Below are 216278 nucleotides of genomic sequence, written 5' to 3'. Positions count from 1 at the left end.
TATGTGATTGTAAGGAAGAGACAGGATGTGAGAATGCCAAAGGCAATGTGCAGTGTGCTGGACTGATCACAGAATCATCCTCTCCAAGCTAAATATTCAAATTTAACCAAAGCAGTGGCCCCAAGGCAAAATGAATACTACAAGAATAATGTCAAGTGATTAGAATTTCTCTCAGATTGGGAACACTTTGCTCCTAACTTGGAGGGAAAACTGAGCCAACACACAGTTGACAATAGTGGAACAGAAAAGGAGTGCGCAACTTTCAGAGATCTGGAGTACAGTACTGCATTGGCTCATCTGGGCTAGAACACTCGCAAACATCAAAACTGGTTTGATGGGGGCAGCTAGGTGTCACAGTGGATAGGCCCTGGGAGTCAGGAGTACCTGAGTTCAAATCTGGCCTCAGACACTTAATAATTACCTAGCTGTGTGACCTTAGGCAAGTCACTTAACCCCATTGCCTTGCAAAAACCAAAAAGAAAAAAAATTGGTTTGATGAAAGTGATGGGGAAATATTGAAGTTGCTAAATGAAAAACAAGAACTCCCCAGTTTACCAACAGGCTAGTTCATTCATTTCTAAGAAGGCAGCATTTAATTCATCAAAAGTAAAGTACAAGCAAAATTTAAAGAGATGTAGGATTCTAGGCTCAGTAAGGAGCAGATGAAATTCAGTTTTCTGCAGACAATAGCAAACCAAAATTTTTATGATACCCTGAAGATTATTTACAGACCAAAGACATATGGTGCATCTCAACTACTCAGTGCTAATGGATCCACATTAATTAACAAAAGGGACATGATCCTAGAGAGATGGGCTGAACACTTCCATAGTGTTCTTAACAGACCATCATCAATCAATGCAGAAGCCATTGATCATTTACCTCAAGTTGAAATCAATCTGTAACTGAAATTCCAACTGAAGAAGAAGTTTTGACTGCCATTAGACTCCTCTCAAGTGGAAAAGCACCTGCTGCTGATTCTATTCCTCTACAAGATGAGGAATCCATTGCTCATCTATGACTGAAATTTTCCAGATTAAATGGCATGAAGAGGTTATCACCCAAGCATTTAAGGATGCCTCCATTATCCAACTCTATAAAGGTAAAGGAAAAATGTTGCCCTGTGACAATCACAGGGGTAGTTATCTTTTAGTTGTTGCTGGTAAAATTCTTGCCAGAGTCCTCAAGAGATTAATCCTTTTCCTGGAAGATGTTCACCTCCCTGAGAGCAAGTGTAGTCTCAGAAAGGGTTAAGGAACAGTCATTATAGTGTTTGCTGCCCAACAACTCCAGGAACAGAACAAACATCTACAACATTTGTAGATCTGACCAAGGGCTTTGATACCATTAGTCAGGAGGGGCTTATGGAACATTATGTCAAAGTTTGGTTGCCTAGAGAAGTTCATCTGTATTGTATGTACATCAGTTTCATGACAGCATGCTTGCCTGGGATCTGGATAGTGGACAATGCTCTCAAGATTTCCCAGTCACCAATGGAGTGAAACAAGGATGTGTCCTTGTTCCCTTGCTTTTGAACATGATGTTTCCAGCTACGTTATCAAATTCCTTCACTGAGGATGAACAAGACCCCAAGGTCAGCTACCACACAGATGGCAAACTTTTCAATTTGAAAAGGCTACAAGCCAAGATGGTACAATATCTTCTGTTTGCAGATACAGCCTCTGAGGCTGAAATGCAACAAAGTATGGATCAATTCTCTGCTGCTTGTGCTAATGAATGCCAAGAAAACCCAGGTGCTCCATCAGCCAGCATCATACCATCCATATGTGGAACCATCAATTATAGCAAATGGAGAAGTTTTGCGTACTATGGACAAGTTAATTTACCCTGGCAGTGTCCTTTCCAAGGAGGTACACATTGACAATAAGGTTGGCATTCGCATTGCCAGAGCTAGCTCAATATTTGAGAGACTCCAAAAGAAAGTATAGAAGACAATTAAATTGTCTTAGGAAGATTCTAAAGATCACCTGGCAAAAGAAGATACCAAACACTGATGTCCTCCCTGGAGCTAAACTGCCTAGGACTCCAACATTACTACAGAAAATGCAACTACAGTGGACTGGACACTATTAGAATGTCAGATGTAGGGGCGGCTAGGTGGCGCAGTGGTTAAAGCACTGGCCCTGGAGTCAGGAGTGCCTGGGTTCAAATACAGTCTCAGACACTTAATAATTACCTAGTTGTGTGGCCTTGGGCAAGCCACTTAACCCCATTTGCCTTGCAAAAAAAAAAAAAGAAAAAAAGAATGCCAGATGTACACTTGCTAAAAAAATCTATTTTATGGAGAACTCACACAGAGCAAATGCTCACAAGGGGGTCAGAAGAAGTAATACTGAGATCCCTTGAAGGTCTCATTGAAGAACTTTAGAATTGACTGGACAGCTTGGGTGACACTGGCACAGGAATGCCCAGCATAGTGTACCCTCATCAGTGAGGGTGCACTCTATGATGAAGGCAGAATTGAAGCAGCTCAAAGTAAAGGTGACATATGTGAGTTTAGAGTAACCATCACCCAGGGGCTCACATGGGCTATCTGTGCCCAAGTTGTGGTAGAACATTCAGAGCTCGTATGGGTCTGATCAGCCATTCAGACACATGGCAATTTGTCTAACATAGTGATGTAATTTTGGTCTTCTTTGATAAAGAAGGACAAGAACCAACCAACCAACCAACCAACCAACTATACAGACAAGGCACAGGAGGGAGTTGAATTTGAAAGTATAATATAGTAAAAAGATAGTTAATGGGAAAGAAAGGAATATACTGGAAGAAAGGGAAAGGAGAGGCAGAATAGGATAAGTTATTTCACATAAAAAGAGGCAAGAAAAAGCTTTTGCAGTAGAGTAAAAGAGGAGGAAGATAAGGGTGAGTGAATGAGCCTTATTCTAATCAGAATAGCTGAGAGGAACAGAAAGTCTGATATTCAAATGCAGGACTCAGATGAAGCATAGAGAGGGTGGATGGGAATGACAAATTATGAGGGACTTGATGTTGAACTGCTTGTATTCTTACATGGGGGAAGTTGACACTGATAACTCATATGAACTTTCTCATTTATTGGGACTGTTAGAAGGAAGATATATAGACAAGGCTCAGGAGGGAGTTGAATATGAAGGTAAATATATTATAAAGATGTAGTTAATGGGTGAGAAAAGAATGTAATGGGAGAAAGAGAAAGGTGAGGTAGTTTAGTTGTTTCACAAAAAAGAGGCAAGAAAAAACTTTTGCAATGGAGTGTGGAAGGGAGGAAAGTAAAAGGGAGTGAACAAACCTTCATTTTGAACTCAGGTCCTTCTGACTCCGGGACCAGTGATCTATCCACTGTGCCACCTAGCTGCCCTAAATGAACCTTCATTTTCATTGGAAGTGGCTCAGAGATGAAATAACATACATATTCAATATGGTATAGAAATATATCTTCCCCTAGAGGAAAAAAATGTGATGAAAGGGATAAGAAAAAGGGGGAAGAGGGGGAGTATGGGTGATAGAATAGAGGGAAGATCATGTAGTCAGATACAACACACTTTAGAGGAGGGACAGAGTGAAAGGAGAGGGAGAATAGAATAAATGGGGGCAGGTAGGAATAGGATGGAGGGAAATATAACTAGCAATAACAACTATGGGAAAAAATATTGAATCAACTTCTCTGATAGACTTATGATGAAGAATGCTATCCATCACAAAGACAGAACTGATGGTGTCTGAATACAGACTGAAGCATACCTTTTTTATCCTTATTTTTCTTGGGGTTTCTCTTTCTTTGTATGTATGGGGGGTATGTTTACTTTTACAACATGACTGTTATATTAATATTTTCATGGCTACACATTTTTAACCTACTCCAAGTTACTTACTTTCTCAATGGGGAAGTGAGGTTGGAGGAAGAGAGAGAATTTGGAACTCAAGGTTTTGAAAGTAAATGTTGAAACTTGTTTTTGCATGTAACTGGGGGGGGGGATTTTAAATAAAATAAAATAAAATAATTCACCAGGAATACAAACACAAAAATAAAACAACCTATATCCTCATAAACTTATATTCTAATGATAGTTACATCATATAAAGGGAAAGGAGTTTTTGTCTGAGGAGTCCCAAAAAATTTGACTGGAGCCATAGGGCAGTTTATTAGCCTGCTCTATTCCAGAAACAAAGGAATAGTTGCTTTAATTATTCTTTTCTGAAAAATAAAAGGGTGGGATGGTGGAGTGAGGTCTAATTCATTGGTGAAGGATTCATAAAAGAGAATTGACCATGGGAGTGATGGGGAAAAAAGAAAGTTTTGGGGGTTTTTTTCATTACCACATCCAATTTTCCCCATTGACCAATTGAAGCTTTTGAAAAGGTTGGAAAGGATAGCAGTTCCCATTAACAACAGTAGCAATATTCCCAAGGTAGGAGTGACTTATAGCAACATCCATATCAGAACCTAAGAGATACACAGGGAAGACAAACTAGAAACACAAAGGAAAAACAGTTTTGAGTGAAAGAGCTCTACCTAAGGAAAGCTTCATAAGTATTCCAAGGAAGAAAAAGAGTTACAGCAACTGGAACTTTGAGTTTACCCTTTGAGCACATGTGGTATATAGGTTTGAATCCACTCTCCCAGGAAACTTGTTAGTGCAAGAAGAAACATCCTCTTTGGGAGGATGTTTCTGTAACAATTGCACTTGCTATACCTGCTTATATTCTTCCTAAAAGCAAATTAACTGACTTGTAATCAATGGAAAGCATACCAGCTGGAGGCTCATGATCAATAATCCAAGAAATCTCACAAGATTCAGAGTTACCCCTATCATTCTGTGGAGAGAAGTAGTCAATCAAAATTTGTGGATCCAACCTGTTAATGAAAGTCAGATTTGGTAAATTAGCTTTGAAGGCTGTGCTACTGGGGGAAGCAGAGGAGAGTTATATATAAGACAGCAGGGCAAATGGCAAGATTCCAGAAGTTGGTAGCTAAATGGAACATAAAGCATGGCCTTGTTGTTGTCATTTCATTTGATTCTTCATGACTTCATTTGAAATATCCTTGGCAAAGATACTGGAATGGTTTCCTTTTCCAGGTATTTTACAGATGAGGAAACTGGGGCAAACAGGGTTAAATCACTTGTCCAAGGTCACATAGTTAATAAGTATCTGAAGTAAAAACTCATGAAGATGAGTCTAACTGATTCCAAGCTCAGTGTTAAATCCACTGTACCACCTAACTATCTAAACATGGTCTGGGAGCAGCTAAATATAATGGGTTAAATGAGTTTGCACTTAACCACCAAAAATGAGGATAGGAGACAGGGAAAGAGTGTAAGTTGGAATGCAGAAAGTCTCCATGGAAGAGATAATGCCTAAGCTAGATCTTGAAGGAAAAGATGAATTTCAGCTGGGAAAGGGAAGAGATTATGTCCTAGTTATGAGATGAATGTATGAAGTGGAAAAGGACAGGATGAAATTGAAAAATAGCAAGATGTTCAGTTTGACTGGAATATAGAATGAATGAAGGGGAATACGATAAAAGCAAGGATGGATTGTAGCCAAATAGTAGAGGGTCTTCAATGCTATGCCAGTAATGGGAAGTCATTATTGGATTTTTTTTAGGGTTTTTTTGCAAGGCAAATGGGGTTAAATGGCTTGCCCAAGGCCACACAGCTAGGCAATTATTAAGTGTCTGAGACCGGATTTGAACCCAGGTACTCCTGACTCCAAGGCTGGTGCTTTATCCACTATGCCACCTAGCCACCCCCATTATTGGATTTTGATAAAGAAATGATGTAGTTGGGGCAGCTAGGTGGTACAGCAGATAAAACACTGGCCCTGGAGTCAGGAGGACCTGAGTTCAAATTCAACCTCAGACACTTAATAATTGCTTAGCTGTGTAACCTTGGGCAAGTCACTTAACCCTCTTGCCTTGAATAAAGTTTGGTCAGACATTGTAGACACCAAAGTCATGTACTGTATCCCAAGCTTTGTCAATTTTTATGCCTTTCTTCTTGCCACTGGCCTCTGATGACTCTGGAATAAAGAGTTGCTGAACCCAAAGAAAGAGAGATGGAGACTAGAATTTGATAAGTTTGGAGATCTTTATTTCTCGGGGACTGCCTGGGAATGAAGAGTACCTGAGTGTTCAAGGGTTAGGGTTTTTATAGTGTTTTGAGGGGGATACTGAGAGCAAGCATGATACAGAAGTAAAGACAGCAGTTAGATATATTGTCATATGTCTACAAGCATATGTAAACATATGGCTCAGTATAGATAGGGGGCTGGACAGAGTGGGAAAGGGTCAGGATCTTTGTGTTATGTCTAAACATGTTTCCTGAGATGGAGAGAGTCACAAATTCACAAGTTTCATGCAGGTTTGAGGTAGTGAAAATTTACTATCTTATGGTTCCAGCCGCATCTAGGGGAAGGAGAGGCAGTTTTGGGAGAAGGCAGGAATTTTACAGATACAGCAAGATAATGAGGCTAATAAGGGTGCTTTGTAAATCTTAGACAAATTCATGGTATATCCATGACCTCCAGGGTCAAGTACTTGGGTCCTGTCAGACTACTTTCTGACCCAAAGGCACCCAGCCAAAGTTATATTTCTGAGAGTTTCTCAGGGCCCAGGAAGGTGTCAAGGACTCCTTCCATACAGGGATTACACAAATATTGATACTGCAAATTTATGGAATATTTGTGACCCCCAGGGTTAAGCATTTGGGTCCTGTTCAGTTGGCACCTAGCCAAATTTGTATTTCTAAGGAGTTTCTCAGGGCCCAGAAGGATGTCAGGGACCCCTTTCTATACAGGAATTTCAGAAACATTGATATTGTACTTCAGAATGAGGCTGACAACTTTGCCCAGTTATGCCTCCCTTAAATCCAATTCATGCACAAGTTAAGATGTAACTCACTATTTTTACTTTTTTGATGTTTTACTATGTTATCATTTTACTATATTACTATTTACCTACTTTGGAGGTCTGTGGCAACCTTCAAATGAAGAAAAAGTAGGTGCAGATATACTGGGAGTGGTAGTCTCAAACCTACACACACAGGTGACCCAAGGCATAAGATTGTTTTCACACTAGACTTAAAGCAACAGTGGAATTTGGCAGGGCCTGGGTATCTAAGCAATTTTTTAAAAAGCATTATGATGATCACTTCCTGGCATGAGAAAGGATCTAGAAAAGATGCCCTAAAAATTATCTGCTTCACCCAACCTTGGCCTGCTTACCATGGTAGGCAGGAATCCCACCATGAGATCAAAACATAAGAAAATGTACAAAAATTTTTGCAACGATGATTGCACTCACTATTGCTATGTGGAATGTACACACACACACACACACACACACACACACACACACACACACTCTTGGACAATAGGAAATACAATAGATATGAAAGACAAATAGTTCTTGTCATAGAGAACTGCATAGGTATCATGTCAAAATAGCAACCACCAGTAAAACAAGGCTAGGAAATGAAGGTCATCTTACTAAAATAAGAGCCAGATTCACATTTTTCTGGAGTGGCTATTGTGATGAGAAGCACTGTGAAGATGGTATGGATTTTTCAATCAGATCTAATATAGTCAGCAAGCTTGTAAGCCTTTCAAAAGGAGTGAACACACCACTTGAGAAAAGTGCTATGCCACCATCATCAGTGTGTATGCTTCTACCAATATGAACTCTGATGAGCTCAAAGAGATACTTTATAAAGACCTAGAGCCCCTCATCAATGTGTTGAAAGAGGATAAACTTATAATTCTCAGTGACTTTAATGCCAGAGTGAGCACAGACTATCAGACAGGACAGGGAGTGCTTGTGAGGAATGAAGTTGGAAACAGCAACAGTCACTTATTACTGAAGAAATGTGCATCTCATGATCTCCTTACCATCACTGTCTTTCATTTACTTAAACTCAATAAACTGTCATAGATGCACCTTCTCAACAAACACTTGCATTTAATAGACTATGTCATCTTAAGAAGAAGAGACAGGCAAGATGTGAGAGTAAGAAAACTAATATGAGGCACAGAGTACTGGACTAATCATAGATTTATCCATTCCAAGATAAACATTCACATTTAATAAATGTGGCAGCCACAGTGAAAACAACTGTCAGGAGACTTAATATCTACAGATTAGAGAGCTTCTCCATACCTAAACTGACCTAGAGGGAAAGCTAAGCCAGTATACAATTAGCAACAGTAGAGCAGAAAAGGAGTGGGCAGCTTTCAGAAACTTGATAAATAGAACTGCATTTGCTTATCTGGGCCAGAATATTTGCAAAAATCAAAATTGATTTGATGAAAACAATATGGAAAGTCAGAAGCTGTTAAATGAAAAATAATAATTTCATAGGGTTTACCAACAGTTTATCAGTGTCTAAGAAGGTAGCATCTAACTCTGTCAAAAGTAAAGCGTAGGGGCGGCTAGGTGGCCCTGGAGTCAGGAGTACTTGGGTTCAAATCCAGTCTCACACTTAATAATTACCTAGCTGTGTGGCCTTGGGCAAGCCACTTAATCCCATTTGCCTTGCAAAAACCAAAAAAAATGTGTAAGAGAAACTTAGAGACAGGATTCTTGACTTGGTAAGAAGGCAGATTAAATTCAAATTTACACTGAAGCACCAAAGTGCTTCTATGATGCCCTTACATGAACTGAAGACTTCTGGTAAATATCAACTAATCAGCATTGATGGAGCCACAGTGATCATGAAGAGATAGGCTGAACACTTCCAGAGTGTTCTCAATAGACCATCATCCTCCAAAGATAAAATCACTGACCAGTCAATCCCTCTCTAGTCAAACTTCCAACTGATAAAGAAATTGAATGCCATTAGGCTCCTTTTGTTTGGCAAAGTGCTTGATGTTTATTCCATTTCAGCAGAGATCTGCAAGGCAGGAGGTCTAATATTCATACAAAAAGTGACCCATTGAAATCTTCCAAATTATATGACAAGAAGAGGTTATCCCCAAGAGATCAAGTATGCCTCTATTATCCATCTCCATAAGGGAAAAGGAAACAAACTGCCTTGTGACAATCATGGGGTGAGGGGAGGGGAGGAAAGGAAGGGTCCTCAGTCATTACTGGCAAGATCTTTGCCAGAGTCCTCATTAATCCTCCTTAATTGTCTACCCAAGGGGGCAGCTAGGTGGCCCAGTGAATAGGGACCAGCCCTGGAATCAGGAAGACCTAAGTTCAAATCCATCCTCAGGCACTTAATAATTACCTAGCTGTGTGGCCTTGGGCAAGTCACTTAACCCCATTGCAAAAAAAAAACAACCCTAAAATAATTGTCTACCCAAGAGTCAGTGTGGCTTCAGAAAGTTATGAGGAATGGTCATCATGGTGCTTGTTGCTTTATAACTCCAAGAAAACTTCAAGGAGCAGTACAGAGATCTTTACAAAACATTATTCAACCTGACTATGGCCTTTTTTATGGTCAGTCATAAGAGCTTATATCGATGGTCATGACAAAATTTGGTTGCCCAGAGAAGTTCATCAATACTGTACTCCAGTTTCACTATAGCTCTGGATAAGGGACAATATTATCATGTTTTCCAAGTCACCAGTGAAGTGAAGCAGGACTTTGTGCTTGCTCCTTTGCTTTTTAGCATGATATTTTAAGCAATGTTGTCAGATACTTCAACAAAAATAGTATCCAGTGAGCAGGTGGTTTTCAGAAAAACCTTGAAAGACTTACAGGAACTGATACTAAGTAAAGAGAATAGAACAAGGAAAACATTGTATATGGTAACAGCAACATTGTGTGACAATCAACCATGATACACTTAATTCTTCTCAACAAAACAGTGCTCAAAGACAATTCTAAAAGATTTTGTGATGGAAAATGATATCCACATCCAGAAAAAGAACTATAAAGTCTGATGAAGATTAAAGCATAGTATTTTCACTTTTTAAAATTTGTGTTTTTTCTTATGACTTTTCTCTTTTGTTCCAATTCTTTTTTCATAACATACTAATATGGAAAAATGTGTAATATGGTTATTGAGTATGTATAACCTAAAAAAAGTGGCATCAAGGTCAGCTACCTATTATCTCACTTGACTCAGTGCAGCCTGAGACAGAGATGCAACAATATATGGGTCTATTGAGCTGCCAGCAATCTAGGAGCAGGCAGTAGGGCAACTAAATCAGTGGCAGCAGTGAAAGTTTCCAGATCTCTCAGTCCATAGACAACTTAGATCAGTAGGAAAGGCCTATCACACCAGGCCGAGAGTGGACCCCAATCCAGCATGGGCTGTAGCAGTGTAGCCAAGGCCCCAGCAAACCAGGAGCAGGTCTTGGGAGCCACTGAATCAGCAATAATGGCAGCTTCTCCCAAGCTCTCAAACCACAATTGGTAAGGGAGTCAGAAGGAGATTACAGTGGTCTCTTTGCTATTACTGAGGTAAGAAGACTGTGTTGCTTTGCCCATATTTGGATCTGGGTCACAGTCCTGGGTCCCAGCCCCAGGGAGAGGACTACTAATATACCAGAGCTTGTGGTTGCAGAGAAGCACAAACTTTCCTCACAGTTACAGGGCAGAAAGGAAGGGGTTTTTTTTTGGTCATTCACAGACCAGAGCACAAGTCAGGAGAGTAGTAAATACCTCTTCTTAGATCATTGACCTCTCCTTGGAAAACCTGTAGGTCATTAGAAGTATCTCTGAAAACAGCTGTGCAAAATCCCAGAAGATTAGGATAATGTGTCTTCTACTCTGGAAGCAGAACTCTAACAAAGAGTTAAAATCAAGTTATAGGCTGGGGAAATGAGTAACCAACAGGGGGAAAAAACATAGAAACTTACTATGATAACAAAGATGATTGAAACACACTCAGAGGAAGATAATAAAGTCAAAACTCTTACATCCGAAGCCTCCAAGAAAAATATAAGTCTCAGGCCATAGAAGAACTCCAAAAGAAATTTGAAAATCAAGTAAGGGAGGTGGAGGAAAAATTGAGAAGAGAAATGAAAGTGATGCAAGAAATTCATGAAAAACTAGTCAACAACTTAGTAAAAGAGACATAAAAAATACTGAAGATAACACAAAAAACAGACTAAGTCAAATTATAAAAAAGATCCAAAAAGTCAGTGAGAAGAAGAAAACCTTAAAAAGCACCATTGGACAAATGGAAAATTCACTGAAGGAAAAAAACTACTTAAAAGCAGAATTGGCCAAATGGAAAAGGAGGTACAAAAGATCTCTGAAGAAAATAATTCCTCAAAAATTAGAATTGAACAAATGGAACCTAATGATTTATAAGAAATCAAGGAACAAGGGCAGTTAGATGGCTGGTCCTGGAGCCAGGAGGACATGAGTTCAAATGTAGTCTCAGATACTTAATGCTTACTTAGCTGTGTGACCTTGGACAAGTCACTTAAATCCATTTGCCTTGCAAAAACCTAAAAAATGTTAGCACTTTGTCAAGTCAAACAAACAAACAAACAAAAAAGAAATCAAGGAACAATAAAACAAAACCAAAAGAGTGAAAAAAATAAGAGATGATATCAAATATCTAACTGGAAAGACAATTGTCCTGGAAAATAGATCCAGAAGAGATAATTTTAAAATTATTGGACTACTTGAAATGATTTCACATATGATCTCCCATAAAAGAGGCAAGAAAAAACCTTTTACAATGGAGAGGATTGGGAGGAGATGAGGGGGAATGAGTGAAACTCTCATCATAATTGTTTCAGAAAAGGAATAACATACACTCAATTGGGCATAGAAATCTATCATACTCTACTGGAAAGTATGAAGGGAAGGGCATAATTGAAGAGAAGGAATATTGGGGGAAGGACTATTCAGAATTTAAAAAAGGAGAGAATAGAATAAACGGGGTGGGGAGAATAGGATGAAGGAAATTACAATTAACAATAGTGAAAAAAAATTTGAAGCAAATTTCTCTGATAAAGGCCTCATTTCTCAAGCATAGAGAACTGAATCAAATTTATAAAAATAAGGGCCTTCCTCAATTGATAAATGATCAAAAGATATGAACAATTTTCACATGAGGTTATCAATGCCTTCAATAGACATATTAATAAATGTTCTATCTCACTATTGATTGGAGAAATGCAAATTAATTAATTCTGAGATACTACCCTATACCTATTAGATTGGGTAATAGAACAGAAAAGGGAAATGATAAATGTTGTTAGGGAAATAGGAAAAATGAGACATTAATGTACTGTTGGTGGAGTTGTGAACTGATGTAGTCATTCAGTAGAGCAATTTGGAACTTTGCCTAAAGAATTATAAAACCATGCATACTTTTTGACCTAGCAATGCTACTAGGTCTGTCTTCCAAAAGAGATGAAAAAGGAAAGGAAAAAGGACTTATATGTACAAGGATTGTTGTAGCAGTTCTTTTCTTGTGGCAAGGAATTATAAATGAGGGGATGTCCATCAATTGGAAAATGACTGGATAATTTATGATATGTGATTATGATAAAATGCTATTTTGCTATATGAAATGATAAGCAAGATGCTCTCAGAAAAACATGGACTTGAGCTGATTTAAAGTGAAATGTACTGTGTACAAAATAACAGCAATTTTGTAAAATGATCAGCTGTGAATTACAGCTTTTCTAAGTGATATTGTGACCCAAAGTAACTCTGAAGGATTTATGATAAGAATATTATCCAGCCCCAGAGAAAGAGCTAATGGTTCCTGAATACTGATTGAAGTATTTTTTTACTTTAGGTTTCTTGAAGTCATTTTTTTATGGGGGATGTCTATGATTTCTTTCACAAAATGACTATCATGATAACATTTTGCATGACTACTTATTTTAACCTATATTATCAAACTGCTGGCTTTCTCAATGGGAAGGGGGGGAAGGGAGAGAATTTGGAACTCAAAGTTTTAAAATTTAATGTTAAAAATTGCTTTATATGTAACTGGTGGGAGCAAAATAAAATGCTAAATACATTTTTAAAAATAAATAATTGAAAGAGTACAGGTTGATTCTCTACTGTTTGTCCTAATTTTGTCCTGACAAACCCAAGAAAACAAAAGTTCTTCACAAGCCAGCACTGCACCATCCATATGGGGAATCACTAATTACAACAAATGGAGAAAATTGGAAAGCTTTGGATAAGTTCATTACCTTGGCAATATACTTTTCAGGAATGTCCATATAGATGATGATGATGTTGGCACATTCATTGCCAAAGCTAGTTCAGTGTTTAGAAGGCTCCAAAGGAAAGTGAGGGAGAGGAGATTTATTAGGCTGTCTTCCAAGCCAAAGGACTGCAGAGCCATTATGCTGACCTCACTATTATATGCCTGCAGAAACTGTATAATAACTAAATAAATTACATTTGAATTGTCTTAAGAAAATTCTGAAGATCACCTGGCAAGATAAGTTGCTGGACATGTTTTCCTGAAAAACAAGGACACTCTTAGAGTCTCTTGAAGAAGTTCAGAAACAATTATTAGACAGGGTGGCACAGGATCACTCAGCATAGCCTACTCAAATGAAGGCACTGTGCTCTATAAGCAAAGTAGAATCTCAGTAGCCCAAAGGACATCTCCATCCTAAACATTCAAATGAACTATATGTGCCTAATCGGTGATGGAGCCTTCTGAATTCATTTTGATCTGATCAGCCACAGTTGGATACACTGTACCTTGATCCCAACATCATGATGTAATTGGTCCTCTTCTAGTACGAAGAAAAGGGAAGTCCTGGAATCAGGAGGACCTGAGTTCAAATCTGAATTCAGACACTTGACACTTGATAGCTGTGTGACCTTGAGTAAGTCACTTAACCCTAATTATCTCACATCCAAAGCCATTTACAGTCATCCTGATCCATATCTGGCATTGGACCCAGATGACTCTGGAGGAGAAAGTGAAACTGGTGACTTAGAATAGTACCCCCTCACTCAAATCTGAATCATGTACTTGTCATGGCATCAGCTCCCTGATGTCATGATCTTCTTTGAAAATGAAAGACAAACATCATCAATATGAAGAATAAGCAGCAATAATATCAAAGGTTGGATTAGAGGAGAACCATATAAAATCAGGAAGACCACATAAGAGTTTATTACAACAATCCAACCAAGAGATACTGAAGGTCTAAACTAGGATAGCCATATTGTGAAATGAAAGAAAAGCCAAGATATGAGAGGAGAAAAATGCTGAAGTTCAGATAATATTATTTGGTAGGTGATCAGATATAAGAGGTGAGAGAAAAGTCAGTAGCCATTGAGATTCTGAGCCTAAAAAAATTTTTTAAATGGTGGTTCATGAATAGAAATTGAAATTACAGATAAGAAATGAGTTTAGGGGGAAGGGAAGCAGATGACAGGCTATTCTTTTTATTGTTTTTTAATTTTACAATTTTTCCCCCAATCTCACTTCCCTCCCCCCACCTCCCACAGAAGGCAGTCTAATAGTCTTTACATTGTTTCCACACTACACAGTGATCAAAATCGAATAGAGAATTGAATTGAATAGAGAGAATTGAATAGAGAGAAATCATATCCTTAAGGAAAAAATAAAATATAAGAGATAGCAAAATCACATAATAAGATAACTTTTTTATAAAATTAAAGGTAATAGTCTTTGTTCTTTGTTTAAACTCCACAATTCTTTCTTTGGAGACAGATGGTATTCTCCATAGCAAATACCCTAAAATAGTCCCTGATTGTTACACTGATGAAATGAGCAAATCCTTTTAAGACTGATCATCAATCCCATGTTGCTGTTAGGGTGTACAATGTTCTTCTGGTTCTGCTCATCTCACTCAGCATCAGTTCATGCAAATCCTTCCAGGCTTCCCTGAATTCCCATCCCTCCTGGTTTCTAATAGAACAATAGTGTTACATAACATACATATACCACAATTTGTTCAGCCATTCCCCTATTGATGGACATTCACTCAATTTCCAATTCTTTGCCACCACAAACAGGGCTGCTGTGAATGTTTTTGTAGAAGTGATGTTTTTACCCTTTTCCATGATTTCTTCAGGGTATAGACCCAGTAGTGGTATTACTGGATCAAAGGGTATGCACATTTTTATTGCCCTTTGGGCATAATTCCAAATTGCTCTCCAGAAAGGTTGGGTAAGTTCACAGCTCCACCAACAATGTATTAGTGGATGATAGGTTATTTTTAATCATGGTGAGTTTGAGGTGCCAGTTAACTGTCATCAAAAAGTTGAAAATAGAAGGTTAGAATGAAAGGTTTGGGAATCACTACCTTATGAGCTTGGCCAAGTTATAATCTCTATGGGCTATATCTCTATCATTAGAGGGACCTCTATGATCCCTTCTAGTACTAAATCTATAAACCTAGGACACTGACACAGAGGCAATGACTGAAGAAAGGGGATTAGGTAATATGAAGTGTATATATATATGTGTGTGTGTGTGTGTGTGTGTGTGTGTGTGTGTGTGTGTGTAGGAGACATGGATAGATAGCAGTTCCGAAAGAGATCTGGAGGTTTTAGTGGACTACAAAATCAATAAATTTCAACAATGTTATGTGGCAGTCACAAAAGCTAATGTGGTCTTGGATCTTATTAATAGAGCTTTCAGGAATAGAGAAGGATAGTACCACAATATTCTGGCCCTGTCAGAAATCAACTTGAATGTTCAGTTCTGGATGTCATTGTTTAAAAGGGCATATAAAATCTGGAGCCTGTACAGAAGAGCTCATGAATGTTGGTTGAAGAAAATGAGCATATTTAACCTAAAGGAGAAAATACACAACCAGAAACCTTTCATACCTGTATCTGCCTTATCTTGAATTGTAGAGAATGGATGGTCCGGAGCAATCAAAACAACTCCAGAGTGCTGGGAGTCAACTTTCACTCTAGTCACTAAACAGAAAATTCCAAGAACCCAGTAGGGGAAACCTACTCTCCCTTAAAATAGAGAGAGCAAGGGGAAAAAAGTTGGTAAGTATACCTGAGTTGGGTCAGTAGTGCCAGCTGCTAAAAGGTCAGTAAACAAGTGGATTCAGACTGACATTAATCCCAGGGTCTCTCTCTGGCAGGCAACATGATAACCCCAGACTGGGGAAGGTGGGGAGGGGGCACTTCTCTGTATTCTTCTCCCCACAGTCTCTAAGAGAACAATGCACATATCCTATTACCTGGAGGTTTTGTCCTATGAACCTGGTTGGGCAAAGGGGGAATGAGTGGGATGTCTCTCCTAGAGCAGAACCAGTCCAAATGAAAGGATGTCAGAAGGTATTTTGTCCAATGCTTGTCTAACATCCCTGACAAATAGTCATCCAAGCCTCTCTCCCCTAGACCGGTGGAGCCCATTATCCTGTCAGGTAACTCATCGATGTTCCTTGGTACAGATCAATTTGTTGGGAAGATTTTCCTTGATATCAAGCTAAAATTGAGAGGGAGCCTGGCAGATAGAAAATCAGACCTGATTCCAGTCCTGTCTCTGACCCATTTCTAACTTTGTGACCCTGGGCAAGTCATTTGACCTCTCACTGAGACAAATGAGAATCTGCCCTGGTGGAGGGACTCTCCTCAATTGAAGAGACATTCCCCTCTGCCAGAGACATCATAGATCTAGTCCCAATCAATTGTCCATGAGGTTACTGATTTCCTCCTAAATATCAATCTAAGTTGACAGCTATCAGTTGAATAATGTCCTTAGGCTGCTTACTGAGTTCCAAATGCCTGGCAGCAACTCATACTACTTCTACCCCAGCAGCTAGCTAGAAAATAGCAGCCAGCTTTACATGTCATAGCAAAAGCAGAAGAGGAGACAAAAAAGATTCCCAGTGCTTTAGCCCCAGTCCCACCCACTACCCTGCTCCTGATGTCAGGTGATTGTAGCAGGCTACCATTCCCAGAGTCTCAAGTTGTAGTGTGATCACAAAGTTAGCCTCAGCATTGTTTAGTGGCTTTTTGTATGCAAGACATTGTGCTAATCATCTGGGACTTCGTTTCCAAGGTGTTAGTGATAGAAAGAACCTAGAGATGCAATCAGTTGGAGAGAAGGAGCAGCTTTGCCTAAGGTCATAAATAGCTAGTCTCAGGCCAATGTTCTCTCTTGCTTTTCTTCTGTTCTAGCCCTAACCACTCTTGTCTGTTTTTGGCATTTCAAATGCTGTCTTTTTTCTAGAAGTAATTGGGGGTTGGGGGACACATCTGTTAATCTAATTGATTATGATTTTTAAGCCATTTTTGAACCTGTAAATACTGTACAGCTGAGATACATATTAATATATCCATATGCTTATACATATCTATAACCTTAATTGAGGTTAAAATAATGTGTCGGGAAATAAAGGTTAGACTTGAAGTTTTATTCTCTAAGATTTACAGTTAACCTATAGTTTGGGGTCATCTATCCAAGATGACCACCCAGAGAAAGAGGAGTATTTATACATTAAAAGAACTAGGGGATCGTTAAAGCTTCTGGAAGCTAGTGAATCAAGTTACACATTTTACACATTGTTCACAAATATGTCATCCTTGCATTGCAAAAAGAAGATGGCTAGCTATCTTGTACCTGATTTAATATTTATCAAAAACCAGAAACTTCTATGATTCTCACAAAGATAACTAGCCAGGTTTCCCAAATTCTAATATCTGTCTTTCTGTGATTATTAGAACAATTAACAAAAGGAGAGATAGAAATTCCAAGCTCATAATTCTCAGTTACAGAATGAGAATTTAGACCTTGACCAGAAGCAAAAGCTGTAAAAATTATTAACTTTGGCTATATATTTATAATTGTCTATGTCTCATGGCATATATTTTTGGTCTGGGGTGGGGAGTAGCAAGAGATGCTTAGGATAAATAGGTACAGGAATGCAAAATCCCTTCACTTGAAAAAGTATTCATGATCATTAAGAGAGAGACAGAGAGGGAAAAAAAGAGAATAGGTATCCTAGAAAAGTCAAAGGTTCTTTCTCCTTGGAGGTCTTGAAGCAGAATGTTAATCACTTAAGTATCTTATGATGAGGATTGCTTTAATATATGAGTTGGACTGGATGGCCACTGGGATCCTTTCTGATATTCTGTTGTAAAGGTGGGAGGTTGAAATCACCCCCACACCCTCACCCCCTGCATAGTTCTGATACTTTTATTAAGTAAAGACCTATGGATAAGCATTGACTCAATAATCAGAGATTTGAACTAGATGTGAACAAGGTCTGAATATCTCCAATATTTCAACTAGATCTGACAGGAAGGTTTCAGATAAACTGAGATTTGTTCATGCCCTGTAATTGAATCTTTAAAATAACAGATCACTTCAGATCTAGAGTTTCAAACAGTGAAGAGAATCTAGGGTATCTGGAATCTAAGCATCTGGAAGTGGAGAAAAACCTCTAGGCAAGATCCAGAGGAGGTTTTGATTGGGACAAGGGTAGAAGAGAGCGTTTTCCTTACCATCCACCTGCACCCCTTGTCCAATGGAGGACCTTCAGAGGACAACATTTTTTTCACCAACATCCAAGCAGTATGCCTGGGACAGTAACAATTGATACTACTGTCTACATCAAGCAGACTGGATGCAGTGATGAAAGACAAATTCAGTAGTAGTGTATAACTGAATGTGTCATGGATTTTTTTGAAGAGGAAGGGGGGGGCAGCTAGGTGGCGCAGTGGATAGAGCATCGACCCTGGAGTCAGGAGTACCTGAGTTCAAATCCTGCCTCAGACACTTAATGATTACCTAGCTGTGTGGTCTTGGGCAAGCCACTTAACCCCATTGCCTTACAAAAAAAAAAAAAAAGAGGAAGAGGAGGTTTATGTTTTAATCAACTTATATCATTGAAGAAAATATCTGTTTCCAAAAGGATTTAAAGTCTGCCTAACTGATATCAGTTGATATTCGTGGGAAAAACATGTGCAGGGGGGCTCCTAAGTCATAGTGCTAAAAAGACATCCTTCAAACCCTGATAATTAACCAACCATAGGGCTCTAAAGAGATGTAATAGTTGGGCCCTGGGGACTCAGCCTCTATGTTCTAGAAGGGGTTGACAGAAAAGCTTGAGTATGTGCTTACAATGTGAAAAAGAGAACAAGGAGAGTCACATCAGAGAAGTCAAAAAAGGAGATGGTATCATAAAAGGAGGGGATGAAAAGAGAGTCAGATGTTATTATAGAAAGGACAAAGAGAATGAGAACTAAGAAAAGATTACTTAAGACACTGGTACACTTAAAGAGAGCAATTTCAACAGAGTGGTTGGGATAGAGGGCCACCAACACTGAGGTTGAGTACTGAGGAATGAGTAGGTGGCAGGCATGGAAGTGAAGAGAACAAATCGAGACTATTTTTTCCTAAGGAAACAGAGATATAAAATAATAACTTGAGGAGATGGACAGGATCAAGGTGGTTTTTATCTTTAATTTTTTTGCAAGGCTATAGGGTAAGTGACTTGCCCAAGGTTATACAGCTAATAAGTATCAAGTGTCTGAGATTAGATTTGAACTCAGGTCCTTGTGACTCCAGGGCTGTTGTGTTATCTACTAAACTACCTAGCTGCCCCCAAGGTGATTTGGTAATTTTTTTAAAGGGATAATTTAAGTTATTCTGAAGTATCAGATGGAACAAGATCCAAAGAGAAGAAAAAGATCAAGATAAAGGGCTCAGGGGCAGCTAGGTGGTGCAATGCATAAGAGCACCAGCCCTGGAGTCAGGAGTACCTGAGTTCAAATCTGGCCTCAGAACTAACCTAGCTGTGTGGCCTTGGGCAAGTCACTTAACCCCATTGCCTTGCAAAAACTAAAAAAAAAAAAGAGAGAGAGAGAGAGAATGGTCAGGAGAGAAGAGAGATATTAGAGAGAAGGGAAAACAGAGTGAAGAGCAATTTTGGGATAAAAAAACGGGGGGGAGAAAAGAGAGCTCATGATTAAAGGACTGAGTCTTCTCAGTAAATGTGATGGTATTCATAAAGTAGTTTACAAATGTTATAGTGCTAGACAAATGCTAACTATTAAATTGGAAGGTAAAGTCCTTTGCTGAGAGAGAAGGTGGGAGAAAGGAGAGGAATATTTAAAAGAACTACATTATTAATTATTTGAGGAAGTCAATCAGAAATGAATAGGCTTTCTGGGAAGCAATGAAGACCCAGGTGAGGTTAAAGAACATGACTTTACAGCAGAGCTGTCAGCACAATTTCATGACTTCTTCCAGTAGTAATTCCCTTTGACAAGGATTGAGAAGGGCAGAAACTGCTGAAGAACAAGGGAATGAGGGAAATGGGGCAGGGGAGGGGAAGTGTATATTCTCATTGTAAAGGATGACTATAGTGCTAAGACTACAGTTATTAAGGAAAGAAGGGAAGCCAGAACAGGTTGATGGACTGGGAGATAGACTCTGAGAGTGAGAAGAAAAGAATCTTGCTAGTCCCCTAGCCTAGTCCATACCTGAATAAGAATTCTCAGTTGTCTAGCTTCGAGATCTCTAATTTAGAGCTATCCCATTCAGAAATTGTTCTTTACAGTTAATCTAAATCCACCTCTTTGCAACTTCCATCAAACACTTCAGGCTTTGTTTTGCCCTACAGGACCCATTGGAACAAATCTAATCTCTCTTCCTGAGCAGAAATAAAGCACAAAGTCCTGGAGGAATGAAATAGTGGAAAGGCAGGATACTGTGACCAGGTGCTCCTTTATGAGAAAACTTTCTCTACCAGTGTAGGTCAGTACCTTCTCTATTTCTTGACTGGAACTTAATAAAGCTGTCTTAAGAAAGCTGCCTAGACTTAATTTCTCAAATATATAAAGTCAAATTTATAAGAATAGAAGTTATTCTCTGATTCATAACTGGTCAAAAGATCTGAACAGATAGTTTTCAGAAGAAAACAAAGCTATCTATATAGGCATATGAAAAAATTCTCTAAATCACTATTGATTAGAGAAATGCAAATTAAAATAATTCTGAGGTACCATCTCACATCTAGCAGGTTGGTTAATAAGGGAGAAAAGGAAAATGACAAATGTTAGAGGGAAAATTGGGACGAATTTTCCCATGCTAACCACTAATGGGTGATGAAATTTTGAACTGATCCAGCTGTTCTAGAAAGCATTCTGGATCTATTCTCACAGGACTATAAAACTATATATATTCTTTGACCCGGAAACACCACTACTAGATCTGTATCCCAAAAAGATTTCTTTTTAAAAGGAAAGGAAGAAAATATGTGTAGCAACTCTTGTGATAGCAAAGAATTGAAAACTGAGGGGATGACATCAATTGGGGAATGAGCAAAAAAGATTTTCAGAAAAACTTGGAAGATTTATATGAACTGATGTAAAGTGAAGTAAACAAGGGAATGCTGTACCCATTAATAGCAATATTATATGATGATTAACTGTGAATAACTTGGCTATTCCCAGAAATATAATGATCTGAGACAATTCTGAAGGCCTTAGGGTGAAAAATGATATCCATCTCCAGAAAAAGAAGTGATGGTGTCTGCCTGCAAATCAAAGCATCCTTTTTAAAAATTTTTTTTATTTTTCTTCTTGTTATTTTTGGCCTGTGTTTTCTTTTGCAACAAGAATAATATGGAAATATGTTTTGCATAACTGCACATATATATATCTATATGAAATTACATGCTTTCTCAAGGGAAGAAAGGGAGGAAAGGAGAGAGTTTTTAAAAAATTTAATGAAATGCTAAATTTATTTTTTCATGTAATTGGGAAAAAATGTTAAAAAAATTTTTTTAAAAATGTCAGGGAGAAAGAAGAAAAACTAAACATCTCCTTTCCACTAAAATGAGTAACTGGGCATGACAAGATGGAGAAGAACTTGGTTTTTTTGTAAGGCAATGGGGTTAAGTGGCTTGCCCAAGGCCACACAGCTAGGTAATTAAGTGTCTGAGGCTGGATTTGAACTCAGGTACTCCTGACTCCAGGGCCAGTGCTCTATCCAATGTGCCACCTAGCTGCCTCTAACTCTCATATTTTTGACTGACTGTAATTGAGTCTGGTGATCTATATACAGCAAATGTTAAAGACTTCTGAAAGGTTAAAAAAATGCAGATTGGGAAAAAGACTATTGGATTTGGCAAATAAGAAATAAGAGAGCAGTTTCAATGGAATGATGAGGCCAGAAGTCAAATTTTAAGAGGATAGTGAGAGGAAAAAGCATGGAGGCACCAATGTCAATAGCAGTTTCAAGTTTAGTCACAAAGGGCAGAAGAGGCACTGAACTAATTAATTAGCAGGGGTGGAAGTTCAAGTGAGAGATTTTTCTGTTAGTATGTTGCAGAAACAGGACATGAACATTAATAAGACTATTAATGTTACCAAGGATAAAGACAGGTGCTGGGATAGAAAGATAGTAAACTATTAACAGTGTTGAGAAATGTGAGAGAATGAAAAAGGTTCAGCCCAAGGTGATATTAAAATAAGAATTCAAAGAAGAAAAAGTTACTAAATAATAGTGGTATAGGAGAGGAAATGATTGTGGGGAACAAGGAGTATGCCAACTCCCCTTTTTGGCCTTGTGAGGTGGGGAGCAACATGAAAGGAAATTCAACTGAGAGACCAAATGAAAGCATTTTGTAAAACTTAACATACTATAGAAATGAAAGTTATTATTATCATCACTTCCAGCACAGGGAATGGAGAGGCAAATGCTTCAGGAAGATAGGACATTTGAATCGGATGAATGATTCTGACAGGCAGAGTTAGGAAGGAAGGGTCCTCCAGTTGTAGGTATACCCAAAGGCAAAGGGGCCAGAGTTTACCCCAAGATGTATCAAGGGTGCCAGGAATTATACAGTAAAGCTAAGGATGAAAGGGAGAAGCAGACTCTAAAGGAAACTGAATGTCAGTGAAAAAGTTTATATTTTATTCTCTAGGTAATGAAGATTTTTGTACCAAGAAGTAAATGAAGTGATGAGATCTTGTTTTAGATATAATTTCCATCTTCCTTTGCACAGTGACTGTAAAAGAAGGCAAGGCCAGGTCTGAAATGTTATAGTAGGCACTGGCAATGTTGAAGAAAGAACATCAGAGATACCTTCTATCATCACATTAACTCACTAAAGTTAACAAAACTATTTGCTCACAACAGTTTCATGAAGAAGGGGATGCAAGGGCATTCCTTGTTTTACAGATAAGAAATTGAAGCTGGAAGGAGAGAAATAACTTAGGATGATAACATTTAGGGTGGGAAAGACCTTAGGGAATCATCCAGTCCAACCTCCTCATTTTATAGATTATAAAACCGTGGTACAGAAAGGAAAAGTGACTTGCCTAGGTCACACAAATAGTTAGAATTTGAAGCCAAATCTCTTGGTTACACATCCAGTCATCTTACCATTATCCCATGCTGTTTCACTGCTGTGAGATTTTTTTTCACCCCTGTATTTTCAAGCTGAATGTAGTCTTGAATTTGAAGTCAGATGACTTGGGCTCAAATTTAGGTTCATTAACTGAGTGACCTTGGACAAATCCCTTCCTTATTTTAGACTTCATTTTCTTTCTTTATAAAATGTTGGGTATGGAGGAGGTGAAAAAGATCCTTACAACCCTAAATCCTCTGATTTGCCCCCAGCCCAAGTGATGCTCATATCAGGATGGACAAGCAACCAGCCCTAGTCTTTCCTTTCCCTAACTTTCCCCCACCTCCTGTAGTTGAGGCAGAATCTCCTAATACATCTTGCCTCCATTAGCCAGGGAGAAGAGGTTAGAGGGAGAGAAAAGGGGGTGCCCCAAGGGTGTGGAACAGTAACATCCTGTTTTTTAGGGCCTTACTTAGTCCTGACCTGCATCTTTGCTGATGGTGTCTTTTCCTTCATGTAAATGCCAGTTTCCCTCCCCCTTGCCCCATTTCCCCCCTTCCCAACCCTGTCCTTCTTTGGTCCTTCCATTCCAGACCAGGTCTTTGAAAGATGGGGTGAGGGGGTGGAAGCCCCTAGGGACCAGTTTTTCCTTTTAGGAACCTTACTGGCAAAGCCAACTCTTTAGGTGTTCACTCAGTTCCAGGGTATCAACCCCTAATACCAGCTAAGGACAAGAGAGGACAAAAAGGTTATTTTCTGAAAAACCATCATGTTCATTTGACTTGTTCTGCTGAACCCTAAAAACAAGTGGGTAGAAGTTGAAGAAAGGAAGATTTAAGCTAGATGAAAAGAAAAATTTGAGAGTCAAAACTGAAATGTGTTATTTTCAGAAAGAATGCCCTCACCACAAAGAATAGTCTTAAAATGTAAGCTGCATGACTACCTGGGTAGGGCAGGATCCCTGGTCAAGTATCATTTGGACTACAAGGTGCTTTCTAACTCTAAGAGTCTGACCAAGTTCTGAAATCTGGAAGGAATGCCCCAAATCTCCATGGGTCCCTGTCTTCCCCCTCCATTCCCACTAGGATGCACTAGATGACCTTCCAGTTCTAAGGAATTCTGGGTTTTAAACCTAGGATCAGTCGTCAGAGGGCAGAAGGAAAGACTGAAGGAGAGAGGGAAGGAAAGGACACTGGGGAGAGGGCAGGAGGAGCTGGAAAGGGGGGGCAACCAGAGGGGGCCCTGAAGTCAGAGAGAAGGGCTGGGCAGGAGAGCAGACCAAGGTGGGAAAGGGATGGGACCGAAGGAAGACCTGGGGACCAGAGAGAAAGCAGAGGCGGGGCCTAGGGGAGAGGGGGGTGAGACGGAGGAAGGTTCTGGAGATGGGGATGGTAGGGAGACAGTGTCTGGGGGAGAAGGGAAAGGATCCAGGGACGGGAGGGGAGGGCAGGGGAGGGCAGGGGGTGCCCACAGAGGGGGGACTTGAGGAAGGAAAGGGCAGAGGAGGTGGGCGGGGCGAGAGCAGTCCTAGGGGAGGGTGGCTGGGAGAGGGCCGGAGGCAGGGCTAGAGAGAAGTGGCGAGGAGGCCGGGGCCAGGGCAGAGCGCAAAGGGAAAGCCAGAGGCTCCCGCCCGCGGGAGAGGAGAGGGGGCCTGGGGAGGGGGCACCCCAGGGCCCCAGCCGGGAGGCCGGAGGGCAGGAGCGTGGGGGCGGGGCCGGGCACTTCCTCGTCGCGCCCCTCCCCCGCCCCCGCCCCCGGCCCGGGCCCCGGCCCCGGCCCCCGCCCCCCCCACTTCCTCCGGCCTCGCTCTCTCACTTCCTTCTCGAGCCCCGGAGCCGCCGCCGCCGCCGCCGCCCCCAGCGCCCCCAGCGCGGGCAGGCAGGGAGGGAGGCAGAGGACCAGGTGAGCCCGTGCCCCCCGCCATCCCTCCTTGTCCGGGGCGGGCAGGGACCGGCGGGGGCCGCGCCGTCCCAGCCCACAAACTTTCCTTGGGACCCAGAGGACTGGAAGTTGGGCGGCGGCTGGGGCTGAGGCTGGGGCAGGGCAGGGGCAGGGGCTGAGGCAGGGCAGGGGCAGGGCAGGGGCAGGGGGCAGTGGGCAGGGGCTGGGACTGGGGCAGGGGCCGGGGCCGGGGCTGGGGCCGGGACTGGGGCCGGGGCTGGGACCGGGACTAGGGCCGGGACCGGGACTAGGGCCGGGACCGGGGCCGGGGCCGGGGCCGGGACCGGGACTGGGACTGGGGCCGGGGCTGGGGCCGGGACCGGGACTGGGGCCGGGACCGGGACTGGGACTGGGGCAGGGGCCGCGCTCGAGTTGACCCCTGTTCTGTCTGCCTGGAGCTGCCCGAGTGGGTGAGACTGGGCGGACTGCGTTGGGGGGCTCGGAACTCACCGGATCTCTGACTGGGAGAGATCTCTAGGGAAGGGAGGAGCTCCCTGAGGTGGAGGGCTTTGAATCCTGAGAAAAGAGATCGAGTTGAGTTTGGGGAGGGTCTCTGATTCGGAGGATATCTTTGGATTACCTGGGGTGTCTGGGATGAAGGGGTGGGTCTCAGAATTTGAACCTTCTCTCTGTTAAGAGAAAGGATCTTTAGACTTAAAGAAACCTAGCTGAGGGAAGGTTCTCGTGGATTGGAAAGGGCAGTCTGATCACTAGTGAGTCTAAGGGGCTAAGGGAAAGGTCTCAGGTTGGGGAACCCTTGCAACTGGGTATAGATTCTAGTTTGGAGAAGGCTTTTGGATTGAGGGCTTCCCTAAATCTTATCATTTAGGAGAGATTTCTACGCTGAGGGAGGGGTCTCTGCAGTTGGGGGGGAAACCATAAGAGTGGAGATTGGTTAGGGACTATGTCTCTGAGGTCAGAAGGACTGACTGAGGTTTAAGAGTTTGAGGCTAGGATAGGAGTCCTGAGTCCAAGTGATTTTTGTTTTGGGAAAATCTCTGTGAAGTCAGGATCTCTGGACTACGGATCAGGCAAAGACATATAACTATCAAAGTAGTGGAAGAAGTTCAAGATGTGGTAGTTCAGAGAAGGAAGAGGATATCATTTTTCTGTTAGAAACCCAGGTGGACTTCATGGAGGAGGTGGCACTTGGGTTGAACATTGAAGGTTGAGTAGAAATTGGGTAAACAGCATTGGAGGAGGGGAGGTTATTCTAAGTGGAGAGAACATAATAGCCGATAATAGATGCTAATATTTATCTAACTCTTTGCTTTACATGCATCTCATTTAATCTTAGCTATATCTTCAGGCAACAGGGAATTGTTCTGTTTGACTGGCAGAAAGAGATCCTTTAAGGAAACCAGAAGAGATAGATTATTGGAAGTCAAGTCTTGGAATGGCTCAAATGCCAACCTCAGAATCTATCCCTTCTCTTGTCAAACAGAGGGAAAACTTCAGGGGGACAAACAGGAACCAAAGCAGGTTTCTGAGCAGAACAGAGATGTGGTCAGAGTTAGTCTGTGGGAGAGTGACTCTGGCCCTAAATGAGGGAACAACTGAAGGGAAGAGACTGATGATGGGGAAGTCATTGAGAAGACTTCTATAATTCCCTAGGAGGGAGGAAATGAGGCTTGGGTTTACTGAGGACTGCAGAGACAGAGAGGAAGGTACAGATGGGAGAGACTTTGTTAAAGCACATTTGACTGATTGGATGTGAGGGTCAAGGAAGAAGGAGGAGTCAGTGATGTTATAAAGTTTCTGTGCCTGACTGACTGGGAGGATGACAAAAATAGGGAAGTTTGGAGGAAGATCATGCTTGCAGAAGTGGGGGAAAGGGTGGGGAAATAAGGAGTTCAGTCTGAGCTTAAGATGCTGGGATGAACATCCAGGATGTCCTCATAAGCAATGGAAATATGTAACTTAGTATTTCCCAGACAGTCTATTTCACTTTTGGACTGATTTAATCCTTAGCTATCATATTTAAATTCATCTTCATTGATCTAATTCTGCCCTCAAGTAGCACAAATCTCAGATTTGTTAGCCACCCTTCCAATATCTCCTTACCAACACCCCAATTCCACCCCAGGTCTTCTCTTCTCCAAGTTAAACATCCCTAATTCCTTCAGTCTATACTGTATTCCTTGGGTGCTAGGTATTCCTAGATACTCCAGTTATACTGATCATCCTCTTCTGTGATTTGATTTATCAGTTGTTGAGTCATTTTCAGTTGTCTCCAAATTTTCATGACCCCATTGGGGTTTTCTTGGAAGAGATAATAGAATGGATTGCCTTTTCCTTTTCTAACTTATTTTACAGATGAGGAAACAGAGTTAAGTGACTTGTCCAGGTTCACATAACTAGCAAGTATCTGAGACTAGATTTAAACTCAGGAAGCAGTTTTCCTGATTCCAGGCTCAGCACTCTATCCATTGTGCCACCTAATGGTGACAGGGATTGAATATAATCAACCTCTGTCCTCTGACCAGTGGCAGAGTTCTGTGGGATATCTAGACACTAGGATTCCATTAATGTAGACAAAATTCAGATTATATTTTTTTAGTCATTACTTCATACTGTGACCCAGATTACACTTACAAGTCCACTAAGACCCAGAGATCTTTTTTCATATGATTTAATCATCCAGATGATAGTTGAAGCCTTGATGCTGTTGGTAGTTGAATTTGCCAAAGGAGTGGAGAGAAAAAGACTATTGAAGAGAGAATTTTAGGGAAAATCCAAACTCAGGGAGTACAGAACTCTATCATAGGGGAAAGGAGAAATACTCTCTCTCAGGCTGCAAAAACAAAAGTGCATTCTTGCTGGAAAGCACAGTGGACCAAATGGGGACCGGGAAATTGGAAAAGTTTTATATGTGTGTGTGTCTGTGTGTGTGTGTGTGTGTGTGTGTATATATATATATATATATATATATATATGTATATATGGACCACACATACCCTAGGCCATATATGATCAGAGTCCTGAGATCTTCATTTGAAATGAATGAAAGAAAAAGAATTTATTAAGCATTTACTATGTGAAAAACATTAAGAGCCATAAGATATACTGAGAAAGAGGCACTGCCACATCTGGGAGATTTTACCCCTGGGTTGGATTTTCTTCTTCCCCTAAACAGAATTGGTTGAGGAGGAGCTAACCAGAGTCAAGATTTTCAACCATAAGTGAAGGGATTCCTGTAAGTGTATGGGGATTAAGAGCAAAAAAGAGAAACTGTTTGGGGTATGACCAAATATTTAGGATTTCCTTCCATAGACACTCTGGGGAAGAGGAACTACTTGGATCCTGAAACTAAGAGTTTCAGGCTGGAGATGAGAGGAGTAGCAATGATAGCATACACATGGTGCTTTTCTTTGACACTTCTATGAGATAGGTAGCACTTGTAAATATTGTTAGCTCTATTTTACAGAGAAGAAAACTGAGTCACAGAGAAGAGGAATTGCTTGTTTGTGAAGACTCTTGAGTTTCTCTGAGGAAAAATTTTGTGACAATATAGGAATCAGGCTTCTGGGAAAAGGTTATAACCTGCCTGAACACAGTCTTATTGGTATTTTGAGATTGCCTAGGGTCAGGGTGGTAAATACAGAGAATTATAAAGATGACTGGATTTTGGGTCAGAAGTCCTGGATTTGAATCTTAGCTTTGCTGTCCATTGCTTGTGTGATCTAGGCAGCCCATTAACTGCCCCTGTAAAATGAGAAGTTGGTTATCCTGAGATCCATGAATCTCACTTAAAAAATATCTTGAGACTTAAATCAGGGCAGCTAGGTGGCACAGTAGATAGATCACTGATCCTGGAGTCAGGAGGACCTGAGTTCAAATTTGATCTCAGATACTTAATAATTACCTAACTGTGTGACTTTGGGCAAGTCACTTAACCCCATTCCCTTGGAGAGAGAGAGAGAGAGAATGAATAGAATTAGTTTCTTTTATATTTTATTTTGTGAAATTAGAAATGTGATTCTGGGAAGGCATCTATACAAAAAGTTAAGAAGTGCTAGACCAGATGACCTCTAAGACCTTTTCTTAAATCCTATGATTCTTAAGATTTATATTGATGCTGTTCTTATGAAGTGGTGGTGATAAGTTCATCCCACATCATGTGAAAAAGATCTGAGGGTCTTAGTGGACTTCTAAGTATGATATGGATTAACAGTGTGAAGTAGTGACCAAAATAAACTAATTTGAGCCTCTAGCCACTTGTATCTTAGTATTTAGATCTCTGAGGATCCTTAGAGATCCTGGGTTCAAACCTTTCATTTTACCTGAGGAGAAAACAGAAACTAAAGAGAAGTGAAGTCATTTGCTTACAGCAACTTGGGAAAGTAGCAGAGTAGCTGTGTGAAATGTGGTCATTCATTCCAGCTCAAAGGAAGTTATGTGTAGTGTGAATTCAAATAATTTCACATCTCAAGATTTGTTATTCACATTAATCAGGACTTAACTGTATTCCACTCTGTTGCTTTAAGTTTCCACTTCATCTGTCTACCTTGCCCATCAAAGCTACCTTCTCTGCATACCTCTGGGTTACCAGAGGTAAAATCTTCCAGATGTGACTACCTCTCCTTAAGGAGAGGGCATTTGGGACTCTGCCTCTTGCTTTTCTCCTCCACTGGCTTCTTGGGTATGTTTCTGGGACTTTTTGTGCAGTCTAAGAACTTAAGCTCAATCCTTGCCCAGTATATGAAGGACAGAAACTCGTGACCTCTTAACTGAAATTTGAAAAGGTCAGCTTGACTATGCTTTTGCCTCTTTTAATGGCTGTCCTCCATCCCCCACCCCAACTTCCAGGAGTCCTTCCTCTTTTTAAAGGCATAACCTTTCCTCCAGGAAAGGAAGTGCCTTGTAGAGTTCCTTCCACTGGTTCCAATTCAGCCTCTCCCTGCTTCCAACCCCAGGACCCTCAACAAATGAACCTCCTTTCTTCCCAGGTGCCTGGGCTGTGTAATGAGGGGCTTTCCTATAAAGAAAATTTTTCAGTCCCCTTGAGCATATCCACTGCTACTAGGCAGGACTAGGAATTATAAAGATGACAAGATTTTGGATCAGAAGTCCTGGGTTTGAATCTTAGCTTTAGTGTGATCTAGGCAACTCATTTATTGCCTCTGTAAAATAAGTAATTGGTTATCCTGAGATCCATGAATTTGGCTTAAAAAATATTTTGAGAATTATTTCAATAGAATTAGTTTCTTTTATAAGCCTTTGTACTTTATTTTGTGCATTTGGAAATGTGGTTCTGGGAAGGCATCCATAAGTTTCAGTGGATTGTCAAAGAGGTCTTAAATCCATACAAAAAGTTAAGGAGTGCTAGACCAGATGACTTCTAAGGCCTTTTCAGCTCTTAAAACCTTTGATTCTTAAGAGTTATAATGATGTTGTTCTTATGTAGGGCCATGAAAAGGCCCAGACTTTGTGGAAGATGCTTCCAACCCAGAATGAGAAATCAAAGACCAGGCTAGGCCTAAGGAACTTTAAGGATTTAAATTAAGAATTAGGCCAGAAGCTTGAGATGCTATTTGTTTGAACTATCAAGCTTCCTTTTATCTGTAAGGCTAATAGTCTCCTTCAGATTTGTCAGACCTAAATTGGTAGTTTCTTGTCCCTTGGAAATATATCCTAGAATTTCAGTCTGAATTATTAGGAATAGACAGGAAAAGGGAAAGAGGAAAATAAGTGATAGATAGGAAAGGGTACAACAGCAGAGAAAGGAAGGGCCTTAGAATAGGATCAGGCCCTAGAAGGGACCTTAGAAGACAACTCCTTTGGCAGAAGAGGGAAAGAAAGCCCAGAGAAGAATAAGGCCTGGATACCAAGATTTGAATCCAAGCTACCACTCAGAGATGCTCTCCTCCCTGAACCACAGATCCAAACCTACTTTTGCAGCTATTCTCTAGCTGGTTTGTTAATAGACTCAAGAGAGTGAGAATGAGCTTTAGAAAAGTGAATTAGTTTCTATCATTCTTTCTAATCCCATCCTTAGGAAGGCAGGAGGGAATGAGGGAGAGAAGGAAAAAAGGATGAAAGGAAGGGAGGAAGGAAGGAAGGATGAAATAAGGAAGGAAAACCTAAAAAAAAAGGGGGGGGGCAGCTAGGTGGTGCAGTGGATAGAGCACTGGCCCTGGAGTCAGGAGTACCTGAGTTCAAATCCGGGCTCAGACGCTTAATAATTACCTAGTTGTGTGGCCTTGGGCAAGTCACTTAACCCCACTGTTTTGCAAAAAAAAAAAAAGGAAGGAAGGTTGGAGAGGAAGGGAGGGAGGGAGGAAAGGAAGGAGGGAAGAAGGGAAGGCAGGATGGAAATGCATTTCTTAAGCACCTACTGTCTGCCAAGCAGTGTCCTATTTAAAAATATCTCAGTTGATTTTCAACAACCCTGTGAAGTAAGCTATCATTATTATCCCTATTTTACAGTTGAGGAAAGTAAGCCAAAGAGAGTTAAGTGACTCGGTCATTGTCATACAGCCAGTAAGATTTCCAGATTGGAAATCAGGTCTTCCCAATTCCAGTTGTTCAGTCATTTTTCAGTCATGTCTGACACTTCCTGATCCCCATTTAGGGTTTTCTTGGCAAAGATACTGGAGTGGTTTACCATTTCCTTCTCCAGCTTCATTTTACAGATAAGCAACTGAGACAAACAGGGTGAAGTGACTTGCCCAGGGTCCCACAGTTGTAAATGTCTGAGGCCAGATTTGAACTCATGAAGATGAGTCTTCCTAACTGCAGGCCCAACTCTAAATCCACTGCTATACCTAAGGGTATTTTAGGCATTGGGGGGAGTTTTGGTTTGTCCTATGTGGCCTTCATGGTCCCAGTAAGTAGCTTTGAGAGATGAGGGGAGGAAAAGGGACTGGAGTATGGAACTGAAACATATTGATACTTTACTCTGAGAAGGTAGCATGGGGAGGGGGGGGGATTATGTTATATGGAATTTAGCCCGCTGCTCATTGAACCAAATGAGAAAGAGCTTTGGTCATAGCTCTATCAAATCAGATTGTTAAACCTGGAAAGGGCTATCTAACTGAGTCTCTTGTTATCCAGAGGAGGGACCCTGAAACCTTGAAAATGTGAAGTGATCTGACCTGAGTCACATAATTTTACTTAGGCCTGATTCCCAAAGGGTTTTTCCACTGCACCAATTATCTGCCTTTATTCTCTCATCAGTTCCCTGAAGGGATCAATATTTATTAATGAACTCTGAGTTCCAGGAAATAGCAAAACTGTAATTCACTAGACTCCCTCTCCTTTGTGGAAAAAGTCTTGGTTTGAGGCTCAGAAGGACTCACTGTATGACCTTAGATGAGTCCCTTCCCTCTTTGTTACTGTTTCCTCCCCTGATTAAGTGAAGAGGTTGAAATAGAATCATGGGAATTCTATGATCTTTAAGAACCCTCTCAACACTGTTATTCTGAGAAATTGTTGGAGGCTCCCTTCCTCCAAGATTTCTGCCCAGAATAGTTCTGGTCAGTTCTAGATGCCCAGTCTAAGACATAGCTCTATTCCCCGCCCCACCCCACCCCCACCCCCTGAAATGTTTTGAATCCAACTCTGTCCCTTGACTGATAGTTGTCTCCTTCAAGGTTTTGACTGCCCCACAACACAGGAAATTCCTCTTTCAGTCTTAGTTTTCACCCATGATCACTAGTGGGAAGTGATTGGCATTATCCACTATGGATGAAGTAGGTAGATCAGAGTCATCTGCGTGGGTAGTTAATAAGAATAATAGTTCATTTATCACTAACCACCTGGTTAATGTTAACTCCAGGTCTCCTGACTCTAAGTGTAGATCTCTTTCTGCTATACAACACTGCTGGGGGGGGGGGGGTGCTCAGAGAGCCTTGGAGGAACAGGTTGCCCAACCCATTCCCCTTCAAAACTCTTAACCTGATCAGTATGAAAGGAGTCTCCCTGGCCAGCCTGCCCTCTTATGAATGCCCTCACCTCTGGTCCATTATCTGAAGGTTCTCTCTGGCATTTCCACTCTATAAGTCTCTTTCTAACAATATAGTAGTACTCCTATCTTCCTCATATGACTATGATGAGGATTAAATGAGTTGGTATTACATTTGATCAACAGAGCCCTGCAATCAGAGTAACTAGGTAGCTCAGTGAATAGAATTTTGGACTAGAATCAGAAAGACCTTGAGTTCATGCCCTGTCTCAAACACTTAGCAGCTAAGTGACCTTGGGCAAGTCACTTAACCTCTTTGCCTAAGGTTCCTCAACTGTAAAATGGGAATAATGATAATACTTGTCTCCCAGGGTCTTTGTCAGGATCTAATAAGATAATATTTGTAAACAGCTTGAAACAGTGGTTGGCACATAATAAATACTATTGAAATGCTAACTAATATTATTATATAGAGAGGACAAATGGTACCCAGGAGCTCACAGTCCTAGGAATTAGTGTGGAACATGTGCCTCATGGCTATACCCTGGAGATGTAAGGTGTGTGTGTGTGTGTGTAGGGGATGAGCCTGGGGATGGGGGGAGGGTAGAGAAATGAGAAGAGAAGTGGAGTTTCCTCCCTGACACATACTTTCCCCTGTGGAAACCCCCCTCCAACCTCCTTGGAGGTGGGGCCTGGGGCCAGGGTTGAGTTGGTTTGGAAATGGGAGGGGGTGGGGGTTTGTCCTTCCTGTTGGGGAGGGTGTGGGTGACCCTGGGAGGTGGGGGGGTGGTGAGGACACTGGTCTTCCGGCCATTCTGTGCTGTTTGACTGTTGGATATGAAATTCTCATTAGGAGTGGAGGGTCAAGAGCAGTGGAAAGAGCTCTGGGCCTGAGATCAAGGGACTTAGGTCCCAGCTCTGCCATGGACTGCCTCACTCACTGTTTGATGTTGGGCAAGTCCCTTGTCTTTGATGAACCTTGGTTTCCTCTTCTGTAAAATGAGGGGGTTGGGCTAGAAGATCACTAAAGTTCCTTCCAACATTTATTCTGTTCTAAGAAAGGCCTGTTCTGGCTCTAATATTCAATGAATCTCTGAATCATTTGGCAGCCTAAACCCTTAATTCCCTGAGGAGTCTTCTTCATTGCCCCACCCAGCCCCTTCTTGCACACAGCTATGACTGAGCCTCACCCCAACCTTTGGTTGCCCAGACCTGAATTGCAGACCTGAATCCTAGGGTACATTATCCCTTTTCCTTCCACCCTCCCCCAGAGCCCCAGTGGTCTGGAGAGGACAGGGCTGCCAGCCAAGTTGTGCTACAACAATTCCATTTCCTCCCTAGTCACAACCTAAGTCTGGCTGCTCCATCAGAGATTGGGCCTGTGTGTATGGGGGTGACAAGATCCTTCAGTGACTGATTTGCACTGAGACTACACCCCCCCCATTGGAATCTGGGATTTGAAGGGGGAGGTGGAGCCCAGGCACCTCCCCCTTCAAATCCAAGGATAGGAGAATGGGGTGGATGGCAAAGGCAGTAGGGAACCTCCCCCCAAAACTACAGGAGAAGATTTCTGATCTGGTCATTGGACCTGCCTGTGTTTTATAGGGAAAGAAGGAGAGAATAGAGGCCCCCCCCCCCCCATCCTAAGACAGATCTCATGTTCAACTAGTGGTAACCAGTTGCCACTCTTTCCCACAGTTGCTTTTACCCTTAAAAGCCTAGGATACTCGTTCTCTCATCTCCTCCCAATTCTCCCTCTACCATCCCCCCCAAAGAGGCTCACTACACACACACACACACACACACACACACACACACACACACACACACAAATATATATATATATATATATATATATATATATATATATATAACTTATTGACAGTATTTAGAATGAGCTTCATGCCCTGATCCCAGATCCATTATCTTAATGTAGTGGATAGAGTATCTATTTTAAAGTCAGAAGCTTACACCACAACACTAGCTAAAATTGTGACCTGGATTCAGTTTTCTTCTCAATCTCACATTCCTTTCAGCTTTTATGTTCTGTGTCTAGAATCTAGTTCTTGTGTCTAGAATGTTTTTTCCCTGCATTCATCCATGAGGATCTCTGGCAAATTCTTGAGTAGGGCATGGTCCAGATCAGAACTAGGTTACAGAGAAGCCCAACTTTGGCAATATGGGAGGGATAGAAAGACAGAGAGTAAGGAGGATGCTGCTTTGAAACAATGTGTCCTGGGTTAGGACTGGGACTGCAGGTTTGATGATAAGGGGATGGATGCATAAACATTGGGAAAGAGAGGACAGAACAGGATCAGGGAATGAGTAGGTCTCATTTACCTTTGTTTTATCCCTCATGAGAGACTGGGTGGCTTAATGGATAGGGAGTTGACCTTAAATCCAGAAAGACAGTTCAGGTCCCATCTTTGAAAAAAAAAACAAACCAAAAAACTGTGACCTTGGGCAAGTCATTCACCCTCTCCACATCAATGCAGTTCTCTTAGGACTTTTATGTTTTGGAGAAGGTGCTGACCTGCATTGATAGAAGGAACTTCTCCATCAAAAAGATTCATATATCGGGGTGACTAGGTGGCACAGTGGATAAAGCACCGGCCCTGGAGTCAGGAGTACCTGGGTTCAAATCTGGTCTCAGACACTTAAGAATTACCTAGCTGTGTGACCTTGGGCAAGCCACTTAACCCCGTTTGCCTTGCAAAAAACAAAAAAAAAGATTCATATATCAAGAAAATCACAGATGCAGTCTTAGTAGACACACACATAGTAGGCATCATTTTTTTGTATAGAAGTAAAAGAGCTTCTAAGCCTTGTGTTTTTTCCTATGTAAGATGTGGAGAGTTGGTCTTGATCTCCAAATTCCTTTTCACACAATTATCAGAGTGGACAGTAATCAATGGGGATCATTTAAAAATCAGATGACCTGTGCTCAGGTCCCAGATTATATAATCATGGACAATTCCCTGTCCCTCTCTGGTTTCAATTTTCTTCTCAGTAAAATGAGTGAACTGGACTTGAAATGTGCTTTGATATATGCACTTCAAGAATTAAACATTGGAGTCAGACTTAGGAGAGGATAAGAGGTGGTTTCATTGATTGGGAGACATTTTGAGGAGAAGCTGGGAAAATTAGGGTAATGCTTTCACCTCCTGGGATTTCCCCAGCCTATCCCCTTTCCTTCTTCCCTACATCTTCCCCTTCTCCCCCTTTGGGTTTCTTCCTTCCCCTCCCTACAGTCCTGCCAGCCACTCCCTGTTGGGACACTTCCCCTGTTCTAACGGTCAGGCCCCATCTTTCTCTGTTTCCTCCTTAATTCAAAAATTCAGTAAATACTTAGCATCAACTGTGTGTTCCATGTTTGAGATACAAGGATGAAGGTCAACATAGAACCTGTCCTCTAGGAACTTGGAGAAATTCAACATATTCACAAATAAGAATGATAGGAGGAAAAGTATAATAAGAACAAAGGGGAAAACCAAACAAAGTTCTAGAGATTTGAGGAGGGAGACATTGGTTTTTGCTTAATAGAAAGGGAGGAGGGGAGATGAGGGAAGACTTCATGGTAAACACCATGATAAACATGGTAAAGGCTTTGGAAGGACATGTTGAAGGACATCAGAGGGGTTTCAAAAGTCAGAGATAGGGAGCTCTGGTTATAAGCTGGCATGGGGTAGGAAGTATAGTGGTATTCTCACCCAACTCCCAGCAGCTGTGCACCAGACTCTTGTCTTTAAATTAGTGCTTGAGAGTCAGAGGTAGGGAGGGGAAAGAAAAAGTGTGGATGTAGTAGACAATAGTGATCTAGGAATAAAGAAATGTTAGTCCTCATTTAGCATGTGACCTAGGTTAAGTCTGTTCCCCCTGTTTTCTCCATTAAAAAATAAGGGGGTGAGACTAGATGGTCTCTAGGGTATTAATTTTCTAATAACAGAAACTATTGAAAAGTGGTCAGGGTGACTTAGGACATAATATTTCACTTGAGGTCTTTTCACTGGAAGTGGAAACTGGGTGACAATTATTAGTAGAGAAGATTCTTGGTCAGGTATGGGCATGACTAGAAGCCCTTGGAGGTCCGTTAAGCTTCTGCAAATCCTAGGAGGCCTCTCTTTGTCTTTCTCCAGGCCAAAGTCACACTCACGTAAGTGTGATGCCAATGTGAATTCAGTCTAAAGGGGAGGACTCAGTCTTGTGGGCAGATTTTCCTTTCCCTAAGGATACAGACACCGGAAATGCTAATGCCCTTTAAGAGAAGGGGGTGGGCATCAGCAACCCATTCACCAACAAACCATCTGTATTTACAAAGATTTCCTGTACTAGGAGGAGGAAGAGACCCCTGTCTCAAGGGAATTCCGGCCTGGCTGGGGATTTAAGACTCATACACAAGGAATAGTCACAAAACAGGATAGGAGAGAGCCAAAAGATAGCTTTTGTCATAAATTCAAGGCCTAAGTCATGGGGACTGGAACAATGAGGGGCCAAGAGTCTGGATTTGAAGAGAGAGGTACTGGCCTATTCATATTTATATCCAACACTATCATGAAGTCTTAAGACAAGATACTGCAGAAAATTTGATAGATTTCCATTTAAAAGACCTGAATTGGAGTGGTTAGGTGGCACAGTGGATAGAGCACTGACCCTGGAGTCAGGAGTATCTGAGTTCAAATTCGGCCTCAGACACTTAATAATTACCTAGCTGTGTGGCCTTGGGCAAGCCACTTAACTCCATTGCCTTGCAAAAAAATAAATAAATAAAATAAAAGACCTGAATTTAAATCCTGCCCCTCCCATTTACTATCTCTTTACAAGGCATATCCAGTTTCCTCACTTGGGAAATGTATGAGTGAGACCTCTAAGGTCCTTTCCAATTCACAATCTATGACTCTTTGGGCCAGGGTGGTTGAGAAAAGCCATGTAAAGTAAGAAGAGCTTGGATTTGAAGTCTAAGGAAACTTGAAAAGGGGAAAGTTTCCGATTTTGGCAAAAGTACCCCCAAGAATAAGATCTACTTGGTTAAAAAGATAGGTTGGAATGTTTTAAGAATTTTTAATTGATCCTATTTTTTAAATTGCTATCTAACTTCTCAGTAAATTTTTAGACCTTACTCCCTTTATCTCATGTCCAAAAGCAAAATATATTGACTGTGATAAAATATGCCTCATTCTGAATCTATATTCCACAATGTTTTTTAATAAGAGAATAGCATGCCTTCTCATCAGTTTGGAACAAAGCTGATAGAACCTTAAAGGTTGGGGATTAGATTTGATCTTAACAACTTGGCTAAATAAAAACCAAAACAAATGAATGATCACCTGTCTAACCTGTCCCAGATATGTTTTTTTTTATTTTTATTTTTTTTAACCAATCCAGAGTTCTTTCAAAATGATGTGGGGGGGGCGGCTAGGTGGCGTAGTAGAGCACCGGCCTTGGAGTCAGGAGTACCTGAGTTCAGATCTGGCCTCAGACACTTAATAATCACCTAGCCGTGTGGCCTTGGGCAAGCCACTTAACCCCATTGCTGTGAAAAATTTAAAAAACCAAAAAACCAAACAAACAAAAAAATGATGTCCAGGGAAATCAGTCAATTACTAGATCACAGAACTTGGTATGGAAAAAATCTTATAGATCACCAATATTAGTCCAATTCCTTCAGTTCACAGAAAACTCAGGGCAGAGTTAGAGAGATTTCCCCCAGGTCATGCAGATAAGTGCCCAGCTCAGTGATTTCTTCTCATTCTTGTAGTGCCCACTGGCATTTAGCTTATATCACCCTAGTATATTTAGTTGAGTTTGGGCCCACCTTTTTCCCTGACCAAGCTGTTTGATCCTGGGCAATTCACTTCATTTCTCATAGCTTCATTTTTAGCAATTTATAAATTGGGAATGATGATATTTTTACCACTTACCTCCCAGGGTGGTAACAAGTGTCTGAATGAGTTATAGTATAACAAGCATTTTATAAACTAATGTTGATTAGTTCCCACATCCTGATTCTTGTCTTGGTCATCAGACCTCCTGGATCCTCAAGACAACTCCCCTGGTAAAATAAAGACACAAAAATCAAAGGAGATAAAGCATCTAGGAAAAAAGATTTTCTTTTTTTCTGAAAGTGCCTATGTATTTTTATTCCTAGAAAGGGTCATAGACTTCACCTGATGACTGCCAAAAGAGTCAATGATACGGGGTGGCTAGGTGGCGTAGTGGATAAAACACTGGCCTTGGTGTCAGGAGTACCTGGGTTCAAATCCGGTCTCAGACACTTAATAATTACCTAGCTGTGTGGCCTTGGGCAAGCCACTTAACCCCATTTGCTTTGCAAAAACCTAAAAAAAAAAAAAAAGAGTCTATGATAAAAAAAATTAAGAAGTCAAATCTAGGACAGTTGTACAAAGGAAGAAACTGAGGCTCAGAAAGGAGACTGACTTGGGGGAGGGGCCTGGCCTCTTCTTCCCAAAGCACCTGAGCTAGTAACTCAGAAAACTGGGTTTGTGTTGATTGAAGTCAGGAAGAGATTGCATCATGAAGTATAAAGATTCTTGGACCAAGTGGCAAAATATTAGGGTTCAAATTCCAACTCTGCTACGATCTTGCTATGTGACCTTAGGCCAGTGCTTTTTGATCTCCGAGGAAAGTTACTTCCCTTATAATATATGAGTTAGTTTTGTTCATTTCCAGGTCTGGGAACAAAAATTGCCACTAAAAACTGAAAAGAGACAGGAAAGGACACTGTTGTATCACAAACTATAAGAACAATTCTTATTTGTTTAACACTTTAGAGATTACAAATCATAGGATAATATAGTTTCATGATCACTCTGTGAGTAGTGTTGTCAGCATTTTACAGATGAGTCAGAGGTGAAGTGACTTGCCCAGGGCGCAGGCGGTAAATGTCAGACCAGGTCTCCTGACTCCCACCTTTAGTAGGAAGACTTTTACTATTCTGTCATATTTTGAGATAACTGAACTAAGGCAGATCTCTGGGACAGTAACCTTTAAGAGTACTTTGAAAATTTTCCCCTATAGACCTGAACCTGGACCTTCATCCAAAGGCAGATGGAGAAAGTTGAATCTTTGGTCCCTGATCCTAAATTTACCCTTGAGTTTACTTTCCCAATCTACCTCTTTCTAGTCAACTCCCAGCAACTGTTTAGGGACTCAGGAACTTCAGTGACAGGCAAAGTTGTACCTTAGATGCTTCTCAGAATTGAAAAGATTCAACAGATGGAATCTGGTGCATCTTGGGAGACCTTCATCACTTTAATACAGCAGGTGCTTCTGATGTTACACCAATGTACCAAACCAAGATGGATATACTAAGTTTAAATAAGACATGGATTACTCCTCTTTCTGTATTCTATCATACAGCCAAACTTGCCTTCTTTCTGTTCTTCATATATGATACTTCATCTTCTATCTATCTAATCTTTGCACTTGCTGTTCCACATGTTTGGAATGCACCTTGTCTCATTTGATAATCCATTATTTTCTTGAAAACTCTGACAAACAGTATCTATATGAAGCCTTTACTGATTCCTGCCTATAGGCAGCTAGGTAGCACAATGGATAGAAGACTGGACCTAGTGAGTTTAAATCCAATCTCAGATACTGACTTGTTTTGTGACCCAGGGCAAGTCACTTAAGTTCTATCTGCCTCAGTTTCCTCATCTGTAAGATAGGGTTAATAATAGATCCACTTCTCAGAGTTGTGAGGATCAGAACAGATAATAATTAGCACAGTGTATTAAGTATAAATACTTGTTTCCCTTCCCTATTCCCCTATTATATCCTTCCCCCTTAAAATTGTTTTTTACCTTACAATCCTTTTTTTTTTATATTCAGTTTTAATAAAGCAGTGGGATTAAGTGACTTACCCAAGGTCATATAGCTAGTGGTAAGTATCAAGTGTCTGAGATGAGATTTGAGCTCAGATCCTCTTGACTTTGCATCCAGTGTTCTATCCACTGTAGCACCTAGCTGCCCCCCCTTATTTTGTATCACATAATTTCTCAGTGTTTTAGTCAGATCTATAAGATAACAAATGACAGATAAGTGCCATTCTGTAATGAAAGAGTCTTGTCATCCAGAAAATTTCTATACCAGTAGGGTCATAGGTCCTGCCTAATCTCTAGGCCTAATTTTATATATATTTTATATCCTCAGATGGAATGTAAGCTCCTTGAGGACAAGGACTATTTCATTTTGTTTTGTTTCACTGATGTCTAACAGTGCATGGCAGATTGTAGGTGCCTGATTAATGCTTATTTATTGATTGATTATAGTCTAGTAAAAGGACATGATATATGCACAGATAACTAATATATGACAGCCATTGTGGCATAATAATGTATATATCAAAAGACCTAGGATTGAATCTTGGCCTTTTCTTCCTTTGTGTTTCTGGATGTTGACTTCTCTTTGCCTTGGTTTTCAAATCCATAAAATTAGAAAATTAGACTTGATTTAGCTAAATGGCACAGGGAGTAGAATGCTGGACATAAAGTTAGGAAGAGTTGAGTTCAGATCTTTTGTTAGACTCTAGCTGGGTAATCAGAGGAAGTCATTTTTACCTCTGGTTACCTCAGTTTCCTCAACTATAAAATGGGAATAATAGCATATACTTCCCAGAGTTTTTGTGAAGAAGAAATGAAATTATATATGTAAAAATCTTTGCAAATCTTAAAGCACTTATATGATGATGTTTGTCCTTCATTCTCAAAGAGGACCACTAGCTATCAGCATCATTGTCGTCATCTTCACCATCATCATCATCATGGGTTCCTAACCTTTTGTGGAGCGTGGATCCCTTAGTAATTTAGTTACTCCTTCTCATAATCAAGTTGGTTTTTAAATAATTTAATCAGTTAAAAGTTAGTGAAAATAAAAATCTAACCACAGGACATTAGAAGGATCAGGAGAATCAATTGATGCAAAAATTTACCTGGTCCTTTGAAGTATAATATCTTAAAATTCCCATCTTTCTTAAGAACATTAGAACTAGGGGCGGCTAGGTGGTGCAGTGGATAGAGCACCGGCCCTGGAGTCAGGAGTACCTGAGTTCAAATCCGAGCTCAGACACTTAATAATTACCTAGCTGTGTGGCCTTGGGCAAGCCACTTAACCCCATTTGCCTTGCAAAATCCTAAAAAAAAAATTAGAACTAGATGATCCTTAAGGCCAAAATCCTGTGATTGCAAGAAATGTATGAGAGCTCCAAAGTACAACAACATTCTAGCAAGTGATGACTGTGCCTATTGATACTGTGAGAGAGAGAAAGAAAAGTCACATTCAAGGTGCCACATTCAAGAATCTTTCCACATGATTAGGGAGACAGAGGAGTATACAGCCCCTAGAGAGCAAAACTAGAAGCAGTGGAGGGGAGTGTCAGGGATTTAGATTCAGCCAGATGAAAAAGAAAAGCTTCCTTTTATGTCAGGAGGCAACTTCCCTAAAGACACAAAGGACTCAAGCAAATTGTCATGCAAATAATTTCATGGAAATACAGGCTAGTAGCTTCCTAATAATACCTAATATTTCTATTTAGTTTTTCAAAGCACTTTTGCATATCTCATTTGATTGTCCCAATGATTCCATGAAGTAGGTACTATTATTATCCCCATTTTACAGAGGCAGAGGTTAAATGACCTGTTCTATGTCACATAGCCAGTGTGTGAGGCAGGATTTGAAGTCAGTTCTTTTTGATTTCTAATATAATCTGATGGTCCTTAGAGATCACTGTATATTGGCAGTGAGGTGATTCAGTAAAGAGTTGGACCTGGAGTCAGGGAGTTGTTGTTGTTCATTTGTTTCAGTCCTTTGACTGACTCTTCTGCCGCCCCCCCCCCATTTGGGGTTCTTGACAAAGATAGCTGGTGCCATTTGCTATTTTTTTCTTCTCCAGCTCATTTTACAGATGAGGGACTGAAGCAAACAGGCAAAAGTGACTTGCCCGGGGTCACAGCTAGTAAGTGTCTGAGACTGAATTTAAACTTAGGAAAATGAGTTTTCCTGATACCAGACCTGGTACTTTATTCACTTTGCCACCTAATTGCCCAGTCAGAGCCTGAGTTCAAGTCCATCCTCAAGATTCTTACTAGTATCATGATCCTGGGTAAGACGCTTAACTGCTGCCTGCCTCAGCTTCTTCATATGTAAAAGGGAAATAGCAGCACCTGTCTCCTAGAGGTGTTGTGAGCATCAAATAATATATTAGTAAATTTCTTTGCAAACCTCAAAAATGTTATTTAATTGTCATCGTGGGGGAAGATGGTGAGGAAGAGCATAATGATACCTGCTGTTTTTCCCTTCTAGTGTTGGTCTCAGAGAAGAAATTGGCTACTAAAAAGAACTGAATGGACGCAAGATGTTTAGGACCTAACTCTGGGTCCCTGATATGGTTCCTCCCTCCCCCCTCTCTACTTTGGATGGGTTCTTTCCTTAGTTCTTACAACTGTTCCATAGGGGTTTCTACCAGATCCAAGAGACCTTGAGAAAGAAGGTACTTATCCTGGACCAGGTAGAGCAGATATCTGGGTTTTTCCCTTGGGGTGGAATAGAATCCATGATTCCCCAGATTTGTACTGAGATCTTTTGTGTACCCAGGACTGTATCCATCTAACCTTGCCAAGGGGAGACCAGGAGGAAGACAATCAGATCCTGCCCTCTGGGAGTTTCCAAACTACCAAACCAGATGAGAAACACCTGACATCAAAAAACAGGAGAATATAGTGATAACTAATGACTCTAGTGTTCTGTGGTTTGCAAAGTGCTTTCCTTTGCAAGACAGCCACTGTGGATGTGATGACCGTCATATTTTAGATGAGGAAAATTAAAAAACATGGTGAAGTTAGATGACTTTCCCAAGGCTACACAGTTGCAGAGGTCAGATTCAAACTCAGGTTCAAATCCTGACATCCCTCAATTCATTTATTCATTTATTTCTTCAATCAACAAGCATTCATTAATGCACCAAGCATTATTCCACGCCCTGGAGATGTGAACCCATTGATTCAGAGTTCCCTCAGTGAAAAAATTTTAGCCTGTTCTGTACCGTTCTTTTCCACATCCTCCCAAAAGTTCACCAAAAAGGATCCACCCAGATGGTGCTAGTAGAGGGAGTGTTCTAGTTGTCCACCTGTCATCCCTTGCCTTGCCAGCAGTTCATTTTTTCCTAGGATACCATTCCTTGATGACATCTTTTCCTTCTGTAATTTCTTGGAGTCCCTCATTGGTTGTAGTTTTTTAGCCGGTTCTCCTCTCCCCTGCCTCTCACCCCTTTAGCTGTAGTCTCTGTAAAACACTCAATTTTCTGTTCTTTAGAGGCAACGATTGTCACTGCCATATTAGTAACACTGGCAAAATGTTAGAATTGAGAAGAAAGGCCTTTGCAGTCATGGAAAGGAAGCTTGGAGTCAGTGAAACAGTTTCTGTTCATAAGGAGGTTAATTTTTTTCTTTTGGGGAAAACATCATACACATAGAAAATAAATTGCAAAAATATATATACAAAGTAATTTCTGGGAGGTGGGGCAAGACAGTAGCAGCTCAGGAAAGACCTCTCTTTAGGGGGTAGTATTTAGGCTGAGCTTCAAAGAAATCTAGGGATTTTTTTTTCAGAGGCGAGGAGGGAATGCATTCCAGACAGGGGCAACAAACTTCTACAAAGACTAAGGGCTAGGAGATGGAATGTGGAGAATTAGGAATAGCAAGCATGGACACTTTAGATGGACCCTAGGATTTATGGAGGAAAGTCTTGTACATTTGGCCTGAAAAGTAAGCTACAGTCAGACTGTGGACTTTGCAAACCAAAGAGAGGAATCTATGTTTTATCAAGAGGCAAGCTAGAAGTACTGGAGCTATTTGACCAGGAGCATGGTGAGACCTGACTTTTAGAAATATCAATTTGACAACTGGATGGAGGATGGGGGAGAGTAGGAAACTATTGCAATAATCATGGGGAGAGGTGAGGAGGTCCTGAACTAGCTAGTATGCCTCAGATCTTCAGGTCTGTGGCAGTTAGAAAAGACTGACTTGGATTAGTCTCAGAAAACTTCCTCCAGGACTTCAAGGATGGGTATCATTTGGGATCAGATGGGAAGAACCTTGAATCCAGGCTGAGGTGTCTGAACCTTCTTGAAAGCAGTGGAGAGCTATGACAAATTCTTGAGCAAGACATGGGCAGATCTGGCCTGTGGTGACTTTAGAAAAGTATGAGGAGGAAGGAGACCCTCCTATGAACAGGGTGATAGGATTATAGATTTAGAGGTAGAAGGGTCCTTAGAAGTTATCTGGTTCAATTTCTTATTTTATAGGTAAGGAAACTGAGGCCCATAGAGTCCAAGATCATACAGAGGGAAGATGAGCCCAGTTCCTATGACTTTAAACCTACTACTTTTCCCTGCTGCCTTTCCTGGAACCTAAGACACTCTGTCCAGGATATAGAGTTTAAAGCTTTTGAGTAAGAGCCATAGGATTAGAGAGGAGAGTATGATTGAATAAGAGAAATTTTGAAGAATGTTTGAAGGATATGAGGAGATTCAAATCAGCAAATAATTATAGTGTGTTTATCATGTTTATAATTGCAGATTCAACATTCCATTAAGCCATCTAGCTCCTTCTAGGTAATTATAAAGCTCCACATTGAATAACTATGGATTTCAAAGCACTCTGCAAACTTCCAATGAACTAGTAAGGAGGTGTTATTAGATCCTGCTACTTAGCAGGGCTTTAGGATGTATGTATCAGGAATTGTTCCATGTAACAGAATTTAACATTAAAAGGAACTTTAGAATGTATTTAGTCTCTCGTTTTCCAAAGGAGGAAACCTAGATCTAAATAGATGGAGTGATCTGACTCAATCAGGTAAGTTGTAGAGTCAAAATTTGAACCCAGGTCTTCCTATCCACTCCTCAGTACACTTTAAGCCAACTGGTGCTGATTATCATGATGGAAAAATAGGACTCTTTGGGGATGCTAGAACCCTGGGGGGAAGTTATCAATATGTCAGAAACTTGCATAATTTGTATATATGGCAAGAGTACCATCCATATTCTTGCTTAGATGAACTTTCTTTGGTTCCCTGTGAAAACTTTTTGGTCAAATCCAGTCAAATCCTCACTATTGGGAAGCATGGATCTGGAATTGGGACCTTCGTTCCTTCCACATTTATTAAATGCCTGCTAATGCCCAGCTCTGAGTTTATACTAAATAAAACTTGATTCTTGCCCTCTTGCAGCAGAGTCAGGAGAGTTAGACTCTAACACACAAGATTACAAGTACATTCAAGGTACTGAATGCTATGTAAAATTTCAGAAGTCATTCCTGATGTGGGGCAACCTCCAAGATCCTGGAGGAGATAGTTACTATTTGAATTAGTCTTTAAAGGGCTAGGTAGGACTTTTTCAGGATTTAAGTTCAAATTTTAGGTTATGCTTCTTCCTGGGGGGATAAAACTGAATGGGTTGTGTTGAAACTGGACTTCTTAGCTCTATATTATGGATTATGATACTAATTTTAGGTGTTGAAGACTGTGTCCTGAGGTGAGCCCAACCTTTGTTATTAACTTAATGCTTAAGGGGAGGGGAAGTAAGGAGTCAGCCTGTGGCGGTTCCAGGAAGTGGCTGGTGGAGGGTGGTCCCCAGAGTTGAGAAAGTAAAAATAACTGAGCTGTGGTCTCCAGGAATGCAACTTATGAGTACAATGTAGAATCCAGGGCTAGGCCGAGTCAAGATATTTGTGTCCAGGTTAGGAAGAGATACCCAAAGGCAACAGCAAAACTATATTAAGGGGAGTGGCTAGGTGGCACGGTGGATAAAGCACCGGCCCTGGAGTCAGGAGTACCTGGGTTCAAATCTGGTCTCAGACACTTAATAATTACCTAGCTGTGTGGCCTTGGGCAAGCCACTTAACCCCATTTGCCTTGCAAAAAAACCTAAAACAACAAAAAAAACTATTAAGGGAAGATGTGAATTAAGACCTAGGAATTGAGACATCTAGGAATTACCAGTCCTTAGGTAAACCTGAACTACCTATTTTAGGCATGGCATCCCAAACCATAGCTGATAATAATCCCACCATATGTGCCCTAGTCAAACTGTATGTGAAGAATTCTGTTTGAGTGCCATATTATAGAAGGAATATGGATAGGCTAAATGTATTCAGAAAGGATGACCAGATTACTGGGAGCACTAAAGAGTATGTTATAAGAAGATCATTTAAAGGAACTGGGGATATTGAACCTGGAGAAGAGAAGACTTGGAGATGTGTAGATATGAGTTGTCTTCAAAATAGTTTTTGAATTTGATTTCTGACTGGTTCTCATATTGCAAAGAAAGGCAGATTTTAGGCTTGATGCAAGAAAAATCTTCCTAACTATTAGAACTGTCAGAGAGTGGAATGGACTGCCTTGGGACACATTTCCCATAACTGGAGATGTTCAGATGGAGGCTGGTGCCTCCTTGTTGGAGCTGTCATAGAGGAGATTCCTGATTATTTATGGCTTAGGCATGTTGCTCCTTAAGCTTCCTTCCTCCTCTTGAGAATCTTCAGTTCTCTTCAAATGGAGATACTATTGTTCTGGATCCAGTCTTTTTTTTTTTTTTTTTACTTTATTTTTTCCAATTACATGCAAAGATAGTTTTCAGCATTCATTTTTGTAAGATTTTGAATTCCACAATTTTCTCCCCCCCAACAGTGAATAATCTACAACTATGTTAAACCTCTTTTCATATTAGTCATGTTGTGAAAAAAAGAATCAGAACGAAAGGAAAAAATGGAAAGGAAAAAACATAAAATAAATTTTCGAAAGAGAAAATGGTGCTTTGATCTGCATTCAGACTCCATAGTTCTTTTTCTGGAAGTGGATGGCATTTTTCCATCACAAGTCTTTTAGAATTGTCTTTGAGAATAGCTAAGTCTATCATACTTGATCATCACACAATGTTGCTTTTGTGTACACTTCCCCAAGTGTATTAGGGGGTACAATGTTCTCCTGGTTCTGCTTGCTTCACTCAACGTCAGTTCATGTAAGTCCAGGTTTTTTTTGAAATCCACCTGTTCATTTCTTGGAGAACAGTGGCATTCTATTACATTCATATACTGCAATTTGTTCAGTCATTCCCCTATTTATGGGCATCCCTTCACTTTCCAATTTTTTGCCGATGCTATTTAAGTAAGTGCTGCTATATTTTTGTATATATGGGTCTTTCTCCCCCTTTTTATGATCTCTTGGGACACAGATCTTACGGTAATGTTGTGCTTCATTTTCGAAGAAGACCACCACTACATCAGGGAGATGAATTGGATTTGAGTGAGGGGGTGCTGTGCTAAGTCACCAGCTTTACTTTCTCCTCCAGAGTCATCTGAGTCTAGTGGCCAGATATGAATCTGGATGACTGGAGATGGCCCTGAAAGTGAGGCAATAAGGGTTAAGTGATTCAAACTCCTGTTCTCCTGACTCCAAGGCCAGTGCTCTAGCCACTGCATCACCTAGCACAGTCCTTTGTAGTGGTAGTAATACTGGATCAAAGGGCGTGCAGGTTTATAAAAGCCCTTTGGGCATAGTTCCAAAATGTTCTCCAGAATGGTTGGATCAGTAATAGTGCATTGGTAGGACTGAGTCTTTTCTTCAGGATATATTGAAACCTGACCATAATCCTGTAATCCTTTTTGCTTTATATATGTCCTTGGGGTTAAGGGTTCTAGTACCAGAGTTCCCACTTTTCTTAACTGTAATCTCTTTAATTGCTTTCCTCTGAATTTGTTTCCAGTGATAGTTCCCTGGAAAATTGAGTATAGGGGGGGTAATAGTGGAGATTTTCCTCACATAATTGCTTGTTGAATGAATAGGATTACTCCTTTCTATAGTTACTATAATGGGAAACCAGGGAGCTGGGGACCCACAAAAAAATGTGTGTGTAGATATATCTGTATGTTAGAGAAACAGAGAGAAATGGAATTATGTGCATGTATGTGTATATACATATATAGTAATAACAGTCTTGCCAGCTCTTTTTTCTTCTCACATTCTCTCAAAAGTCTTTTCCTTTACAATTGTATATGTATCTGTCTCTATTTCCATTTTGCTGTGAATATCTAGGGTATGTGTATGTGCTAGCATGTTTCCATTGAATTTAGAATTAAAAGAGAACTTGTAGATTATCATATTCAATCCCCTCAAGTTTATAAAGGAGGAAACTGAGGCCCAGCTTGAGGAAATGCCTTCTAGAAGGCTGTACAAATGGTGAGAGGTAAGTTTTGAAAATAAATACTTTAGTACCAAATCCAGTACTTTTTCCACTCCACTATATTATTCCCAGTACCTGAGTACCTAAGCATGGGTCTCTCTCTTTCTGAAGGTTGTCAAGGTAGGCTAAGGGGATCAATTCCTTAAGTGTAATACCAGGATATAAGCAAAGATGTCTTACTGATGACAGTGGGAAAAAATGCTGGATTTGGAATTAGAGGACCTGGGTTCAAACCCTGGGCCCATTTACTTAACTTACTGTAACTTTGAGCTAGTTACTTAACCTCACTTTCCTTATTTGTAAAATGAGAAAGTACCTCTAAGGTACCCTTCCATCTCTAAATCCACAATTTATGATCCTCCTCAATGTGATTCCCCTCTCTTATCTACTTTTGGTGAGTTCCATAAGATTTCCACATCTGAGGATGTCTAGAGGGTCCAGATTCATTATCTTCCTCTTTTCATTATTCAGGAGAGGCTAGATAACCACTTCTTGGATATGTTGTTTGTAATCAAGGGTATATTGAAGGTGGAGCTGTGGATAGATCACTGACCCTGGAGTCAGAAAGACCTTAGTTCACATCCAGTCTCAAGACCCTTGATATTGATACTTACTAGCTGTGTGACCTTAACCTCATTGCCACATAAAACCTTTTTTTTAAAAAGAGTATATCGGAGTCATATCTCTCTAAGGTCCTTCTTAATTTAGAGATGTTGAATTATAACCATTTCTCTTTCTGTCCTAATTCTTGGTATGTCAGAAAATGTGAGCTTTTAGGGTATTGGGAGTCTGTGTATAAGGAGAGCTAGACAGAGTCAGGAAAATATTTTCTTAATAGCTATGTGACTTTGGGCAAGTCACTTAACATCTGATTGCCTCAGTTTGCTCATCAGTAAAATGGAGATAATAATAGCACCTACCTCCCAGGATTGCTAGGAGAATCAAATGAGATAATGATTGTAAAGTGTCAGGGGGGCTAGGTGGTACAGTGGATAAAGCACCAGCCCTGGAGTCAGGAGTACCTGGGTTCAAATCCGGTCTCAGACACTTAATAATTACCTAGCTGTGTGGCCTTGGGCAAGCCACTTAACCCCATTTGCCTTGCAAAAACCTAAAAAAAAATTGTAAAGTGTTTAGCATAGTGTCTGACACAAAGAAGGGCTATAAAAATGTTAGCTATCATCATCATCATGTGGGGACAGAATCCCAGATAACTCCCCACATGACCATGCCCTTTCCTACTTCTTCTATAGGTTATCTTGAACATTTGGGGCAAAGTTAGGATCACCCTGAAGAATATAGGTGTATTAGAGGGAGGTTTAGGTTTTCAGCTCTATCTCTTCTCACCTAATGACCATTCTTCTCTCCTTCCTTCCCTCTGTCAGAGGGCAGGGGAGGGGAGATCTTCCCAAGCACTAGATTTAGAGTCAGGTGGTCTGGACTAAAATCTTAGATCTCGGTACTTCAGTAAAATCACTTCCCCTTCTTGAGATTTCAATCTTTCCAATTAAAAAATGTTGGGAAAGGATGGGGATTAGACTAGATGGTCTCCAAGGTCCCTTTTAAATACTAAATTCTCTGTTCCTTTCTATGAGCCATGTCTCCCTCACCTCAGGAGGTATCTAGGGTCATCTAATGGGGGACGATAGTGTGTAGGATGATAGTGTGATCTAATAATGCAAGAAAACTAGATTTGGAGTCAGAGGACCTGGCTTTAAATTCTAGTTCCAGTATGTCTTTGATTCAGTTTACCCTTCTGTAAAGTCAAGGGGTTGGGTGGAATAGGTGAATTGTAGAAATCCTCTCAGATCCTGTCTAAAACCCTCCCTTCCTGATGGCAAGTCTCTCTTTTTTCACTGTCTCTTGTATACAGGTTGAAGTATTGGCTGCCACTGTAGGGGCTCTGGCTGGGACCAGCAAGGAAGGCCACAGCTGCACCCGCCGCAGCCGCCACGATGCAGAGCATCAAGTGTGTGGTGGTAGGCGACGGGGCAGTAGGCAAGACATGCCTTCTCATCTGCTATACCACCAACGCTTTCCCTAAGGAATATATCCCAACAGTGTTTGACAACTACAGTGCCCAAAGCACTGTGGATGGGCGCACAGTCAACCTGAACCTGTGGGATACAGCAGGCCAAGAAGAATATGACCGGCTACGCACCTTGTCCTATCCCCAGACCAATGTCTTTGTCATCTGCTTCTCCATCGCCAGCCCACCTTCTTATGAGAATGTGCGGCACAAATGGTACCCTGAAGTATGTCACCACTGCCCTGACGTGCCTATCCTGCTCGTGGGCACCAAGAAGGACCTGCGGGCTCAGCCAGATGCCATAAGGCGGCTGAAGGAGCAGGGCCAGGCACCCATCACACCCCAGCAGGGGGTAGCTCTGAGCAAGCAGATCCATGCTGTTCGCTACCTCGAGTGCTCTGCGCTGCAGCAGGATGGCGTCAAAGAGGTGTTCGCTGAGGCTGTCCGGGCTGTGCTCAATCCAACACCACTCAAGCGAGGCCGCTCCTGTTTCCTCTTGTGACTCCCCAACCTTGGGAGGGGACAGAGCTCCGCTCCCCTCCTCTCCCCTGCTGGCCCAGTCTGGGGTTTGTCATCTGTTCATCTTCCTGAGCCCCTATTCTCTTTCCCACCTCTGCCAGATGTGCCTTGGCCCCCTTCTCATCTAGGTCTAATTGGCTCCTCTTTCTCCCTCCAATATGTGGCTCCCAACCAGTGTCCATGCTCTTCCATTAATGGATGGGAAAAAGATAGGGGCAACATTCTTGACCCCCTTTCTCCGGTCAGTCTTTACATTCTCATTTCAGTGAACATTTATTTACCAATTCCCTATACTGTTCTGGGTCTAGAAATTCAGAGATGAAAAATGATACAGTCCTTGCTCTCCTGGAGCTTACAGTCCACTGTTCTGTCCCTGGCACTCAGAGCTAAAGAAGGCCTGTTGGTGGAGAGGGTCTTTTCTAGCTCTCCTACCCCATCACCCCATCAATTTTCAATGAGCTTCCTTGGACCAACCCTCAGGGGACTTTATAAGCTTCCCTATGTTTAGGGCACTTCTGGAGACCTGTCCTACCCTCTGGCCATCCCTGCTCCAGCCTGGCTACAATGCTCAGGACACACCTCACCCCTCTTGCCAGGACAGGAGCATAGGATCCTGAGAAGAGAGGGAGCCAGCCAGCACCTGCCCACTTGAGAAATGGGCAAGGAAAGCCAGCTGCCTCCCCGTCCCCATTTACAAACCCACCAACAGACTTTACCCATATGCTCTGGGGCTCTGGAAGGGATGGGAGGACTTGTCTTATCCCATCAACCCCCTCAACCCTCTCCCTGCGTGCATTAATAAAACCTCCTTGTGTTAAAGTCCCAGCTCTTCCCTTTGTAGTGGGGAGGGGGGTGCAGGGAGGAGGAAGAACGGTTAGGGGCACTGGAGAGATGGGAGGGGGCTGGAGAGCACTCTCAGGACTAGGGTGTGTGGTAGCATTGGTTGAGGACTGGTGGGATGGGATTCCTTGAGGATTAGAAGCTATTTTTAACAAGGGTGCAGGTTCACAGAAGAGATTCTATTGTCACTAATTTCCCTTCCAACCCCAACTATCATTTCCTTGACAGTCAGACAAATGCACTATAGCCAGCTCTGTAGAGCAGCTCTTGAGAATGACACTGGGTAAAGAGAGGCTCCTGTTTTAAATTTTTTCCCCTCTGAGGACATCCTTTTGTCACCCTGAATCTGTCCTCTTTCTCCTATTCCTTCTTCAGGGGTAATCTTAACAATAAATAGAATTTGAAGCATAAAGTATCTTCAAACTCCCCAGTGCCAAGGGTCCTGAGCACCAGGTTCAGACTACCTGTAAATGTCCAAAGAGCTGTTAATGTTGCCAAGAGGTTGAATATCTGTGCATTCCTGGTCTGAAGGAAGGGGAATCTCCTAGACCAGGAGAACTTCCTGAAGGAGAGCAAGCAACCACAATAATACTGGCAACAAATCAACAACCAAAGGTTATGCCAAAGAAATCTTTAAAGATAGAACTGAAGACCATCTTGTCCAATGCCCTTCAGTTTACAAATAACATACTGAGTCACCCAAAGGAGAAGAGACTTACCTGAGGTCACATAGTTATGGTACCATTACCTGGACTAAAATTCAGGTCACCTTATTCAATCCTCTACTGGAGCAAAGGTGCACAATATAGGCTAAAGGTCCTTAGATCACAGAGTATGTGGTGCCATTCTTAATTGGAGACCTAGTTCACTCTTAAAGGAAGGCCCAGTTCCCTGGGATTCTGCCATGCTAATGATTCCAATTACACCTGTGAGCACTAAGTTACCTGCCACATGACTCAGTTTTTTCATTGAAAACAAGGGGCATCCCCCAGCCTTCAATATTCCCAAGATACATGGTCCTAGTCTAGGTAGGGTATTGGCTAAAAGAAAAAACAGTGTTTTTCTTAAATGTATAATTACAAGTGTCCCTTGGGGGGGTGGGAAAGTGATTCTACAGAACAAGAAGAAATTTGGAGGGGGAAAGAGAAAATTCCCTGAGTGGGGGATGAGGATGGAGAGGACTCCTCAGGAATGAAAATCAATAGGCTAGAGTTAGAATGAGTAGAAGACTGATAGTGATGGGCAGAAGTAACCAAGCAAATTCAGGGTTGGTGGTGCAGTGCATAGAGCACCAACCCTGGGGTCAGGGACCTGAGTTCAAATCTGACCCCAGACACTTAATAATTACCTAGTTGTATGGCCTTTGGCAAATCACTGAACCCATTGCCTTGAAAAAAAACAAAAACAAAAGTTCAGGGTTGGATATGTCTGTCCATCTGTTGTTCATCATAAATTCCAGTCTATAAAGAAGATTTGGACTAGGCAGAGAAAAGAAACCCAGAATATCTGGAAAAGTTCAGGGAGGAAATAAAGGCCATGAAGGTAATCTGGTGCCACTCAGGAAGTAGGCCCTTCTTGGGGCAAACCATACTGTGATATCACCATTCCCCAAAATGAAACTAGGAAAAACCAGTGTTAAGGTTGGAGAGGCTTAGAGGTCCTCTAATCCAAGCCTGTCACTTTACAGAGAAGGTAATGACACAGCAGTAACACTGCTAAACCCAGGTAAACTGACTGCCGGTTTTCATGTTCACTGCCTGGGGAAAATCAAAAGGGGAAAAAAAAAAATCTCTGTTTCAGGAAGGGGGACAATAGTGTTAGTGGGTAGCAGTCTAGGACTTAATGTAATGATGGTACAAGGTGGGAGATTTTTCAGGGCTGATTAGGTGTCTCATTTGGTTGGGATACCACTTCCTCCTCCATTATGTCTAATCCCTGGGAGCTGGATCTGCTGGTAAAGCTGCTTAGGCTCCCCATCTGAAGCTGTTCTAAAGCTGCACACTATATCATGGGAGCAGAGGTTGGGAGAGTATAGGGAAGGAGCCTTGGGCAAGTGACCCAACTATCTCTTGGCTGACCCTTCTGGCCCCCTCCCCTTTTCTCTTCCCTCCCTCCACCCTGGGCCCAGCAGAAAAAGGACAAAGAGCAACCTGGAGGCTAGAGTTCTATATTTTCTCTATCAGTTTCTGGGATGGGTGAATCTGGGGGATAGGGCAGGGAAGCACATTCTCTGTCCCCTCTGTAACCTTTTAATCATGCTGAGTCTTCTCCAACATGGCCCAGCCAGGCCTTCAGAGCAGAGAGGTGGGTGTCAGAATCTTTTATCTTCTGTCGGGGAGGTAATAATCATCTCTTTGTTCCCGAAGTCCCAACAGGCAGTCATGTGGAAGGCCATGTTAGTCAGGACCACGGTGTACTCAAGGACTGCAAAGATGGTGTACACTGAGGGTGGGGAGAAGGAATGGAAGTGAACAATGAAGTCCAGAGACCCCTGCCTACTACCCACCCCAGTGTAGCCTGGGGAAACCAACCTGGAATCTTAAGAGTTAGTGCTAGAAAGGACCTTAGGAGAACATTTAATCTAATCCCCGTATTTAATGAAAAAGGAAATTGAAGTACGAGGAAGTAGTAATTTGTCCAAGCTCCCCAAAGGGAACCCAGTTATCCTGATTCAATTCTAGGGCTCTTTCCACTTAGACACTGCAACAGTCACTAAGATATATCAACACACTCAAACACTACTACTAAAAGACTGATGCTCCCATGATGGTCCCCACCACTCTTCTGATTTAGATTTTCCCTTGCAGAGAGGTCAGACAGGTCCCTTGCCCTTTGCACCAGCAGGAACAACCCTAGGCCAGGCCCCAACCTCACCTCCCGGCTCACAGTACATGTTGTGTCGAAAGTAGACAGCTAGGGCCATAAAGAAAGAGACAAAGTTGGCAATAAAAAGTCGTTGTTTCCAGCTGTAGGACTTACGTTCCTGGAGGATAGATAGATAACTGGTTACTAGGAGAGTCCTCCCATGAGGAGGAGGATCCCTCTAGGGCAAGGTTTCTCCCACCCCCACTGCCCAGAACAAAGATACTCCACACCAGCAGGGCATTTAGGACAAGTAGACATAAGCATTTTTATATATGTGGTGGGGGGCAGGGATGGGGAAGCATGCAGGACAGAAGGCTGTTGCTTTTCCTTTGCCTCATGAGCACCTTCTCTTCTAGGGAACCCACAGAAACTGAGCTACCATCCCAGGCCTGAATCTCAATGGGAACTCCTCAACTGTGGACTCCCTGAGTCTGGCCCCGGTACTAGCCTCCCCCACCTTTTAAGCCACCCAGAACCCTGCCACTAGGACTCCTTCCTCTGCAGTTACTGGGGAAGGAGGAAACCACAGGGGAAAGAGAGGGGGTGGAGAAGCCGTTAGAGCAGCCACATTTCCCTCCCCCCTTCGCCCGCCTGCACCCAACCAACTCCTTCCTGTCATTCAAATGTGGAGGCCTACACTATGGCTTCCAGATCCCCTACAGTCATCTGGGTCTTCATCCTGCCCTTATCTCTATATTTCCCTATTCCCCTCTTTCCCCAATCTCCCATCTTCTAATTCCTCCACATCTCATCATTCTATTTCTATTGCTATGCTCTATCTCCATTCCTCTTTTCTCCATCCCACATGACCAACTACACCCATCTCCCCATTCCCTCATCCTTCTAACTTCCCTGTCTCCATGCCACAGTTCCTGGAATCTTTGGTTCAGGGAATGTGAGACCTGTCCAGTCCCAGACGCTAGGGCCTCCCTCAAATCCAGGGGAAGACTTGTATATGGAGAAGGAGTTGGAGAAAGTCTTATTGTTTGGGGGCAGAAAAGAACCCCTGACTACCATTATGCAATTAACTTCTTGCAGAACTAGGGCCCTGAGTAGTGGGGAAGTGAGGTGGGAGGGAGGAGCGTACTTCTATCCCCAAATTATCTTTTCCCCAACCTGGCCTGGTGCCAGCCAGCTCCAACTCAGTGCTCTGGCCAGGAAGACACTGCCCCCTGGTGTTCATATCCCACCTATGCCCTCAGATTAGATAAAAGATTTTAGAATGGGAGAAGTGGGGTGGAAGACAGAAGCAAAGAGCCAGGATGCAAATTCTGTGAGGGACTGGCCTAAGAAGCAAAGGGAGAATCAGGGACAGCCAACCAGAGACCCACAGAAACAGTGGAAGATACACTGATAGCCAGAGACTTTCAAAGATTCTCTAATAATCATATTTTCTCTAAGATTGACAAATTATTTACCCCACTACAACCTTTTGGAGTTGTATCTATTTTAAGATTTTTATAGATGAAGTTACTAAATCTCAGAAAGATGAAGTGACACTTAAGAGATAACAGGAGAGACTAAGAAAGATTGAGACAGACAGAAATGGCTTTGGGCAGAGAGAAATATCAGAAGTTAGAGAACATTCAACAAAAACACAAAAACCTGAAGAAAACCTGTGCCTAGGAAACTCCATATATGTCCCAAGCAAAAATACTTTCTAGTATGTCCTCCCAAGTTCTGTTGTTCCTTGTAACCCTGTGTCACACAATTCCTGGGGTCCCCTATTCCTCCCCCCTCCCCAGAAACTTTACCTAGAGTCCTTGACTTCTGATATCTCTGGCTTCTGATGATGTACTCCCCATGGTCTCAGGACACAGACCCCTAGGTGGACCCAGAGTTATAAAGGTTCTTCAGATCTCTCCGAGGGTATCTCATGGCTTTTGATCATCTATATTTCAACCTCCCAGTCTGAGCTCTGCTGCCTCAGCCTTTATTCGGTCCCCAAAGCCAAGAAGAGAGAACAGTGATGTTTACCTCCAAACTTACTGTATGTTTCTTCGTCAGACGCCACAAGATACAGGTTAGCAGCATGTGACCCAGAGCTGCTGCGATGAACACGATGAAGGCATTCTCATGGATGGCTAGAGAAGGAGGGAGTAATGAGCTTGTCCCACTCCCCTACAACCCAAAGACCCTCCCCATGAAGTCCCCATCTTATCCCAGACCTCTTACCCCTCAGGTTCAGGACTTGCTAAACATAAGAACCATGTCTCCCCCTTAAGAGGGAAGGAGAAATGTTTTCCCCTCAGCCAATGGACTTGATGAGGACAGATACTATGTCTCCCCCTCAGAATAGGGGTTCCCAAAACCAGATTGAGGCCACATACTGAAGTCCTCTGAGGAGGAGACATAGGTGAGCAAAAGTAGGGCCACATTCTCCAGAAGGTTGAGGCCCAAGTTGAGGAGGCAGAGCTGGTCATAGCCAAAGCAGGGTGAAGGGCAGCTCCTGTAGTAGTTCCAGTAGACAAAGGCCACCAGGAAGCGGGGGGCTGAGTGCAGACCGATGCAGAAACGCCAGACATACCGCTGGGGCACTTCCCCACCAATAGCTGAGCTCACCGATGGAAGGTAATTGGGCACCTAGGGCAAAGAGGGATGGGGTGGAGTGGGCCAGGCCTTGGAGGGATCCCCAGGAAGGCTCAACCTCCAAGAATAGCATGCAAACATGGCCCCGCTATATTAGAACAGTCTTAAGGCTGTCAAAGTATTTTCTTTACAACTCTGAGATGGGAGATTAGATAACTAATGTATAGTTCCCCCTATTTAACAGATGAAGAAACTGAGGCTCAGGAAACATATAATTTGCTCCCAGTCATACAACTAATCAGCATCAATGATGACATTACCATCATCATCACCACCCTTGTCTTCATCAGAGTACCATCATAGACAAAACTGTTGCCCACATCTGCACAGACATCACTGATCCATAGAAATGTAAGAATGTTTTATTATTATAGCTACTACCAGTGTCTTTCAAGGCCTACCTCCTTAATATAGCCTTCTCCAGTCACCCTAGCCCATGATGACTGTCCACATCCCTGACAGCAAGAGCCACATGGTTCTCAATCATTCTGTGGTATTCTCAGAATATTCCCTCCTCTCTCACCAAATGTAGGAGCTATCTCCCAACCAGATCAGGAGCTCTAGAAGGGTGTGCTCTATGTCTCTTCTTCCCCCATCCTCCACCCCAAATCAGATAAACAGTCTTGATGAGTCATCTGAACCTCAGTTTCTTCATCTATAAAATAAGGATTATAATACATTATATGGATCCAGGGTTGTTGTGACTAAGCACTTTTCGTAAATTTTACAGCACTAGAAATAATTATTATCATTATCAATTCCCAGACCTCCAGATGGAACCACAGGGAGAGAGTGGACGCGACATATCCATCTTTCCAGTCCCATTTCTTAACTATCTCTCTATATTGTATGCTCAGAACAAAATGGATTAATCTCAGTCTCTTTGAGAAGGCTCTCTTTCCTCTATATTTTTTCCCACATTATATCCTAGGCCTAGAAAGGCCTCTCTACCCCATTTTGCTTTCATTTCATTCAATTCAATTCAATACTAAATACACATGCTTACTCAGTGCAAGTCATGTGGCCATGTGAGAGTGGGTAGAGAGCTAATCTCAAAATCAGGATGACCTGGGTTCAAATCTCCTATAATGACTGTACAAACTTAGGGAAGTTACTCAGTCTCTTGGGAGTATAGGTAATTCTCTTAAGACTATAAGCTGCAAATCAAGGGAGGAAGCTTTATCGTTACAAATTCCTCACATGGGTGACAATACAAATCTGATTCCCTTCAAAAATGTGCAAGGAACTCTCCTGGATTCTGGAAGAATGGATTTAAAAATTCCTTGCCTTCAAAGAGCTTACATTCTCTTCATGGGATATAACACAGATTTAATCAATCAATATTTATTAAGCACTTACTTTATGCCAGACACAGTGCTAAGTCCTACATAATTTATAAGGTGACACTTTGAAAAAAAAAAAAGAATGTTAACAACAGAACAGGGTAGAGGGAAGTAGGAAAGACTTCCTCTAGGAGATGATACCTGATTTGGGTCTTGAAGGAGACCCAGTCATGGAAATGGATGATGGGAGCAATGTAAAATAGGGTGGAAAAAGTAGTCAAGAAACAAGTTGTAGAGGTCCCTAACTACTAAACTGAAGTATAAAAGGCAAAAGGAGGCACTGGAAATTTTTGAGCAGAGGAGCAATTTAGCCAAACCTCTATTTTAGGAAAATTTATTTGACAACAGTGTGCAGGAGAACTAAAGAAGGAAGAAACTGAAAAATGAAAGACAAATTAGGAGTTAATGCAATATTTCAGGCAAGAAATGTGATAAGGGTCTGAACCAGTGTAGTAAGTCATATGAATGGTGAGAAGGATGCTGATAAAAAATAACTGCCATTTCTATATGAATTAATTTCACTTGATCCTTACAAACACCCTCTAAGCCATATTCTATAGATAGTTACCTCTGTTTTACAAATGATGAAATTGAGACTCAGTAATTTGTCTATGGCCAAACAGATAGCCAGTATCAGCAATACGTTTGAATGTCAATCATGTTAAACTTCAGATCCAAAGTTCTATCTAGTATGCCACACTCTCTCATACAAGAAATACCATAGGTGCAAGAAATATTATGAAACGGAACTTGACAAGGCTTGGAAACTGATAGGATACAAGGGATGAAGAAGAGGAAGGAGTCAAGGAAGACTCCTTGAAGTGAGAATGAATTCAAGTGAAACAGAGAAGTTTGGAAGGATTAAGAGGACAATAATTTTTTTTCAATCATTAAATCTGAGATACTATGGAATAGAACTGAGCAGGCAGTGAGACTAGAGTTCAAGACAGAAAATGGGACTGGATATAGAGTTTTGGGAATCTCCAGCATAGAAATGGAACTGGACCTATGAAAACTGATGAAATCACCAAAAGAGAGTACAGAGAGAAAAGAAAGCCCAACACAAAACCTTGGAATACATTTACACTTAGTGATGTGAGAAGGAAGATGGATGATCTACCAAAGAAGACTTAGAGGGATCGGTCAGAGAACTAATTGGAGTCCTAGAGGAGAGCAAGGTGATGGAACAAGGTGAGAAGAGAGTATTCAGGAACAGGATGTATAGGAAACAGTATCAAAACCCCAGAGAGATCAAAGGGGATGAAATCTGAAAAAAAAATGACAATGAATTTAGCAATTAAGAAATTATCAGGGGCGGCTAGGTGGTGTAGTGGATAAAGCACCGTCAGGAGTACCTGGGCTCAAATCCGGTCTCAGACACTTAATAATTACCTAGCTGTGTGGCCTTAGGCAAGCCACTTAACCCCATTTGCCTTGCAAAAACCTAAAAAAAAAAAAAAAAATTATCAGTAACCTCTGAAGAGCAGTTTCAGTGGGGAGTTATAAGCCTGATTGCAAAAGTTTGAGAAGTGAGTGGAAAAATAAGATAAGATACACTCTCAAGAAATTTGGCTGGAAGTCATAAATGATGATAAGAAATTTGAGGACAAGGTAGAGTCAAGGGAAGTTTTTTTAAGAGGATAAGGGAGAGATAGTCATGGTTTAAATGGCAAAGAAAGGGTTAGTAAATAGAGACTGAAGATGGGTGGGAGAGGAAATTATGGAAGAGGCAAGTTGTCAGAGGAAACCAAAAGGTATGGGATCAATAACATAAGTAGAAGGATTATTCTTAGCAGCCTCTTCTCCAGAGAGTCAAAAAAAAAAAAAAAAGAAGAGAAAATGAGGAGAGAGAGATCGAGAGGCTCTAAACTAGGAAGTAAAAGAGAAAAGGGATATCATTCTGAATTCTTAGCTCAAATTGTAATTCCTCCTAGATGTTTCCTATGACCCCTCAACAATAATAATTTTTTTCCCTTGGGATTCTATTTTTTTTCATATCTTGGTGATGTACCTATCACCTATTATTGTGTCTTGCAGTGAACTTTGACTTTTCCCTACCACCACATTATGAATTCCTAAAGGCATGGGCAGTGTTTTAGTTAAACTTTGTTATTAAAGTCCAAGCCCATCCAATACCACATACATGTGTTCTACATAGAGTTGGTGCTTACAAAATGTAATATATAGGATCATAGATCTGGAGCTGTAAGGGACCTCAGAAGATAACCCAGTTTTACCCCCATCACATTATAGGAACTCATGCCCACACACTGATTTGCTCAAGGTCACATGGGTAGAATTTGAAAGAGGTGAGATTTGGACCCACTTTCTCTGATTCAAAAGCCAATGCTCTCTCAGAAGTATTGAACTGCTTTACTAGGTACAGACTATATAATGATGATATCTGTCCTACATTCTTTTTTTTTGTTTGTTTTTGCAAGGCAATGGGATTAAGTGGTTTGCTCAAGGCCACACAGCTAGGTAATTATTAAGTATCTGAGGCTGGATTTGAACTCAGGTCCTTCTGACTCCAGGGCAGGTGCTCTATCACCTAGCTGCCCCTGTCCTTCATTCTTGAAGAAGACCATGACATTAGGAAGGTGATGCCATGACAGGCACATGAATTGGTTCAGAGTGAAAGGGTCCTGTGCTAAGTCACCAGTCTCATTTTCTCCTCCACAGTCATCTGGGTTCAAAGGCCAGACAACTGGAGATAGCCCTGGATGTGAGACAATCAGGGTTAAGTGACTTGCCCAGGGTCACACAGCTAGTAAGTATCAAGTGTCTGAGGCTGGATTTGAACTCCCATCTACCTACCTCCAAGATGAGTGCTACTGCACTGTACTACCTAGCTGCCCTTTATAGGCTGCATAACCTATCGAAGTCATCTTTCTCCCCATCTCTCCATGTGACTACCTGTAAGTATCCCAACATTGTCTTTTGCAACATTAAATTGAGATATTTAAGTTAATGAGGTTGACAGAGAGCATCTTCTGGATAAAAAGATCTTTCTAGGGGCAGCTAGGTGGTGTAGTGGATAAAGCACCGGCCCTGGAGTCAGGAGTACCTGGGTTCAAATCCGGTCTCAGACACTTAATAATTACCTAGCTGTGTGGCCTTGGGCAAGCCACTTAACCCTGTTTGCCTTGCAAAAACTTAAAAAAAACAAAAAAGATCTTTTCTACTCCCTTCTCCTATGGTCAATATTATTCCTGTAATTCTACCATTAGAGATCTATTCTTTTATTTTAAGTCATTAAGTATCCTTGGAGTTATCTTTTGACTCATAGTCACCACAGAACTTAGGAGCTGAAAGGAACCTTAAAAAATCATTCTTCTTCCCCACTCCCAAAACCTAGTGAGTCCCCAAGGCCTGTGTCTTTTCCCTTTCCAGATCTCCTCATTCATTCCCCCTCTTCTCTATCCATATAATCCCCACTTGAGACCTTAACCCCTCTCACATATATCACTGCAACCTCCTTCCTATTATCCCCTCTCTGCAGGAAGCTAGAGACATTTTTCTATAGCCTAGATCTGATCATATCTCTGCCCTGCTCAAGAACTTGCCATGACACTTCATAGCCTATAGGAAAGAGTCCATAGTCTTAAGCCTGACATTTAAGGACCACAGAATACTGCCTCAATTCTCATACCCACTTCATTTGTCCTCTCACCTCCTCTCCCCACATTTTAACTAAACTGCACAACTCACTGACCCTTACAAATATACAAATATAACCTGCAAGTTTCCTATCTATCTCTCTATTTAGAGCCTAGATACTTTCCACCTTCATAATCCTCCTTTAAGACCTAGAGCTTTCCCTACCTCTTCTTTGAACCTTAAACATATGCGTCAGCTCTCAGGGATCCCTTCCTCTTCTGAGCTCCTACAGTTTTTAGGGACCATACTACTTCTATGTGGAAGTTTCGTCTTCCCAACCAGGCTAGGAGCCCAGAAAAAAGAGGGAAGGGAAGGGTCTCATTCTCTTCCTCCTTCTGTCTTTGTCACAGCATTATTTAGCACAGAATTGGGGTTCACGTGGGCGTAAGAAGGCTTCAGAATAGACAATTTTTACATAACAGTGAACTTAGAATTGAAATCCCTTCTGAATCACTGCCTTGTCATGGTGGAGGTACTTGCATAACTCAATGAAACTGTGAGCTATCCTGTGCAGTGTTAACAAAGACGGAGAAATCATAGTGGAGAGTTCTGACAAAAAGTGAAGGAAATAGCAAACCACACCAGTATCTTTGCCCAAAAAACCCCATACAGGGTCATGGAGAGCTGGACGTGACTGAATGACTGAACAACAATAAAGTATTGAAAGTACAGACTTGCTCAGAAGAGGGGATGCATTTTGATCTGGAAAGTGAGCGGGAGAGATCCCTTTGCCAAAGATCTGCATGTTTCCACTCCCCTATTCTAGTTCAAAAATTTCTTCTCCATCAGACATTCTGTTATTTGTACCTCTTTCTCTCAGAGCAATAGTCTAGAAACTTTGCTTGAAAAGTCAGAGCTGAAATGGGCCTTATTCTCTCTCTCTCCTAGACCACTGAATGATCTTTTAGTGTCTCCTCTCCAATATATCCTTGAGTAACCTTCCTAATGCACAGATTAGGAAGGTTGTAGCAATTAGGAATAAATAACAGCAATAGAATGCTGTTTTAAAGTTTTCAAAGTCTTTTACAAATATAGCTCATTAGATCCTCACAACAATCTTGGGAGATGAGTGCTATTATTACCCTCATTTTACAATTGAGGAAACTGAGGCAGATAGAGATGAAGTGATTACCCCAGGGTCACACAGCTTATCAGTTTCTGAGGTAGTATTTGAATTCAGGCCTTCTAACACCAAGTCCAGTGCTCTAATCACTATTTTTCCTAGTTGCCATTGATTCTAGGTTTCATCACATTCCTCCTCAACTCAAAATCTTGCAGTGGCTTCTCATTGCTTACCAAGTAAAGTTCAAATCCCTCAGTTTGGCATTCAATGCCCTTCACAATCTGGTCCCAACCTATTTTTCCAGCTTTATAATATATTAATTCCCTTCACATACTATATAATTCATTTAAACCAGTATTGCCTGATCTCTCTCATCTCAGAACATTTGTGCAAACTATCCTCCTCTGGAATGTGTTCCTTTCTCATCTGTCTTGAGAACTACTTCTCTTCCTTCAAGCTCTGGCTCAGATACCATCACCTCCATGAAGTTTTTCTAAATTCCCTCACCTAGAAGGAATCTCTCACCTCTTCCAATTTCCTATATCATATGGTACACTTTAGTGTAGACCTTAAGAGGGGGTCCTATGGTATATTTTTAAGTCATGGGAAGTTTCTCTTGGGGGTGTTATATTACAGAAAACTTATTCACATCTGGGATCAGCTTGGAGTTAGACACTCAGTTTTATCATGGGCAAAGATAAGATTAAAGAAACCTTAGTTTAAAAGAATAGAAGAGAAAATTTTAGATAACTTCCATATATTTCTTCTAAATGCCTGTCTAATGACCATTCCAAATCTGTATATTCTCTCTTTTTTTTTTTAAGGTTTTTGCAAGGCAAATGGGGTTAAGTGGCTTGCCCAAGGCCACACAGCTAGGTAATTATTAAGTGTCTGAGACTGGATTTGAACCCAGGTACTCCTGACTCCAAGGCTGGTGCTTTATCCACTACGCCATCTAGCTGCCCCTGTATATTCTCTTGATCCTTGTGAATAAACCCTAGAGAACAAACGCATCAATGCTGTATTTAGAGAAGGAAAAGAAAAAGTTGAGACATCCCAGAGAAAGTCACAGAAGAAAGAGAAAGAAGGTCATAGAGTTCAGGTGTCATTGACCTTTTAGAATTACAGAAAAAGTCATATAGTCTACTATCCTGCTTTGGTTTCCCCTTTTAGCTTTGTTGTTTACTTTTCAGACATCTACATCAGGATTCATCTTGGATCTTCCCTTAGAGTCTGGGAGCGCCTCACCCTGGAATAACCCATTTCATTTTTGGTCAGCTCTGTTAGGAAGTTTTTCCTTTCAAGTCTAAATTTGTGTCTCTGTTCCTTTCTTTCATTGCTTCTACTGTTCTACCCTCTTGGGAAAAACTACAAATCTAATCCCTCCTCTCTGTGTCAGTCCTTCAAATACTTGAAAACAGTGAACACAGTCTTTCTTTTATTTGAAAATATCCTAGGTGAAGTCAATCTAAGGCCTTACCATGCTGTTTGCCTTCCTATGGCTATGCTCTAGTTTTTCAATGTCCTTACTAAAATATGGCATTAAGAAATGAGTAGAATACCACAGATGTCATCTAACCAGGAAAAAGCCCAGAGAGCTCATTGTGTAGAAAGATGTCCTTTGTGGACCAAAAACATCTTAAAGACAGAGACTATGCTGGTTCAGCACCCAGGAAATTCAGTCACTGAATTTTAAGAGTCTGTAGAACAAAGAAATACAAGAGATCAAAGGGGATAGTAGAGAGAACTGAGTTTAATCACCTTTTTTTTTTAATAAAGGAGGGGACTAAAAGAGGAGAAGGCATGTCCAAATTCACAAAGGTGGGAGCTAAGACTAGAACCTAGTCTCTTAGCTCTCAGTCCAAAGTTCTCTGCAAGAAGTATCTATTCCCCCAAGAGAGTGCCATCCCCACATATGGATGAATTGACCAGAGGCAGGACAGGCCTTGGGGCCCAGGGGTCAGAGGCAGAATTCCTATACCTGCCAAGTTTCTTTTTGCTTCCTTGTGTGTCTGTGCAGTAGCTGGAGCTCTACTCTCCTCCTAGCAGCTCTCTTTCTATCTAGTTCCTCCCATCTGGTAAAACATTTCCACCCATCCCCATTCCACTGGACCCAGCACTCACCCCACAATCAGTAGCCACTGTGTATTCAAAGTGGAAGAAGAGAGACCAGAGGATGCAGAAGAAGAAACCGAAGACGGGGAAGCTGATGACCCAATAGGCCAGAGAAATGAAGCGCATTCGAAACACAATCCCTTCAGGATCCAGGGGTTGACAGGCCATGGGGAGCATCCTGAGGGGGCCTAAAGGGACATGAGAAAGGGGAAAAGAACAGGGTCTGTGGGACTACTGAGACTGAGACTCAAGGAGAGATCTGACTCTTACAGAGTATTAAGACAGAGCCAGAAGTCAAAAGAAAAGCAAAAATATACTGAGATACAATGAAGAAAAGTTTGAGACCCACAGACATAATGACAGATAAACAAAGAAAAAGAATAATAAATGACTGAGAAAGTATATGAGAGATAGAAGATACACAGAGACTGACACAGAAGGGAAACAATAAGAAACAGTGAGAGAAAGAAAAAGAAAAACAGGAGCACAGAAAAACATTTTAAAAGCCAAGCAAAAATAAGAGACAAAGAGAGAGAGAGAGAGAGAGAGAGAGAGAGAGAGAGAGAGAGAGAGAGAGAGCAAAATAGACCTCAGAGCTAGGAAAGGCTTTAAACCATCAAATCCAATTCCTGATTCTAGAGAGAAGGAAACTGATACTTAAAAGGCTGGGAAAGAACTTTACCCAAACAGGTCAGTAGAAGAGCAGGGACTTACCTACCCCAAGGTTTCTTCCCTTGGATAATGCTAGTGTAGAGGAGAGGGGGGTCTCAGGGCACCAAGTGTGGATTCAGGCAGGAGATGGGCACCTTCTATGTAACCTGGTCTAACCACATTCCTGCTCAGCACCCAAGAGAGACCATGAAATGGCCTGGGAGAGCAGTTAGGGATGAAGCATCAAAGGAACCGCCCCACTGTCCCATCCCATCTTCAGGCACAGCCAGATCTCAGCTATGGCCCAGCAGCTCTTATTCTACCCAAGTCCTACCTGGGCTGGACGCCAGAGCCCCAGGGCCTGGCCCCCTACTTCTCTGAGTTTTCATCCTCCCTTTTGCTAAGCTTTCTGTGAATTAGGTAAGCAAGGCACAGAATGCATCCTCTCTCAGACTGGACTCTCTCCTTCTTAGTAGAAACAAGGGCTAGGATTCGGAACATATTGCTGCTCAGCTCTTAAGTCTAGATGAAATTAGATTTGATCCCCTTCTCCCTCAGATCATAAAAACACAGAACAGGTTTGAAATGGACCTTGGAGATTATCTAGTAGAATGCCCTCATTTTACAGGGGGGGTGGGGGTGTGTGTGAAGACTCAGGAGAGGAAAGGAAAGGACTGTCCAAGGCCACACAGTGAGAGTCAAAGGATAGAACTGACACTAGAACACCTTACTTTCAGCCCAGGCTTTTAATCTCTGCTAAACATGGGGAACACATTTTTCCTTCTACTAGCGTCTGATGAGCCCCAGACCTGGCAAGGAGATTGGAGCCCCAACCCTGAAAAGTTGTCCCTAGCCCCAGGAAAACAGACTAACAGGGGAAATAATGCTAGCTGAGGGATCCCTAGATTCCCAGGAGGGAGGTTACTCACACTTTGCACCTGACAGAGCTGAGATTGGGCTCAAGAAGTGATTCCTGGATTCACAATGAGGCTAGATTGGGGCGGGACTTGGCCTCTGGGGTCCTCTTTCCCTTGCCCACCCTACAAGCTACCATCTAGCCAATCCTTCTCTGGCCATGGCCTTGGTTCTGCCCACCTGTTCCAGGAAACTGGTCTCTGTCCCATCTGATAGCCACACCTCCCAACCCCGGGTCAGATCTCTCCCAAGTATCATCCTCTTCTGACACTGAATCTAGAAGCACAGAACCTACAAAGAAATAAATTTAAGCTTAACTCTGATTCTCAATCACACATCAAGCACTAGATCCCAGAATAAAACTAAAATGAACCCTGACTTCAGACCCTGAGGCCTGATGTTGACCCCAAAAAGGAACCAAGTTTTGGTCAAAAACACATACCATTCAAGACATGCAAGACAGCACCCATCTTAGAGTAGTCTCTTTCCAGATGCCAATCAATTGAGGAATGACTGAACAAATTGTGGTATATGAATATAATGGAGTATTATTGTTCTGTAAGAAATCATGAATGAGGAGTGGCTAGGTGGCGCAGTGGATAAAGCACTGGCCTTGGAGTCAGGAGTACCTGGGTTCAAATCTGGTCTCAGACACTTAATAATTACCTAGCTGTGTGGCCTTGGGCAAGCCACTTAACCTCGTTTGCCTTGCAAAAACCTAAAAAAAAAAAATCATGAATGGGGGGGCAGTTTGGTGGCACAGTGGATACAGCACCAGCCCTGGAGTCAGGAGGACCTGAGTTCAAATCTGACTCCGACACTTAATAATTACCTAGCTGTGTGACCTTGGGCAAGTCACTTAACCTCATTGCCTTGCAAAAAAAAATGTAAAAAAATATAAAAAGAAAATAAATATGAACAGCCAGACTTCAGAAAAGCCTAGAAAGATTTACAGGAACTGATGCTGAGTAAAGTGAGCAGAATCAGAACGTTGTACACATTAAAAGCAACATTATGTGATGATCAACTATAATGGATTTCTTCTCAGCAGTACAATAATCATGGATAATTGTAAAAGACTTGTAGTGGAAAAATACCATCTACATCCAGAGAAGGAACTATAGAGGTTGAATGCAGACCATACTTACTATTTCCAATTTTTAAAATTGGTTTTATGTCTTATGGTATTTTTCCCTCTCTCATAGTTTTCCTCCCTTTGTTCTGATTCTTCTTTCACAATATGATTAATATGAAAATGTTTAACTTAATGGAATATGTATGACCTATATTAGATTGCTCTCTGTCAAGAGGAAGAGGGGAGTAAAGGGAGGGAGAAAGATGTGAAGCTAAAACCTTATGAAAAATGATTGTTAAAAGCTATCTTTACATACAGTTGGAAAAAGAAATAAATTTATTAACATTTTTTTTTAGATAGTCCCTTACCCTTGAGGCTCCCTGTCTAGCACATTAGGGCCCACCAAGTTCTGACTTCCAACCTGAAGACACATTCTAAATCTATTCCTATAGTTTGACTCTTCCCTTGCCTTCCACCCCTTGGAACCTTAGAATGTCTTTGTATTGTTGCTCTCACTTTGGGAAAAGAGCTGGGAATCATGCCAAATCATTCTTGTGTGGGCAAATACAGAGAATGAGTGCTCCATTTATGAGTTCTGTTTATCTAATTCTATATAGTTTTTCTAAAGCTCAGCACATTTCTTCTGCATACAAAAGACATTTAATAAATGTTTGATGATCAAATGGTTGAATGAGTTAAATTTGCTGAGCTTCACTTGGGAGGTGAGACAGCATCTTCTTCACTAAGAGGGTGGGAACCTGTGGTTCAACATATATGGGTTGAGGTGGGAATAGAGCTCCATACTGAAAAAGAGCAATATCTCCTTTTCCTAATTCTAGTTCTACCATAAGGACCTTATTTTGTGTTTCTCTCCTTAGTTATTCAGAAAGGCTTAAAGAATTTTATACTGGAAGAAACTTTGAAGGGCATTTTGTTCAACCCAAACCTATAAAGGTGTCTTTCAAACTCTTCCCATCTAGCTAGTCAATCTTTCATACCACTGCCAGACCCAGATATTGAAAAGGTTCTGTGATCTACTTGGTTTGTTGCCTTCAGTGATGATCATGGCCTCTCCATACCTGCTCAGCCTGTTGGTCTTTAGTCAAACTTCTCCCATAACTTTGCTACAGGGGATCTATTCAACTCACTGGAGGTCTTCAATGCTTTATCCTGACACTATACATTCCCTTTTTTTTTTTAGGTTTTTGCAAGGCAAACAGGGTTAAGTGACTTGCCCAGGGCCACACAGCTAGGTCATTATTAAGTGTCTGAGGCCAGGTTTGAACTCAGGTACTCCTGACTCCAGGGCCAGTGCTCTATCCATTGTGCCACCTATCTACCCCTATCCTGACACTATAAGGCTAACAGCTGAATGCACTGGTTGTCCACCTAGCATCCCTTGCCCTTGCCAGAGAAATCTTTAAGCATAGATCCTTTGCTCAAAAATTTGCAGTAGTTCCCTATTACCTTCCAACTAAAAAACAAAATCCTGTCAGGTTTTTAAGATTTTCCACAATCTAGTTGTTTCTCTTGTACCTCTCCTTTGAACTTTTTCCCCCTCTCCATGATCTTGTAGTTATTTATGGCACCATGTACTCTCCTTGATGGCAGAATCTATTTTGTATCTATATTATGGCCTCAGTGCTAAACACAAGCACATGCTAGGTGCTTAATAAATGTTTAATTGAAATAAAGAAGGATTTGCAAAGAGAGTCAAGAGGATGCTCAGGACCTGGTGCTGGCTGGTAGCAGTGTGGGGGAACACTTTGGAGTAAGGTTATGTGGCTGTTTGGGGCCCCTTGTCAGTATTTCTTCAGATATCCTGAGCCCATCTTCAGTATCCCTCACCTTTTTCAAAGCCTTTTTCCTTTCATTTTCATTTGTTCATAATTCAATCCATTTTACTAAAAAGTAAACAGAGATTGGGAGAAGAAAAGAAACTTTCCTAAAGTCATCCAAAAATTAGAGATAAAAGGGTCCTCAGCTTAGGCATCAACATATTTGCCTTGCCTTTCAGGTGCAGTCCCTTAATTTAGAAGACATTGAAAGACAGATTTGGATATACTGTGTTATCACCAATTTATCACCAGAAAATCATACACCATCATTCTGCTCAGCATTGCTAGAGTACCATGGTGCCTTGCTGTTATGGGAGAGATCCATGTCCATAAAGCTAAGTACTCCCATAGCATCCAGGCCATCACCAGAAGTCCTATTCCTATTAAATCAGGACTCAGACTGATAATAGCTCTGGAAAAGGCAGTGAGAAGGATGTCTTTTCACAACATCTCCTTCACCATAATCAACGTAATATGTATGTCATGCCATCATTCATTTGATGTCATGGTCTTCTTTGATTACAAAGGACAATAAATCAAAATCAGAAGTCAGTCAAGGCAATAGCAGGTAGTCTAATGTCAGAGAGAAATGGTAGTCAAGTTTAGATCAATTAGAGACTAAATTAGGGATTTAGATTTTGGTCCCTGAGAGTCTGCAAGAAATTTAATTTGGAAGGATTCTCTGAAAAGGGTCAAAATTGTTGAGGATATCTGGTCAAAGGTATTGGGATTGCTTAGCCAGGAGAAAAGACAGCAAGGGAAGGAGTGCAGAATGGGGAAGAGAAGGCACATAAGTAGAAGGAAGGAGGAGAAATACTTCATTGTTTTCAAGTTTCTGAAGGATTATCACATGGAAGAAAAATTATACTGCTTCACTTTGTCCAAGAAGGCAGAACTAGAACTAGAAGACACATATTCAATACAAGGAAAATTGTCAATGATTATTATCCAAAAGTGGAATGGAGAATAGAAAAGATATGGAGGTTGGAAAGTGTAAGGAAGAGACCAGAGAATAGACTAGCTTAGCTAAAGCATCATTTATACAGAAAGGAATAGTATATCTTATTTCTGGAAAGGCAGCAACAGTTTATGGAGAGTCATAATTGTAAGGAGCAGGAGTCTAAGTCTAAGTCTAAATATATACAATAGGGGCGGCTAGTGGATAAAGCACAGGCCTTGGAGTTAGGAGTACCTGGGTTCAAATCTAGTCTCAGACACTTAATAATTGCCTAGCTGTGTGGCCTTGGGCAAGCCACTTAACCCCGTTTGCCTTGCAAAAACCTAAAAAAAAAAATAAATATATGCAATAGAGAGCTACTAAAAATAGTGAGGAAGTAACATGACCTGATTCATGACTAAGGAAGATAAGTTTGGATCCCCACCCCCCCTTCAAGATACCTTTTGTTTCAGAGACTCTGATTCTCTATTTACAAGGCTACCTGTGGGGAGGTGGAAATTTATGTGGCCTATTCCTCCTTGACTCTTTGTGTGACTTTGGACAAGTCATAGCCTCTCCGGGCTTCAACTTCCCCGTCTAGAAAATAAAGGTTAGATAAATGGCTTCTAATGTCCCTCTTTCTAGCTCTAAATCTATGATCCTATGAACTTCATTAGTTTAGTGGAAAGGGGAAAGATTTAAGAAAAGAATTCACATGAAAACCACCAAGAGATTAGTGGATTGCATGCTCAATGTAAGGCAACATTGAAATGTGGCAACATGCAGACCTTGGGCTGCATAAAGAAAAAGCATAGTATTAGGATTCTGTCCAAAGTTCTCTCCCTTTTTCCCCCTCTTTAGTCTTTCTCAACAACCTCAATTGATTCCATAGGTTTAATTATCATCTTAATGCAGATGAATCTCAGATCTAGATATTCTACTCCACTCTTTTTCCTGAGCTTCAGTCCTGAATCACCAGCTATCTATTGAGGTAGATAGGTAGCACAAAGTCAATCCTGGAGTCAAGAAGACCTGAATTCTAATTTAACTTTATAGTGAGGCACTTACTAGCCATGTGATACTAGACAATTTATTTCACTTCATCTGCCTCAATTTCCTCAACTGTAAAATGGGAAAAATAACAGCACCTACCACATAGGATTGTTGTGGGATCAAATGAAATATTTGGAAAATACTTAGCATAATGCATGCACATAGTAAATATTAACAAATGCTTATTCCTTCTTTCCTTCCTTCCTTCTTATTGAACATTTCAAACTGGATTTCAGACTCATCAGGTCTAAATTATCTTTCTCTTTAAATTTTCCCCTCTTCCAGACTTCTCTATTCTCTTTAAAGGCACCACAATGCATCTAATCTCCTAGGTTTGTAGACTTAACCTAGATTTCTCACTCTCTCTCACCTCAAAATACCTACCCAGCTGCATAAACCTTGTTATATCTACATTCCTAATATCTCTTATATCTTATCCCTTCTCTCCACTCACACAGTTATCACCTTAGGCCTTCCATTGCTCCTTGACTAGATTATTACAAAAGCTTAAAAAATAGGGGTAGCTAGGTGGTATAGTAGATAGAGTACTGGCCCTGGAGTCAGAGGAACTGAATTCAAATCTGACTTCAGACACTTAATAATTACCTAGCTGTTGTGATCTTGGGCAAGTCACTTAACCCCACTGCCTTGCAGAAACCAAAAAAAAAATTATTATTAAATGGTCTCACTGATTCAATTCTCTTACTATTCCAGTATATCCTGCCAAAGTGATTTTCTGTCACAATGATTTACCTTAATTGTAGATCTGACTATATTATTTCGTTACTCTACCAATTCCAGAGACCTACAGTATTTCCCCATGTATAAAACACATCCTTTTTTGAAAAAATTGGAATCTAAAAACCAGGAGCATCTTACACAGCTGTTGTAATTTTTTTTTACTTGCAATTCCCGCTTATTTGTGCTTGTTTTTGCACTCATTATTATAGATTTTTTTTTTAAATTTGTGTTTCCCTTCTTTCCTTACTGAAAATGCCACAGCAAAAGAAGGCCATGAGAAGCAAGTCAGCCAAATGGCCTGATTTAGAGAGGGAATTGAAGAGATGGATTGAAGAACAAAGGGCAATTGGAATTCCTGTGTCTACAAAGATGGTTCAGCATGAGGCAAGAAGATGCTGATGAAAAAGAAGTTCCTAATTTCAAAGGAGGACACAATTAGTGCTTCAGGTTCATGAAATGGAATAGACTAAACATGTGTCCATGCACCAGACTTGCCCAGGGAGTGCCTATGGTCAACCACAGATCAGAGCACAGGCAGGAAAGCAGTCAGAGCCTCTCCTAAGACACTGATTCATCATCAAACAGATGAGGACAAGCTAATGGATGGGAGCTTTGACAGTGATGAGGAGCTGTATGAATTTTATGATGAATAAAATTTGAGTTCAATAACTTTATACAATTTTTTTCAAATTTTGGTCCCCAAAATTAAGGTGTGTCATATATGGGAGTGTCTTATACATAGGGAAATATGATATGATTGCCTCTAAAATAAAAGTCCTATACAACCTGGCTCTGACCTATCTTTCTGCCTCTCCAGACATTAATTGACTTCTGTACTCTGTGATCTCAGCACAAACTTTTCTCAGTTTCTCAAATACAATATTCTATACCCCTTCTGTGCCCTTTGTTTTGGCTATCCTACATGTCTGAAATGCACTCATTCCTCATTCTGGCCTCATAGTATCCCTCTCTTCCTTCATGATGCAGCTTAGGCAGCACCTTTTGCAAGAAGCCTTTGCTGATTTCACTAAAGAGCTTTGTATAACTGCTCCAGTAGCGACTCAACTGGAACTGGTGAATTGGGCAACACAACTTTCTTCCATCCTTTCTTCCTTCCTTCTGATGAGGTGACTGAACCGCAATAAAAGATTTTGCCTCCCCCCTCGGTAAATCCCTGCCTCTAGGCAAAAGATAAGCCCCCCCCCCCCCCAGCCCCATCAAGACATGGCTTGGAAAAATTATGTCTTTGGGTTACTACCCCTTATCTACATATCCATGAAAACTTCATCTTCCTTTCCCTATAACTCACTCTCCTGCCTGAGTTGCTATCTCCCTTTAGATCAACCCATTAGGGGAAGCACAGCTCTCAAATAAATATCTTTATTTGAATTGGAGGTAGCTTGAGTCTGAATTCTTTCAAGAGACAATCTGCATCCTGAACCTCAGCATTTTCTCTCTCTCTCTCTCTCTCTCTCCCTCCCCTTCCTCTCTTCTTTTCCTTCCCTTCCCTCTATCTATATAAGGTCTCATAACCTTACCTGTAGGTGTGCTGCCCAAAGGAAGGTAAATTTTGATAGCTGAAGTCTTGCAAGATATCTTACAGGCTACATTTCTTTCTTAAGGATCACTCTGGCTCTCATAGATTTAGCCAACAATAGGTCACAGGTCAAGCCCCACTTAGTTATTGTTTAGGCCCTAACTGGCTCAGAGTAAATATAAGAGCAATAGTTTATTTTCTCTTCCCAGAGTGATTTTTTAATAGGTAAAAGAGGTCATCCCTTTGCCTCATTGCTTACCCCCCCAGTCTTAATCATTTAATATGCTTTTTCTCAGTCAAACTAAGACATCTTAAATATCTTAACTTAAAAAGGCTAAGGTCTCTCACTGCATCCAGGGCCATTTCCAGTTGTCCTGTTCTATATCTGGCCACTGGACCAGATGATTATGAAGGAGAAAGTGAGGCTAGTGATTTTGTATAGCCCTCCTCACTTAAATCCAATTCATTTGCATGTCATGGTCTCACCTCCCTGACTTCAAGGTCTTCTTTGAGAAAAAAGAACAAAAGATAAACAAAAGAACTGAAGTACTGTGTTCAGTTCTGATTGTTGCATATTACATTGGGGGCAGTGGATAGAGCACTGGCCTCAGAGTCAGGAGGATGGGAGTTCAAATCCAGTCTCAGACCCTTGACACTTACAAGCTGTGTAACCTTGGGCAAGTCACTTAACCCTGATTGCCTCGCATCCAGAGTCATCTCCAGGTGTCACAATTCATATCTGGCCACTGGACTCAAATGGCTCTGGAGGAGAAAGTGAGGTCAGTGACCTAACACAGCACTTCCTCACTCAAATCCAATTCAGGTGCTTATCATGGCATTACCTTCCCTAATGTCATGGTCTTGTTTGAGAATGAAGGACGAATAACATCATCATCATCATCATCATCATCATCATCATCATCACCACCAAGGTCACTGCCAAACTGGAGGGGTTCCAGAGAAAATTGGTCAGGATGGTGGGGGGGGGGGGGTCAGTGTTAATATAAGGTATATGATCAATGCAGAGGGAATAGATTATAAAACATTTTTCTATCCAATATTTCCCCTTTTCATTCTATTGTTGACACAGTCTACACATTTTCATTTCTGGAGAGCTCTGTTGAGAAATTTTCCTTTACTTTTGGCTAAATTAGTCTTTGCCTCTCTAAAACTTTTTCCCATAAAAATCCCAAACCCAATCCCTCTACTGAATGATAATCTCTAGAAACCTGCCCTAGTGAGAAAGGATTAAATTTTACTGTACCTACTCCCATCCCTTTGTCTATTTTACAGATACTACTAGGAGACACCCTCAGGACATGCACAGTATATATGACCTGGTCTCCCCACCTATTCCTTAATTCCTCTTTAGCACCACCCTAACTCTTCCCCATCTCTTTCCTAGCATGCACCCTTTATAATCCTGGTCTTATTTTCTGCTGGCTGCTGAGTCAGTTCTGTTGTCCTGCCAGGGGTTGTTACTATCAGTTTGCAATGCCCTCACAACTGTCCTTAATCTCTCTCAGCTTTACTACTTTCTTGGGAAACTCAAACAATCTCCCTATGCAACATAACCTATGTTACTGTTCAGTTTTCTTGTTACTTTAATATCCACAGTAATACATAATTTTTTTTGTTCCTAAATTCTTCTGGGTCAGAGTTGAGCTTTTAAATGAATTCTTTCACATTTGCTCAAACCCCTAAAACCTTTAGCCAAACACATTTTCTTGCAACAATATTGCTAAATTAATTTACTTAGTCAATGTCATGCCAAATTACCAAAGGAATACTTTATAGAGTCATAGGAAAAATTCACCTGGAGAAAAAAATAAGTCGAGAATATTATGGATTAATTTTTTTTTTAGATTTTTGCAGGGCAAATGGAGCTAAGTGACTTGCCTAAGGCCACACATCTAGGTAATTATTGTCTGAGGTCCAATTTGAACTCAGGTACTCCTGACTCTAGGGCTGGTGCTCTATCCACTGCTCCACCTAGCCACCCCAGGATTAATTTTTAAAAAGTAGAAAGGAAAGATGTCTTGCAGTATCAGATCTTAAATTCACTATTCAAAAAAATTATTGAGAAAACTGAAAAAAATTTGATAAAACAAATAAAACAACAAAAAACTAAATTTAGACTAACATCTCCAAATGGATAAATAATTTTATCATAAAAGATAACCTGTTCAAGTTAAAGGTACATGGAAGAAATTGTCTGTCAGATCTTTGGGAGAGGGAAAGAGTTTATGATCAAATTAAATATAGAGAGGTTCCTAGAAGGAAAATGAAAGTTTTTTGATTACAAAAAATAAAAAGATTTAAGCGTAAGCAAAACTAATTTGGTTAAAATGAAAAAGAAAACCAGAAACTGGAGAAAACTTTTTACAGCAAGTTCCTCTGAAAAATGTCTCATTTTAAAGATGAGAATTGAGTCATATTTATAAGGGAAACAGCCATTCCCCAGTTGATAAATAGTCAAAGGAAATGAATGATCAATTTTCAAAGGAAGAAATCCAAGTTATCAATATGAAAAATATTCTAAATCATTGATAAATAGAGAAATGCAAATTTAAATAATTCTGAGGCATACCTGACACAAGTCAGATTGGTGAAAATGACAAATGTAGGGAATGTTGCAAAATAGGTACATTAATACACCATTTGTGGAACTGTAGATTGGTTCAGCTATTCTAGAAAACAATTTGAAACTATGCTGAAGTTTGGCATACCTTTTGATTAACAATACTGCTACTAAGTCTATACCCCAACAAGATCAAGAAAGAAGAAAAGGAGTCATATGTTCAAAAATATTTATAGCAGTTCTTTTTGTGGTGGTAAAGAATTATAAACTATTGAGGGAGTAACCATTAATTGGGGAATGGTTGAACAAGTTATGGGTATATGAATGCGATAGAATAGTATTATGCAATAAGAAATAATGAAGGGAATTGTTTTTATTTTATTTTAGGTTTTTGCAAGGCAAATGGGGTTAAGTGGCTTGCCCAGGGCCACACAGCTAGGTAATTATTAAGTGTCTGAGACAGGATTGATTTGAACCCAGGTACTCCTGACTCCACGGCTGGTGCTTTATCCACTACGCCACCTAGCTGCCCCTACTACGCCACCTAGCTGCCCCTTGAAGGGAACTGTTTAAAGAAAATATAAAGACACATGAAGTAATGCAAAGTGAAACAGAACCAGATGAATAAGTAATACAATAACAACAATAGTGCAAGGAAAGACTTACTAACTCTGAGTAAAAAAATGACCAATCAATCCCAGAAGACTCATGATGAAATATACTAACTGCCTTCAGATAGAGATGAGATTGATTCAAGCATATAGATTAAACCTTATATTTTCATTTTTTGGACATGGTCAATGTGGGGGGATTTGTTTTGATTAGCCACCCATGTTTGTAACAGATTTTGTTTTTCTAACTGTCTCAGTGGAAAGGAGAAGAAAGGTGGGAAGGAGAAAACAAGAATCTGAAAATAGGGGCGGCTAGGTGACGCAATAGATAAAGCACCAGCCCTGGAGTCAGGAGTACCTGGGTTCAAATCTGATCTCAGACACTTAATAATTACCTAGCTGTGTGGCCTTGGGCAAGCCATTTAACCCCATTTGCCTTGCAAAAATCTTAAAAAAAAAAGGAAGAAAGAATAGAATCTGAAAATAAAAAAATCGAACTTTTAAAAAAAGTACTGAGCACTCCATCACTATAGATACTGAGCACAGAGCCCTGAACATAGTATGCATTTATTTACTGAATGTTTACTGAATAATCTTTTCAAAAGAAAATTTTTTAAATAAGTGGCCAAAAGCTATGAAGAAGCAGTTTTCAGAAAATGAAGTGAAAACTATATAAAGCCATATGATAGAATACTCTAAATCACAAATAAGAATCAAAACAACTGATTTTTATATCACATCCATTGGGATGTTGTTGTTGAGTTATTGTCAGAAATATCTGTTTCCCCATTTCGGGTTTTTTTGGGAAAGACTTGGAGTAGTTTGCCATTTCCTTCTCTGGCTCATTTCCTGGATGAGGAAACTGAGTTAAAAAAAGATTAAGATTAAGTGATTTCCCAGGCTCACATAGGTAGTAGTATCCATTGTGCTATTGAGCTGCTCCAGTTCATGAGACTGGCAACCAATTTGGTAAAATTTAATTTAAGCTAGCATAGGTTTACTATTCTCCTTCTGTGTGTGAATCTAAATCCCTTACCTGTGCAAATGTACTCAGGTAGGGGAAGCTAGGTGTTTTGGAGCACCTGAGTTTAAATCCAGTCTCAGATACTATAAACGATCTTATACACCCAGGACAGGATCTTTGGCTACTGTGGTCTACTGATGTCTTTTATTGGTAAATGCCAGCCTTGCCAATTAAGAGAACATGCCTCAAACTTTATTGTCTCAGTTTACCTTAATTTCTATCATGACAGTTAGCCACCATGAAGGGATCCAAGTGGGACATCCTGAATTCAAGACAATCCTCTTAAACACTCCCTATAAAGTGCTAGATTTCTAGCAAGGGATATCTTTGCAGAGGGCCATCCCAGGAACAGGCTCCCCCTTGGATCTCACCCAATCTCTTCCAAGCCAAGGTACTATAGCTTCTTTCTCTATAGGAAGAGTTACTGGAATGTGTAGTCTTTCTATACTGGAAGAGTAAGAGGAATCTGTAAATTCTTCCTCAACAGCAGGTGTGTCCAATATTTTGGTTCTTCTGAGCTGCATCACCCAAAAAATACTTGTCAAGTGCTGCATATAAATGTTAATTTTTTTTTTTAGGTTTTTGCAAGGCAAGTGGGGTTAAGTGGCTTGCCCAAGGCCACACAGCTACGTAATTATTAAGTGTCTGAGACCAGATTTGAACCTGACTCCAAGGCCGGTACTTTATCCATTACGCCACCTAGCCGCCCCCACTACGCCACCTAGCCGCCCCTTTTGTTAATATTTTTTTAATATTTATTTATGACTACAGTACAGGAAGACTAGGTGGAATCTATAAATTCTTTAGAAAGAACTAGTGGGTCTTTAGGCTCTTCAATGGATACTAGTAGAAAGAGAACTCTAAAAACTATAGGTGCAGGGGTGGCTAGGTGGCGCAGTGGATAAAGCACCAGCCCTGGAGTCAGGAGTACCTGGGTTCAAATCCGACCTCAGACACTTAATAATTACCTAGCTTTGTGGCCTTGGGCAAGTCACTTAACCCCATTTGCCTTGCAAAAACCTAATTAAAAAACTATAGGTGCACTTTCAAATAACTTCTAATGGGTGTTTCTAATTGACTACTAAATTCCTTCAACTGAACTTAAAGAAAGAATCTCAACTACTGCAAATTTTTTTGTGTCACTTCATTTTTAGGAAATTGCATAGGGAGTTTAGAAGGTAGGAGCACTATGCTAACAAGGACTTAGCTTACTGAGAGTTAAGGAGGAAAATTCTTGTCAGGAGGTGCTTCTATGTCTGTATTATTTTGTGTTTCTGTGATGGAATACAATAAATTAACTTTTCTTGTGGACTTTGAAAAGTAAACATATGTGTAAGTATAGAACATTATCTGTCTTAAACACAAACTGACCATGAACTGATTGTTTGTGAAGGCTAGATCTTTGTGGTTCCTCAAACTGTAGCATTTGTTTTAGAAGAAGAAACAGTTACATAAAGACTGCTTTTATTGTTTTAGGGAGGGAGGTTTTTTCACTCTAGTTTTAAAAATTGCTGAGAAGCCAATAGTCCAATTTACTTACTACTTTTGCTAGCTCACTGAAGTAAAAAAAAAGAAAGAAAGAAAATAAAGGAAGTCAGTTTCAGTAAGATTTCAAAGACAGTTTACAATTTGAACTCTCTTCTTGATCACAAAATCAGAGGAGTCTGTTTAAATCAAGGATCAACTTGAGAGTGAGTGAAGAAGCCTTAAGTTTAAGTAAAAATTGATTTTAAATTAGGAATTATAAATTTATAATCAATTGAGTTCTGAAATTAAATTTTGTATATTATGGTTACTTGTGCTGTCCATCCCAGAATTTGGAGTATTTTTTATTCCAAGACCAATCAAACTGATTTAAAAAAAAATAATAAAATTTGAGTGATCTCCATGAATCTTGACTTACTTAGATTTTGTTAGCCTGTCTCAACCAGAACTTTGGAAGCATTTTTAAAAAAGAATTGCTCAGGTGGTATGATAAAGGCACTGATGAGCCCAGTGACTCTGAGAGAAGAGAAAAGAAATAAAAAAAAAAGATCTAAGCCTAGAGCCTAAGTCGAGTCAAGTAGGTATTGCACAAAAAAGGAGGATATGAGGATTAAAGATAACCCTTAAGATAAAACTAGTATTGGGGAACACTAAATACAGAATTAGCTTAATTTTTATGTTGTCACCCAACATTTCACATCAGGGCAATACATTTAGAAATTACAAAAGTAAGTTTTTGTCTTTAAAATATAATTTAATTGGGCGGCTAGGTGGCGTAGTGGATAAAGCACCAGCCCTGCCTGGAGTCAGGAGTACCTGGGTTCAAATCTGGTCTCAGACACTTAATAATTACCTAGCTGTGTGACTTTCTCCTCCAGGGTCATCTGGGTCCAGGAGCCAGATATCAATCAGGACAACTGGAGATAGCCCTGGATGCAAGGCAATCAGGGTTATGTGACTTGTCCAAGGTCACCCAGTTAGTAAGTATCAAGTGTCTGAAGTCAGATTTGAACTTGGAGTCCTCCTTACTCCAAGACTAGTGCTTTACCACTGTACCACCTAAATATCAAATCTACAGATATTTTATCTAAATGCTAAAAAATGAAAAGTGGATCAACTTTTAATTACTCTTTCCCCAGAGAGTGACAAGTTTATTGCTTAAAGAGGGAAGGGGAAAAAAAGGGAATTGAACCTGTTTTCAAGTGTCATTAAAAAGATGCAGGTACAATGGCTCCTGAATATCAATGAATTTTCTGGAAAGTAGGCAGTTCTGGTTCTAAAGAACTCTCTCCAGTTGTGAAAAAATTCAACAATTCTGCAAAGTAATTTGGAACTATGCCCAAAGAGCTATAAAACCATGCCTACATTTTGGCCCAGTAGTGCCACTATTAGGTCTATATTCCAGAAGAGATGAAATACAGGAAGAAAAGAATCTATAGGTACAGGGATATTTATAGTAGCTCTTCTCTGGTGGCAAAGAACTAAAAATTGAGGGGATGCCCATCAGTTGAGGAATGGCTGAACAAATTGCAATATGTGATTGAGATAAATAATAAATAATAATGGTTACCAATTGTACCATAGCCCTAAAATGCTACACTGGTTTCCTGAGAAGCTCAAGGAAAACTAACAAATTTGCTTAGAGTATAAAAGTGACTTTACAATGATTTTTTATGACAAAAACAAAGGTAACAACTAAAATACACAGTGCTATGAACATTGAAATTTTACTATTTGATATTCAATTTCATGCCACTCTAATTCAGTATTGTTTTTATTCTTTTTTATTAGTTTATTTTGCAAGGCAATGGGGTTAAATGACTTGCCCAAGGCTACACAGCTAGGAAGTTATTAAGTGTCTGAGGCCAAATTTGAACTCAGGTAGTCCTGATTCCAGGGCCAGTGCTCAAACCACTGCGCTACCTAGCTGCCCCAAATGAGTATTGGGTATTTTTGGGGTTTTTTAAAAGGATTTTATTTATTTTGAGTTTTACAATATTTCCCCTAATCTTATTTCCCTTCCCCCACCCCCCACAGAAGTCAATTTGTCAGTCTTTACAATGTTTCCATGGTATATATTGATCCAAGTTGAGTGTGATGAGAGAGAAATCGTATCCTTAAGGAAGAAACATAAAGTATAAGAGATAGCATGATTAGACAATAAGATATCAATTGTTTTTCTAAATTAAATGTAATAGTCCTTGGTCTTTGTCAAACAACACAGTTGTTTCTCTGAATATAGGGGGTATTCTCCATTGCAGACAGCCCCAAATTGTCCCTGATTGTTGCACTGATGGCCTGATTGTTGCACTGATGGCATGAGCAAGTCCATCAAGGTTGATCATTGCCCCCATGTTGCTGTTATAGTATTGTTTTTAAGTTTTTATTTCAGGCATTATTGTCTAAATTGCTGAGAAGCCAATAGTCCAATTTAGTTACTACTTTTGCTAGCTCACTAAAGTAAGTCTTTGGAAGTTTGATTGGTAGGGCTCTAAATAAGTAGTTTAATTTAGGTAGAATTGTCATTTTTTGGTATGTTAGCTCAGCCTACCCATGAACATTTGATATTTGCCCAGTTATTTAGATCTGATTTTATTTGTGTTAAAAGTGTTTTATAGGTGTTTTCAAAAAAGTTTCTGAGTCTGCCTTGGCCTATTGCAATAGAGGGGAAGAAGAAAAGTGGTGATAACTGCCTGAATCATCTTACTCTCATCAGATTTGGCTCAAAGAGGGATTAACACACACACACAAACACACACACACACACATATGCACATTCAATTTCAATTATTAAGAGGGAAGGGGGGAGAAGGGAAAAGGAATTGATAAAAGGAAGGGGAAAAAAGGAAAGCGGGAAAAAGAAAGGGAGTTGGATAGAAGCTGGTAAAAACACTGAAGGAGGTGGTATTCAGAAACAAAATGCTAGAGAGTAGGAATAAGGTGAAAAAAGGGGAAAAATACAAACAGAGGGGAGATAGTATGGGCAATAAAGAATGGGATGAACTCTCCCATAAAATGGAAGCAGATAGCAGACTGGATTAAAAACTCAAATCCCACAATATGCTGCTTATAAGAAATATATCTGAAGCACAGAGATATATACAAAGTAAAGGTAAAAGGCTGGAGCAGAATATATTATGCTTCAGTTGAAGTGAAAAAAAGCAGAGGTGGCAATCCTCAGATAAAGCAGATGAAAAAATAAATCTTGGGGCAGTTAGGTGGAGCAGTGGATAGAGCACCAGCCCTGGAGTCAGGAGTACCTGAGTTCAAATCCGAGCTCAGACACTTAATAATTACCTAGCTGTGTGGCCTTGGGCAAGCCACTTAACCCCATTTGCCTTGCAAAAAAAAAACTAAAAAAAAAGAATTATGTTTATATATGAGAATAAGTTTTTGAAATATCTTTAAATTGATATAGTGATAATATCCATTTAAATGGAAATTATATTTAGATAAAAATATAAAAATTTTCAAAGCTGAATGGAGTGAAGGATTTATTTTTAAAGTTTGATTTGGGGGGGAGGAAAGGGAGGGAGGGAGAGAATTTGGATCTCAAAATTTTAAAAAATAAATGTTTATTCAACTTAGATCAATGTATACCATGGAAACAATGTAAAGACTAACAGACTGCCTTCTGGGGTGGGGGTGGGGGGGGAAGGAAGCAAGAATAGAGGAAACAATTGTAAAACTCAAAATAAATAAAATCTTTCTAAAAAAATAAAAAAAGAGGTGGTGGCACAGTGGATAGAGCACCGACCCTGTAGTCAGGAATACCGGAGTTCAAATCCGGCCTCAGACACTTAATAATTACCTAGCTATGTGGCCTTGGACAAGCCACTTAACCCCATTTGCCTTGCAAAAACCTAAAAATTAAAAAAAAATTAAAAAATAAAAATAAAAAAGAATGTTAAAATTTTTTGTTTACATATAATTGGAAAAAAGATAAAGAAAAAGATCTCTTCTAGCTCTTAAAAAACTTAAAGTATTTCAGAGTCCTGCTGTCTGTGACATTTCAAAATGTTTGTTTTGATTTCTCAACAGAATAACAATTTGCTAACATAACACAGAGCAGTTACAAGCAGTAAAAACTGAAAGTTTTCTTTTTATGTACTCTAACTTATATGTCTACTTGGTAATCATCTTTACCCTGAAAGGCTTATCTTACAAGTCAGGCCCTCATGGATTTATTTTTAAGATACTCCCTTGAGTCTGTTGATAGCTGTATTTATATCAGGTACAATGTTTAGTAACAATGGATGAGATGTAAAGACTTAAATTCTCTGAAGTTTTGGATGAATTATGGTTTCCTGATTCTTGAGCTGGTTACTGTAATATCAGATTTAAGAGTGTGTACTAAATGATACTGAGATCTGTTTTGCAAAAAATTATAGCAGAACCATCTAAGAATCTTTGCAAACAACCTGAACCAGAGAAGCAGATCTTGTAGAAGAACCTCCCTTCAGAGGAGATGGAATAGCCTAATGGATAGCCTAATCTCATCTCCTGATGATTATAATGGGACAGAGCTGAGATGACACTAATCACTATGAGGAGATATTTTTAGAAATCAGACAACCGCCATGAGACATCTAAACTCTAAAATATAATGTGCTGATCAAATGGACATTCGAAATGGATTACTAGGAGGCAGACATGTTGACACTTCTCATTATTTCATTCCTCAGGAGTTACTATATCTGTAAGGCCTATTTATCAATAACCCTGATAGAGTCTGTTTCCCTAGATCACTGGTTGTCACAAAAAGCCAAAGGGTGGATTATTATAGGATTAAATCTGATGGTTTGGAAGTCATTCTCTCTCAAATTGGTCCCATTAAAGTAGGAAACCATATTTCTTTAGTCCCTATTTTCATATATTGGGGTGAGAGGCTTATACCATGTCATAGGGTTCTACCAGCCAGAGCCTCATAATTTGCCTTTTGATTTTGAGAAATTAATCCCTAAGAAACTCACAGTGGTTCATGATGATACTAATTTATTATTCACAGTATTTTTTGTTCCTGTATGCATTACTTCAGCTCTAATAAACATTATGAAGTCATGATCTTTGTCCATTGTTCTCAAAGAACACCAGGACATCAGGGTGCTGATTCTTTGACTTCTGAGAAGGTAGGTATAGAAATACAGATCTAAGAGAAGTCTACCAGTTTTTCTGGGAAATGTGGAAAAGATGGGGTCTTTTTGAGTTTTATTGATAATTTCTTTAACATCACTATCACTTCCCATTCATTTTCTCTTCTAGAGCTAGCTTAGTTCAGTGGTGAGATATGGTTCAGGTTGACTGGAGATGGCCCTGTTTGCCAGGTAATATGGGTTAAGTGACTTGTCTAAGGTCACATAGCTAGTAAGTATCTGAAGTGAAATTTGAGCTCAGATCCTCCTGTCTCCAGGGTTGACTGTTTGATTGATTACTGTCCTTTGTCATCAAAGAAGACCAAAATGACACCACTATGTTTGAGACAAATTACAGTGTAGCCGACTAGCTGATCAGTCCAATATGAGCTCAGAATGCTTTACCACAGGTTGGGCATAAATGTCCATGTAAACACCTGGGGTGGGTACTCTACTTACAGATGCACATTTCCTTTGAGCTGCTTCATTTCTGCCTTTCTCATAGAGTGCAGCACTCTCACTAATGAGAGCATGCTGAGCAGGGAGGTCCGGTACCAGTGTCTCTCCCATGTTGTACAATCAATTCTAAAGTTCTTCAGTGAGACCTTCAGGGTGATTTGGTATTGCTTCTTCTGACCCCCTTGTGAGTGCTTGCCTTGAGTGAGTTCTCATAAAAGAGTTGTTTTGGCAAGCATACTTCTGGCAGTCTAACAATGTGTCCAGCCCATCGTAGTTGCAACATTACTGTAGTAATGTTGGTGTTCTATTCACTGCACCACCCAGCTGCCCATGAAGTCATAGACATATATGATGTTTACTTTGATTTGTGGTCTCTAATCAAACTAAGTGATTCACAGGAAGCACAGCTTCCTAGAATCAAAGGGGGAATGGTGAAACTGAAAATTGATTTTAATTCTATTTTTTTTTTTTTTAGGTTTTTGCAAGGCAAATGTGGTTAAGTGGCTTGCCCAGGGCCACACAGCTGGGTAACTATTAAGTGTCTGAGGCCAGATTTAAACTTAGGTACTTCTGACTCCAGGGCCACTGCTCTATCCACTGTGCCACCTAGCCACCCCCTAATTCTATTTCTTAAGACATATCAAGTCAGCATAGATTTTGCTACTTCCCTTTCCTGTGTGAGTCTAAATCCCTCACCCCTGCAAGTGGTTTCAGATAACCTCAGATCATTTAAGGCACAATTCTATTCTTGTGACTATCCCCACTATCCATAATCAGGAAAAAGTTGCCTAAAGGTCAATCTCATCCATCTAAAGGTTTAGCAACTTCCATAGCCTGAGAACTAATCTCAACTCCTGATGATTATAATGGGACAGAGCTGAGATGACACTAATTCCATTTCTTCATTAAAATGTCTAGTCAGTCAGAAGATGGCAACCTATTGTTACTTGAAATTTGCTTTGTCATCTTACTTATCACTATTAATTGTCCTAATATGGGGTCTTTGGCTACTGAAAAAGCATAGACCTCTTTTACTGAAAAGGTTGTTTTGGAAACTGCTGGTTTGGAATTTCATTGCATCAGTTTACCTTAATTTCTATTATGACAGCAAAAATGACAAAAAAGGAAAATGACAATTGTTAGAGTAATGAGAAGAAAGATGCCCTATCACATTATTGAGAAAACTATGAGTTGATCTAATCATTCTAGAAACAATGTGAAATTATACGAAAAAATCCTTAAACTCTATATGTTGTACCCCTGCAACATCACTCTTAAGCATATTCCCCTAGAAGTCAAAGACCAAGGGAAGTTTCCACATTTGCAGCAATACTTTTTATAGTAGCAATGAAACAATATGGGTACCCATATATTGGTAAATAGCTGAATAACCTGTGAAATATGAATGTGATGGAATATTATACTAACAGAAATGACAAATAGCAAGAATCTGGACAAATTTGGAAAGAAATCTCTTATATGAATTGATGCAGAGTGAACTAAGAAGAGCCAGGAAAATAATTCTCACAATGAGCACAAAATTGCAAAGTATAATTATACTGAAAGACTCAGAACTCTGCTCAAGGTGGTGGCCCATCATGACTTTAAAGGGAAAATCTGCTCTTCACCATTCAATAGATAGCTAATGGTTTGGGGTGATGATACATACATTTCAAACATGACAAATGAGATGATTTGGCTGATTTGTTATAGTTATTTGATATAAGGAAGGGCTCTATAAAAGAAGAATGGGAAGTGATAGTGATGTTAAAGAAATTATCAATAAAACTCAAAAAGACCCCATCTTTTCCACATTTCCCAGAAAAACTGGTGGACTTCTCTTAGATCTGCATTTCTATACCTTCCTTCTCAGAAGTCAAAGGAACCACCCTTTACCTCCCATCTGCTACTTGCCTCTTCCAGGAACCAGCACAAGCCCCAACCCCACCTCACCATCACCAGCCTACCCCACAGTGGGTGGATGTGGTCTCCGTGAAGTGGAAGAACAGGGACCAGGTGACACAAAAGAGAAAGGCCAAGAGGGGGCAGGAGACAGTAGCCATGGCCACAACATTGAAGCGCAGCCGGACCAGGGTTCCATCCCTCTCCAGAGGCAGTGAAACTTGGTACATTCTGTTGGACCTGCAGAAAGGGAAAGGACCAGAGGTATTAGGGGTCCCAGGTTGGGAATTTTCTCCTTTAGAACAGAGGAATAGACATGTAATCTCAGAGCTGTAAAGGCCTTTACAGGTCAATGAACCTAAACTTTAGAAAACTCAGGATTGGAAGGGTGAAAAATTTGTCCAGGGTCAGATAACCAGGAAATAGCTGAGCTAGAAAAGTTAGAAAAGGCCCAAGAACAGGTTAAGTCTGGACAAAACAGTGGAAAATGTTTTGGACTAGAAGTCAAAAGAATTAGGTTTAAGTCCTAGCTATGACCCTGGCTTGTGTCCTGATCATTTACAAATCAGGGCTACTCTTTAAGCCTCAGTTTAAGGAAGAGTGTGTTAGAATAAATCTCTGAGGTTTTAAACCTTTTTTGTGTCATAGACCCCCTTCAAAATCTGGTAAAACCTAAGGACTCTTCAGTATCATGTTCTTAAGTGAATAAAATAAAATATATGATAATAAAGGAAACCAACTATAATAAATTCATGGACCCAGGACTAAATTATTTGCAAGGTCATTTCCAGATGTAAAGCCCCTGGTCCTAAGACATATACAGATCTGTCCCTTGCCAGTCTCTCATCAAAGATTTAAAGATGGAGGAACTCAGAACTCCAACTCAGACTAGGTCCCAATCTAATTGTCTAGTCTCCTGTTTTCTGTGTCCAAGAATTTTTCTATGGAATCTCACTTAGAAGTTTCGGATCAGAAGGAGAAACAGATTTTTCTGTAATGAACATTTCTTTTAGGCTGCTGAGACGGGGTTGACCATCTGGTGCATCCCACCCCAGGACACATGATAGGGCCAGATTGATGTATGTGAGATATACCTAGGAGGTAGTATGTGCTAATTATTCAATGTAAGGTAGGCAGAGAAGTTGCATTGTGTTCAAAAGAATTTCTTGGAAGAAGTGGGTCTTGAGTGGAATCTTAAAGAATTTAGGGATGATTTGGACAGACTGACACTAGAGTTTCAAAGTATGGGTCTGAAGTCAAAGATGAGTCCACTGGGGAAGCATGAATATATAGATCCAAAGCTGAGCTATCTCTACCTACCCTGTCCAAACTGAGATTTCCCCAAGAATGGAAATTTGGAAACTCTGGGAGAAAGCTAGAATGAATAGGGGGATTGGTCAGATTGGGGTCTAGGAATAAGCTTAATGATTTGATCCCTCTGGACAGCGAGAAGGGGAGAGTTAGAGAGGGAAGAGGTTTGATTCTATATCTTTGCCCAAACATTCTACTGAGGTTAGCCTTGACTAAGGCAGGACTTGTCAGCCCCTTTTCTCCCTCTAATGATCTCCCCAGAAGGCAGGAAGCCAAGCTTTAAATGGATTCCATGAGACAATTCTTAATGCAATCCTAGAATGCATCATTCCTAAACCTGCTCTCCCCCTACCTAACCCAATTCAGCCCAATCTGCCCAAAGGACTAACCAGACAGATTAGTCTGCTGATCTCAGTAGTCAGAACTGAGTTCCTCTGGAACTACCTCATATGGCTATAATTCTAGACCACCAGGTTCTTTTGGGAACCAGATCTTCCTCCCTTGAGAGACCACAGATTATGCTGACTCTAAACCTAAAGCCTGTCTCCACAGGCCAGTCTAGGCATGGACCTTCTAGCCTGTTCCTGAGTGCTTTGGGGTGGGGCAAAGAGGGAGATTAAGCCAGCCCATTTTAGTTGATTGGATTCATACCAGGTCTGTTTTATCCACATGGGTGCTGAAAGAGCCACTCCCCAGGGAGGTCAGGAAGCTGGAGCTCTAACAGACAGGCAGTAGAGTACTTTCAGCATCAGGGCAGAGGCAGCAATTCCTGGTTCACGTGATACCCATTTGAAAGATTTTTGCACAATCAGGTTTACTCTCTAACTGGTGAAAGGCATTCATAGAAGTATTGTTTTTCCAGGATCTGTCATGTTCCAGAGCTCATGGAGGGTGGGGGGAAGTTGGCTTGTCACCTTTCAATAAGAACTCTCCAGCAGGGGCTGTTTTGCTTTTCCTTTACAATCTCACCAGGAATAGTGTTAGGCATTCAAGAGTGATCAGGACAGATCAATTGACCTAGATTGATGTGAAGGGATTGGGTAGACGGTGTGAATGCAATTCTGAGACTGACAGACATTGAGAAAGAGGTGGTAAGGGGGCAGCTAGGTGGTGCAGTGGATAGAGCACCAGCCCTGTAGTCAGGAGTACCTGAGTTCAAATCCCACCTCAGACATTTAATAATTACCCAGCTGTGTGGCCTTGGGCAAGCCACTTAACCCCATTGCCTCGCAAAAACTAAAAAACAAACAAAAACAAAAAACAAAATGGGGGGGGGGTGGGGTGGGGTGGGGGTGGTAAGTGGCTCTGGGAGCCCCTTCTCTGGTGACCAAATGAGTAAGCAGAAAAGGTCAGAGATACAAAGGGAAAAGTGAAAGGTGAGAGAGAAAATGGATAGGGAGAGATTCAATGGAAACAGCAGCATAGAGAAACAGAAAAACCTAGACAAAGAGAATCTCAAACAGAGGGAAAGAGAAATACATAGCAAGATGATATCAAAGACTCAGCTCTGGATTTGAATTCAGAAAGATGTGAATTCAAATCCTACCTCAAAAACATACTATGTGACCCAGGGCACATCACTTAGCTCCCTCAATCCCCCTTCCCATGCCTCCCACCTGAGATCAGGACTTGATCTCTTCTGTTTAGATTCCTGCCATAGATTCAATTCCCATCCAGAGTTACTTGCCCACATTGATCTTTGCTCAGGAAGCCCTCATGCCTTCCCATGGGCCACAGGAAAAAAAACAATACTCCTCAGTTTTTCATTTGAGACTCTGGGGGTCATCTGCAAACTTCTTTAACCCTACCCCACCCCCACATTATCCATATACACCATACATGGAATCAATTGATAACACAGCCAAGACTACATCTTCTCACTCCTAACTTCAGGACTACCTTTACTGCACCAATTCCAGCAGAAAAGGAGAGGTTGGCAAAATGACATGAAGGGTCCACTCAGTGGACCATGAGAATTTAGAAATCTCAAGAATAAGATTACCTTTCTTGATTCCTCGGTGTTAGTCCTTGAGGGACTAATTACTTTGTATATACTTATCTGTATCCCTTGCTTCTTCCTAGCAGAATGTAAATTCTTTTAGGCAGGACCTGGTTTTTTCTTTTAGTTTTCAGATCCTCAGCACATGAGAAATGGTCTCAATAAATATTCCTTAAACAGAATTCTCAGAGCTGAAAGAAGTCTCAGAGCCTTCAGAAGATATTTACTCCTCCCTCCCTCCCTACTCCAAGTCCCTCCCTTCATTCCTCTCAAGGCAGTCTGTTCCCTGTGGGGCGATTTTTTTGTTGAAGTTTTCTCTTATATCAAACTGAAATCTATTGTCCTATAACTTTCTCTCATTGGTCCTGGTTGGGCTAGTGTGATCACTTAGTGAATCTTGCCACTGGCCAGTGGACATACAGGATAAGACCAAGTAACCAATTCCTGATTTTAATCAAGGTTTGCAGAAGCTTTAAAAATTACAGAATTAGGGGGGCTAGGTGTTGCAGTGGTTAGAGCACCAGCCCTGGAGTCAGGAGTACCTGAGTTCAAATCCGCCCTCAGACACTTAATAATGACCTAGCTGTGTGACCTTGGGCAAGTCACTTAACTCCATTGCCCTGCCAAAAAAACTAAAATAAAAATTACAGAATCACAGAATATAAATTTAGGTGGGGATTCAACCTATACCATAAACAAAAAGAAAACCCTATAACAAGCTGGACAAATAATCAGCTACCCTTACACCCCCTTGAATTCTTCCATTGGCAGAAAACTTATTACTTCCAAAAGAAACGATTTGACTTTGAAAGAATTCTATGAAAATTTCCTTAGAAAGTAGATTCTTTGCAATAGTATTACTATAGTAATCTTTAATACTATAGTCCAGTTATACTTTCTTCTCAATAATCTTATAAGATTGGTAATAGAAGGATTATTGTTGTAACCAATTTTTTAAAGGTTTTTTGCAAGGCAATGGGGTTAAAAGGCTTGCCCAAGGCCACACAGCTAGGTCATTAGTAAGTGTCCGAGGTCGGATTTGAACTCAGGTCCTCCTGACTCCAGGGCCGGCGCTCTATCCACTATGGTTACCACTTTACAGATGAGTTACCCAAGTCATACAACTGATAAATCATTGAGCCCGGACCAGAACTCAAGTCTCCTGATTCTCAGATCAGGGCTCTTCACCCACAGAGAGGTCAGGAGATACCGACTGATTGTCCATCCCTTATTTCCCGGGGTTGGGGGTGTCCTCGAACGGATTCTTGTAAAGGAGGAAGCAGAGGCCCCGAAGGAGGGAGACCACTAGCCCAGGATCACAGCGGGGTGTGCGGCGGGGAAGGGCGGCCCGCGGGGTCCTTTTGGAACAGGCACCTCGGGGCTTTGCCCTCCTGGGGGGGTTAAAGGCTCAGCATCCTCCCGCCGGGTCGCCCCGGTTCTCGCCAGTGGAAGGCGGACTTGCGGGGCGGGGGGCGGCCTCGGGCTCGGGACCCGCGTAGCCCCAGGGATGGGCGGGCAGCCCCGGTGTGGCGCAGCAGCGCCGCCCAAACCGCGTCCCGGGCCCGGGTCTCTGCAGGCCGGCCCCCGGCCCGGGACCACGCGGCTCGCGAGGGAGGATCCGTGGGAGCAGCGGGGGAGGAGGGAGGCGGGGGCCGCCCAGGAGCAGCGAGCGGAGCCGGGCCAGGCGCAGGGCAGCCCGCCTCGGAGAGCCTGCGCCCTCCGTCCCTCCCGGGCCAGGCCCGCCTCGCTTCCTCCCCCCCCCCCCAGGACTTGGCCACTTACCCCGGGGCGGCCGGACGGCCGGGGTCCGGAGGCGACAAGGCCGCGCCGGCGCAGGCCCGGGAGCCGGGCCGGAGAGGCGGGGCCGGGAGGCGGAGCCAGAGCCGGGCCGGGGCCTGGCGCCCGCAGCCCCGGCCCTGGGGGGCCCCTTCCCTCGGCTCCCTACCCCAGCCCTCTGTCCACTCGCTTGGCGGCTCCCGGGGGCCGAGGGCGGGCAGGACTTGGCTGTGCGCCCCCTCTCTTCCTCCCCACTTCTCCCCACCCCCCATTCCCTTCTGTCCCCCGCTCGCCCCCCGCAACCTATCCCGCAGTCCGCCCTCTTCCCAGCGCTGCAGCTGTCCGGAGCGCCGTCCTCTCCGCGCCGGGGAAGAGCCGGGCAGACCCCGAGAGCCTGAGGGCAGAAGCCAGCCCTGGCCCTGGCCCTGGCCCTGGCCCTGGCCCTGGCCCTTCCTCAAAAGCCCGAGGCCGCCCCCGTTTCCAGCGAAGAGGACTGGGAAGCTCAGTCCCTGTTCCCCGCTCCCCAGTCCTTTCCTCAGAGCCCGAATCAGGACACTTTGCTCCGGATCCTCCAGCGGAAACCAGAAACCAGGACACTTTGGGAGAGGAGTCCGGGAACGGCCCTGGTAGCGGAGGACTAGGAGAGCTATCGATCCATCGAAATAAGTATTGATTAAGCAGGCGCCGTGTGCCAAGCCCCGGGTTGAATGCTCAGAATACAAAGGCCAAAGGGCACTGACTTCCGGCCGTGCGCCTTCTCCTGAGTCTTACGTGTGGCTATATCTAAGATGAGGTATAAACAAAAGAATTTCGGTTCGCTTAGGCATAAGGAAGGAAGTGAGCCGCAAGTACCTGTCATTTTGGGTGCCAGAGGTCGGTGTAGTCCAGGAGAGGGCGCCTTATACCTGGGAATGTCAGGGGCCAGCCCCCCGAAAGGGAGACCGGATCGACTTTAGTAATCTGGCATTCGGGGGCTTGTAGAATATTCCCTCCGAGAAACTATTTTCCCTAATCAGCAAATGCTTAGTTCCTAGATTCAGTCTACCTGATCTAGAGTCCTGGAAACATTTCTTTTTCCTTAGCAGATTCCGGGTCCTAGTATTGGGCCAGGGAGGGGTCATTGAGGACTCCAGAAAAGAACCGGATCTCGGTAAACCTCTTAATGGTTCCATAACGATACTAACAAGAATACTCGAAAGCTATAGCGCATATCCTGTGATATCGTTCCTTTTATCTTCATCTGGAACTTATGAGGGAGAAGAGGCATCTAGCCCTTTTTTTCCTCTGGCATTAACCTATCCCACCATACTCCCTTTCGGTCAGTCTGCATTGTTAAAAAAAAAAATTGAAGCATTTCTATACCCTGGGGGATACCAAAAAAAAAGGGGGGAAATTGAGAACAATGTGCAAATACGAATATGTGCAACTTTATATACAAGACAATATAATTTAAGGTTTTCTTGTTTTGTGCAAGGCAATGGGGGTTTAGTGACTTGCCCAAGACCACACAACTAGGTAATTATTAAGTGTGTGAGGTCGGATTTGAACTCAGGTCCTCCTGACTCCAGGGCCGGTGCTCTATCCACTGCACCACCTAGCCACCCCCAAGACTTATACAATGTAAATGAAAAATAATCATAGAATGAAGACTGGGATTCCAACTGAGTCTTGAAGAAAGTCCAGAAAGCCAGCAGGGAGAGGAAAGAGAACAATTTCAATTCTAAACGGCAGCTCCACAGATTTTATTTTCAGATTTTATTCTCTTAGATCTCTTATTTCTGACATCCTTGACCACATCCTCCTACATAACTCTTTCTCCTTTCTTGGTTTTATTCACTTCACATTCTCCTGATTCTGTTTTTCTTACAGGTTCTATTTTTGTGGGTTCCTCATCCTTTTCCTGACCCTTTAATGTAGGTGTTCCCTATGAGTTTGTTCTTGACTACCTTCTCTATACTATTTAAGCTAAGAATCATTGCTGGACCTGAAGTTGGGAAGATTCAAATCTGGCTTTGGACATTTTCTAGCTATGTAATCCTGGTAAAGTCCTTTAACTTCTGACTGCCTCAGTTTTCTCATTGGTAAAAATGGTTATAATAGCCCCATATTTGTTATGAAAATAAAAATATTTGTGAAACACTTTGTAAAACATACCTTAAATCCTTATGTAAATGCTAGTTATTAATAGTATCTTCAGCTGCTTTCTGGACTATTCTACCTAGATGTCCCATCTCTACTTCAAATTCAACCTTCCTCAAACTGGGTTCACTTTTTTTCTAAATTCCCCTTATTGTAGTAGCCAGCTTTCACTTCACTATCTCCTCTCAGATTCCCTAGAGGTCCAATACATGAGACTGTGTCTGGTGGAACTTTTGCTCTGAAGTCTATACTCTCTTATTTGGTGACTGCATCTCCTGGACCACAAGATTCCAAGAAAGCCCCAGTCATAACTCACTTCTCTCCCTCCTTCTGGTTCCTTCTCGTTAAGGAAGATTGAATCTGCTCTGCCATTGTTCTGTTTGGGATATGTCAGTCTACTCCCCAGGTCCCTATTCACCATCCTCTTAACTTTATGGACCAAAGAGTCCCTGGTTACCACTCTACTATATAGATGGTGTCTTTTATCAGAAAATAAACTCCTTGAAGAATGTTTTTGCTTTTGTATTTGTATTCTTAATGTTTACCAAAATGATTTGTACATTAACAAAAGCCTTAACATGCTTTTTTCCATTCATTTTTCTTTTTTCAATCTGTGGTATCACCATTCATTCAGTTTTCCATTTTCAAAACTTTTGTATTTAAACTTGACTCTTCCCTCCCTTTTAAGTCCCAAATCCAATTAGTTAGATAAGCAGCATGGTATAGTCAATAAAAAGCCCACTTTGGAGTCAGACTTACATTCAGACCTAGCCTTTGACATGAGCATCTGTGAGACCCTGCCATATTTAACCTATCAGTCCCTCAGTCAGCTCTCTTAAGACTTAAAATTGCAGAACAATTCCCAATACCAATTACATTGGTAAAGGCAGAGTCCTAACTGGCTAATTAAATTCTCTAATCTAATGAAATCCTAAGGATTTCAATCTAATTATTATCAAGGCCTTTTGATTCTATCTGCACATTTTAAAAATTCATTCCCATTTCTCTATTTCTTTTTTTTTTGCAAGGCAAATGGGGTTAAGTGGCTTGCCCAAGGCCACACAGCTAGGTAATTATTAAGTGTCTGAGACCGGATTTGAACCCAGGTACTCCTGACTCCAGGGCCGGTGCTTTATCCACTGCGCCACCTAGCCGCCCCTGTCTATTTCTTTTGTGATTATTCCACTACTGGTCTCATTGCTACCCTCCAAACTATTTATTGAATTAGCTTCTATACTTCTATACTTTCTTCCAGCTATTTCCATTTCCAGAATAACAATTCTTAAAAGAAATCTGGTTGGGGTGGCTAGGTGGCGCAGTGGATAAAGCACCGGCCCTGGAGTCAGGAGTACCTGGGTTCAAATCCGGTCTCAGACACTTAATAATTACCTAGCTGTGTGGCCTTGGGCAAGCCACTTAACCCCATTTGCCTTGCAAAAAAACTAAAAAAAAATCTGGCTGTCAGCTCTCTACCCAAATATGTTCATTGGCTAAATATTGCCTCCCAAGGTCAAACTCCTCCACAATTTGGTGTCCCTATATCTCTCTAACCTGATCTCATATTAATTTCTTCCATAAAGGCTCCTGCTAACCTGAATGATTTTATTTTGCAAACATACATTTTCTCTTTTCTATTCTTTATGTCTAGAATAACCTGTTTTTATTTAATTCTTACCTAATTCCCTAAACCTGACTAATATCACCTCTTCTAAGATTTCCCAGTAGAAAGATTTGCATGACATTATGGCTGGTAGTTCTCTAATTCACTTATATAATTAGCATTATAGTTATCTGTTTGGAGTCTCAGTTTAACTCCCTTAGTAGCCTTAATTTTGTCTTCCCCTGTGGTTAATGAAGATTTCTGGAAAGGGGCAGATGTGGATTCTAGGAATTGGATTAAGCTTGGATTCAGAAAGAACAAATCCTAATCTGGTTTCAGATAATTACTAGCCTCTGTATAGTGGGAATAACAATAATTACCTCACAGGACTCTTGTGAGGTCAAAATGAGATAATGCATATTTTGCAAAAGGATTTTGCAAAATGTAAACCATTAGTTACATGTGAATGAGCAAATTGCACTATGAGTGAATGGGGGTGTGGTGGTGAATACACATACTTGTGGAGAGGATAGGCTGGGTCCTTACTTCCAAGGTCTCTTAAATGCCCTCATACTTTACTTTGGCATGATCAGATATTCAAGAAGGTATGTGTTTGGGCAAACCCCATGGCATTTAATGTTCATCAGTCTGGGTTGTGTCACATCTGTCCTCTGCGTTTGAGTGATGGAGGGGGGGGGGGTGTCCCAGGGAGACTTTTCAATTAGAAGCAGCGTGCATTGAAAGGGGATGGGACCCCTTGGGGTGAGAAGCTGCATCCTGTTCCCTTTTCTGATTCTCTCCTGACCCTAGTGAAGGCATTCCAGGGTTTATGCTTGGAAAAAAGGCTACTCAATCTGTTCGCTGCACGCAAGAGGGATCTGTGGTGAGGAGGCAATGAGGACGGGATGGGGGGAGGTTGGGAAAGATGGAAAGATCAGGAAACTGGCCCGCAACATCGCCTCCCGGCTCTTCCCTTCCCCACGCCTCAGTGAGGCGGGGCTGGCAGTCGGTCCTAGGCAACAACGCACATGGAAACAGCCCAGAAGTCATGGGGAGTAGAAACGTGCGGGGCTGGGCTGGGAGGAAGAGCTTTCCCACAAGCCCCCGCAGCAAATGCTGAGTTGCCATGCCACCCGAAGTGTTCTTGCTTCTGATTGGTCCAAGGAGTGACTACCCTGGCTCCCTCCGCCAACCCCGCCTAAGAATGCAGCGAGGCGGGGCTTAAAGGAGGCGACATAATTTTCCCGGGCCCCCCCCCCCCCCCCCCGGCTCCGGTTCTAGGTTCCCTTCTGTGACGCAACGATGCATTCCCAACCAATCGCAACGGGGTGACAGAGGAGGGCGGGACTACTCCTTCACTTCCTCGCTCCTTCACTCGCCATTCCACCCTCTTTTTTTTCCCCCCACCCCAACCCGTTCCCAATCCCCCCTCCCCATCTCTGCCCCATCTCCCTTCGTCTTCATTTCTCTTGCCCTTACCCCGCCCCCACCCTCAAAGTTCTACCCCCCCCCCCCGTTCGGTTTCAAACGACACCTTGGCCAATGAGTATCGGGGCCACCGCCGAGTGGCGGCCACGACAGCCAATGCGAGCGCGCCGAGGAAAAAGCGCTCGCGGCGCGTTTATGACGACAACCGGCGTGTGACGCAGTCGGACCCCGCGCGCAGAGCGGCCCGGGCGGCGGCGGCGGCGGCGGCGGCGGCGGGGGCGGCGGCGGCGGCGGCGGTTTCGTGGCGGCCGCGCGCGTTCCGAGCGGTGGCGGGAGGAGGACGATTTCTAGCCCCTTCGTACGGGGGACGCTGGCCTTCGGTAAGGGAGCGGCGACGGTGGCCCGCCCGGTGCGCGGCTCCGAGGTGAAAACGTGCCCGGGGCCGAGCCGAGCTCAGGGCCTCCCCTTCCGTGAGAGAGGAGGCCGCGCGCTGCCCTCGGTCCGTACATCGGGGGCGGGGCCCCCGAGACCTAGCCCCTCGGCCCTGGGGAGGCCGGGACGGTCCTGCGGGAGGGGCCTTGGCCGGGTGCGTGCGTGTGGCCCGGAGCCCGCCGGGAGCCTGGTTCCGGGGCCAGGGGGTCGGGTTTCCCGAGGTTCGGGAGTCCAGCGCCAGAGGTCCGGGATCTACGGCCCGGAGAGCGGGCGCTCGTAGTGCGTTTGTCGGGGTTCAAGTCGGGGATTTGGGATGTTCCCGATCTCCAGGCTTGCAGGATCACTTTCGGGACCAGCGGTTTCCTAGGTTCTCCGGGGCTACAGAAGTTATTCTTTATTTTACAAATGTCGATCAGCTACCTGCTCGGTCTGGTTACGGGCCGGTCCTGAAAGGGGATTTAAAAAGTTTAAGACCTAAGACCCTGACGTTCTGGAGGGGACGGTCTGGTGGTACTTTTAATTTTCCCTCCCGGGGAAAAATGTGGTTGAGATGCTGCTACACGTGGGAAGTTAACTTCAGGAATTTATAAGAGCGGCTCTGCTTTCTCAGAATCACTTGATTTTTTTTAACTCTAGAAGGACCAGAATTCAAGAAGACATAGAAGCTAACTTAGCACATTTTTCCCCCCCTAACTGTGTGACAAAGAGAATAGAGATGGTAGGGTGGAAATGTTGATTCCAGAGTAAAATTATAATGGGCTTGTATGGTGGGGAAGAACCATTAACGGAGCTTGTCCTTCTGGTGTTAATGGTTTCAGAGTACTTACTTGGTACCATTCCCATTATCCTGGTTTTCTGTGTTCTACCTTGATTTAAAGGCAAGATGGCCTGTCACCACAAATATAATTCAGAGCTAGGGGAGGAATCTTAGACTCATAAGTTGTTAAAGGTTAAGGGGAGAATATAAAGTCCTCACACTTAGGGAGCTGAGGCCCCAGATTAGTGGTCTTTACTAGCTGAGTCCCAGTCCCTCCCCTTTTTTTTAATAGATTTTTGCTAGGCAATGGGGTTAAGTGGCTTGCCCAGGGCCACACAGCCAGGTAATTATTAAGTGTCTGAGGTCATATTTGAACTCAGGTCCTCCTAACTCCAGGGCCACTGCTCTATCCACTACACCACCTAGCTGCCCTCCCCCACCAGTCACTGTTAAGCTGCACTTGTCCTGATGGGACTCTTTTAGAGCAGTATGTGGCCACTTTTTGCAGACAAAGATATGTATTCTTCAGATGTTGAAGATTCCAGAAAGATGTTTCAGTCTTGCATAAATGAATGAATAAGTGTCTATTAAGTGCTTTTTTTGTGCCAGCCCATGTATTTTATGTCTAATATAGCAGGCCTAGTTTTATTCACATCTAATTTTAAAACCAGGTAGCTGACCATTTATTTAATGATGAAAAGTAAGATGCATGGGGATGGTAGGGAGGGTCAATAAAACTAGAAATAATCACCTTAATTTGCTAAAAGCTGATATTCTGGAGATCTGTGATATTTTTTTTTGGATAATTCACTTCGCCTCTTCAGGTCCCATTTTCCATCTCAATAAGGAAATTGTATTACATTATCTTTAAACTTGTTTTCCAGTTTTGACATTCTGTTTGTTATTCCAGGTTTGATATAAAATACTGTGACTAATTGGGCAAAATAGAAATGAGTTCTTTTCAGAGAAAGAATTGCTGAGTGATTAAACGCAAACTGGAAATAGGAAAGAGGAAATAATTGTAAAATTTCAAAAACAAAATTTAAGAATAATTTTGTAGTCAATCTACTATGAGAGATAGATGAATGGATTATTGGCTCTCTGCTACAGGAGTCATAGTACTATACTGTCCATGATTTAGACATACAGGGTCGATGTCAGGAGCAAAATAATAGAGGAGTTAATAGTTAATATTTAATGGTTTACCTGTCAGAAGAGAAGAATTTATGCCCAAATGAGATAGAGCATTATGAGATATAAAATGATTAATTTTGATTATATTAAGTTAAAAAGTTTTGCACAACCAAAACCAGTGCATGTACTGCACTATAATATAATTTTCTGACTACCTGTGAGAGTTGTAGTTGTAATTTTCTTTGCAGAAAGAAGCTAACTTTTTGGAAAGAAAGAAGGTGGAATAGACTTGCAGTGTGAATGATCTCATTGAATCTCAAGGGATTTTTATGGGAATACTGAACATTGTTCTAGCTGTCTGGTTGTTTACATTTGTTTACATATGTATTAGTGTGTCTTTATGGAAATGTAAGGCCTGTTTATTGAATTAAGATAAGTTTTTTAAAGCCAAAAATCTCTTAAAAGAATAGACTTACATGGTGCTTAATTTGATTTTTTAAAAGTTGGATAAAATTATTCCTTTGGGCTTTTCATTTAAGCATCTATAAAGCTGAATTAAATCTTATTTATTCTGGCCTTGAATGAGTCACTTTGTCACTTTGCTCATTTTTAGATGACAAAGCAAAAAACGAAAACAATATCTGGGGAGTCGGAGACAGCTGGTAAAAGCTAAAAGTCAGTTAAAAAATGGACATTCTAAGGGGCGGCTAGGTGGCACAGTGGATAGAGTGCTGGCCCTGGAGTCAGGAGTATCTGAGTTCAAATCCGGTGTCAGACACTTAATAATTACCTAGCCGTGTGGCCTTGGGCAAGCCACTTAACCCCATTGCCTTGAAAAACCTAAAAAAAATGGACATTCTATCTGTGCTGTGGAATGTGAATAAACTGTATCTTTTTTATATGGCAGAGTTAATGCTAAAACTATTGACTATCAACAGTGTAAAATAGTTCTCAATTGTGAATGTAAGTTCCTAGGGGATGTAGTACTAAGTGATGTCTGACGCACTATTAGAACACCCAGCTTCTAGGGGTAGTTAAGTGGGGTTTTATGAAGAGTCACTCAACATCTTGTAGGTTTTAGAATAGAATAAAAAGAGGATCCATTTTATTTTCTTTAAAATCAAGGTTTAAATCTAAAGGGATGAGAGGATAATAAAATAATATTTTCTTTAAGAAATATAAGAATATTTTTATTTACTAGCAGTTCCATGTACTCTAAGAACTACCTGCATTGGTCATTTTGCTGATACATATACCTGTCACTCTTATTTCCCCAAGATGCCTTTTCTGATTTCTTTCTCTTTCTCCTAATGCCTTCCTTCTTTCATTCTGAGTCTACTTTTCATCTACTTTTGTAGTAAGGAAAATTAGCATTTCTCTAGCACCAACTATATGCCAGGCACTGTGCTAGATGTTCATTTGATCTTCAGAACAACCCTGGAAGGAGTGGAGTATATTAGCATTATCCTCATTTTACAGTTGAGGGAAATGGGCAAATAAAGGTTGTGACTTGCCCAGGGTCCTACATCAATCAAATAGGGACTTGAAGCCAAATTTGAATGCAGGTCTTCTTGTTTTCATATCCAGTAATCTATCTGTTGTGCTGTCAGCTCACTCTCTTACATAGTTGATTGTAAAAAAAGTTGTTTGCATGTTGCTCCCCCTTTAGATTGTGATTTAGCTGTGTTTTAGCTTAGCACTGTGCTTGTTATATAATGATTGCTTATTGTTTATTGATAATCACTAATCATGCCTTACCAAACCCCAACCCTGGATTCCTGGGATCATCTGCCTCCTTCACTTGTAACCATGTGCTGCTGTATGGAGCTGTAGAAAATCACAAAACTGTGCTAACTGGGTCTACCAGAAATCTATTATCCAGTCTCAACTGAGCTTTCACTTCAGTAAGACAATCCTCTATTCCTTCCTAACTGATCCTCAGTTCCACTGAACATTGATAATTTAAAAATTATGCATATATATTTAATCAACAACAATTACCTCCTCTCCCTCCTACTCTTAATTCCCTTCCTCTCAATTGAGAACAAAAGAAAATAAAATCCTTTGTTACAAACTTGCAAAATAAATTTTCCCATTGCCATGTCCAAAAATTTTGTGTTTCATTTTGAGTCCTGTACTTCTCAGAAAGAAAACAGAAAATCTTTTTTCTTCAAGAATTATAGTTGGTCATTATATAGATCCTAAGTCTTTGAAAATTGATCAACTTTACCATATTGTTGTCATTGGAGTAATTGTTCTCCTGGTTCTGTTGCTTAGTTCTATATTAGTTCATATAAATCTTCCCAGATTTCTCTGAAACTATCCTTTTCATCATTTATTTCGGTCCATTTGTTCCATCACATAGATTCCCATTCTTCCTCTCCTCAAAAAGATTTAAATATTTTTGTACATTTCTAGTTGAATTTATTTTGCTTAGAAACAATCTAATCTGTCCCTTAATCTGCCTGCCCTCTTAATTCATTGATCTTCCTTCTTACGTATGTACCTAATGTAGTCCTCTCTCAAGTGTTCATTCCTGAGGCAGTTAGATGGTACCACTAGTGCATAGAACACTAATGAGAAAGTCAGAGGGGCAGCTTGGTGGCACATTGAATAGAGCATTGGCCCTGGAGTCAGGAGGACCTGAGTTCAAATCCAGCCTCAGACATTTAATAATCAACTAGCTGTGTGACCCTTGGGCAAGTCACTTTACCCCATTGCCTTGCAAAAACTTAAAAAAAATTAAAGAGAAAGTCAGGAAGACTCAAGTTCAAATTATTGTCTTGGATACATCTGTCTGCAGCCCTTCTTACCTCTCAGGATTGGTTCCCTTTGGCCTTTATCAGAAAAAGAGTGAGGTTCCAGAGTCAACCATTTCCTCCCGCTTCCACACTCTTGTTTGTATGGCTATCTTACACTGATTATGTGGGATATTTTTACTTAAACCACCCTTCCTCAATTTATCCCTCTTCGCTTCTTTTTTCCCTTCATTTTTGAAGTCATCAAGACATAGCAGAACCACTCCCTCTTGATAATGCTAGAGGGTACATATTTTCTACTTTGTTTAGTAACTTATGATCACTTATTTGTGTTTACCTTTTTATATTTCTCTTAACACTTAACATTTTAGCTTCCTAGTTTCTATGAAACTTTTCCTAAAAAATGATGGAAGTCTTCTATTTTATTTAGGTTTGGTTTTTTTTGCAAGGCAAATGGGGTTAAGTGGCTTGCCCAAGGCCACACAGTTGGGTAATTATTAAATGTCTGAGGCTGGATTTGAACTCAGATACTCGTGACTCCAGGGCCGGTGCTCTATCCACTGCACGACCTAGCCACCTCCAAGTCCTCTGTTTTATTAAAGGCGCCTTCCTCCCTCTCCTCCTTGAAGGATCAAGCTCAGTTTTCTGAGTAAGTTATTCTTGCTTGCTTTCTTATTTTCTTTGTCTTCTGAAATTATCATATTCCAAGATCTATGCTCTTTTTACATGTGGATTCTAAATCATGTGTGAATTTGACTGCGACATTGTACTACTTAAGCCCCTTCTTTGACTTGAAAGCTCTGGATTTTGGCTATAATATTCTTAGGTGTTTTCATTTAGTAGTGTCTTTGGAGGATGTGACTAGCAGGTATTTTATTTCTGTTTTGCCCTTTGATTCTAAGAGATCTGGACAGTTTGTTTTAATTTCTTGAAATACGATGTCTAGGCTCTTTTTTCCTACTCATGGCTTTAAGATAGTTTATTGATCCTTAATATTTTTTCTTCTCCATTTATTTTCTTGGTCATTATTTTTACTGTGAAATATCTTAGATATTTTTTTCTATATCTTTAGTCATTTGACTTTGTTTTAATATAGCTTGTCTCTTGGAGTCATTGGCTCCTATCTGGTCAATTCTCATTTTCAGGGCATTTTTTTGCTTGTGCCAGATTTCCCAGTTCTTTATTCTGTAACTGTCTTTTCTTACCCAGTTTTTTTCTTCCGGCACTCTCATTCATAAAAAAAAAATTCAACTTAAAATCAACTCTTCATCTCTTCTAGGAATTCTATTTGACTTTGTGCTGGGGCTGGATTTGGTAGATGTGCTCTCCTTTTATTTGTTTTGGAATCCTCTTCTGAATTTGTGTCTTGACCCCACTTTTTGTGGTGGGATTCTTGTTTTATTTTCTTATTTCGCCAGAATCCTTCCTGACTTATTTGATATTAAATCCAGACTCTGGGCACTTCTGGTGGGAGGATCTAGATTGTTTCTGTTTCTGACTTTCTTGGGAGTTTTTGAGTGAGATTTGAGCTCAAGCTGGGGACCTATAAGTTTTCAGAAGTTCTGTTATATTATCATCATCATTACAGGGCAGTGGGATTAAGTGACTTGCCTAAGGCCACACAACTAGGTAATTATTAAGTGTCTGAGGTCGGATTTGAAGTCAGGTACTCCTGACTCCAGGGCTGATGCCCCATCCACTGCGCCACCTAGCCACCTGACCTATAAGTTTTCAATGACCGCAGATTAGTTGAATCTAGAACAAAGTCTGAATATCACCCCTCTGGTCTCAGCTCTGCAAGTTCACTACCCATGTTTTTGCCTGAGCTGCTGATTCCTAGTAATAGAACTGCAGGTTTTCCTTCGATTTTCGATTCCTGACCTAGTTATTCGTTTTGCAGGTTTCAGACAAGGCTATAAGCTGGAACCAAGATCCTTTCTGCTCCTAGATCTGAACCACACCACATTGCTTGCTTCTGAACTTAGTCATCTCTATATACACTGAGAGCCTGCTACTACTAGTAGCCTTGAATTCTACCCTCTGGGTACAGGTCTGCCCTGAATTTGTGACCCAGAATTGGATCACTCATTTCCACTGTGAGCTTGTTGTAGTTAGGGATCTCTTCTTGGTGTACTGTGTGGTGTAGTCTCTCCCTGGATGCTAGAATGCCTTTGAGCCAGACTTTGATGACCTCTCTCTGTCAGACTATTCCAATCTGAAATGGAAAAGATTCATTGTGATTTTTTTCTTGGATTTCCCCATCAGGATTCTGTCTGGTACATTTTCTGGTTCTTACTACATTTAGTTCTTTTGATTAATTTATCTTCCTAGATACTCCTCTCTAGGTTTTTGTGACACTGCACTATTGGTTCTCTACTTGTCCTCAATCCTTCTCAGTCTCCATTGTTGCATTTTTGTCCATATCACACCCCTCTTCCCACTCTCCCATACTACAGATGTTCTCCAAGATTCTGTCATGGACCCTCTTATTTATGGATATTGTGATTTCCTCAGTTCCCATTGGTTCAGTTGTCATCTCAGAACAGATGATACCTAGCTGCAGACTTAAAAATGATGATGATGATAGTAGGCATTTAAATAGTCCTTTTTAAAAAAAATTATTTAAAATTGAGTCCAAATTCTCTACATTTTTATACCCTTCCCCCCCTTTCTGAGATGGTAAGCAATAGATATGTGCAATTATGTAAAACATTAAATAGCACTTTTAAGATTTGCAAAGCACTTTATGTATATTACATATGTATATTCATCTCAAGCATCTGTCTCACTTCATAAACAACCTATTGAATAGTTGCTTATGGCCAAACTCACCTTTCCATGAGGGTGTCACTATTTAGTAACCAGGTTTGTAACCTCACTGCGACCCCAGATTCTTCCCTATCACTTATCCTTTATGTTCCAGATAGCTGTCAAATCTTGTAATTTTTAATTAAACAATATCCTTCCCTCTATGTGTCATTGTCTCCATGCATAGCCCTACCTTAATTCAGACTTCTTATTAACTCCTTCCTGGACTATTACCATAGCCTCCTGATTGATTGTCCTGCCCCTTTTATTTGTTCTCTATACAGTTGTCAGAGTGAATTTCCTAAAACACAGTCCTGATCACATCATCTCCCTATTCAGTAAATCTTTTTTTTAGGTTTTTTTTTTTTTTGCAAGGCAAACTGAGTTAAGTGGCTTGCCCAAGGCCACACAGCTAGGTAATTAGTAAGTGTCTGAGACCAGATTTGAACCCAGGTACTCCTGACTCCAGGGCCTGTGCTTTATCCACTCGACACCTAGCCTCCCCAAAAGTGACCCTATTCAGTAAATCTCATTTGCCTCCTTGAAAACAATTGAAAATTTTGGTATTTCAAGTTCTTTACAATCTGATCTCTTTCTTGCCTTCTTAACATTTTTCCACCCTCTACTAGAACTTTGATCTAGCCATATTAGTCTACTAACTGTTTCTCATACTTATGACACTCCCATCTCCCCAATCTATTCCTTTTTACTGTCCATGACCTTGGAATAGTTTGCCTTTATCCCCTTCAGCTCTTAGAAAACTGGCTTTCTTCCAGACTCACCTCAAATGCTACTTTCTGCAGGAGAGCTTTCTCAGTTTTCCCAGCTGCCTCTGTCTTTTTAAGGTTGCTTTTTCTAATCTTTAGTACCTGTTTTTGTACATGTTTTATCCACATTTGAATGTAAGATTCTTGAGGGCAGGGATTAGGTTTTTTTTTTAGGTTTTTGCAAGGCAGTGGGGTTAAGTGACTTGTCCAAGGTCACATATCTAGGTAATTATTAAGTGTCTGAAGTCTGATTTGAACTCAGGTCCTCCTAACTCCAGGCCTGTGCTCTATACACTGCACCACCTAGCTGCCCCCATTTTTTTCTTTCTATACCTAGTGCTTTTCACAGTCCATGGCAACTGGGGTGGATAGAAGATGAAATGAGTGGAAACAGATCTGAACTTCTGAGCATTTAGCTTTGTTAAGCAGTTTAGCTTTGGTACTAAACCCTGAATACAAGGGGAGACAGATTTGTATATATCACATAAGACCAATTAATTAAAGAAAAAATTACCTTCTTGGTAAAATACACCTATTTGCATGTGCACACAGAGTCCTCACAAGCATAAGAGAGAAGAGGAAAAGTTCTATTGTACGGTTGGTAGATAAAGTGGGATTGATAAGGGAAGAGTGAGTAGACAGCAAAATGGCCAAAGAATGGAGGTGGTTGTTTGGCAGTGCAGCTTGAGGTCATTGTGGGAAGTAAGGGTAAATAAGATGTGACTCTATTAGGAAAAGGAAAATATAACATAATTACAATAATAAAAGGAAGCTATATCATTAAAATCTTTCACTGTACATATTGGAAACTGAGAAGAAATTTAATTTTAAAAAGTGTTTTGAAAACCTGGTAAAACCTTCCATTCATTATAGAAAATTAATGCCTATGGAGGAAAATCCTTTTATGGCTTAAAGATGGGTCAAGTAATTACAATAATCAGAAATTGCTCAGATCTCTATAATTCTCCACACTGGCTGCCCTCTTATACACATAATTATAATTTGATGGCCCATTTTATTTAAAATCTTTGCTGGTATAGATTTTTAATGTAACATAGGTTTTTTGTTTTCCAATTTCTGTATAGTTTCAAATATTCTATGTAATTTTAATTAGTGAGACCAGATTAAACAATCACTTCAATGGTTACCCATTTCATTCACTTGGAGAGAGCACTACAGTAAGTAATATGGAGTTGAAAAGGAAAAACTATCCTTGAGTACAAGATGTTTTTTAAAATCTGCCAAATGCAAAATGCTTGTGGAGAAAGAACTTGTACAGAATCTCTATTATACACATGTGATAGATTTAATGACATTACATAACCAAATACAGTAATAGGGATTTAAGTATGCCTAATAATGGGGCTGTGAAGTTACCTTGGTAACTGGAAGAAGAAGGAATAAAGGAAGGAAACCCTGAGACTAATCCATTTTTGCTTGTTTATCTTCTCCCCTCAGTAAGAAGCCTGGACATGTTAATGACATCATTCTCCCAATGAATACATGTTTATCTGCTTAATAGTTGGAATTTAGTGTCTTACATATTTCCCTCCTTAGATACTTGACACTTATTAGCTGTGTGACCTTGGACAAATAAGTCATTTAACCCTGATTATTATCTGACTGCTGGACCAGATGATTCTGTAGGAAAAAGTGTGACTGGTGATTTAGCACACAGCACCTCTGTCACTCAAATTCAATTGGCTTGTTGTCATGGCATCACTTCCTTGATATCAGGGTCTGCCTTCAAGAACAAAGGACAAACATCATCATAATCATCAGTGTAATACTTATTTCCCTCCTATTTCTGTGCTTTTTCAGTTTTCCTTCCATCCCTGAAGGTCCAAATAGCATATATTCATTCAGCCCTAGCTTAGGTTTTAAGTCTTCAATTTAGATTTCCTTGTTTGTCTTGATCTCTTCTCATATTGACTTCTGTAGTTACACATTGTGATAGTCTTTGCTTGATTTTTTTATTTTTCTTATGTCTTATTTCTTTTCTTTTTCTTTTTGGCAAGGCAATGGGGTTAAGTGGCTTGCCCAAGGCCACACAGCTAGGTAATTATATTAAGTGTCTGAGGTCGGATTTGAACTCAGGTACTCCTGACTCCAGGGCCGGTGCTCTATCCACTGCGCCACCTAGCTGCCCCATATGTCTTATTTCTTAAATAAGTTCCAAATTCCCTGACTATGGAGTATGGATCCAAGGATTTTAGAACTGGAAGAAGCTTTACTACTGCCCAACCCAAACCAGATTTTCTTTGTCAGTCAAAGACTCATAGAATTGGGAAGCAGTTCATGTTAACCTCTCACCAAAAACAAATAAACAAAAAAATCAAACCATAAAACAAAGTCACTGGAAGATTTAGGAAAGCTTTCACAAAGGAGATGGCACTTGAGTTGAGCCTTGAACGACCAAAGGAATTTCAAGAAGAGGTGAGGAATGTGCCAATCTTTCAACTACTGATGAATTTCATTGTGATTCTTAAGGCATGGTACCCACAACTGGATATTTACCATCAATTGGTAAGCATATGACAGAGATTCAAAACTATTTACTAATTAAATTGGGCTTAAAGCTACAAAAACAAAAAAAACCTGACCTATTTAGTACTCAGTACTGAAAGGCTTTTATAATAGTAGCTTCCTGAATTCCCCTTTCCAATTAAAGGGATAACTCTATTTGACCTATATTGTCCAAGTGACCTAAAGCTCCCCTTATTCCATAAATGACCACTTGACTGCTGGGTGTTCCATCTCTTCACCAGGCTACATCAACTAAACAATGGCGCCTCTTTTCCTGTGACACTTCGTTAAGGAAGAGTAAGTGTGCACAGTTTGTATAAGTGTTTCATTATTAGGTCTCAATGTGACTGAGGGCACAAGCAGATAAATCATGAGAGAAGTGAATATATATTCTTTAAAATTACTGAGTTTTTACAACACTCTATGCTTCTTTCTTCTTCTAGAGAACCATCCCTAAGATTTTTTTAAATAGATTTTTGGTGTGTAAGTTGTATATGAGGTCAGCAAGAACTTGGATATATATATATATATATATATATATATATATATATATATATATATATCATAGATAATGCTGTAATTGGAAGTAGTTGTTAGACTTCCTTTCCTTGGATGCTTGAAGATTTTTAGTTGGTATAGAGAACCTCAGAGTCCATTTATACAGTCTGCTGAGAAGAAGGTTGAGGATTAGATTGGTTAAAAGTAATCATACTGTATAACAGAATTGTGTTGTGATATAATGTTTACAAAGGACCTTTCTCACAGTTACCCTGTGAAGTTGGTAGTACAGATAGACAGATCGAATTTACCTGTTAACCTTCAAGGAAATAGGCACAGGAAGGTAAGTTTTTCCTTCTATAATTAAACATTTAGCAAAGGTAAGTCAGAACTTGAACTTAGAGCTTCTGGTTCCCTAACTAGTGCCCTTTTTTCTACTCTGTATGGCCATTCTTAGACCCTTCATCTCTTGTGTTCCATGCTTCAGTCAATCAGGGCTGTTGGTTCTCTGTACAGGACATTCCAGTTCTTTCATCTTGCCTTTGCACAGTCTCCTTCCCTCTTCATTTCTACCTCTTGGAATCCTTTGGTTCCCATTGAGGCCTAGCTCCTAATGTCCCATTTCCTTCAAAAAAATTTCCCCAAGTTGTTAGTTTTTTCCTAATTCCTGTCATTTTTTCTTTTATATACATACCTATTGGTATGTGCATGTGTTCATGCGTGCACCTGACCAGTATAGATGTTAGTAATTGGGTATATATCCTGAGAGAGTAGATATTTTTAAAGGAAGCTGAGTACTGTAAAAATTAAGATATAGCCAATATCATGAGAAAAAAACTGAGTTATTCTAAAATTTGAGCTTGTTATCTTTTCATAAAATGACTTGTAATCCCTATTTTCTTGGATAGAAAGGTTGGAAAAGTGGAGCCAAACAGTTTGTAAGGAAAATGCTTTACAAATTTTAAAGTGACTATATGTACAATTTTAAAGTGCTAAAGAAATGGGGGGGGGGGGTTGTTTATTATTAAGGATATTTCCAGACCCAAGAAAAGAGACTTCTTTGTGTAGGGTCTTTAGAATGGAGTTAATCTCTGCAGTAGTTTTTGATCATAAAATGTAAAGGCAATAATTTCAGCTCTAATATTCAGTGTTAAAAGATAAATGGAATAATAAATTCAAGAAAGATTAGGAGTCTTACAGAAACAGTGTCTGCATTGACTGTAGTTGACTAAAAAAATAGATCATTAATCCTCACATACTGCATGGCATGGTCTAATAATGTTTTTATTCCAATTCCCTGTGCAAATTTGAATGGGTTATTAAGGGTTCTAATTTGGTAAATGTTTACTTCACAGTGAGGGAAAGACCCCAGGCTGGTTGTGAGAGGTAGGAACTAGTAAATAAGATATAATCCCTGCTTTTTAGGAGTTTATTCTTTAATAAGGAAAAAACTGGAATTGGAATTCCTTCTACTCTTGCAGAGCTTAAATCCTGTCCTACCTTCTCACCTTGTTATTCTATAGTTTTTAAGAAGTAAAAGACTTTTCTAGTCCTTTTCCTATATCAAGTAACAGTATAGCACTTGGCTCTCTCTTGTTTCATTTTAGCTTATTGTTTAAGTTACCTTTTCCAGTCATGCTGTAGAAGGAAGGTATATATTAGACAAAGATTCCACTATTCCTAAAGATTAGTAATGAGGGTCAGTACTAGGGTGATGACAGTAGAAATAGGAAAAAGGAGATAGGGCTTGTTGTATAGGTCGAATTCATACAGTGTAGCATCAGTTACTTTTGTGAGATGAAAATATCTCAGATACTGAGATACTGTGAATAGCAGTGTCACAGACAAAAATAGTGAAATCAAGAGTACTAGCAGGGGAAACTATAAAAAAGCTTAGTTTTTGTATACTCTTGAGCTTGAGATGATGGGATGGTCAAGTAAAGATAGCCAGATAGCAGATAGAAATGTTCTAACAACTGCAGATCCAATTATGGAGTTTAGGAAAAAAAGCTTTGGAAATCATAGACATAAAGGTGCTTTTGGAAACTGAGAAAGTGAAATTGCAATGGATGTGAATATATATTGAGAAAATACACTTGGGATACCCTCACATTATTTGAACTGGGAAGAAGTCGGTAAAGAAGAGTATGAGACGTTAATGAGACAGTGTGGCATTTCTGAAGTCTAGAGAGGAGAGTAGTAGGAAGGGGAACATCAGAACTATAGGGGAATGAGTAATAGAAAGGACTGAAGAAAGAATGGGTAGCGAGTGAGAAAAAGTAGTCTTTGGTCATAAATTTTATTTGTCAAGGGGACAGGAGGGATCAGATGGTTTGAGAGCTAAGTAGAATAGAAAGCTCAAATTAAGAGACTTTTAGGATTGGAAATACTTGAATATGCTACTGGACAGATAGGATAGTTAGTAACAAAGGAATGAATGGAGGAGGGAATGATTTTTGGAGCAATATCTTATAGGAGGTGGGAGAGAATGACTTCTGGGGAGCTAAGTTTAAGGGATTAGTTTTGGTAAGTAATTTTGTTACCCAGGAGACCCAGGGAGAGTTCTGATGCCAAAATAAGAACAAGAAAGTTTGAGAAATGCAGGGAAATGGGGGGGCTAGGTGGCATAGTGGATAAAGCACTGGCCCTGGAGTCAGGAGTACCTGGGTTCAAATCCGGTCTCAGGCACTTAATAATTACCTAGCTGTATGGCCTTGACCAAGCCACTTAACCCCGTTTGCCTTGCAAAAAAAAAAAGAAAGTGGTGTAGGAGGTTGGATCATCTACTGTAAATGAAACATGAAAATGGCAGATTGTGAGATAGTTATTGAAATATAACTGAATGAAATTTGTCCAGATAATTGAAATATGACAAGGGAGTGAAGAGCAGGTTTAATTTGTATGGTAGAGGCAGAGGAATAAGCATTTGAAAAGGAAGTAGGGTAGGGTTTAAGTTTAATACTAGAGATGATACTTGGTACTTTTGACAATGTACATTGCCTACTTTCTTTTAAAAAACATTTTTTAAATTTTTAAATTTTTTTCCCCTTTATATCATCTTTACTTAATATCTCTCCACTCCTCTACTGAATATGTGTGTTATAAAAATTACTCTAAAGAAAATTCTCTGAGCAAAAGAAAGTTTTTTTAAATTTACTTTTCTGAGAAAAAGGCAGCAAGTCACAGATCACCAAGATGTCTCAGAGAGCAGTAAAGGTAAAGCTAGGTTATGTATACCCTACCAGCAATCCCCCCCCCCCCCTTCTCCTTCAACCCAAAGACTTTAAGTCTCCAGAGGTACAATCTATTCGCAGAAAATTACCCCAGCAACAGACACAAAGAAAAGAATGTTTTAGGGTTTTTTTTTTTTTTAGGTTTTTGCAAGGCAAATGCGGTTAAGTGGCTTGCCCAAGGCCACAAAGCTAGGTAATTATTAAGTGTCTGAGACAGGATTTGAACCCAGGTACTCCTGACTTCAAGGCCAGTGTTTTATCCACTACGCCACCTAGCTGCCCCACAAAGAAAAGAATGAAATGTTTTCATATTATTTTTCCCACCAGAGTGTGAGGTTACCTCAGGACCTTCATAACTGTCTTAACTAGAATGAAGTAATGGTTAAATTAAAAATGGTTAAATAATGGTTAAAATGTCCACCCCGTCAGTAAAAATAGTCTTATCATAAAATCAGGTGGTTTTTGAGCCTCCTTTGGAATGCAAGGTTTATTTGACAAAAACGTTAATTAACTCTGAGAGGATTTCACCATGAATTTTCCCACTCAAATGTAACAAAGTTTAGTATGGAGTGAATCTGACACATGCATTCTTAGAGACTTTACCCAGAAAGGAAGGGGGGGAAATTTTCAGTTTCTTTTGTTTTTGTTTTTGCAAAGCAGTGGGATTAAGTGACTTGCTCAAGGCCACACAGCTAAGTATTAAGTATCTGAGACTGAATTTGAACTGAGGTCCTCCTAACTCCAGGGTTGGTGCTCTATCCACTGTGCCACCTAGCTACCCTGTAAAACTTCTTTATAGCTACATAGCATTCAGCTTCATTTTGTTTTTGTTGTAATTGTGGCAAGTACATTTTTTCTTGGTTCTGCTTACTGGATTCTGCAGCAGTTCATATAGTAGCAGTGAAGGCGCCCAGGGATAAAAAGTTTAACCTTGGAAAGTCCTAAGTTGAAATGCATCAAATGACTTCTCTGTGACCCTGGGGAAGTCTCTTCAGCATTATCTGCCTCAGTTTCCTCAACTGATAGGCTAATAAATGGGGATAATAATGGCACCTACCTTCTCTAGGATTCTTGTTCAGATCAAATGAGATAATGTGTGTAAAGAGGTTTAATTAGTATATTGTTTGACATAGTAGGCATTTATTAAATGTTTATTCCTCCTAATTCTTCTCTGGTTCTTCATATTTTTCATTTCTCATTACAGTAATATTATACTGCTATGTACTGCAATTTGCCTAGACATTTCTGAATCATCATCACAATGCTTTTTCCTTAACTTCTACTTCTTTGTTGGTAAATACTTCCAAAAGAAGCCATTGAATTTGTTATCTGAGTGCAACCTTTTTTTTTCTTTTATAGTTGATTCTGGACCATACCACATCTCTGCTCCTTGCTACAGTTGTTTCACATCTTCTGTCTTCTACCTCAGCCCTTGCTTGTCCTTCTCAACTGTCCCCAGCAAAATTGTTTTTTTTCTACCTTCCTGAGAAAACCAAAGGTCAGATACTGACTGAGTTTTCTTTTTCCCCATCCCTTTTTCAGAATCCTTTTGTAGATTTTTTCTTCTTTACTTCTTTTGCATAATCTCTGACCCTTTCCCATATAAAATATTTAATCTGAATTTTTCCTATCTCCTTAAAAAAATTTAACCCCTCAATCATACCCTTGTCTCATAATTTGTTGCAATTATTAAGTGTCTGAGGCCGGATTTGAACTCAGGTGCTCCTGACTCCAGGGCCAGTGCTCTATTCACTGCGCCACCTAGCCACCCCTCCAGTTTTTTTCTAAAATCATTCTGCTCATCATTTCTTATAGCACAATAGTATTCCTTCACAACCATATACTACAATTTGTTCAACCATTCTCCATTCCCCACAATTTCTAATTCTTTGCTGCCATAAAAAAAGCTGCTATAAAATGTTTTGTACATTTAATATCTTTTCCTTTTTCCTTAATCTCTTTGGAATATGGACTGTATTGATGGTATTGCCATGTTAAAGGGCATGCACACTTTTATAGCCCTATCAGTGTGGTTTCAAATTGACCTCCAAAATGATTGGATCCATTACAACCCACCAATTAGGGTCCCAATTTTTCCACATTCCCCTCCAACATTTGTTGTGGGTTTTTTTTTTTTGTCATATTAGCTTCATGACAAACAATCCAGGGAAATGGATGTGCCATTAACATCTTCATTTGACAGATGAAGAAACTGAAACAGAAATAAATGATTTGCCCAGACTTACACAGCTAGTAAGGACATAGGTACTTTTGGTTCTAAATTCAACATTATTCCACTGTACCACTTGACTGTTTCAATACGCATTACAATATATAAAGAACAGGAAAGGAGAATTCTCTATGGATTCGAAAACTTATTTATAAAGGGTCCTTAAATTTAGCCATAGTAACAAAAATGCCTTTCTTGTCTGTTACTTTTTTCTTTTTATTTCTTATTTATTTATTCTTACAAATGTTTTTTATACATTACTAAAATATTCTTAAGAGTAAACATAATACCCCCTCCCCTCAAGAAAATATAGACCTACATAAGCAATAAAGTAAAGGGGAGAGAAAAATTAAAATAATAATGATGATGAAGGGGAGAGAAAAATTAAAATAATAATGATGATGATGATAATAATAATAATTGTAGGTATGGCCAGGTGGTGCAATGAACGGAGCACTAGCCCTGGAGCTAGGAGCACCCGAGCCCAAATCTGGCCCCAGACACCCAACAATCACCCAGTTGTGTGACCCCATGCAAGCCAACCCAACCCCATTGTTCTACAAAAACCAAAAAAAAAAAAAGACCCAAAATAAAATAAGATAGTAATAATAATAATAATGATGATGATAGTAGGGGCGGCTGGGTGGCAGACAGATCACTGGCCCTTGAGCCAGGAGCACCCCAGTCCAAATCTGGCCTCAGATACCCAATAGTCACTCAGTCCCATTTGCCCTGCAACACCCCCCAGAAAATAATAATTAAAAATGTGCTTCAGTCTGTGTTCCAACACCACCAGCTCTGTCATGGGTGGATCACATTCTTTAGTCTAAGTCCATTACAAAAGTTACTTCCATATTTTTCCACCATTGCCATTGCTGATTGCAACTCCCTCCATTCATACTTTACTACCATGTACTATATTTTCTCTCTCTCATTTCACTCTGTCTCTGCTGTAGGGTAGTTGAGTGGCACAGCAGACAGATCCCCAAGTCCTGGGGCCAAGAAGCCCTGAACCCCCATACCACCCCTTACCCAGCATCCACCTGGCCCTATGGTCCCGGACAGGCCATCCAATCCCAGCCCTTTGCAAGAAGTAAAAAAGAAAATGTGTTATATCTGACCACTCTCCCCACCATGGTCCATCCTCTCCTCCATCACTCACATCCCCCCCTTCCCCTGGTCCCCCTTCTCTCCTTCTTACTCTAGATGTCTATACCCCATTGAGTATATATGCTGTTTCCTCCCATTGAGTATATATGCTGTTTCCTCTCCTCTGATGAGAGCGAAGATTCCCTCATTCTCCCTTGCCTTCTCCCCCTTCCATATCATTGCAATAGCTCATTGTAATAAAGAAAAATCTTATTATATGAAATATCTTAGCTTATTCCTCCTCTCCTTTTTCTTTCTTCCATTACATTTCCCTTTTATTTATTGACTCCATTTTTACACCACACTATATCTTCAAATTCAGTTTTCTCCTGTGCTTCATCTATAAAAGCTCTATCTGCTCTATTAAATGAGACAGTTCATATGAGTATTAACAGTATCATTTTTCTATACAGGAATACATGTAGTTCATCATCATTAAGTCCCTCATATTTTCTTCTTCTCCTCCACTCTCTATGCTTCACCTGAGTCTTGTATTTGAAGATCAAACCTTCTGTTCAGCTCTGGCCATTCTAACAGGAATATTTGAAATTCCCCTGGTTCGTTGAAAGTCCATCTTTTTCCCTGGAAGAGGACATTCAGTTTTGCTGGGTAGTTGATCTTGGTTGCATTCTAAGCTCTTTTGTCTTCTGGAATATTATATTCCAAGCCCTACGAGCTTTTAATGTAGTTGCTGCTAAGTCCTGTGAAATCCTGATTGCAGCTCCACGATATTTGATTTGTGTCCTTCTGGCTGCTTGTAATATTTTCTCTTTGACTTGGGAGTTCTAGAACTTGGCTATAATATTCCTGGGGGTTGTTTTTTTTTTTTGGATCTCTTTCTCGGGGACATTGGTGGATTCTCTCCATGTCTATTTTCCCCTCTGCTTCTAGGATATCAGGGCAATTTTCTTGTAGTAATTCTTTGAAAATAATGTCAAGGCTCTTTTCCTGGTCATGACTTTCAGGTATTTCAATAATTTTTAAATTATCTTTACTAAATATGTTTTCCATATCATTTGTTTTTTCAATGAGGTGTTTCACATTTTCTTCTAATTTTTCACTCTTTTGGTATTGAAGTATTGAGTCCTGGTTTCTCGTAAAATCAGCAATCTCCCTGAGTTCTATTCTTTGTCTGAAGGATTTGTTTTCCTCTGAGAGCTTTCTTATGTCCTTTTCCATCTGGCTAATTCTGCTTTCTTTTTTTTAAGGTTTTTGCAAGACAAACGGGGTTAAGTGGCTTGCCCAAGGCCACACAGCTAGGTAATTATTAAGTGTCTGAGACCAGATTTGAACCCAGGTACTCCTTACTCCAAGGCCAGTGCTTTATCTACTACACCACCTAGCCTCTCCTCCTCACTTGATTTTCAAAGTCTTTTTTGAGCTCTGTCATAACCTGACCCCAATTTCTCTTTTTTTCTTGGAGTCTTTAGATGCAGGAGCTTGTACTTCCTCATCTTCAGATTGAGTGTTTTGATCCTTCTTATGCTCACAGGCAAAGTATTTCTCAATGGTGTTCCTCTTTTTTCTCTGCTTACTCATTTTCCCAGCCTGAGCCTGTTTTTGGGATGCTTCCTGAGGTTTTGGGACACCCCCACAAGGATCTCAGTGTGTGAGGCTCTGTCCTCCCTCCTGGTCTGTTAATGACTATATGCAACCCCCCCTTCTGCCACAGGGCTGAGGTGGGGGGTGGCCCTGCTGTTCTATTGGGGGGGGCCTAGACTGCCATGAGGATCTGAATGTGATCAGAGCCTCAGAGTCCTGTTCCAGGGACAGAGGACAGAGCTTGGCAGTCTCTCTTCACTCCCCTCCTTAAGCTCAGAGTGCTCATGCCCTGGGGGCTCCTGCTTACTGGCTCCCTCTGCTTCTGGTTCCTGGATCTGGGCTGCCCTGGCCATGCTGCTCGCTGTGTGCCCTGAGGGCTGGGCTTCACCTGCTCTGGCAGAGGTCCCCCGCTGTTCCCCCAGTTTGTGCCTGGTGCTCCCCCGGGTGTAGATCAGAAAACTGCCCTTGCTGCTGTGAGCCGCAGCTCCCAGCACCTGGAGGAGGCTGAAGTTCCTTCGCTCTGGCAGGCCACCCCTCTGACCCTGTGGAGCCGAACCTTTCCTCTTTTCCAGGTTACCTTGAGTTGGAGAACTGCCTCACTGGATCCCTCTTTGGGTTCTGTCTTGACAGAGTGACAGAAGTCCTTAGCTTATAAGTTTTGCTCCAGAGCAACTAAGAGACAGTCCTCTCCTGTCCTCTTGTCTGTTGCTTTCTGAGCCAAATTATAGTCACATCTCTGCATTTTTTAAGGTTTCGATGATGCTCCTTTTTTGCATCACCATCACTGTTCACCAACTCCTCTCCTCCCATAGATGTTCTCCTTTTTAACACAAGCTTTTGCAAAAACATTTAATAGATTAGTCTGAAACAGTTTCATTCAGTACTTTTTACAACCCATCTGCCAAGTGATGAAAAGCATAGCACAAAATTACTTTTTGAAGTCATATTTGGTTGTTTCATTGATCAGAGTTCTGGATAGAATTTAGAATATTTTGTATTCTTCATTGTGATAGTGAATAATAATAATAAATGTCTTTCTTTTCCCCTGTGATGAACCAACCCAGCCAAGTTTGTCTTAAATGGAATGATTGAACAACAATTGGCAAACTGAACAATGTACTTTTACAGAAGCCACTTCAATTGTATTTATTACTTACTAGAAGAAATTAGTATTTGTTTTTTCTTCTTTCTAGCTTTGTGAAGTGCTGAATCACTTCAAAGATGTTTAATAAATCATTTGGAACTCCCTTTGGGGGTGGCACTGGTGGCTTTGGTACGACTTCAACATTTGGACAGAGTAAGTTAAGCTATTTTAAAATTATTAAATTTACTTAAATATCCTTAAGTAGAATATTTTGAAGAATAAAATATCTCCTAATTTTGTCTTAAAAATTATCTGTATTTTGGATTCTTACTCTTGATATTAAAAATGAAATTTTTAATGTTACTGTAATAAGTTAACTGTTTTTAATCAAAAGTTTTATTGATGCCTTTTTTTAATACAATAATTTCCAGGTATAAAACTTCCCTCTCACTCTATTAGTGAGCCTTTCCTTGTATAAAAGAAAAAAATTTAAGAAAACCACCCAACATTTTTCATATCTGATCCTGGTTTCCTGGTAATGTTACTTTGTATCATTTCATGCAAGTCCTCCCAGATTTCTTTAAATTCCTTATGTTCTTTATGAGAAGGTAAGTTCTAAGTTGACTAAGTCATATATGAGTCATCTCTTGCAAAAAAATAAAAAATGAAGTAGGAGAATACAGAGAAAGCAGCAAAACTAGTCAAAACTTGAGCAGTTTTCCACACCATAGTCCCCTACCTCTACAAAGAAGGAAAAGAGATACATTTTCTCATCTCTTCTCCTGGGTGAAGCTTTGTCATTGATAATTACACAATGTTCAATTTGTTTTTTAATTCATTCCATGCATATTATAGTCATTGTATTTATTGTTTTCTTCCTTTGACTTAACATTGTTTTGCATTAGTTCATATAAGTTGTCCCACCAAACCTTTCATTTTATAGAGGAGGAAACTAATTCCAAAAAGGAGCTTCTAAGTCCAGGGTTCTAGACTCCAAGTCCAGCATTCTTCCTGTGTTTTATATCACAGCTATACTGTCATTAATAGATGTCTCAGCAGATAATAGTGGATTAATAGCTGTTAAATTCTAAGCTACAAAAGAATGTTTTTGGAAAAACAGTATGCTAACTAATTATTGACATAGTTTTAACAGTCTGAAATTAGATATTTCTGTATCAAATAACTATAAGCAAGTTGGAAGACTGACATCTTTTCATGTCTGAGAGCTTTTGCCCTTCCTATATGCATCTCTTTAAAAAGTTAACTTTGGGTCTTTGTTTTCTCTTTATCAGTGTCCTGGAGGCCATGGGATCCTATAAAAGGGGTAGGGGTTGTCCATGGCCAAGTAGCAAATCAATAAATATCAGCAGAGACTAGAATCTAAATCTTCTGATACCCACTCTGACTCCTTAAGTGTGATTAGGAAGTCTTGTATTTATAGCCTATAAATAAAAATGAGTTAATTTTGTTATTATTAAGAAATTTAATTTTGGGGTCAAATCAAATTGAATTGTCTTAGCTTGATTTTGATTTTGCAGATACTGGTTTTGGTACCACAAGTGGAGGGGCATTTGGAACATCAGCATTTGGTTCCAACAATAACACTGGAGGCCTCTTTGGAAACACACAGACTAAGCCAGGTAGGATGATACAGAATCAACTCTGTTGATTGGTCAATGTAGACATAATCTGTTTTAAAATCATTAATTAGTTCCACAAAAACAACATTAAGACTGTTTCATGAAAATGTAAATTTAATAAAGGGATCATTGCCTTGAGGATATTAGCATATTGATATGGGATTTCATGACTTTGTAATGGGGTTTGGTTATGAGATATTAATGTTATCATTGGAAAATGACATTGATCAGGTGCCAATATAAGGATTATGGTATTCGAATTGATCTATAGGGCATCCTCCCTTAGAATCCTTTTCTTTTGGTTTGTGTTTTCAGGAGGCTTGTTTGGGTCAAATTCATTTAGCCAACCAGCTACCTCCTCTACAAGCACTGGCTTTGGGTTTGGAACATCAACAGGGACATCAAATAGTTTGTTTGGAGCTGCTAGCACAGGAGCAAGTCTCTTCTCATCCCAGAACAATGCTTTCGCACAAAATAAACCTACTGGTTTTGGAAGTAAGTAGGACGGTGCTGATTATTGAACAAATACATTTGTGATCAGAGGAGAACAGGGGAAGAAGGTGATATGAATTTGTTTATTAAAAAGACAAATTTGTTGTGTTTTTTTATTTCCTTTTATAAAAAGTTTTAACTATTGCATTGATAGAGTATTTTCTTTATAAGTGAATTTTAGTTAATTTTGGTTCTTTAAATTTTTATTAAGCATCTACTGTGAATAGAACTCTGTACTAGAGCAAAGAAAATACTTTTATTCTAGAGACTCAGATACTTCTCCATTTAGTGTTTCCTTTTTTTGCCTTGTAGATTTTGGAACAAGCACTAGCAGTGGAGGTCTCTTTGGGACCACAAATACAACTTCTAACCCCTTTGGTGGCACATCCACCTCTCTTTTTGGACCCAGTAGTTTTACAGCAGCTCCTACAGGAACCACCATTAAGTTTAATGTAAGTGATTCCCCCCCCCCCCACTTTATTTCTTTGGAACAAAGCACTCAAACTTTTGTATCTTAGAATTATCATTAAAAAAAGTTTTATATTTGTATAGTGTATGATCTAATCTGTTATCCTCTCAACTGTAAACATTAGCAGATACAGAAAATCATCCAATCAAAATGCTCTATATTAACTTAGACACTAGATTCCTATTACAATTTTATTTATTAATACTAAAATTAATATTTACTAATTAATAATTATGGATAAGTTATAAAATAATACTGATTCTTTAAGTTGAATTTTAGGTAGTTTTTTAAAACTCATCCCAGTGGTACTGGAAAATCATCTAGTCTAGCTCTTTTTTTTGGAGGAATCTGTTCTAGAATGTCCCAGATGTCATCTAACTGCCACTGTCTTATAAGATTGCTTCCTATGGCAAGAAAATTCCTGGATTATAAAACCTATATTCCTTTATTGGCTAGGTTTTTGAGTATTCAGAAATATTTCCTTTGATTAGGTGCCTCCCTTTAATTCTTCTCATTTTTCTTTTCTTTTTTTGGTGATTGTTAACACTTGTATAGTTTAGCCTCCTATAAATAGGTGTTATCCATGAAGTCTAGTGAGGTGTGCACTGACTTCTCTTCACCCCTAGCCTTGTATACTGACTAGAACTGCAGTTAGAACCCTACAGATAATGAAATTCAGTGGAAGCCAATTTATTTTTTTCCAACTGCAAACCATTGCAATCTTTACAATCAGGGCACAGTATTTGGTCCCTTAGAAATTTGTGCATGTTGGGGAAGCCCTGTTTTATTTTTTTAATTAGTTTATATTGGAAGAGTTCTAATATTGGATTTTTGATACTAGTGTGATGCCTAATAACTAGTGGTAATCAGTCTTGTTTTTATGGAATCATGGTGTATATAAATAATAGAGAAGTTAGATGCTGCAGTGGATAGAGTACTAATCCTAGAGTAAAGATGTTCTGTGTTCAGATATGGCTTCAGGCACTTCACACTTAGTAGCAATGTGATCCTGGGCAAGCCATTTAACCCCAATTGCCTCAGAAAAAATTGGGTATCTGAATGGCTAGCCATTAGTACATTTAAGGATAAAAGAGGCGTGGAAGAGAAAATAGAGAAAACTTCAGTTTAGACTATTTTGTGTGAAGCTAAAATCAGTAAAATGACAAAATGAGATAAAAAAATTTTTTTAAGATAGGTAGTAGCTTGGAGAATTCGGTTGGAAAAGAGGTTACCACATTTGTTCCTGCATTATGTATAGACTACCACAGGGTTTTAGAAGATGCAAGTGATAACTAGGATAGATTTAGAACATTATCCTAAAAAGTATTCCCTGAAAGAAGTAGTATTTTTTGGCATACAATATAGAAATCACTCCAGAAAATAACTAAAGCTTTCTGAAATTCCTGGATTTTGGATCCTGAATTGAAAGTAATGTAGAATATAATGTAGAATAAAATTGATAATGTAGAATCCCATTTAGTTCTCCATAGAAATTGAAAAAAGAATAAAAGGAATGGAATGTTGGTTTCATCTAATACATTTTTCTTCAGTAATGTCAGGCTCTAAAAGAATTTAATGTAAGACAAGTAATGTTTTAAAGGAATCACAAAAGTAAGACAATAGTTAGGGGACAGAAGAGGGATAGAAGTCAAAGTATAAATATAAATTGTGTTGGATTTTGGGGGTTTTTTTTAGATTTTTGCAAGGCAGTTGGCTTAAGTGGCTTGTCCAAAGCCACATAGCTAGGTAATTATTAAGTGTCTGAGCTTGGATTTGAACTCAGGTACTCCTGACTCCAGGGCTGGTGCTCTATCTACCGCGCCACCTAGCCGCCCCTAAATATAAGTTTTTGACCAAATTTAATACATATATAGTATATAAAAATATATATCTATCTAGTATGCACATATATGTATAGGATATATATTATATATACATATAAAATACATAATAATATATAATGCTATGAAAACAGTCGTTCCATACCCAGTAATTGAAAATTGAATTTAGATTTATATGTCCATGTGGTATCTGCAAGAACTGTGCTATTTATTTTGATTTATTCGGTTACCTATGGTATGGACAAAAGTGAGAAATGCTTGCATATTTGAAGAAGTGCTAAAGTAAATTGCAGTTAGTTATTGCAATCTGTACAATGGAGAGATAATTTAGCAATTACCTCACAGACTTATCAGGTTCACACAAAATGATCTATAGTCCTTTGTTAAACATAAGATTGATACGTGTCACTTGTTAAAATGTTGCTCCTAGTATTTACAACCTGACCCCCTTGGAACAGAATTGGTACAGAAATTGAGAGCTGACTTGATGAAAGAAAGCATGAGCAAAATATAGTTTGATATTAAAATTTCATGTTTTCTCCCTCCTAGCCTCCAACTGGCACAGATACTATGGTCAAAGCTGGAGTTAGCACCAACATTAGTACCAAGCACCAGTGTATTACCGCTATGAAGGAATATGAAAGTAAATCACTGGAGGTGAGTATTATTGATAAGTTTGGCCCTATATCTTTATCCTAAAACAAGCTTTTGTGATACAGTTGAAGGAACACTGGACCCCAAACTGGAACATAAAAATTAATTCCAGAGTAAGGCTATTAATGAGCTTAAATTTAAAATGAACTAGATCTTTTGTAAAAACAAATAGCCACTTTTTAAAGAATATTTCAATTTTTTTATATTCTGAAATTAACAAGAACCAAATAAAGGATCATTTTCATGAGTAGGAGAGGATTATAGATGAAATCAGATCACTTATTGAACTTGTTTTTATTTATGTAAAATAAATTCATTGGATAACTTTCAAAATTGTCAGGATGTCTTGAGTCCTTTACCTCTCTGTTTGGAGGGAAATAATACATCTCATCTCTGGATACAGTCCTCTGAAATCATGGTTGGTCATGGCATTGATCAGAGATCTTTTGAAATTGTTTGCTTTAAAAATATTATTGTTATAGTAAAAATTGTTCTCTTCATCCTTCTTCCTTTTTACAAGTCTTAGACTTCTCTGAAATTATTCTATTCCCTTCATTATTTCTGGCCTAGTGGTATTCTACCACATTTATATATTGTAATAAGTTCAACCATTAGCAATTGATAAGACACCCCATTAGTTTTTAGCTCTTTGACACCACAAAAAGAACTTTGTAACTGTTTTTACACAAGTGTCCTTGTCCTACTCGGTCATAGTGTATACTTACTTGAGGAATTTTGTAACATAATTCCAGATTACGTTCCAGAATGCCTTTATAACTTCACAACTCCTGGCTCCAGTGCATCATTCATTACCTGTTTCTCCAAAGCCTTTTAAACAATTTAATTTTTTGTTAACTTTGCCAGTTTGATGGATATGAGAAAATACCTCAGAGTTGCTTTAATTATTTTTTCTTTTAATTATTCATGATTTGGAGCATTTTTCCATATGCCTCTTTATAGCTTGAATTTCTTCCTTTGATAATTGCTGGTTTCATTAAACAAGGGGTAATTTATTTTCAGGTTATAGGGAAACTAATGCATTTCACAAATTGATACATGTTCTCAATTTTGTTCTTATTTGGTCTTGACCCATCTTGCAAGTTTTGTCAATAATTTTTATGGATTCCTCTGCTTAGAAAAATTAAATATTAATAATATTAAATGACTTTCTGTTGATGTATAAATGAAATTTATTATCTTCTAGCTTGCATTTAAGACCTTATAAAATTTGGTGCCATCCTACCTTTCCAGCTTTAACTTGTTACTTTCTATTTTATCTTTGTTACTTTCTTTTTTATCTTTGTTTTCCTTTTTTCCAATTTGCACAACTCTGTGTCATGCAGGTTTGTGCTGTACTCTTAGGCCTCCCTGCTGTTCATTATGCCTCTCTTTGCCCATTGAATTCCTAACCAATTTTGAAGGCCCAATTCTGATGTTCTTTGAAGCTCTGGAGTTCCCAAATTCCTCCTCAGACCCTGCTTCTAACTTCATTTCGATAAACCTCTAGTGCATTTATCTGTAAAAAAAAAAAAAAAGATTGCATACTGTCTTTCAGAATCTTACTTCCCCTCCCCAGAATAAATTCCAAGAGGTCAGAACTTAGTGTCTCATCTAAAATGATCATTTCCCTCAGCATCTAACATAATGCTTTTCATACTTTTGTTTAATTCTTTGAAAAGATCTCTGATCTCCACTTTTATTTTAGAATTTATATAGTATTCTTATCTAACAGCTAAATTGTGGATGTCTTGGTAGAATGCTAGACATAGAGTCAGAAAGGCTTGAGTTCAAATGGAGTCTCAGACATACTTAACTAGCTGTGTGATCCTGGGCAGGTTATTTCATCTCTATCTCATTTTCTTCATCTGTAAATTGGGGATAATAATAGTGCCTACATCCTAGAATAATTGTGAGGATCAATTAAGATGATTCTAAAGCAGTTAGTACTGTGCCTATTCCCCTAATGAATGTTTTGTAAATGTATGTGAATACTGTTGCTGGATGATTTGTTTTTAGTGATGGGGAAATTAATCATTCCTTGTTTTTTTGAATCTGCATTCACATGGAAGTTTGAACTATCAAATATTCATTTATCTATGAAATGACTGGGAATGTTATGGTGTCCCTTTCCCTAGGAACTTCGTTTGGAAGATTATCAAGCTAACCGGAAAGGTCCTCAGAACCAAGTGGGAGCTGGTGCCACCACAGGGCTGTTTGGCTCTTCTACAGCCACTTCCAGCACCACAGGCCTCTTTGGAAACTCCACCACTAATGCTGGTTTTGCATATGGGCCGAATAAAACTGCCTTTGGGACAAGTAAGCACAGAGATCCTTAATTGAATTGTATTAGTTTTATTGGGAATTGAGAATGTAACATGGTATTAAATGAACTTCTTGGTTTCCTTTCTGTAATTGCTTTTATGAAAAATTCAGCATTGAACATCAGTACAATCAATACAAAAGCTTGCTTAGTAACTACTTATATTTAAATTAATTTCAACATATAGACGTTAAAGTATGTCAGTTATTCTTGCTCCTTTGTTGTCAGGTTTCTTTGTCCATTTGATTGTTATGTGCTGTTGATATTTTTCACTTTGCAAAAGTTCATGAAAGTTTATACTTTTTTTGTTCTTCATGTTTAAATGTATTATAATATTTCTTTTCATTAATGTACCATAATTTAATTAACTGTTCTTTTGCTGATGGGCATTTAGGTGATTTCCAGGTAAGGTTTATTGGTATTGTTTATTTTTACAATTTTTATGTTAATCCTGAAACATATTTTAAAAAACAATTACTAGGTCAAAGGGTACGAGGGGGGGGTGTTATTATTTGTTCTGTAAGACAATGGGTTTGAGTGACTTGCCCAAGGTCACACAGCTAGATAATTTTAAAGTGTCTGAGGCTGGCTTTGATCTCTGGTCCTCCTGACTCCAGAGCCAGTGTGCTATCCACTGTGTCACTTAACTGCCCTGGTATGATTGTTTTTGTAACTTGGCACAGATTACTTTCCAAAAAGATTTGAAAATTTTCCTTATAGAATTTATCTGTTCCTTCATAATACACCAGCATTGTTTCCTTGCATTTAATTATCTTTGCCAATTTGATAAACAGAAAAAAAGTATTAAGAATTTGAAATGATTCTTCAGAGTTATTTTAATTTATACCTCTGACTATTAGTGAGATTGAAAATTTCTTTTTTTTAGTTTTTTTTTTTTTTTTTTTTTTTTTTTTGCAAGGCAATGGGGTTAAGTGGCTTGCCCAAGACCACACAGCTAGGCAATTATTAAGTGTCTGAGGTCACATTTGAACTCAGGTACTCTTGACTCCAGGGCCACTATTCCACCTAGCCACCCCAATTGAAAATTTCTAAAGTAGTTATTAGCAATTTGTGTTTCCTTTGAAAAATGTTTCTCCAATTTCTCTGACCATATATGTCCATTAGGAATTTGGCTCTCTTTGCTTTCTGGAATTGTATTCCAACAGTGAAAAGAAGGCTGAATTTAGTCAGAGCATCTGACTTTTTCCACTTAATTTTTTACCTTTTGAAAGTCATTTAACCTTTTGGTCCTTAATATCTTTACCTCAAAAAAATGAAATCTGAATAAAATGACCTCAGCTTTAAATCTTTGAAGGGAAAGGAGGAAAGGGAACAGCATTTATTGAGTTTTCTACTATGTTCTAGGCAGTGTTGCACACATTTTACAAATATTTCTCTCTTCTTTTTTTTTTTGCAAGGTAAATGGGGTTAAGTGGCTTGCCCAAGGCCACACAGCTAGGTAATTATTAAGTGTCTGAGACTGGATTTGAACCCAGGTACTCCTGACTCCAAGGCCGGTGCTTTATCCACTACGCCACCTAGCCGCCCCTACAAATATAATTTCATTTGATCTTCACAATCCTGGGCAGAAGATGCCATTATTATCTCCATTTTACAGTTGAGGAAACTGAGGCAGACAGCACTTAAGTAACTTGCCTAGGGTCACAAAACTAGGAGAGTTATATGAGGCTAGATTTGAACTCAGGTATTCTTGACTCCAGGCAAGCGCTCTATCCATTGTGCCATTTTGCTACCTCTGTTCGTTGATCCTTTGACTTGAATTCCAGGAACTTTGATGGTTCACCTTAAGAAAACACATAGTACATTGTAGAAAGCTGAAGTAAATGAAACAGTCTGGTTAGAACATGGCCAGTGCACTGGAACTGGGGACAGTTGGGCTTGAGTGCTGGCACAATTTTGAACAAAGCTCTGAATCCCTACACACCTCAGTTTCTTCTCTTGTAAATTGTAGGTAATCATCATATTCCCACTTTTCATGCTCACCTTTAAGTGCTTGCAGGAGTTTACATTTTCCTGTGTATAATTAATATCTATCTAGAAGAAAAAAGCAGGTGTGGAATATGCTATATATGATTACAGCTACAACTTGGGATTCTGTTTTTCCTGAATTTACATTCTTTTGCCTGAAAGGTACAACTGGATTTGGGACAAATACAGGTAGTCTCTTTGGTCAACCAACCCAGCCAACCACCAGCCTCTTCAGCAAGCCATTTGGCCCAACTGCTACCACCCAGAATGCTGGCTTTTCATTTGGGAATACCAATACTCTTGGACAGCCAAACACCAACACGATGGTAAGGAAAGGAATACATAGCACAAGAGAACTGACTAACAGACTAGTAGCACAATGCTGCTGCATTTCTCAAAAGCTAATCATTCCAGGCCAGTTGATTTCCTAGGAATTGCTATGCCTTTGCTTATAGATCTTGAACAAATTTCTCCCTCTTCCCCCTTCTGGTAATGCTTGGCCTTTACTTTTTTGTTTGTTTGTTTTTTTGTTTTTCCAAGTCAGTGGGATTAAGTGACTTGCCCAGTGTCACAACACAGCTAGGTAATTATTAAGTATCTAAGGTCAGATTTGAACTCAGATCCTTCTGACTCCAGGGCTGGTGCTCTATCCACACCACCTAACTGCCTCATGCTTGGTGATTCCTTACTATTTTGTAACTTGGTTGCCTTTCAAGACTTCTCCTGTAGGAGTAATCTCTCCTTATCTGAAGTCCCTTCTCTTTGAATCCTTGTTTTTGCTCTGTTGTAATCATTCACATCTGTGCCTAACCTTCCTTACTAAATTGTACAAGTATATTGAAGGTGGAGACTGTGTCTTATTTATCTTTGTGTGTATATGTGTCCTCAGTAAAGTGCTTTGCACAAAATTGGCATTATTTCAGTGAATGAATACTTTTCCAGTGTCTGTAGACTTTTAAAAGTAATTTACAACAACCTAGTTAAAAAGTTGTGAACCTGATATGTATGGATTGTCTTCATGCAGACCATGATTGTACGTTCTGCCAAAAAAGACATTCTATTCTTTTAAATGATTATTATCTCTTTTCTTAGGGGCAGCTAGGTGACACAGTAGATAAAACATCAGACCTGGAGTCAGGAAGACCTGAGTTCAAATGTGACCTTACAAACTTAATAGATGTGTGATCCTGGACAAATCATTTAACCCTTTTTTGTCTTAGTTTCCTCATCTTTAAGATGAGTTGGAGAAGGAAATAGCAAACCACTCCAGTATCTTTTCCAAGAAAATCCCAGGAGGGGTCACAAAGAATTGGACATGACTGAAATGACTGAACAACATTGACTAATCATTTTCTTGTAAGGGTCAATTCAAGGTTATATTGAAAAGAATACTTCCCATTTTCTTACTTTAATTCATTATCCTGTTTTCCCCCAAATATGCACAATTTATAAATAAGTAACATTATTAGAAGTATTGGGCAGTCCAAACCTGTTTAGTTTTAATCAAAGTATACTTTTTATTGACGTTGTGTTTTGGAGATTAATGAAGTTTTAATTAAATTTTAATTTCATTAGTTTTAGTGAACTCATTTTCATTGAAAACTATGAAACTAATTGCATAATCTCCTCAAAAAAATCTAGTTTTTTCTGGTCATTGGCAATAATCAGATTGCTTAGTTGTTCTCTTGGTCTAGGAGTACCTGTGCCAAATTAGCACTATACTAGCAACAACTTTGCCATCTTTTGTAGTATCTGCTCCTAAAAGCACATGGCAGGAGAATTAGCTGTAAGATTTATTGATTAATATGTTTGAAGTTGACTATGTGGGTACTATGGGGCAAAAGACCAACTGGGATTGCCATGCTTGCTTTCAACTTAAATTATTGTTTACAGGGTTTATTTGGAGGAACCCAAGCCTCATCTGGTACTCTTTTTGGGACAGCTACAAACACAAGTGCTGCTACTGGATTTGGAACAGGAACAGGAACAAGCCTCTTTGGGCCAACCAACACAGGATTTGGTACTGGTGGTTCGGTATGTTTTCAGTCTTGACTATGATTTGAACGTAGATTAATATAACCTCCCATTTTAAAATTAATACTGTAACAAGTATGAGGAAAGGCAAATTTTGTCTATATTTCTTTATGTAGAGTGTATAATATGGTTCAAAAATGAGTTTAATTTCGTATATATTTTAAGTTTAGTATGCACAGAACTCATTTTAACATAGATTAGTAGCTGTTAGATGCAACTATAAGACTCCTTTAGCAGTTTTATTTTCAATACCAAAATACTCGGTATTTTTTTACTTTATTGCTAATACTTTAAAGTTCTTTGGTAGAATTGTTACATTCAGAATATTTAATTATGTGAATAGAAATGATAAAACATTCTTTTAGTTTCAGATCAGACCCATGTTCCTTTGCCTTGTTCTTCTGATTTTGTTGTGGGTTTTTTTTTTTTTTTTTTTTTTGGCAAGGCAGTGGGGTTTAAGTGGCTTGCCCAAGGCCACACAGCTAGGTAATTATTAAGTGTCTGAGACCGGATTTGAACCCAGGTACTCCTGACTCCAGGGCCAGTGCTTTATCCACTGTGCCACCAAATTGGTAGTTTAGGGGGTTTTTTTTTAGGTTTTTGCAAGGCAGGATGGGGTTAAGTGGCTTGCCCAAGGCCACACAGCTAGGTATTTATTAAGTGTCTGAGACTGGATTTGAACCCAGGTACTCCTGACTCCAGGGCCAGTGTTTTATCCACTGTGCCACCTAGCTTGCTGGGGCTTGTATTATTATATTTCTAGCCAGATAAGTGAGGTTGAGGAATGGAGAAAACTAGAAGATATTTTTCCAGAATTTTTCTATTGCCTTTGTCTTTAATTACTGTAACATTGTTTTTGTGGAACATTAATTGTATAAAATCCAGTATAATAGTAAAGTGTTTATCAGTACAGGTTTCTTCCTTCTCACTCAGTATGTTAATATTTTTGTAGTTTCCTAGACTTTCATATTACACTCCAGAAGCTACTGTTTTGTTGGAACTGTTGCTGTGCAATATGTATTATATTCTTTTTCTTTTTAGACCCTGTTTGGCAATAACAAGCCTGCTGCATTTGGAACTACTACAACAAGTGCTCCATCGTTTGGTACAACCAGTAGCGGGCTCTTTGGTAACAAACCAACCCTGACTTTAGGAACCAATACAAACACTTCCAATTTTGGTACATATAAAAAGCAGGGTTATAACTCTCTTTAAGTTACACTGACTATACCACACTCCAGGTCACCAATCTCCTAATACTAATTGATTTTGAATAATTTAAAATGCTCAGGTAAGCCATAAAAAGTTATGAAAGAGAAAGAACTCCTTCCCAAGGAATGTAATCCTGTTGATCTTTTCCCACTTTCCTTCCTCCTCCACTAAAACCCTCCTCTCACTCTAATTCTCTTCCCCCCCCCCCGCCCCCCCCCCCCCAGCTTGGAAAATAAACTTATATCCCTAAGAAGAACATTGACTACTTGGCTTAGTGCCCTATACCTTCACATTTTTGTTTATTAGATCTGATGATTTTGTGGTATGTCAGAAATGTTTCTTTTTGTGTAATAACCTAGTCAGAATATGTGCTAACAGCATATGGGTTGCTTCCAAGGCCCTGGACATTCTATTCTAGGAAATGCTTTTTTGGAACAAGATTATGGTACCTGAATGATCACTATAGAAATTCAAGAACCTAATCATGACATATATCCTTAAATTTAATAAGCTGCATCTTTATACTTCTGGAACTGTTAAATTTCATTAATCAAAGGTGCATTATCTTTTCTTAAAAGTGTAGTGACAGTTCCTGTTAAATGTGTTTAGATTTTTTCTGAAATCAAATTTTTTGTAAAGTTTTGTTTTGTCTAAGGAAATATAGTCCTCTTTAGGAGTTAGTGAACTAAGGGACATAATTAGCATAGGTCAGCAGTCACAGGTTAAACCTTACAGCATATGTTATTCCTAGGCTAGCAATGTGTTTTTAAGAGTTCTTGTATTGGATAAAAAGACAAGCCTGCTATATTGAAGTAGGGAGTTCTGAGCTTTGTCATCATTATGTTGACATAATACCAGTGAGACAGCAGTTGGACTGTGGTAGATAGTATTTTAATTTTGAATTCATTAATTTGATGTTATGGGATACCATGTCGTCTATTTCTGTTTTGAATTTGTGCTTAAGCTCTCTTTGGTGATAGTTTATGGAAAAGAACAGCATATTTAATCTTTGTCCTCTGATTTCTAGCTAGAAAATGATTTCTGTAATCACAGACTTGCTAACCCATGGAAAGTGGTTCTAGTCTACCTTTCTCCCTTCTTTGCCCCCCCCCCCCCAAATAGTCATTAAGATTCTGTTTTCTGTATATGGGACCTGAGATGGAACTTTGAGTTATGTACAGCATTACCACATCTGTACTTTCCATTTATAGATCTGGATATCATAATTCTTTTTAGTTGTCTGGAAAATCTTGTAAAAGATAGGTATTTTAGAAGTGGTGAGTCAGCGACTATGTTTCTAGCATTGGGTCTAGCTTTTTGTATGTTAATTTGAAGTATAATGAATTCAATCTGTAATCTTTGTGACTTGAACCTGCCTAGTGCTAGATTCCTATATTTGTATTCCCAAATCATTGATCTCCTCTTTCTCTATTTTATTCATATAAACATTTAGAGATATAAAATTTTGTCTAAAAACTGCTTTGACTACATGCCATAAATTTTGGTATGCTATCTCATTTTCTTGGATGAAATAATTTGCTGTTTTATCCCCTCATTATTTAAAATTAAGTTATTTAGTTTCCAATTAAATTTTGATTTATCCTTTCATGGTCCTTTATTACATGTAATTTTTATGGCATTATGATCTGAGAAATATGCATTTATTATTTCTACCTTTCTGCATTTAATTGTAAGGTTTTTTAATGCCCCAGTAAGTGGTCAGTTTTGGTATAGATGCCTTGTACTACAGAGGAAAAGATAATCTTTTCTATCCCCATTCAGTCTTCTCCAGAGGTCTATCAAATCTAGTTTTCCAAGATTTTATTCATCATCTTAACTTCCTTCTTGTTTATTTTTGGTTAGATTAATCTAGTTCTGAGAGAGGGAGGTTGAGGTTCACCATTATTATAGTTTTGCTATCTATGTCTACTTTTAATTCATTCAACTTCTCCTTTAAGAATTTGGATGTTTTACCACTAGAGGCATATATAATTTTTTTTGGTGAATTTTTTTTTTAGGTTTTTGCAAGGCAAATGGGGTTAAGTGGCTTGCCCAAGGCCACACAGCTAGGTAATTATTAAGTGTCTGAGACCGGATTTGAACTCAGGTACTCCTGACTCCAGAGCCGGTGCTCTATCCACTGTGCCATACAGTTGCCCTGAGGCATATATGTTCAGTATAGCTCATTGCCTATGGTACCTTTTAAAAAGTTAACGTTTTCTTTCTTATCCCTTTTAGTGAGATTTGCTTTTGCTTTATCTGAGATCAGAATTGCCTCCATCCTTTTACCTTTACCTTGTATCTCTGTGCTTCAAATTTGTTTCTTGTAAACAGCATATTGAAGGATTCTGGTTTTTAATCCATTCTGCTATCTGTTTCTATTTTATGGGAGAGTTCATCCCATTCACATTTACAGTTAAGATTACTAATTCTTTATTTTTCTCCATGTTATCATTCCCCATTTCTACTTTTCTTTTCATCCTCCTCACCAATGTTTTGCTCCCTTTCCCCTTTTAAACTTTTCTTTTTAGATTCCTATATTTGTAAAAAGGACCTTTTTCTTAAGAGGCAGTTGGCAAATGCCTTTTTTTAATGCTGTTTTTTGGGGTGGGGCTGCAAGACAGTGGGGTTAGGTGACTTGCCCTAGGTTACACAGCTAGGTAATTAAGTGTCTGAGATCAAATTTGAGCTCAGGTCCTCCTGACCCCAGGACTGGGGCTTTATCTACTGTGCCATCTAGCTGCCCCAAAATTCTTTATCAATGCTAAAAAAGTAAATACTATATAAGCAGTGTAATATAGATTTTGTTCTCTCCAAAGCTTTTTTTGTTGTGGTGGTGGTGTTTTGGGGTTTTTTTGAGCTGTTTTGTAGATATTTTGTTATGCTTCCAAATGATAAGCAGAAAGCCCATTTTTGCATAGAATCTGAAAGTTTCTTTTTTTCAAATTTTGATGCTCATGATTTTTTTATTTTGTTTTTTTTTGCAAGGCAGTGGAGTTGTGACTTGCCCAAGGTCACGTAGTTAGGTAATTTTGAAGCGTCTGAGGCCGGATTTGAACTCAGGGCCTCCTGACTCCAGGGTTGGTACTCTTTCTACTGTGCCACCTAGTTACCCCCCTGAAACTTTCTCTTAATTAATTGATTTAGAAAAAGTCATCCTTTATTTTTCATTTGACTCCTAACATATTTTAACCTTCCTACCTTCCTCACTACTATTTTACTTACTACAATTTGTCAATAATCCTTTTCTTATTTAAGAACTATTAATATGCCAAATGTAGGAGGTTGGGAAATGTCATTTAACATTCTTTGCACTTCAAATGATATTAACTGATCAACTATTTTTTTAATTAATTTTTATTAAAGATATTATGTGAGTTTTACAATTTTCATCTTTACTTTGTTTCCATTCAACTTTTTTTTAATACTTAAAACATTTTTTTTTAATTTAATTTAAAATATTTTCCCGATTGCATGTTATTAAAGTTTTTCAACATTTATCCACTTGGATATTTATAAGTTACACATTTTTCTACCAGCCTTCTTGCCATCCCCTTCCCCTCAGTGGTGAACAGTTGCATAAAAGTTGTACATGTATGTTTGTGTTTAACATGTTTACACAATATTTAAGTATTCTTAAATGCTTCTTCTTGATGAACTCAGTAATGTAAAAAGCAATCCTAGAATTATGTATCATGAGCCATTTTATAACAACAACTTTTGTTGTTATGAGTCAGGAGGCCCTGAGTTCAAATCCGGCCTCAGACGCTTCAAAATTACCTAGCTATGTGACCTTGGGCAAGTCACAACTCCACTGCCTTGCAAAAAAAAAACAAAATAAAAAAATCATGAGCATCAAAATTTTGCATTTATATAGCTCTTATAATGTGCCAAGTGCTTTTTAAATATATCAATTGGGGTGGCTAGGTGGCACAGGGGAGTCAGGAGTACCTGAGTTCAAATCCAGTCTCAGACACTTAATAAAATTGTATCAATTGATCCTCACAACAGTCTCAGGGTTAGGTGCAATTATTATTCCCATTTTACAATTGAGGAAAAATGCAGCAACAAAGTCACCCACCTAGGAAGAATGTCTGTTGTTGAAGTTTAAACTCAGATCTTCCTGTCTCCAAGCTCAGTGCTCTATCCATTGTATCATCCAGCTGCCATATTATTTTCCCTTAATTTGTGGATTTTCCCATTAAGTCCTATATATTCTCTCTTTCTTTCCCTTTTCCTTTGATATGCTCAGGAGGCCTTTTCCTGTTGGTTTATTCCTAGTCCAAAATTAACCCTTGCTCTCTTTCTGTGATGGCCTTTCATTGATGCAGTTGATTTTTGCATTGTTTAAATAAAATGAAACAGTAGAAATCTTGGAAAGATGATATGTAAAAAAGGAAAAGTAATGGAGAAGTGTTTTTGGAGATAGGTAGGGATTTTAAAGGAAAATCTACAGTTTTCTTATTTTCATTAAATTATCAGTGAGGAAAGGAATATTGCTGAATTTTCAATCATTTTTGTTGGTGGAGAAGCAAAGAGGAATGGTTAATTTAGAAATGACTTATCTTTGCTTGCTGTGTTCCAAGCATTGATATACCAGTTGATACTTTTAGACATAGCTGCACATAGACATGCCTATTATCTACCTCTAAACTGGGCAACAATATTGATAGGGTAAATAATAGAGGATGGACTACTGATTTTTAAAATCAGCAAATTATATTGATGAAGAAGCAATTTTACCTGATTGTGAACCGCATATATTGGCTGTAGTATAGTAAGATCATCTGTGTTGGCAATATTGTAAGTCTTCCAAGATAGATGTCCCTTAATTTGAATTGAAGCTATGATGTTTTTCTGTTGAGTAGATTTCCTTCTTTAGTGCCCAAATGTAATTGCAGCCCTTTCATGTCTTATAGAGAAGTCAGTAGTAAAATTGACCTATATATTAGAAAAACTTAAACCAGATAATCATTGAAAGAATTTCAGTCTTTAAACATATTTTTTGTGTATGTTAGACTCCCTCTAGGGGAAATTTGATGTTGCCTTAAGAGCAGACTCAGCAGACTCATTAATTTCCTTTGTCCTTTCAGGTTTTGGTGGAAGCAATAATGCGAATAGTATTTTTGGAAGTAAACCAGCACCTCTTGGAACAGGACTTACCCCAAACTTTGGAACAGGTAATTAATATTGTACCATCGGAAAATTCCTAAAGGGAGGGCTGTATTTGTTTGTCCCTGCCTTCAGTTTGTCTTTCATACTTAACACTTCTTATTGTATTGGGATGCTAGAGGTGGAAGAACCAGATTTCCATTTTCACAGTAGAAATGCTAAAAGTGTTGTGTTGTTTTATCTTGTTTTGGTTTTATTTGTTTGGTTTTTAATCTACATATTTAAAAATTATTTTTATAATAATTTTTTTCCAATTACATGTAAAAGATTATTTTCCATGTTCATTTTTTGTAAGATTTTGAGTTCCACATTTTCCTCTCCTCTTCCCTCTCCCCAAGACAGCGAGTAATCTGATAAAGACTATAAATGTACAATCATATTACATGTAATTCTGTGTTGGTCATGTGAAACAAGAATGAGAACAAAAGGGAAAAAACATGAAAAAACAAACAAAAAGCAAATTTAAAAAAGTGAAAATAGTATGCTGCATTCAGACTTCCTAATTTGTTCTTTGATATAGATAGGATTTTCCATCACAAGTCTTTTGGATTTGTCATTAATCACTGTATTGTTGAGAAGAGCTAAATCTATCAGAATTGATTATCACATGGTGTTGATGTTGCTGTGCAGTGTTCTGCTCATTTCATTAACGTCTTTCCCAGTTTTTCTGAAATCTATCTGCTTGTGATTTCTTATAAAACACTAGTATTCCATCACATTCATATACCACAACTTGTTTAGCCCAATTGATGGACATCCCCTCAGTTTCCAATTCTTTGCTACCACAAAAAAGATCTGCAATAAATATTTTTGTACATTTTTTTAATGATCTTTTTGGAATACAGACCTAGTAAGTGGTATTGCTGGATTAAAGGGTATGCACAGTTTTATTGTCCTTTGGACATAGTTCATAATTGCTCTCCAGAATGGTTGAATTAATTCACAACTCCACCAGCAGTGCCTTAGTGTCTCAGTTTTTCCAGATCCCTTCCAACATTTGTTTTATTTTTTCTGTCATATTAGCTAATCTGATACATGTAAGTTGATACCTCAAGAGTTGTTTCATTTGCATTTCTCTAAGCAATAATGATTTAGAGCATTTTTATATGACTATAAATTGTTTTAATTTCTTCCTTTGAAAACTGCCTATTCATGTCCTTTAACCATTTATAAGTTGAGGAATGACTTGTATTATTATAAATTTGACTAAATTTTCTCTAAAATATTTTAGAAATAAGACCTTTATCAGAAATGCTGGCTGTAAAAATTGTTTCTCAGCTTTCTGCTTTCCTTCTAATCTTGGTTGTCTTGTTTTTGTTTGTGCAAAACTTTTTAAATTTAATGTAATCAAAATAATCCATTTTGCATTTTATAATGTTCTTTATTTCTTGTTTTAACATAAATTCTTCCCTTCTCCATAGATCTTACAGATAAGACTATTTCTTGTTCTCCTCGTGTTTTTTGATAGCACCCTTTATGCCTAAATTATGTATGCATTTTTGATCTTATATTGGTATAGGGTGTGAAATGTTGGTCCATGCCTAGTTTCTGCCATACTGTTTTCCAATTTTCCCAGCAGTTTATCAAACAGTGAGTCCTTATCCTAGAAGCTTGGAGTCTTTGGGTCTATCAGACAAGTTACTATAACCACTTACTACTGGGTTGTTTTTTTTTTTGTTTTTGTTTTTGTTTTTTTGTTTTTTGTTTTTTTTTGTGTGTGTGTGTGTGTGTGTACCTTAACCTATTCAACTGATCTACCACTCTCTTTACAGTTTTAATGACTACTGCTTTATAATATCCTTTTAGATCTGGTACAGCTAGGCTACTTTACTTTTTTTTCCCCATTAATTCCCTTGATATTCTTTACCTTTTGTTGACGAATTTTGGTCCTCTATAAAATAATTTTTGGTAGTTTGATTGGATTGACACTGAATAAGTAGATTAATTTAGGTTGAATTTTCATTTTTATTATAACAATAGCTACATACTCTTGAGTCCATCAACTGATGGCTTGTTTCTCCTTGGCTTCTGTCCTTACTAGCCTTTGATTCTTTGCAAGATATGATGAATTTTTGGAATGGGGTATTACAGCATCCTCTGGGCTTGTGAACCTTGGTACCCATGCTGTCATATGATCCCATTGCAAGTTATTACGTGTTAGCCTTTTTGAAAATTTATCTCTGCTAAACATTTGTGACTAGAAATGCCCAGTAGCTAGCAAGTACCAACAAAAGTTCTCTACCACTTAAAAGAACAAATTAGTTGAAATTTGTAGCAGTACAGTTTACATATTCATAAATGCAAAACTTGCTAGAAGCTTGGTGAGCTAGATAGCTTAACTTAGGAAATAATTTTACTTTGAAGTGAGTGGTGACTTAGAAGTAACAAAATTATTACAATCTATATCACTTGAATCTGGTGTAGCCCTCAAAAGAGATTATTTTGATTAACAATCTTTCTCTTCTTCTCCCCCCCCCCCCCCAATAGCTCTTGGTTCTGGGCAAGCATCTTTATTTGGAACCAACCAGACCAAGATAGGGACAGGGACCTTGAGCACAGGAACTTTTGGAACCCCTGGATTCAGTGCTAACACAGCTGCCTTGGGTTTTGGTGCTCCTCAGGCTCCTGTAGGTAAGTACTGTGCCTTTGAAAGGCTTTCTTTGTGTCATATCACCCTACAGACCTTAAAGCCAATCAATAATAACTTATTTCTGGTTTCCTTTTCTAAGGTTTTAAAGATATTCACTTTCCTGCATAGTCCTCTCCCCTATTCCATATGATATTCTAAAAATAAAATTTTAAAAATAATAGAAAAATTTTTCCTGTATAGAACCTGAAAATGTTTTTCTTCCTCAAATATTACTTATTAGTCTCATAGGCTTAACTACATTAATATCTACTAGGATACCCTCTGTAAGGAAATTTTTCTTTTGGGTAAATGGCTAGAGATAAATCTTTCTAAAGGCAGTGCTCTTTCTGTTATCCATGTGTAGCAGGCTATTAGCTTGGTGAAATATGTGTCACATTGTACAGGAAACTTAAATTGCTTTTTTTTTTTTTTTTTGGATGTTATGAAGCTTTGACAGATCCAAATGCTTCTGCTGCCCAGCAAGCTGTTCTCCAGCAACATATCAATAGTTTGACATACTCACCATTTGGAGACTCTCCTCTCTTCCGGAATCCCATGTCAGACCCCAAGAAGAAAGAAGAGGTACGATAGAAACATATACTGACTGTTATGGGGAATTCCTTGTCAAGAAAAGGTGGTTGACCAACATTACTGTCATACTATTTGCAGTAATAGTCTAGGTCTTATCCTAAATCTTAATGAGATCTGACCAATAAAAAGTGTAGTGGGACTGTCACTTTTCTTGTTATCTGGCTATTATTATTCATGTATCAAAGGTGACAGAAGCTTTTTTTTTTTAAACTACTGTGGGCTTATTGTTGGGTAAAATCCTTTTCTTTTCCCTTCTTTTAATTATATTACTGGTTTTAAAGTTTTTAGGTTTTTGCAAGGCAAATGGGGTTAAGTGGCTTGCCCAAGGCCACACAGCTAGGTAATTATTAAGTGTCTGAGACTGGATTTGAACCCAGGTATTCCTGACTCCAAGGCTGGTGCTTTATCCACTACGCCACCTAGCCGCCCCAGTTTTCTTTTTTGCAAGGCAGTGGGGTTAAGTGGCTTGCCCAAGGCCACACAGCTAGGTAATTATTAAGTGTCTGAGACTAGATTTGAAATCAGGGCCAGTGCTCTATCCACTGTGCTACCTAGCCACCCCAGTTTTAAAGTTTTAATATGAGATTTTACATTTATCCGAAACAAATTTTACTTGGTCCATTTTTCTAGCCTATCTGATTGATAGTTTGTGTCCTTTTAATAAGGGTAGCCCTTTGTTCTTTATCCGGATGCTAAGTAGATGTTTTGAGCTAGGCAAAGAAGCAAAGTCTTGTGCTCTGCTGCTAAAGGACTCTATCTTAGGTTCATTCCTCATTTAAATCAACATTTTCTTTGCTATCTTGAGTAAACTAAGAACTCTTTTAATTTTGTTGTACTACATATTTCTCACATCTATGTTATGAGGATGCTGCTGCCTTATTTGTCTAAATCAGATACAGGGGCTTTTCGTTATTTTGGATTGTAAGGCAATGGGGTTAAGTGACTTGCCCAAGATCACACAGCTAGATTAATTGTTAAGTGTCTGAGATCAGATTTGAACTCAGGTCCTCCTGTTTCCAGGAATGGTGCTCAATCCACTGTGCCACCTTGCTGCCCTTCACTGTTACCTTTTGATATTTGTATATAGTGTCTAGCAGGAAAAGATTTTTTTATATGTCCTTGTATCATATGGAAGATGAAGATGGAATGCTTGCACTGTAGGCTTGCATCTCTGATGATGAGACCATATTGAAACTGAAATTATTCTTTGGTAGATTTTGGAACTTGGTCCTCACTCTTTGAAGCAGAAGCTACTTTTTTTTTGTTGTTCTATACTTGTCACTTTTATATATGAATGGATACATAAATATTATATTATACCTTTCATATTAAGTTGTGATCTTAGAGTTTTCTTTTCATCAGTGGAAACAAAAATCACAAGAATTACACTTAATACTTCTTGGTTTGCTTTTACAGAGGTTGAAACCTACAAACCCAGCTGCACAGAAGGCTCTGACTACCCCTACTCACTATAAACTGACTCCTCGCCCTGCCACTAGAGTCCGGCCTAAGGCTCTACAGACAACAGGGACAGCCAAATCCCACCTCTTTGATGGGCTAGATGACGATGAGCCATCTTTAGCTAATGGAGCTTTCATGCCCAAGTGAGTTTGGAGACATTATAATATACTCTTTATTTAGAAAAAACAAAGATTTTTACTGTTAGAATCTTTATTTTGTAAGCCTTTGTGTTACCTTAACTTTTTGTTCAGGTGTTCTTTGCATATTCTTAATTCTCTGTGCATAGTTCCATATTAATGAGTTTCCATGTATCTCTGTTTATAATATGTATGATTTAGTATTATGGAAATTTAAAAGGATCATTAATTCTCCCCTTATTCCCCAAAAGCCAAATGTACTTTTGAATCATTTGATTCTTTAGGAATGTGTACCCAACTTTGAGCATTTTCATTTTGATATTTAAATTTTTTCATTGTTTTTTGTCTAAATTTTTACTAAGGTAATCATTTAAAAACTTTTTTCTTTTAAATGTTTAAAAAAATCTTCAGATAGCTTATGTCTTGATAGTGGGGGATTTGCAGAAAATGCAAGATTTATTAATTCTCTTAATATTTTACATGCTGAATTTTTGTTACGAATTTTTAATCAACACAGTTTTAGAAAACATTTGTACTAAAATTAAAATGTTAATGGATTCTGCAAGTTAAAGGAGATTTTAGGGATCAATACTTCAATCACTGGTTTCCCATAAAGCAACTGTTGTTCTGTTAAAGGTCTCTCAAGACATAGTTCCTGGTTTTTAAGAACTTTCTATTATAGGAATGCCCTTATTTAATCCAACCTATTATCCAACATACAGAATACAGAAAGATAAATTAAGGACTGATTATGTAATGTAATGATCCTGGTCTTTACAAAATAAGCAGTTCCAGAGTTCCTTTGAATTTCATTCTTTTTCTCTCCATCACTATCCCCCAATGAAAAAAAAGGACAAATTTCTTGTAACAAATATGCATAGTCAAGCTATTAACTTCAGTGATCATGTCCAAAATGTTTCATTCTTTGAACCCTATCTGTCCATCAAAAGATGGATCACTTGCTTCATCATTTAGTTCTCTGGAACTATGGCTAGTCATTATATTGATAAGAGTTCTAAGTCTTTAAAAATTATAGGGATTTTTAATAGTTTTTATATAAATTACTTTGTTTTTTGCCTATTTTTCTCTTCATTGGTTCATACAGATTTTCCCAGTTTTAACTGAAAACGTCCCTTTCATTATTTCTTATGGCATAATAGTATTCTATCATATTATGTACCTAAAATTGTTGAGCCATTTTCCCAATTGATGGGAATGTCACTTATAAGAATAAATTTTACCACTATTTGAGAGGGATGGGTGAGTGTAACCATTCTGGAAAAACATTAGCATAGTTCTTGAAAATCTATGCAACTAGATCAGGTCAAACCTAGTAGGAATTTTAGCTTATTATTAGAATTAGATTATGGCTCGAGACTACCAAAAACAAACAGGGCTTATATTTTTACATTTCCTCCAAAGCCTACTTTTTTCCTTTCAGAATATTAAATGATCGAATAGGGCATAATTTTTTGTTCTCCCATTCTAATTTTTTAATAATAATATTATCATTTCTCTGTTAATTATAGCTTTATAGCTTTATCTTTGGAGTTTTAAGTAATCTAGGTGGTTTAAAACAATTAAATTTCTCTGGTACATTTAAAATATAATTTACAAAAATTGACTTGGTTTTAGGTGGCAAGACATCAGATGTAGTGTTAAAGCAGTGAAACTGGAATCAGGAAGGACTTGACTCAAATACCAATTTTTACCCTTTTACTATGAAATATCATCCAAATTATTTATATTTTTAAAGTGTCGCTTTTCTCATCTATAAAAGGGGGACAATAAAACACACTTCTGTATATTCAGTATGTTCAGTATATACTTCAGTATATTTTCAGTGAAGGCATTTTATTTTACCTGAGAAAAAATAAGAGGCTTAAAAAATACTTAAACTAGATGACTTTTTCACCTTCTTCCAGCTCTTGATCAGTGGTATTCTGATTGACACTCAGTTCCTTGTGACCATATCCCTCAGGTTTACACTTTTGTCTGTATACAGACATTTGATGGTTTTTCTAGCTATTGAAGAGGAAGAGTATCAGAATAGTGTGTTTTGAGGAATAACCAGACCAGTTTCACAGAATTAGAATACATGGGGAAAGTAAATTCCGACAATTGAAAGAGGGTTGCAATATTTAGTCAAAGGCATATTTTATACACTTACACATTCAGCCTGTTCTTCCATGTTTTAGCATATGAAGTAGGTTGGAGTGTTCCAAGTTTTCATGTTTTAATATTTTTTTTGAGAATTGTTTTCTTCATATCTTTTGCAGGAAAAGTATCAAGAAGTTAGTTTTAAAGAATCTCAACAATAGCAACCTTTTTTCTCCTGTTAGTCGGGATGCTGATGATCTGGCCTCACCATCAGATTATCCAGAGAATGGGGAGAGGTATGTTGAATTGTGTTGCATTATTAAGCAATGAGTCAAAACACTACAGTTTGGTAGCTCTGTAGCCTTAAGCAAATAGGTCACAATTTCCTTATTTATAAAATGACAGAGTTGAATTAGATGAACTCTAAATCTCTTTCTGTAGTGACATTCTATAAATTCTTTTGGGGTTAAGTGACTCACCCAAGGTCACACAGCTAAGTAATTATCTGAGGTCAGATTTGCACTCGTGTCCTCCTGACTGCAGGGCTCTATCCACAGCACTACCTAGCTACCCTCTGCTACCCTCTATGATTTTTTTTTAAGTTTTTGCAAGGCAAATGGGGATAAGTGGCTTGCCCAAGGCTACACAGCTAGGTAATTATTAAGTGTCTGAGGCTGGATTCGAACCCTGACTCCAGGGCCAGTGCTTTATCCACTGCACCACCTAGCCGCCCCCTATGAATTCTTAATAAGGAAAACATCTTACCTTTTAGTATAGGAAATCTGCTGCTTTCATATCATTCAGCAATCAAAGAATTTATTCAACTTTTGCTATATGTCACACATTGTGCTAAGTGCCAGAGATATGAAACACAGTTCTTGCCCTCAGTAAGCTAACATTCTTTCTTATTGAGAGGAAAACAGCTCTACATATATACAGTGCATATGGTGCTATTGATAAAGCACTGGACTCAGCTAGGAAGACCTCACTTCAAATCTAGCCTTAGAAACTTACTAACAGGGGCACCTAGATACAGCACAGTAATAGAGCACTGTCCCTTAAGTCAGGAGGATGTGAGTTCAAATTCACCCTCAGACACTTAATAATTACCTTGCTGTGAGACCTTGGGCAAGTCATTTAACTCCATTGCTTTAAATAAAATTTAAAAAGAAGAAAGTTACTAACTGTGACATCAGGCAAATCACTTAACCTCTGTTTGTCTCAGTTTCCTCATCTGTAAAATGGGGATAAAAAATAGCACCTGCCTTACGGAGTTGTTGTGAAGAACAATTAGAGTTGTAAAGTGCTTTACAAACTTAAAAGGACTATATAACTGCTAGCTCTTATGATGATGATGATGAATCTCAGAGGGAAGGCACTAGCAGTAAGGATGGGGACAATCCAGAAGTAGGATTGGGGCTTTGTTTTAAATGAGGATGTGAAAGTGAAGAAGATCATTCTAGACATGGGAGCATAGCCATTGAAAAGGCAGAGTGGCAGAATAGTGTGTTTGAGGTCTAGCAAGAAACTGGCTTTTGTATTGATCCTGAAGGTAATAAAGGAGCCATTAGAGAGACTCAGGGAAGTGACATGGTCAGGATTCTTCTTTTTGTTGTTTTTAGTTGATATTTTAATTTTTCCTAGTTACATGCTACGGTTGTTTTTCATCATTCATCTATTTGCAAATTTAAAAATTAAACATTTTACTACCACCTTCTCTTCCCTTCTTCTTTCCACCACTCCCCCCCACCCCCACCCCAGTCAATGTGTCTGGTAAAAGTTGCACATGAACATTTGTATTCAACTCATTTACATATTAGTCATTTTGTACAAGAGGAATTAGGACTAAGGGAAATGAAAGAAAAATGATCGGGATTCTTGTTATGGAGTTGTAATATGGAATGATATCTTTGACTCCAGGGAGAAAACTAAGATTAATGGGTAAAAGTTGCCAGGAGATATTTTTTAGGAAAAGATAATCAAATCCATCCTAATAACAAGTGGAATGATTGGGATGGTACCTGTCATAATTAAGTAGAGGCTGAAGGACAGCATGGCCTATTAATGAATAGAAATTAGGCTGTGTGGCCCTTACTGATGAGCTACTTAACATCTCAATGAGATATTATTTGAATTGGTAGATGGAGTTTTTTTATCCAGGAGTTCCTACATCAATGAAGGTCACAGGTCCAGTCTTAACTATCAAGTAAAAACTGGTTGACCACCTGTTAGGGATTTTCTGGAGGACAGTTCATGCTATTCTAGGATTAAACTAGATAATTTATAATTTCTTCGTTTATAAAATATGGGAGTTGAGATAATGTTACATGAGATAGTTTTGTAATTTTTTTAAGGGATTTTCTTCTCTTAAGTACTTAAAGCTCAGACTTACTTTCCCCTTGATTTAAAATCTTCAGAAGTATAGTACTCTTGAGTCATAACTGGGAATATTCCTGACCACAGATCTAAAAACCCAACCCAAACCAAAACCCAAAATGTAATTATTTATGAATTTTGAGCATTTAATATTTGTATTTCAAAACAAGTCATTTCATGTCATTTTGGAAATTATTTGGATGCATTTTACCTTTCTTTAATGTATGTCCTGATAATATTGACAAGAAGGGAAATTTAGCCATTAAAATCTAATCATTTGCCATTTATCTTGAAAGTTGATTGGCATATAGTTGAACAAGAGCTGTCTTGCTCCAACTATATTACTTAAATGTATTTTATAAAAAGTAGGTCGCAGCAGAGATTCATTTTAAACCAAGCATATTACTTGATTTCATTCTTTTCCTTAGATTTAGTTTTCTCAGCAAAGCTGTTGATGAGAACCATCCACAGGATGGGGATGACGACTCTCTTGTGTCGCGATTCTACACTAACCCTATTGCCAAACCCATCCCACAAACCCCTGAAAATGCAGTAAACAAACACAGCAGCAGTGTAGATGACTCCATTGTCGTGTTGAACATGCGTGGTGCCTTAAGAAATGGCCTGGAAGGAAGCAGTGAAGAGGCTTCTTTTCATGATGAGTCTCTGCAGGATGATCGAGAAGAAGAGGAAGAAAGTGCTTACCATATCCATCCAGCAGGTCAGAGTCAAATTCAAATAGTATACTGTTTTGCAGCAGTTCATTGAAGCCCTTTGGCTATCATAGACTTCCATCACAGTCCATTTAATAAAATGTGTTGGTAGAAGCTGAACTTTTTGTATAACTGCTTCCATTTGACTTACTCAGTAGGATCCTATCCACAGTTCTATTGCTCATGCTAAGTTGCCCATCCATTTATTTTGGTAAGATGTGTCCTGGTAAACTTGTTGCCTTGTTTCCTACTTAGGGGGCTTGGTACATTAGATCAGTGGGCCAAAATGAAACATCTAGGTATCTTGACCCAAAGACTTTTTCTGTATGGTGTCTTCTATTGTGAACAATGCCTGCCTGGCTAATATCAACAGATCCTGAAATCAACTATAGTGGCTTTTATTGTATTTCCAGTTGTCTTATTGTCATATGAGGTATGTCCTCCATCATTTCTTGATACCCTATTTGCTACTTTCTTTAAATCAAGTACAACATCTACCTATTATAGCCAAGCATGTCTTTTTTCATGTCTTTAGCAACTCCATTTTCCAACTTTTCTTTTACCATTATAAAATTATAAGTGATCTTTCAAATTTCTTTTTATTTCAGAACCTCAAGAATTTGAGACTCTTTTTAGTCTGGGTAATCCTTCCATTAATGTCAGTTTTAATTCTTCTTTACCCAGAAGCTACCTTCCTGGTGAAGATTCTTTTTTTAGACATAGGTTAATTCTCAGAAAATATCCTTTTCAGTTTGGTAAGACTTTTTTTTTCTATTAATAATGGAACCTGAAGTCACTTTATGAAGTGTTGTTTGAACTGAGAAGGACTTTAATGGAGCAGAGTAAGTCTAGAATTTGTGAAATTAGAGCCAGATGATCTGAATTCATACATTATCTCTGCCACTTATTATCTCTGTGACTTTGGAGAATTTATTTCATCTCTCTGGTCTCATATTTGTTAAATGATAGGGTTGTACTAGATGCACTTTTAGATTCCTTCAGCTCTGAATCTCTGATCCTAGTGCTTCTGTTGTGTGGGGAGATATGCAGATAGGCATTGTCAGTGGTGTGATAGAAAGATAGTGTTCTTTTATTTTTTTTATTTTTTATTTTTTATTTTTTTCCTCTAAAGTTACTGGTTTGACTGACTTTTAGTTGTGAAAGGAACTGGGGTAGTCCTCACAAAACCCTCCAACTTCTGCTTTTTTCTGATACTTCTGCTTTACCCTTTTAAGTATATTTCTTGTATTACCTTCTGAGATACAAAGAAAGATCAAAACATGATAAAATTGAACTTGTTTAGGGATAAGACTAATATATGGTATCTCAAGTCTTAATGCAAATATGAGACAATTTAATTTAGCAGTCAGTAATATCTGGAAATTTGTCATAGAAAAAAGGGACTTTAAAAATTCCAGCGTAGATGTAAGGGAAGCATTGTGTTAGTTGGGCTTACAATTCCCATCCAGAATTGTATATAAACTACTATATATATTGTATATAAACTAGTTGTTACTTTGGACAAATTATTTTTCTTATCTCTGTTCCTCATTGTCTTTTTCTTTCAAATTAGGGGCTTCAATTAAAAGGTCACTCTTAGGCCCTAACATTCTATTGTTCTGTTCTAACAGGGGTGGTCAAACTGCATTGGAGAATAGACTCGAGTTTAAAATCTTGCTTACAATCTAGAATAATTTTAAAAACATAAAAGCTATTCTAAGCTTGATGGATACAAGTCCACTTTTCTGTGCCCTCAATTAAATGAATGAAATAATATCTACTACTTAATTCCCACTTAGATTTTTAATCATGTTTTCCATTTCTGTCAAAGGCATTGTTCTCACCAGAGTTGGCTACTACACGATACCTTCTATGGATGACCTAGCCAAAATTACCAATGAAAAGGGAGAGTGTGTTGTAACAGATTTCACCATAGGTCGAAAAGGTGAGTTTATTTGCTTTGACTTCTAGAGATGAGATATAGGATCTTTCCTTTATATCAACAATTAATAACTGTTTGGAAGGCCCTGGTTTTTATTGTTATTGTTTTTAATGAATCAGATCTTCTTAAACATTGGCATGATTCTCTGCTGCCCCAAGATATGATTAGTCTTTGAGTATATCACTGAAAAGAACTTTTGTGATTTTACTGTAGAGCTCTGGAACTTCTTGATTGTGAATGTGAAAACCCAAAGTTATCCTTACCTATGGTAATATTTTGTGAGTCTGTTCTCCTTCACACTACTATAAAACAGTAATTCTTTGTGAGGCTTATTTCTCTTTCCTATATGTTGGGGAAAATGAAATGTTGAGGAATTAGAAATGGGGAATCTGAGGCAAGGAATGGGAAGATTCTACTAAAAACTTTTATTTTAAGAAGTTTGAAAAAGAACTGCTGAAAGATGAATATTTTGGATAACCACCACCAAGGCTCTCAAAATTGTGGTTTTCTTTTTAAAGTTTTCATTAAATTAATTTTTATTTTTAATTAAAATAAGATTGCAGAATAGTGGAAGGAAAACTGGCTTTGAATATGACTCAACAATCTATATGCATTTGGGCAAATCACAGTCTCTTTAGACCTGACTTTTAACCTTTGGAGATTTGACTGGGATATTTTTAAGGTTTTCTTCTAGATTTAAGTTCTCAAAGTCTGTGAAGAATAAGAACATCCAAATCCTATTTTGTACCTAAGAAGAGTCAGCTGAAGATATTTAGGGTGAATGGTGGTAGCACCCTCTTTGACAGGAAGGAAGGCTCTCAGACTCTAACCTTGGAGTGGGATGGTAGAGCAGAGTGCATTGTGAAGATGAAAATGGACTAAAGCACCACAGTGGACCACTGCTTTCCTGAGTGCAGGAATCTAGCCAAAGGAGGAGAATTTAAGTAATTCAAGCATTTCTGTCTTTGCAAAAACAGAACTATACTTCTGATATGGTCTTAATTTGGAAATTTGGTTTCAGTAGTGAAGGTGTGCTAAAGAAGGATTTTCTTGATTAAAAATAATAATCCTTCGTTAAAAAGTTCAATTAAAACAGGCAGTTGTAAAAATAGTTCAATAGTTGCATTTTTTTGTTCAGGAAATCATAGACTTTACAGTCAAATTCAGTTTACTTGACTCTTCTAATTGTTAACAGAAGGAGAAATTCATATGGAATGCTCAGTTAAGTAAAATATTTAGCAATAATCAAAGAATAGGGGCAGCTAGGTGGCGCAGTGGATAGAGCACCGGCCCTGGAGTCAGGAGTACTTGGGTTCAAATCCGATCTCAGACACTTAATAATTACCTAGCCGTGTGGCCTTGGACAAGCCACTTAACCCCATTTGCCTTGCAAAAACCTAAAAATTAAAAAAAAATCAAAGAATAAAGTGGTGAATTCTAAACAGGCAGCTTCAATTTTGCAAGTACTGCAGGTAGAAACTGAGTCCATGGCAAAGAGAATGGAATATATCTTGGAGGAAATGAGGCTGCCTAATTTTAAAGAAATATTTGTAACCCAGCTCATCCTCCAAAAAAAAAATTAGCACCAAATTTTTTTAATTAGAAAGTATAGAAAAGTTAAAGTTCAAATATTTTGTCAGTGACTCAATTGACTCATCATGAGGGTTTTTATTTGTGCATCTGAAAAAACAACAGTGCTTTTTGTGATGCTTGTATCCAGGTTAAAAGTGAAAAGTGATAGCAAGCACTGAAGGTTCTTAATCATTTTATTTGTGCCACTTTACATAAGTTAGATTTGGGTCACCAAAAAAAAATCAGTAACAGGAATTTAGAAGACATACATAAGGATCTTTCAAAATTTTTGCTGCTATGGAATTGATGCATGTATAATTCCAATAGTTGAGAATTATGGAAAAGAAGTAAGAGGTGGTTCTCGAGAGTTCCATAACTAATATATTCTCTGGTTATTACAAAGGAAGGTTCTTTAAAACTTTATTCAGTAAAACCATCTTTGGTTAAGTAGATAGATTGAAAGGAATTACCAACTTTCAGTGACTGAAGATCCCAAATAACTTACTTAATGACTGACTCATAAACTGAACTTGTTGATGATGGCTGTAATTAATACCTCTTAGCAAAGAAAAAAAGGTACATAATCTACAATGAGGGACTGAATGCCCTAAGCATTTGAGTTGGAAGTCATGAAGGCTATTTATTTCATTATACTGCTTGGGTTTCTCCCTATTATTTCCTACTCCCTTATCTGAAATTTAAAACATAAGTAAAAGTGTGTCAGTATTTGAATATTATTCTCTTGGTTTCACTTGAATTATTTAATTTTATTTTTATATTTGGTACAACAATATAATACAGCTATAGCATCTAATTAAAAAATTGTGTCAGGGCAGCTTGGTGGAGCAGTGGATAGAGCACTAGTCCTGGAGTCAAGAGTACCTGAGTTCAAATCCGGCCTCAGACACTTAATAATTACCAAGCTCTGTGGCCTTGGGCAAGCCACTTAACCGAATTTGCCTTGCAAAAAACTTTAAAGAAAGAAAGAAAGAAAATAAAAATTGTGTTGTTGGAGCAGCTAGGTGACACAGTAGATAGAACACCTGCCCTAGAGTCAGGAGGACCTGAAGACACTTGATAATTGCCTAGCTGTTGTGACCTTGGGCAAGTCACTCTTAACCCCATTACCTTAAATAAAAATAAAATTTTAAAAAATTGCATTGTAACTTAGTGTAATATCTTTATTTAATTTGTTGAAAGTCATTTTAACAATTTATCATCTGTTTTCACCCACTTAACCAAAATTTTTGTGCAAAATAATGCATAATTCTATATGCAAAAATAAACAACCAACCACTTGGTGTTGCTGAAAATCCTTTGTGAACCAATTGGCGGTTATATGAGTGAAACTTCTATTCTTGTGGTACAGAGGATGGGTTTTAAATTGTTGGTTTCAATTTCTAGGTTATGGCTCAATTTATTTTGAAGGAGTGGTAAATTTAACTAACCTCAACTTGGATGAAATTGTACATATTCGTAGAAAAGAAGTCATTGTCTACTTGGATGATGAACTGAAACCTCCTGTGGGAGAAGGACTAAACAGGTAAAACTTTTTTTCCATCTTTACAAGGGGTCGGAAGGCAGATTTTCTTTAATGTGGTATTTCGGTTCAGTAAATATTTTTGAAGTATCCACTCTGTGCTTTTAGTGTTTCTTGTGCCCAGTGTTAGAGATAAAGATACGTATAACAGACCTCTCCAGGAACTTGCCCTTCCAAAGAAGGGGGAAGGCCAAATATGCAAATAACTACATAGGGAAGACTGAGGAAAACAATGTATAGGTTAAAGACTAGCATTTAGAGAGATGATTTTCTTTTTCTTTTCTTTTTTTTTAACAATTTTTTTGCTTATTTGTTTTATATTATTATAATTATTTTGTTATGAGAGTAAAATAACACCCCCCCCAAAAAAAAAAAGATGAGAAACCTCAAGAATAATGAGAGGGAGGGAAAAAAAAATTTACTTCAGTCTATGTTCAGATTCCAGTGGCTCTGTCTCTGGGATGAGTTGCCTTCTTTATCCACCAGAGAAGTTGCTTCAATATTTTTCTCACAGTTGTTATTACTAACTGCATTTCCCTCCACTCTATTCCTCCCACTCTCATTTATTCTATTCTCTCTCTGTTTTCATCCTGTTCCTATCCAAACGTATGTTGTTTCTGAGTGCCCTCTCCCATAATCTTCCCTCTCTTCTATCGCCTATTCCCCCCCATTCCCCCTTATCCCATCTCTTTCTTTTCATTTTTCTCTAGGATAAGATAGGTTTCTATACCCTATTAAGTATGTATATTATTTCCTCTCTGAACCATTTCTGATTAGAATGAAGACTCACTCATTCCCCCTTGCCTTCCCCTGTTCCACTCCGTTAAAAAAGCTTTTTCTTGACTCATGTGAAATATCTTAACTCCTTCCTGGAGAGGTCACTTTCAATGAACCTGTATGAAATAAGTTGAGGAATAAAAGTTAGGGAAGCTTCCATGAGAGAGGTAACATCTTAATTAAGCCTTGGAAAAACAGTGGAGGTGAGAGGCAAAGGCTTATTCAAAATATGATGTAACTTGAACAGAATTGAAAATGGAATGAAGAAAGCATTTTGTTGAAATGTAAGATATTTGCACCTCCATCTCCTTTCAGATTTTTGAGTATGTACTTGTATGTTTTAATTTTTAATTTTCCTTTTTTTATTAGGAATTTATATAGAAGGGTGAACTTTGGGGAAAAGATAATGAATTTTGTTTTAGTTAGGTTGGACGTGAGAAATCTTTAGGACATCTCAAAGCCAAATTTACTTATTACCTATATCTGAAAATGTGTTGCCAATAGAATACATAATTGAACAAGAATTCAGTGTAGTTAGTGATTTTGATCACTTTTTCTCTTTTCCCACCTCTTAATAATTGTTTTTTTAAATACTGACACAGTGTGAAATTCTGTAATTCTTTTGACTTGTTTCTGCTGTTTCTATTTGAACTCTAAAACATTGCTAAATCACAGCAATATCTCTTAAAACACTTCTCAAAAATTCCTTCCATTTTATATATTGGAAATACCTTTTCAGTTTTTTTAATCATGCCTAATCTCATCGTCATGTTTTTCTAACTTCTTACTACAGTTGTCCTTTAGTCAGATGGGAAAGTTCTGTGGAAATAATCATTTTAATGTTTTTGATCTTTAAGTGTCTGGTTAAATCTTATAAAAGAGCTGCCTGCTGATTTCCCTATTCCTTTGTAAGAGGTGGTTTCTCCGCCCCAGTTCTAAGATAGTCCATCTTTACACTTGCCACTATCTACATATCTTAAAGGAAATGTTCTCTAGGTCTTTTTCAAATTAATAATATTGCTAACAGTACTAGAGTCTTGACTTCTCGATCCAGTCCCAGGATTCATAGGTAGGCATTCACTAATCTCTTATGAGGCATTCTTTTTTCCCCTTTTAATTTATTTTTCCAAATATATCAAGAGATAATTTTCAGCATTCATTTTTGTAGTTTTAAATTCCCACCCCCCCCAACCTTGTTAGTTATATTTGTACAAAATGTTAAACAGATTTTATGAAGCATTTATTTATTACCACCACAATTGAATATTGTATTAAGATGTTATGGGAGTAGGCAGAGGCATGGTACCTTACTTAAAGAGCTTTTGGTATAGTCAGGGGACACATCTGAGCTAGAGAAAATTTTGAAAGCAGTGCATGATTAGCTTATTTTTTGTATAGGTATTGTTTTGATTCAAAATCCCAAATACGAAGCACTTAACCTTGATTTTTTGTTTAACAGGCGAGCTGAAGTCACCTTGGATGGGGTTTGGCCAACTGACAAAACTTCTCGTTGCTTAATAAAGAATCCTGAACGACTAGCTGATATCAACTATGAGGGGAGGTTAGAAGCTGTTTCACGAAAACAGGGGGCCCAGTTCAAGGAATACCGTCCAGAGACTGGTTCTTGGGTATTTAAGGTACTGCTATCTAGTTATTTCTGACTTTTTAATTAACGGGATCATGATCATAGACTTTCAGAGCTTGAAGGAGCTTTAAAGGCATCTAATTTGGGCAGTTACGTGGTGCAGTGGATAGAGTTCCAGTCCTAGAGTCAGTAGTACCTGAGTTCAAATCTGCCCTCAGATACTTACTTGGCTTGTTGTGATGATGGGCAAGTTACTTAACTACATTGCCTTGAAGAAAAAAAAAAGCATCAGCCACATCTGATTCAATTCTCAGTTGTTAGTTTCTAAGGAAGGAGAAGCTTGTTCCATTGCTTCATTTTAGTGTTCCTGGGGGCCAACTAAAAATTACACTGAAACTCAAGCCTCTTTCTCCTCCACAATTCTCTGTGACTATGATAAACAGTTTGGTAATGTAAAAGATTGTCTTGTCAATTTGAAGATCTTTTTCTTTCCACTCAGCTCTCTTTCCACAAGGCAAAACCATTCCAACTATGTTTTATAAAACGCTAGATGTTCCATTGCATGTGAAGACATGTCTTTTCTTGGCTTATCTGCCTAAGAGGATTTGTAAAAAATGATGACCTTCCCAGAAGTTTTATGAGTAGTACATTTAACCACAGATGTTTAACTATGATCTGAGAGGGATTTGATCACATTGATGGATTCATAGGAGATTGAAAATTGAGTCAGAAAAAAATCTGTTGAAGAAGCTGGAACTGTTAAGAAAAGACAACATAAATCTTTAGGGAGAACTATAATTGATGGCTTGAACTCCTTAAAAGATCATTGTACAGGAGAAGGAGTAGACTTGCTTTAACTGACACAGAAGGACAAAACCCAAAATGCATAGAACAGAGGATGAAACAGTATAAAAGTGATTTTAAAAAGTATCTGTATTTATCTAACCTGACACAAATGACTATATTTGTCAATTTTATTTTTTGAGGAGGAAGGGAAACTTATATGCAAACTAAGTAAATGTATATTCAATGTAAACTCAAATAACTAGTAGGCTAGGAGTTAAGGATATGCTTACAAGTTGGGTGAATCAGGAAAACCATAATGCATAGCAGGTGGCACTTGAAATTGTCCTTGAATGGAGCTAAGGATTCTAAGAAGCACAGGTAATGAGGGATAGCATTCCCAGCTAAAAGGAGGGCCTGTGCTAAAAGCATGGGGAGGGCATTTGGTAGGTCATCCACAAGAATGCAAAGAATTAATATGAAATCGTTTAGATTAATTAGAAATTAGATTTTGAACTACCTTTAAATACTAAAGATAGAAGGTATAGTTTTGGAGACAAGAGCCACTAGAGTTTTGGTATTTTGTTTTGAGGAAAATACTATGCTAATGATTATATCTAGTACCCATCAGCGAAAGTTATTGGGAAACAGATGTTGATTCAATAGGATAACTTCTTGATAATCCTGTGGGGTTAGTATGCCATGAAGCATCTGGATTTTCGACATTTAGTCTTATAACCCTTGGTTATATTGCGTTTGTTCTCGTTTCTAGGTCTCCCACTTCTCAAAGTATGGCCTACAGGATTCTGATGAGGATGAGGAAGAGAATCAATCTAAAGCAGAAGCAAAGAAATTGAAAACGGCTCCCCTGCCTCCTGTAGGCCAGCCAGTACCACTACAAATGGCTCTCAATGGCAAACCTGCTCTTCCATCCCAGGTAGAAACTGGACAGTGAATTTGAACAGAACCGGTGAAATGGAAGTTGAGCAAAAGCCAGTCGGCTAATACAAACCTGTTGTGTGACCACTTGGAGACCGAAGAGTCCAGAATTGTTGGGAATCAAGTTGAGACGGATGGACGGGGACAGAGAGGGTGGTAGGGTGGGGTCTTTATCCCCTTGAGGGATTTGGAGGATCTTTTGGTAAATTGAAATTTTCCTCTGTGGTCCCCTACAGACAGTTAGTTTTCCTTCTTGAATAGAGAATTACTGAATTCTGTTTGTCCTTATACATGAGATACAGATATTATCTGCCTAGGTTCATGCAGGACAAATTCTATCTTGCTCAACATTTTTTAATATGTGCAACATAGTCCTTGCTCTTCACTCTTCTATTTGAAAATGTAATTTGTCTTGGACAAAGGTATTTAAATACAGTTTTTCCAAGTTGTTTGCCTATTCCTTAAGCAAACATGTATATTTGTATTTTAAGAAGGTGTATTCTATTTTTATGGAAAAATACAAAATGTAATTTTTGCAGTTTATTTTGGGACAGGGGAATTATCTGGTTTTGGAAGAACTTGGGAGGGAGCAGGGATTAGAGGGGAGACTTACTATGTTTGAATTACCTAAGAATTGTTGCATTTGTTTTGTATCACATTGCTTTTTTAGCCATTTTAGACCAGATTAGAGTATAATCCTTCTTTCTGAGGAGCAAGAGGTAAAATTTTTATATTTTAAACTCCTGGTATAATATCTTGACTTAAAAAGAATTTAGCTTTTGTTTAGGTGATGTTTGGACACAATAAAAAAAAAAACTATTCTTTGCTGGGGAGTAGTGAGAGTGGGATATCTTAATATATAAGTTTTCTCCTTTTTTAATTGTCCCTTTTCCTCAGCCAATGAAAGCTGTTTCCTTGGACATTTTACATTCCAAATAATTTGGCTGCTGTTGGTTCAGCTTTTATGATTTTTAAAAATATTTCCTTAGGAAATATTATTTTCTGCATTTCCTATACTGTGTGTGTCTAGAGGCATGTTGCAATTCAATTTGATGTGCTCTTTTTGCAATATTCTTCCCCACAAAGAATTTTTGATAATTGCAGTAAATGTAAGCAGAGTAATAAGGGTTTGGAAAGTGGGGGTGTCCCAGAATCACTTTTATTACTTAAGATTGAATACTTGCATGTGTGGCAATGTCCATTTTGTCATAAGTACCCATTTCCCCTTCCTGTTGTCCAAATGATTTTTGTATTCTGGAACACATTTCTTAAGGGAGAGGGGGTGGGGTGTTAAATCACTACTGTTAATATTTGAGGATGCTCTAGTTCTTATGGAAAAGAAGTACATTCTGTATGGACAAAGAGCATGAACTTTGACCATCAAGTTCTCTTAGTTTTCACCCAGCTCTTTTTAAATTAGGGTTTTATTTTTCAGCTGTTACATGTAAAAAAACCTTTTTTTTAACATTCTTTTTAAAAACTTGTGAATTCCAAATTCTCTCCCTTTATTGAGAAGGCAAACAATTCTATATGGGTTATACATGTATAGTCATGAAAAATATTTCCATATTAGTCATGTGAAAACAGCCATCCCCTTCCTTCCCCAAAAGTAGAGTATTGTCTTGGGTATTGTTGAGAATAACTAAGTCATTCACAGCTGATCAACTTACAATATTGGTGTTACTTTGTACACAGAACATTTCACTTTGCATCAGTTCATGTAAGTTTTTCAAGATTTTTCTTATAATACAGTAGTATTTTATTGCATTCACATGCTAACAGTTTTTTTCAGCCATTTCCCTGATTGATGGACATACCCTTAATTTCCAATTCTTTGCCACCAAAAAAGAGTTGCTATAGATATTTTTGTATTTATAGGTCCTTTTCCTTTTTGTTTTTTTTTTTCAAATCTCTTTTAGTACAGACTAGTGGTTGTATTGCTAAGTCAAAGGTTATATATATATGATTAATAACCTTTTGTGCATAATTCCAAATTGTTCAGTGGAATGGTTGAGTCAGATCATAACATCACCAGTATTGAATGCATTAATATCTCATTTTTCTTATATTTGTTATTTTTCCTCCAACATTTGTCATTTTCCCTTTCTGTCCTATTAGCCAATCTAATAGGTATGAGGTAGTACCTCAAAATTGTTTTAATTTGCATTCTCTAATCAATAGTGTTCTAGAGTATTTTTTCCATATTAATAGCTTTGATTATTTCATCTGAAAAAATAGTTATCAATTGGGGAATGGCTCTTATTTTTATAAATTTGACTCAATTCTCTATGTTTGAGAAATGAAGTCTTTAATCACAGAAACTAGTTCAATATTTTTTTCAGTTACTGTTGCTAACTTTTCCCCTCCGTCCTATCTACCTCATCTCTCCTAAGAAAGTATTTTGCTTCTAACAACCACTTCCCTCAGTCTGCTCTCCTTTCTACCCCTCCCCCTTCTCCTACTTTTCTGTAGGATATGATAGATTTCTAGTCCCAATTGAACGTATATGCTATTCCCTCCTTGAGTCAATTCTTTTTTTAGGTTTTTGCAAGGCAAATGGGGTTAAGTGGCTTGCCCAAGGCCACATAGCTAGGGAATTATTCTGAGGCCGGATTTGAACCCAGGTACTCCTGACTCCAGGGCTGGTGCTTTATCCACTACGCCATCTAGCCACCCCTCCTTGAGTCAATTCTGATGAAAATAAGGTTTTCTCTCATTTCCCCCCACAAACACACACACCTTCCCCATTTTTCCCTCTGTTAAAGCTTTCTTGCCTCTTATATGAGATAATTTACCCCATTCTACCTCTCTCTTTCTCCCAGTGCTTTCTTTTTTTTTTATCCTTTAATTTTATTTTTTATATATCATCCCTTCATAGTCTACTCATACCTGTGTTCTCTTATTTCTATATACACTCCTAATAATGAGAAAGTTCATAATGAAACTCTTACAGAGTTATCAGTATCATTATCATTAGGTTCCTTATGATTTCTCTTGCCTTTTTAGCTTTTTTATGCTTCTCTTGAATTTTGTATTTGACAATCAGATTTTCTGTTCTGCTCTTTTTATGAGGAAAGTCCTCTATTTCATTGAATGTCCATCTTTTCCCCTGAAAGAGTATGCTCCATTTTGCTAGGGAGTTGATTCTTTTTTTACCTTCTAGAATATCATAATCATGCTCTACAATCCTTTAATGTAAAAGCTGCTAAATCTTGTGTCACCTTGACTTGTATTATCCTGTGACTCCATGATACTTGAATTTTTTTTTCCTGGCTGCTTGTAATATTTTGCCCTTGACCTGGGAGCTCTAGAATATTCTTGGGGGGAGGTTTTCATTTTGGAATCTCTTTCAGGAGATGAGCTGTGAATTATTTCATTTTTAATTTTACTCTCTGTTTCTAGAACATCAGGGCAGTTTTCCTCAATAATTTCTTGGAATTTTAAAATTCCTTAGAACCTATTTTCCAGGTCATTTGTTTTTCCAGTGTAATATTTCACATTTTCTTGTATTTCCTCATTCTTTTGGTTTTATTTGTTTCTTGATTTCTCATAAAGTCACTAGCTTCTGTTTCTCAATTCTAATTTTTGACAAATTATTTTATTTAGTAAACTTTTATACCTTTTCCATTTGGCCAATCTTCCTCCCTTTTAAGGAGATTTTTCATGAAGGAATAAATTTTTGTACCTCATTTTCCATTGGCCAGTGCTGCTTGACTTTTGGACCTCTTATTTGGCTTAGTCTGTTTTTTTAAATGTTATTTCTTCAGTATATTTTGGTGTTTCCTTTACTAAGCTATTGACTCTTTTTTCATGATTTTCTTTCATCATTCTCATTTCTTTTCTCAATTTTTCCTGTATTTCTTCCTTGATTTTCGAAATCCTGTTGGAGCTCTTCTGTGACCTGAGACCCATTCATATTTTTCTTGGAGGCTTTGGATCTGGGAGCTATGACTTTTATCTTCTTCTGAATGTGTGTTTTGATTTTTTTTGTCACCTTAATGTCTTTCTATGGTCAGAATTTTTCCCACTGTTGGCTCATTTTCCCAATCTATTTCTTAGCATTTATCTCTTTGCTAAAGTGAGGCTCTGCTTCTAGGGAAAAGGCACACTTTTCCAAAAGTGCAGCTGTTTTCAGAAATACTTCTAGGAATCTGTAAGTGTTCAGGTCTTCCAGAGTAGGATGATCTGAGGAGAGGTGTGTTTCCTAATCTCTTGCCCTGTGATCTGGTCTTTGAGAGATCACAAGTTCTCTTCTGCTCTGAAACTGAGGAGGGTCTCCATTCCACTGTATAAACAAGTTCTGGGGCTGTTGTTCCCCTTCTCTGTAACTGCTGCCCAGAACTGCACCTCGGGTCTGAATATGAGCATAGCCACACAGTCTTGCCCTCAGTGTTAGCAAAGAGATCCCTGCAGTCTCCATCTGATCAGTTGTCTGACCCTCTTTACTGTCTGGGGCTGAAGCCACCGCTTCTGCTACTGATTCAGTAGATCCCCGGGCCTGTTCATGATTTGCTGGAGTCCAATATGAGCAGCCTTGGCCTGGATTATGCTACATTTACACAAAGGTACAGCAGATGTTTTCTGATGACCTTCTAAGTTGTCTTTGACTGGAAGATTAATGTTATCTCATCCCTTTTGGGGGTGCTGCCACTCCAAGAATTGTTTTTTATATAGAGGTGTTTACTTGGGGGGAGAGCCTCAGGCAAGTTGCAGCCTTTTCTCCACCATTTTGGCTCTACCCTCTTCCATCCAACTTTTAAAATTGTGAAACAAACAGGTTGATTTTTATCCTTGATTAGCATTGTTGTGTAGTAGAGCTATAGAAACAGCAGAAAAATGAGCTTTTGAGAAGGGACTGTTCCAGGAAGAGGAGGAGGTAGATGACTGTTTCTGAACTTCCCCAATTTCTACACCTGCATTTTCTGACTGCTACTTTTTAATGTCCTTGGGTATTAGAGATGTGTTCAGACCCGACTGATCAGTAGTGCAGAATATGACTTTATATTTAGTTGTAGTACAGAGATGAAGACAAAAACCAGAAAGTACTTGCACTGCAGACTGTTTGTAGTTAAATAATCAGGATGGACTCCAGAGTCACTTTATTAAGATGAACTTTCCCCTTCCTTATTCACCCCAGTCTATGGGGGTTGTGAGTATAGATTCCTCTCTAGTATAAGATTTTAAAGTAGTCATTCAGTTACATGCTTAAGTTACTTGGGCATATGTGAAGCTTATCTCTCATGGACTAGTATTCCATACACCTTGCCCTGCGTTTTCTCTCCTCTCCAATACCTCTTTAGGATCCATATTTCCATTTGGTTTGGACCTGCTTTCTCTGGACCTGTAAAGACCCAAGAGAATCTGAGCAGTTAGAAGACAACCTTCCTCCTCCCCTAGTTAGAGAGAATTCCTCTGAAGCTAGTAAGTACCTTAGTAGTCCTACAATGGAACTAAGGCATTTGTAGAAAGGTTTTTGTTATGATTTTAGACTTTTTTTTTCCAGTCCTATTCCATCTTTGAAGTTAAATGACTTGCTCAGGGTCACACAGCTAGTTAAGTATCATGTGTTTGAGGTCATGTTTGAATTCAGGTCCTCCTGACACCAGGGCTCTATCCACTGTGCCACCTAGCTACCCCAACCTATTGATTGTCATGGACATAGAATAATGTTAGCTTTTGACCTCAACTTTGCATTAGACACATGATTGAAACTTATGTTCCAAAACAAAAATCAGTTTTATTTATCCAGTGTAGGTTAGTTGAATTGCTCAGAAACTTAACATTTTTTGTATAAAACTTTAGTTTTTCAATTTAGAAAAATCCAAGGTAGGTGGGGCGAAATAACTGGAGTGGTTTTTTTTTTTAATCTGTTTTTGATTTCAAATGAAAAAGAAACTGCCTTTATTTTTTGGAAAATCTTTTCTAGAAGTAAAAACACTCAACTGTAATAGTAACCCTACCCCTACCCCCATTGCTTTCAGCCTTCTTTTGGTTATAGTAGCTGTTTTAGAAAGTTCTTGATGTAATTTAAGGTCTGTATTTCATGTTTTGCCAACTCTTAAGTAAATACAGAAAAAACAAAAGATCAAAGGTTTTAAAGTAGGAAGAGAGATTATCCAGGACTGAAGTTCTTAACCTGACAGACTTGACCAGATTTCTCAGGATCTGAGAAAAAAGCTTGCATCTTCATTTATACTAACTTCTTAATTGAAATTTGCCATTTTTTTCAGTTATGAATGTTAGGCAGCAAACCATTCCAAAAGGCTTGTCCATAACACATACAAAAGGTTAAAAACTCCTGTTCTAGTCTAACTCCAGTCATATTACAGATTAAAAAATTAAAGCAGAAAGAGAAGAGGTTTTATACCAGCATCACCATAATCCAATGAACAACAAAACTTAAGATTTGATCCCATACCCTTTGTGGCAGAATTTCATATATTTGGAAATCTGTATAATATAATACTTTAGGAAAATCATGGTTCCAATTTTAAAATAAAATGAAAAAACATTTTCTTACTTAGAATGGTGTAGTAAGAATCTGATTTTGCAATTTTCTCCAGCACCATTGTCATTAACTGATCATCTATTGGGTCAAAAATTGTGATTTCTTAGAAGAATCTCTTTACTTTTGGATTACTCATTCAACTTTTGTCTCTTTTTTAGAATAAAACAGGTACAGCTGTGTATATTTCACTTAAGTGACTGAGCAATTATGTCATTTGAAGCTTCTCTTTGGAGAATATTCTATTTGTTATAAAATAACTCTCAGATGGGGAGAAGTGGTATAAGAACTGGTCCTTCAAGTTGTTCTTTGGATGACTTCTCAAATAGGACTACATTTTTCTACAGTTTTCCTAAAACCAGTTTATATTCTTAAGGCAAATGTTTAATTTGAGAAAAATTGACCTTTAAGAAACTCCAGTATTTAATTATATTTTTGATATTGTGCCTCCTCTCCTAAACATTATTTGTTAAATAAGAAAGTTAAGTAGATGATCTTGGGACCCAATTTATGATCCCAGAATTGTGAGGAATAGAACTATAAATTCCAAGGATTTCTAACAAGTTTTAGAGCATTCAAATAATTAGACATGATCATATTTTTCATTCATACTTTAGAGTTACAGTGTTAATATTTAGACTCTAGATGCAGAGGACAGTTATCTAGTCCAACCCCCTTTCTTTACAGAGAGATCCATTATCTCACAAAGGATTTGTCTGTGATAGTAGGTGGTAAATAGCAGTATCAAGATGTGATCTGGCCAGAAAATCCAACATAGTTGGTAATGCATTAGTCTGCTTTCTGTTCTAACCTGCAGAAATTACTTAGCTATTGCATATTCTCTTTTTATGTACCTGAAATATGAGATCACACATCCCTTTAAAAGTGGAATAGTAAAGAAAACTTGAGTGATATTTAATTTAGGCCTAAATAGTTACAGGAGGTCAAGAAATCAAGATCATATTTTATCTATTGAAACCATGGAAATTTCTCTTGCTATTCATTTATGTGTAATGTCACTCATTCGGAGCTTAACATGAATGATGGCTACTTATATAAGAACAATCAAAAGCTCTGTGGATGAAATTCAGAAAAATTGTTACAGTGAAATGAGAAATAATTGGTAGTTTATTGTTGTGGGAAATGTCTGTTAATGGGTTGATTAATTTATTAGCATAATATAAAGTCAGGTCTCAGTTTATGGGATGAACTTGAGGTATGTGTGCCAAGTCAGTGATAAATGTACGTTTTATTTTGTGAATGTTTTATCGTTCTACACTGTAAACTGTTGTTCATGTTTATCACTAAAACTTTTTAATAAAAGTACAAAAAATTTCCTATCGTCTTGATGTTTTTAAACACACCAGGACTATTCCCAGACTAAATACTTGTTTTTCCATTGATGAAGTTTTAGATTTAATTCATTTCACTATGCTCAGCATGGCAATAGAGCTCCATGTTTTTGGTCAACTGACAGGAGATTTTTAGGTATCTTAACCATTTTGCACTAAGAACTTCCCTCTTAGCCTAACACAATATATGGTAAATTAACACAGCCTGTGTTGTCAAGTTTGGGCTTCCTCTTTTAACTCAACTGTATTTACTGTGAGTATATAGAGGTGAACATAAGAGTATGGCAAAAATTGTCCATTTAGAAAGGACATGTCCCCAGATTCCCCAGGGGCTGTAATAACTTGTCTGTTGCAGTAGAATTATTGTCATGGGTGGTAGGTTCCCATATAAGAGTTACCCCTAGTTCTTCTTGGGCTTAGATTCCAATGAATATTTGGGGAGGTACTGTCAGCATGGTTGGGTCTTTGTTTGAACTCTGTCCTGTGGTTTGCTGAATAAACAGGCCTTGAAATCTTGAAACTTTGAACAAATGCAGCATCATTTAATATCATTTTTTCCCTAATTTTTTCTATTGTCTACAGAGCCAAAGCCCAGAGGTGGAACAGCTAGGGAGGGTTGTGGAGCTGGACAGCGATATGATAGATATTACCCAGGAACCAGTTTTGGATTCCATAGTAGAAGAAGTCATTCCTGAAGAGCAAGAACCTGTATCTGCTTCAACACACATTGCATCTTCATTGGGTATTAACCCACATGTCTTACAGGTAAATTTCTTACTCACTTTAAGTGGGATGGAAAGTCAGTGCAACTTTCCCTTTAACTTAACTGAGGTCACTTCCCTATTTTGATGTATTAATATGCCATCCATATGTACAGTTTTGTAGGTGAGTCAGAATAGGGTCCGTGTTTTTAATGTATTAACTTTTTTCACCGCCTTTGAGAGGGACTTTCCTGTTTACAGATGAGGAAACTTAAGATCTCAAAGATGGAAAGGAGTCTGTCTCCCCCCCCCCAAAAAAAAAATTATTGTTCAATCCTAGGTTCATTTCTTCCTTACTCTGCACATTGCCTTACTTACAATGAAAATCAAGTGATTATTATATATACTTGATTATATCACTTAGTCATGAGAAATTTGTGGGTGTGTGTGTGTGTGTGTGTGTGTGTGTGTGTGTGTGTGTAAAATATATATATTGAGTGTGGGTTTGAGTTATTGAGTGGGGCACAGTTATTCATGCATTGCCCTAATGGCCTTGGAGACTTTAGGGAAACAAGCTCACCCTGGTACTGCCCTTTTAGATCATGAAAGCATCTTTGCTTGCTGAGGAAGAAGATGCAGACTGGGTCCTTGATCAGCGCTTTGGCAAACTTCCTTCCAAAGTAGACCTTTCTCAAGAAATCTGTTCTCCTAGACTTCCTATTTCATCAGCACACCCACCAAAATCTCGAACATTAGGTAAGATAAAAGGAAATAATGAAATAATCAGAGGATTATAATTTCATAAAAACCTAAGAGCACAATGGTTTGCTTTTGGATAGAGTTTTCATTATGCTTCCCTTATTAAAGATGGAACAAATTACCCTCTTTATTTTATTTTTATATCATATATATATGTGTATATATATATACATATATATATGCATACATATGCATATATATATAATTATTTCTTTTGGGGCAGCTAGGTGGCACAGTAGATAGAGCACCAGCCCTGGAGTCGGGAGTACCTGTCTCAGACACTTAATAATTACCTAGCTGTGTGGCCTTGGGCAAGCCACTTAACCCCATTTGCCTTGCAAAAACCTAAAATAATAATAAAATAATAATAATGTAAGATACTCCAGAATTAGAAAAATGACCCTTTCTTAATGTCTTATTACTTATTGACTTAAGCATTAAACATTTGATTAAAAAACTACATAATGTTATAGTGATAGAATATCCTTGTGAGAGAAACACATACAAAATATTAGGTATTTGTATGTGAAAATATATTTATGCTATTTGCCTCCTTTTGGGACTGAGAATGGTATGAATTAGATCCTTAGGTATTCTTGTGTAAAACTGCTCCCATTATAACTAGATACCTGTGCTTTGTAACAAAAACCCATAGTAATGTTGATTGACTAAATGCCTAAGGAGATGATTGATATTCATTCATATAAATACTTGAACTCCATTCATATTAATATTCTTGAATATCAGTCTGAAAATTGCTGTTATGAAAACTAGCTTAATATTGTTTATCCTAATGTGTTTATAAGTAAAACATACCCATAGAGGATGTCCTTAGTTGTCCCTTACTTAACCTATAATTCAGTTGAGTGTATTTATATTTTTGGTTCTAATGTATCAATTCTTTACTGCAAAGTAATTTGGCAAAAAAATTAAATTTTATCCTATTCTACCCACCAATTAATTTGTAATAAAGAGTAATTTAGTGATTTAGAGTCTTGACCTAATGTAATTGACTTTTTTTTTTTAAGGAGTAATAGACTAACGAGACTTTCTCTTACTGTTTTTCCCTTCCCTCAGTTGGCGGATTACTACAGTCAAAGTTTACAAGTGGAGCTTTTCTCTTGCCAAGTGCCTCTGTGCCAGAATGTCGAAATCTCAGAGCTTCATCTTTAACAAGTGCCCCTTCTACATCTTCTTGGCCAGTTCCTCCACCACTGGCTCCTGTGTTTGCAGTGCCTGCCCCAGTGCCTGAGGTCCAGTTAAAAACTGTGGGTGTTCGAAGACAACCAGGCCTTGTTCCTCTGGAAAAATCTGTCACCTGTGGCAAAGGAAAGCTCTTGATGGATATGGCACTCTTCATGGGACGTTCATTCCGGGTTGGCTGGGGCCCCAATTGGACCTTTGTCAATAGTGGTGATCAACTGAGTGGATTCCAGGAACCTGGAGATCACCAAAGCACTGAATCTATGGAATATGGATTTCTGCCTAACCCAATAACTGTCAAATCGTGAGCAGTATTTCTCAACTCATTCAACATACTTTTTTTTTTAACCTTTGGATTGATAGAGGAGACAGTTGGAAAGGCTGTGGCTAAGATCAGGAGGTCACATGGTTCTAATCATATTTTGTTTACTAACCAATTTGGCCTTGTTGTGTTCTTGAGGACTTTTAGACAGTACAAGAAGGTAGAATGCAGATCAGATTTCTCCTACCCTTGAATAATTACTATTGTATAGGATTTAACTTGGGAACCATATAAGTGTCTACTGCCTCTCTTTAGCAGTTACATGAGGCAGTGTGATATAATAGAGAGTTGGAATTTGGGAACATCATTTTAACCTCTGCAGACCTTGGTTTCCTTTTCTATAAGATGAAGTTGTTGAAGCCCCTTCCAGTTCTAATAACCCCATAGCTTTCAGTTGTCTAAACTGGACCATGATTATATTGAATTTATTTTCATGTTCATTAATAAGCCGTTTACTTTTCTATGTAAAGTACATAATTGTCATCATTGGGGTCTCATAGTATCTATAACCGACACAATCATATTGATAGAGATTTAGTGTCTAGAACAAGGAAAGTGATATGCTCTGAACTAATCAAAGCCTATGAAGTTTATATTCAGTTCTGAGAACCACACTTTATGACAAGAGAACACCAAGCCACAGAGCTCATACAAGCAATCAGGATGATCAGAGTTTGGGGGGAGTTTGAATTTTTTAAAAAAAATTTCAATTAGCAAAAAAATCTTATATCCCCATTGTATGTGTATGAAGGGGAACTCTACAAATATTCATAATTAAGCAAAGCATTTCTGTGAACAAGAGTTTTGGAAAATATATCATAGAATTGTTTGAAGGAACAGGGAGGGGGGGATTTTTTAATCTTAATAAAGAAAAGATCTGGTCAGGGGTGGCAATGAAAAGCTCAATCTTTACTATCATTAGGCAAAAGGAATAGATTTGCTCTATTGCAGACCCCTTAGGGAAGAACTCTAGGGTCTACAAAGTTAAAGTTACAGGGGGTGTGTTCAACCCAAGGAAGAATTTCAGGGTTATTAGTGGTGTATAGCAAAATGAACAGACTGATTTGGTATAGTTCCTTATCATTTTAATTGTTCAAGTGAAAACTGATCAACACTATAAAGGAGAATCATAGTTGAGGATCAAGGAAGAGGTTACTTAAGTGACATTTGCTTTCTAGTAGAATTCTAGCTAGTAGACCTATTTGATGTCCCATAATAACTTAATAGAGTTTTTCTACTTTGAAATGAGACAATCAGTATGAAATCTAATTGAACTAATGTTTTTTGACTACTATAAACTATATTTTACTTTGGAAAACAGCCAAAACATATGCATGATTTTTTCTAAGAAAAAAGTGTAATGATTTTTTTCTACTCTACTGTAATTGAGCTCTGTACTATTTAGTGTCCAAATTTCTTCAAACTGTTAGATTGTGAAGTATAATATGCCTTAATCTTAAAATACATCAGTGACTTTCTTGTAAATACTTGTTTCATATTCCCATACTGAGCTAATTTCTTATTTTTTAGCCTAACAGAGTCCCCATTTAAAGTCCACATGGAAAAACTGAGCTTGAGACAAAGGAGGATGGATAGAGATTTACAGTTATACCAGACTCCATTGGAGATCAAACTTAAGCACAGCACTGTCCATGTAGATGAACTGTGTCCTCTGGTGGTCCCTAATCCTGGAGTTGCTGTCATTCACGACTATGCAGACTGGGTGAAAGAGATATCAGGAGACTTAGCAGAATCAGAAAGTGAGTATTCATTCTGGCTGCTCTAACTCAGTTGATACCAGAACTTGGGAAATAGAATGTGAAAAACTAAAAAGAAAAGTTTTCTTACCTTAATAATTTTTGGTGAAATTGGTGGATTAAGATACAGGAATAGAAAATACCTTAGAGATATAGTCTAAAGTAAGACTCAGAGAGCAGGATTTGTCCAAAGTCACATATCTAGTAATTGGTTCATGAAATTTAGAGCTGGTATTTTATAGTACTTTCTAAAGTTGTGTAGATAATTGGTTAGCAAATACTTGTTAAATTAGAAGGATTCTAATGTCCTAATATATTTTTTATTTTCTTTGCCTTATGATAAAACAAATGCCTGTTCTTTCAAGGTATTTTTAAATTCAGGTGAATAGCACCTGCTATGTACCAGGCACTTTGAGAGGGTTCTTGGAATACAGTAGAATGCAAAGAATGGAACATTTTCTGGAAGGCTTTTGTTCTTTTATTGGAGTAAACATGTATGTAGATAGATATGCAGTATACAGAAGGTAATGTTTATCCTTCATTCTTGAAGAAGAGCCATGACATCAGGAGTGATGCTATGACAACCAAGTGAATTAGATTTGAATTAGAGGTTGCTGTGCTGTCATCAGCCTCACTTTGTCCTCCAGAGCCATCTGGTTCTAATGGCCAAATATGGATCAGAATGACTGGAGATAGCCTTGGATGTGAGGCAGTCAAGGTCACACAGCTAGCTAGTAAGTGTCAAATGTCTGCGGCCAGATTTGAAATCAGGTCCTTCTGACTTCAGGGCTGGTGCTCTATCCACTGCACCCTACCTTGTATGCAAGGTAGGCTTGATGGGGAAAGTATCTCTTGAGCAACATATAAAAGTTTGACAAGGATTCTTTCTGGTATGGACCAGGCAATACATTTTAGTCTACTAAAGGCACATAGATGAGAAATAAAGTATGTGCAAGGAACAGCAAAGATTGCTTGTTTGGCTGGACTGAAGTGCAGGATGAGGAGTAAGGTGTATATATAAGACTGGAAAGATAGTTTTGATCTCAGTTATGAAGGATTTTTAAAAAGTCATACAGGAGTTTTTACATTTTTATCTTAGAAGAAATAGGAGCCATCTGGTATTTGTTGAGAAGAGAAAGGAAAAGCATTTAATTGATTGGAATAGTCCAGGAGAGAGGTAAAGGGGAAAGGGGGCATGAACTAAGGTGATTCTATATGATAAAAGAGAAATGTTACAATAGAAGAGAGCTCATGAAAGTAGAGATGGTAAGATGTGGTAACTGATAGGATGTGTGCAATCAGTGTTATCTTGACAATGAGTCTTCTACTTAGAAATCATAGTTCAGTAGGTGAGGGAGGGCTGATAATGGTCACCACATGAGAATGTATAGAGAGAACTTTGGAAAACCCCAGTTGTTAGACTTTGGATGACTAGTAAAGAAGCCTATAAAAGAGCAGTCAAATGGGTTAATAGGTGTTTTAAGAGAAATTTGAACCTACTTACTCTAATCATGCACAGTCTGGTATTGTAACAAAGCCTAGATCTTAGGACATCAAAATGTAGTACTCTTGCCAGCTTGTGTAAAAGCAAGACTGTATTTCTAGAAATGCTCTCACCCACCCTCCAAAAATAGTAGCTTTCCAGTGAAGGACCCATTCAAAGGATATTTAAATTAGAAAGGACCTGAGAGATCATCTAGTATGATTTCCTGCCCCATACATTGTTGTCCTTTAGACAGTATCACTGATATGGTTATCTGACTTAACACTTTTAATGATGTGGGCTCACTTCTTCCTTTGCATTTTTTTTTTTTTTTTAGATTTTTCAAGGCAATGGGGTTAAGTGGCTTGCCCAAGGCCACACGGCTAGGTAATTATTAAGTGTATGAGGCCAGATTTGAATTCAGGTACTCCTGACTCCAGGGCCAGTGCTCTATCCACTGTGCCACCTAGCCGCCCCTTCCTTTGCCTTTTTTTGATAGTATTCCCTCTCTTCTTAAAGGCTAAGCTCAGGTGCAACCTTCTCTGAAACTAGTACATTACCATAGCACCCATTTCCTTTATATTGCACCTTTTCAAATTTTATCATATTTTCTCTTGTATTGCCTTAATTATTTTTAGCACAATTCTAGGAATTTAGTAAACATTTCTTCATAATATGTGAAAGTGCTATGGGTAATGGTTAGTCCTTTTCAAAATATCTTCACATAGATTATTTTTGATTGCCTTAGAAAAATTTTTGTGGTTCCTGTCCTCAGAGAGTTTATCTTGTAAATTTGAAAACTAAATTTTATAAACATTGTCTGAGCCCTTTTATTCAGTAGTGGAATAAACCAGAGGATAAACAGTCTCCCTACCTTTATCAAAGTCCCTAATAAGGAAGTCTGACAGAAGTGGGAAAAAAATCATCATTGGATGTAAATGTATGCATTGACCTTTATAAAATTAAGGGGCTTAGACTAGAATATATTATCTTCTAGCTGGACAGAGGCAAGGAAGATTTTAAAGGTAAGCAGGAACATGTAAATGAATACCACTAGATATATTTTTTATCACATTTCCTTAATTGAGAAAACTTGTAGAGATCAGTACAATTTTAATGAAATAAATAGGCTATGAGCACAATTAGAACATATTTAAAAAGTATAGACCCTACAGGAATATTGTTGGTACATGCAATGATTATAACCTAGAATTTTGATTCAAAACAAAGTGATCTGAAATTATAGTTTTTTCAGGGAGGAAGCAGCAACATATGAGCTTAGATGGAAAGCAGCAAGAACAGCTACACTAGTGGTCTCTGCCATTGTTTATTTTAGGCAAGCCAGCCTTGCTTATTTCCTTATTCTTGTCAGACATGACACATTTCTACCTTTAAGTTTTTGCTACTTTTCCATTAGCTGTAGTAAAGCACTGGAACCTGGCATGGACATTATGTGAAGCCATTTGGGGTCACCTGAAGGAATTAGAAGATCAGCTAGATGAGCCTAGTGAGTATGTGCAGAGCTTGGAGCGACGAAGGGCTTTCTCCCGTTGGCTGTCACAGACAGCAGCTAATCGCATTGAGGAGGAAGTAGCACTGTCGCGACAAGACAATCCCGTGGAGGCAGTCTTCAGCTACCTCACAGGCAAGAGGATCAGTGAAGCTTGCCGCCTGGCCCAGCAGATAGGTAAGAGACCCCCGAGATCAGCTTAACAATTAAGGTCTCTATTATCTATCTTGACATATAAGTTATATAGTATCTAATATATTCTCTAATTATTTCTTGTAATTTCTCTTGGGTCTTCTCGTGATTGTTTCTGATCTCCCTTGTGAGTCTCAAAGCTTCTCAATAAATTTCAAATTAACATAGTGCCTCAGATATTTTTGAATATAATTTTCTCAGGAAAAGAACTTCCTGAAGAGGGTTGTTACCAGTTATGTGATATAAAAAAAGGACTGACCACTGATGCCAACATATATCAGCTACACAATCCTCTTAGAACAGAATAGTAGAGTGGAAATAGAAAGAATCTACTTTATCAACTTTAAAAAGAAATCACTAACAGGAAACATAAAAGAATGTATATCCCAAATCCCAAATATCTAAATCAAAGGAAAAAAATGCTGCAAGTAGCTTCAAGTACCAGGAATGCACAGTCAGGATGATATAAGGCCATTCTGCAAATATAAGAGAATCTTGGCATATATACCAAAAAACAACTTCCCAGCATTCTTGGTGAAAAGACCAGAATTGAGTAGAAATTTTGAAATGGAAACATAAGAGTCAAGATAAATACATTTCAGTACAAAGTAAAGACTCACAGATTTCTTTCTGTGGGGGTGGGGGGTGGGGGAGGGAAGTAAGATTGGGGGAAAATTGTAAAACTCAAATAATCTTTAATAAAAAAAATAAGCGCTTATCATAAACAGCACAAAATAAATACATTTCAGTAATTGGAGGAGGCTACATTATGATGAAAAGCTTGCATATTTTGGTGTTTTGTGGATTTTTAGAAAGAAAAAAAGAATACAGTAGGGAAGAAATGAGGGATAACATTGAAAGACCTGACTATTTTGAATAGATGGGGTGCTGGAAGGAATTAGAAAAAGATTAGAGTGATGGAAGAAAGAATCAGAAAGGGGACAAGAGTTAAACTTTACTCAAGGAAAAGACTCCTTGAATGTTAGAATGGCCATACTGAAGTTAATGATTTCCATAAGATGACACAATACATTAAAATCAAGTCAAAAGACAAAAAAATAGAAAATATCTCAAATCAAAAAACTAGTTGACCTAGGAGAGATAATTTAAGAGTCACTGGACTACCTGATAATTGTGACCATAAAAAGACCCTAGACATTATGTTTCAAGAAATCATGAAGGAAAACTAAAGATTTCTATAACCAAATTGCAAGATGAAAAATAGGATGCATTATCTCCTGAAAAAAAAAAACAATTCAAAACTCTCTTTACCTCCATGACATAAGCAGCTTGAAAAATAAGAATTTAAGTCCCATGGAGCCATCAGAATAACACAAAATATAGCATTTGAATTATTTACATTCTAATGTGAAATGATAAATGCCTTCTTCAGGACATTGTCGTTGTCCAGTGGATCACAGAGACCTGGGAGTGGTTTTGTTAATCTTAATATACTTACAGATTATCATTTACAGTTGCAAAGCTGACAAGTGAACAGAACAAAAAATTATTTTTCAATCTCTGAAAAAGAAATTGAATACCATAAAGGAGTTCCCAGTAGCCAGAATCAGTTGAATTTACAATTAATATCCACAATCATTAATTTACATTGTTTTCAAAATAGGAGAAGGAATTCCTTTTTTTTTCTTTTAAGATTTTCCAAGGCAATGGGGTTAAGTGGCTTGCCCAAGGCCACACAGCTAGGTAATTATTAAGTGTCTGAGGTTGAATTTGAACCCAAGTACTCCTGACTGCAAGGCTGGTGCTCTATCCACCGCTCCACCTAGCAGCCCCTGACAAGGAATTCTTAGCAAACTACTTCAGTGAGAAAATTATGAACCAGAGGGAAATAAAACAAGAGTAAGAAACTATAGAACAACTTTAATGACAAAGGCTGCAGCACCATATTAAAAAGATTATATACCAAGTTGGATTTTTATGGGAATTCATGTGTATTTCAGTGTTGTTGTTTCTGTATACTAAAATCCAATGAGAATCACATGATTCTTATAAGAGTAGGTATAGAAGTTTTGATTACATATAGTTAAAAAGTTTTTGCACAAATACATCATTCTCTGATAAATTCTCTTAAAATATATGTAATATTTTCAAATTTATAAAAAGCAAGTCATTCCCCAATAGATAAAATGTTCAGAGGATATGAGTTAATTTTCAAAAGGTAAGCAATTTGAGCTAGCAACAGCAATATGAAAATAACTCAAATTAGAAATAATTCAAGAAAGGTAAATTAAAACAACTGCAGTTTAGTAAAGATGTCCAAAAAAGAAAAATAACAATTATTTAAATGACCTTAAGAAGACAGACAAATAAATGAACTGCTAATAGCACTGTGAATTGTTCTAAACATTCTAGAAAACAATTTAAAACTATATACTCAAAAAGTCATTAAATTGTCCTTTCATCTGGCAATACATTAGCCACTGCTAGGGAAAAAGAAAGAAAGATGTTTTTTCTGGACCCGTGTTCAAAAAAAGTAATTTTTGTTGTGTCAAAGAAGTTGAAACAATGCATGACAATTGAGGAATGGTTGAACAAATTATGGTATTAATATAACATTATTTTTTGTATCATAAGGAATGACAGATTCAGAAAAATTTATGAGAAAACCTGTATCTGAAATGATTAAAATTAGTTGAAACAGGAGAACAATTGATAGAGTAACTAATTTATAACAGAAAACCTGCAAAAGATGTAAATCTATGATTGATGCATTGATTCTAGCGAAATAATATTTAATTATACTTCCTGTCTTTTAGAGAAAAGATCTTAGTGATTTTCTAAATGTGGAACCAATAATGGAATTTTTCTTGTAGGCGATCACCGACTTGCCCTTCTCCTGTCCCAGCTGGGGGGTAGCCAGCCAGTCCGGGAGCTGCTCACCATGCAACTGGTAGACTGGCACCAGCTCCAGGCAGACTGCTTCATCCAGGAGGATAGACTACGCATTTTTACTCTCTTGGCTGGAAAACCAGTATGCCCTTTCCTCCCATTTTTCAAATAATTTAAGGCTTCCCATACTTGAGTTGGGTGTTAACCATAAATTTTGACCACAGGAGTCCTTAGCCCTAAAATGACTTTCTAATGTTGTGCACCTTGCACTTAGTGTTTTATAAATGTTTGCTGAATAGTCAGAAAACAAGTTAAATAGACTTCTGGAACAGATTGGTGACCTGGATTAAAGATTGATGACATTTCAGAGATTAGGCTGAATTAAGTATTGGCCTGGTATATATGCTTTATAGGCTGTGACTTTTAAAAGTTATTTTAATTATCTTTATTAACTTGGTAATATTAACAAATATTCCTTACAAAAAGTACAGAATAAAAAGAGGTCTGGATACAGCACTATTACTCTATTAAAACTCATGCTTAGTGTGGTTTTATTAAAAGGTAGATTATCAGTTTTATCATGACAGTTCTAATCCTATTCAACTTGACTGTCTCCTACAGAATTTACTTCTTTTTTCTTTGCACTTCTCTGAACTTCTTTTTTTAATGTTTCATTGATACTTTTATTTTCTTTATTTATAAGATACCTTCAAAAGGTCTCCACCATGTCTTCATTCTTTTGAATCTTTAAAGACCTTACATTTATAAATACTTTTTTAGTTTAGTGAAATTTGGAATCTTGTCTTTTGCTCATATGTAGTAATAACTTGCAGAGGTAAGCTCATATTGGAGAGTGGACCACAGTATGAAAGACCTGGTGATGGGGGAGTGTATCATCAGCAATGATGAAAAGGTATAATGTGAGGGGTAAGGGTAAATAGAGAGCTTTAGAGACCAACTTGAGTACTTTCTCTGATGATACAAACTCAGACATATACTATCTTTAGCATCCGTAGCGTGATTACTAACATGTCCTAGATCCTTATTTAATTTTTCTTCCTCCTTATTCTAAAATAGTGTAGGACAAGATTTCTGACCCTGTTTAATATCATCTTGGGCATTTAAATTCCTTTCTAACCTGGCTTCAACCTACTTAGAGATTATTCCTTTACATATTTTCTTTGGTCCATCTAAACTGACTTTGTAGTTGTGGCTTTCTTACAACATCCATCTCCTGAAAAAACACAAGTCTTTTCACATATCTCCTATGTTTGGAATGTTCCCTTTTCTTAGCTTCATTATTTAGAATAACCAGTTTCCTTTGAAATTCAGCTGAGGTTTTACTTTGTGAGACCTTCTTACTCCTCTCCTCTACCTTCCAACTTGCCTGCAAGAAAAATCTTATGTGTGTTTTATGTATGGCTATATGTGTTCATGTTAAATTTTCTGATTAATGTGAGCTCCTTGAAGGCAAAGGCTATTTTATTTTTGTCTTTGTATCACCCATAACTGGCACAATGTCTGAAACAGAGCTTAATTTCCTTGTTGGTTGGCTGATAATACATCACAAATTCCTTTATAAATCCTTTCAAGCAGCTAATGAAGTAGAGCCTGGTGTGGGCAAAGTGAAAAACTAGCATTGTTTAGGTTAACTGCTATGTTGCTCTTTGCAGGTATGGCAACTCTCAGAACAGAAGAGTATCAACGTCTGTTCCCAGCTGGATTGGAAGCGCTCAATTGCTGTCCATTTCTGGTACCTCCTTCCTCCTACTGCTTCCATTTCCCAAGCTCTCAGCATGTATGAGGAAGCATTCCAGGTAATGAGTGTCAGGTAGAGTCAAGCAGAAAAAAGGCTTGAGTCAGGGTGGGGAAGTATGAGTTATGACCTCGTTCCTGTAGCCCATTCCTTTGCCCCTGGGCTGAAACTCTTCCCCCCAAAAAATATACTTAAATCTTAACTTTATTTTTTTTTATTTTTTTTTTTTTTAGGTTTTTGCAAGGCAAATGGGGTTAAGAATCTTAACTTTATTTCAAAAACCATATTGTCCTATATTGATGTTATTTAGAGAGAATTTTTGGGTCTAGCTTTATTTAATAATGTTCCTTAGTGACATTCAAATCTGGTATGATTGTGGTGGGGAGAACCAGACGTTCACCTCAGTTTTATTTCTTTTTGTCTTGATCCTTATTCTTAAGCCCTGTTCAAGTTAGAATATTATTTTTGCTAATCTGAATGGTGTTGTTTCTTGATTGTTCCCTTATCACACTTCTTGGTTTGAGCTACATACTCCCTTTGTCAAATATTTGTTAGGGATAGTAGAGCTTTTCAAGGAGCCAGGAGAATAATAAAAATGGCAGGTCAAGGAAGTTGATTGAAAGATTAGGGGCACATTTATCTGTTCCAGAACATTAAAGCTAGGACACCCATTTTGAAGAGCATGACTTTAATATAACATTCTGAAATCTTAATAATTTTTTTATTCTTATATATTCCTGCCCTATCTTTCCCTCAAAAATTTAAATGGGACTAGTTTCTGGCCAAAGAATGGAAAAGCCCTTGTTCACAGTTTTAATATCCTTTCTCTGCAGAACACCTCTGAGAGTGAAAAATATGCCTGTAGTCCCCTACCTTCATACCTTGAAGACTCTGGCTGTGTATTGGAAGATGACAATACAAGGAGACCTCTCAGAGATGTATGCTTTCATCTCCTCAAGCTTTACAGTGACAGGTAAGTATGATTTATTTTGCCCTGAAAGCTTTTCTCCTAGCCTTGCTGCTGTTTCTGTTTGCCTCTTCTGAATACTCCTTAGTTCTTGAAAGCTAAAGAGAACAATGATTAAGTAATAGTATTAGCTGACATTTATATAGTGAATTCATATACATTAAGTGAAGAAGACTGCCAAGGCATACCACAGTGATTTTGAGCAGGACCACTTCTGTGGGCTTCAGATTGCACATCTGTAAAAATGAAGTGACTTATTAATATCTGTAAGACTTTTTTTTTTTTAGCTTTGTATACTATGAAGGTTAGGGTTGTATTTGAAAAATTGATGTGGAAAGCAGGATTAGATGTATTCTCCTGGGCCCTCAAAGAATAGAACCAGGATCAATGAAAGGAGGATACTAGAATGCAAATTTCATCTCATTGTAATGCAGAACATCCTAACTATTAGGGCAATGAGTTCCCCATCTTTGCAAATCAAGCAGAATGCTGCATGACTCCTTTTTAGGGATTTAGTAGAGGTCATTACTTTGTATATATAAAACACCTTCTAAAATCACTTATTATAGATTGAGTCAAGTTGAAATAAAATGCATCTAGAATAAAAAATGTTGATTGGGTGAGAAAATATTTTTGTATGAGATTTCTCACAAAAAGGGGTTATTTAAGATGTATAGACAATAAATAGAAAAGTATTGAATGTAAAACCAAAAGCCAGTAGACCAGTTTTGATACTGGTCAAATGATATGAATAAACACTTCTCAAATAAATAAGTAATTGCAAACTGTTGATAAAATGAAGAATGTGCAAAATCACTTATAATAGAAGTGCAAATCAAAACAACTGTAAGATTTCATTTCATACCAACCCCTGACAAAGATGATAAAAGATAGGAATGGTCAGATTGGAAGTATTGTGGGAAGATAGGCATATTATTTTATTGTTGATAGCCACTATGAATCAGTACAACCATTTTAGAATACAATTTGGAATTATACAAATAGAGTGACTTAAAATGTCCAAACCCTTTGACCAGAAATTCTACTACTAGGCAAGACCCCTTGGAAGTTAGTAATACAAATGGAAAGTACAGCCACTAACAACCGAAAGTGAATACTTTAAATATTAAAAAGATCAAGCTTGGCTCCAAAGATAACTTCATTCCTTTGCAAAAGTCCACAGGTGTGATATTTTACATATATTTAAAAAAATTTTTGACAACATTGGTAAGTTTAGAAGGCTTATTTGTTACATGGGATGGTTCTTCAGGAACGGGGCCAGATCAGAGATACTGAGAGAAATTCTGGTAAAGGTAAGAAAATAAGATCAATTAAAAAAATTTTTTTTGGAAAAGAAACAAAGCCAGGAAGGATTTGCAGCCAAGAACCTCAACTTCACATCCAGCCAAATAAACTATAGTAACTGTCTTCTGCCAACCTATAATTGCACAAAAAGCCAGCTAGAAGTCTATCAGCAAAGCCAGTACTGCTTTAGGCAACTAAACTAGAGCATATGTAACCTGTAAGATTGTTCAGAGGCTGCAAGATTAGAACCTACCCTCTAATTAATTTACTTTATTTGTTTATTTTTGCAAGGCAATGGGGTTAAGTGGCTTGCCCAAGGTCACACAGCTAGGTAATTATTAAGTGTCCGAGGTGGGATTTGAACTCAAGTACTCCTGACTCCAGGGCTGGTGCTCTACCTACCCTCTAATTAAAGACTCAGTTTCAATACCTCGAGGTCTGGTCCTTGGAAGACCCAGGAAATGACAGATCAACATAGCATGGTAACTTTCAGTCCTAAATCCAAAATGTGAGGCCAAGCAGGACTGACCAATAATCCAGAAGCACAGACAGGAATGGAGCTTGACCATGATATAAAGCTTTAATTCAAGAACAAAGCTGGAGACATAAGTAGACTAAAGAAGTTCATCTAATAGGTTTAAGCAGAGACTTGGAAGAAAAAGTAGATTTTCCATAAGGATTACATGAATACCCAGAGAAAAATGAAGCTTGAGATAATAAAGGAAATAACAGCTTTGGAGTGAAGAACTGAAGTACAAGAAGTTTAGAAGAGAAAGCAATAAACCTTACTCAGAGTAAGAGTCCTTAAAAACTTGTTCTAAGATCATGTGGTAATTGATGATTCCAGGAAGTAGCAAGAAATATTAGAACAAAATCTGACAATTGAAAAAAGTAGAAGAAAATTAATTTATCTGGTATCAAAAACAAGTATAAAACAAATCAGAGATAATTTAAGAATCACTGGACTCTCTAAAAATCATGAGAAACATTGGAAACTGCATTTTATAAATCATAAATTAAAAAATACCCAGATATAGTAAAATCACAGGAAATCTACCAGATAAACCCTTGACCCAGAGATACTACCACTGTGAAAAAGTCAGAGAAAGGGGAAAAAAAAGCATCCATAGATTAAAAAATATGGCAACACTTGTAGTAGCAAAGAACCTAAGAAAGTACCTATTGATTAAGGAGTGGCTTAAAAAATATGATAGGGGCAGCTGGGTGGCGCAGTGGATTGAGCACCGGCCCTGGAGTCAGGAGTACCTGAGTTCAAATCCGGCCTCGGACACTTAATAATTACCTAGTTGTGTGTCCTCGGGCAAGCCACTTAACCCCATTTGCCTTGCAAAAAAAAAAAAACCAAAGTATGATAGATGAATGTAATGAATGGATTATTATAGTACCATAAGAAATAATGAAAGTAATGTCCATTACTTCTCCAGAAATGTCATAGCCAAATTCCAAAGCTCAAAGAAAAATATTCCTACATCTAGAAAGGAATTGAATGTAGATACAAGCATCCAAGAAAGAATTGAAGTGTCATAGATCATGCAAGACTTATTAACAGCAACTTCTAGTATAAGAGAAAATCTTGAAATACAGTATTCCTAGGCAAACCTAGGATAGCTAGTCCTACAAAACTAAATATAGTCCTGCAGGGAGAAAAATTGATCTTTAATGGAATAGAAGACTTTTCAGTATTTCTGATGAAAAATCAAACCTGGTTGAAACTTTGAGTTATATAACACAAATTAAGAGAGACCTAAATAGATAAATTTTGAGGAACAACTGAAAGCAGCTGTGTGATGATGTGGGATAAGTGTCCCTTCAGAACTTTTATATCTTGAAAGGGAAATGAGGGAGTTAAATAAAACAAACAAGATCTGAGGATGAGTTGGTCATCTTCAGAGGGCCAAAGAGAGAATAAGAAGGGAAAGTAAAAGAATGATAATATAGAAAAGAGAATTTAGGAGGCAAGCCTTAAAACTCACAATTATGATGTTTGAGAATAAAAGAAGACAAACATAGAGGAAGAGTGGGACAAGAAAGTATCAGGTGAAACCTTACCAGAAACAAACACAGATGATGGTTGAAAATATTCATGCACACAGCCTATGGTGTATAGAAAGTCATCATGCTCAATAGAGAAGCAAATAGGCCCAGGGAAAGTAGAGGATAATACTGGAAGGTCACAAGTATACTTCCTGATCCTGATTCTCGAGGAGCTTTGAAAGAACAGAGAAAGGAAAAGAAAGAGTGCCCTTTAGATGACTGAACAATCAGCTGAATGAATGAATGTGATAGAATATTATTTCACTATGAGAAGATATAATAGAGACATTACAAATTCATGAGGCTTGGAATATATTCTAGTCTGGAAGGCAGAAGGGCTTGGATTATAAGCAAGACTCAACTACCCAGCAAAACTGAACTTATTCAATTTCAGGGGGAAAGATGAACATTCAATGAAATAGGGTACTTTCAAACTTGCCTAATGAAATAACCAGAGCTGAACAGTAAGTTTGATCTCAGGACTCAGGTGAAGCTTAGAGAGAGTAGATGGGAAGGGCAAATTATGAGGGACTTAATGATATTGAACAGCTTGTATTCCTGTATGGGAAGATGGTACTGATAAGTCATATGAACCTTCTCATTTATTTAGGCAGTTAGAAGGAGCATATATAGACAAGGCACAGGAGGGTGTTGAATTTTGAAGGTATAAAATATTTTAAAAAAAGATGGAGTTAATGTGGGAGAAAGGGAAAGGACAAGCAGAATGGGATAAATTATTTCACATAAAAGGCAAAAAAAAAAGTTTTTGCAATTAAGTGGAGGAGGGGGACTGAGTGAGCCCTTACTCTCATCAGAAGTGACTCAGAGGAAATAATATACACATTCAATAGGGTAAAGAAATCTGTCTTACCCTAGGGAAAAATAAGAGGGGAAAGGGGATAGGGAAAGGGAGAGGAGTGTAGGTGATAGAGAGGGAGATCATAGGAGAGAGTGGTCAGAAACAAAACACTTTTGAGGAGAGACAAAGTGAAGGAAAGAGAATAGAAAGAGAGAATTGGGAGGAGGGGATAAGATTGAAGGAAATAGAGCTAGTAATATCACCTGTAGGAAAAAATATTGAACCAATTTCTCTGATGGACTTAGGATAAAGAATGCTATCCATCCCAAAGATGGAGCTGATGGTGTCTGAGTAGACTGAAACATACTTTTTTTCCCTCCTTATTTTTCTTGAGGTTCTCTCTCTTTAAGGGAGGGGGGCAGTTATATTTACTTTCACAACATTGAGATTGTAATGTTTTTCTTGACTTCAGGTTTTTAACTAGCACCAAGTAACTTACTTTTTCAATGGTGGGGAGTTAAGGTGGGAGGAAGATAGAATTTGGAACTCAAGGTTTTGGAAGTAAATGTTAAAGCTTGCTTTTGCATGTAAATGGAGAAAAAAAAATAAATCAACTATCTCAAAATAAAAGACACTATCAGGGAATCCTGGAAAGTTTGAAGAAACCCATTGTGTCTGACAGCAACAGGAAGGAAAGAAGTATTTAAGTACCTAGCACATGTGTGATATTTCACTTGATCCTCACAACTACCTTGAGAAGGAGATATTATTAGCTATATTTTACCATTGAGAAAATTGAAGCTAACAGGTAAAATGACTTGCCCAGGATCACACAGTTTGCAAGTATCTGAGTCTACATTCTTTCCACTGTTCCAGGAGCTGCCTTTAGGTCATTTAATTCAAATTCAAATATAGCATCATTGCAAAGAAAAGCATCTTTGAAAGACTTTAAGAACTCATATCAGTGCAATGACTAGTCATTGTCTCCAGATAAGTCATGTTAGCCAATAAGAGGTGAGAGAAGGAAAAGACAAGCATGTTTTAGATTTGGCTGCTGTGGATTCTTTTTGCTTGGTTACGCTTATTTATTACAAGAGTTCTTTTTTCATTTCTTTTGGTTTTTAGGTGGGATGGTGGGGTGGGGATTAGGAGAAAAAGAAGGATTTGGCTGTACCAAATAAAGAGCCTCTGGAACATTCTTAAATGCACAGGAGACAACAGACAATATAGAAAGAAGTGCAGACAGGTGAAGGCGGTTTTAAATGGAGAGTCAATTATTTCATTTGGAATCCTCTTGTGTATGTGTCCACATCCTCTAGCTATTATCTCTAAATTAATTCATCACATTTTTACATAATAGTTCACATGTCTTTCTGATTAGATTGTGTGCTCTGCTTGAGAGCAGACTCTTTTCCTTTCTTTGTATTCTTAGCACTTTGCCTGTTAGATAGTAGGCATTTAATAAATGTTTATTTATTGATTCACATGGATCTTCCTTTTTTCCATATTTAAATTCAAGATTAAAAAAGCCAGTTCCTTATACTGTTTGTATAGAGTGGTTGTTATCTTATTTTTTGTTTTTAATTTTTATGGGGAGACATAAGTGAAACTTTAATCAGTTCAGTTAAAAGGTTTAGGGATGATGACAATTTGGAGGTATTGCTAAGCAATGAAGTGCAGGGTTGAGATGATTTGTGGATTTTGCTGACAGATGATGGAAAGTATTTTGAAATTAAATTTTGAATCCCTGCTTTGTTCACATAATAGCTGTAACTGAATGAGTCACATAACCCCTCTAAGTCTTGCTGTTTTTTTTTTCTTCTGTAAGACAGAAATGACAGTACTAATACAATGTATGGCACATAGTTGTGATGAAGATCCAGGGGAATAATTGATGGAAAATACTTTATTAACCATACATTTTTATTGTTTGTCCTTATCATTGAACCACTGGATCACAAATGGAGTTGAACTAGTTGTATTTATAACATACGTAATATATTACATTTTGCTATTCTAAATAATTTTATGATCTTAGTAGACAGAAGTATATCTGTGCTTAGATATGTAAAAATTTTAACAAGGAAAATAGGAATTGAGGTTTTTTTTAATGAGGAGATAAAGATATAAACAAAAACCAAACTCTTACTGTATTGGACAATTTCAACAGTTTAGTTAGTATGACCATAGAATTGACCATGGATGTCTGTTGCTCTAAGAAAACATCTGTTTTTAGGATATGACTTAGAAATTTGGGGAGAAATAGATAATTATTTGTCTGAGCCCATAAAACATAAGTCTAGTTTTCTGCTGTAACATTTGGGTTGTTTATTGAGGTCTTAGCTCGATCTATGATTCATTTCTTGGACCAAGATGATAATATTTTTCTCTTCCTCCCCAAGCCTCCCCTTCCCCATATTCCCATTCTTTACCTACTCTTTCTCTTCACTTTCTCCTATAGACATTATGATCTGAATCAGCTGTTGGATCCCCGGAGTATAACCTCTGATCCTTTGGACTACCGCTTGAGCTGGCACCTCTGGGAAGTCCTGCAGGCCCTGAATTATACCCATCTGTCTGAGCAATGTGAAGGTGTGTTGCATGCCAGCTATGCTGCTCAGCTTGAGAGTGAAGGACTGTGGGAATGGGCCATCTTTGTTCTACTGCATATCACCAACACAAGGTTAGTAAAAGGTACCCCCCTAAGATCTTTTCAGATCCCTGTTAGCAATATTCAATAAATAAAAAATAGTTTTCATTACTTCCAATTTAACTCAGAAAATGGATCTGAGCACTTTGTAGTCAGGCCCTTTGAGGACATTCTAGGAAAAGGACAACTTTATAGTTACTACTGTTTGGGGGGGGGGGTTAGGGTTTTTTTTTTTTTTGCAAGGCAATGGGGTTAAATGGCTTGCCCAGGGCCACACAGCTAGGTAATTATTAAGTGTCTGAGGTCGGATTTGAACTCAGGTACTCCTGACTCCAGGGCCAGTGCTCTATCCACTGCACCACCTAGACGCCCCCTATATTTACTACTGTTGAAGATTTTATAGTGTAATTTACTTAAGTGTAGGTGATAACATTCTTAGAATTCATTCTTATCTACAGATACGTTGTCATGAATTCATTCTGGATCCAAGTTGTAGAAGAGCCCAGGTTCAAACCCAGTGATAGGGATTGTGAGCCTGTATTCGTGAGGATCACTTTAGTCAAGTTAAATATTATTTTAAAAATATTAAAAGGACATTTATTAAGTACCAGACCAGAGCTAGAAACTGGGCATTCAAAGATAAAAGTAAAAATGTCACTACTTTTGAAGAAATTGCATTCTTGTGTGTGTGTGTGTGTGTGTGTGTGTGTGTGAGAGAGAGAGAGAGAGAGAGAGAGAGAGAGAGAACTGGATAAGAACATGTATCCAGAAAAATAAAATATATATACAAAACAATTTGGGGAGGGGGGCAGTGAAGTGGGTAAAGAGGTGGAAATTATGAACTAGATGGATCAAGCTGCCAAAAAGAAGAAGCTGACTTTTTAAGGAAGCTAAGATTCTGAGGTAGAGATGAGAAGGCAGTGCATTCAAGGCATGAGGGAGGCTGGATGTGAAAAATGTATGAAAGTTCTATAACAAAATGCCCTCACAGAAGATTTCATGAAATAGATAACATCTGAGAAACTTCTTATTAGATTAGTCTTTGGAAAATGAATTTTCTCAGTCACATCAGCACATAGTTTCTTTAAGGAGTGAAGGGGATGGAATCTGTACCAGCAGAAAGCGTCTGTCAACAAAATCATAGTAGTTTTTGGAAAAAAACCAAAAATTTAGGCATACTGGGAACATATTTGAGCTGTACCACCTACTAGCTATGTGACTTGCCTCTGAGTCTATTGTCTTATCTTTAAAGTGGGAATGAAACTTAAATTATTTAATTCAGAGGGTGTTGTGAGGAAAATATTTTTTTAAGTAGAAAAGCACCATAGACATGTGAGCTACTACAATTTGCTGTTTTTCATGCTAGAATTAAAAATCTGAGGGGAACACAGGATTCCAAATTTCTTCATTTTTGTTTCGTTGTGAAAAAGACTGCTTCCAGATCCACTAGGAGCTCCCTTCATCAATGAAAAATAGACTGTGGATGCTCAGGGTTTCATCTCAGAAAAGGCCCTTGTATCTTTCTAATCCTCAGTCTTTTTATCTTCTAAGTGAGGATAATGGAAAGTTAACCCCTGGGAAGCAATGCTAAAACCTCAGGTTGGAGCAGGTAGGAATCATGTGTCTTAGGGAAAACCATTTCATCCTGCTTTTCTGTTCTCCTCTCCCAGCATGCGTGAGAAGGCGGTAAGGGTGCTACTCACTCGGCACTGCAGGCTGTCAGAGACCCCTGAATCTTGGGCCAAGGAGTCCTTCCTGACTCAAAAACTGTGTGTACCTGCTGAGTGGATCCATGAGGCTAAGGCTGTGCGTGCCCACATGGAAGGCGACCAGCACCTGGAGGCCCTTTACCTATTTAAAGCTGGACACTGGAACCACTGCCACAAACTGGTCATCAAGCATTTGGCATCTGGTGAGTTGGGGTTTCTTGGTCTCAGTTCAAGTTGTGCCAAGCCAGGAGAGCTTTGACAGAGACCAGAAGACAGGATTTGTTTTTTCAGGTAGCCTCATCTTAAAAGAGAGCTGTCTCTCTCTCTGTAAGACTAGAAGATTAATTTTGGGTTAGGAGTGAGAAATAAGAATTGCAAGGTTGTTCCCCAGTAATGTTTTCAGTTTGAATCTGAAGTAACCCAGTTTAGCTTGGTAGTAACATAGCTGTCTATACCTAAGACCTTTTTTTTTTCTCTTAAGCTACATGAAATCACTGCTCCTCATGTCATTTGTAGAGTTTCAAGAAATGAAGTTGTGATTGATTTTTTTTATTCCTTTCTTGAATATTCATTTTGAGCCTTTCCTTCATCCTGAGTTTGTAACTCTGGCATATTCTATTATTGTCTTCCTCAGATGCCATTATTAATGAGAACTACAGCTACCTAAAGGGATTTCTGGAAGACCTATCCCCCGCAGAGCGCAGCAGCCTTATTCAGGACTGGGACACAGCTGGACTTGTTTATCTGGATTACATCCGAGTCATTGAAATGCTTAGCCAAATTCAACAGGTAACTCACTTAGGCCAAAAGGTTGACAAAGCCTTCCTACCAAGATCTTTCTTCTTTTCTAGTTCATTACAGTCTAGTTGCATTGAGACTGAATAAATAAAATATCAATGGAAGAACTTGGCAAATTTTTTTAAGTCTGTCACATTCTGCTTAAACTAATAAATAAGAGGATATGATAATCAGCTAAAGGATTGAAGGGGGGGCAGATGGGTGCTAGCTCTATACATTCATTTCTACCTCCTACATATAATCAAGGAGACTCTCTGGAGGTGTAGTTTGATTGATGAAAGCAGTAGCAGGTTTATGGGTGTGAAATGAGAGAACCTACAGAGCATAGAAGGGAAGGCAGCATCTGAGTTCCTATGGTCAGTTAGTAGTGGGGCAGCAGATCTGAGTTCATATGAACTAGCAATGACTGGCAAGATCTTGAGACCCCCCTGCAATGTATGTTTGGTATTAAAGGCAGAGTTTAGGATGAGTTACCAGATTAAAAATTTTTTAGATATAGAAAAGTAATACAAAGGCAGAGCACCCCATAAGGAGGAAAACTGTTGTTTTGTAAGGAGGAAATCTGATCTTTGTTTCTGTTCTTTGTTCTCACCACATCTTGGTTGAGCCCTGACTTGGGATAATATCCCTTTCTACAAGCTCCTGGCTCCTCTGCCTGGCCCTCTATTGAACTTTGATCAAATAAGAATCATGATTTCTTCTATCCAGTCCACCCTTTCCATAAAAGTTTTATCAGGATCATTTGATCCCTCTCAGCAGAGTGAACAGAAGCTTAGAAAGATTATGTGACTTGCAAGGTTAGGGTATTGCCACAAGTCAGAGCCGGAGACTAGATTAGAACTCAGGTCTCCTGATTCTGGGGAAGACTGCATTGCAGGATCCAGCTTGGGGAGATGGGTGGCTGTGGCCATTACCTTCCGAGACTGACCTTTTCCTCTTATCAGCTCGATTGTCCAGGCTATGAATTAGAGAGATTGCATACCAAAGTGACCTCACTTTGTAACCGGATAGAGCAGATTCACTGCTCCAATGCCAAGGACCGACTGGCCCAGTCAGGTAAATTTCTATTTGTCCGTTGATCTGTCTTGTCTGTTCACCTGACAAGGTTCTCAGGGCTAGTTCTGCGTCAGGGGCAGCTGGACATACTTAACATTTCACTTATATCTTCCAGACATGGCCAAGCGTGTGGCTAACATCCTTCGTGTTGTTTTGAGCCTTCAGCAGGCCCCAGAAGGAGCCCCAGATTCACCTACAGAACTACAGCGTGTCCCTCTGCGCTTGCTGGCTCCCCACATTGGTCGACTCCCCATGCCTGAGGACTACGCCTTAGAAGAACTGCGTAGCCTTACACAGTCCTACCTCCGAGAACTGACTGTGGGGAGCCAGTGAGTCCCCCCAGGCACTGCCCTGCCCCATCCCATTTGCTTCTTGTGCAAATGCTGGTGCGTGTTCTATTTGGATAATTCATTCATTTGCCATTCTCCTAGTTGGGGAAAGGGAGAGGTGATGCCGACCCACTCCCCTGTCCCCCTTCACAGTGGCCTCTGGGGCCCACCAGGGCCATTTTCAGGGGTTAGGGAGCAGCAGTGAGGTTTTTAGAACCTCATGAAGGAGCTCAAACCTCCAGTGAAGTCACAGTCGCTATTGTTTTGTTGTGTTGGGTTTTTAATGGTCAATAAAGCACCTTGGACAAACTCCCCTCAACAAGCGGGGGGGTTGGGTCCTTCAGTCCCCAGCTACCTTCAGTTCCCATTCACTGTAGGTCCTGTGTTCTCTTTAAGGATGGGGAGGCCTTGTTCCCCATAGAGTCATTCCCCTGCCCCTCACCCCCACCACACCTATACTCTGCTGATCTACCCAAGCTTAGGAAGCATCTCCAGGTTGTTTCTTTTTAAACACTGAGATTTTGTAGCTCATGGGCTAGAACAGATTGGATTGAGTGAAGGAATATATGAGTCCTTTCTGACCACAGCATAATGTAGGGGCTAAGTCTTGCAGGGAATCCTTAGCTGTGGGCTCTTTTGTTGGCACCAGTCTGAGAACAGAGTCCCATCCTTGCTGCCTGGGGTTATGACTGTCATAGTCCTTGACAACTCTGGGGGAAATGTGTCTGACCCACTCCCATCCGCGTCTATCCCAGCAAGTCCCTGGAAACCTGTAAACACTTTAGAAGCTTGTCAGGTGGCCTTTACCCCTGTTCATCCTCCCCACTTGCTGAATGTATCAATGTCTAAATGTCTGCTGGATCTCTTGCCAAAGCAGGGAGTCATTAGAAGGAGAGGGAACCTGGAGACCATAGATTTGCCCACCTGTCCGACACACACACACACACACACACACACACACACACACACACACCATCTTGTGGCTGCCTCTCCCATCTACATGTAGCCTGGCCCCTCCATCTAGTAGCATCTGATGTCAAATGAAGACTGTATGTGCCGTACTCTAGTGGAGGAGAAGAGGCCCCTGGCAGACAGCTGCTGGCCCATGGGATATCCCAAATAACAGACTGGGTATCTGGTGTCAGATACTGCTGTGAAAAGCAGCTTTACCCAGGGTCTTTATGCATGAGGATTATGTAAAGGTTTTTATTAAAAACATATATATATATATAAATAAATGATCTAGATTATTTTCCTGTCTGTTTTTCTGAAGCTACTTTCTTAAAAAAAAATTAAATAAAATGTTTATCACATTCCTGGAGCTGGTTTTGCCTTTGCATTTTTGAGTGAATTTAAACTAGGCAAGAATAGTGGTTTAAAAGTTAGGTCTGAAGAAGAGAAAATTTTGTTGATTCAGTCATGTCTGATTCTTTGTGACCCTGTTTGAGATTTTCTTGGCAAAGATATTAGAATAGTTTATTATTTCCTTCTCCAGTTCATTTTACAAATGAGGAAACTAAGGCAAACAAGGTTTTGACTTGCCCAGCATCACACAGTAACTATCTAAGACAAGATTTAATAGGTCTAACTAAAAACAATGTTTATTTAGTTTTTGCTAAACTCTATTAAAGCTTAACATTTAAGAGTAGATTTTTGTCCTTTACTGGTAGGTCTTAGAGCTAGAGGTCAGTGTTATTGACCCTATTAAAGATTTTATTTATTTTGAGTTTTACAAATTTTCCCCCAATTTTACTTCCCTCCCCCCACCAATTTGTCAGTCTTTACATTGTTTCCATGTTGTACATTGATCCAAATTGAGTGTGATGAGAGAAATCATATCCTTAAAGGAAGAAACGAAGTATGAGAGATAACACTTTATTTTCCATTAAATCCCTGGAAATTCTTGACTTTTTATTTCTCCATATGAATTTACTTACAACTTTTTAACTCATTAAAGGTAATTTTTTGGAATTTTGATTGGTAGGACACTAAAAAGTTAATTTTTGGTAGAATTGTCATTTTTATCATATTAGCTCTACCTATCCATGAGCAGTTGATATTTGCCCAGTTATTTAAATCTGATTTCATTTGTGTGAGAAGTGTTTTATAATTGTTTTCAAAAAGTTTCTGAGTCTGCCTTGGCAAATAGACTCCCAGGTATTTTATATTGTCTGAATGGGATTTCTCTTTCTAGCTCTTCCTGCTGTATCTTGCTAGTCATATATAGAAAAATTGAGGGTTTATGAGGGCTTATTTTATGTCCTGCAACTTTGCTAAAATTGCTAATTGTATCCAGTAGTTTTTTTGGATGATTTCTTGGGATTCTCTAGGGAGACCATCATGTCATCTGCAAAGAATGAGAGTTTCGTATTTACCATAACTCTAAATCTGCTTCCAGGGTTTTCATATAATGGCAACTCTACTCATAAACTCCTTCCCTCCCCCGACCAAAAAAACCCCAGAAGATGTAAATAATCACCTAAAAACAGAAGAAATGTCTTTGAAAGTGTACCATGAGAAAGATTGCCAAAGATTTGCTAAATAGAAGCCATCATGTCTTTAAGGGTGAGGACATGTAGATGACTGACAATATGTCAGCTCTCACTTGACAGAAATGTGTAAATGACTTAAGATGAGAATTCCATAGGATGGTGGGGAGGGAAGCATAGCAAAACATTAACTAGACCACTGGGACCCCTTTCAGTGAATCTATGGATAGTCTTGATTCTGAATAGAAACAAAAAAATTAATGCTAACCGGTTAGTCTCTTCATTAGAAGGTACAAAAATTGGTTTCTATCTAGGAAACCAACTTTTTGGAAGCAGGCTATGAAGCCTACTTAATTGATTCCCCCAGACCACCACTGTTCTGGTAGGAAAAGTTTAACCCTCAGTTTTCTATCACAAAATGGACTATCAGTTTGTTACTATTCAAATTCTAGAGTTTTAGAATGAATTAACAAGAGAATTCCCTAAAATCGCCAGTCAACCTTGAATAATGGTAATTAAAATTAGCCCAGAGAAATCCCTTTTGCAGGCAATTAATTTATCATATGTTATCAATATCAGTGATCATTATGTTGTAAAGTAAGCTTTTTGAGGACATGAACTGTCTTTTTGCCTCTATGTATCCCTAGCACTGTTAAATAAATGTAAAATGTTTATTAATGGATGGCTGGTGAAGATACATTCAGTAGAACTTCACATATGAGAACACTATCCTCATCCCTTAAGAACCCAAAAAGAATTGGAAATTGAAGGAATGAACATCAATTAGGGAATGAAGGTGTGATACATCATAATAATGGAATACTATGATGCAATAAGAAATGATGAGATGTTTTGATCCTGCAATACCACTGTACCCTAATATCTGTATATCCCAAAGAAATCATAAAAATGGGGAAAGGATCTACTTCCACAAAAATATTTATAGCAGTACTTTTCATCTTGAAAAAATGTTAGAAATTAAGGGAATGACCATCAATTGGGGAATGACTGAACAAGCTTGTGAATATGATTATAAAGGAATGTTACTGTGCAATAAAGAAATGAACAGGCAGATTTTTCAAAGAAACTTGAAAAGACTTATATGAGCTTGATGCCAAGTGCAATAAGCAAGAAAATTTACATAGTATCAGCAACATTGTGTGGTAATTAACTGTGAATGACTTGGCTGTTCAACAACACAGTGATGCAAGACAAGTATATGAGTCTCATGACGAAAAACGTTCACGTCCAGATAAAGAACCAATGACTGAATGCTGATCAAAGCATTTTTTTTCACTTATTTTTGTGGGTTTTTTCCTTTTAATTTGTTTCACAACTGTTTTACCTGATAGCACATGTATTAACCTATATCAAATTGCCATTTTCCCAAAGAAAGTAGGAGAGGGAGGGAGGAAAAATTTGGAACCCAAAATTTGTAAAAAATGAATACTAAAATTGCCTTATCATGTAACTAAGGGAGTGGAAGAAATTCTATTTGGAAAAAATCTCTTCCCACTAAAAAATAGTATTTCATTTTTTCCCTGAAAACCGAATTTATCATAATTAGTTTTCCATTTCCTTTTTTTTTTTTACTTTTTACGGTCAATGGGGTTGTGACTTGCCCAATTTCACACAGCTGGGTAATTTAAGTGAGGTCAAATTTGAACTCAGGTCCTCCTGACTCCAGGACCGGTGCTCTATCCACTGTGCCACCTACCTGCCCTTTTTCTGTCTTCATTTTTTAAAAAATACAGCCGTTTGCCCAAAGCTATAATTCTACCATGATTCCTCCCCCAAAAAAGCACCTTACAAAGACGGGGGGGGGGGGGGGATGATCAGGATGATTTCAGAAAAACCTGGAAAGATCTGATGCAAAGTGAAGTGACCAGAACCAGAGAACGTTGTACACAGTAATGGCAGTATTGAATGATAAAAAAAAAAAAAAAACTGACTTAACTAGCTAGATGGTGCAATGGATAAAACACTGGTCTTGGAGTCAGGAGGATGGGAGTTTGAATCCTGACCTGAGACACTTATTGTGATAGTGGGCAAGTCACTTAACCCTGATTACCTCATATCCAGAGCCATCTCCAGTCCTGATCCATGTATGGCCACTGGACCCAGATGACTGGAGGAGAAACTGAGGTTAGTGACAATACATGTAGCACTCCCTCACTCAAATCTAGTTCATGTGCTTGGCTTGGCATCACCTCTCTGATGTCCTGGTCTTCAAGAATGAAGGACAACTATTATTAGCTCTACAACACAATGACCCAAGAGAACTACAAAAGACTCATGATGAAAAATGTTATTCACCTTCAAAGAAAACACTGAAGTCTGAAGGCCAATTGAACCATACTATTTTTATTTCCTTTTTTTGATGGGGAGAGTGGGGTATCTGGATCTTCTTTCACAATATGACTAATATGGAAATATTTTGGTTTATTGCACTTGTATAACTTATTGCTTACAATCTCGGGAAAAGGGAGAGAAAGAATTTGGAACTCAGAAATATATTTTTGTAAATACATATATTAAAAATTGCCTTCACATGTAATTGGGGAAAATGAAATGTAATTTTAAAAATGAACCAATCAGAAGTTAAAGGAGGAAGCGAAAACATGCTCCTTTAACATCTTAGTATACATAACACTAGAAACTGTTCCTCAGGACAAAATACATCATGCTGAATAAAGTAGCTGTATCATTTTTCTTTTGCTCAAGATTCCACTTCCCTTTGGTGTCATGCCAGTGCACTTTGAAATGATTTCATGTAAGTTTAGTCCAAGAAGTAGAAGAGTCACAATAAGATATTTGAAGGAAAGAATTGTGGACTGGGGCGGCTAGGTGGTGCAGTGGAGGGGCGGCTAGGTGGCGCAGTGGATAAAGCACCGGCTCTGGAGTCAGGAGTACCTGGGTTCAAATCCGGTCTCAGACACTTTAATTACCTAGCCGTGTGGCCTTGGGCAAGCCACTTAACCCCATTGCCTTGCAAAAATCTAAAAAAAAATTGTGGACTGGCTGTGTAAACCTGGGAACTGCCAAGAATGAAATAATCAAGGTCTAAAGTACATTTTTAGGTTTCTCTTCCTTACCTGTAAAGAGGCATCTCCACCAACCAACAGCTCTGAGAGTTATGTTCACTTGATTGCTGCATATTTTGTGGAAGGCTCTGCCATTGCTGTTGTCCATTTACTGGCATCGAAGATTCTAAGACAAAATTGCATATGAGGTGGTCAGCCAGTTGGGAAACATCAGACCATCCTGATGGATCAAAAGGAACATCAAAAAAACAATACAACTACAAGTGGAAACCTGACTTTGTCCCCTCCAAGGATTTTATCAGTAACTAGCATCACTTCTCATTCTTGTAACTGTTCTTTCAGGAAGACAGCTGCAACTGTCCCTTTCCTGCCATAGACACCACAGGGCCTTCATTCTTCCAGCAGCACTGCCACCAGTTCATATAGAAAGAAACAACAATCCAAACAATCCTTTATGGAATGAATAAGCAGCCCAGGTTAATTTTCTTTTTAAAAAAAGAGGAACCTACTCACCATTCTTTCTAGACTTCTAAGTAAGGTAATGTTGATGGTTTGTAACATTTTGTTTTGAATCCTCAGGGAGTTTTGCCTCCCCAAAGAGACCTGAATGTTGTATTTGTTAAGACCTGCATGTGTGATCTTGGAGTTGGAGTCCTGACTGAAACCCAGCTAATGTATGTTCTTGTCAAGAGACAACCTCTCCAAACTTTAATCTTCTCATATGTTAAAAGAAAACGACATGGGGAGGAGATATGTAATATTTGTACCACTTATCTTCCAGGATACTTGTTAAGGAAAAAAATAAACAAAATTCTATATTATGATCTTTTAATGATGTTACCTCATATAGAATCTGAGTTGAAAAGGCAAACCTACCCCTGAACAGGCATCTCTTTTTAATTATTCATCCTGTACTTAAAGAGCTCCAAGGATGGGAAACTAGTTTACCAAGGCAGCCTGTTCTACTTTTGAATGGCACTATTGTTGGCCAGTTTCCCTTCTATCAAGCTGAGATTTGCACCTATGCAAATCCTACCTGTTATTAATGACTGCCATCAAGAGCTAATGACAAGTATAATAACCCCTTTCAGGGGACAGTCTTTGACATGGCTTCAAGAAAACCATTATGTCTTTCCTAAAAATTTTTTTCCCCTCAGGCCAAATATCAGGCCTTCTACCAATTCTTTTATATCATAGTCTTAAATAGTAGTTGATTTTTTTTCCCTAGACATACTGAAATTTGTTAATATCCTTCCTGAAATGTTTCAGAACTAAGCAATGTCCCTAATGGTCTGACCACAGCAGAGGACATTTAGATTATTACCCCTATTTTACACAACCTAAAATCAGATTAGTCCTTCTAGCAGCTGTCACAATTCCTACTGAGGTTTTTATTCCCTAATCCTGTGAGGTTGTTATTAATTTTTTTAATCACAAGTATAGAATTGTATGTTGTATTAAACTACAAGTTAGTGGGTTGCTCTCTCATTTAAGCCTGTCAAAATCTCTTGAATCCTAATTGTTCTCCACTGTATTATCTATCCATCTCAACTCTGTCACTTGCAAATTTTGGTAAGCATATCACCTGTGCCTTCCTCTCCAGTAATAAAAATGTTGAACATGGAGGTGAGAGGGCAGATCATGGGAGCACGCTACTAGTCAACCATCAAGATTGATGCCAATCATTCAGCTACTTCCTAATCTACCTACACCTAGCCCATATCTCTGCCTTATCTGCAGTTAATGTGACAGATTTTATCAAATACTTTGCTAGAATTAAGATATATTAATTTCTGGCATTCCTGTCTCATAGTCTATTAATCATGTCAAAAAAGGAAAGATTGGTCTGGCATGACTTGATGTTGATGAACCCATAATGGTTCTGAATGATCACTGTTTACCTTTAAAAGAAAATTGACAGATTTTGTTTTTATATTGCCTTTATTTCTCAGGGTATATCCCTCTCCCAGAGAACCATTCCTTATAACAAAAAAAGTTTAAAAGAGGAAACAAATAGTTCAGTGAAACTAATCAGCATATCAAAAATGTGATGACACTTACCAGTATTCCACACCCATAGTCTCCACTTCTACAAGGAAGCCTGGAAAGATGGTTTCTCATTTCACTTTTTTAGGGTCAAACTTTGTCATTCTAATTTTACAGCATTCAGTTCTAATAGTTTTATTGGGTTTTTTCCCCTTTACAATGTTGTACTTGTGTATCTTTTTCTCCTAATTCTATTACTTCACTGTTCTATAAAATTTTCCCTGGTTCGCTGTATAATCATTTTTATAACAATTTTCCATTACATCAATATACCATAATCTATTTCATCATTCTTCAAAGGATAAACATCTATTTGGCTTTCAATTTTTTGCTATTATAAAAATCAATAATTAATGAAAGAATCAATGAAGATTTATTAAGTGCCTACTATGTATCAGACACTTTGCTAAGTGCTACATATATATATATATATATATATATATATATATATATATATGGCATTTATTTTTATCATTCACTTCCTCAGAGTATATACCTGACAATGAAATCTCTTGGTCAAAGGACGTGAGCATTTTAGTTACCATCACATAATTTTAAATTATTTCTCAGTGTAATTTGGTCAATGGTGTACCTATCTTTCCACAATATCTCCAACAGTGACTACTTCTATCATTTTTGCTAATTGGAAGGAAGATGAAGCCTCAAAGGTTTTCATTTGTATTTGTCTTCTGAGTGATTTGGAACATTCTTTCACAGGATTGTTAATTGTTTGCTACTCTTTTGAGAATTGATTTTTGATGTCCCTGGCAACTTCTGTACTGGTGAATGGTTTCTGACCTTAAATAATTCTGATAATTGCCTATGTATCTTGGATATAAGACTCTTATTAAAGATGTTTGATATAATTTTTTATTTCTCATGCAAATACTTCACTTCCTATCCTGGCTGCATTAATTTTGTTCATGCAAAAACTTTTTCAATTTTATATGATTGAAATTATTTAATATTTTTGTAATTGCTATCCCTTGGTTAGCTAAGAAGTCCTCCCTCCCTTCCCCAGGGGTAGCTGTAAAAACTGTCTGATCTGGTTCTCTTCTAAGTTTTTAAGTTTTTTTTAAATAGTATTCCCTTTAGTATTCAGATCATGTATCAATTTTGAGGTTATTGTATGTAGTATGAGGTATTGGTCTAAGTCTGGAATCCATGAATAGATTTCAGGCAGCTTGTTAACTTGGATGGGGAAAAATTGCATTTTTATTTTCATTAGCCTCTAGCCAAAATTTAGCATTCATTTCTTTCAATTATGAAGGTAGATAGCACATCACAAATATATGAGAAAAAAACAGGAAGAGAAGAAGAAAAATGAATAGAAGAGAGGCTAGATGTTTAAAGTGCTTACTTTAGACCAAGCTATATATAGATATCTGGATCTATAGCTATCTAGGTAAATATGGCTATAGATCCAGATATCTAGTACACACACATGCTTACATTGCATCTGGGGCATAGTAGATGCTTAATAAATATTAAATAATTGATTGTTTGGTTGCTAAGTGCTAGGAATACAAATTTAAGCAAAAAGAAAGACAGTCCTGATCCTTAATGCACTTCCCAGTGAGGGAAGACCACATTTAAAAGAAAACTTAAAAGTTGGAGGTGAGGAGAGGAAAGGTATCTGCAAGGAGCAAGGTAGAAAAGAAAAGCAAGCACAACTGGCTTGGGTGGTTCTTTATTTAGAGGTATTGGGCAAAAATTCACCAATCAGAGGAGGGGATATCAGGTAGAGGCAGACCCAGGCTAAGGAGGCTACTGAGGTAGAGATGGAAAAGTCATCAGTCGGGAACAGAATCAGGTTTTTACCAGATTTCTAAAGGGATCCATGAAACAAAAAAAAAGATAAGTACCCCTGGTCTAAGCCTAATTTCTGCGAGAATGCTCAGCTTTCCTAAACACTCTTGTTAAATGAGGAGTTTTAGATAATTTCTGTTATATTGAACATAAATTACTGAGTTGTTATTTCTGGTCTATTGCATCTGGCTAATTTTCTGTTTTATTATTCACTGGCTTCCTAACTTATTCACAAATAATTCCTTTATTGAATGTACCTTTTTTTCTGCAGTACATGGCACTTATACAAAAATTGACCGTGTACTAGGACATACAAACCTAATGATCAACTGCAGAAAGGCAGAAATAGTGAATACATCTTTCTGAGATCACAATGCAATAAAAGTCATATGCAATATTGGGCCCAGGAGACAGACCCAGAACCAATTGGAAACTGAATAACCTCATTTTAAACAATGAGTGGACCAAAAAACAAATTATAGAAAGAATTAATCATTTTATCCTAGACAATGACAATAATGAAACAACATACCAAAACCTAGGGGATTCACTCAAAGCGGCTATCAGGAGATATATCTTTAAATGCTTACATGAATAAATTAGAGAAAGAGGAAATCAATGAACTAAATATGCAACTAAAAAAATTAGAGAAAGAAATTAAAAATTGCCAATTAAATTTAGAAATTCTAAAAATTAAAGGAGAAATTAATAAAAGCAAAAGCAAAAAAACTATTGAATTAATAAAATCCAAAGTTGGTTTTATAAAATTGTTAAACCTCTGGTCAACTTGATTAAAAAAAGAAAGAAGAAAACCAAATTCCTAGGATCATACATGAAAAAGGTGACCTCACTACCAATGAGGAAATTAAAGTAATAATTTGAAATTATGTTACCCAACTCTATGCCAATAAATTTGATAATCTAAGTGAAATAGATGAACATTTACAAAAATATAAGTTGCCCAGGTTAAATGAAGAGATTACCTAAACAACCCTATCTCAGAAAAAGAAATTCAACAAGCCATTATTGAACTCCCCAAGAAAAAATCTCCAGGGCCTGATGGATTCACAAGTGAATTCTACCAAACATTTAAGGAACAATTGGTTCCAATTCTATATAAACTTTTTGGAAAAACAGGGGAAGATGGAGCTCTGCCTAACTCTTTCTATGAAACCAATATGGTGCTGATACCTAAACCAGGAAGAGTTAAAACAGAAAGAAAATTGCTGACTTATCTCTGATGAATATAGATACAAAAATCTTAAAATCTTAGCAAAATGATTACAACAAGTTATCACTGGGATAATACATTATGATCAAGTAGGAGTTATCCCAGGAATGCAGAGTTGGTTCAATATTAGGAATACTGTTAGTATACTCAATTATATAAACAACAAACCTATCAGAAATTATACGATCATTATCAATAGATGTTGAAAAAGCTTTTGACAAAAATACAGCACCCGTTCCTATTAAAAACACTAGAGAGTGTAGGAATAAATGGACTGTTCCTTAGAATTATTTGCAGTATCTATCTGAAACCATCAACAAGCATTATATTCAATGGGGAGAGGCTAGAGACATTCCCAATAAGATCAGGGGTGAAACAAGGGTGCCCATTATCACCACTACTATTCAATATCATATTAGAAATGTTAGCTTCAGCAATTAGAGAAGAAAAAGAAATTGAAGGAATTAGAATTGGGAAGCAAGAGACAAAACTCATTCCTTGCAGATGACATGATGGTCTCCCTAGAGAATCCCAAGAAATCAGCCAAAAACTACTGGAAACAATTAGCAATTTTAGCAAAGTTGCAGGTTATAAAATAAACCCTCATAAATTCTCAACTTTTCCATGTATGTCTAGCAAGATACAGCAGGAAGAGCTAGAAAGAGAAATCCTATTCAAAGTAACCTCAGACAATATAAAATACCTGGGAGTCTATTTGCCAAGACAGACTCAGATACTTTTTGAAAACAATTATAAAACACTTCTCACACAAATGAAATCAGATTTAAATAACTGGGCAAATATCAACTGCTCATGGTAGAGCTAATATAGTAAAAATGACAATTCTACCAAAACTAAACTACCTGTTTAGTGCCCTATCAATCAAAATTCCAAAAAATTACTGAGTTAGAAAAAGTTGTAAGTAAAATCATATGGAGAAATTAAAAAGTTAAGAATTTCCAGGAATTTAATGAAAAAAGTGCAAAAGAAGGGGGATTAGCCCTACCTGATCTAAAATTATAAAGCATCAGTCATCAAAACTGTTTGGTATTAGCTAAGAAATAGAGTGGTGGACCAGTGGAATAGACTAGGTACAATAGCAGGAAACGATTATAGTAATCTGCTGTTTGTATGTAATGAGTCCAGCTATTGGGATAAAAACTACTGGGAAAATTGGAAGTTAGTATGGAAGAAACTTAAGATTAGACCAACTGACCTCACACCCTTTACCAAGATAAGATCCAAATGGATACAGGATTTAGACATACAAAAACAATACTATAAGCAAATTAGAAGATCAAGGACTAGTTTGCCTGTCAGATCTATGGAAAGGGGAGCAGTTTATGACTAAGGAAGAGATGGAGAACATCACCAAAAACACTAGATGATTTCGATTACATTAAATTAAAAAAGCTTTTGCACAGATAAAACCACTGTAACCAAGATCAAAAGAAATGTAAATTGGGAAACAATCTTTTGTTTTTAGTGGGAAATAATCTTTACAACTAATGATTCTGACAAAGGACTCATTTCTAAAATATACAGAGAAATGAGTCATATTTTTAAAAAAAGCCATTCCCCAATTGACAAAGGATATGCAATTTACAGATGAGGAGATCAAAGCAATCCACAGCCATATGAAAAATTGCTCTAAAACATTAATTATTAGAAAAATGCAAATTAAAAGTTCTCTGAGGTACCATCTCACACCTTTAAGACTGGGCAATATGACCAGAAAGGATAATGATCATTGTTGGAAGGGTTGTGGGAAATCTGGGACACTATTACACTATGGGTGGAGCAGTGAATTCATCCAAACTTTCTGGAGAGCTATTTGGAACTGTGCTCAAAAGGCAACAAAATTGAGCATACCCTTTGATCCAGCAATACCACTACTGGGTCTATACCCTGAAGAGATGATGAAAAAGGGTAAAAACATCACTTGTACAAAAATATTCATAGCAGCCCTGTTTGTGGTGGCAAAGAAATGGAAATCAAGTAAATGTCCTTCAATTGGGGAATGGTTTAGCAAACTCTGGTATATGTATGTCATAGAACACTATTGTTCTATTAGAAACCAGGAGGGACGGGAATTCAGGAAAGCCTAGAGGGATTTGCATGAACTGATGCTGAGTGAGATGAGCAGAACCAGAAAAACGCTGTACACCCTAACAGCAACATGGGAGTGATAATCAATCTTGATGTACTCTCTCATTCCATCAGTGCAACCATCAGGGACAATTTTGGGCTGTCTGCAATGGAGAATACCATCTGTATCCAGATAAAGAGCCATGGAGTTTGAACAAAGTTCAAGGACGATTCCCTTTAATTTAGGGGAAAAAAAGAGTTATCTTATTGACTGATCTTGTTATCTCTTATACTTTTTTGTTTCTTCCTTAAGGATATGATTTCTCTCTCATCACACTCAATTTGGATTAATGCACAACATGGAAACAAAGTAAAAGACTGACAGATTGCTTTCTGTGGGGGTGGGGTGGGGGTAGGGAAGTAAGATTGGGGGAAAAATTCTAAAACTCAAAATCTTTAATAAAAGAAAAAAATGTAAAAAAAATAATTTCTTTATCACTCTCATCAAGAATTTTGCCAAGAATGGAAGTCAAACTCATTAGTCTATAGTCTGAAGAATTCAATCTCTTCCTTGTTTCGATTTGTTTTGGAAAGGTAATCCCTTTGTCCATCTCCAGCCCAGTGTTCATATTTTTTCCAAAGTTCAGTGACTCAGCAATCAAATCTGCCAGTTCTTCTGGAACAATATGAATTTGATTTTCTCAGGTCTAGTGACTTGAAAACTCTTTGAGGGTAATGAATTACTCTCTAAACATATTCCCACTAACCTTTGTTCTAATTTCCCGATAACCATTTCTGTTATAATCTTCCCAGTTTGAAAATGATTTTCCTCGGTAGAGCAAACAAGCAAAATAATAAGTAGGTTTACTCTATCCTCAATTTTCTAAGGTAGCAGTACCAGTATAGCTTTTTTTTTTCTTTTGAACTTAGCATTTATTTGCTGACAAATGAACTTTAATGTGTGTGTGTGTGTGTGTGTGTGTGTGTGTGTGTGTGTGTGTGTGTGTGTATTTATGAGAGATTAGGTCTCCGTAATTTGCCCAGGTTCAAACTAAGTACAATGACCCTCATGGATTCTATCCTGTACTAATTGAGCAAGAGAACTTTAATCTGCTGTTTCCATCCTAGGCTGGTTCATCCCTCCTTAGACAGCTAAGTGGCCCCTCTACTCATGGAGACTCTCTATATTGGTGTTGGACTTAGAACAGACACTAATTGTCTTGACCTTTTGGGGCCAGAACTCCTCAAAGCAATCCACATTCCTAGTCTTCCCAATAAGAGGGATCATAGGCACCACTACACCAAGCTGACATTTTATCATTTCTGTCATTGTTCATCTGAGATAGGGAACTACAGAAGTTTATTGAGTAAGGGAGGTTGGAATGGTCAGACCTATGATTTAAGAAAACCACCTTGATGGTTGAATTAGGAAAATGATCTAAAGTGGGGAATGCAGGCTATTGTAGTGGTCCAACAACATAAAGAGAAATAAAGCAGGCAGTGGAAGTATCAGAGGAGATATCTTTGGTTTCTAGTTCAGGAGCCATACAAATTATTAAAATTAAACCAGAAGATAATTATTTACCATATTTCATGTCCTGTGAAGCTAGAGAGAAAAAGTTATGCAAGGGGGAGAAAAATATTTTCTTTTATTGTGGAGAATAATGCTTTTTTAAGATACTAAAAGGTGAGGGACAGCTAGGTGGCGCAGTGGATAGAGCACTGGCCCTGGAGTCAGGAGTACCTGAGTTCAGTTCCAGCCTCAGACACTAAATAATTACCTAGCTATGTTGCCTTGGGCAAGCCACTTAACCCCATTTGCCTTGCAAAAGCCTAAAAAAAAAAAAAAAAAGATACTAAAAGGTGGAAATAATGTTGGAGAGTCTGTGATAAAAAAAAAAAATCACACTAAATACACTGCTACATCCATTAATTTGTCCATTCTGAAAAATGATTTGGAGTTATTTGAGAAAAGAGATGAAATTGTTTATCCATTAGTTTCACCACAGGTATTCAAGGAAGACTAATACTAATCTCTTGTCATGCGGGCTGCTGTTATGCAGCTACTTTTTTCCCTTGGTTCCCACCTGCTACCTAACTCTCACCTGTGACTTCAAGAAGCTATAGCATGCACAGTGACCACACCCCAGTAAAACCATTTTAGCAGACAAGTTAAACCAAGTTGAGGGTAATTATTAGGCATTGGTGAACTAGGGTGTCTATTCCAAGCTTGTGAAGACATACTCCCGTTAAAAAGCCAGATATGAACAATTTGTTCCCAAGTACCTTAAAGATGGTAAGACACTTGGAGTTTGGTTAGCCATAGAAGATACCAAAGTTATTGACTGCATCCTGAGTCATCACTAGTCGTCTTGACTTTTGTCTTTCCACTGGACTCCAATGACTCTAATATAGACTGTACATGTGTAATTGTGTATAATGTTTCTATATTAGTCATGTTGGGAAAGAAGAATCAGAATGAAAGGGGGGGGAACATGAGAAAGAAAGAAAAAACATAAAAGAAATTTAAAAAGTGAACATAGCATGCTTTGCTCTGCATTCAGATTCCATGGTTTTTTCCTTTGGATGTGAATGGCATTTATTATCACAAGTCTTTTGAAATTGTCCTTGATCACTGAATTTCTGAGAGGAGCTGAGTCCATCTTGGTTGATCATCTCACAGTATTGTCGTTAATGTGAACAATGTTCTCCTGGTTCTGCTAACCTCACTCAAGTCTTTCCAGGTTTTTCTGAAGCCCAGTGGCTCATGATCTCTTACAGAACAATAGTTCTCCATCACATTCATAAACCATATTTTTTCAGCCATTTTTCAATTGATGGCCATCTCAGTTTCCAATTGTTTGCCACTACTGCCATAAATATTTTTGTGCATGTGGGTCCTTTCCCATTTTTATGCTCATGTTGGGATAATGACCTAGTAGTGACATTGCTGGACCAAAGGTATGCACAGTTTTATAACCCTTTGGGCATAGTTTCAAGTTGCTCTTCTGAATGATTGAATCAGTTCACAACTCCAACAATGTATTAATGTCCCAGTTTTCTCATATCTCCCCCAACATTTATCATTTTCCTTTTCTGTCATATCAGTCAATCTTATAGGTATAAGGTGGTACCTCAGAGTTGTTTTGATTTCCATTTCTCTAACTGATAGTGATTTAGAGCATTTTTTCATATGACTATAGATAGCTTTAATTCCTTCCTTTGAAAGGTACCTGTTCTTTGACCATTTATCAATTGGGGAATTTAGTCATCTTTTTAAAGGACTACGCTGTTCACCTCCTAGCATGAGGAAGGAGCTAGAAAAGGTGCCCTAAAAATTGCCTGCTTCATCTAACCTAATCCTAGTCTCCATAATGCAGCAGGTAGGGATCTTACCTGTAGATCAAAACACAAAAAATGTACAAAAACTTTTGTAAACATGACTCTATTCACCATTGATTCAGGAATATGCACACCCTTAAGGGAAACACAAAATCCAATGGATCTAAAAGATCTGAAAGTTAAGCAGCTCTTGTTGTGAGAAAACTCAGGAAATATCTTATCCAAGGAGCACTCCTGAGTGAAGCAAGCTGACAATGACCAGCTAACCAAAGTCAGCACTGGATACAGGCTTTTCTGGAGTGGTCATTGTGATGAGAAATGCCTTGAAGCTGGTCTAGGTTTCTATTCTATTCAACAAGCTTGCATATTTCTCAAAAGGAGTTAACAATAGGCTCGAGACAATGTGATTGCCATTTACAGAGAAGTGCCAATGCCACCATCATCAGTGTGTTTGCTCCCACCAAGATGAACTATAATGAGGTCAGGAGGACCCTAATGAAGACCTAGTGACCCTCATTATCGATGTGCTAAAAGAAGACAATCTTACTAAAGCCAGAGTAGGGACAAACTAATGGACATGGCAGGGAGTCCTCAGGAGGAATGAAGTCAGAAGCAGCAACAGCATTGGTCACTCCCTACATCTCATGACTCATCACCAACACTTTCTTTGGTTTAACTAAACTCAATAAAATTAAGTGTATTCATCTTTGCAGCAACCTTTGGTATTTAACAGACCATGTCATTATAAGAAGAGACAAGCAGAATGTGAGGCTGAAGGCAATTTGTGGTGTACAATGCTAGGCTTATCCTCTCCAAACTAAACATTTGCATTCAAAAAAAGTGGGACCCTTAAGGCAAGATGTCTACCAGAAGACTTAATGTCAACTTAATATTAACATTCTTTGAATGAACAGTTTGTTGCTAACTTGGAGGGAAAGCTGAGCTAAGACAGTGTTGGTAATAGTGGAACAGAAAAGGAGTAGGTAACTTTCAAAAATTTGGTGTATAGTAGCTCATTTACTCATCAAGGCTAGAACACTGGCAAACATTAGAACTAGTTTGATGAAAATGATGGAGAAATTGAAAAGTTATTAAATGAAAAATAAGTACTCCACAGGATTTGCCAACAGGATAGTTCATATATAAGAAGGCACCATTTAACTCCAACAAAAGTAAAATGCAAGCAAAACCTCGAGAGATGCAGGATTCTTAGCTCAGTAAGGAGGTAGATGAAATTATGTTTTATCTTGTTTCAGTTGCTACGCTTGTTGCTGACTAAAAGGCTTCAGGGGTTTGAGCAAATATGAATGAATTCACTTAAAAGATTGATACTTGACCAGGGGTATTTTGGGACAGAAGAAGAAATTTATTCTGTTAAAGTAGCAAAGTAAAAGAGTTAAATAGTACTGGAAATTTAGTGAAGTAAAGAGAAAAGTTAAAATAGTTACAAGTCTTACAACTGGGCCAATCAGCAGCAGGCAGCAGGGAATAAAAAACATAAAGAGAGAAATTCAAAACAGTTACAAGATTATTATAACTGGGCTGATAGCAATAATCAGCATGGGAAAAGGGCAGGGCTTATAAAGAAGAACACTCTGGTTTATGTGCTGGGAAACAAGTAAGGGAAAGAGGGTAGAGCTAGAAATGGATTAAGGAGTGGGTAATACATAGATTGTGCATGTCCTGAGGAGGCAACTTAGTGTCTTTGAGTAGTTCTGTAAAATAGTCAATAGGATGCATGTATGGGTAGGCTTCAAGTTGTTTCTACAGAAAGAAATAGGTTAATTATAGACCTTTTTTTTTTCTCTACCTCATATTTCTCTGTTCAAGCAATTTGGGACTTAATACATTTGGGAAGTGGGATGAAGGTTCTGTCTTCTGAAGCTGCTTCCTGCTGAGAGAGGGCATAAAACTGTCCCTACCTAGCAAGACCTGTTTGAGGAGGAATTGCAGTATTCAAAACTAGCCCTGGATGACTTAACACATATGCAACAGGATCAAACATTCTTTTTTTTTTTAAGATTTTTTTAAGGCAATGGGGTTAAGTGGCTTGCCCAATGTCACATGACTAGGTAATTATTAAGTGTCTGAGGTTGGATTTGAACTCAGGTACTCCTGACTCCAAGGCTAGTGCTCTATCCACCACACCACCTAGCTGCCCTCATAGATCAAACATTCTTAACTTTGTTCAGGTAAGTGTTACAGTTGACAACCAATCGTTCAATAGCAATTCCACTTCATAGACAGACTCAGGAATAAGCAGTGGAATATATTCCTTTTCAAAGAAGCACACTAGGGAAACTAAGCCAAAAGAGACTAACTTCAGGCTGAGGCCAAAGTCATTCTCTTGGCTTTTCTCAGACACAGACCTCCACTTGTTCACAGTTCAGGACCACATTTCCCCTGAGTAGCTTGTGACACTTCTTTTTTTTTTAAATCTATTCTCTTCTCAGTTTATCTTTTCTATTTTCTATTTTTATTTTTTATTTATTTTGCAGGTTTTTTGCAAGACAATGGGGTTAAGTGACTTGCTCAAGGTCACACAGCTAGGTAACTATTATTTATATGTCTGAGGCTGAAATTGAACTCAGGACCTCTTGACTCCAGGACCAGTGTTCTATCCACTGCACCACCTAGCTGCCCTGTGACATTTCTCTTGTATGGTGGATTACTGACTTAATGATCCCTCTGGCAACTAGACCTGAGAATCAAAACCTCAAAACAAAAATCAGTTACAGTCCCAAAGACTTTTTCCCTAAATAGCAAATTTCATCAATTGTAGCTTAGAGCTAAATACAATTATTTTCCTCTCATGGAGTTACAATAAGCAATAAAAATTTACCAGTTCAAAGGTGCATAAGAAATTTCACTAAAATTCTTCACTTGCATTTCTTTTCAAGTTTAAATTTGTTGATTTTAAGACCAAATAATTGATCAATGACCAATTTTAGGTTTCAAGTTATGACAATAACTTCAACTAACTTACACTTGCATAGGTGATAACCAAATAGTTGTAGATGTAATTTCCTCTTAACATCAGGCAAAAGTAGAAAAATCTAGTTCTCTAAATTGTACTTAGAAAACACTATAAAGCAAGGCTGAAATAATTTTTCCACAGTTTTTAACTTTATTTCAACTCATAATCTAATAACATTAAAGTTGTAAAAAGTTGTTAACATAACTTATTCAAAAGTTACCAGTTTTAATAATATAACAATACTATTGTTCATTTGGAACCTGAAACCAATCCATTACTGATAAAGTGACTCCAATCCAGTTAAACGCATTCCCAAATTTCTGTGCATAGAAAATTAGGCTTCTGTTTACCATTTACATTATAGATCATTCACATTTAAAAGAAACCTCATCACAATCATCAAATATGAAGTACTTACTCCTAATTAAGAAAATAATAATAATAGTCAACATCCATAGTGTTTGTACTATGCCTGGCAATGTGTTGGGGCCACTTTATAATCATATGAAGTAAATAGAGGTGACATAACTTGTTTCAAGTCATCAAGTTACTACATTTCAAACCCTTGCTTTTTCCCAATTTATCTTATTTCAGTAACCTGGATGCTTTTAAGTATCCACCTAATAATTAGCAAATTCAGTGCAATTCAAATTGCAATGATAAACTTCTACTTTTACTACTCTGAAAAATAGAAATTTTGCCATAAGAACTATAGCAGGAACATATCACATTGTTATAATAAATTAACTTACAGATGAAAATTTAGAGGCTTTCTACAAACTACATAAAAGACTTACAAAATTTTTATGAGTGTTTCCTTTTAATTCAGATAACATTTTCAAATTACTTAGGAATTTCCTATAACATATAATAAAATTTCCCAATTTTCACAATGCATATTCCCATTCAAAAAGTGCATTTCAAAACTCGATTATCTTTTTGAAAACTTTTCTCATTTTCTTAAAATGCCAGCACAGACCTGAAGTGATAGGCTTCCAGGATGAGAGTAATGAACAGAGGGAAAAGAGTATGTGTTATAATCTGATCTCTCTTCAGTACTTTAGACAAATACTTTAGAATCTCTGCAACTTCCAAATTGAAAAACTGAGCAGAGACAACTTTTTCCAAGAGAAAAAAACAGAGAGAGAGAAAGGGAGAGGAGTAGAATTTCCCTCAGCACCCAAATGAGAGGGGGCAGAGACAGAGAAAAAGAGAGAGTAGAAAAGAGGTAGCTGCAGCAGGTTAGCCTTCACAAGAATGGGAAGGAGGGACCTACACAGTAGACAGAGCAGAGTTTAACCTGGTGAGAGAAGGAAACAAGAAGAAAATGCTCCCCCAGCAAGGGAGGGAAGGAGGCAAAAGAACTGAATCAGACAATCAAGATGGATTAAAAACACAAATACAATTTAACAGCTTTTAAATTTAATAATTTAACAGAAAAATCAGATAAATCTCATGGTCCTATACAATCTAGAAGACCAGGAAAAAAGAATTTAAGCTGTCCCTTTTTTTTTCTTTTTTCAAAATAGATTATTTTCAACCTTCATCCCTTTGAAAACTTTTGAGTTTTCCATTTTTCTCCCACCTTCCCTTCCCTCCCTACTCCCCATGGCAGTGAACAATCTGATATAGGACATATATGTACAATGGAGTTTAATGTATTTCTATATTAGGTATGTTACGAGAAAAGAATTTGGACTGGGGTGGGGAGGATCATGAGAGAGAAAGAAACAACAAAAAAAGGTTTTTAAAAAGTGAACATAGTAAGCTTTGCTCTACATTCAGACTCCATAATTTTTTCTCTGGATATTTTCCATAACAATCTCCCAGGATTGTCCTTGATCACTGAACTACAGAGAGGAGTCATGCCCATCTTAGTTAATCATCTCACAAATGTTGCTATTAATTGATGTTCTCCTAGTTCTGCTCACCTTATCATGCAAGTCTTTCCAGGGTTTTCTGAAGTCAGGTCACTCATAATTTCTTATAGAATAGAAGTATAGTATCCCATGGCATTCATATATTATAACTTGTTCATCCATTTCCCCAATTGACAGGCATTCTCCCAATTTCCAATTCTTAGTCACTACAAAAAGAGTTGCTTTACATATTTTTGTACATGTAGGTCTTTCCCCCTTTTTTATGATCTCTCTGGGATACAGACCCAATAGTGGTAATGCTGGATCAAAGATATCCAGCTTTGTTGCCCAATGGACATGGTTCCAAATTGCTCTCCAGAATAGTTGGCTCAGTTCACAACTCCACAAACAGTGCATCAGTGACTCAGTTTTCCCACATCCTCTCCAATATTGATCATTTTCCTTTTTTTGTAATTTTAGCCAATCTAAAAATAGGTGTGATAGGTGTGAGGTGGTACCTCAAGTTATTTAATTTGCATTTCTCTGATCACTATGAATTTGGAACATTTTTATATAGTTTTATATTGTTTTAGTTTCTTTATCTGAAAATTGCCTGTTCATATTCTCTGACCATATATCAATTGGGGAATGACTTATGTTCTTATAAATTCAAACTCAGTTCTCTATATATTTAGAAATGAATCCTTTATCAGTGAAAATTATTTCTCAACTTTCTGAATTCTTTCTCATCTTGGTTACATTGATTTTATTTGTGCAAAAACTTTTTCTTTCCCTCCACCTCATCTTTCCCCATTAATATTTTGCTTTCTTCTTTTCCCTTATCCTTCCTCACCATGTTTTGCTTCTGACTAATGCTTTTCTGTCCTTTCTTCATACTGTCCTTTCCCCTGTGTCCTGGAGGATAGGATAAATTTCTAAACCCAATTAGGAATGCATATATGTATATATATCTCATTCTCTCTCTCTCTCTCTCTCTCTCTCTCTCTCTCTCTCTCTCGTTTAGTTTTTGCAAGGCAATGAGGTTAAGTGGCTTGCCCAAGGCCACACAGCTAGGTAATTATTTAGTGTCTGAGGCCGGATTTGAACTCAGGTACTCCTGACTCCAGGGCCGGTGCTCTATCCATTGTGCCACCTAGCCATCCCCTTCATTCTCTTTTTGAGTCGAATCTGTTGAGAGTAAGATTTACTCAATGTTTATACTCTCCCTACTTTCCCACTAACAATAGGTCCTTTAGTGCCTCTTCATATGGTTTTAATCATCCTCTAATGCCTCAGTCTTCTCCCATTATCTTTTCTTCTTGTCTTGTTTTATATCTGTCTTGTACCCACACCCTTTGTTAAAGTATTGCCCTGACAGAAGTATAATTCTCAAGAGCCATAAACATCATCACATCATAATCAATTTATACTCACACCCTCTGTCCAAGTACTATCTCTCTTTTCTGTACTTTTTTTTGTTTTTGTGAGGCAATTGGGATTAAGTGACTTTCCCAGAACCACACAGCTAATAAGTGTCAAGTGCCTAAAATGAGATTTGAACTTGTGCTCTATGGTGTTCCATCATTGCACCATCCAATTGCCCCAAGCTGTCCAAGGTCCTAAAGCCCAAGTTTTTTCCTGTGTTGTAAAAGACAAAGTGAATCTAGAGAGTGGGATTAGATTTGACTCATGATATTATACCTTTAGTAATGTAAGACCTGGAAACAGAAAGATATGCCTGTGGTTTTGAACAGTGGTAAAAACCACAAACATAGCATTTCTGAGAGAGTAAGAGCTCTGAGTTGCCAGCAGCAAAACATCTTCCTGGGGCGGCTAGGTGGCACAGTGGATAGAGCACCGGCCCTGGAGTCAGGAGTACCTGAGTTCAAATCCGGCCTCAGACACTTAATAATTACCTAGCTGTGTGACCTTGAGCAAGCCACTTAACCCCATTTGCCTTGCAAAAAACCTTAAAAAAAACCCTCAAAACCATCTCCCTACTCCCAAACTATTGCAAGGGGGAAGAGAGAAAAAAAAATTCCAGGGAGTGGCTAGGTGGCATAATGTATAAAGCACCGGCCTTGGAGTCAGGAGTACCTGGGTTCAAATCTGGTCTCAGACACTTAATAATTACCTAGCTGTGGTGGCCTTGGGCAAGCCATTTAACCCCGTTTGCCTTGCAACCCCCCCCCAAAAAAATTCCAACAGCTACTACAGGTCAATTCTCCTGGAACTCCACAATAGAATGAACTCATTCAGGACTTGACTCTGGGCAAGGGATGGCTGGTAAAGGATGGCTTACCTTCTGGAGTCAGAGCCAATGCCTGATCCTTTGTGGTCACCAAAAATATTGCTAGCTGAAAGGCTTCAGGGTTTTGAATGAACATGAATGAATTCACTAAAAAGACCAACTCTTGACCTAGAAGTATTTAGGGACAAAAAAGGGTTTATTCACTTGTTACCATGGATATTAAAGTAACAAGGAATTTGAGCAGTAATATGGGCTAGGTTTCTTGGAAAATTTAGCAACAGCTAAGAGAAAGAGTAAGAAAAGGCAGTTGCACAGTCATTACAACTGGGCAGCTCCATAGAGGATAAGTAATATGTAGAGAGAAAGAATTAAGGACAGTTGCAAGGTGAATGCAACTGGGCTATTAACAGGGGTAAAGGGCAGGGTTTATATAGGGGAACAAGGCATAGTGTATATGCTAGAAAAAGGTTAAGGGAGGAATTAGGGTGGTACCAAGGAAGGATTAAGGAGTGGGTAACTAAAGGGTCATCTTCATGTCTTCAAGTAAGATAGACAATAAAATGAAAATATGCATGGGTTTCAAGTAGTTTCACTAGTTTTGAACAATGGAATGGAAGGTCAATGTTAGAGTAAGACCTGTACAGAACAAATAGGTTAATTATAGAATATTTTTCCTATTCCTCTAATACATACTGATAGTAACAATAAAAGTGCTTTTATGATGCATTGAAAGTTATGAAGGGCCAAAGACCTTTGGTGTATCTAAACTGTTCAGCATTGATGAAGCCACACTGTTCAGTGATAAGAACATGATCCTGGATAGATGTTCTGAATACTTCAATAGTGTTCTCAACAGACTACCATCTGGTGTTGATTCTATTCCAGTAGAGCTTTACAAGTCATACAAAAGTTGACTAAAATCTTCTGAGTTATATGGCAAAAGGAGGTTGACCCCTGGAGTTCAAGGATGCCTTTATTGTCCATCTCTATTTTTTTTTAGGTTTTTGCAAGGCAAACGGGGTTAAGTGGCTTGCCCAAGGCCACACAGCTAGGTAATTATTAAGTGTCTGAGACTGGATTTGAACCCAGGTACTCCTGACTCCAGGGCTGGTGCTTTATCCACTATGCCACCTAGCTGCCCCTGTCCATCTCTATTAAAGAAAAAGAAATAGGTTGTCCTATGTCAATCACAGGGAAGTCTCTCTTTTAATCACTATCAGCAAGTTTTTTTTTTCCAGAGTCCTTCTTAATAGGTTGATCTTTCACTCAGAAGATAGTCAAGTTCTGTGGCTCCAGAAAGGGATTTGGAATGGTCAGTATGGTATTTGCTGCCAAAAAATTCCACGAGAAATGCCAGAGCAGAAAAGAAGTCTGACCAAGGCTTTTGCTATTGTCATTCATGAGGGTTTATGGAATATCATAGCAAAATCTGGTTGCTCAAAGAAATTGTAAATGAGTTTCCTGATGGCATGCTTGCATGGGTTCTGGATTTAAAATTATTCTCTTGCACTTTCCTAGTCATCAATGGAGTGAAACAGGGTTTGCTCTCAGACTTTTTAGTTGATGTTTTCAGCAATATTGTTAGTCACCTTAATCAAGGATGTAAATGACATCAAGATCAGATACCATACTGAGTAAATTACTTAACTTGAAAAGTCTACAAACCAAGGCTAAAATGGAGGAAGAAATAGTACACAACTTTTTTGTTCTCACACAGTTGTTTACTCAATTCAGCCTCTTAGGCTAAGATGCAACAATTTATTGTGTACAATGAGTTTTGTTCTTTAAAATACACACACGTGTGTGTGTGTGTGTGTGTGTGTACATATATATATATTTATATACACACATATGTATGTATATTCTATTTATTCTACTTGAGAATAGAATCAAGGAATTGGCTGGTAAAGTGACCTTTCACAAAGAGAACCTCCTAGTAATCTTTAGCTATGTCTTTAAGAGCAGTTATATGAATATAAATGTCAACTTAAGAAACAAAGGCTAGCCTGCATCTTCCATCAAAATACCATCTCCAATAAATCAAATTAAAAAAATTTTAAAAGATAGCACTTCCATTTTGGAAGGAGGATTTATTTCTATGTCTTGTGAAGATCTTTTGGCATAACTATTAAAGCACAAGATCTGGAGTGAGGAGTAGCACCTTTCCTGTTAGTGATGGCACCCTTCTATTCTTTTTTTTTATTTTACAAGAATTTATTTAAATAGAAGGATTACAATATTGCTTCATTTTGCCCTCATTCTCATTGAGTCCTTCAGTGACTCAAAAGAACATCAATACTGTAAATTCCTATTTAACCTCTCTGTATCCTTGCCAACTATTTTGACTTACCCTAATTTCTAATCCACCACTCACAACCACCACTGCTGACATCTAAAAGTGACTAAATACTACCCAACCTCACCCATATGGGGGAGTCTAGAAGTTTAACATTCATTTATTCATTCAATATTTTTGAGCACCAATCTATAAGGCACTGTTAGGCATTATGGAGGAATTTTTTTTAAAATATTAAGATTTGGTCCTTGTGGTTAAGTAATATAGTAGAGAAGTTTATACATTCATAGGAATCAAAGCCTCATGAGCCCCAGTAGTCTGCATTTTTGACACAATTTAGAGGAACAACAATCCACTGCCCATTTCCCCCATCACAGCAGAATCCAAGGATTCTGAATTCTAGAGTTCCAGGAGGAAGTGAACTGAGCCTAGGAAAGAAAACTCCTAAAGACAGCTTGATCTCCCCTGTAGAGATCTTGCCTTTCAATGATTCAGAGAACCTCTTACTCCCAGTTTGAATTGATTCCTCAAAGGTCTGCACTACCCAAAGTTACAGAACCCACCCTAAAGAGGAAGTGCAAAAGAAGGAGGAGGAAAGGAGCTGGGGTCCCCCATTGGTTATAGAGTAGCTGTCAGTACAAAACTGTTTCAAGCCAAGATCTCACTAGGGACAATCAGGAGCACCTTTCTTGGTTATGGGCTGATTTAGTGGGGTGGCTGCATTTCATGTCCTCTTATGAACTTCCCTTAAAAGAAACCCAGACCATGGGCATGATGCTGAATTCTGCCTATCCTAGAAACACTTCATACCTTTAAATGACAACAGTTGAGTTTGACTAGAGACAGCCCACTGGATAGGCAAGAATAAACATGACATCATTTCTTTGCCTTCTAATAACATTAACTCCTGCCACCTCATTAACACTTTGCTCAGTATATTGTTCTCCTTCCTCAACTTACTCATTTGAGCCCTGGAAGGAGGAACAAAGCTTCTAGGCCAAGGCAGGGAAGGACTTACCAGTCCCTCCCCAGGACAAAGTGCTCATTCTATTCACATGAGAAGGTGAGGTTCAGGATCTGTATACATAATTCTAGTATCCCATCACCCTGATACCTCCCAACTAGAGGAGCAGCAGCAGCAAAGTATAGAGATCTTACCTAAAAGTCTCTCAAGCTGGGAACCTAGTGGAGGTTCATTCTCTAGCCATTCAGTTTAATTATTTCTTGTAAGTTATTTCTAACTTAAAACTTTTGAAAAGTTGCTCCTACCAGCTCTGTCTTCTTACCTCCAGAAGGAATGAACATCTGCAAAGAGGGTAGAATTAACTTGTTAGCTGGATACACTCATGCACTATGGATGGGGTAAATTGTTGGGTGATGTACTATCCAAACAGAAAGAAGGTAGTCAGAGGGAACCCTTCTACTCTTTTTTTTAGGTTGGTTTTTTTTTTTGCAAGGCAAATGGGACTAAGTGGCTTGCTCAAGGCCACACAGCTAGGTAATTATTAAGTGTCTGAGACCGGATTTGAACCCAGGTACTCCTGACTCCAAGGCCAGTGCTTTATCCACTGTGCCACCTAGCCGCCCCCTTCTACTCTTAATGAATAGAAGAGGGAACTCCTTTGAAGCACATGAACTGAAAATCCCAGCTAGTAAAAACCCCACCATCTGATTGTGGAAATGTATAACTATGATCCCCCAAAAAAGTTTCTCTGAGTTCAGTTTCACTGAGATCCCTTTCATGCATGATTGCCTGAAGGTCTAGATGAACAATAAACATGTGAACATCAATCTAACTCTGTCTTTTATTAAAGTCAATCTCTTAAAGGTTTTCAGTATGGATCCTTTTTTTTTAATCAGTCGTGCTAATTTTGACCTGACCATTAACAAAAAGATAAAGGTGCTTTACTAGCCAGCATCACACCATCCATACATGAAACCACTGGTTACATACAGAATTGGAATTTTTGAATGCTGTGCATGAGCTTAGTTACCTTGGCAGTATACTTTCCAGGGATGACTCCATAGATGATGAAGTTGGCACATGCAGTGCCAGAACTAGCTCATTGTTTGGAAAAGAAAAGTTATTAGGCTGATTACCAGACTGAGAGTCTACAGAGCCACTGTGCTGATCTCATTTTATATGACTGTGAAACCTGCACAATCTACCAACAGCACTAAGAAATTGAATTGTTTCCATTTGAATTGTCCTAGGAAGATTCTGAAGATCAACCTGGCAAAAAAAGATACCAGACACTAAGGTCCTTTCTCAAGCTGAACTGCTAAGCATTCAAATTCTGATGGGCTGATTACATTGTTTGAATGCCAAATGTATAGTTG

The 216278-nt window shown here is 38.6% G+C and overlaps 3 protein-coding genes across 12 annotated transcripts; 2 read left to right on the top strand and 1 right to left on the bottom strand.

Moving 5' to 3' along the window:
• Nucleotides 1–24508: 24508 nt before the first annotated feature.
• RHOG (ras homolog family member G) lies at nucleotides 24509–52711 on the top strand. Of its 3 annotated transcripts, none has more exons than XM_074217356.1 (2): nucleotides 24509–24528; nucleotides 51218–52711. In XM_074217356.1, the coding sequence occupies exon 2, from the start codon at nucleotides 51300–51302 to the stop codon at nucleotides 51873–51875; it is 576 nt and encodes a 191-aa protein (XP_074073457.1). In that variant the 5' UTR covers nucleotides 24509–24528; nucleotides 51218–51299; the 3' UTR covers nucleotides 51876–52711. The 3 variants fall into 3 exon arrangements, with proteins under 3 accessions (XP_074073457.1, XP_074073455.1, XP_074073456.1); XM_074217354.1 differs by lacking the exon at nucleotides 24509–24528 and adding an exon at nucleotides 24799–25147; XM_074217355.1 differs by lacking the exon at nucleotides 24509–24528 and adding an exon at nucleotides 34984–49347.
• A 2147-nt stretch (nucleotides 52712–54858) lies between these two features.
• On the bottom strand, nucleotides 54859–93666 carry PGAP2 (post-GPI attachment to proteins 2). 6 transcript variants are annotated; one of them, XM_074217353.1, is made up of 7 exons: nucleotides 93401–93666; nucleotides 88370–88548; nucleotides 66377–66555; nucleotides 57928–58180; nucleotides 57575–57681; nucleotides 55607–55715; nucleotides 54859–55174 (listed from the first exon to the last, which is right to left on the bottom strand). In XM_074217353.1, the coding sequence occupies exons 1-7, from the start codon at nucleotides 93664–93666 to the stop codon at nucleotides 55044–55046; spliced, it is 1224 nt and encodes a 407-aa protein (XP_074073454.1). In that variant the 3' UTR covers nucleotides 54859–55043. The 6 variants fall into 6 exon arrangements, with proteins under 6 accessions (XP_074073454.1, XP_074073449.1, XP_074073450.1 ...); XM_074217348.1 differs by lacking the exon at nucleotides 66377–66555 and having other exon boundaries at nucleotides 88374–88548; XM_074217349.1 differs by lacking the exon at nucleotides 66377–66555 and having other exon boundaries at nucleotides 57587–57681; nucleotides 88374–88548.
• Nucleotides 93667–97715: 4049 nt separating this feature from the next.
• On the top strand, nucleotides 97716–189756 carry LOC141508582 (nuclear pore complex protein Nup98-Nup96-like). Of its 3 annotated transcripts, none has more exons than XM_074217346.1 (33): nucleotides 97716–97738; nucleotides 119590–119693; nucleotides 121019–121120; nucleotides 121436–121615; nucleotides 121925–122064; nucleotides 124472–124579; nucleotides 126712–126892; nucleotides 129048–129211; nucleotides 130779–130919; nucleotides 131961–132099; nucleotides 137225–137311; nucleotides 139791–139934; nucleotides 140381–140514; nucleotides 141940–142127; nucleotides 144401–144517; nucleotides 147026–147318; nucleotides 149142–149255; nucleotides 152229–152367; nucleotides 154601–154778; nucleotides 156282–156446; nucleotides 164888–165070; nucleotides 165606–165762; nucleotides 166843–167272; nucleotides 168821–169050; nucleotides 171948–172217; nucleotides 175067–175224; nucleotides 176756–176899; nucleotides 177672–177811; nucleotides 184426–184647; nucleotides 186285–186526; nucleotides 186958–187112; nucleotides 188066–188177; nucleotides 188293–189756. In XM_074217346.1, exons 2-33 carry the CDS (start codon nucleotides 119618–119620, stop codon nucleotides 188508–188510), a joined length of 5451 nt encoding a protein of 1816 aa, XP_074073447.1. In that variant the 5' UTR covers nucleotides 97716–97738; nucleotides 119590–119617; the 3' UTR covers nucleotides 188511–189756. The 3 variants fall into 3 exon arrangements, with proteins under 3 accessions (XP_074073447.1, XP_074073448.1, XP_074073446.1); XM_074217347.1 differs by lacking the exon at nucleotides 97716–97738 and adding an exon at nucleotides 98835–98941 and having other exon boundaries at nucleotides 131961–132048; XM_074217345.1 differs by lacking the exon at nucleotides 97716–97738 and adding an exon at nucleotides 98835–98941.
• Nucleotides 189757–216278: the final 26522 nt, after the last annotated feature.

The sequence above is a fragment of the Macrotis lagotis genome, chromosome 1 (genome assembly GCF_037893015.1).
Source record: "Macrotis lagotis isolate mMagLag1 chromosome 1, bilby.v1.9.chrom.fasta, whole genome shotgun sequence".
Taxonomy (NCBI): Eukaryota; Metazoa; Chordata; class Mammalia; order Peramelemorphia; family Peramelidae; genus Macrotis; species Macrotis lagotis.
This window is presented reverse-complemented; position numbering and strand designations above follow the sequence as displayed.

Bases quoted from the DNA above. Each gene is read 5' to 3' on its own strand.
- RHOG (XM_074217356.1), top strand. From the start codon at position 51,300: ATGCAGAGCATCAAGTGTGTGGTGGTAGGCGACGGGGCAGTAGGCAAG.
- PGAP2 (XM_074217353.1), bottom strand. From the start codon at position 93,666: ATGGGGGGTGGGGAGAAGTGGGGAGGAAGAGAGGGGGCGCACAGCCAA. The intron at 88,549-93,400 runs GTAAGTGGCCAA...CCCTTTCTGCAG, and splicing joins GGCCGTCCGGCCGCCCCGGG to GTCCAACAGAATGTACCAAG. The intron at 55,175-55,606 runs GTGAGGTTGGGG...CCCCACCCTCAG, and splicing joins CATGTACTGTGAGCCGGGAG to TGTACACCATCTTTGCAGTC.
- LOC141508582 (XM_074217346.1), top strand. From the start codon at position 119,618: ATGTTTAATAAATCATTTGGAACTCCCTTTGGGGGTGGCACTGGTGGC. The intron at 152,368-154,600 runs GTAAAACTTTTT...TTTGTTTAACAG, and splicing joins GTGGGAGAAGGACTAAACAG to GCGAGCTGAAGTCACCTTGG. The intron at 169,051-171,947 runs GTGAGTATTCAT...CTTTTCCATTAG, and splicing joins AGACTTAGCAGAATCAGAAA to CTGTAGTAAAGCACTGGAAC.